This window comes from Lithobates pipiens, unplaced genomic scaffold (assembly GCF_037356315.1).
Source record: "Lithobates pipiens isolate NorthernLeopardFrog02 unplaced genomic scaffold, aLitPip1_a1.2 Scaffold_22, whole genome shotgun sequence".
NCBI classification, from domain to species: Eukaryota; Metazoa; Chordata; class Amphibia; order Anura; family Ranidae; genus Lithobates; species Lithobates pipiens.
Genome location: NW_027507784.1, coordinates 40,148,252 through 40,359,234, shown reverse-complemented (window position 1 = coordinate 40,359,234; position 210,983 = coordinate 40,148,252). Strand labels below are relative to the sequence as shown.

The 210,983-nt window shown below is 45.4% G+C and overlaps 5 protein-coding genes across 11 annotated transcripts; 3 read left to right on the top strand and 2 right to left on the bottom strand.

Annotated features, from left to right (window-relative positions):
* Positions 1-2,796: 2,796 nt before the first annotated feature.
* On the bottom strand, positions 2,797-9,474 carry LOC143923639 (sulfotransferase 1C2-like). 2 transcript variants are annotated; one of them, XM_077447446.1, is made up of 7 exons: positions 9,064-9,466; positions 7,638-7,751; positions 6,373-6,470; positions 6,031-6,157; positions 5,189-5,283; positions 4,919-5,099; positions 2,798-3,645 (listed from the first exon to the last, which is right to left on the bottom strand). In XM_077447446.1, exons 1-7 carry the CDS (start codon positions 9,332-9,334, stop codon positions 3,533-3,535), a joined length of 999 nt encoding a protein of 332 aa, XP_077303572.1. In that variant the 5' UTR covers positions 9,335-9,466; the 3' UTR covers positions 2,798-3,532. The 2 variants fall into 2 exon arrangements, with proteins under 2 accessions (XP_077303573.1, XP_077303572.1); XM_077447447.1 differs by lacking the exon at positions 7,638-7,751 and having other exon boundaries at positions 2,797-3,645; positions 9,064-9,474.
* A 27,390-nt stretch (positions 9,475-36,864) lies between these two features.
* LOC143923633 (sulfotransferase 1C4-like) lies at positions 36,865-205,788 on the bottom strand. Of its 5 annotated transcripts, XM_077447435.1 has the most exons (9): positions 205,633-205,788; positions 200,331-200,446; positions 79,652-79,839; positions 45,192-45,317; positions 43,752-43,849; positions 40,700-40,826; positions 40,260-40,354; positions 40,005-40,185; positions 36,865-38,739 (listed from the first exon to the last, which is right to left on the bottom strand). In XM_077447435.1, exons 3-9 carry the CDS (start codon positions 79,821-79,823, stop codon positions 38,627-38,629), a joined length of 912 nt encoding a protein of 303 aa, XP_077303561.1. In that variant the 5' UTR covers positions 79,824-79,839; positions 200,331-200,446; positions 205,633-205,788; the 3' UTR covers positions 36,865-38,626. The 5 variants fall into 5 exon arrangements, with proteins under 5 accessions (XP_077303561.1, XP_077303564.1, XP_077303560.1 ...); XM_077447438.1 differs by lacking the exons at positions 200,331-200,446; positions 205,633-205,788 and adding an exon at positions 109,759-109,883; XM_077447434.1 differs by lacking the exons at positions 200,331-200,446; positions 205,633-205,788 and adding an exon at positions 97,523-97,566.
* Positions 104,285-139,915, top strand: LOC143923635 (sulfotransferase 1C1-like). Its single transcript, XM_077447440.1, has 8 exons — positions 104,285-104,517; positions 109,784-109,964; positions 121,466-121,594; positions 121,674-121,771; positions 123,398-123,524; positions 135,391-135,485; positions 137,182-137,362; positions 139,467-139,915. Exons 1-8 carry the CDS (start codon positions 104,503-104,505, stop codon positions 139,577-139,579), a joined length of 939 nt encoding a protein of 312 aa, XP_077303566.1. The 5' UTR covers positions 104,285-104,502; the 3' UTR covers positions 139,580-139,915.
* LOC143923637 (sulfotransferase 1C1-like) lies at positions 146,497-168,056 on the top strand. 2 transcript variants are annotated; one of them, XM_077447441.1, is made up of 8 exons: positions 146,497-146,587; positions 148,976-149,156; positions 150,980-151,108; positions 151,189-151,286; positions 156,514-156,640; positions 159,508-159,602; positions 166,317-166,497; positions 166,868-168,056. In XM_077447441.1, the coding sequence occupies exons 1-8, from the start codon at positions 146,576-146,578 to the stop codon at positions 166,978-166,980; spliced, it is 936 nt and encodes a 311-aa protein (XP_077303567.1). In that variant the 5' UTR covers positions 146,497-146,575; the 3' UTR covers positions 166,981-168,056. The 2 variants fall into 2 exon arrangements, with proteins under 2 accessions (XP_077303567.1, XP_077303568.1); XM_077447442.1 differs by lacking the exon at positions 146,497-146,587 and having other exon boundaries at positions 149,017-149,156; positions 150,970-151,108.
* LOC143923634 (sulfotransferase 1C1-like) lies at positions 176,135-198,882 on the top strand. Its single transcript, XM_077447439.1, has 8 exons — positions 176,135-176,267; positions 179,751-179,931; positions 183,732-183,860; positions 183,940-184,037; positions 191,695-191,821; positions 196,227-196,321; positions 196,521-196,701; positions 198,336-198,882. Exons 1-8 carry the CDS (start codon positions 176,250-176,252, stop codon positions 198,446-198,448), a joined length of 942 nt encoding a protein of 313 aa, XP_077303565.1. The 5' UTR covers positions 176,135-176,249; the 3' UTR covers positions 198,449-198,882.
* Positions 205,789-210,983: the final 5,195 nt, after the last annotated feature.

Here is a 210,983-nt window from a genome sequence, read left to right as displayed (position 1 = left end):
GCCACAGCTTCACCCTCCGCCGCCTCCGGCTCCCAGCGATGTCCTCCGCTCTCACTCACAGAGTTTACTCAGTTTTACTCTCCTCTTCCCTCCTCATTCCTCACCCCTGCTCGACTCCTCTGCCAGTGTTCCGATCGTCTATTTGAAAATGGCGCCGGGAGGCTTCGGAACGGCGCATGCGCTGTCCCATGGTCGGCTCGCGGCCATCTTTTTTACGGGCACCGATGCCCATAATGGATTTTAACGGGCAGCTCCAAAAAGGGGTTAACTTTACGGTTGCAAACACCGTGGGGCCCGCTGCTGGACACCGGGCCCTCGGTCGGCGCCCGACTGCCCTAATGGTCATTCCGCCCCTGGGAACTACACACCTCGCCAGAGATCAACAGCCAGTGTACAACACCATATGCACCTGGCCTCACCCGGAGTGGTGGCCCCCAACTAGATGATTTCTGTGCTGCTCATCTCTTATTATTTGGCGATCATCACTGTTTGGTAAGGGAGCCGGCACATTTGTCTGTGAGATGGTTTGGGATTTTGTACACGTGGACTTTCATCATTTTCAAGATTTTACATTTGGACTTTTACAGTGCCTTGAAAAAGTATTCATACCCTTTGAAATTTTCCACATTTTGTCAGGTTACAACCAAAAACGTAAATGTATTATTAGGATTTTATGTGATAGACCAACACAAAGTTGCACATAATTGTAAAGTGGAAGGAAAATGATAAATAGTTTTCAACATTTTTTTACAAACAAATATGTGAAAAGTGAGGCGTGCATTTCTATTCAGCCCCCTTTACTCTGACCCCCTTAACTAAAATCTATTGGAACCCATTGCCTTCAGAAGTCACCTAATTAGTAAATAGAGTCCACCTGTGTGGAATTTAATCTCAGTATAAATAAAACAAAAGGCTATGTGTGGCAGAAGACTAACACTGCACATCACCCTGAACCAAAAACGTAAATGTATTGTGTTGGTCTATCGCATAAAAGCCCAATAAAAAGTGGCACATAATTGTGAAGTGGAAGGAAAATGATAAATGGTTTTCCAAATAAATATGTGAAAAGTGTGTGTGTGTGTGTGTGTGTGTGTGTGTGTGTGTGTGTGTGTGGGGGGGGGGGCATTTGTATGGCGCCCCCCTGAGTCAATACTTTGTAGAACCGCCTTTCACTGCAATTACAGCTACAAGTCTTTTTGGGGATGTCTCTACCAGCTTTGCACATCTAGACAGGGACATTTTTGTCCATTCTTCTTTGCAAAATATCTCAAGCTCTGTCAGATTGGATGGAGAGCGTCTGTGAACAACAATTTTCAATTCTTGCCAAAGATGCTCAATTGGATTTAGGTCTGTACTTTGACTGGGCCATTCTAACACATAATGTATATGCTTTGATCTAAACCATTCCATTTGTCAGGGCTGGGCTCAGCCCATCCTTCTCAAAGCTGGCCGCTCAGCTGTCGGCTTATTGCCAGCTCCTAACTCTCCACAGTGACTTACCTGTTGATGATATCCTGCTCGTCAGTCTTGCCTACTTAAGCCGTCCAGCCCAGATGATCTCTGCCTTTGCCTTGGTCACATCTCTAGAGATGCTTTCCTGTGTTCCTGTTAAAGACTTGATTGGCTGACATTCCTTCTGGCTCCAGATCCTACTTGCTATTCTACTACGCTCATCTCCTGCTCCCTGACGTTTTGACTATCTGTTCCGGTTTCTGAACTCTGGCTATGTTTTGACTATGTTTACTCCGTTTACCTTTTTTTATTATTATTAAACAAGTGTGATTTAACTGTACTTCTGTCTCAGTCTAATTCATGGTTTCTGGCATCATTGTAGCTCTGGCTGTATGTTTAGAGTCGTTGTCCTGCTGGAAGGTGAACCTCCTCCCCAGTCTCAAGCCTTTCGCAGACTCTAATGCCGCGTACACATGACCAGACTTTTCAAGGTTTTCTAGGTCCGACGGTCTTCCTGACGGACTTTTGGTGGAGGTCCGACGGACTTTCTGAATGAAACGGACTTGGCCACACACGACTGGACTAAGTCCTTTTGAAAGTCCATTCATTTTGAACATGATGACATAAACGGGACTAAACAAGAAAGTTCAATAGCCAGTAGCCAATAGCTGCCCATGCGTCGTATTTGGTCCGTCGGACTAGCACACAGAGGAATGGTTTTCCAGGTTTTTAGTCTGTTGGACTTGAGTCCGTCGGATAGATTTGAAATATGTTTTATTTCTAGGTCCACCGGACTTTTGGGAAAAAAAAGTCCGCTGGAGCCCACACGCAATCGAATTGTCTGATGGATTCCGGTCTGCCGGACCAAGTCTGCCGGAAAGTCCGATCGTGGGTACACGGCATAACAGGTTTTCTTCTAAGATTTCCCTGTATTTGTCTCCATCCATCTTCCCATCAACTCTGACCAGCTTCCCTGTCCCTGCTGAAGAAAAGCATCTCCACAACACGATGCTGCCACCACCATGTTTCACGGTGGGGGTGGTGTGTTCAGGGTGATGTGCAGTGTTAGTCTTCTGCCACACATAGCCTTTTGTTTTATTTATACTGAGATTAAATTCCGCACAGGTGGACTCTATTTACTAATTAGGTGACTTCTGAAGGCAATGGGTTCCACTAGATTTTAGTTAAGGGGGTCAGAGTAAAGGAGGCTGAATACAAATGCACGCTACACTTTTCACATATTTATTTGTAAAAAAAATGTTGAAAACCATTTATCATTTTCCTTCCACTTTACAATTATGAGCCACTTTGTGTTGGTCTATCACATAAAATCCCAATAAAATACATTTACGTTTTTGGTTGTAACATGACAAAATGTGGAAAATTTCAAGGGGTATGAATACTTTTTCAAGGCTCTATATATATTTTTCTTTGAATTTTACTTCTTTGTTATGCACAAGTGAATTATGTTATGGGACTGCTATTTTACCATTTATTTGATGCACATTGTTTATTATGGTTTAATATGAGTTAACCTGTTAACCTTATTTTATGCACATATTTTTGTATTGATCACTACAGAGATATTGGTTTTGCACACCTTTTAGAGTAGTTATTTGTGTAATTGCTTTGTGTCCGGAATATAGGTTGGTGCATTATCTCTTTTTGCACTAAGCACAATTTTCTCTGCCTTTTCTCTGCCTGTTTGGTGCTTATCATCTGGCAGCATACATTTGTGATGAGTTGCAGTGTTTATCCATTTGGGGAGAGGAGATACAGTTTCTTTGGTGATAATATCTCATTGCACTGGTGGATTTTCTATTTTCTTTTGACATCTTTGGATGAACATATTTCTCTTCTTTTCACTTTATTTATTTTTGTTATGTATGCACTTTATATGATTCAGTGCTGCGATTTTATTTGTAATATTGTGTTAATTTATGGTTTTTATATCTGTCTGGAGTTCTGCTTTAAAGATAAAAAATAGTAAGAAATGGTAAGAAATGGTGGATGGTTCCTTCCCCTGTCATCACTATATAGTATATGGATGCAATAATATGTGATAGATGGTTCTTTGAATTTACAGTTCCATGCGGAATCGCAGCCTACTGCCCGCCATCCTTTTTTTATATTCCTCATCGAATAGGATGTTCTGGGACACCAAAAAATGATTCTTCCAGTCGCTGACCTGACCTATATGAAGGGCAAAATGGCTTATTTAGTGAAATGGCGCAAATGGCAAAAGGTACGCACTAAGACAAAAAAACATTTTCTTTTGATTGTTTTTTTTTTTTTTTTTATAGAGTAAGGATAACTGAAAGTTCCTCTGAAGTTTTTTTTGTCTGCTGTCTGTGTCCTATTAGGAAGACTTCCCTTGACTTCTTGTACCAGAGCCATAAAAGGAAGTGAGTGACTGTCACTGAAATAGAAGTCCCTACTATCCCCCGACCTCGTGTACTGTTGACAACCATAAAATGATTGATGTCCACATTTCATAGCAGTGGCAATGGTCACCAAGACAAATAGAGAGAGTGAATCTCCCCAGGTGGTGATACAGATAGAGGATATGGTACCAATATATAATACTGTCTATCAAAGCCTCTTTACCAGATTTTCTCAAGAACCATTCTTCCAGAGGTTCCTAGGGATTCCTTGAGCATGGGGCAATCTCTGCATCTCAGATAAGTTTCTACTGGCACCCCTGTTTTTTTTTAAATCCATCTATCTATCTATCTATCTATCTATCTAGATATCAAAGAGGGGGGTTCTTCCCACTGGCCACCAATGTAAGGAGCATTCTTCCCACTGGCCACCAATGTAAGGGACATTCTTCCCACTGGCCACCAATGTAAGGGACATTCTTCCCACTGGCCACCAATGTAAGGGACATTCTTCCCACTGGCCACCAACGTAAGGGACATTCTTCCCACTGGCCACCAACGTAAGGGACATTCTTCTCACTGATCACAAATGTAAGGGACATTCTTCTCACTAATCACCAATGTAAGGGACATTCTTCTCACTGATCACAAATGTAAAGGGCATTTTTCCGACTGATCACAAATGTAAGGAGCATTCTTCCCATTGATCACAAATGTAAGGAACATTCTTCCCACTGATCATCAATGTAAGAAGCATTCTTCCCACTGATCATCAATGTAAGGAGCATTCTTCCCACTGATCACCAATGTAAAGAGTATTCTTCCCACTGATCACCAATGTAAGGAGCATTCTTTCCACTGGCCATCCCACTAATCTACAGTAAGCTGTAGCTATAGTAATAATAAAAACATTAACAGAGGTCCCCTAAGACTGAAAAATTGTTTCAAGGGTTCCTCCATATCATAAAAGGTTGAGAAAGTGTACAGTATACAATAGGTTGATTGGTGACTCCCTTTCATGAAGATCTGGGACAAATGCCTCGTGTTTCTGTATCAAATAAACCTCCAAGGGAGTAGTAAAGTACCTTTCCTCATGAAGGATGAAACAGTCTGGTCAAACATTGAAGTTGGGAGGACAGTGAAATTCGCCATAGGGTTCTTCTTCATCATTTTGAATGAGGTGTGTTGTACGATTTTCTGCAGAACCTCATCAGGAAGATCCTTCTCCAAGAAGGTCATGACCTTTTGGATCTCCCTTTGTGGGTCCTGCCCAAAATGAACAATACTGGGTTTAAAAAAAAAAGATCAAAAAACACACTAGACATGAACACTCCATTTGGACATCCGTAGCTCACCTCTATCATGTCTTCATAGAAGATATACAGGATCTGATGTCTATCTTTGGCTTTCCACCATCCGATGACGTGGTCAAACCAGCTTCCCCAAGACACTAAGAGCAGAGAGAACATGGTCACAACATTATGGAATACATTCCATCCACTTGAGTTTTGACCAGTAAGGTCCTGTATAATAACAGAACAAAGCGTTAGACTCGGGTTCTGCTTAGTGATCCAAAATCACTTCACATAGACCATGTTCTAGGGATTTCTCAGGACCGCTTGCCATGAGGCCAAGGTTTGAGTGTGCCTATTTAATGTTTTATTTGTTTTATTCAAAAATTCAGCAGAAATAGTCATACCAATGCATGCTATTGTTTTCATCACAGATAAAAAGTGTATCTAAACCTGTTTTGCTTTACATCTTTTAGGGGTTCTTTGCATAGGAAGCAAAAACCTGCAGTATATATTCATTTGCTTTACTGCACAAAAATTCTGTTCATACAAACTACGAGAGCCAGATGCAGCCATCAAAAGAGCCACATCTGGCTCGAGAGCCATAGGTTCCCTACCCCTGTTCTAAGCAATACATGGTCATCTAGGTTTCTGGTAGGATCAACATTTGCTTTTGTTTTTTGCATTTATTGAGCCATTATAACAAAATGTTTTCAATGGTATATTTAAGAGATCAAAAGGGAGAAAATATGAGAAGGTTATTGTTGTGGTTTGCATATACCTTACTATTTAGCATGTATTGGGAGGGAAACACAGCTAAAGACCTGGTGTGAACAGAAACCAGGATCTTAACGTTTCAAGACCCAAAGATTAACTGTGGAGCTCAGATTCTTTGGCGTGCTCACCTTTTCCATACAGAAACAAACTGAAGAAATGTTCCCAGGGCCCGGGGTCTGGCATTGTTTGGTCCATCTTGTGGAAGTAATAATAAGAGACCATGCAGTCCTTGGGATTCCTGGCCACATAGACAATCTGACGGAGCAGAATGCATCATTGTTATTGACGCTACACAATAGCAACCTAGACTTCCTATAAAACATTTAATTCTCTTATTTTCTTACTGTATTTAAGGACATCTTTGCTGTATACATATGACATTTTATTTAATTGGTGGATAATAGGGGCCACTTTAAAAAAAAAAAAAAAAGAGTGCTGTTCTGTACTGTAGTTTACTGGCAATCTCTCACCTTTGTGTTCTTCTCCCAAAAAGATGGCGGCACGAGGTGAACTGGCAAATGTATTTTAAGCAGACGAGGAGATGGCATGGCATTCGCAAACTCTAATGCTGAATAAAACATGGAGACAGGGTGTTTGGTGATTTTGAGGGGGAACACCAGGATGATTACACACAGCACCAAAATTTTTATCAGAAGCCCCCCTTTTAATAGCAGAGGGGCCCTTAGATACCCATCCCCTATGAGTGAATAAGGAGCACATAGTACCCCTATTCATTTACAAAAAAAAAACAAAAAAAAAAAAAACAGATATAACCCAGAATATAGACACCCAAACGTTTGACAAGCCCTCAAAAAAGTCCCTCGTTGTAAATCCATCATCAATCATGATGCCCACCGGCTCTCCAAAAAAGAACCTGACCAAAGCCCACCCACCCAGTGGCTGCATATATATCCGTACAGCCAGTGAGATCAAGTTAATGTGCTTTAAAGTGTTAGTTTAAAGAAAAACTGTAAAGGTGACCTAACACGGTACCCCCTGCCCACCCTCCTTTCATGCTGTACTTACCTCCGGCGATCCTAAGCTGTCAGAGCTCCTGCAGCCACTCCACCAGTCTATGGATTTAAAATCACCTGCTCTCTTTCTTCTCTGTCCTGCACTGCCAGGACGGACCAGATGGATTGTGATTGATCAACACCTGGACGTCCCTGACCAATTAAAATCCTTCTGGTCTGTGCTGGCAGTAGACCAGTTTTTCTGTAAGGCTGGGTTCACACTGCTGCGGGGGGAGATCCGGATGTGATTCGCACCGCAAATCACATCCGATCTCCGTAGCAATGCGAGTTCAGCCATACAGATAGTATGGCTGAATTCGCATCGCTCCCGCAGCAAACTCGCACGGGACCCTTTTTTTGGTCCGCAACAGAATCGGATCGCATGGGGGTTCACACCATGCGATCCGATTCCTGTGCGAGTTGGCAGATCGCACTGCGATATGCGGACGGATCTGGGGGTGTCATTAACATATCATTGACACTCCCAGCCGTTCGCATAGGGCAGTGTGAACTGCAGGCGGGAGTAATGCAATGCGGGAAAACGCCGCGGATTCACGGCGTTCCCGCATCGCAACGGTGTGAACCCGGCCTAAAGGTGAAGGTTTAATTAGTGTAGAATTTTATTGTCTTCAATTAGATGTTAGCGATCGGTTACCATAGAATTTAGGTTTGCCACTTTATATTTGCATCAAAGAGGTTTTAGTGGTTTTACTCTCACTTACATGTCTTCGCCATCTCTAGAAATGGCACTTTGACGAAACATGGCGCTCGCATGCTCTTCTCTACGTCCCCATCCTGAAGGATCAAGTCCATGATCTCCTGCATCCAGGTCGTACCTGACAGCAACACAACGCCATTATAAAACCGGATTTCTAGGAAACCTCTCACCCTTTCTTTGTTTTTACTTGTTATGCCGCGTACACACGAGCGGATTTTCCGTCGGAGAAATCTTGGATGGTTTTTTGGACGGAATTCCGCTCAAGCTTGGCTTGCATATACACGGCCACACAACAGTTCGCTGAACTTTCATCCATCAAGAACGCTGTACAACACTACGACAAGCCGAGAAAGTGAAGTTCAGTGCTTCCAAGCATGCGTCGAATTGTTTCCGAGCATGAGTAGGAATTTTGCACATCGGAATTGCTACGGACGATCAGAATTTCCGATCGGAACTTTTTCCGACCGAAAAATAGAGAACCTGCTCTCAATCTTTTGCTGGCTGGAATTCCGCCCAGCAAAAGTCCGATGGAGCGCACACGGTCGCATTTTCCAAACAAAAGCTCACATCTGACTTTTGCTTTAGTCGCAATGGATTTCCAGGGACAGGGCTGGGGGGGAGGGAGATTCCCCTCTGGAAATGTGTATCATTGATTTTACACACAGAACCTCTTCGGAATAAAAACATAAAATAAACATATTTTTTTCTTTGGACCATCAAATTCAGGTTTTTTACTGGCAAATTTGAATTAAGTAATTTTTGCTTAATTTGGTTTATAATTTTTTTTTTTTTTTTTTACTTGCAGTTCCTAATTTATGGACATCTAAGATAATAAATCTGGAGGATGCTGCCTTTGCAGCAATTGTCTCTAAAATTATTCTAAATCATAGGAAGTAATTGGAGTGATTTGGGGGGAAACTGCTTTAGCTGAAAAATATCCAATTTTGCCTTTGTGAATTTTTTGGGAAAATTTGCCTTGGAAAAAATATTCCCATATTTATAATATCCTCCCATGCCGTTTCAGATTCAGTGTTTGTTTTTTTGTATGTTATTGTAATTTGATGTTCTTTCACAGAAATTTAAAGTGACTCTTCACAAAAACGAGCATTGACTCTTCCCCTCTCGTTTCACATGGCTCCCTCCATTGTTTTAGTGGGAGACAGAGTGCCTGAAAGGAGCCAACTTCTGCTGTCTTCATTTAGAAGCCCAACAAAGAAAAAAAAAAAAAAAAAAAAAAAAAAAAAAAAAGAGAAAAAAAAATATGTAAAACATCAGTTAAAAAAATATAAACTTTAAGGGTAGCTCTAGGTCTTATTTTCGGGGAAACAGGGTAGTTGATTATCCTTTAAGTTTTAAGGCGTTACCTCAGGACCACGTGGTTCATAATCATACCCCTGGATTATTTATTCTGCTAAAAAGCCATTTCTCACCTGATTTGGGGTAAGATGCCACCACAATGTCACCATCACGAGCCTGGAAACTGTGTATCGCATCCCATTCTTTGCATATGTCTTGCAGCATGGGGACGCCTTCGATTTCACCCATATTGGGCGAAAAGGCAGCCATTTCCTGGACAATTTTCTCAACAATTTTTGGATCCATCCTCAAAATAAAAGAAACAATCGCCATACTAAATGTTTGAAGAAGTCCAGATACAACAGTCTTTATAGATCGCATAGTAACTAGAAGCTGCACTGCCATCTTGTGTCAACTAAAGTAACTGCATATTTCTAATATTTTCAAGGGGCATTTTAAAAAATAATCTGTCCAAAAACAGCATAGTATAGAGTAGCATAGCTCCCAACTGTCCCTGATTTTAAGGAACTGTCCTCGATTTGTCCCTCTGTCCCTCATTCCTCCTCATTTGTCCCTCATTTTGGTCTGATCTATATAGTTGTATATAAAATGCACTTTTTATCTTTCAAAAAGTGTTTCCCAGTGCTAAACCTTTCATCTTATTTCTACATTTCTGCATTTGTAAATTCCAAAAGCCAATATAAAAGGAATAGTAGTGGTAAATAAAAAAGCCATTCTGGATTTAATTAACTTTTTTTTTTGGTTAATTCTCCTTTAACCACTGGGCACTTAAACACCCTTAATAACCAGACCAATTTTCAGCTTTCGGTGCTCTCGCATTTTGAATGACAATTACTCAGTCGTGCAACACTGGACCTATATGAAATTTTTGTCCTTTTTTTCACACAAATAGAGCTTTCTTTTGGTGGTATTTAATCACCGCTGGGTTTTTTATTTTTTGTGCTATAAAAGAAAAAATACCGAAAATTCTGTAAAAAAATGAATTTTTCTTTGTTTCTGTTAGAAAATTTAGCAGATTAGTAATTTTTTCTTCATAAATTTTGGCCAAAATTAATACCACTACATATCTTTGGTAAAAATAAGTACAAATTGGTGGATATTATTTGGTCTTTGTGAAAGTTATAGAGTCCACAAGCTATGGTGCCAATATCTGAAAATTGATCACACCTGAAGTACTGACGGCCTATTTCAATTCTTGAGACCCTAACATGCCAGAAAAGTACAAATACCCCCCAAATGACCCCTTTTTGGAAAGAAGACATTCCAAGGTATTTAGTAAGAGGCATGATGAGTTTTTTGAAGTTGTCATTTTTTCCCCACAATTCTTTGCAAAATCAAGATTCTTTTTACTTTTTTTTTTTTTTCACAAAATTGTCATATTATCAGGTTATTTCTCACACACAGCATATGCATACCACAAATTACACCCCAAAACACATTCTGCTATTACTCCCGAGTATGGCGATACCACATGTGTGAGACTTTTACACAGTGTGGCCACATACAGAGGCCTAACATGCATGGAGCGCCATCAGGTGTTCTGGAGCACCCAGGACAATTCTGACATTTCTCTCCTACATGTAAAAATCATCATTTATTTGCTAGAAAATTACATAGAACTCCAAAACATTATATATGTTTTTTTAGCAAACACCCTGGAGAATACAATGGTGTCTCGCACGGTATTTGCGCAGTAATTTTTCGAATGCTTTTTTTTTGGAAAAAAAACTGTTTTGTGCTAAAAAAAAAAAAAAAAAAAAAAAAACACAGTAAAGTTAGCCCAATTTTTGCATAATGTGAAAGATGAAGTTACGCTGAGTAAATAGATACCTAATATGTCACTCTTCAAAATTGCACACGCTCGTGGAATGGCGCCAAACGTCGCTACTTAAAAATCCCCATAGGCGACGATTAATTTTTTTTTTACTGGTTATATGTTTTGAGTTACAGAGGAGGTCTAGGGCTAGAATTATTGCTCTCGCTCTAACGTTCGCAGCGATACCTCACATGTGTGGTTTGAACACCGTTTTCATATGTGGGCGGGACTTACGTATGCGAGCACATGGGGACAGGGGCGCTTTAAAAAAAAACATTTTTTTTTTATTGTTCATTTTACTTTATTTATTTTAGTTTGACATTTTTTTCCCCAAAAATAATTTTTTTGATCACTTTTATTCCTATTACAAGGAATGTAAACATCCCTTGTAATAGGAATATGGCATGACAGGTCCTCTTTACAGTGAGATATGGGGTCAATAAGACCCACATCTCACCTCTAAGCTGGGAAGCCTGAAAAAAATAAATAAATAAATAAATAAAAAAAAAAAGATTCTGGCTTTGATCGTATTAGCGATTCGGTAGAAGCACCGGAGGGCGGAGGGCGGCGGGAGGGGGGGGGGGATGTCTATGGCTGGGTATTGCAGGGTATCACCGACTATGGCTGGGTATCTCAGAGTATGGCGTTGCAGAGTACTGCGTTGCAGAGCATTGCAGGGTATTGGCGGGTGTTGCAGAGCATTGCAGAGTGTTGCAGGGTATTGGCGGGTGTTGCAGAGCATTGCAGGGTATTGGCGGGTGTTGCAGAGTGTTGCAGGGTATTGGCGGGTGTTGCAGAGTGTTGCAGGGCGTTGCAGAGTGTTGCAGAGTGTTGCAGAGCATTGCAGAGTGTTGCAGGGCATTGCAGAGTGTTGCAGGGCATTGCAGAGTGTTGCAGGGCATTGCAGAGTGTTGCAGGGCATTGCAGAGTGTTGCAGGGCATTGCAGAGTGTTGCAGGGCATTGCAGAGTAATGGCAGGGTATTGCAGAGTAATGGCAGGGTATTGCAGAGTAATGGCAGGGTATTGCAGAGTAATGGCAGGGAATCGAGGGGTTAATTTTCGGTGAGCAGCGATGTGGGCACTGCAGATGCAGCCCACATCGCTGCTGACACCGATCTCTTCCCCCTCCGCTGTACCGATCGGTACAGAGAGGGGGGAGGGAGGAACCGGCGTCATAACATGACGCCGGCTTGTTTACAAGTGATCACTCGTCATTTGACGGATCGATCACGTGGTAAATGGCCGCGATGAGCGGCCGTTTACCATGATTCGTGATGCGCCGGGTCCACTGGACCCAGCGGTCACGGATGCTCTCGTGTGCGCGCCCCAGGGGGCGCGCGAGAGCAGAATTCTGGGAGGCCGTTAATTAACGGCCTCTCAGAGTCAAACAACCGCCCTGAAGCCGTTAATCGGCAATGGGCGGTTGTTAAGTGGTTAAGGGGGGGTGTGGCAGGGGGGCGTGTCCTATGCCTACATACATTTGTTAGTAGGTGTCCCTCATCCCCATCTCAAAATGTTGGGCGGTATGGAGTAGCCTTCCTCAACTAGGGTTCCTAGGATCCCAAGGGTTCCTCCGGACATTCCTAGGGGTTCCTTAAGCAATCAGAAATGTATCAAGTTTATATAAGTAACCACAGACAAGGAGGGTATCCCAAGTCCCCACAACTGCAATATAGTAAAAATCTTGGCCGATATGTATTCTGCTGCATATGTTTGGTAAAAAAAAAAAAAAAAAAACCCCCAATAAGCGTATATTGATTGGTTTGCGCAAAAGCTTTACATTTTTGCACTCGCGTTTTTGATAAGTTTTGTCGCTTTTATTGGCCCAATTGTTTTGTGGCAGATTAAAAAATGCAACACGCGTAAAAAAAAAAAAAAAAAAAAATTGCATTAACCACTTCAGCCATTTTTTTGGAGATACGGCACTGGGTCACTTTAACTGACAATTGCGCGGTCATGTGACATTGTACCCAAACAAAATTGATGTCATAGATTGGACTCGATGGACTTGTGTCTTTTTTCAACCTCACCTACTATGTAACTATGTCAATATTCAAAAAAAGGGGAAATGGGACTTTGAATGAGGCGTGTTGCTGAATAAAAAAAAAAAAACTTTGATTAAGAATATTTATTTATTAAGTACAAAAAAAGTGTCAAAGATATAGGACACAATTTACTATGGTACACTTCTTTAAATACATTTGTTTAGATATACAGTCATTTTACAAAGTACATTACAACATCATTAACAATACAGATGTATAGACATACTCATCCATTCATAAAACCAATAAACATAAGCAATTGCTCATAGTAAGTCGAAATGATCTGGGCATCAGTTGGATATATACTCGACGCTAGGGATGAGCTTCGAGTTCGATTTAAACTCATGTTCGACTCGAACATTGCCTGTTCAGCGAACAGTGAACAATTTGGGCTGTTCGCAGCAAATTCAAAAAGCCGGAACACCCTATACAAGTCTATGGGAGAAATCTAAAGTGCTCATTTTAAAGACTAATATGCAGGTTACTGTCCTAAAAAGTGTTTGGGGACCCGGGTCCTGCCCCAGGGGAACATGGATCAATGCAAAAAAAAGTTTTAAAAACTGACGTTTTTTCAGGAGCAGTGATTTTTAATAATGATTAAAGTGAAACAATAAAAGTGTAATATTCCTTTAAAAGTGGTACCTGGGGGGGTATCTATAGTATGCCTGTGAAGGGGCGCATGTTTCCCGTGCTTAGAACTGTCCCTGCACAAAGTGTCATTTGTGCAGGAAAAAAAGTCTTTTAAAATCACTTGCGGCTATATTATCGGCTTCTGTAATACAGAGAACACTCAATGAGTGTTCTCTGTATTAGCCGACAATTCATTCATTAATTAAAAAAGCGCGGTGGTTCCCCTAAATTCAATTACCAGGCCCTTCAGGTCCGGTATGGATATTAAGGGGAACCCCGGGTCAAATTAAAAAAAAAAAAAAAATTGACGTGGGGGGTCCCCCTAAAAATCCATACCAGACCCTTTTGCGAGCACGTAACCTGGCAGGCTGCAGGAAAAGAGAGGGGGACGAGAGAGCGACCCCCCTCCTGAACCGTACCAGGCAACATGCCCTCAACATTGGGAGGATGCTATGGGGGTCTGTGACCCCTCAAAGCACCTTGTCCCCATGTTGATGTGGACAAGGGCCTCATCCCCACAACCCTGAGTGGTGGTTGTGGGCTTATCAGAATCTGGAAGCCCCCTTTAACAAGGGGACCCCCAGATCCCGCCTCCCCTGTTTGAAATGGTAAGGGGGTACAAAAGTACCCCTAGCATTTCACAAAGAAAGTGTAAAAATGGTTAAATAAAAGACAAACACACTTTTGAAAAATTCCTTTATTAAAAAAAAAAAAAAAAAAACACTGCGGGGATCCCAGCACTGACGTTTCTTATATTAGGAGGGCGGGGCCACCCATCACCTGACCCCACCCCCTCTGACACTGGTGAGGGGAGCCAGGGATTCCCTAATGACGTATGGGTGACCCCGCCCCCTCTGATGTAACGGAAACCTGCGTTACATCAGAGGGGGGCGGGGTCACCCATACATCACTGGGGAACCCCATAGCTTTCCTCACCAGCGTCAGAGGGGGCGGGGTCAGGTGACGGGTGGCCCTACCCTCCTAATATAAGAAACGTCAGCGCTGGGATCCCCGCAGTGGAGACAGAAGACGGATGTATGGACAGCGCTGGACTGAGAGATCCCCCGTCGCTGGATATGATCATTCATCGCTGGACCCCGGAGATCCGTCGCTGGATAGCAAGAGTGGATTAGCACCGCTGGAATCTTTTTTTTTTTTTTTTTAATAAAGGAATTTTTCAAAAGTGTGTTTGTCTTATTTAACCATTTTTACCCTTTCTTTGTGAAATGGTAGGGGTACTTTTGTACCCCCATACCATTTCAAACAGGGGGGCCGGGATCTGGGGGTCCCCTTGTTAAAAGGGGCTTCCAGATTCTGATAAGCCCCCCACCTGCAGACCCCCACAACCACCACTCAGGGGTTGTGGGGATGAGGCCCTTGTCCACATCAACATGGGGACAAGGTGCTTTGAGGGGTCACAGACCCCCAAAGCATCCTCCCAATGTTGAGGGCATGTGGCCTGGTACAGTTCAGGAAGGGGGGCGCTCTCTCGTCCCCCCCCCTCTTTTCCTGCAGCCTGCTAGGTTGCGTGCTCGGATAAAAAGGGTCTGGTGTGGATTTTTAGGGGGACCCCCCACGTCAATTTTTTTTTTAATTTGATGCGGGGTTCCCCTTAATATCCATACCAGACCTAAAGGGCCTGGTAACTTAATTTAGGGGAACCCCCATGCTTTTTATTTTTTTAATCAGTGAATGAATGAATGAATGTATTGTCGGCTAATACAGAGAACAGTCATTGAGTATTCTCTGTATTACGGGGAGCCGACAATATAGCCGCAAGTGATTTTAAAAGACTTTTTTTCCCTGCACAAATGTCATTTTGTGCAGGGACAGTTCTAAGCACGGGAAACATGCGCCCCTTCACAGGCATACTATAGACACCCCCCAGCTACGAAATTTAAAGGAATATTACACTTTTATTGTTTCACTTTAATCATTATTAAAATCACTGCTCCTGAAAAAAACGGCAGTTTTTAAAACTTTTTTTTGCATTGATCCATGTCCCCTGGGGCAGGACCCGGGTCCCCAAACACATTTTAAGACAGTAACTTGCATATTAGCCATTAAAATTAGCACTTTAGATTGTGAACATTCGAGTCCCATAGACTTTAATAGGGTTCTAAAGTTCACACGAAGTTTAGGTCTGTTCGCAGGTTCTGGTGCCAACCGAACCGGGGGGGTGGGGGGGGGGGTGTTCGGCTCAGCCCTACTTGACGCCCGTTTCATGGCTCTTGCCAATCATTAGGAGTACAAATGCTCTGAAATTAGATCAAGAATATCTATAAATATGGGATAACCTTTAAACGGAGAACCTTCTCTCAAGAAAAGGGGGGGGGGCTATAACTTACTGTCCGGCCCAGAGGTGATACCAAACATCTGTCCAGGAGATACAGAGGACAGGGATATCGATCTCCCCCGGGGCTGAGGTGAGGAGTCGCACCCAAAACAAGGATAGCAGCTGTGTAAAGCCCAGGTGACCATGTCACAGCCATAGTATATGATGTGTGCTTACCAGGCCATACTATTCTGCAGGAATATAAAGATAAAGCCTTTTGAAATTATTTGCTATTAATGGGACAAATCCATACTTGTAGGTAAAAATGAATGAATAATATGCAATTAATGCAATCATTTTAAAATGTAATAATTAAACTACAGTGAGAGAAAGTATGCAATATGTACCCAACTGTAGGTAACCATAAATCAGACCCACCATATAAAGGTGATCTGAAGAATGTAAGTAAATCTCAGTTACCTTGTGTATAAATCTATGGCTGCAGATATGCCTGGAATCCTGCTTATGTGGATGGACAAGGTGAGATGGTCAGCTGGCTAACACAGACAGCCTAAATCCCCAGCAAAGGGCGGGTCCCCACCAACGTCATGAAGCTCCAATTGGTGGAGAAAAGAGAAAAAAAAGAGCTCCGTGCTCAGGTGTATAATCTCACCGATGCACAGGAGGCAGGCCCCCACCCCCAACCACTAGGGGAAACACTGGGGGGGAGGGGGAGAGACTGCCGTGCATCGCAGCCCCGGGGGTCAGAAAAACATCCCAACAGCAGACAGGTCCACCCATGTCCGATAGAAGTGCACTAATCAAATGACATCCCATATACTATATACACCTGAGCACGGAGCTCTTTTTTTTCTCTTTTCTCCACCAATTGGAGCTTCATGACGTTGGTGGGGACCCGCCCTTTGCTGGGGATTTAGGCTGTCTGTGTTAGCCAGCTGACCATCTCACCTTGTCCATCCACATAAGCAGGATTCCAGGCATATCTGCAGCCATAGATTTATACACAAGGTAACTGAGATTTACTTACATTCTTCAGATCACCTTTATATGGTGGGTCTGATTTATGGTTACCTACAGTTGGGTACATATTGCATACTTTCTCTCACTGTAGTTTAATTATTACATTTTAAAATGATTGCATTAATTGCATATTATTCATTCATTTTTACCTACAAGTATGGATTTGTCCCATTAATAGCAAATAATTTCAAAAGGCTTTATCTTTATATTCCTGCAGAATAGTACGGCCTGGTAAGCACACAACCATGGCGGGACCTCCGGAGAGGGCTCTTTTCTCCAAGCCCGATGGTGAAATACTAGGGCCCAGTCCCAAGTGGGTGGCCGCATATAAAGGAACCGATTTAAAAAACATCAATTACAGCCACTGCCCATCAAATGTCACTACTGTGCCCATCAAGCTCTGCCGCTGTGCCCATCAAGCGCCGCCGCTGTGCCCATCAAATGCCGCCACTACTGTGCCCATCAAATGCTGCCGGTGTGCCCATCAAATGCTGCCAGTGTACCCATCAAATGCTGCCACTGTGCCCATCAAATGCCACTACTGTGCACATCAAATGCTGTTGGTGTGCCCATCAAATGCTGCCACTGTGAATCCCCACCGCTCGCTCGCTGTCTGCCCGCCACTTACCCTGTCTTGGTGGGGCAGCGGGTAACGGCCATGAGCGGGGTCCTCCATGCATCTACTGCCAACCTCATCTCCCGTCCTCTCCTCCTGATGGGCGTCCAATAGCTGTGTCTATCGTTTCAGCCAATCGGGTGATGGGTAACAGACCCGCACGCCTGATTGGTGGAGAGGCGGTTCAGTGTTAAGAAAGTGAATATTAATTCGCTTTTCTAACACACCTGGGTAGACCGTGAGTGTCAAGCATGGCGCTCGCAGTTCACCTATTTTGAAGCCTATTAGAGCCCATGGCTCTAATCAGGTGCTGCAAAAACACCCCCCCCCACCGCTGTAATTCAGGCACCCGGCACCCCAAAAGGGACCAGACACCTAAATATGGGGGTGGCAGCGGTGGCCATGGATAGATTCATGCTATGCTATGCATGAATCTATCCATTGGTCAAAGAGTGGGTGGAACCTGTGCACCCTTTTGGATGCACCGCCACTGATAAACACATGCACATTCACATACATACATATGCATACATGCACACACACACACACGCATGCTCTCGCACACACGCACATACAAGCATGCTCACACGCACATACAAGCATGCTCACACGCACATACAAGCATGTTCACACGCGCACACACACAAGCATGTTCACACGCGCACACACACAAGCATGTTCACACGCGCACACACACAAGCATGTTCACACGCGCACACACACAAGCATGTTCACACGCGCACACACACAAGCATGTTCACACGCGCACACACACAAGCATGTTCACACGCGCACACACACAAGCATGCTCACGCGCACACACACAAGCATGCTCACGCGCACACACACAAGCAAGCTCACACGCTCGCACATACAAGCATGCTCACACACACACACACATACAAACACAAATACAGTAGCTAGTCTTATTAAAAAAAAAACGGCAGACATTTACCTTGGCTCTTCCTGCCGGGTACTGCACTCTAGGGGGAGACAAAGAGCACACACTGTGCTTTCACTAAAGGCTAATGTGAGGAGCTCCCGCACAGTGCCGATTTCGGTTCGGCTGATGATCGGGGAGCTCCCCTCAGCCTCCCCTCTTATGGAAGAGTACAGGGGGCCCTCAAGGGCCCCCTGCAGCAAGGGGCAGCAATTGTACTATTACTACTAATTTTATTCAACCCAGTTTTATGTACCTTGTACTATGTGGCTTTCTTTGATGACAATATTGCTTGTAATACTTTTCCTGAATAAAAACATATACTGTACTTACTCTTGTTACTTTTATTGGCTTAGTGGTGCTCACCTCATCTAAAGTCCCAGGGCGAAATTTTCTTTTTTTGTTCCAAACCTCCTCTTATGGGGTACCCCGTTGATGCCCCAAGCTCCTCCTCTTCTCAGTGCTGCTCCACCTTAGAAAGTGACTTCCTTTGGGGGGGGGGGGGGGCACCTGCAGGCACATGCTGTGTGTGTCAATGACTCCTGAGAGTGAGCTGCTGCAGAAGAGAAGGTTTCCGAAGAAGCTGGGAGGTGGGAGCTGATAATTCCTGGAGCACTGCAGATCTCAGATCCCAGGACCATTAATGTAATGGGGCATTTTGCCATTGATTATTAATGTAAGGGAGAATTCTCACCAATAGAAAGGACTTTTTACCTACCGGCCAAAAATGTAAGGAGACATTTCCCAAAGGCCACCAGTGCCCTTTTTGACTCACCATCAAGTAAAGAGGCACGTTTCTACTGGCCACCAACGTATTGTGCATTTCTCCACTGAATACTAATCTGAGTGTAACAAAGTCTTTAGCCTCTTCTGGTCTAGTGAGGACCTCTAAGGCCAAAGATAGCTGACATCCTTCAATATGTAGTGGGTTCAGGGGCGGATCCGGGGGGGGGCAACAGGGCATTTGCCCCCTCCGAGAATGCGGCGGGTGACAGTGCGGGTCTCGTTCCGTGGGTGACAGCGCAGGCGAGCGGTTCCGCGGGTGACAGCGTGGGCGGGCAGTTCCCGCGAGTGGGTTCCGTGGGTGACATCGCGGGCGGGCGGTCCGGAAGCCGACGGGCAGGGGAGCAGGGAGATGACATCATCTCTCACTGCCCTGCATCTCTGCAGTTCTGCACTGTGCGGGAAGCAGTGGGCAGCAGAGAGATTACATTATCTCTCTGCTGCCTAACTTCACTCTGGGACACAGCAAAAGACCAGTGACACAGCAGGTGACAATCTGCAACGTATGGCAGGGGATGTGGAAAGTGACAATCCGCAATGTGTGGCAGGCTACGTGGCAAGTGACAGTCTGCAACCTGTGACAATCTGCAGTGTGTGGAAGGTGACGTGGCAAGTGAAAATGCGCAATGTGTAAAAGGAATCAGGTAGAATTGGCGCTATACCTTTAAATTAATATATTTATTGCCACTAATCCTCAACTTGTTAGCGCTATAAAATTGCTATTGTTGTTATACAAATTGTTAAGTGGAACTCTATTAATTAATAAAATTATTCCTAATCCGTGCAATTGGTTGAAAAGTTATGCACAATGTGTGGCAGGCTGTGTGGCAAGTGACAATCCGTAATGTGTGGCAGGCTACGTGAAAGTGACAATCTGCAATGTGTGGCAGGCGAAGGGGAAAGTGACAATCTGCAAAGTGTGGCAAGTGACAATCCGTAATGTGTGGCAGGTCATGTGGCAAGTGACAATCCGCATTTGGTTACAAGTGACGTGGCAAGTGACAAACCGCAGTGTGTGGCAAGTGACAATCCGCAGTGTGTGGCAAGTGAGGTGGCAAGTGACAATCCGCAGTGTGTGGCAAGTGAGGTGGCAAGTGACAATCCGTATTTGGTGGCAGGCAACGTGGCAAGTGACACCCTCAGGGCTCCCACTGATTCTGCATTATGGTGAGTTGAACCATTTATTTTTGTGTTACAATGTAATAATAGAAATAATGTGCTTCAATCATCCTGACACCATAACAACTATGGTGCCATGATGATTGAAGCGCCAATACCAGCCATTTCCCATATAAATTGCCCCCCCCCCCCAAAAAAAACATATTTTCTAGCAGTGCCCCTCCCGAGACTAGACTCTGGATCCGCCCCTGAGTGGGTTGTGAGGCATAGTGGGTGCAAAGATGGTGAAAGTCATCGGACACTTTTTGGATGTAAAAGAGGTTTTATTTCTCTTAACAGTCCTTTTTTGTATTTTTGGGGGAAAGAGAGTCAGGGCCAGGACACCCTTACATAGTTGTAGATTCAATTGGCAGACACTGAGACTTCAATAGGAGGACAGCCGTGCAGGGAAAAGCCCCAGCAAAGCGCCACATCTGCACATGCGGGAATGCTGTCTCCTATGACAACAGTCTTTAACTGTTCCTAACTCAAATATAACAGTTCCTTCGGCTTCACTACAACTGCCTCTTGTAGTTCAACACTGAGCTCCCGGTCTTTCACTAGACCCTCTGATTCACTGACTCTGAATTCCTTGAGCTTCTCCAATCTTTGCGGTGGTATCTCCCTCAAGTGTCACCCACGCTTCCCTGCTGGGTCCTCAGCTTGGCACTCCAGATACTTCTCAAACTTCACCCCTGATGACCAACTCGGTCCCTGGCTTGACACACAAGGCTACTCTGCAAGCGTCACCTCCGCTGGTTGGGTCCCTGACTTGATCACCGCCTTAAGTTTCCCGATTCTCCACCCTGTCCATTCAGTGAGAATACTGCTCTGGTACTTGCTTCAGTTACTCACTGTGGTCCCTGGTAAAGGTGGTTGATCCCTTAGTGTCGACAGCTCCCCTTCTACCTCCGACCACGTCAGGTTCTCCGGCCGGCAGAACCATCACTTTTGGTTGGACTTTTGGTAGCCGCCCAGGTGGCACGGAACATAGATCACCTAACTCCATGCATAGGTGCTCCCAGCAGGCCAAGGGATTCAAGAAGACCCCTGCCCATTAACTGAGATACCCCATATACCCATAACTTGGTTGTCCTTCTCATATCAAGTACCACCAAGTACCTAGCCACCTAGTGGTAGAAGAGAAAAGTGCAACAAGGCCAAACTTCGGGAGAAATCAATGGATTTCTATCAATCAACCAGGATAACTACTCCTGTCAAGTCAATTTGTGAGGAGCCCCCTGCCTAAGCTATAGGGTGATACATGAGGGAGCAACACAAGTTCAACCCTCAATTTTGTTTTCTGGCCATTAATAATAATACTATTTAATTTCATTATTGTAATTAAAAAAAATCCTGTTGTTGTATAGCCCTTGAGTAGTGTAGCCCTAGATTCCAAATACACCACATTCCTTTTTGTTTTGTTTTTTTTGTTCCTATATCTTAACTTACTGTTCATATGAATGTACTGTGAACTGTAGATATAGTATTTATTAGCAGCAGGGCTCAAGTCCTGCGGGAACGCATGGGAACGGAGTTCCTGTACTTTTTCCACAACAGGAACTCAGTTCCCGTTAGCAGCAGTGTCCTGCATATGCCTGAGTAACTGGTTGCTAGGCTGAGCAGCGGCTCCGAGAGAGAGCAGCCAGCCACAGACACCACACCAGACAGAGCCACACTTACTGCTGGTCAGGATCCAGCCTGTGCCCACTGCCCTGTCAGTGCCAGACAGTCCTGAGGCCGCCGCCGACTACTCCCGCAGCCGCTGTAGCACATTGCCAGCAGTGCAGCCTAACTCTGAGCTGCCAGACTTCTCCAGTTCAACTTCTCTCCTGAGCTGGGACTCCGAGTCCTCCCGCCCACAAGGTCCACCGCGAGTTTGGGCCCACCAGAGTCATTGACAAACTTCCAGGTTAGTGTGTTATACACACTTTGTTAGTTACAGTGAGCATGCTCCCCCTCCATTCTGCTGCTGTGTCCCCCACTCTCCCTCGGTTCTGCTGCTGTGTCCCCCACTCTCCCTCGGTTCTGCTGCTGTGGCCCCCACTCTCCCTCGGTTCTGCTGCTGTGTCCCCCACTCTCCCTCGGTTCTGCTGCTGTGTCCCCCACTCTCCCTCGGTTCTGCTGCTGTGTCCCCCACTCTCCCTCGGTTCTGCTGCTGTGTCCCCCACTCTCCCTCGGTTCTGCTGCTGTGTCCCCCACTCTCCCTCGGTTCTGCTGCTGTGTCCCCCACTCTCCCTCGGTTCTGCTGCTGTGTCCCCCACTCTCCCTCGGTTCTGCTGCTGTGTCCCCCACTCTCCCTCGGTTCTGCTGCTGTGTCCCCCACTCTCCCTCGGTTCTGCTGCTGTGTCCCCCACTCTCCCTCGGTTCTGCTGCTGTGTCCCCCACTCTCCCTCGGTTCTGCTGCTGTGTCCCCCACTCTCCCTCGGTTCTGCTGCTGTGTCCCCCACTCCCCCTCGGTTCTGCTGCTGTGTCCCCCACTCCCCCTCGGTTCTGCTGCTGTGTCCCCCACTCCCCCTCGGTTCTGCTGCTGTGTCCCCCACTCCCCCTCGGTTCTGCTGCTGTGTCCCCCACTCCCCCTCGGTTCTGCTGCTGTGTCCCCCACTCCCCCTCGGTTCTGCTGCTGTGTCCCCCACTCCCCCTTGGTTCTGCTGCTGTGTCCCCCACTCCCCCTCGGTTCTGCTGCTGTGTCCCCCACTCCCCCTCGGTTCTGCTGCTGTGTCCCCCACTCCCCCTCGGTTCTGCTGCTGTGTCCCCCACTCCCCCTCGGTTCTGCTGCTGTGTCCCCCACTCCCCCTCGGTTCTGCTGCTGTGTCCCCCACTCCCCCTCGGTTCTGCTGCTGTGTCCCCCACTCCCCCTCGGTTCTGCTGCTGTGTCCCCCACTCCCCCTCGGTTCTGCTGCTGTGTCCCCCACTCTCCCTCCGTTCTGCTCCTGTCCCCCTCCAGTTTTCCTGTCCCCCTCTGTTCTGCTACTGTCCCCCTCCAGTTTTCCTCCATGTCCCCCTCCGTTCTGCTGTCCCCCCTCTCTTCTGCTACTGTCCCCCTCCAGTTTTCCTCCATGTCCCCCTCCATTCTTGTGGTGATTATTCTGTTAGTTTGACAAGTTAACTTATTTTATTTTTGTAAACTGCCACTTTACAATAAACGTTGCACTGTATTTTCTGTGAAATATATATGCATGTGAGCGTATCATTTTTTTTTTTTTGTGGGGGAGTGGATCTTGGGTGGGAGTTCCCACACTTTTTTCCCCAGGACTTGATCCCTGATTAGCAGGGTAAGTCTGAGACCTGAAATATTTCAAGGGTTCCTCCCTGGTAAAAGGTTGAGAAATGCTGGTATAGACTATGGAAAGGAGAACACTTTGTAAGCACAAATTGTCAGCAAATTTAAGAGGAGCTGTGACATTTGGAACATGATATTTACCAATCACTGCAAGTTATGTCATTTTCTAATACACTAATCTCAATGGGGACAAAGACAGCAATGAATATATATATTTAATCAGAAGGTTTACAACCTTTTCTTATCTGGCTATCTTTGTTCCCATTGGGGAGATTCCCCTCACTTCCTGTCCAGGTGACAAGTATCTGATGGAAGTAAGTGGAAATCTCTCTATCTAATCCTTTCCCACTCATTATTGTTGGGATTGGGCTTTCATAGTTCAATCACAGGTTGAGAAAACATGGTACCTGATCTCCAAAAGTGTAGTGTGATTGATAGAAGATGGCAGGATATAGAAGATCTACTGTATCAGATGGAGCAGGATTGGATAAGCAAAGGTACCAGTGGCAACAGTGGCAGGTATTTGTTACATTTAGGCACAGGAGATACAAAAGGTAGCTGTCTTTTAGATCCCGAGTCTTGGTCTTCAGAGGCACCCGTCTAGGAACCATAGGCAGGTGAGCACCACCATAGACAGGTTGCAGTCAACAAGAGGAAGCCATGTGGCAGAGTCAATTACAAACTGAGGTTGATGAGGCTAGGACAAACATCAAGGTGTCCAAAACCTGTTGACCAAGATCAGGACCAGTGAAGGAGGTAACAGGAATCAGAGCTGGATACACCAGGAGAAGATAACTCAAATGTTGTCACCACAATGAGGTGGATCAGATGTAGGTAACATAGATGATCAGTATGAGTGTCCATTCAAAGTTCTGATATTTTCTCCAGCTTGGGCATGTGTTATATAGACTGGGGATCCTCATGTGCCAGAGTTCAATAAAGTCATTAGGTACACATTTTATTGATAACTAAATTGCTGACTGGTCCTGATAGCATCGTCTGAGACTTGTCTAATGGCATAAATCCAACACTTTTATGAAGCCAGTGCACCAGCCTTTAATCCACTCAGGACTGTTGCACAAAAACCTACCTTCTTATTTAGGCTGTCCAAGCATGATTGGGGCCATGTGCTCCTTTCATTAGCAAGAAATACATAAAAGGGGCCTGAAAACTAATCACTGAGAAGGTAATAATGGAGGGGTGGTGCTGGGTTGGTCTAGCGAGTAGGATTAACCCACATCCCCAATAGTCTATACATAGGGAAATTTGTTCCTCTTATGGAACTTTAAAGGGAAAATGCTACTCTGTGGTGATTATGAATGTAAGGTTTTATTAAAAAAAGGGTGTAGATATACACTTATCCACAATGCAAAAAGAAAAACACAGGAATGCGTGACACAGTGGATATGCAAACCGTTGCATATGGAACACACATATGGGGTGTTCACGCTTCCTGTATTCTTCTTTTGTATTTTCTATTTGCATTGTAGATATGTGTACATTTACACCCTTTTTCAATAAAAACTTAGGCCGCGTACACACGCGGGGACTGTTCGCCCAACTTTGTCCGTCAAACAGTTTCGGCAAACAGTCCGCTCAAAATTAGCATGGACGGACATGGCCACACACGACGAACGAACAGTTTGCTGAAACCGTGCGCGATGACGTGAACGGCACGTACGACGGGACAAAAAATACGACGTCCTATACACTGCATTATAACTTTCGGCGTGTAAATCCTTTCTGAGTATGTGCGGAACTTAGTTTGACGAACAAGCCTACACACGAGGGGACTGTTCGCTGAAACAAAGTTTCAGCGGACAGTTTTTCGGAATTTCCGAAAAACCTTGTTCAGCGGACTGTTCGCTGAAACTGTCCGCTAAAAGCCCACACACGAGCGGACTGTTTGCCGAAACACTGTTCAGCGGACAAAGTTGGGCGAACAGTCCCCGCGTGTGTACGCGGCCTTACATTCATGATTACCACAGAGTAGCGTTTTGCCTTTAGTCCCATAAGATGAACAAATTTCCCTATGTAATCACTGAGAAGGAAACCATGTCTCCATATTCTGATTGGATGTCAGTAATTTCTTCCTAGACAGAGAAATCTCTCCATGTGGACATAGACAAGAATACATAGCAATATAAACCTGAAAAAAGATCCCCAATCTATCCAATGTATTTTGAATGGAAAATGTGGAATTATGGGACCAGTAGACCTAATGACCAATATTTCAGTTATCAGTAGGCCTAATAACTGATATTTCTGTTGGAGGTAGTCCTAGTAACCTATTTTTCAGTTAACAGTAGACCTAATAACTGCTATTTGAGTTGGTGGTAAACTCAATAATCAATATTTAAGTTTGTGGTAGACCTAGTAACCAACATTTCAGTTGTCGGTAGACCTAGTAACCAATATTACAGTTGGTGGCAGACCTAGTAACCAATATTTCAGTTGGTGGAAGACCTAATAACAATATTTCAGTTGGCGTTACACCTGATAACCAATATTTCAGTTGGCAATAGACCTAACATCTGATATTTCAGTTGCCGGTAGACCTAAAATCTGATATTGCAGTTGGCGGTAGACCTAATACCTGATATATCAGTTGGCGATAGACCTAGTAACCGATATTTCAGTTGGCGATAGACCTAGTAACCGATATTTCAGTTGGCGGTAGACCTAGTAACCGATATTTCAGTTGGCGGTAGACCTAGTAACCGATATTTCAGTTGGTGGTAGACCTAGTAACCGATATTTCAGTTGGTGATAGACCTGATAACCAATATTACCATTGGCGATAGACCTAGTAACAAATATTTCAGTTGGCAGTAGACCTCATAACTGATAAGTCAGTTGGTGGTAGACCTAACAACTGATATTTCAGTTGGCGGTAGACCTAATAACCGATATTTCAGTTGGTGATAGACCAAGTAATCGATATTTCCGTTGGCGGTAGACCAAGCAACCAATATTTCAGTTGGTGGTAGACTTAATAACTAATATTTCAGTTGGTGATGGATTTTGTAGAGTTAAGCCACTTAATGGTTTCTTGTTTCTCTTGGCGACTCTAGTAGTGAGATCTCTGCAGACAAGTTCCCAGGTAGGGATGAGCCGAACACCCCCCTGTTCGGTTCGCACCAGAACCTGCGAACAGACCTAAACTTCGTGTGAACTTTAGAACCCTATTAAAGTCTATGGGACTCGAACGTTCACAATCTAAAGTGCTCATTTTAAAGGGTAATATGCAGGTTACTGTCCTAAAAAGTGTTTGGGGACCCGGGTCCTGCCCCAGGGGACATGGATCAATGCAAAAAAAAGTTTTAAAAACTGCCGTTTTTTCAGGAGCAGTGATTTTAATAATGATTAAAGTGAAACAATAAAAGTGTAATATTCCTTTAAATTTCGTAGCTGGGGGGTATCTATAGTATGCCTGTGAAGGGGCGCATGTTTCTGGTGCTTAGAACTGTCCCTGCACAAAGTGTCATTTGTGCAGGAAAAAAAGTCTTTTAAAATCACTTGCGGCTATATTGTCGGCTCCCGTAATACAGAGAACACTCAATGAGTGTTCTCTATATTAGCCGACAATTCATTCATTTGTTGATTAAAAAAAAAAAAAAAAGTGTGGGGGTTCCCCTAAATTCAATTACCAGGCCCTTCAGGTCTGACATGGATATTAAGGGGAACCCCGTGTCAAATTTTAAAAAAAAATTGACGTGGGGGTCCCCCCAAATATCCATACCAGACCCTTCAGGTCTTATATGGATATTAAGGGGAACCCCGCATCAAATTTTTAAAAAAAATTGACGTGGGGGTCCCCCTAAAAATCCATATCAGACCCTTTATCCGAGCACGCAACCTGGCAGGCCGCAGGAAAAGAGGGGGGGACGAGAGAGCGCCCCCCCCTCCCTCCTGAACCATACCAGGCCACATACCCTCAACATTGGGAGGATGCTTTGGGGGTCTGTGACCCCTCAAAGCACCTTGTCCCCATGTTGATAAGGACAAGGGCCTCATCCTCACAACCCTGGCCGTTGGTTGTGAGGGTCTGCGGGCGGGGGGCTTATCAGAATCTGGAAGCCCCCTTTAACAAGGGGACCCCCAGATCCTGGCCCCCCCCCCTGTTTGAAATGGTAAGGGGGTACAAAAGTACCCCTACCATTTCACAAAGAAAGTGTCAAAATGGTTAAATAAGACAAACACACTTTTGAAAAATTCCTTTATTAAAAATGAAAAAAATAAAAAAAAGATTCCAGTGGTGCTAATCCACTCTTGCTATCCAGCGACGGATCTCCGGGGTCCAGCGATGGATGATCATATCCAGCGACGGGGGATCTCTCAGTCCAGCGCTGTCCATACATCCTTCTTCTGTCTCCACTCCGGAGACACTGCAGAGAGCCCAGCGCTGACGTTTCTTATATTAGGAGGGCGGGGCCACCCGTCACCTGACCCCGCCCCCTCTGACGCTGGTGAAGGGAGCCAGGGGTTCCCCAGTGACGTGTGGGTGACCCCGCCCCCTCTGATGTAACGGAAACCTTTTTTAAAATTTGATGCGGGGTTCCCCTTAATATCCATATCAGACCTGAAGGGTCTGGTATGGATATTTGGGGGGACCCCCACGTCAATTTTTTTTTTAATTTGACACGGGGTTCCCCTTAATATCCATGTCAGACCTGAAGGGCCTGGTAATTGAATTTAGGGGAACCCCCACGCTTTTTTTTTTTTTTTTTTTTTAATCAATGAATGAATGAATTGTCGGCTAATACAGAGAACACTCATTGAGTGTTCTCTGTATTACTGGACCCGACAATAGCCGCAAGTGATTTTAAAAGACTTTTTTTCCTGCACAAATGACACTTTGTGCAGGGACAGTTCTAAGCACCAGAAACATGCGCCCCTTCACAGGCATACTATAGATACCCCCCAGCTACGAAATTTAAAGGAATATTACACTTTTATTGTTTCACTTTAATCATTATTAAAATCACTGCTCCTGAAAAAACGGCCGTTTTTAAAACTTTTTTTTGCATTGATCCACGTCCCCTGGGGCAGGACCCAGGTCCCCAAACACTTTTTAGGACAGTAACCTGCATATTACCCTTTAAAATGAGCACTTTAGATTTCTCCCATAGACTTGTATAGGGTGTTCCGGCTTTTCGAATTTGCTGCGAACAGCCCAAATTGTTCACTGTTCACTGAACAGGCGAACAGGCAATGTTCGAGTAGAACATGAGTTCGACTCAAACTCGAAGCTCATCCCTATTCCCAGGTTTAGAGAATACACTTTGAGGAGTGAGAACACCCTGAGGTGGGAAGGAACACATCTTCAAGGTAGGTTATTGAAGATCCAGGAGCAATAAGGAGATTACCAAGCAACCAAGATGTAAAAGAATCCCTCAGGTGAAAAACTCCACCAGACTCTAGTTATAACTGAAGCATTACCCTTTAAATTGTGTCGCAAATCACATAGGGGCAGTAGGGAGGCTGATTGATAAGCAAGTTGGCCAATTATCAGAACCATCAACGTTCTCCCTAAATCAGACACGGGTAACGTCCTGTAAACAGAACACACACACGCATAGCTAAGCTGCCACACCCACCTGCCACCCTCACCAAGAAATTACAAGCTTGTAGAAAACCTTACGAAAAATACATTCAGATTACATAGTGCAACCAGGGAAATGTAAACATAATTTTAGCACCCTGAATTTAAAGCCACAAAACTTGTTTTTTTGTCAAATAAAGCAATCCGATGTTCATGAAACCAGGTAACTCCAACCCATCCTAAGCCCACGTACACACGGTCGGAGATTTTGGCAACCAAATCCGTCGGATTTTGCCCGTCGGATTTAGTCCGACGGATTGTGTCCGAAACTGTTGCATACACACGGTCGGGCCAAGTTGGCGAAAAATCCGATCTTTCAGAACGTGATGACGTAATTTCGTTACGACGGGACTACATTCAGGCTAGTAGCCAATAGCTTTGATGTAGGAATTTGATCTGAGCATGCGTGGCACTTGGTCCGATCAAAATGCTCTACACATGATCGGATTATGTCCGTCCGGCCCATTTGGTCGGGAAATATTTCCAACATGTTGGAAAATTGGGTCCGACGGAGATTCGGACGGAATCAGTCCGATGCATATCACACACAGTCGGATTATCTGACGACACGGTCCGATAAGACTCATTCTGACAGATTCTCCGACCGTGTGTACAAGGGCTTAGACAAATGTTACCAGGTGCCTCTTCCATTCGGACCCCCGAGAGGTTTTCTAAACCTCTCCTAACGGGCATTTATTCTAAACTCTCCTGGCCGTCTCTTTCTCTGTCAACCAGCACTGCAATTACAGGGAACATGAGAGCGCGGTCCCACAATGCATTCTCACACAGATTAGCGATGATTTACAACAGAGTTTATAGGCACTGACGATACATCTCAACTTCACACATCAGACACACAATAGTCTTTTCAAATTTGTGCATTCTTTACAGCAATCAAAAACCAGCTTATTCAGTTTTATTTTTGATATCCAAAGGTGGCAGTGCATAGAAAATATACGGTTGCAAAAAGTTTAAAATGCTGCCAAAGAGAGACATACAGTGGTGTGAAAAAGTGTTTGCCCCCTTCCTCATTTCCTGTTCCTTTGCATGTTTGTCACACTTAAGTGTTTCGGAACATCAAACCAATTTAAACAATAGTCAAGGACAACACAAGTAAACACAAAATGCAATTTGTAAATGAAGGTGTTTATTATTAAAGGTGAAAAAAAATCCAAACCATCATGGCCCTGTGTGAAAAAGTGATTGCCCCCTAAACCTAATAACTGGTTGGGCCACCCTTAGCAGCAACAACTGCAACCAAGCGTTTGCGATAACGTGCAATGAGGCTTTTACAGCATCCTGGAGGAATTTTGGCCCACTCATCTTTGCAGAATTGTCCTAATTCAGTTACATTAGAGGGTTTTCGAGCATGAACGGCCTTTTTAAGGTCATACCACAACATCTCAATAGGATTCAGGTCAGGACTTTGGCTAGGCCACTCCAAAGTCTTCATTTTGTTTTTCTTCAGCCATTCGGTGGTGGACTTGCTGGTGTGTTTAGGATCATTGTCCTGCTGCAAGTTCGTTTCAGCTTGAGTACACGAACAGATGGTCGGACATTCTCCTTCAGGATCTCTTGGTAGACAGCAGAATTCATAGTTCCTTTTATCACGGCAAGTCTTCCAGGTCCTGAAGCAGCAAAACAGCCCCAGACCATCACACTACCACCACCATATTTTACTGTTGGTATAATGTTCTTTTTATGAAATGCAGTGTTCCTTCTACGCCAGATATACTTGGACACACACCTTCCAAAGAGTTCCACTTTTGTCTCATCGGTCCACAGAATGTTGTCCCAAAAGTCTTGGGGATCATCAAGATGTGTTGTGGAGAAATTGAGACGAGCTTTGATGTTCTTTTTGCTCAGCAGTGGTTTTCTCCTTGGAACTCTGCCATGCAGGCCATTTTTGCCCAGTCTTTTCCTGATGGTGGAGGCATGAACGCTGACCTTAACTGAGGCAAGTGAGGCCTGCAGTTCCTTGGACGTTGTTGTGGGGTCTTTTGTGACCTCTTGGATGAGTCGTCGCTGCGCTCTTGGGGTAATTTTGGGCGGCCTGCCACTCCTGGGAAGGTTCACCACTGTTCCATGTCTTCGCCATTTGTGGATAATGGGTCTCATTGTGGTTCGCTGGATTCCCAAAGCTTTGGAAATGGCTTTATAACCCTTTCCAGACTGATAGATCTCAATTACTTTCTTTCTCAATTGTTCCTGAATTTCTTTGGGTCTCGGCATGATGTGTAGCTTTTAAGGATCTTCTGGTGGACCTTACTGTGTCAAGCAGCTCCTATTTAAGTGATGCCTTGATTGTGAACAGGTGTGGCAATAATCAGGCCTGGGTGTGGCTAGAGAAATTGAACTCAGGTGTGGACAACCACAGTTATAGTATGTTTTAACAAGGGGGGCAATCACTTTTTCACACAGGGCCACGATGGTTTGGATTTTTTTTCACCTTTAATAATAAACACCTTCATTTACAAATTGCATTTTGTGTTTACTTGTGTTGTCCTTGACTATTGTTTAAATTGGTTTGATGTTCCGAAACACTTAAGTGTGACAAACATGCAAAGGAACAGGAAATGAGGAAGGGAGCAAACACTTTTTCACACCACTGTACATATGGGCAATCAGTATTAAAAATAAAAGGGATAAACTTACAGAAATTTTTTTCTCCTGTTTCTGAGGTTGGAAAGAAAGGGTGGATCACACCCCCGGCATCAATGGGAGCCCAGAACTATGACCTTCTTTTTATTTCAGACATCCATATACCTCCATATACCTTTACAGACGAGTTGAATTGACACCCACAAAGGCTAAGCAATTGCATGGCAGGGGCTGGCCACTGCCTATTATATAATTACCTCAAGCAGGATTTTGGTGAGAACAATTTTCAAAGCCTCATAAATGTTTCCAATTAAGAGTAATGGATCTGAAAATTAGCGTAATAGTTTCAGCTGTTGTTCTTCAAAATCTACAGTCCAAACTCTGATACGCCAATGTGGGCAGAGCCTACTTATGTAGGGGTACCTTTCTCATGTACATGCTCACCAATGGCAGGGACCTAGCAGGGCCACATTTATGTAAAAGTCAACATTAAGGCTGAACCCCGGGTTAAAGATAAGCCATACAGTGTATGCAACTGTGTAACCACATACAGATCCCTTCTGTGTAACGCTCCATCCCATGTTAATGAACACCCACCCAGTCTTCCAGAATATAGAATTTAGAGGGGTACACCGCTGAGCCCAAGTCCCACTCCACCATTCCAGCTTTCCTCTGTCACCTCACTCCAAATGACAGAATGTGCACTAGCGCGGACCTCATGCATGCACTTGATTAACTCCTTCAGCTCTCCTGTACCATGTGGCTAGGTTCAGGGGGTCAACATACCACGGGTTTGGTTCCGTCTGCTTTTGGGACACAACTCCTAGGGAAGGAGCCAGAGCACCAACCCCCTCGCTTCCGGAGGACCTATCACTCATGCTTTTGAGCAGTTGGGATAATAGGACTTCAGGATTTCATACTTTTCTGGTCATTCTGAAATGTAGGATCAGCTATAGCTTTCAGGGTCACACACTCGCACAGGGTCTAAGGAATCCCTGATGGACAGGTATACACATTGGCCCTCCTGCAACACTGTATTGCTCAAACTCTTAAAAACATAGAAAAGCAACAGCAGAAAAAGACAGTAGTCCATCGAGTCTGTCTATTTTATTCTTTGGTTTTTTTTTAGTGTATAGATCCATGTTTGTCCCAAGCATGTCATGTTGAAGCCATTTACTGTTGACTATCTCACTACCTCAGCTGGGAGTTTATTCCAAGTATCAAATACCCTTGATGATCAACTACAACTTCTTATTCAGATTCCTAATTAAACACTATTCCTGCATATTTGAGTTAACCTTTTCCTGAATCGTGAAAAATGTTTATAACAATAGGTACCAAAATATTATCCAAACCTACGCTCTCTTTTGGCTGCATCATAAAAATGGCAGGACCTTTTATATAATTTCTGACACACAGTAGGAAAACTCAAGTTTAACGTTAAACAGAACTTACCTGCATGTTGAGTTAACAAACTTCAGGATTTTCTAGTGACTTTTGCTCCTAAGAGCACTCAGATACAGTATATAACAGCTGCATTGTAGGTATATCCCCCCTTTGGATATATTGTATCTTTCTGGATAATATTCTGTCACCTTTAAGACTGTAGGAAGGAGAAGAGAACACTGCTCAGGTGAGTAGATCCAGGTGAATAAATGAATGCGTTGGAGGACTTCTCCCAAGGGTGCGAGCCACGGCTTGCCCGTCGTACAGACTGCAAAAAGGAAGGAACGGCTGCACACCAAGATAACAAATAAGAGGTCTTTATTCTTCTTGATCCATCAAACAAGTTTATACACCACAGGAAAAAATGGTAATCAAGGCAGACATGTTTCATACAGAATCATGTGCTTAATCACTTTTACCTTTAAGACCGTAAACTCTAAAGAATAGGACCACTACAATTCGGTGTCTTATTAGACTGCTAGCTTTAGGGAGCAGGTCTCCCATACATTACCTTTTTGCTTGTAAGATGTATCAATTAGAAATGTCATACCTTCTGTATCCTATTAGATTGCAAACTCTGAGGAGCAAGATCCTCATACCTTTTCCTTTTTAGATTGCGAACTCCGAGGAGCAGAACTACTCATACATTCCCCCTTTTAGACTGTAAGTGTTAAAGAACAGAACTCTCATTCCTCTTTATTACTGTAGATTTAAAGCTATAAAGATCAGGACCTACAGTATGTACCTTGTCCATATTAGATTATAAGCTCTAAATCGCAAGACCCTCGTATTTTCCCATCTAAGTTGTAAGCTCTAAAGAACAGGGCCTTCATACCTTTTCCTTATTAGATTGTAAGCTCTGAAGAGCAAGACCCTCATATGTTTTCCCTATTTCATTGTAAGAGCTATCAGATCTATCAGTATCAACTGTCATACTGTTGTACCTTCTGTGGCCTATTAGATTGCATTTTCTGAGGAGCATACATTGCTCCTTAAGATTGGGAGCTCCAAAGAGCAGGACTCTCATACATTTCCCTTATTAGAGAGCAAGATCTATGGAGCAGGAGCCTCATACATTTTCCCTTTTTTAGATTGTGAGCTCCAAAGAACAGGACTCTCATGTGTTTCCCTTCTTAAAGTGCAAGCTCTAAGGAGCACGACCCTCGTGCTTTTCCTTAATTTGATTTTAAGCTCTAAGGAGCAGGGCCTTCATTCATCTTCTCTATTAGATTATAAGGTATAAAGAACAGGGTCTACTGTATGTACCTTTTTCCATTTTCATTTGTAAGCTCTAAAGAGCAAGACCGTCGTACATTTTCCCCAGTTATATTGTAAGCTCTAAAGAACAGGACCTTCATACCTTTAACTTATTTGATTGTGTGCTCTGAGGAACAGGACCTTCATACCTTTTTTCATATTAGATTGTAAACTCTGAAAGAGCAGGACCTTTATAACTTTTCCTTACTTGATTGTAAACTCTGAAGATCAGGACCTTCATATCTTTTCCTTGCTTGATTGTAAACTCAGAGGACCTTCATATCTTTTCCTTGCTTGATTGTAAACTCTGAGGACCTTCATATCTTTTTTATCTTAAGCTTCAAGAGCTTCGAGTTTATTTTATTAGACTCTAAGCTCTAAAGAGCAGGAATTTTCTGCCTCTTTCTTATTAGAAAGACATGCACGGAGCTGCAACATAGTGTAGGCAGAGTACAGACATGACAGGGTGCAAGTCTTACTGTGAAATAGTTAGAGGTGGGGTTAGTAACATAGGAACTTACCTTTATTGGAGTAATGATCTGAGGGGAGGAATATAGGTCTTCTGGTGGTAAGGGGAGGTCTTCAGGTTAGCAGTCTGGAGTCAGCAGGATAGGAGAGAAGTTCCCCGCCCGCCCTATATAGGGGTGGGTAGGGTGGCTTGGTAAGGTTTTGGGTTATTGGTGGTGGCAGATGTTCCTTGACGGCAGATACAACAGTTACCCAGTTAAGTTGAGGTATTGAGGACGTTAGGACCCATCACAGGTATGGAGTCCTCCGGGTTAGGCTGGCGGTTGGCCAGTCTGACGGGTTAATACGTTTGGCGGGTCTGGGGTCGGTTGGCAAGTCCCCGAGGTGAGTTGGCGGCTGGGGACGAATGCCAACAAAATGGGACTTCAGGCTCAAAATAATGGTGGTCGTCAGGGATCTGCAATTAATAAGCTGGATAGTTGGTTGGTTAGATACATAGTCATAATAATGGTTATGTGTATTAAAGGTTAAATTCTTGAATAAAGTAAAATTTGTTTTTTGTTAATAAAGGCCGGACAGGCCCTTTTCATCCAGCAGGTGTCAGTGTCTTTTTTATATATAGTATTGAGTAGGGTAAGTGTCATGCATGTTTGGCATTGGGTAGTAAGGTATCTGGCTACCCTAGTCATGTAAGTGCTGATACATGCTTTCTTTAGTATATTGTAAGGTTCAAGGGGCAGGACTTCATATCTTTTAAATATTGGATTCTAACCCACAAGGAGCAGAACCTTCATACCTTATTCCTAACAGATTGTAAGCTCTAATGAGCAAGGACCATTGTGTATTTTCCTTATAAAACTGTAAGGTTTAAAGAGCAGGGCTTTCATAACCATTCCTTATTAGATTTTAAGCTTGAAGTAGCAGCATCCTCATACCCTTTCCCAAATAAATTTTTAGCACCAAGAATTAGGACATTCATACCTTTTTTTTTTTTTCTTTCAAAATAGAGCTTACAGTCTAAGGAACAGGATTTTCATACTTTTTCCTAATTAGATTTTACTACTTTTTCTTTTCTAGATTGTATACTGATTTCTATGCTGTAACAAACAAGACCCTCATACCTTCTGTGTCCTACTACATTGTAAGCTCCAAGGAGTAAAACCCTTATACCCTTTTCTTCTGTTGAAATATTATGTTCTGTATTTTTAATATGTGTACTTACCGTACACCCAACTGTAGAAGTATGTATGAACAATATATTATCAATATTCATAATGTAAATCAATGAATAATAAGGGAGGGGTAAAAATAAATTGAATTAGCTTCAGTTATTCTTTTTTAACTGCCAGGTGAAAGTGAAATATGTTCTGTTCATTTTACTAACATTTGGCAATATATGTGGAGTTCAGCTAAACTGTTTTCAAATCCTTATTTTAAAAACTGAAGAAGTGAGGGACTGGCATCAAGAGCACTTGAGTACTTGGGTCTAGCAGGAGCCAGGACAAATGAGTATAAGATTTGATTTGGGTGGGAACTGGGGGGGCGTTGGGGAGCTTTGGTTAAATCTGCTCTCTGTGCGGATGCGGGAGTCTCTCTACAGAGGTCCGATACAACCCCAGCTGACTCCTAAGACCTAACACTCTTCAACTAGCAAAGATCATGCTTCCTGCTGAATGGAGAGCTCCACGGGGTGTGTTGAATCTCTACAGATAGACCACTGCTTCTGCACAGAGAGCAAGGGTCCCTCTCTGCAACATGCTAGCGTCTCTACCAAAGCTGTGGTTTCTTTCTAAAGAAAACAAATAACGTAAGACTTTGTTTTGATGCACCCAGAATACATTTAGCTGGTTAAAACAAAAAATTCAGTTGGGCTTTAAAGTAAGCTTGTGCTTTTGTCAAGGTAGCTCAAAGAGAACATGTGGTAATGGAAAGAGTGCCAGACCAAAGGATAAAAGAATCCAAATTCATTTATTAGATTGTACTAAAACACTTCCACATTTCAGGGCTCAGAGAAAGCTCCCCCTTCATCAGGGCTATAAAAAAAAAACAAAAAAAACAATGTAATGTAAATGTGACTGGTCTAAAATCATGAACAACATGTAGGTAGATGCAGTCTGCTTTCTCCACTGCAGGTCGCGCTAAACCACAGCAGCAGTGCAGAGAGAGAGAGGAGGCTTGGTTCCTCTATGTTTTTTTGGGTCACTGGGGCAACGATCCGGGTCAAAGCTGGTAGCCCATGTGATCATGGTGGCCATCTCGGGTCAGGTAGAGTCTTTTTAACACCCTGGCTCCTGGGTTTGGTATTAATATATGGATAGTAGGGTCAGGTCACCCATCTGTCAAGGACAGTATTAGCAGCAGGGAAAGCTTCTAGACAAGCATAGGGTTCCACTTCTATTCCTGGAAGCCTTCTCACTTGGGTTTGGACTGGCCAAGTCACATTCCGCCCTTCCAGGCAGATGCTGTCAGCTCAGCCGAGACCAATTCCACTACACGCGGTTGTCATCTGTAATGCCGCGTACACACGACCGGACTTTTCGAGGAACTAGGTCCGACAGACTTTCGACGGAGTTCTGACAGAGTTCTGCCAGACTTTCCGAATGAACGGAGTTGGCCACACACAATCACACCAAAGTCTGACAGATTCTAACGTGATGACGGACGACCGGACTAGAATAAGGAAGTTCATAGCCAGTAGCCAATAGCTGCCCTCGCGTTGGTTTTTGTCCGTCGGACTAGCATACACACGAGCGGATTTCTCGGTAGGAACTGGGTCCGGTGGAGTTCTGGTGGAAAAATTTGAAACATGTTCTATTTCTAAAGTCTGTCGGATTTTTGCAAATCAAAAGTCCGCTGCAGCCCACACACGATCGAATGGTCTGCCGGAATTGTTCCGTCGGACCTTTGATGTTGAAAAGTCCGGTCGTGTGAACGCGGCATTAGTGTTCGCAATTGGGCGTGTTTGTGTGTGTTAAAGCGCTACTTTTGAAATTATCTCTTTTGCTTTATTTAAGAAGTAGTAGCAAAGCCTGCACCCAATAGGATCTTAAACAATATATAAAGGATTACTGATATACCCTGAATATTAAGATTCTGTTGGGTGGCTTTGCTAATACTTTGGACTGTTTCTAGCCTCAGACCTGTTTTACAGCCCAATTAGGAGATATGGGTAGAGTGTGGTGAGTTTATTTCCTTGCTTATTGAAGAACAAAAGCTGATTCAAAACCAATTGCTGTAAACAATAATTAAATGAGGACAAAGTTTTGAGTTCAGAATTTGCAGAAGACATCTGGATTAAAGACAGCATACTCAGTATAGGATATCATAAATCCCTGATTATAAGGATCTTGAACTGTGTTTTCCATGTAGACAGAATCCAAATGGGATAACAAATTTCTTTTAGCCCCGGTTCACACTATAGCACGCTGCGGATCGCACAGGAGCGATGTGCGTCCCTGTTCCACATTTCAGGGACGAATCAGGGTCGATTCTATGCCTGAATTCGGCCCTGAAACTGAGCCAAAGACACACAGCGTTTTTGTGCAGTGCGCTCCGCAGCCGCCCCGGAAATATGTGAACCGGCTCTACAGGGAGCCAGTCACATTCTCCTGCTATGCGAATTAGACACGGGGGGAAATGCACATCTAATTCAAATAGTTGTGAACGGAGGGCTCAATGTTGGCCAACCATGTGGTCAGCTTTTGGTCTGTCTCATAGTACTTCTCGAAAGGTCAGCCCACTCCCTTCCATTTTCTTCTTGTATTCCTCATCAAACAAAATGTTCTGAGACACTGTAAAGTGATTCTTCCAATCTCCGACTTTGCCTGAAACAAGGACATCATTATCAGAACAGAGCTCTGACACAACAAGGAACATGGGGGCTCCATTCACAGAACCAGATCACATGTGGTATGTAGGTGTCCAGACACATTTTCCCTAAATACCGCATGCGATCCTGAAACTGTCAATTCACGATACCGTTCTGCGGTATTTACGACAAAATGCTGAAAATGCTCAGTAATTACCTCATGAAAAGGGGTTAAACTCAGTTCAATGAAGGAAATAATTAAATGCATGAGGTAATTAAGTGGTGGTCAAGGCATGCGGTATTTAAAGTGATTGTAAAGGTTCTTTTTTTGTTTTGTTTTGTTTTTTAAATAACTATAGGTTATACTTACCTGCTCTGTGCAAGGGTTTTGCACAGAGCGGCCCCGATCCTCCTTTTCTGGGCACCCCTGCGGCACTCCTGGCTCTGGTGCCCCCCACGGAGATCCGCTTTCCATGGGGGGCACCCATGCCGGCGTGCTCCTGAGTCCTGCTGCTCCATCCATTGACACAGACAGCAGGACTTGGCCCCGACTCCGTGCCACTGGATTTGATTGACAGCAGTGGGTGCCAATGGCTCCAACTGCTATCAATCTATAAAATGAGGACCCGAGACAGGGGCTAGAGCTGCTGGGCTCACTCTTGATGCTGGAATGATCGGGACGATCGGGTTCAGGTAACTAAAAGGGGGGGGCTCTGGGGGGGGCAGCTGCAGCATAGAAGGTTTTTCACATTAATGCATAAAATGCATTAAGGTGAAAAACCATGAGACTTTAAGGAAACTTTAAGGAATGTGTACCGGTCGTCAAAGTAACTGTCCTTGTTGTTAAGGAGCAGGCGGTCAGTGTGCCCCTTAACCAATGAGTCATCAGCTGTTAGCTGGGTTCAGTTGAATGCAATGGAAAGAATTACTGCCAGGGAACCCCGCTGACAGCTGATGACTCATCAGTGGTTAAGGACGCAGAAGCCGCCTGCTCCTTAACAACCATGGCAATTACTGGTTGTTAGGGACGCTGATATTTACTACTGTGTACTACTACAACGCAGTATTTACTGCTGTTAATAAATACTGCCAAGCATTAAATTGCCGCATGTTTCCCCTATGAAAATACTGCATGACTTTTTAGTAAATGCCAAAAAAACTTTTAAAAGCGCTATGAAGTATTTTACCGAAAATTTTAAAGAAGAAAAAAACGCTTTGTGGATGGAGCCGCCCATGATCTATGTCCATAATGAGTTTACTTTCTAGTTGAAGATATTATACCTTTCCTCATGAACTTGGAGACAGACTGATCCATCACTTGAGATGGTAGGACACTATAGTTGGCCATTGGATTATCTTTCATGACTTCAAATGACGTGTGATAAAGGATCTTTCCGAGGACCTCATCGGACACATCTTTCTCCAGGAACTCAATGATCTTCTTTATCTCTCGTTTTGGGTCCTAGAAAGAAAAAAATACAAAAAAAGAAGAAGGAAATAACAACACCTGCAGGGGATTAAATAAGATCCCCTCACCTCAACCATGTCTTCATAGAAGATGTAGAGTATTCGTTGTCTGTCTTTTGCTTTCCACCAGCCGATGACATGATCAAACCAGCTTCCCCAAGGCACTGAAAGGAAAGACGTTTATACTTATGAAATGTCCCTCTTCTGGACCCAATTCCCTCATAACTGTGACCTCTACATATGTGTAGCCCCTTTTTGAAGAGAACCTTTTTTTTTGGAGACACTATGCCCCCTTCCATGTTCTGTTGTTGCAATACTGGTATTCGCATAAATAAATGTGTATTATTTAATTGTGCCCATTGACTGAATTCTGATGAAAACAGCATTTGGAATAAATGTTTTCCCTTACAGTACTCCTAATACTGACTGACGGGATTTAGGGTCTTACTTAAAGGGTCACCAACACCGGCAATATTTTGTTAGATTAAACAGCCGCACCCCTCACTTACCGTCTCCAGCCAGAAAAGTTGAGAAGTACTCATTCCAGGTCCCGGGGTCTGGTAGACCTTTGTTCATCAGCTGGAAGTAGTAGTATGACACCATGCAGTCCTTGGCATTCCTGGCCACATATATGACCTGCATGGAGGAGGTAAGTGGCATTTAGAAGATGTTCATATACATTTTTTTTTTTAAACTACAGACATACAGGCAATACAACTTTTTAGTGATTCGTACTGCTCCCTTAGGCTCAGTTCCCAGCTAGATACGCTGTGTGGGGTATTTGCTTGTTCTTCCATGGTTTTTTGCATTCCCTAATCCAAAGACATACTGGGAGGTTAAATATATAAAAAATATATGTAGCGCTACCTCCTTTTAAATATTAAAACACCTATCAAGTGTAAATAAATAAACTAACTATAATCAATAATTAATACTGTGCAAATATAGCAAGACACTGTGCTTTCATACACATGCAAAACACAAATGTGTGCAAGAAAGTGCAAAATCACCTATATCTAGCGTGATACATACAAATGACATGAAATGTGCAAATATCGCAAAACACTATGTGACTAAATCACAATAAAATTCCCAAAAATAATAATAATAACATTGAATAAAAAATATGATAAAAAGAGTCCATAAAGAAATACAAAAATTCAAATAAATGTTCCAGTGCTATTCAGTAGCTCAAACATCCAAACGTGGTGATGTGTGTAAAAAAAACTATGCCGTGTAGACACCAATGCAAACGTGATTCACAAAGTTAGAAAAGGCAATCCACCTTCAGTGCTCCACCAGTGCACCCCCGTTTCCCCCAGCCTCTCACCTCAATATAAGACCCTCAGGGTCAAACCCACTTGTGGGGGAAACACACATCGCCACGTTTGGATGTTTGAGCTACTGAATAGCACTGGAACATTTATTTGAATTTTTGTATTTCTTTATGGACTCTTTTTATCATATTTTTTATTCAATGTTATTATTATTATTTTTTGGAATTTTATTGTGATTTAGTCACATAGTGTTTTGCGATATTTGCACATTTCATGTCATTTGTATGTATCACACTAGATATAGGTGATTTTGCACTTTCTTGCACACATTTGTGTTTTGCATGTGTATGAAAGCACAGTGTCTTGCTATATTTGCACAGTATTAATTATTGATTATAGTTAGTTTATTTATTTACACTTGATAGGTGTTTTAATATTTAAAAGGAGGTAGCGCTACATATATTTTTTTATATATTTGACTAGATAGTGTGGAGAGCATTATTTTATGTTAGCAGCTTCCTTCAATATTTGATTTATTATTAGGGTAGGGAGTTTTAGGATTTCTTTTTTGGGGTTGTGCGCACTAGCACTTTATTTTATAGTAATACTGGGAGGTTAGTGGGCTTCTCAGCATACTGGCCCCTATGGTGCATATGTACCCTTAATAGAGAAGTTAGAAAGTAAGCCTCTGGTGCAGAGACGGATGTGACTGGCTCCGTGTTCTCTGTACATCACTGCAGTATATGTCAGAGCTATATAAATGTATAATGTGTGACTGTGGGGGGGGCGACATTAGAGTGTAAGCTCCTACGGTGTAGTAGAGACTGATGTAACTGGCTCAGTGTTCTCTGTACAACACTGCAGTATAGGCCTGAGCAATATAATGTATAATAATAATAGTGTGTGACTGTGTGGGGGCATTGGAGTGTAAGCTCTTCTGGTGCAGTGGCTGCTGTGACTGGCTCAGTGTTCTCTGCCCAGCACTGTTTTTATTTTTTTGTCAGAGCTATATAAAAATACAATAATAATAGAGTGTGACTGTAAGGGGGGGGGGCATTAGAGTGTAAGCTCCTCTGGTGCAGAGGCTGCTGTGACTGGCTCAGTGTTCTATGCATAGCATTGTGGTATATGTCAGAGCTACTGTATATAAAAGTATAATACCAATAATGACTGAATGCGGTGGGACGTTAAAAGAGAAGTATGTTTTTTTTTAAATAATCATACTTACCTAGGTGGATGGAGCATCCGACTGATGCTGTATCTGTCCCCCGGCGTCTCTGCAATGAGAACCGAGCCACTGAACACCGTTGATGGCTCATTTCTCATAGAATCCCTGAGCGGAGAGATGCTGCCTGTCAGTCAGTGTCTCTCCTGCTCTGATCCTCCGCGCTCATTGGAGCGCTGAGCTGTGGGGGGGGGGGGGGGCGGGAAGCGGCCGCCTCAGCAGCTCGCTGAGACTGCCATCAATCAAGGTACCTGGCGGATCCAGACTTCGGAATTCGGGGTGACGCGCTGCCTGGACTGATCATGGTGACGTCAGCAAAGAGCCTACTTCAGACCGCTCACCGCTGAAAACGGATCACAGGAGTGCAAAACAAATTGCACTCCTGTGACCCAGAGGAGAAGCCCAGCCTAAAAAGCTCAGGCTGGACTTCTTCATTAAGCTCAATGCAGGTTTTCTTTAAAGTATAGAAAAAAAATAATGTGGCAGTCAGTTCATCCAGAAGGGGATGGAAAGCACATCCGGTTCATCACCAGTGAGGCAAGGCTACGGTGGCCTATGGATAGCTTTCAAAGTCCAGCTCTCCGGCGTAGATGTTAGAAAAACGCCTTACTGGCCTGAATTGGAGATCATCGAGGAGTGCGGGGGTATGCTAGAGTTGGCATACGTTGACGCGTTTCGTACAATAAGACGTGTACTTCGTCTGGACATTGCATGAACGTCACCCACTCTGGTGGTTTTAATACCGCCCTGGCTGGAGTGGCCAGTTATTTGTATTTCACCAATAAAGCTTTATAAAAGACTTTAACTACATTGTGGCTTTTCTTCTCTTTGATTGCTTTCTGGTGGCATTCCTTTGCCGCAATTTTATTTATTTTTCGTATACCTAGTTCATTGCTTTCAGGGAGGTATACCGTCTAATTGACGAACCGGTGGTTTTTGTTTTTGATAATTGTATTCAATCAAATGTGTGTTCCGTTTTTTTCTTTTTTCAATCGTTTTCCTTTAAAGTATCCTGTTATCCTGGCTTTATTCCATTTGGTTGTATTTCCCCCGACTCACCTTGGCGTTCTTCTCCAAAAAAGATGGTGGCAGCAGCTTTATCGGCATATGTGTTTTTAGCAGACGAGGGGATGGCATGTTGGCAGCGGTTTCCACTCCTGAAATATATGACACATTGTCACCTTGCTAATTATTATACAGGATTTATATAACGCTGACAGATTACGCAGCGCTTTACAACATTGGGGCAGACAGAACAATTACAATACAATTCAATACAGGGGGGAATCAGAGAGCCCTAATTAGGCTGATTAGTCCATCTAACTCGGCCTTGGTGTCTGGATGAAGCAGAACAAAGTAACAAAAAAAAAAAAAAGCTTTCTACAGCTTAAGGTGTATTTACTATCAACAAGAAAAAACAAACAAATATATTAAAGCTTACTAGATGTAGGGGCTGCATTTGTTTTCTAATACAGCCGCAGCCCCCTGCAGTATGCCTTTTTGCCACAAGATGTCCTCAGTCTTTCAGGTTAAATGACGTCCACAGTCATCCAACCATGAATTAATGTGTTCAGTGTAAAAGGAACGAGGCGGCAACCCTACCGGGTACTGAGCGCCAGTGTTGCCAACTGCCAGTAAACTTCCTGACAGTTTGTAAAAATCTGTTTTTTTTTACAACTGCCAGTAAATATCAGGGGCTAATAATTTCATGCTTTTTAAGTGTAAAGAAAATTACTTTGTTATAGGTGTTGTCGTGTGTTTCCATATCATGTTTATACTGTTCAAATATTCGCTGTGTTAGTTTTCAATAGGAGTTCTGTAATTCCTCAAGTTGCACGTGAAAAATGTGCTCCGCCAGTAAATTTATATATACACATACCACCGTAACCTGGCTCTATACACCACCCTAACCTGGCTCTGTATACCACCCTAACCTACCTCTATATAACACCCTAATCTGGCACTATATACCACCCTAACCTGCCAGTATACTACCCTAAGATCACTTGACGTCGATGTGTGGTGGGTGCCAGATATAAGATCCACCCTAGGTTCCAAAAGCTCTAGGTACGCCCCTGCTCCCAGTACAAATCCGCTTCCCCTGCTGAATTCCCCCAGCACAAATGCCCCCCCCCCCCCAAAAAAAAAAACAGCACCTCTTCTAGCACAGATCCTCTACCCTTCAAATCCCATTCATCTCCCCCCCCCCCCCAGCTCAAACCCCCCCTCCCAAAAATGCCCCCTCCTAGCACAAGTCCCCCCATTCATCTCTAATAGCACAAAACCACCCCCTCCAAAAAAAAATCCTGTCCCAGCACAAATCCCCCACCCCCATAAAAAAACAATGTCCTCTCCTAGCACAATTCCCCCAATTCATCTCTACTGGAGAGTGGGAAGAGAGGTGAAATGTTCTGAATGGGGACCCCAAACCCGACATTGGATTCCACTTGAGCCAACTCCCTGTATGGCCACAGTTGTGTTGTACATCACATGTATTACCTGGTGGTATTGGTTTGATGTTCAAGTCTAGGAAGGGGACTTTGATAAAGCAGGGGGCCCGCATGCTCTGCTCCACATCGCCCTGTAATAGGATCAGGTCTGCGATCTCTTGCATCCACGTGGTACCTTGGAAAAAAATAAATGGTTATGCTTTGTCAGCCTGCCATAGACTTACAGGTATCTCTATAGGAATGACAACCAGGGAGACACCTACCCACCTTCAAGTGCGTATTTGGACCAAAAAGACTGTCCCCATTAAAGACCTGATGACAGTGCACTAGATTATACTAAACTTTGACCCTTTCTCACTCCTGTAATGAAGTATCAGCAAAATCGTCAGCTTATAACTCATCTCCAGCCGAAATGTTTTTTTAGTCTTGGACAGAGACGAGGAGGGTTAGAACAGAGGTCAGCAACCCTAAATTTGCACCACAGTCACACAAAATCCCCCTAATGTGTTTGTTTTCTATGATCATCAGTGACCATAATGCAGTATCAGCAAAATACAGCATTATGGCCATCATAGGAGGAAAACATATTACTGGAATTATTGGCGATGGTTGTATGAATGCTGGAGGCATTTGTACAGCGTATTCTTTTATAAATATACCCCCTTATGCCCTGTACACACAAGCGGACTTTTCAACATCCAAAGTCCGAAGGACTGATTCCGTCAGACTATTCGATCGTGTGTGGGCTGCAACGGACTTTTGATTCACCAAAGTCTGACGGACTTTAGAATATGGAACATGCTTCAAATTTTTCCGACGGAACTCCGCCGGACCCGGTCCCTTCGAAAAATTCGCTCGTGTGTATGCTATTCCGACGGACTAAAACCGACGCTAGGGCAGCTATTGGCTACTGGCTATGAACTTCCTTATTCGAGTCCAGTCGTACGTCATCACGTTCGAATCCGTCGGAGTTTAGTGTGATTGTGTGTGGCCAAGTCCGCTCAGCCGAAAAGTCCGTCAGAACTCTGTCGGAACTCCGGCAGAACTCCGGCAGAACTCCTTCGGAAGTCTGTCGGACATAAGTCCTCTCGTGTGTACGGGGCTTAAGTGTTTTGTTCACTACCATTAGACAACTGACATGCCAGTGAACAATAGTGTTTTGTAGTCTTACTTTTTTTTTCAATTTTTGCACTAATTGTATTGCTAATGGCTAATAATTAAGAAATATTAAGTGAAACTTGCCATCACTGATATAACCATGAGTGCAAAAATTGGTAACTAGTGAACACAAAACATGCCCAGCCTCAATGCATGCCATTCAGACCTCAGATGATCAGACCCAATGCATTACCTTCAGACCACAGATCATCAGACCCAATACCTGCCCTTCAGAGCTCAAATCATCAGACCCAATGTATGCTCTTCAGACCCAGAGGCGTAACTAAAATCTTCAGGGCCCTGATGCAAGGTGTTCTGCCTGGCCATGGGGGCGCTGTCCCTTCTGGCAGGCATGGTAACACATTCTGGTTGGGTGCTTTAGGTTATTTTCTCTCTGAGTCAGCCCAGTGGGTGTGTTTTACTCTTGCTGTGCTTTCTGGGAGAGGGTACTTAAGATGTCACGTGTTTTCCGGGTTCCGCTCCAGAAGTATGTTCTAAGTGCATGGTCCTGGTCCTCCTGACCAGCCACCAGTATGCCTCTGGCCTGGGGTGTGGATCCACTCGACTTTACGTACCCAGTACGCCTCTGGCCTGGGGTGTGGTTCCACTCGACTTTAGTCCGAGGCGAGGAAACTAAAGGAACGATTTTGCGGTGGTCCAGTGCCGTCTCAGGTTGTGGAGAGGACCAGCAACGTCGAAGTTATCCAGGGGAGGACTCTTCGGGAGAAGGCCACGCAAGGGTTGGCTTTCCAACAAGAGCCTGGTAAAGCTGAAGGACCTAAGCGAATCCAATCCAATCACCAGACCAGCTGCAAGATACTGGTACCACATAAGTGTTCTACAAGTATTCAAGTTTCCTTACACGTGTTCTATAATCAAGTCTGTGGCAGAGACTTGTTCTTGACACAAGCACCCTGTTGGCTGCTGGGCCTGGTGAGAGAAGGACTATCCAATTAGGGTGAAGATCCAGCTGTGAATGGCTATTCTCTGGATTTATTTAAGTAAGAGAGTTTTCCTATACTGTCTTTGACATTAAGACCCCTTTTACACCACGCTGCCCATAGCGTCAGGGGTAAGACGGCGCTATTTTTAGCGGTGTTTTGCCGTCGGATTTGCGGCGCATTTCGGCCACTAGCGGGGCGCTTTTACCCCCGCTAGCGGCCGAGAAAAGGTTAAAACCGCCAGCAATACGCCGCAAAAGTGGCGTTTTGCCGCCAGTATTATAGCGCTGCCCCATTGATTTCGGGCTTTCACACTACAGACAATGGAGAATCCGTCGGAATGTGTCCTATCGGACCGTGTTGTCGGATAATCCGACTGTGTGTGGTATGCATCAGACTGTTTCCGTCGGAATATCCGTCGGACCAAATTTTACAACATGTTGGAAATATTTTCCGACCAACTGGTCCGATAGGACATACTCCGATCATGTGTAGAGAATTCCGATCGGACAAAGTGCCACGCATGCTCAGATCAAATTCCTACATCAAAGCTATTGGCTACTAGCCTGAACGTAGTCCCATCGTAACGAAATTACGTCATCACGTTCTGAAAGATCGGATATTTCGACAACTTTGTCCGACCGTGTGTATGCAACAGTTTCGGACAGGATCTGACGGACAGAATCAGACGGACAAAATCCGACAGATTTGGTTGTCGAAATGTCCGACCGTGTGTACAAAGGCTAAGAGTACCTGGACTTTCCTCCTAACCCTCTGATCCTGTACTGAGAGATTGTTTGTTAACTACGTTTTTGGAAATAAAAATCCCTTTAAGCGGATCTGTCGTCAGTCTCTATAGTTCTTGGGCCATCTACCATGGGAAACCCCTGAATGCAAATCGAGGTGAAGAAGGTAACGGTAAGCCCATTAAAACCAGCTGCTCCTTCGGGAGTCAGTGCTACAGAGATATATATATAGATATATATATATATATATATATATATATATCATTACATAGTGCGGATTCCCCCTTACATCACTGTCCCCAGAGAGCCTCCCCTAACATCGGGCTCCTCAAAGAGCCTCCCTACTTGCATTAGGATCCCCAGAGAGTTCCCCCGTCCTTACATCAAGATCTCCAGAGAGCCCCCCCTTTACATCAGGGTACCCAGAAAGCCCCCCCTTACATCAGGGTCCCCAGAGAGCCCCCCCTTACATCAGGGTCCCCAGAGAGCCCCCCCTTACATCAGGGTCCCCAGAGAGCCCCCCCTTACATCAGGGTCCCCAGAGAGCCCCCCCTTACATCAGGGTCCCCAGAGAGCCCCCCCTTACATCAGGGTCCCCAGAGAGCCCCCCCTTACATCAGGGTCCCCAGAGAGCCCCCCCTACATCAAGGTCCCCAGCGAGCCTCCCCCCTTACATCAGGGTCCCCAGAGAGCCCCCCCGTACATTAGGGTCCCAGAGAGCCCCCCCTTACATCAGGATCCTCAAAGAGCCTCCCTACTTGCATTAGGATCCCCAGAGAGCCCCCCCCCTTACACCAGGGTCCCCAGAGAGCCCCCCCCCTTACATCAGGATCCCCAGAGAGCCCCCCCCCTTACATCAGAGTCCCCAGAGAGCACACGCTTACATCAAGGTCCCCAGAGAGCCCCCCCCCCCTTACATCAGGGTCCCCAGAGAGTCCCCCCTTACAACAGGGTTCCCAGAGAGATCTCATTACATCAGGATCTCCAGAGAGCCCGCCCCCCCTCTTACATCAGGGTCCCCAGAACACAGCAGGACTGTGGATCTGTGTATGTAAACGCACCGATGCACGTCCTGTCAGTGGAGAGCAGACCGATGGTGTGTTCCCAGTACAGAGGAACACCGATCAGTCTCCTCCCCTTGTGAGTCCCCACCCCCCACAGTTAGAATCACTCCCATAGGGAACATATTAACCCCTGCAGCGCCCCCTGGTGTTAACTCCTTCCATGCCAGTCACATTTACATGTAAATGTGAATAGTCCCAAAAATGTGTCAAAAGTGTCCAATGTGTCCGCCATAATGTTGCAGTCATGAAAAAAATTGCAGATCGCCACCATTACTAGTAAAAAAAAAAAATGCCATAAATCTATCCCTTATTTTATAGATGCTATAACTTTTGTACAAACCAATCAATACACGCTTATTGCGATTTTTTTTTTTTTTACCAAAAATATGTAGAAGAATACGTATCGGCCTAAACTGAGTAAAAATTATTTTTTTTTTTTTTTTTTTTAAATGGGATATTATAGCAAAAAGTAAAAAATATTGTATTTTTTTTTTCAAAATTGTCGCTCTGCTTTTGTTTATAGCGCAAACAATAAAAACCTCAGAGGTGATCAAGTGGGAAAAAAAGGACGTCAATTTTGTTTGGGTGCAACATCGCACGACCGCGCAAATTGTCAGTTAAAGCGACGCAGTGCCAAAACGCAAAAAGTGCTCTGGTAAGGAAGCGGGTAAAATCCTGTGGTTAAACAGGTGCACTGCAAATTCTGGGGACATTGTAGAACTTGCCAAGCATTTTCCTCCAATTGTTCCCCCCTCTGAATTTGATGCACTGCATACTGAATTTATAGAATACCAAGTGACAGATTTTATTGATCCTGAGACTCAACACTTAGGATTCTTTTTGGAACATTGTAGGACAAAGCTGCAGTATCGATCCGGACAATCTGAAAGTACCTAAATTCCCACATCTGGTTACATTTGCAAAAAATAATATGCTTTCCCTTCCCCATGGGACAGCTGAGGTTAGAATGTGTGTTCTCTTCTGTAAAGTTAATGAAAACTGATCATAGGAATAAACTTTCCACTCCAATGTTGGAAGGACTGCTGTCAGTAAAGTGGCCCAGGAAAGATTACTCAGCACATGATTGAAAAGGTTGACGTTACAATGTATGACCACAAGGTTGAAACTTTCTCAAGCCGTAAACACAATAAGCCACTGTGTGTCTTCTGCCGCTGGCAAGGACAAAGGTGATCTGGCGGGTGGTGGTGGTGGAAGAAGAGGAATAACTACAGAAATTTGATTCCTTTCTGATGTAATTGTACAAAACATTTTAGACAGGAATATTCTGTTACATTTAAATTATTTTCTCACATGGATTACTGTTGTGCAGGGGCGGACTGACAACTCATGGGGCCCCCGGGCAATGGAGATTATGGGGGCCCCAGGCGATCAGAGATTATGGGTCCACACAGTATACACATATACAGTATACAATCACACAGTATACACATACATGTACACACAGTATACACAGACATGTTTCTATTATCTGAGAAGGTACCGGAGAGGTGGGGCAGCTATGATCTCAGGATTTTTAGACCAAAAGTATGTCGGTAAGGGATAATTCAGACACAGATGTAAAAAAAAAAAAAACACAGATTTTTACATACTGTCCCTGGCTTTACTGAGGCTGGCCACCCTGATGGGGCCCCCTAGTGGCCCAGGACCCTCGGGCAGTGCCCGAGTGGCCAAATGGTCAGTCCGCCCCTGCTGTTGTGAAAACGATGGGGATAACTTTTTGTCTCCACAAAAGATGCTAAATGCATCTTTAACCAGTTCCCGACCAGCGCACGGCGATGTACGTCGACAGAATGGCACGGGCAGGCATATTGGCGTACATGTACGTCCAATCTTCAATGCCGCCCTGCCATCGGGAGCGCGACGTCGGCGGTGCGCTCCCGCGCTGGTCGGGAGCCCCGTGAGTCCGGTCGCGGGACCCGCGGACTCGATCGCCGCGGGGATACCCGCGATCATCTCACGGGACGGCTGAATGGAGGAAATGCCGTGTAAACAGCATTTCTCCATTCTGCCTAGCAACTAGTGACGCTGATCTCTGCTCCATGTGATTAGAGCAGAGATCAGTGTTCACTAAATGAAAGCCCAACCCCCCCACAGTTAATAACACATCCCTAGGAACACTTAACCCCTACACTGCCACCCACTGGTTAACCCCTTCACTGCCAGTGTCATTTACATAGGAATCACTGCATTTATATAGCACTGATTGCTGTATAAATGACAATGGTCCCAAAAATGTGTCAAAAATGTCCGATGGGTCCCCCACAATGTCGCAGTCACAATAAAAATCGCTGATCGCCGCCATTACTAGTAAAAAATAAAAATAAAAAATTATTAATAAAAATGCTATAAAACTATCCCTATTTTGTAAACGCTATAACTTTTGCGCAAACCAATCAATAATCGCTTATTGCGATTTTTTTACCAAAAATATGTAGAAGAATACGTATCGGCCTAAACTGAGGGAAAAAAATGTTTTTTTATATATTTTTGGGGGATATTTATTATAACAAAAAGTAAAAAATAATGCGTTTTTTTCAAAATTGTCGCTCTATTTTTGTTTATAGCGCAAAAAATAAAAACCGCAGGGGTGATCAAATACCACCAAAAGAAAGCTCTATTTGTGGGAAAAAAAAGGACGTCAATTTTGTTTGGGAGCCACGTCGCACAATCGCGCAATTGTCAGTTAAAGCGACGCAGTGCCGAATCGCAAAAAGTGCTCTGGTCTTTGACCAGCAAAATGGTCCGGTCTGTAAGTGGTTAAAGGGGTTGTAAAGGTAAATGTTTTTTCACCTTAATGCATTCTATGCATTAAGGTGAAAAAACATCTGACACTGCCTGCCCCCCCCCCCCCCCCCGTTTTACTTACCTCACCCCTCGAAAGTTCCGCGCTCGTCCCCCGACGTCCTTTCCACCATTCAGCCTGGCCGCTGATTGGCTGGAGTGGATGGATGGAAAGCAGCGCAGCCATTGGCTCGCGATGCTGTCAATCACATCCACTGACGCGGAGCGCCGGGGGGCGGGGCTGTGTGATACAGCGAGCGGCTATAGCCACCGGCTGTATCGCGGGAGCGCGCCCGCAGATGCTTCTCACCATGCGAGGGAGCTCGCATGAACGTGAGAAGTACCTGCGGGAGGAAGCCGAGACAGCCGCCGAGGGAGCAGAGAAGAGCAGAAGAGCAGGTTCGGAGCCACTCTGTGCAAAACGAGCTGCACAGTGGAGGTAAGTATAACATGTTTGTTATTTTTATTTATTTATTTTTATTCACTTTACAATCCCTTTAATAAAAATGGTAATTTTGCTTCAGGTTTTTGGAAGCTGTTCGTCACTGTTAGGAAAGTTTACACTTGTATTGTCAAAGGGACAAAAATTACATATGTAGCATTAACCCCCGAAGGAGCTGCTGGTTATTTTTGGGCTTACCATTACCTTCCGCTTCTCCTTGTGACACGTCTAGGGGTGTCCCGTGGTAGGTGGCCCAGTAACTTGAGACTGACAATAGATCCACTTGAATGGATTTTATTTTGCAAACTCAGACAATTGAACAGTCTTTCAACTTGGGATCAGAAGGTTGGAGAAGAGGTTCAGGTACTCTGAACGTCAAAGTCCAAAAATGTTGAAGAACTTGCTTACTTTGACTGCATCCAGAGAATAGCCATTCGCAGCTGGATGATCACTCAGGTTGGACAGTCCCTCTCTCACAAGGCCCAGCAGCCAACAAGGTTCTTACTCAGGAACAAAGTCTTTATCACTGACGTTGTTACAGAACATGTAGGGAAACTAAGCTGTAGAACACTTGTAGGATACCTGGATCTTTCAGCCTGCTTGGTGATATCCACAAGACCGGATTCTCTTGGTTACTTCATCCCTTCCAGGCAGTTGTTAAGAAAACCAACCCGTACATGGTATTCTTCTAAAGAGTCCTCCCCTGGAATGCTTGAAGTACAATAGGTCTCTCCCAAACCGGAGACGGCACCCAACCACCTCAGAATCCTCCTTTAGTTTCCTTGCGTCGGGCTAGCCAGCCCCGAGACATTAAAGTCAGGTGGATCTGCACCCCAGGCCATAGCCTTCCTGGGGGCTTGTCAGGAAGACCAGGACCATGTAATCAGCACTTCATACTGGACCGGAACCCCGAACCACGTGACGTCGGCATCTTAAATACCCTCTCCCAGAGGGCACAGCGAGAGGACCACTCCCACTGACCTGGCTCCGAGACAAGAGTAATTTAAGCACCTGACCAGACCATAGTTACACGCCTGCCAGAAGAGACAGTGCCCCCTGTGGCCAGGCTGAACATTTCACAATCCAGTCAGACTGATGCTGAAGTCCAATTTAGACAAATTATACCTAAACCAAACTGCAGTTTAGGCAAAGTTTAACTTGCGCATGCTCTTCAGGAGCCCGTCGCTACACATATATTGACAAAATAGCAGTTGTCAGTGGAACTGGAGGTGAAGCCAAACCTTCACATGGGGGCGCCTGTTCCATTGTCCACTGCTGCAAGGCTGAAGTACATTCTTTCTCACTTTTGTAAAAATACATTTCTATTTTGCCAGTTATGTTGAAAAGACTATTTGTTTTTACTGCTGTCTGTGACAGTTAGCGAGAGTTATCCTCTATTTTTGTCTTATTTACTTCTATCACCAAAAGAACAGAACAGGAATAGAGGTGAACGTTAAAAATTTTGTGTGACCATGTCCTCGTAGGACATCCGGTTCCCCTGGTCAGCAGCGCTTGTCTGTGAGGAGGAAGGTCTTAAGCCCTTGTACACACGGTCGGAGAATCCGTCGGAATGTGTCCTATCGGACCGTGTTGTCGGATAATCCGACTGTGTGTGGTATGCATCGGACTGATTCTGTCGGAATCTCCGTCGGACCCAATTTTCCAACATGTTGGAAATATTTTCCGACCAACTGGTCCGATCGGACATACTCCGATCATGTGTAGAGAATTTTGATCGGACCAAGTGCCACGCATGCTCAGATCAAATTCCTACACCAAAGCTATTGGCTACTAGCCTGAATGTAGTCCCATCATAACGAAATTACGTCATCACGTTCTGAATGATCGGATTTTTCAACAACTTAGTCCGACCGTGTGTATGCAACAGTTTCGGACAAAATCCGACGGACAAAATCCGACGGATTTGGTTGGCAGAATGTCCGACCGTGTGTACAGGGGCTTAATCATCTCCAGATCATCTCATGTGAGCAGGCACAATCCTGCATAGGCGATTATCTTTTTTCAGTAAAGTAGTCAATAACATCTGGTAAGCAGTCACTTTTGGCCACCTAGGCTATGGTGAAGGATCATGTAGAAGGTGTTGGAGACATTCTTCTATTAAAAAGATCTGTCGTCGTTTTTTTTGTGTGTTGGAATCACAATTACTCTTGAAGAATCTATATATTGGGACGCTTTTTATTTTTACTTTGTAGTATCTGGTGTCTCCAGGGTGTTTTGCATGGACTTTTTGTTTTTTGAAATATGAATTCTTTAATTATCACAATGGAGTCAAGTATGGATCACTGTATAAGTTTGATTTGCTGAATAGTGGTGAGTAGTATTAATAGAGGTTTCAATCAATTTTGCAATTAATAGCGCCCCCTATATATTATTTATCTATTGAAAAGAATCAACTTTCTTTAAAAATCACATTTTGTTGCTTAGTCTGAAATGAAGACAGTGAGTTTTCCTTTTATCCAGCTGTATTTACTCATAGCATCCAAGTGAAGGATATGACACCAATATGTCAGAAAATAAAGCAAAAACTGAATCGGTGAGTTGGAAACAATCACACATACCCTTGTCATAGTTGCCAACATTGTAAAAAAAAAAATCTGGCCACTTTTTTGGCAGCGGGCGGAGTCGTGGTATAATTAGGGGGCGGGGAATGCGTTTCTAGGTGTGGCATAGGAAAGGTAAAAATTCGGGCGTGGTTTGCGTAAAATAGTGGGCGTCGCTTACATTGGGCGTGGCTCAAAGGGGTGTGGTTAGAGTCTGAGATGAATGTGGGATGGAGAGGGAAAGGAGGGGGGTGGAGAGAGGGAAAGGAGGGGGGTGGAGAGAGGGAAAGGAGGGGGGTGGAGAGAGGGAAGGGGGGGAGAGAGAAAGGAGGGACAGCAGCCCCCGATCCTACACCACAATAGCAATATGTGGTTTCCAGAGTTTGACAATCAGCAGATAAAGATACTCCAAATACCTGGTGTTAGCGCTTCAATCATCCCGGCGCCATGAGTGTTATGGTGTCAGGATGATTGAAGCACATTATTTCTATTATTACATTGTAATATAAAATGAAATCATTCAACTCAGCATAATGCAGAATCAGTGGGAGCCCTGAGCGCGTCACTAGCCACGTTGCCTGCCACCAGATGCCATCAGGTGTCCCAAGCGGAGTCTGTCCTTACATCAGGTGCCCCATCAGAGGTACCCTCCTTACATCTGGTGCCCCTCTGACATCCACAGACCGCCCCCCCACATCCTGCACAGACCTGCCCCCACATACTCCACAGACCGGCCCCCACATCTCCAGACTGGCCCCCGACATACCACTGGCCCCCAACATCCACAGACTGGCCCCCGACATACAACTGGTCCCCGACATCCACAGAATGGCCCCCCACATCTACAGACTGGCCCCCACATCCACAGACTGGCCCCCACATCCACAGACTGGCCCCCACATCCACAGACTGGCCCCCACATTCACAGACTGGCCCCCCACATTCACAGACTGGCCCCCCACATCCACAGACTGGCCCCCCACATCCACAGACTGGTCCCCACATCCACAGACTGGCCCCCACATCCACAGACTGGCCCCCACATTCACAGACTGGCCCCCACATTCACAGACTGGCCCCCACATTCACAGACTGGCCCCCACATTCACAGACTGGCCCCCACATCCACAGACTGGCCCCCACATTCACAGACTGGCCCCCACATTCACAGACTGGCCCCCCACATTCACAGACTGGCCCCCACATTCACAGACTGGCCCCCCACATTCACATACCATGACTGTCACTGGCCCCCGACATCCGACTGGCCCCCGCCCCGACATCCACATTGTAGAATGGCCCCCGACATGCCGCCGTTGCCGCTCGCAGACATTTAACTGTGGCGCTGCCCACCGCCCTTTACACTCACTGACACAAACACACACTAGCAGCGGGGGTGGGCGGCGCCACAGGTGTAGACCAACTTCTGGTCTTCTTAAAAATGGCGGCCGGCGGAGACATTCAATTTCCCGGGACAAACCGAATTTCGCGGGACATTTCCCGGGACAAAATTAATTCGGGACAAATGTTCTAATCGCGGGAATGTCCCGCAAAATTCGGGACAGTTGGCAACTATGCCTTGTCAGAGTCTAAATGTGCAACGTTAGTAGAGACATATCCTAACAGATAGGAGGGCCGAAATTAAATCAAAAAAGGTGGTTCACCAAAATACTGACACAAAGACAGGGGCGGACTGCAGGCACTCGGGCACTGCCTGAGGGCCCCATGCCCATAAGGGGCCCCATCAGGGTTGCCAGCTTCAATAAAACCAGGGACAGTATGTAAAAATCTGTGTTTTTTTTTAAATCAATCTATTGCCCGGGGGCCCCATAATCTCCTATTACCTGGGGGCCCCATAATTTCCTATTACCCGGGGGCCCCATAATTTCCTATTATCCGGGGGCCCCATGAGTTGTCAGTCTGCCCCTGCACAAAGGGGTGGTTCCTTTTTCAACTCAGTGCTTCTGTTTGAGTTTCTTTTTTTTGGAGACATGTTGGTGTTTTTGGCTAAAACTGCATCAGTCTTCATTTTTTTTTTTAAGGGGGAGTGATTCTCTTCTATACCCACTGCAGGTGACAAAAAGATGGGTTATAGTAACCCGCTCTAAATATTTGTAGTGCCCTGCTCCTAATGGGCAGACGCTATTATTTTTAAAAATTTTGTTGTATGAAGCTGCAGTTTGGCTCAGGTAAAATTTCTCCTAAAAGTTCTGGTTTCTGTGCCGGTCCAGCTGGGTTGCACTGGTTCCCACTTGACCGTAGGTTTCGCTGTCACCGCCGGTAAGTGTGGAAATGCAGCAGGCTGGATGTATTGAATACTACCGCTTGCTCGGAAATAGCCCAGTGGGAGTGTCTTCCCTGCTGTGCATTCTGGGAGAGGGTATTTAAGGTACCGACACCATTTTTGGTGGTTCTCTTTCCGGGGTCCGCTATCCTGACCTCATGGCCCTCCTGGCCTGGGGTCTGTGTCGCATGGTTCTGCGCCTCGGGGCCGGCTGGCCCGAAGCCTTGCAACTAAGAGGGTAGCCCCAGAAAAGTCTGGGGCCCTACTGATCCAGGGGTGGTCCTGTGCTGTCACGCCTGCGGGGAGAAGCCAAGAAAACTGGAGGATCCAGGGGAGGACTTTTCTAGTGTGCAAGGCTGGTGTCTCTGGAGGAGCCTGGAAACTCAGTTAGAGGACGCAACCCGGTTCAACACCCATACAGTATCGCCGGGTCGGCTGAAAGAAACTGGTACTGTATGGTAGTTCCTCAAAACTCTCAAGATTTCTTAGTTTAATTGACAAGTCTGTGGTAGAGACTTTGTTGAGCATCTCATCGGCTGCTAGGACAAGTGAGAGGGGCCTACTCAGTGACTGCTGGATCCAGTCTGTGGAACTGTTTATCCTCTGGATCTGACCAATATCTCTAACCCGCAATTACTAGGTGCCTGAACTCCCCTTTATCCTCTGACCCTCTATTGAAGGACTATAAATGTAAAAAAAAAAGGACTAAGTGTCGGATTCATCATCATTTGGGCGACTTTCCAACGGGACCCCTGTGACGGAGAAGTGAGCAGGTGAGGTAACGGTAAGCCCAAATAAAACCAGCAGCTCCTTCGGGGTTAGTGCTATATATTTAACAAATATTCTTTTATTTTTGATCTTGAAATCTCCTCTATATTACATTGTTTTATTTGTTTGTAGCATAAATACAAAAATTTGCATTATCACCTGTAAAAAAAATCCAAGCCGTGACCATTCAAAGTAGCAAAACCATAGCTCCCAACTGTCCCCGATTTGGAGGGACTGTCCCCCTTTCCTCTTCATTTGTCCCTCATTTTGGTCTGATCTATATAACTGTAAAATGTACTATTTATCTTTCCAAAAAAAGTGTTTCCCAGTGCTAAACCACACCTCCCAACTTTTTGAGATGGGAATGAGGGACACCTATCAGCAAAAGCGTGCAGACATAGGACACACCCCCTGCCACGCCCCCTTAAAAGGAGAATTGTAAAAAAAACAAAAAAACAAGATTGGTTAAACGCACAAGTGCTTTTTTACCACTACTATTCCTTTATATTGGCTTTTGGCATTTACAAATGCAGCAAATTAAGAAATAAGATGAAAGGTTTAGTGCTGAAAAACACTTTTCGATAGATAAAAAGTGCATTTTAAAAACATCTATATAGATCAGACCAATGAGGGACGAATAAGGAGGACAGAGGGACATTGCTCCAAATCAGGGACAGTCCCCCGAAATTAGGGACAGTTGGGAGCTATGCTAAACATTTCAGACAATTTCTAAATTGCTGCATTCAGAAATTTTAAAAGCCAATATAAATAGTAATAGTAGTAGTTTTTTTTTTTTTTTTCTTTTTTCTTCTTTCGCATAGAGAGAGAAAAGGTAAAGAAAACACTGGTATAGGAATAAGGTAGAAAGGGAAAAAGAGGAAAGGGATTATTAAATAAGACACGTAGAATACACATAATGGATGTTAAAAAAAAAAAAAATCAATAGATAAATATACAGAAGTTAAATACATAAGAAAAAAGGCACATCGGATAGAGGACACAAAAAAATGTAAATAAATACATAAAGTGCACATACAAGGGAAACTTTAATTGTTTTAATCAGTCACATAAATTAAGAAACAAACTATATTATAACACATTCACTTCACATATAGGGAGGAGAAACCCTATACAGAGGTCATGGGATTTTAATTCCCTTTTGTTTTTTATTTAATTTTTTTTTATTTATTTTTTCTTCTTCCCGGAGAGGGGAAAGGGGAGTAGAAGGAAGGGACAGGAGGTGTTAGGGGGCGCCAACCTCTAGAGTGGAAATATATAAGAAATGAATTGAATTTAGTATGTTTAAATCAGCACGAAAATTGTTTGTAATAAGCAAATAGAACATGAGAGAAAATAGTTAAATCGGAGGTCCACCCTAAAGTGGACCTTCCGCTCATTGGAATCCTCCCCCCCTCCGGCGCCACAATTGGCACCTTTCAGGGGGGAGGGGGGAGGGGGGTGCAGGTATCTGTACAGAACAGGTATCTGCACCCACTTCCGGCGTAGATTCTGCAGAAGGTACGCCCCTTTCCGAAAGTGCCCCGCTGCCTGCTGGGAAACACACGGATCCCAGAGACAGCGGGGACCATCCTTATTGCACAGCGCGACTCGCGCATGCGCAGTAGGGAACCGGGAAATGAAGCCGAAAGGCTCCACTTCCTGATTCCCATACCCAAGATGGTGGCGGCAGCACCCGAGAGACGATCGAGAGATCGGCTTCGGGTGCCGACATCGCGGGCGCGCTGGACAGGTAAGTGTCATTATTTTAAAAGTCTGCAGCTGCAGTATTTGTAGCTGCTGGCTTTTAAAAACAAAAAACGGCGGAACTCCCGGCGGACCCCCGCTTTAATAAAGATTGAATTATAAAAAAAATCGTAATAGTAAAAAAAGCACTAATCATTGGGTTTAACTAATAATTTTTTTAACCACTTGCCACCCAAGCCAGTTCTGACGCTTCTTTCCTACATGTAAAAATATATTTTTTTTTTTGCTAGAAAATTATTCAGAACCCCAAAACATATATTTTTTTTTTTTTTTTTTTAGCAGAGACCCTAAAGAATAAAATGGTGGTCGTTTCAATTTTTTTTAAGTCACATGGTATTTGCGCAGCAATTTTTCATGCGTAAATTTTATAGGAAAAAAAAAAAACACTTTCACATTTTTGCTAGAAAATTATTCAAAACCCCAAAACATATATATTATTTTTTTAGCAGAGACCCTAAAGAATAAAATGGCGGTCGTTGCAACTTTAATGTAACATGGTATTTGCCAATTTTTATAGGAAAAAAAAAAACACTTTCACATATTGCAAAAAAACAAAAGCACAAATATTTACCCCAATGTTTTGTATAATTTGAAAGAGGATGTTATGCCGAGTAAATAGATACCTAACGTGTCATGATTTAAAATTGCACACACACATGTGGAATGGCGCCAAACTTCGGTACTTCAAAATCCCCATAGGTTACATTTTAAAAATGTATAAAGTTTACCAGTTTAGAGTTACAGAGGAGGTCTAGCACTAGAATTATTTCTCTCACCCTAGCGATTGCAGCGATACTTCGCATGTGTGGTTTAAACGCCATTTACATATGCGGGCGTGACCTACGTTTGCGCTCGCTTCTGTATGCAAGCACTTTTATTCCTATTACAAGGAATGTAAACATCCCTTGTAATAGGAATAGGACATGACAGGTCCTCTTTACGGAGAGTATCTGGGATCTACAAGTCTCTACATCGCTCCTCTATGCTTTAAAGCCTGAGATCAAAAAATCAAAAAAAGAAATAAATACAATTTTTTTAAAAAGCGATCCCAGGTTTCCCAGCAAAAAAAAGGTAGTGCTTACATCTGCCGGTGCCGGAAGTGACGTCATGACATCGCTTCCGGCCTCCAAGGGTCATAGAGTTGGCTGGAGACATCTGGTCCACGGCCAGCTCTATGGTAAACCGCCGCCATTGGCAGATTCATTTTCTGGCTCCCCGATCGCAGGGGCAAGCCGGGAGAAGCTCCAGAGGGCGGTGGGAGAGGGGGGGACAGTATGGTGGCTTTTACATTAGAGGGAATCATCTGCTGAAAAAATAAATAGATATCTGGATGATGCCGGCAGCTTTAGTCCTCTTTAGCTACCCTGTTTCCCCGAAAATAAGGCCTAGCGTGATTGACGGTGATGGCTGCAGTATAAGCCCTACCCCCCAAATAAGCCCTACCCTATTTCCCCAAAAATAAGCCCTACCCCGAAAATAAGACCTACAAGGACTTTAACTAGTGCTTATTTGGGGGGTAGGGCTTATATTGCAGCCATCACCGACAATCACTCTAGGTCTTATTTTCTGAGAAACAGGGTATCACCACTTCGGGACATCATATGCCATCAGCCTGTGGAAGTGGTTAAATTATTCTCCTTTAAGGGGACTTATTATGCTTCTGCAGCTGGCTCTGCAGAATGCTGGGAAATGTAGCCCCAGCATTGTCACATGCAATACCTAGGTGTGCATGTATAATTATTTGCAGAGCTATTCAACCTGCGAGTCTGCACGTACCTTAATACCGTGCAAATGTCAGCAAAATTGAACGTTACTAGGTCATAGTCTCTCCAGGGCGGATGTTTTTCATTGATAAGAATAGCATGCATCAGGAAAATACTGCATTATGGCCACCAGATGGCGATCATAGTAATTTATTATTTCTTTCCTATGATCATCAGTTCCACCTAGTAACCATAACGTGATATAGTCCTAATTCACACTCTTCTATATGAAGAACAGCATTCAACCTGGAGAAAGGAATAGCCTAATAGCATTTGCTTTAACTGTCAGTCACACAGAATCAACATACAGTACATGAAGAATCGCAGGACGAATAGATCTGTCAATTTGTTATAAATACACCCCATAGGGTGTGGCATGCGGTGTGGGATGGCGCCCCCTACAGACCCAATCCAGGACATTAAAGGGACCAGAGAACATTACGTCACTGCAATTTTCAACGGTGAAAATGGGTAGGAAAGTAAAAGGTTTTTGAGAAATGACGGTGCTGTTTACTGTATCTTGGCCAAACCTATAAAAAAATAAAAAAAAACACAACACCGCCTTTATCACTTATTTTTTCCTAAAGTGACACTTTGATTTTTGTTTATTTGTTTATTTGTTTTTTGTTTTTTATTGTTTTATTATCCATTATTCTTTTTGCACAGCAATGCCCAATGGAAAGTTCCATGCTGAGTCACGGCGGCAGTAAGGAGAGATCGATGGCCTCTTTGCATTGATTTCACAATGTGGGCTGTTTGTATTTCATAAGATCACGTTGCATCTCTTGTAAACACAATCCTTTTATTACAATCATAATCCTACTCAGCTGAGATCAGCCAGGATCAGCATTGTGAAGATATTAGTGGTCGATGAATCCCAACCGATTGAATTTCAGGGACAATTTCATGAGATTTAAAGTTTTTTTATTCAATGGTTTAAGAAGAAAGTAAAGCATAATGGAGCTTGCACTCTAATGCCCCCCCCCCCCCCTTCACACACACATTATTATACATTTGTATAACTGACATATACCGCAGTGCTGTACAGAAAATACTGAGCCAGACACAGAGTCTCTGCACCAGAGGAGCTTACACTCTAATCATGTCCCCCCACACACACACACACTATTATTATTGTACATTTATATAGCTCTGACAGATACCACAGTGCTGTACAGAGAACACTGAGCCAGTCACATCATCCTCTGCACCAGACGAGCTTACATTTTAATGTTTCAACACAGTCACACACAGCGCCATCTTTAATATTGATTGGACCCTGGGCAAAAATTTTCTTGGGCCCCCCCCCATGCAATTTCACTCTCCACCTGCTCTGAGACATACAATAAATGGCAACTAGACTTAAAATCAGTTTACTGTATCAGATCAGGCAGCAATTGTGATTGGTTGCCAGCGGTTACAGCATATCATTAATGATTACTGACTGGTTGCTAGAGGTTACAGAACACATTATGGCTCACTGATTAGTTGCTAGAGGTTACAGCACACATTACGGCTCACTGATTAGTTGCTAGAGGTTACAGCAAATTATTTATGCTTGTTAATTGGTTGCTAGAGATTACTGTACAGTATTACTGCTCACTGATTGGTTGCTAGAGGTTACAGCACATCTTCTCCTCACTGCAGGGAGGCATGATATACATATGAATGCTACCTTTATTTACATATCAATACTACGGCCATAGCTAATAAAAAATAGTTATTTACATGCATGTAAACACAGGGTCTGCAGGTGAGTCATCTGTATACAACAATAGGGCAGAGCCAGGCAGCATTAGCACCAGCACTTCACACTGAGATATCAGGACACAGCTCAGGACTAAAACTTCAAAGGACAAGGGAATATAAACTTGCATAGTTGGCAAGTATGAGGCAGCTGCTTTGGGCCCCACAACAATGACAGGGCCCAGGGCAGCTGCCCCTTTTGCCCTGCCTTAAAGACGGCCCTGGTCACACAATTATTATACATTTATATAGCGCTGAAATATTCCATAGTGCTGCACAGAGAACACTGAACCAGTGAAATCAGTCTCTGTGTATACAAGGGTTCTTCAAAGGTTTCCACACTTAAAAGGTTTAAAAAAAAGTGTGTGTAGCACCCTCTGCCATAGGTAAGTGCTAGCATAGGATATTTGCTAGGGAAACAGTCAGCACAGGTAAATTTAGGCAGGCCTATGCTACAAGCTAGGCCTGTTTGTTTTGATCTGGGGGGCAGGGAGTGGTTAGTGTAGCAGTGGGTGTGACCACCTGTACTTTTGTTCTGAGGCGCCTCCCCTGCTTCCAGGGAGAATGTTCTGGAAGAGGGGCAGGGCCTAGAACTGGAGGCGTGGCAGGCAGCTCATGTGAGAAGCCCTGACCAATCCCCAACTGGAATTGGCAGGGGCGGGCCACCCATATAAGCTGAGGTAACAGGCCACTGGGAGGGGTTGTCGGCCGGGAGAAGTGAAGAATGTAGAACTAGACAGCAGAAGGAGGGCACCCCCATCTGGGGGGGGGGGGGTTGGGGTGCGCAGATCGTGGGAGGAGGCCCGGGAGAGCTGTGAGGGAACTTCACCTTTACACAGTCGGTGAAGTCTTCATTATTACATGGTCATTGATGAGGAATTCCTGGAGCAGAGGGGCAGGAGAAGCTGTCGGAATGTACGGTCTGGTTAAGTTCTCCATCATGGACTCGGGGCAGAGAAAGGTCGGCGAGTGTACCACAGTGGAGGGCTGGATGTGCCAGAAAGTCTGTGAGGGAACTTCACCTTTACACGGTCATTGGTGAAGAAGTCCTCATCTTTACACGGTCATGGGTGAAGAAGTCCTCATCTTTACACGGTCATGGGTGACGAAGTCCTCATCTTTACACGGTCATGGGTGAAGTCCTCATCTTTACACGGTCATGGGTGAAGTCCTCATCTTTACACGGTCATGGGTGAAGAAGTCCTCATCTTTACACGGTCATGGGTGAAGAAGTCCTCATCTTTACACGGTCATGGGTGAAGAAGTCCTCATCTTTACACGGTCATGGGTGACGAAGTCCTCATCTTTACACGGTCATGGGTGAAGATGTCCTCATATTTACACTGTCATGGGTGAAGAAGTCCTCATCTTTACACGGTCATGGGTGACGAAGTCCTCATCTTTACACGGTCATGGGTGAAGTCCTCATCTTTACACGGTCATGGGTGACGAAGTCCTCATCTTTACACGGTCATGGGTGAAGTCCTCATCTTTACACGGTCATGGGTGAAGTCCTCATCTTTACACGGTCATGGGTGAAGAAGTCCTCATCTTTACACGGTCATGGGTGAAGAAGTCCTCATCTTTACACGGTCATGGGTGAAGAAGTCCTCATCTTTACACGGTCATGGGTGAAGAAGTCCTCATCTTTACACGGTCATGGGTGACGAAGTCCTCATCTTTACACGGTCATGGGTGAAGTCCTCATCTTTACACGGTCATGGGTGAAGATGTCCTCATCTTTACACGGTCATGGGTGAAGTCCTCATCTTTACACGGTCATGGGTGACGAAGTCCTCATCTTTACACGTTCATGGGTGAAGTCCTCATCTTTACACGGTCATGGGTGAAGTCCTCATCTTTACACGGTCATGGGTGAAGTCCTCATCTTTACACGGTCATGGGTGAAGAAGTCCTCATCTTTACACGGTCATGGGTGAAGAAGTCCTCATCTTTACACGGTCATGGGTGAAGAAGTCCTCATCTTTACACGGTCATGGGTGACGAAGTCCTCATCTTTACACGGTCATGGGTGAAGTCCTCATCTTTACACGGTCATGGGTGAAGATGTCCTTATCTTTACACGGTCATGGGTGAAGATGTCCTCATCTTTACACTGTCATGGGTGAAGAAGTCCTCATCTTTACACGGTCATGGGTGACGAAGTCCTCATCTTTACACGGTCATGGGTGAAGTCCTCATCTTTACACGGTCATGGGTGAAGATGTCCTTATCTTTACACGGTCATGGGTGAAGATGTCCTCATCTTTACACTGTCATGGGTGAAGAAGTCCTCATCTTTACACGGTCATGGGTGAAGTCCTCATCTTTACAGGGTCATGGGTGAAGAAGTCCTCATCTTTACAGAGTCATGGGTGACGAAGTCCTCATCTTTACACGGTCATGGGTGAAGTCCTCATCTTTACACGGTCATGGGTGAAGAAGTCCTCATCTTTACATGGTCATGGGTGACGAAGTCCTCATCTTTACACGGTCATGGGTGAAGAAGTCCTCATCTTTACATGGTCATGGGTGAAGATGTCCTCATCTTTACACGGTCATGAATGAGGAGTTCCTGGGAGCAATAGTCTGCAGGAGTTACGCAGAGGAGGAGCCATAATCTGCATGGTGATGCAGGGAAAAGAACTATAGACGTTATACCTGCGCATCATTTCTTCAGGCTCAAATGAAGTTATAATCTATAAATATGATGGCAAAGTAAATTTGATCTATGGGCATCCCATATACCTCCTTTCCTCAACCAAGTTATATCCCCCAATAAACAAAAACAGCAAATGACTGTTCATTGTCTCGGAGGTGATATATGAAGGTTGGGCAGCGGGGTGATTTGGTGGAGGTTAGTAACCAGTGGTAACACACCGCTACATGTGGAAACATTTTGAAGAACCCTTGTGTATACAGTATGCGTATAGAGTACTGTGAAAATGTTTTAGGCAGGTGTGAAGAAATGCTGTAAAGTAAGAATGCTTCCAAAAATATATATTTTTTTAATTGTTTATTTTTATCAATTTACAAAATGCAAAAGTGAGCGAACAGAAGCAAAATCAGTATTTGGTGTGACTACACTTTGTCTTCAAACCAGCATCAGTTCTCAAGCCTCGTACCCAGGGTACGATTGTTGTCAGGGGATTGTCTGTTGGCAGACTGTTGACCTAAATTCTTACCGTTAGTACACTTTTTTTGACGATTGTTGTCCAACTTTTGGTCAGCAAAGGTTGGATGACAGGATAGTACATTTTTCGGCGGACAACAGTTTGGCGTCAGATTTTCGGATGGTCAGTACACAAATGCATCACACAAAAGTTGAAAGTACAAACACGCATGCTCGGAATCAATGCTCACCAAACACAAAATTAGCAGAAGGGGTCCAAAGGGTGGCGCTCAAGAGCTGAAATTCCTCATAGTACATTACTACCTTCATGTTTGTGGCACAAGAAGTATGAAAGACAAGATCTTGGCACACACCATTTTGACAAAAATCAGACGCTTGATTGGCCAACAATCGTACCGTGTGTACGAGGCTTTGCACAAAGTCAGAAATTTTGCAGGATGAGAGTCAAGTGTATGATTAATTATATCAAGCAGGGGCTAATGATCATCAATTTCATATGTAGGTTGAAATACAGTCATCAACTTTAATAGAAACTGCTGTGTAGAAGGCTTAAAACTGGGCGAGGAACAGCCAAACTCTGCTACTAAGGTGAGGTTGTGGAAGACAGTGTCATGTTAGAGGTCATACACCATGGCAAGACTAAGCACAGCAACAAGACACAAGATACTGAACCTGCAAAGTCTCTCCCAGGAAAAGATTTCAAAGTAGACTGGGGTTTCAACATGTGCTGTTCAAGCTCTTTTAGAAATGGGCAATATTCTGGCTTTGTTTCTTTTTCGACTCTGTAGACCCAGCACCAACTCCCGGACTCTGAACATTATAGATACCTACAGATCCGCCACTTCTTTTTCTCCCGGTATGGACTCCGTCCCCAAGCACAGCTCACTATCTTCGAAGACGTGTGTTTTAATTTCCCACGCCAAAAAGGACTGATCTCTCTGATATATAGGGCCCTGGAGGGACATTCGGAGTGTCAGTCCCTGCGATATAGAGCGCGCTGGGAGGAGGAGTTGGCTCTGGAGACGGGAGTGGTGGATTGGGAGGAAGGTTGGAACAACATGCGCAAATGCACCAGATCCCTAACTGTTAGAGAGACGGCCATCAAAGTTCTCACCAGGTGGTACTACACCCCGGTACGTTTGCACCAGATTTATCCCCTTACATCCCCCAACTGTTTTAGAGGATGCAATCACCCTGGCACCTTTGTTCACATTTTTTGGGACTGTGATTTAATTCGCCCTGTCTGGCAGGAGGTCTTGAGACTGATGGATGGGTTCGCTGGCCGAACACTGTCCCTCTCTTATCACCACTGTCTTCTCTTCCAGACCCCCCCTGACACTCCTAAACACTTTGTAAGGTTAGCGCACTCTATTTGTGTCGCTGTACTGTGGACTAGTGATGGCCGAACGGTTCGCCCGGCGGTCGTTTCGCGGCGAATTTCCGACATTCGCGGTCCGCACGTTCGAACGCCTTTTTCCGTCGTTCGCCGCGGCGGACTTACGTGTTTAATGTATACAAGAACTTTAACCTTTGGTGACACGTTTATCATGTGATACAGGACAGCCAATTGAGACATGACAGCACATGGACACTTGTACATTCCCCCTAACCTATAAATACACCCGATCCGGTGGCCATTTTACATTCTTTCTTCTGTTACGATAGGGACAGGTTCCTGTGTGGAGTAGGGAGAGATAAACCACTAGCTATTTGGTACACAAAAGTTCTTTTCAGGACTGGTATAGGTGTTAGGTGTTGATAGGTTTGCTGTGCTGCTGATTCTTGCAGCAGCCTGAGTGTCTTTTGTTAGTTTAGAGAAAGGGAAAGGACGGTGTATGCTACAGGGACAGCCAGATTAGTCTTTCATCATCATCATCATCATCATCATCATTAGCTGTTACTATCAAGGTCCACAAAAGAGCTGTTCCAGTAACCACTAATCGTTCTCTTTTTTTGCCAATTTGTATAGGGACAGGAAGGAAGCAGTGTTGTCAGGCAGTGAGGGTAATTTTAAAGACTTGCTGTTATTATTAGTTCCACAAAGGTTCTTTTCAGGACTGGTATCAGTGGTACAGTAATAGGCTTGTACATGTATAATATTCTTTCTTCCAAATATAGAAAGGATATTATACTTGACTGCTGCCCTTCTGCTGCAGTCTGCTAAACATTCACAACTCACTTGTTCCACAAAAGTTCTTATAAGGACTGGTAACTTGGTATAGGGTGCTACGGTACATAGGCTTGAGTGCGGTACAGTCTGCTGTTCTGTAAGGACCGCTATCGGTCCACAATAGATAGGGTTGACGTGCACCACTGCTGACCGCTGCCCTATACTGCAGCAGTCCTTCAGCGGTATAGGGACTGACGTACAGTCTGCTAATCACTAACACACAACCTGCTTGTTCCACAAAAGTTCTTATAAGGACTGGTAACTTGGTATAGGGTGCTACGGTACATAGGCTTGAGTGCGGTACAGTCTGCTGTTCTGTAAGGACCGCTATCGGTCCACAATAGATAGGGTTGACGTGCACCACTGCTGACCGCTGCCCTATACTGCAGCAGTCCTTCAGCGGTATAGGGACTGACGTACAGTCTGCTAAACACTAATACACAACCTGCTTGGTCCACAAAAGTTCTTATAAGGACTGGTAACTTGGTATAGGGTGCTACGGTACATAGGCTTGAGTGCGGTACAGTCTGCTGTTCTGTAAGGACCGCTATCGGTCCACAATAGATAGGGTTGACGTGCACCACTGCTGACCGCTGCCCTATACTGCAGCAGTCCTTCAGCGGTATAGGGACTGACGTACAGTCTGCTAAACACTAATACACAACCTGCTTGGTCCACAAAAGTTCTTATAAGGACTGGTAACTTGGTATAGGGTGCTACGGTACATAGGCTTGAGTGCGGTACAGTCTGCTGTTCTGTAAGGACCGCTATCGGTCCACAATAGATAGGGTTGACGTGCACCACTGCTGACCGCTCACCTATACTGCAGCAGTCCTTCAGCGGTATAGGGACTGACGTACAGTCTGCTAATCACTAACACACAACCTGCTTGTTCCACAAAAGTTCTTATAAGGACTGGTAACTTGGTATAGGGTGCTACGGTACATAGGCTTGAGTGCGGTACAGTCTGCTGTTCTGTAAGGACCGCTATCGGTCCACAATAGATAGGGTTGACGTGCACCACTGCTGACCGCTGCCCTATACTGCAGCAGTCCTTCAGCGGTATAGGGACTGACGTACAGTCTGCTAAACACTAACACACAACCTGCTTGTTCCACAAAAGTTCTTATAAGGACTGGTAACTTGGTATAGGGTGCTACGGTACATAGGCTTGAGTGCGGTACAGTCTGCTGTTCTGTAAGGACCGCTATCGGTCCACAATAGATAGGGTTGACGTGCACCACTGCTGACCGCTGCCCTATACTGCAGCAGTCCTTCAGCGGTATAGGGACTGACGTACAGTCTGCTAAACACTAATACACAACCTGCTTGGTCCACAAAAGTTCTTATAAGGACTGGTAACTTGGTATAGGGTGCTACGGTACATAGGCTTGAGTGCGGTACAGTCTGCTGTTCTGTAAGGACCGCTATCGGTCCACAATAGATAGGGTTGACGTGCACCACTGCTGACCGCTCACCTATACTGCAGCAGTCCTTCAGCGGTATAGGGACTGACGTACAGTCTGCTAATCACTAACACACAACCTGCTTGTTCCACAAAAGTTCTTATAAGGACTGGTAACTTGGTATAGGGTGCTACGGTACATAGGCTTGAGTGCGGTACAGTCTGCTGTTCTGTAAGGACCGCTATCGGTCCACAATAGATAGGGTTGACGTGCACCACTGCTGACCGCTGCCCTATACTGCAGCAGTCCTTCAGCGGTATAGGGACTGACGTACAGTCTGCTAAACACTAACACACAACCTGCTTGTTCCACAAAAGTTCTTATAAGGACTGGTAACTTGGTATAGGGTGCTACGGTACATAGGCTTGAGTGCGGTACAGTCTGCTGTTCTGTAAGGACCGCTATCGGTCCACAATAGATAGGGTTGACGTGCACCACTGCTGACCGCTGCCCTATACTGCAGCAGTCCTTCAGCGGTATAGGGACTGACGTACAGTCTGCTAAACACTAATACACAACCTGCTTGGTCCACAAAAGTTCTTATAAGGACTGGTAACTTGGTATAGGGTGCTACGGTACATAGGCTTGAGTGCGGTACAGTCTGCTGTTCTGTAAGGACCGCTATAGGTCCACAATAGATAGGGTTGACGTGCACCACTGCTGACCGCTCACCTATACTGCAGCAGTCCTTCAGCGGTATAGGGACTGACGTACAGTCTGCTAAACACTAATACACAACCTGCTTGGTCCACAAAAGTTCTTATAAGGACTGGTAACTTGGTATAGGGTGCTACGGTACATAGGCTTGAGTGCGGTACAGTCTGCTGTTCTGTAAGGACCGCTATCGGTCCACAATAGATAGGGTTGACGTGCACCACTGCTGACCGCTGCCCTATACTGCAGCAGTCCTTCAGCGGTATAGGGACTGACGTACAGTCTGCTAAACACTAATACACAACCTGCTTGGTCCACAAAAGTTCTTATAAGGACTGGTAACTTGGTATAGGGTGCTACGGTACATAGGCTTGAGTGCGGTACAGTCTGCTGTTCTGTAAGGACCGCTATCGGTCCACAATAGATAGGGTTGACGTGCACCACTGCTGACCGCTGCCCTATACTGCAGCAGTCCTTCAGCGGTATAGGGACTGACGTACAGTCTGCTAAACACTAATACACAACCTGCTTGGTCCACAAAAGTTCTTATAAGGACTGGTAACTTGGTATAGGGTGCTACGGTACATAGGCTTGAGTGCGGTACAGTCTGCTGTTCTGTAAGGACCGCTATCGGTCCACAATAGATAGGGTTGACGTGCACCACTGCTGACCGCTGCCCTATACTGCAGCAGTCCTTCAGCGGTATAGGGACTGACGTACAGTCTGCTAATCACTAACACACAACCTGCTTGTTCCACAAAAGTTCTTATAAGGACTGGTAACTTGGTATAGGGTGCTACGGTACATAGGCTTGAGTGCGGTACAGTCTGCTGTTCTGTAAGGACCGCTATCGGTCCACAATAGATAGGGTTGACGTGCACCACTGCTGACCGCTGCCCTATACTGCAGCAGTCCTTCATCGGTATAGGGACTAAGAGTTTTGTCACAGGGTCATTTAAAAAATGACAGGCAGAGGAAGAGGCAGGCCCTTCCGCAGGGGTGGTAGGGGTAGGGCAGGAGCAACAGGCTTGAGCCAAAGTGGGAAGTTGCAGAAGGTGCGTTCAATTACTTTAAAGGATGCACCAGACTTGGTTGAGTGGCTCGCTCAGCCTTACTCTTCTGCACCCTCCTCATCCTCTCGATCTGCACCCTCTTCTTCACTCTCTGCTATGTGCACCCCCAAAGACACTACCACCAACAACACGACCACCACCACCACCACCACATACCTTCCGCTTGAGTCACTGGAATTATTTTCCGATCCATATCAAGAGGACATTTCTGATGCGCAGCCACTCTTGGTATTGGATCAGGAAGAGGAGGTAGCAACAAGCGCTACTCAGCAGTCTGACGCCAGTACCCAGATCAGCCCAAGGAGGAGGTTGGTCCCCGGTGTTGCTGCCTACTCCGAGATCTCTACTTATAGCGGTGGGGAAGGTGACGTTGATGATGACGTGTCTAGTGATGTCACGTGGGTGCCCACAAGAGAGGAAGAGGAGGGGAGTTCAGAGGGAGATATGGACCAGCAGATAGGGAGGAGAAGCAGCAATGACTTACATTGCACAGCAGGGACAAAGCAGACTGCAAATGTATCAGGAGCGAGTCATCGACCATGTACGGTCACATCTGGCGCTCCCAGGACACCGGCACATGGCTCCGCAGTGTGGGCTTTTTTTAACCTGTCCGCTGCTGACAATAGCGTTGCCATCTGCAATCTTTGCAGTCAACGCGTTAGTCGCGGTAAGCCCAATACTCACCTAGGGACGACCGCCTTAAGAAGGCACATGAGCAGCCATCACCGAGCCCAGTGGGAGCAACGGAACACACAAAGCCACACTGCAGGCTCTCACCGTCCAGCCTCGTCTTCTACTTCTCCTTCTCCTCTCTCCTCACAATTGTCCTCCACTCCACCTTCCATCACGCCAAGCTCACATTTTTCTGCAAAAAGGCAGGCTTCCGTGGGCCTAATGTTTGAGCGTAAAAAAATGATGACGCCGGATAACCCTCTTGCCCAACGGTTGGCGGCTGGCTTGTCAGAACTCATAGCCCGCCAACTACTGCCATATAAACTGGTGGACTCGGAGGCCTTTCGCAAATTTGTGGCCATTGGAACACCACAATGGAAGGTCCCAGGAAGGAAGTATTTCTCAGAGAAGGGCATCCCAGAGCTATATGGCCATGTTCAGCGGCAAGTGAATGTATCTCTGGCACACAGTGTCGGTGCCAAGATACATCTGACCACAGACACGTGGTCTAGCAAACACGGGCAGGGAAGGTATATCAGTTTTACTGCCCACTGGGTGAACCTTCTGACGGCCGTCAAGCATGTAACCCGTGGCACCCGTGTAGATTTGGTTTTACCGCCACGGATTGCATGCAGGCCTGACTCTTCTTCTCCTCCTCCTACTCCATCCTCCTCCCTCTCCTCCTCAGCTGCCTCCTCCTTTTCCGCTGCTAGCGTCTCTTCCACTGCACCGCCCAAGCTCCCCAGAACCTATTCCACATGCCAGGTGAGACGTTGCCATGCCGTGCTGCGTCTGTTGTGCCTGGAAGCAAAGAGCCACACTGGCCCGGCACTCCTTTCAGCTTTGCGTTCACAGGCAGATGAGTGGCTAACACCGCTCAATTTGACAGTTGGTAAAGTGGTGTGTGACAACGGTGCCAATCTGCTTAGCGCATTGAAACAGGGCAAAATCACGCACGTGCCGTGCATGGCACACGTCTTAAACTTGGTCGTGCAGCGATTCCTTGTCAAATACCCTGGGGTCCAGGACATCTTGCGGCAGGCAAGGAAAATCTCGGCCCATTTCAGAAGATCTTACACGGCCATGGCTCGCCTTGCTGACATTCAGCGGCGACACCATCTGCCGGTCAGACGTCTTATTTGCGATTGCCCGACGCGATGGAACTCAACCTTCTATATGCTTGATAGGCTGCTCCAGCAGAAACGTGCAGTTAACGTCTACCTGTATGAACTCTGCGAAAGAAACGGTTCTGGGGAGCTGGGTTTTTTTTCACCGCGCCAGTGGCTGCTCATGCGCGACACATGCAGACTTCTGCGGCCATTTGAGGAGATCACCAAACTGGTCAGTCGCAGCCATGGCGCCATCAGTGACATGGTACCTTATGCCTTCTTTCTGGAGCGTGCATTGCGTCGTGTCATTGATCAGGCTGTGGAGGAGCAGGAGCGGGAAGATGAGGAAGTCGCAATGCTGGATGAATTCCCAGGGGGGGCTACTCTATCTGAGACAAGTCAACAACAGGAGTCTGATGAGGAGTCAGAGGAGGATGGTGCCGGGGCGGATGAGCAGGAGCAAGAAGAGCATGCTTTAAACCTTTCTGGGATCCCTGTTGTGCGAGGATGGGGAGAGGAGAATGAAGAGGACGACATTATCCTGGATGATGAGCAGGAGCCAGGCCACCACACCGCTTCCACTTTAGTGCAAATGGGGGCCTTCATGCTCCAGTGTTTTAATAGGGACCCCCGTATAAAAAGCATGAGGGTCAAGGACCAGTACTGGGTGGCAACGTACTTAGACCCCCCGGTACAAACACAAAATGGCGGAAATGTTACCGCCGTCGCAGAGGGCTGTCAGAATGCAGCACTTCCAGGCCTTGCTTCGAGAAATGCTGCATTCTGCTTTTGCGTGCGCTGGCAGAGGAGCAATTCCCACTCCCAGAGAAGGATTTGCGGGTACCAATCCAACAGCGCCTGCAAGAAGAGGCCGGTTTGAAGATGTGTTGGTGACTTCGGATATGAGGTCATTCTTTCAGCCGACCCATCGACAGGTGTCATCCGGATCCAGCATCAGGGAACGCCTAGACCGTCAGGTGTCCGACTACATTGGGTTAACGGCCGATGTGGACGCTCTGAGGAGTGATGAACCCCTAGACTACTGGGTGGGCAGGCTTGACCTCTGGCCAGAGCTTGCCCAATTTGCAATCGAACTGTTGGCTTGCCCCTCATCCAGTGTCCTGTCCGAAAGGACGTTCAGCGCAGCAGGGGGGATTGTGACCGATAAGCGTACTCGCCTAGCTCACCACAGTGTTAACTACCTCACATTTCTAAAAATGAATGAGGCATGGATCTCGGAGGAATTCAACACATGTGACCAGTAGACCATGTATATGTCTATAAACTATTTTTTTAATCAAGCACACAGACCTTCTTAATTCATTTGGCTCACTTCCTTGACCCAAAAAAGCACACCGTACTATATGCCCCTACCCTCCTCTTTGAAGAGGTTGAGCGGTGTCATATTTCTACTGGGGCTGCTTATGATATCCCTGTGCTGTGCTGACTTCCTCCTGGGGGTTCTTATTATGAAGGGATCACACTATCCCTGTGCTGTGCTGACTTCCTCCTGGGGGTTCTTATTATGAGGGGATCACACCATCCCTGTGCTGTGCTGACTTCCTCCTGGGGCTGCTTACGGTGCTGCTGTCAGTGCTGTATGTCACGGTGCTGCTGTCAGCGCTGTATGTCACGGTGCTGCTGTCAGCGCTGTATGTCACGGTGCTGCTGTCAGCGCTGTATGTCACGGTGCTGCTGTCAGCGCTGTATGTCACGGTGCTGCTGTCAGCGCTGTATGTCACGGTGCTGCTGTCAGCGCTGTATGTCACGGTGCTGCTGTCAGCGCTGTATGTCACGGTGCTGCTGTCAGCGCTGTATGTCACGGTGCTGCTGTCAGCGCTGTATGTCACGGTGCTGCTGTCAGCGCTGTATGTCACGGTGCTGCTGTCAGTGCTCTGTATTACGGTGCTGCTGTCAGATGCCTCTATCACGGTGCATGTGTCATTCCGGTATGTCACGCTGCTGGTGATCATCTCCTGCACCCTCTTCTTTGCCTACCCTGGTCCCTGACCTTCCCTCTCCTCCATTGCCTTCATTAGCTCCATAGTCCTGAATTGTTAGAACAATTTCCCAAATAAAATAAAAATGCTTGTAGTTATCGATCCCAAATTCACCTCATACATGTATTATGTCATTGTCCAGATGGTGGGACTACGTTTTACCCCCTAATAATTACCACGTGGCCGCAAATTCGACATGAAGGTTTGCAAAGTTCGCCTCCCATTGAAGTCAATGGGGCCCGCGGCGAACGTTCGGTTTCGCGAACGTTTGGGTCCGTTCGCATTTCGCGTTCGCGAAACGTCCCGTCGGAAGTTCGTCCATCACTACTGTGGACTATTGCACTTCATTGGAAGTCCCCGTCTATACCATTAGCACAGGTTCTCTCACATATTGACCAGGTGATGCTGTCTGAAAAGATCTTTCACACTCTGCATGACACTGAACGCATTTATGACCTTAAAGCGGGAGTCCACCGGGACTCCGCGTTTTTTTTAAAAGCCAGCAGCTACAAATACTGCAGCTGCTGACTTTTAAATAGTGACACTTACCTGTCCAGCGCGCCCGCGATGTCGGCACCCGAAGCCGATCGCTCGCTCGGCTGCCGGGTCCCGCCGCCATCTTGGGTATGGGAATCAGGAAATGGAGCCTTTCGGCTTCATTTCCCGGTTCCCTACTGCGCATGCGCGAGCCGCGCGGCGCAATCCGGACGGTCCCCGCTGCCTCTGGGAGCTGTGTGTTTCCCAGCAGGCAGCGGGGCACTTGCTGAAGGGGGCGGGCGCTTGCGGAACGGGGGCGTAACCTACGCCCGTTCCGCAGAGAGCTAGCCCGGAAGTGGGTGCAGTTACCTGGATTATCCAGGTAACTGCACCCCCCTCCCCCCTGAAAGGTGCCGATTGTGGCGCTGGAGGGGGGGGGATTCCGATGAGCGGAGGTCCATTTTAGGGTGGACCTCCGCTTTAAGTGGAACCCATGGTTCCTATTTCGTTTGCTGAAGTGATCGCACCTTAGGTTTTTCATTTTGCTTCTCTTTTCTGTTTGCATTTTTTCCTCTTTTTCCTTTGTTTCTCTCTGTTCTCTTTCCCTCTCTCTCTGTCATGATCTTTCTTTTGTATTTTGGTTATGATGGTCAGCTCATTTAACATGTCATTCTCTTTATTTTTATGACCTGTTGTTGGATGTAAGACCCATACAGTTAATCAGTTATCGGTGGTTTGTCCTGCGGGGTTCTGCTATTTGTTTATCACCATTTTGTAACCTTGTCATCCAACTTCTTATGCCAATGTTGAAATATGAATCCTTTTGCTGACTTTGTATTTCTGTTAATAGCTTTAATAAAACTTTTTTGAAAACAAAAAAAGAAATGGGCAATATTAAGGACAGTAGACGCAGATGTTGTCCAAGGAAACGTAATGCATCAGATGAAAGACACATCATGCTCACTTGTCTTTTACATCAGAAGATGTCCAGTGGTGCCATCAGCACAGAACTGGCAGAAACCAGTGTGACCCGGGAACACCCATCTACTGTCTGGAGAAGTCTGGCCAGAAGTGGTCTTCATGGAAGAATTGTGGCAAAAAAAACCATACCTCCGACGTGGAAACAAGGCTAAGTGACTCAACTATGCATAAAAGCACAGGAACCGAGGTGCAGAAAAATGGCAGCTGGTTCTCTGGACCAAGGAGTCAAAATGTGAAATACAGTGCCCCACTTTTCATTTTTTTTATTAGTTAAAAAAGTTTCAAAAATCCAATAGATTTAGTTTCACTTCACAATTGTGTCCCACTTGTTGGTGATTCTTCACAAAAAATAAAAATGTTATATCTTTATGTTTGAAGCCTGAAATGTGGCAAAAGGTTGAAAAGTTCAAGGGGGCCGAATACTTTCGCAAGGCACTGTATTTGGCTATAGCAGGAGGCAGTTTGTTGGTTAAGGGTTGGAGAGCGGTACAATATTGAGTGTCTGCAGGCAACTGTGAAGCATGGTGAAGGTTCCTGGCAAGTGTGGGGCTACATTTCTGTAAATGGAGTGGGAGATTTGGTCAGGATCAGTGGTGCCCTCAATGCTCATAAATACAGTCAGATACTTATCCATCATGCCATACCATCAGGGAGGCGTGCGACTTTCCCCAAATGTATTCTGCAGGAGGACAACTAACCCCAAACATGCAGCCAATATCATTAACCACTTCCCACCCGGCCAATGCACATATACGGCCGGGTGGGAGCCGCCTACTCCTGATAGGACGTTCAGGAACGTCATTCAGGAGTAGCGGGATCGCGCGCGCGCGCCCGCGCAGCGGCGCGATCCCGATGCGCCCGTGTCACCCGGACACGGCGCATCTCAGATCGGCAGGAGGGCTCTGTGATTGGCCCTCCTGATCACATGACGGCCGTGTCCAATCACGGCCGTCATGTGATGTAAACAAACAGCCGGTTGCTAGGCAATCGGCTCCTCCTCTCCTCACACGGAAGTCACCGCTGAGGAGAGGAGAGCAGAACGCTGCAGCCGGCTGCTGATCAGTGAGTATGGGCTGCTTTTTACAGCTTTTTACTCACTGATCACCAGTCTAGTGTACACAGTAAACACACCACACAGTAAACACACCACACAGTATAAACACAATGTCCCCACACATGTCCCCAAAACATACATGTCCCCAAATAATAAAAACACATGTCCCTAATAATAAAAACATGTCCCCCACATATGTCCCACTAAAATCACATGTCCCAATGATTATCTGCACACATATGTACGTGATCACCTGCACACATATGTACATGATCATTTGCGTACATATGTCCGTGATCACACAAACCAATTATTATACACTTAACGGATTTTTTTTTACCAAAAACATGTAGCAGAATACATTTTGGCTTAAATTTATGACAAAATTTGATTTTATTGGATTTTTATTGAAGTAGAAAAAAGAAAATATTGTTTTTTTTTCCAAATTTCCGCTTTTTTGCGCTTATATCGCAAAAAATAAAAAACGGAGTCGTGAATAAATACCACCAAAATAAAGCTCTATTTGTGCGAACAAAATGATAAAAATTTCATTTGGGTACAGTGTAGCATGACCGCGCAATTGTCACTGAAAGCGCTAGAGCGCTGAAAGCTGAAAATTGGGCTGGGAAGGAAGGGGGCGAAAGTGCCCTGTATTGAAGTGGTTAAGATCTATTTTCAGTGTAAAGAAGAACAAGGAGTCCTGGAAGAGATGGTTTGGTTCCCACAGAGGATTTGAGGCAGCCGACATCCACAGAAGATCTGTGCTTAGTTCTCCAAGATGTTTAACCAACCTACCTGCCGAGTTCCCTCTGCCGCGTAATGTAATGCCGCGTACACCCAATTGAATTGTCCGGCGGACTTGGTCCGGCAAACAATCCGGCAAACAATCCGCCGGACTTTATAATGAACATACTTGGCCACACACGGACACTCCGAAAGTCCGGCGGTTTCTAATGCGATGACGTACAGCACGTACGACGGGACTAGAAAAAGGAAGTTCAATAGCCAATAGCTTCCTTCTTGTACTTGCGCCGGAGCATGCGTCATTCTTAGTCCACCGGACTAGCACACTGACAAACAGATTGTCCGCTGAAAGCCAAGTCCGGCGGACAAATTTTGAGTCAAAACTACTTTCTAAGTCCGCCGGACTTTTACAATGAAAAAGTCCGCTGGAGTCCACACACGATTGAATTGTCCGGCGTACTGTAGTCCGGCAGACCAAGTCCGCCAGACAATTAGATCGCGCGTACGCGGCATAAGTGTACCTAGAAGAATTGATGCCGGTTTGAAGGCAAAGAGCGGTCACACCAAATATTGATTTGATTTGGGTTTCTCTTCTGTTTTTACTTTCTATTTTGTTAATTGATAAAAAGAAACTGTTAACACTTCTATTTCTGAGAAAAATCTTCATTTACAGCATTTTTTTTTTTTAACACGTGCAATGTATATGGAGCCCAGATTTAAAGTAAACTTTTTCAGTTTTTGACTGCAACACACTTTTAAGTTACTTCTGTAGATCAAATAATTGTCCCCTGCTCCAGGTGATTTTGTTTGCTAACTGTTTGGGGCCCTCCAGATTCACGTAGACAAACCCAACTTGATTTTTTTGGTAAAAAATAAATAAAAACTCAGATTAGGTAGGAAGAATATTTTCTGCCATGCCCTTCCCTCCAGCACCAACCTGCTTTAGGAAACGTAGCAATGAGGATATCGTCTTCACGTGCCTGAAAGTTCCAGAACTGGTCCCACATCTCCAAGGTGGTGTCTGGGAGGAGGACCCCATCCACAAGCTCCATTTTTACCGTTATGGTCTTCATTTTTTCAGCAATCGCGTCAAACATTTTGGGGTCCATCCTGGGATGTTGTGTTCTGGAAATACCAGGAAAACGTTTATTAGCAGGATTACGAACTTAAAATATTGACGCATCCTACAATTATACGTAACGATTACAATATTGCATTGCACAGTATTCCTTCAATGCTCCTGCAATTTAGTCGCTTTAATTACCTAAAGCTATACTCTACTAGCAGAAAGCTGAAATCAGGCTGTCTGTAGGATTGCTTACTCTATATACTGATGGGCGAGGTAAACGTGATTTGCGGTACTTCATAAACTTGGAGAAATATCTCTAACGATAAGAAGAACTCAAGGATCAAAAAAACTTCTGTTACATAAAAATAAAAACACGGAACATAAAATTATAATGTAAAAAAAAAAAAAAAAAAGTATGGTTATGTTCGTGTAGGAAAGCTATTCACACCCCTTGCAATTTTCCACATTTTGTCACGTTACAACCAAAAACATAAATGCATTTTATTGGGATTTTATGTGATAGACCAACACAAAGTGGCACATAATTGTGAAGTGGAAGGAAAATGATAAATGTTTTTTCACATATTTATTAAAAAAAAAAATTGAAAGTGTTGGGGGGCATTTGTATGGCGCCCCCCGGAGGCAATACTTTGTAGAACCCCCTTTCTCTGCAATTACAGCTACAAGTCTTTTTGGGGATGTCTCTACCAGCTTTGCACATCTAGAGAGGGACATGTTTTCCCATTCTTCTCTGCAAAATATCTCAAGCTCTGTCAGATTGGATGGAGAGCGTCTGTGAACAGCAATTTACAAGTCTTGCCACAGATTCTCAATTGGATTTAGGTCTGGACTTTGACTGGGCCATTCTAACACATGAATAAGCTTTGATCTCTAAACCATTCCATTGTAGTTCTGGCTGTATGTTTGGAGTTGTTGTCCTGCTGGAAGGTGAACCTCCGCTCCAGTCTCAAGTCTTTTGCGGACTCTAATGCCGCCTACACACGACCGTTTTTTTCCATCAGAATAAACTCTGGCGGTTTTTCCGACGGAGTTCCGCTGAAACGGACTTGCCTACACATGATCACACCAAAGTCCGATCGTTTAAAAGGCGGTAACGTGCGACGGGACTAGAAAAAGGAAGTTCAATCGCCAGTAGCCAACAGCTGCCCTTGCGTCGTTTTTGGTCCATCGGGAACAGCATACAGACGAACGGTTTTGCCGATAGGAATTGATTCCGCCAGAAAGATTTAACACATGTTCTATTTCTAGGTCTATCAGAATTTTCGAAAAAAAGAGGCTGCTGAAGCCCACGCACAAGCGGAATATCCGATGAAATGATAGTCCGACCGTGTGTACACGGCACAACAGATTTTCTCCCAAGATTTCCCTGTATTTGGCTCCATCCATCTTCCCATCAATTCTGACCAGCTTTCCTGTCCCTTCTGAAAAAAATCATTCCCACAATATGATGCTGCCACCACCATGTTTCACAGTGGGGATGGTGTGTTCAGGTATTTCAGCACTGATGCACTTTGAATGACAATTGCGTGGTCATACAACACTGTACCCAAATAAAATTTTTATCATTTTTTCCCCCAAATAGAGCTTTCTATTGGCGGTGTTTGATCACCTCTGCAGTTTTTATTTTTTGTAAAAAAAAATGTAAAATGACCGAATAAAAAAAAAAAAAGTTTTTACATTTTTTTATTTTGTTATTTTGTTATAAAATTTTAAAAACGGGTAATCTTTGTCCGTCATTGATGTACGCTGATGAGGCGGCAGTGATGGGCACCGATAGGTGGCAGTAATGGGCACTGATGGGTGGCAGTGATGGGCACTGATCGGTTACACTGATAGCACCTCTAGGTGGCACTGACTGGCAACACTGGTGGGCATTGATAGGTGGCACCTGTGGGCATTGATAAGTGGCACTTATGGACACTTTCAGTTGGCAATTATGAGGCATAATTGCCTCTTCTGTTTCGGGACCGATGTCCCTTTAGGCCTCTTTCACATGACCGCTCCGTTCAGGTCCGCCTGTCAGTTTTTTAGGCGGAACTGTACGGATGCTCCATAGAGGTCTATGGAGCGTCGGATGTCAGCGGTGACATCCGACTCGCTCCGATCCGAAAAATTGTGACGGAGGAAAAACCTACTTTTCCATCCCTCTTAGGATTGGGTGACGATGGATTCTGCGGTCCGTCATCATCTGATCCCCCATAGGGGAAAGCGGCGCTCTGACAAGTCCGTCCCTGCACAGAGACGGACCTGACATCTTCCAGCTCAGCGGGAATCCCCACTGAGCAAGCGGATGTCCACGGGGCGGATCATCACTGATCCGTCCCATGTGAAAGAGTCCTAAAGGTGAGCCGGTGATCAGTTTTTTTTTTTTCTCCTCCTCTGTCAGCATGATATCACATGGTAAGGGGCCGGGACCGCCAAACATTATATATATTTTAGCAGAGACCCTAGGGAATAAAATGGCAATTGCTGCAATATTTTATGTCACGCTGTATTTGCCCCCCCCGGCCTCAAATGCAATTTTTTGGGAAAAAAATTCACTTCAATGAATAAAAAAAACAAAAATAAAACAGTAAAGTTAGCACAATTTTTTTTTGTTTTAATGTGAAAGATGATGTTATGCCGCGAGAATCGTGATCTATCTTCTAAGCAAAAAAATTGTGATTCTCATTTTAGCCAGAATCGCTTTTTTGTAGAATATATATATATATATATATATATACACTGTATGTATCGGCATATAAAACGCACCTTCATTTTAAGAGGGAAGTTTACACGTAATCTCTAAACTTTAAACTCTCTCTCTCTCTCTCTATATCTATATATATATTTTATATATATATATATATATATATATATATATATATATACTGTATTTATCGGCGTATAACATGCACCTTCATTTTAAGAGGGAAGTTTCAGCAAAAAAACTTACATTTTAAATACAGAACTTTGAAGCAAAATAAGGGTAAAAAAAAAAGCAATATTTTTTTTACTTTTTGCGATAATTATTATCCCCCAACAATATATTAAAAAAAAGCATTTTTATTATTATTATTTTTTATTATTATTAATAATGGCTGCGATCTGCGATTTTTATCATGACTGCTACATTATGGCGGACACTTTTGACACTATTTTGGGACCATTGCCATTTATACAGCGATCAGTGCTATTAAAATGCAGTGATTACGGTGTAAATGACACTGGCAGTGAAGGGGTCAACCACTAGGGGGCGATCAAGGGGTTAAGTGTGTCCTAGGGAGTGATTCTAACTGTGGGGGGGCTACCTAGGACATGACAGCGATCACTACTCTCGATGACAGGGAGCAGTAGATCTCTGTCATTACAAAAGGCAGAACGGGGAAGGCATCTCTCCGATCTAGCTCTCCACACCGAAATCGCGGGCCTCCGGAGAACATCGACTTCCCAGGACCCGCGGGCACGCTCCCGACAGTGCGCCTGTGCCTGAAAGGTGGCAAATTTAAAGGGACGTACCTGTACGCCCATTTGCCTGCCTGTGCCATTCTACCGACGTACATCTGTGTGTGGCAGTCGACAAGTGGTTAATGAAAGAAAAAAAATCAACCCCCCACACATAACTCCAGGGCTAGTTAAATTGTCCAGTCCCTGGAATTTCTTTAAACCTGGCCCTTATCAAAAGTCCACAATAATGTTACTATCAATATTTCCATTACAGTAGGATGCAGGGCAGTGTACAGAGGTCAGTAGGATGCAGGGCGGTGTACAGGGGTCAGTAGGATGCAGGGCAGTGTACAGAGATCAGTAGGATGCAGGGCAATGTACAGAAGTCAGTAGGATGCAGGGCAGTGTACAGGGGTCAGTAGGATGTAGGGCAGTGTACAGAGATCAGTAGGATGCAGGGCAATGTACAGAAGTCAGTAGGATGCAGGGCAGGGTACAGAGGTCAGTAGGATGCAGGGCAGTTAACAGAGGTCAGTAGGATGCAGGGCAGTGTACAGAGGTCAGTAGGATGCAGGGCGGTGTACGGAGGTCAGTAAGATGCAGGGCGGTGTACAGAGGTCAGTAGGATGCAGGGAAGTGTACAGAGGTGAGTAGGATGCAGGGCAGTGTGCAGAGGTGAGTAGGATGCAGGGCAGTGTACAGAGGTCAGTAGGAGGCAGGGCAGTGTACAGAGGTCAGTAGGATGCATGGCAGTGTATGGATGTCAGTAGGATGCAGGGCAGTGTACGGATGTCAGTAGGATGCAGGGCAGTGTACAGAGGTCAGTAGGATGCAGGGCAGTGTACAGAGGTCAGTAGAATGCAGGACAGTGTACAGAGGTCAGTAGGATGCAGGGCAATGTACAGAGGTCAGTAGGATGCAGGGCAGTGTACAGAGGTCAGTAGGATGCAGGGCAGTGTACAGAGGTCAGTAGGATGCAGGGCAGTGTACAGACGTCAGTAGGATGCAGGGCAGTGTACAGACGTCAGTAGGATATAGGGCAGTATACCGAGGTCAGTAGGATGCAGGGCGGTGTACAGAGGTCAGTAGGATGCAGGGCAGTGTACAGAGATCAGTAGGATGCAGGGCAGGGTACAGAGGTCAGTAGGATGCAAGGCGGTGTACAGAGGTCAGTAGGATGCAGGGCAGTGTACAGAGGTCAGTAGGATGCAGGGCAGGGTACAGAGGTCAGTAGGATGCAGGGCAGTGTACAGAGGTCAGTAGGATGCAGGGCAGTGTACAGAGGTGAGTAGGATGCAGGTCAGTGTACGGATGTCAGTAGGATGCAGGGCAGTGTACAGAGGTCAGTAGGATGCAGGGCAGTGTACAGACGTCAGTAGGATATAGGGCAGTATACCAAGGTCAGTAGGATGAAGGGCAATGTACAGAGGTCAGTAGGATGCAGGGCAGTGTACAGAGGTCAGTAGGATGCAAGGCAGTGTACAGAGGTCAGTAGGATGCAGGACAGTGTACAGAGGTCAGTAGTATGTAGGGCAGTGTACAGAGGTCAGTAGGATGCAGGGCAGTGTACAGACGTCAGTAGGATGTAGGGCAGTATACAGAGGTCAGTAGGATGCAGGGCAGTGTACAGAGGTCAGTAGGATGCAGGGCGGTGTACGGACGTCAGTAGGATGCAGGGCAATGTACACATGTTAGTAGGATGCAGGGCAGTGTACAGAGGTCAGTAGGATGTAGAGCAGTGCACAGAGGTGAGTAGGATGCAGGACAGTGTACAGAGGTCAGTAGTATGTAGGGCAGTGTACAGAGGTCAGTAGGATGCAGGGCAGTGTACAGAGGTCAGTAGGATGCAGGGCAGTGTACAGAGGTCAGTAGGATGCAGGACAGTGTACAGAGGTCAGTAGTATGTAGGGCAGTGTACAGAGGTCAGTAGGATGCAGGACAGTGTACAGAGGTCAGTAGGATGCAGGGCAGTGTACAGAGGTCAGTAGGATGCAGGACAGTGTACAGAGGTCAGTAGTATGTAGGGCAGTGTACAGAGGTCAGTAGGATGCAGGACAGTGTACAGAGGTCAGTAGGATGCAGGGCAGTGTACAGAGGTCAGTAGGATGCAGGGCAGTGTACGGACGTTAGTAGGATGCAGGGCAATGTACACATGTCAGTAGGATGCAGGGCAGTGTACAGAGGTCAGTAGGATGTAGAGCAGTGCACAGAGGTGAGTAGGATGTAGGGCAGTGCACAGAGGTCAATAAGATGTAAAGTGCTGTACAGAGGTCAGTAGTATGTAGGGAAATGTACAGGGATCAGTAGGGCAGAAGACAGAGGTTACCAGGGAAGAGGACAGGGGTCAGCAGGCCACTTGCAGATAGTCTACAAATATGACTGAATAAATACCATAAATCAATATATTATTTCATTGTATTTTCTATAACATTCATGTGTTGACCACAGAAATGACTGAAACCTTAGGCCCCTTTCACACTTGTGCGACTTGTCCTGCGACTTGAGACTGCATGTCAAGTCGCAAGATGAATCGTACCCGATGATTTCCAATGAGTACCATTCATATCTGTGTGGCTTCAAGTCGCACTGACTTCAAACTAGTCCCTGTACTACTTTGATCCGACTTTGATGCGAGTTGAGGTTGATAGACCTCAAGTTTACACAGGCATTCCCTGAAATCGCTTCAAAATCGCCGCTGCAAAATCGCAGTAAAATCGCGGCAAAATCGCACGACTCCGAAGACGCGATATTGTGAAAGCGGCCTTACATGTAAGGTTTTTTAAGCAAACCGTGTTAAGATTTCTACCCTTATTAACCTTTAGTTAACCCTAACCAGCCCTAATTAATTCCTTCTTCCCTTGCTCCTCTTAGCTATTTTCCTTTTGATTTTTTTTTTTTACTTATTTTTTTAACCTTTAATATTTTACTATTCATTCTTATTAAGTTTTTTGATTTTTTTTTCAGTGTTGCATAAAAAGAAAATGTGAAAAACTTAAATACATTTTTTTTTTCATTTGCAAATAACTTTAACATATCATTTACCAGAAAGTTAATTTTACTGTCATTTTAATGTGATACTACACAATATCTTTATTCTCCAAAAAGAATCCATACCCATCCACTACTTATTCATAAAATGATTTCTTACTGTGTTTTTCTGCCTCCTGATAATGTCCTCCGCGATCTCCTGAACCTCTCCTTTCCCCCCTCCCACTTCCCTTTGAATGGCACGAGTAGTGCATGTTGGTTGCGGTCATCTGCAGTGCTCTATGCACTATAAGGCTGCCGACCTCCCCCCACCCACCACCAGTGCTACCACCTCTAAAAACCATAGCAGAAACCTGCGCCACATCTCGATATGCACGGAATCCGGAGCACCGCGAGGCGCCAGAATGCAAGATCATCGTTGCCTAGTCAAAGAACAAAAAAATTGAAAAAAATCGAAATAAAAAACTGTCTAAAAATGTATGTATATCTAATTATGAGAGGGTGGGCTGCAGGTGCAAATAGATTTTTGGGGGGGAGATAAAGGCTAACAAAGTTATCACTGAATAAACAGACCAGTAGTGGCAAGGTAAAAATTGCTCCGGTCCATAAGGGGTGTACTGGTACAAGAGCTGAACTGGTTAAAAAGAGGATGAATAAAAAAAAATTATAAATTTTGATGGTAATTTTAATTTCAAATAAATAATAATAATAAAAGAAACAACAATAATGATAATAATAATAATAAAAGAAACAACAATAATGATAATAATAATTATTATTATATAATTATAATAATTATTATTATTATTACTCTTGCTAAATGAATTGCATTCACATCCTGAAAAGTCCTATTTTATGGGGTTTTCCCCATCGCACATTTTTTTTCCAGTCAGGGTGCGGATGTGGTAGCTGCCCCCAGAACTGGTAACACTATATATATTTTTTGTATTGTTATTATAACTCATGTTGAAATGAATTCCATTCAATGCAATTATTTTAATAATTATTATTTCAAAAAAGTTATTTTAATATTAGTTAACCCCTTCAGATCTGCGCTATAGCCGAATAACGGCTACAGCGTGGATCTGCTTTCCCAGGAGGCCGTCAATAGATGTCCTTCCCATGGCAGGCTCACCATGCCCCCCCCCCTTAAGGGTGTGCGCGGCGCACGCTGTGATCCCCCGAGTCAATGAGACTTGGCGGATCACAGATCCGAGTAAGGGGTCAATCTCAGCCCCTTACCACGTGATCAGCTGTCAGCCAATGGCAGCTGATCACGTGATGTAAACAGAAGATCGGTAATCGTTTTGTTTTTTTTCTTCTCACGCTAACAGCATGAGGAGAAAAAAAAAGCTGATCACCGGCTTCAGTGCAAGGGACATCGGTCCCGAAGAGGAAGAGGTGAAGCTGCCTCATATGTGCCCACCAGTACCGCCTGCCAGTGCCAGCAATCAGTGCCATCTTTCAATGCCCACCAGTGGTGCCAATCAGTGCCCACCAGTGGTGCCAATCAGTGCCCCATCAGTGCCACCTAGCAGTGCTGCCTCAGTATCACCTACCAGTGCCTATCAGTGCTCATCACTGCCACCCATCATTGCCACCTATTAGTGCCCTTCAGTGCCACCTATCAATGCCCTTCAGTGCCGCCCACCAATGCCACCTATCAGTGCCCACCAATGTCACCTATCAGTGCCCACCAGTGCCACCTCATCAGTGCCCACCTGTACCACCTATTAATGCCCATCAGTACTGCCTTGTCAGTGCCCATCAATGCAGTCTATCTGTGCCCCTCAGTGCAGCCTCATCAGCGTACATCAATGAAAATGAAAAATTACCTGTTTGCAAAATTTATTAACAAAATATAAAACGGTTTTGTATTTTTTTTATTTTTTTATTCAGACTTTTTTCATTTTTTTAACAAAAACTAAAAAAACCCAGAGGTGATCAAATACCACCAAAAGAAAGTTCTATAAAAAATGATAAAAATGTAATTTGGGTACAGTGTTAAATGACCGCGCAATTGTCATTCAAAGAGTGACAGCACCGAAAATTGGTCTGGGCAGGAAGGGGGGTTTAGGTGCCCAGTAAGCAAGAGGTTAATGAATAATATTAATAACTGTGACAATAATAGTAATTATTTTTATTATTATTGAAGCTTATATGAATTACACTTAATACAATTGGATTTAATAATAATTATTATTTAAAAATATTATATTACTTTTTATTGCTATTATTATGAATATTATTATTATTATTATAATAATAAAAAATATTACATTGATTAAATATACAATTTAGTTTAACCTAAATATAATTAATACTTTAAATACTTTAATTTAAATATTTTTAAAGTGATTATTTCGGTCAGTGCGGCTGTTGACGGTGTTTACGTACTGGAGGACTGCGAGGACCAATAAGGATATTTTTTTTTTTATCTGACTGATGAAATAGCCAAAAACGCACGTACCGTACAGGAATAGGTAGAGAAGCCAAATTTTGCTTCCGTCCCTTGACACCGCTCACGCCAGCCGATGAGAATAATAATAAAGGATGTGTCCTTTAAGTCGATCGGTGTAGCAAATAGAGTTTTTTTTTTCTTTTTTTTGTGGATGTCCCCTTTAAGCCTTTGAACGCTCCCCTGGTTGGCACATGGAACGTGTGTTTTATCTGGACCTTGGCATTCTTTTATCTCCTTTTTCTGAAGATGTTCCAACTTTCTGTCCTCTCTGGTATGGCTTCCCCTCCTTTATACGGTTTCACCCTTTTTTTCAGAGTTTTCCTGCCCTCTTGCCCTCATCCCTCCTATTCCTATTAGCCTCACCTACTCCTCCCTCCTACTCCTGGGACCGGCCTCCCTCTCTTTTTTTTTTTTTTCACCCCATTCAATGAACTGTCAGACAAAGGTTAAAAGGGGATAGAGGTGGCACAGCGGAGTTGGGTAACCTGCAGAGAAACAACAAATCCCAGCATGCAAGATGTTCCCTTTATAGTGGCTGGCTGTAGACATGGGAATGGGAAATATTTTATTTAACCACTTAAGGACCGGGCTTATTTTTCAGACTCTGTGTTTACGGGGTCAAATCCTTTTTTTTTTTTTTGCTAGAAAATGACAACGATGCACGCTGTGAACGGCCGGACAATCTTCTGGGAACTATGATGTGTCCCAGAAGATCGCAGGGAGGTAGGGGCAGAGGTGATCTTCCTTCAGGTGCCGCGGCACCAGGGGCGGAAATGAGAGCTGGGTACCTGTAAAAACAGGTTACTCGCTCCTAGGGTTGCCACCTGGCCGGGATTCACCCGGACAGTTCGGGTTTTGAATCATGTGTCTGGGTTTCAGACCACCTGAAACCCGGACACATTATTCAGACCAGACTCTGGCTTCCCAGCAGGGTTGCTGGCTGTAGTTGTCTAAGCCAATAGTGTAATGCGTTCTCAGTGTCCCCCCGTAAATCAGGGTTCCCAGAGCATCCCTTAGTTCAGAGTCCCCGGAGTTCTCCCTTACATCAGTCTGCAGAGTCCCCCCCTTAGAGTGTAAGGAAACTCTGCAAGTTCAGATGTAAAAGGGGAACTCTGCGGATTCAGGTTTGAAAAGGGGAACCCTGATGTAAGAGGGGACTCTTGTGATTAACTTTATATGATTATAAATGTTATTTAACCACAAAATATATGTGCTGCATAATATATGCTGTAAAAAAAAAAGCTGTGAGCCGCTAAAGTGTTCAGGTTTGACTTGAAGAAAAGGTGGCGACCCTACCCGCCCACCCCCCACCTCAAAAAAAAAAATGGCATGCTATATGGGGCATGTCAGGGGGTCGCCCTCACTTAGAGCAGAAGTTCAATTTTTGGATGGAACTCCACTTTAAGAAGGTTAAATATCTCTAAAATGTTTAGATAATCTCAGACTTCGCAAACATTTACAATCCCTTGTACAATCCCTTGTAAAACATTGTTACAATATTTTGCTGTATTGAGACACCAACAGAGAGGAATAACTTCCAATAAATAACATTATCAGACCAGATATCTAGAACTGATATTTCAGGGTTTGGTGAAGACGAGAGTTCAGTCTCCGGACAGTCTCTTCTATCTTTCAGAAACTCTGCTGGTGAGATCCCTGTGTTGAGTTCCCAGGTCTGTGCACCTACTGTGCCCATTATGAGGGGTTCCCACCATCCCTGTGCTGAATTACCGGGTCTGTACACCTGCTGTGCCCATTATGAGGGGTTCTCACCATCCCTGTGCTGAGTTCCCGAGTCTGTACACCTGCTGTGCCCATTATGAGGGGTTCCCACCACCCCTGTGCTGAGTTCCCGAGTCTGTACACCTGCTGTGCCCATTATGAGGGGTTCCCACCATCCCTGTGCTGAGTTCCAGAGTCTGTACACCTGCTGTGCCCATTATGAGGGGTTCCCACCATCCCTGTGCTGATCTCCTGGGTCGGTTCACCTGCTGTGCCCATTACGAGGGGTTCCCACCATCCCTGTGCTGATCTCCTGGGTCTGTACACCTGCTGTGCCCATTATGAGGGGTTCCCACCATCCCTGTGCTGATCTCCTGGGTCTGTACGCTTGCTGTGCCCATTATGAGGGGTTCTCACCATCCCTGTGCTGAGTTCCCGAGTCTGTACACCTACTGTGGCCATTATGAGGGGTTCCCACCATCCCTGTGCTGAGTTCCCAGGTCTGTACACCTGCTGTGCCCAATATGAGGGGTTCCCACCATCCCAGTGCTGAGTTCCCGGGTCTGTACTGTTAAGCCTCGTACACACGATTGGATTGTTGGCCAACAAAACTGTGGACTTTTGTCTGAAAGGCGTTGGCCCAAACTTGTCTTGCATACAAATGGCAAGGAATTGTCGGCCAACAAACACGAACGTAGTGACGTACTACGTGGTTTGTCAGCTCTTTAGCGCCACCCTTTGGACTCCTTCTGCTAATTTTGTGTTAGTAGAAGTTTGGTGAGTGTTGATTTGAGCTTTTCATTTCATGCTTTTCAGTTCGTTTCTGAACAGCCGTTCTTCAGCCAGACATGTTGGGGAATCAGAGGAGATAACGTGTTATTTATTATTGGCCTTGGAGTTATTGCTCTGACATTATTTTTTGGTTGAATAATAATGATTTGATTTGGTATATTTTCTATATTTTTGGATGCATAGAATACACTTTTTGGTTAAGTTCTATTGGCAGATATCATGTCTAATTTTTTTTTGTTTTCTTTTTTTAATGCACAATAAAAAAATTGTGGAGAATAATACTTGGCTATGTGTTTTACTTCAAATGACAGTTTGGGAGTAGGAAGTTACATTTTAAAAAATACAATGTAAAATTGACAAGGGACACCAACATAGTTGTATCTTTGATCTTATAAACAACGGGATAATGGTGTTGTGGTAACTTGCGCCAAAAAAGCATAATAATATTATTATTCTTGATATCACTAGAAAAAAAAAAGCCTTTGAAAATGAATTTGCAATAACTCCATCAGTATCACCAGCAAAGCAGCTTCATTATTATCCCATTAAAGAAGAAGAGAATTGTGCGCCGCATTTCCAGATTTCATAATTTGCTGCGTCACGACTGTTAATTCTCCATTACAAATGCTAGTTCCAGCTTCCGCTTCTGGCTCGTCCTTGCTTCTGAGAATGCCATCATTCCTGTGCTGAGTTCCCGGGTCTGTACACCTACTGTGCCCATTGTGAGGGGTTCCCACCATCCCTGTGCTGAGTTCTCGAATCTGTACACCTACTGTGCCCATTGTGAGGGGTTCCCACCATCCCTGTGCTGAGTTCCTGGGTCTGTACACCTGCTGTGCCCATTGTGAGGGGTTCCCACCATCCCTGTGCTGAGTTCTCGATTCTGTACACCTACTGTGCCCATTGTGAGGGGTTCCCACCATCCCTGTGCTGAGTTCCCGAATCTGTACACCTACTGTGCCCATTGTGAGGGGTTCCCACCATCCCTGTGCTGAGTTCCCGAATCTGTACACCTACTGTGCCCATTATGAGGGGTTCCCACCATCCCTGTGCTGAGTTCCCGAATCTGTACACCTACTGTGCCCATTGTGAGGGGTTGCTACCATTCCTGTGTACACCTGCTGTGTGCATTATGTGGGGTTCTCAGTCCCACTGTCCCTGTGCTGAGTTCCTAGTCTGTATTATTATTATTATTCAGGTTTTATATAGCGCCAACATTTTACACAGCGCTTTACAATATAAAAGGATACACCACAGTTACAATACAATAAAATACAAGAGGATTAAGAGGGCCCTGCTCAGAAGAGCTTACAATCTAATAGGGTGAGGCAGGTGGTACAGAAGGTTATAACTGTGGGGAAGGAGCTGATGGAAGTGGTAGGAGATTAGTTGGAGACGTGGTAGGCTTTCCCGAAGAGATGAGTTTTCAGGGATCGCCTGAAGGTAGCAAGAGTAGGGGATAGCCTGACCAGTGGAGGTAAAGATTTCCCGAGGGTGGGAGAGGCTCTGGAGAAATCCTGGAGATGAGCATGGGAGGAGGAGACAAGAGAGCTTGAGAGTAGGAGGTCTTGAGAAGAACGGAGGGGACGGTTTGGGTGATATTTGGAGACAAGATTGGTGATGTAGCTCGGGGCAGAGTTGTGAATGGCTTTGTATGTGGTGGTTAGTATTTAGAATTTAATTCGCTGGGTGATTGGGAGCCAGTGTAGGGATTGGAGGAGAGGGTTGGCAGACGCTGAGAGGTTGGTAAGGTCTGGCAGTAGCATTCATGATAGACTGAAGAGGGGATAGCCTATGGAGAGGCAAGCCAAAGAGAAGGGAGTTGCAATAATCAAGACGTGATATAATAAGGGAGTGAATGAGGAGTTGGTGGTTTCATTTGATAAAAAGGGGCGAATTTTAGAGATGTTACGGAAGTGAATTCTACAAATTTTTGACAAAGATTGGACTTGGGGCTGAAATGACAAGTCAGAGTCTAGGATTACACCGAGTACCCTGGCGTGAGGGGAGGGCCTGATGGTTGTATTGTTGATTTTGATGGAAAAGTCATGGAGGGGGGCATGTGCAGGGGGAATATTAATAGCTAATTTTTAGATTTAGTTTAAGGAAGCGGTGGAACATCCATGCTGATATGTCAGTAAGTAAGTTAGTAATGTGAGAGGAGACTGAAGGAGTGAGGTGAGGAGTAGACAGAGAGATTTGAGTGTCAAGTGGTATTGGAAGCAGTGGGCAGTTATCAAGTGACCAAGGTCATTCTAATAAGTCACACCACCACATCTTGTTTGATGGGTGAAAGAGCCAAGTCCAATTCCTCACATCTAGGTTTTGTTGGACAGGAGAAGAAGATGATAAAGAAAGTGAAGAGGGAGAGCACTGATCTGTTAGTGACGGAAATGGGGCAACCAGCCAGTTGGGTCTGCCATAATGGGTCACCCATACATGGGGGAACCGTATCTTCATGTTACATATGTGGAATGCCGTTGCTCCTTTGTGGTGCAGATAGAGATTGTGGGTAGATAGAGAAGAGAAGGGTCCAAGAACAGAGCCTTGGGGGACCCCCACAGAAAGGGGCAATGGAGAGGAGGAGACAGAGTTGTAGGTGACACTGAAGGAGCACTGTGATAGATAGGCAGAACCAGGATAGAGCAGAATCTCGGAGGCCAAGGGAATGTAGTTTATTGAGGAGGAGTGGGTGGTCAACAGTATCAAAGGCCGCAGAGAGGTCAAGTAGTAGAAGTATGGAGTATTGACTGTTGGTTTTAGCAGTTAGTAAATCGTTAGTGAGTTTTAGTAAGGCAGTTTCTGTGGAGTGCTGTGAGCGAAAGCCAGACTGTAATGGGTCAAGAAGGTTATTTTCACTGAGGTAGGAGTCAAGATGGTTGTAGACTCAGCGTTCTAGAAGTTTAGAGGTGAATGGGAGCAATGAGATGGGTCTGAAGTTGTTTCGATTGGTGGGGTCCAGTGAGGGCTTTTTTAAGTATGGGAGTGATCTGCGCATATTTTAGAGGGGAGGGGAAGGTGCCACTAGAGAGGGAGAGATTGAAGATGTGAGTGAGGATAGCATAGGATAGAATAAGAGGGTGTACACCTGCTGTGTCCATTATGAGGGGTTTCTGCTACCCCTTTGCTGAGTTCCCAGATTTGTACACCTGCTGTGCCCATTATGAGGGGTTCCCGCCATCCCTGTGCTGAGTTCCCGGGTCTGTACACCTGCTGTGCCCATTATGAGGTGTTCCTGCCACCCCTGTGCTGAGTTCCCGGGTCTGTACACCTGCTGTGCCCATTATGAGGGGTTCCTGCCATCCCTGTGCTGAGTTCCCGGGTCTGTAAACATGCTGTGCCCATTATGAGGGGTTCCTGCCATCCCTGTGCTGAGTTCTAGGGTCTGTAAACATGCTGTGCCCAATATGAGGGGTTGGAAAATTTCTGTAGAGCATGGAAAGCTATCAGAATACAATTTCCCTGTGTGTGGGGAAATCCTTCAACCATCTGGCATGTGTGGACAGAGTCTCAGCCAATTTGAGCCTCAGAATGCACAGGGGTTCAGCTTTAGACATAGCAATGCATTGGTCCAACATCAAGCAAGGTGCCTCCTCACCCTTTAAGGTAGTGTCTGTTTACTGATTGGATGTGGCGTTGGCCACACTCTGGAGAGGAGAGGAGACCCATTGCTGGATCCTGGAAGGCATGAGTGTTCTAGAAGTTTAGAGGTGAATGGGAGCAATGAGATGGGTCTGAAGTTGTTTCGATTGGTGGGGTCCAGTGAGGGCTTTTTTAAGTATGGGAGTGATCTGCGCATATTCTAGAGTGGAGGGGAAGGTGCCACTAGAGAGGGAGAGATTGAAGATGTGAGTGAGCATAGCATAGGATAGAATAAGAGGGTGTACACCTGCTGTGTCCATTATGAGGGGTTTCTGCTACCCCTTTGCTGAGTTCCCAGATTTGTACACCTGCTGTGCCCATTATGAGGGGTTCCCGCCATCCCTGTGAGGAGAGGAGACCCATTGCTGGATCCTGGAAGGCATGAGCGTTCTAGAAGTTTAGAGGTGAATGGGAGCAATGAGATGGGTCTGAAGTTGTTTCGATTGGTGGGGTGACACTGTCGTTTTACTAACACCAATATAAGGACACTTTTTTTTTTTTTTAAGTGACGGTTATTTTCAGCTGAATTTCTAAGACTGAAAATAAAAATATTTATACTTGTGTTAAAGCGGGAGTCCGCCGGGACTCCGCGTTTTTTTTTTTTTTTTTAAAGCCAGCAGCTACAAATACTGTAGCTGCTGACTTTTAAAATAGTGACACTTACCTGTCAAGCGCGCCCGCGATGTCGGCACCCGAAGCCGATCTCTAGATCGTCTCTCAGGTCCTGCCGCCGCCATCTTGGGTATGGGAATCAGGAAATGGAGCCTTTTGGCTTCATTTCCCGGTTCCCTACTGCGCATGCGCGAGTTGCGCTGCGCAATAAGGACGGTCCCTGCTGCCTCTGGGATCTGTGTGTTTCCCAGCAGGCAGCGTGGCACTTGCGGAAAGGGGCGGGCACTTGCGGAAAGGGGCGTAATCTACGCCCCTTTCCACAGAGAGCTATCCCGGAAGTGGGTGAAGATACCTGTACTGTACAGGTATCTGCACCCCCCTCCCACCTGAAAGGTGCCAATTGTGGCGCTGGAGGGGGGGAGGGTTTCCGATGAGCGGAAGGTCCACTTTAGGGTGGACCTCCGCTTTAATGATTCGTGAATGGAACCTAATGTCTATATTTCATGTTCATAATGTCTGCACTGTGGGTTAATGTGGCTCCAACAGCTCACTGCCAAAAGTGAGGCTGCCAACTGGCACTGAGAAAAGTACAAGAGATAAGAAGTGTGCTAGATCATAGTAGGGGGAGGGGCACTTGGTCTGCAGGTTTCTTTTACAATCTTCTGTGGTCTTTTCAGTACTGAGATGTTAGGTTTGCGGCAATGCCCATAGTTTCCAACTGTTCCCAATTTCCAGGAACATTCCCAGCTGGTTTCCAGAATTGATCAACTATAAATACTGCTAGGTTAAGAGTAGTGACTGTCCTCTTCTACCTACATAAGAGATAGCTTCAACATTTTCTGAAAATAACTCCTAGATTTTAGGAAAAATGGATGCAGTTCTACAGTAGGCAACACCTTTTCTTCGCACCACAAAGGAGCAAGGGCAGTCCTCATATGTAACATGAAGATACGGTTCCCCCATGTATAGGTGACCCATTATGGCAGACCCAACTGGCTGGTTGCCCCATTTCCGTCACTGAGAGGTCAGTGCTCTCCCTCTTCACTTTCTTTATCATCTTCTTCTCCTGTCCAACAAAAACTAGATGTGAGGAATTGGACTTGGCTCTTTAACCCATCAAACAAGATGTGGTGGTGTGACTTATTAGAATGACCTCAGCTGCTCTACAACAAGGTGGGGGTCCCCCACAAGGTCAGGGCCACCAGAATTGTACCATGTAAAATCAGTAAACGGAGTGCCAAATGTTTCTCCTAAAGCCTTGTACACACATTATTTTTTTTAAACTGGCATTTCAGGTTGGAACGGCTGTACTAACAATGTGATGTTAGTACACCGATCGATTGTGTTCTGACAGGGGAATGACCCCCCCCCACACTAGAACACTGCAGTCAGCAAACCTTTTTCGATCATGACCCTTTGGCCAGCTTCTGTCGGACTGGCTGTCATACACACCAGCCAAATGTTGCCCGGTTTCTATTGAACCGCTTGACATTCGGTCTGTGTGTTCTAGGATTAAGAGTCTATTATTCTACATATGAGATAAATGGTACCAACATGTTTTTACGTCAAAACCCCTTTATCTGGGCTTGAGCAAAGTGGCAGAGCTTTCTATTGGACTCTATAACACCTCCTAGAACAGGGATATGCAATTAGCGGACCTCCAGCTGTTGCAGAACTACAAGTCCCATGAGGCATAGCAAGACTCGTATAGCCACAAGCATGACACCCAGAGGCAGAGGCATGATGGGACTTGTAGTTTTGCAACAGCTGGAGGTCCGCTAATTGCATATCCCTGTCCTAGGGGATAGCATCTGTCAGAAGAAAAGAACAAGCTGTCTCAACGGACGTGTATTGAAGATATTGAACTCATTCTCCTGCTCTTCTTCCACATACTCATCACTCCTCTTGCACCAGTTACAGCCACTAATGTAGCCAACACATTTCAGGGGCCAAACCCCCCCTTCATCAGGGCTTGAGCAAAGTAGCGGACTCAGTTTGTAACTCCTAAGGAATTGTATCTGTCAGAAGAAAGAAACAAGCTATCTCAAAAGATACATCTTGAAGATACTGGCCACCTTTTCCTGGTCTTCTTCCACATACTCATTCTTCCACGTCCACTCTTTTAACAGTCACTCATAACGTATCCAACACATTGCAAGGGCCAAACCCCCCCTTTATTAGGGCTTGACAAAAGTGGCAGAGCTTTCTATTAGACTCTATAACACCGGACCTAGGGGATAGTATCTGTCAGAAGAAAAGAACGAACTGTCTCAATGGACATGTATTGAAGATACTGAACACCTTCTCCTGGTCTTATTCCACATACTCATCACTCAGCACCATTTACAGCCACTAATGTATCCAACACATTTCAGGGGCCATGGTCCCTGTAGTTACCATGCAGATTTGTCACAATCTGTATTGGACCCAGAGGACCACTGTTATCACTGTAGTAGCGGCAACCTCTACTTGCAACTTCCACTCCTCCGGTATGAGATATGCACACTTACATTGGTCCAGGCTGGAGCAATACAACCATGCAAGAAAAATCATACCTAAATCTAAACTTCAACTGATTGTAAAGCCTTTTTTTAAATTAAAAGATTAGGCGTGTTAAACTTACCTGCTCTGTGCAGTGGTCAAAAAGCAGCCCTGATCCTCCTGTTCAATAAGTGCCCATCACCGAAAACCATTTTCTATAGGGGCACTCGTGTGGGTTCAATCCCAAGCCACCCTGTCTGTGTCTACAGCCCCTCCCCCCCGATCCCTTGTCAAAGAATTTGATTGACAGCAGCAGCAGGAGCCAATGGCTCCCAATGCTACCAATCTGCCCAATGGAGGAGAGAGAGATTTGAGAGAGCCGCTATTCGTGCACAGCTCTGGATTGAGATCGGGCTCAGGTAAGTATAAGGGGAGCTGAGGGGATCCTCTGGCACAGAAGGTTGCATATAATAAATTTTTGGTAAAAAAAAAAAAAAAAAAACTTTAGGCTTTGGAACCACTTTCAGCTTGAAAGCTAAATTAAGCTGGCGCCATGACCATAGCCTCAAGTTTCTGTTTCAGGGTGGCTCCTTTCTTTCACAGCATCCAATGGAGCCACCCTTGCATACAGAGACTAAAGTTGTGCCTTCTCACACTGGCATCAGAGCTATAGATAGCGCCCTCCTTGTGGTTACTATGCAGAATTGCAGCCACTCAGCACTAGATCCAGAAAACCGCTGCTATCACTGTAGTAGCAGCAACTACTACAGTAATTTGCAACTTCCAGAGGTCAGGTTTAAGATATGCATACTTAGACTGGTCCAAGGTGGAGCAACGTAACTATGCCCTGAAATGTAGATCTAAAACGGCAGCTTAAGGCTGGGTTCACACCGCTGCGGGGGGAGAACCGGATGTGATTCGCACAGCAAATCACATCCGATCTCCGTAGCGCTGCGAGTTCAGCCATACAGATAGTATGGCTGAACTCGCAGCGGTCCCGCAGCAAACTCGCACGGGACCCTTTTTTGGGTCCGCAACGGAATCGGATCGCATGGGGGTTCACACCATGCGATCCGATTCCTGTGCGAGTCGGCAGATCGCACTGCGATATGCCGACGGATCTGGGGGTGTCATTAACATAACATTGACACCCCCAGCCGTCCGCATAGGGCAGTGTGAACTGCCGGCGGGAGTAATGCGATGCGGGAAAACGCCGCGGATTCGCGGCGTTCCCGCATCGCAGCAATGTGAACCTAGCCTTAAGAAGAATTAGGAGTTTAATTCTGTGTTAAAGTTGATATGATTTTCATGTAGGTCACTAGTTATCAGTTAGAAATTTATGAATTTATGATAGTTGCTGCTGTTACCTATGCCCCTAGTAGCCGTAAAAGGAAGAATTTGCACTTTCACCTCCTATAGGGAATTCTCCCCTCTGGGCTTTTAAAGTTTGGAGTTTAAAATATACAATATACAACAGCCAACACATTTCTGGGACTCAAACATCTCCCCACTTCTTCAGGACACAAAGATTGTTTACAGCTGGGAGGACTATCCATCCACAGGCAGCTTAACTCTTCCATAAGATGCAAAGTTGAATCCAACACAATTTTACTTCAGCTGTTGCAGTACAGAGGATATTTGTTCCAGTTTTTTAAAGTGTAAGAAGGCAATGACTTTCCTAAGCCCTGTCTATGTGAGGTACTAACACTGACTGAGGGGGAAAAAAAGGGGAGGGTCTAATTAGAACTGAACTAACTAGCACTACTAGGAGGGGGAGGACAGACTGAGATACCAAAATCACATTGGTAAACACATGGTAGTGGCTTAAAACCAACAATAGATGTCAACATATTATAGAAAAATGATAACCTCAGGTGGGAATGGAATGGAAGAAACACAAAATAACTGTTAATCTCCCTCGGTCTTGGGCTCCAGGCAAGATCTCACCTCATGGGGTTTCAATGATCATGAGAACGGTGAGGAATCAGCCCAGAACTACACAGGGGAATCTTGTCAACGATCTCAAGGCAGCTGGGACCATAGTCACCAAGAAAACAATTGGTAACCCACTACAAAGTGAAGAACTGAAATCCCGCAGCACCAGCAAAGTCCCCCTGCTGAAGAAAGTACATCTACAGACCCATCCGAAGTTTGCTAATGAACATCTGAATGATTCAGAGGAGATTTGGATAAAAGTGTTGTGGTCAGATGAGTCCAAAATCCAGCTCTTTGGCATCAACTCAACTCGCCGTGTTTGGAGGAGGAGGGATGCTTCCTATGACCCCAAGAAAACCACCCCCCACCGTCAAACATGGAGGTGGAAACATTATGCTTTGGGGATTTTTTTCTGCTAAGGGGCAGGACAGGACAACTTCACTGCATCACATGGACGATGGACAGGGCCATGTACCATCAAATCTTGGGTGAGGACCTCCTTCCCTCAGCCAGGGTATTGAAAATGGGTCGTGGGTGGGTATTTCAGCATGACAATGATCCAAAACACACAGGCAAGGCAACAAAGGAGTGGGTAAAGAAGAAGCACATTAAGGCCCTGGAGTGGCCAAACCAGTCTCCAGACCTTAATCCCATAGAAAATATGTTGAAGGAGCTGAAGGTTCGAATTACCAAACATCAGCCTAGAAACCTCAATGACTTGGAGAGGATCTGCAAAGAGGACAAAATCCCTCCTGAGATGTGCAAACCAACTACAAGAAACGTCTGACCTCTGGGGTTGTAAACGAGGGTTTTGCCCACCAAGTACTAAGTCATGTTTTGCGAAGGGGTCAAATATTTATTTCACTCATTAAAATGCAAATCAATTTATTATTCTGTCTCTCATGGTTAAAATAAACCTACCATTAAAATAATAGACTTTATAATTTCTTTGTCAGTGGGCACACGTACAAAATCAGCAGGGGATCGAATACTTTTTTCCCCCTCACTGTATGTGGCCATCACAATCATTTATGCCAGTGATTCTTAACCAGGGCCAGGGCCATCTTTAATATTGAGTGGACCCTGGGCAAAACTTTTCTTGGGCCCCCCCCCATGCAGCATTGCTCTCCACCTGCTCTGAGACATACAATAAATAGCAGCTAGACTCAAAATCAATCTACTGAATCAGATCAGGCAGCTATTGCGATTGGTTGCCAGAGGTTACAGTGTATCATTACCGCTCACTGACTGGTTGCTAGAGGTTACAGCACACATTACGGCTCACTGATTAGTTGCTAGAGGTTACGGCACATGCCTTCTGCTTGTTGATTGGTTGCTAGAGATTACTGTGGATATGACCTCAAGTGGGCATGATCTACATATCAATGCCGCCGGCCGCCACTATTTCCTTATGAATGCCAGTAATTTACATGTAAACACAGGGTCTGCTGGTGAGTCATCTGTACACAACAATTGGGCAGAGCTGGGCAGCATTAGTAGCAGCATTTCATACTGAGATATCGGGACACAGCACGGGACTAAAACCTCAAGGGACAAGGGAATTTAAACCAGGATAGTTGTCAAGTATGAAGCAGCTGCTTTGGGCCCCACAACAATGACAGGGCCCAGGGCAGCTGCCCCTTTTGCCCTGCCTTAAAAATGGCCCTGACCAGGGTTCCTCCATAGGTTGCTTGGGGTTCCTTCAGCATTGGGCCATTTCTGCCTCTCAGATAAGTTTCCAACAACACCATTGATCTTTTTAGCCATCTGTAAGAAGGTAATTCTTCCCAATGACCACAAGTGTAGGGAGCATTCTTCCCACTGACCATCACACTAACGTATCATGAGTTGCAGATTTCAAATTTTTAGTAGGGGTTCCCCCGAGACCGGAGAACTATTTCAAGGGTTCCTCTGTGTTGAAAAGGTTGAGAAAGGCTGATTTAGGCTATGGAGAGAAAAGCGTATGGGAACCTGCATTGGGAAGAACCAATCCCTGGAGTAGAGCAGAAGAAAGACCTCAAAAGGCCTGCAGACTATGTTGACAATTAGTCAGAAAATAAGCCCTTCAAAAGCACATTCAGACAACGGTCAATGGATGGGATACCAAACAGATCCCTGGTCCTCCCGAGGACCCGTTGCTGGGAGCCTAAACAAATGTGACGGCCACATAAGGTATCTAGTCAGGCGCTAATGCCGTGTACACACGATCGGAATTCGGGCCAGCAAAAGACCAATGAGAGCTTTTAATCGGAAAATGCGACCGTGTGTACGCTCCTTTGGAATTTAGCTGTCCAAATTCCTGCCAGCAAAAATGTGAGAGCGTGTTCTCAATTTTCCCAACGGAAAAACTTTTTATCGGAATTTTCTAACGGCAGCTATTGGCTACTGGCTATTGAACTTCCTTTTTCCAGTCCCGTCGTAAGTGTTGTACGTCACAGCACTCTAAACGATCGGAATTTGGTGTGACCGTGTGTAGGCAAGACAGCTTGAGCGGAATTCCGTCGGGAAAACCATCAGAGCTTTTTCCGACCATAATTCCGATTGTGTGTATTAGAGATTGAAGCCCTGAAGAAGTGGCTGTGAACACGCAACGTGTAGGGATTTTCTATTGTCGAAGAAGGACATGCTTTTTCAAGCTCCGAAACGCGTAGGGTGATTCTGTTCAAATGAATGATACGACGTAATCAAACATAGCATCAATACTGGTTGAATATATACCTGTTGGGGTACTTTTTAATGTATACTGTATACTAAATTGCTTTTTGTCTGTTTTATGTAATAAAATAATTGTATATCGTTATAGTTTGTACGTGCTTTAAAAGTCCACCCCCAGGGGACCCTTTCTTCTTTTTCGTTTTTTCTATTGTCTGACGACCAACTCTATTCTTGTTTTTATATTTATTTTGTGTTTCTTCCATTTGCGAATAATCGCACCAACTGTTGTCACCCTCTCACCAAGCTGCTTGGCGATAGTCTTGTAACCCATTTCAACCTTGTGTAGGTCTACAATCTTGTCCCTGGCATCCTTGGACAGCTCTTTGGTCTTGGTCATGGTGGAGAGATTGGAATCTGATTGATTAATTGCTTCTGTGGAGAGGTATCTTTTATACAGGTATCAAGCTGAGATTAGAAGTGCTCCCTTTAAGAGAGTGCTCCTAATCTCAGCTTGTTACCTGTATAGGTATATACACCTGGGAGCCAAAAATCTTCCTTATAGATGCTAGGGGATCAAATACTTATTTCACTCATTAAAATGCAAATCAATTTATAACTTTTTTGAAAGGCGTTTTTCTGGATATTTTTGTTATTTTGTCTCTCACTGGTAAAATTAACCGACCATTAAAATGATAGACTAATCATTTCTTTATCAGTGGGAAAACGTACAAAATCATCAGGGGCTCAAATACTTTTTCCCCTCATTGTAAGGTGTCAAGTCAGACGATAAGAGATTGAAGCCCTGAAGAAGTGGCTGTGAACACGCAACGTGTAGGCATTTTTTTATTGTCTGACGACTAACTCTATTCTTGTTTTTATATATGTGGGCCCTATGTTGCCCTTTTTTGTGATCTGTTCACTTTTAATGATTCGTAATAAAGATATGACTTTTTATATAAACTGTCTGTATATCTACTGTGATCTGAAATATCAGGGTATCATCGTTTAACGCCCTTATTCCTATTCTGTTTTTGCTTGACTTGACCTGCCTTTCTGTGCAGACATACCCTTTTTTCCCCCGAAAATAAGACCTAGACCTAGACCCTGAAAATAAGACCTAGTTAAATTCCTTGTAAAATCATGTAATCGGATCTGTAAAAAGATCATATAACGTGAAGTGTGTCTCCTTGTGTAACTTTATTGTGGAAAATACCTTATTTACAGAGCTTCTGGGCGATCACGTGACCCATCAGAGCTCTTCTCTTCTCCTCCAGGTGATGTCAGAAGCCCCTCCCTCTGCAACGCTCGGAGCGGGCTGACGTCAGCGGGGATCTCGGCCTCTCCCTTTGCAGTATTCGGAGCGGGGAAGAAGAGCGCCGGCGGGTCACGTGAGCGCCCAGTGAAATTTCACAATGATAACTCCTGAGCTGACAGGGGGAGGAACTTTTTTTGTACATACCGTAAGTAAATAAGACATCCCCTGAAAATAAGCCCTAGTGTGTGTTTTTTTTTCAGCCAAAATTAATATAAGACCCGGTCTTAATTTCAGGGGAAACGTGACAGGTGCGACTGGACAATTATGATAATTATAAGACTGAATGCTGAACATCCTTGTAGAAGTCCAACCATGAGCAAACCTTTTTAAACGAGTAGTGCGTCTAGGAATTAGGACGCCGTCCAGTGAACGCGCACGTTGGTTTAATTTTTTTGTTTTGTGTTGGCTGCTATGCGATAGACTGATATGGGGAAGCGGAAAGGTTTATTATTTTTACTGCGTTTGTTTCTCCCGGGAGTGGACTGTTTATTATTAATAAGAACGCGGGCGCATGAGTATGCTGTGTGCTCTCTGCTGAGCTCTGCCCTCAGATTCACTCTCCCGGGGGAACCCACCCTCTGTGACGTCCTACACCCTATTTATATTTTATTTGGACGCTTCTCCAGTCAGCAGAGCCGGAGCTGAGGCTGGAGAGAGGAAGAACACACAATGCAGAAGCCTGATGTGAGTAATGCGAGGGATCAGCTTGGGACTCGGGGAGGTGAGGGTGCAGGGTGAGATAAGGAAAGGTAGTGCAAAGTTTCACTTAACCGCAGGCACAATAAATGCATCGTACTCACCCAGCGCTGGGATAAGGTCCTCCAGCACCTGAGGCAAAAGAATTGTACCTTCTTTAAAATGAGCTGAGAACTACCTGAGCAGAATTGGTTGCAGGTCCTGACATTATGTGCCCCCCCCCCCCCCCCCTCCTGCTGAGGAGCCCAAGGCAACTGCCTCTTCTGCCTACCCTTCAGTGAAGCCCTGGCTGAGGATATGTAACATGCAGTGTGGGAGTGCAGTTAGTGCTGAAATTTCAGTGTGACAGTGCTTGAAGTGCAGCTAGAAGATTTACCATGACACTACAGTGTATTATTACCATTATAAGATACAATGCGACAGTGCTAGGAGCACAGTCATAAAATGCAGGGGCATAGATAAGGGGGGGGGGGGACAAGAGTGTCTGAACCCCCCATAGCGTCTGTGGTGCAGCAGATCACTAGAAGCACCACAGCTGAACTTCTGCTGCCTGTCAGACTTCAGAGACAGACAGCGGCAGTTCAGAGTGAAGGAGGTTCCCCTTAGCTTCTCCTTTGCATCGGTCACATGGCACAGCAGAGGGAGGGCTTCCCTTGACTCTGAACTGCCTGGTCTGGTTATTACGTTTCATTAAGGAGGGTCTGTACTGGAATCTGTTCTAGTGAGAGAGAGGGGTGATGTGTACTGGCAGTGATTTTGGCTTGGGGAGGGAAGTCATTTTTGTTTGTACTCTATCAACTGATGCGTGTTACCCTCTCCTGACCCCAGCACTGTGTGCATTATGCCCACCTAATCCCCTGCACTCTGTGTGTTACACACCCCTGGCCCCTAAACTCTGTGCATAATGCACTCCTGGACCTTTCGCTCTGTGTATTACACACTCCTGACAACTGCGCTCTGTGCATTGTGCACTGCTGACCCCTGTGCTTCGTGTGTTGCTCACTCCTAACCAGTGACGGCTGGTGCAAACCAACGCTACCCCCCCAAGCGGGAGATGAGCCCCCCCTTGGTGGGAGACAAGGCCGCCGTCCAACCTCCCGAGAGATGGACATGAATGTGGGGAACACCAACCCTCCCCCATGGGAGGAGGACAGCCTCCTTACCTTACCTCCGAATCTCCCCTCCTCCTTCCTCCCCTGTCTGAGCCGGGGAGTGATGGATGCAGGATGGCTGAGCCGCTGCGGGTGAACCATCCCTGGAGTCACAGTGACGGCTGGTGGGTCAGTCCGTCGGGCTTCCCCTGCTTCTCCTCCGGCTGTGCGTTTCCTCCTTCCTCCTCCGGCTGTGCGTTTCCTCCCTCCTCCTCCTCCTTGGCCAATAAGATTGCTTCTCCTTTTGGCCAATTGGGAAACAGGTCTCATGACCCACTTCCTGATTGGCTGGGATATAATATTCATTTGCTATTGTCACACAACTGAGTGGGCTTCACGCGCAGTGCTCTATGCTCTGAGCCCACCCTTTTTTACAGCCTATTAGAGCCTCTAATTCCCCCATTGGAATCCATGTGTCCGGCACCCTCCATGTAAATCGGGGGGCTGGATGCATAGATAGGGTGAGCGGTGCCCGTACGCCCCCTAATGGATGGGACACTACTGCACCTGACTCCCGCACTCTGTACATTACTCAATGCTGGCCCCTGTGCTTCATGTGTTACTCACCCCTGACTCCTGCGCTCTTTACATTATGCACGGCTGACCCCTGTGCTTTGTGTGTTACACACTCCTGACCTTTGCACCCTGTCACTATGCACTCCTTACTCCTTAGCTCTGTGCATTGCACACTCCTGCCTTCTGCGATCTTTGCATTATGCCCACCTAACCCCTACACTCTATGTGTTACTCACTCCTTACTCCTGCACTCTGTGCTTCATGTGTTACTCACTCCTGACTCCTGCACTCTGTGCATTAATCACTGCTGACCCCTGTGCTTCATCTGTTACTCTTCCTTACTCTTTCACCCTGTGCATTACGCATTGCTGACCTTTGTGCTTCATGTGCTATTCACCCCTGACTCGTGTGCTCTTTGCATGACACACTGCTGACCCCTGTGCTTTGTGTGTTACACACTCCTGACTTCTGCACTCTGTCACTATGCACTCCTTACTTCTTAGCTCTGCTGCCTTACACACTCCTGACTTCTGTGCTTTATGGCCACCTAACCCCTGCACTCTGTGTGTTACACACTACTGACCCCTGCCCTCTGTGCATTACACACTCCTGACTTCTGTGCATTATGGCCACCTAACCCCTGCACTCTGTGTGTTACACACTCCTGACCCCTGCGCTCTGTGCATTACACACTCCTGACTTCTGTGCATTATGGCCACCTAACCCCTGCACTCTGTGTGTTACACACTCCTGACCCCTGCGCTCTGTGCATTACACACTCCTGACTTCTGTGCATTATGGCCACCTAACCCCTGTATTCCTTGTGTTACCCACTCCTGACCCCTGCACTCTGTGCATTACACACTCCTGACTTCTGTGCATTATGACCACCTAACCCCTGCACTCTGAGTGTTACACACTCCTGACCCCTGCGCTCTGTAAATTGTGCACTCCTGGCTCCTGCACTTTGTGCATTATGAAGTTGTGTCCATTGTGCAATGTGTGTACTGGAAGGGAAGTTATAAGATGCAGTGTGACAGTGCTGATAGGGCAGTTAGAAAATGCAGCGGACGGTGTGGATCCATTTCACAGACCGGCAATAATCAGACTAATATGTGTCTGGTATAAGGCCAGGCTATGCTCCAGAAGTCATAGCTGACAAGTTCCAGGGAGACACACTGCCAACTCTCCCGTTGTTCATACATTGCCTGAAGCCACCAGAGATCCCAGACAAGAGCAGAAACAAGAAAACAGCAGCTGGAGAAGCGCACAGATTGTTGATCCAGGAGTGCGGGATCGCCTTCGGGGATCGGGAAAGGAATGTTCCCTGTTAGAGAGAACTGGAGCCACATGTATTGGGGTGCTGGGCCTTCCTCTGGATCCCCTGCAGGTTAGGGGTCTGCAGATACCGGTTCTTATTTATTTATCTTTGATCTTGATGGACCGGTGTCTTTTTTTTTTTCAAGCAAACTATGTAACTGTTGGATCCACCAGAAGAGAAAACGATCAGAGTAAATGTAAAGAGTTACTACACTACATAAAATTGTAACACATAAGGCTGCATTTATTTAAAAAAAAAAAATGCATAGCAATTCATCCAGTAATAGTGCATGTAGATTTGCTGTGAGGGGCAAAACAAAAATGAATGTTAGCCTATTTCCTGGGCTGGTCGAAGGTTTTTCATTGGTTAAAACTGAAAATACAGCATTTGATTATTAGATGGTGCTAAGTATCAGGGCAAGTTTCTATGATCCTTAGCGCCTTCTTGTGGCAAAATTAGGTATTTTTCTTTTTTTTTTCTAATGGAAACATTCAACCAGCTCAGAAAAAAAAAAAAAAAAAAAAAAAGACTATTATCTGTTTTCCTGCCCCATTTGCAAACTAATGTCGCGTACAAATGACAGGACTTTCCGGCAGGCTAGGTCCGCCGGAATCAGTCCGTCGGACAATCCGATCACGTGTGGGCCAATCCGATCATTTTTCACATAAAAAATTGGACGGACCTAGAAATAGAACATGTTTCAAATCTGTCCGACGGAATCAATCCCTATCCGGAAAACTGTTCGTTTGTGTGCTGTTCTGATGGACCAAACACGACGCAAGGGCAGCTATTGGCTACTGGCTATTGAATTTCCTTTTTTAGTCCCGTCGTACGTCATCACGTTCAAAGCGAATGGACTTAGCCCCTGTACACACGGTCGGAGATTCCGACAACCAAATCCGTCGGATTCTGTCCGTCGGATTTTGTCCGACGGATCTTGTCCGAAACTGTTGCATACACACGGTCGGACGAAGTTGTCGGAAAATCCGATCTTTCAGAACGTGATGACGTTATTTCGTTACAACGGGACTATGTTCAGGCTAGTAGCCAATAGCTTTGATGTAGGAATTTGATCTGAGCATGCGTGGCACTTTGTCCGATCGGAATTCTCTACACATGATCGGAGTATGTCCGATCGGAGCATTTTGTCGGAAAATATTTCCGGCAAGTTGGAAAATTTGGTCCGACGGATATTCTGACGGAAACAGTCCAATGGAGACCACACACAGTCGGAATATCCGACAAAACGCTCCGATCGGACACATTCCATCGGAATCTCCGATTGTGTGTACAAGGGCTTAGTCCGTTTGTGTGTGTCCAAGGTCCATCGGAACTCCGCCGAAGGTCCGTCGGGAAGACCGTCGGACCTAGTCTGTCAGAGAGTCCGGTCGTGTGTACGCGGCATTACAGGCACTGGGCGAATTGCTATGCAAAATTATTTTAAATATGCTACTACAAAGTGTTAAAAACTTATAGTTCATTAGTACTTAAAGCGGGAGTCCGCCGGGAGTTCCGCCGTTTTTTTTTTTTTTTTTGAAAGCCAACAGCTACAAATACAGCAGCTGCTGACTTTTAAAATAATGACACTTACCCGCCCAGCGCGCCCGCGATGTCGGCACCCGAAGCCGATCTCTCGATCGTCTCTCGGGTGCTGCCGCCGCCATCTTGGGTATGGGAATCAGGAAGTGGAGCCTTTCAGCTTCATTTCCCGGTTCCCTACTGCGCATGCGCGAGTCGCGCTGCGCAATAAAGATGGACCCCACTGTCTCTGGGATCTGTGTGTTTCCCAACAGGCAGCGGGGGACTTTCGGAAAGGGGCGTAGATCTACGCCCCTTTCCGCAGAGAGCTATCCAGGAAGTGGGTGCAGATAACTGTACTGTACAGGTACCTGCACCCCCCTCCCCCCTGAAAGGTGCCAATTGTGGCGCCGGAGGGGGGGAGGATTCCAATGAGCGGAAGCTCCACTTTAGGGTGGACCTCCGCTTTAAAATGTTTTTTTTTTTGTAACATTTTATTATTTCACTATTTGAAATAGGCTGGTCTTCTATGATATATAAAGCTTGTGTTTTTTTAATATGAAAATAATGGCTTTTACGTTTTTTTTTTATTGTAAACAAAAAATACAGCTTTTTTTCAGAATATTTTAGACTTTTTATGTATGCTCTCTTTATTTTTTATATGTGTATTTAAAAAAAACAATATTCAACAAATAATGAAGGTTAAAATAATTGAGAACATACCATTTTTCTGATGTTCCTTGTATAGTTAACTCCGAAGGATTATGCCGACATCCTCAACAATGTCCCGGAAGGTCTATTCTACAGGTTCCCGCTGTGCTTAGTTAATGGAGTACCGCTGATGAAACATATTGCGGAACAATGGGAGGGCGTTGAAAAATTCCAAGCCAGACCAGATGATATCCTCATAGCGACTTATCCCAAGGCAGGTAAGAGAGGCTTGAGTCTATGCTGGTTGATCGCGTGAATTATCTTTATTGCCCTTGTTGTCACCATACTTTTTCTAAATTAGAATTGTTGCAAACATAAAAGCATTACTCGGGCCATACACAGAGCAAATTTCAGGCAGTTATTGATGAACCAGCCGGAATTCACTCTGTGGGTGGTTTTGTCCCACCTGGCCTCCTTCAATCAGTTTGTTCAAGGGCATAATTTTATTATCAAAGTTCTTTCACATGGCCAAGATGAAGCTCAAGCTAAGCGAAGGATACAGACCAAGATCAAGGCAAGCAATGAAGGCTCAATTCAAGTGCAGGAAGCAGGCCAAAGTCAGGGCAGGCAATGTAGGGTCAAGGCAAGAGAAGGGAATAGGACAAGGTCAGGACAGGCAATGTAGGCTCAACTCAAGTGCAAGAAGTATGCCTAGGTTAAGGCAGGCAATATAAGCTTATGTCAAGTGCAGGAAGTATGCCGAGGTCAGGGCAGGCAATGAAGGGTCCAAAAAACAACCACTAGATGTCCCTAGTGGATAAACTATACAAATGTGTACAGACCCCTGATGAAGTCAGATGTGCTGACGAAACGCATTGGATGTAGTCATGCATGACACGTCACTTCCACCAGTAGTGGAATGCAGAACGGCATCCCCAATTCCATTCCCTTTATTTAACTTTGTACACTAGTAAAGTGCATTTTCAGCGATTATTTTTAATAATAGACCTACGTACTTCACCATGGGAGACTGTTTCTTTCTGCATCCCTCCACTGATGTCCGGAGATCCGGTGGGTGTCTTTCCTATGTGGTCTCGGAGGCTTCATTGCTGAGTCACTGGGACAGACAACGGGAACATCTAATATCCCCTTGCTGTATGTAACTCCTGTAAGGGGGGGTCATGTGAATCTGGTGATTAGGCTGAGTGATCGGTGTTGGAGGTGGAAGAATTTCAGTCACTTGATTGTTGGATCCATGAGATCTTTGCACCTTTGGAAATCACTTGTTGAAAGCTTTTGAACTATTATTTTTACACATTTGAATGAGTTTTTTGGACACGGCATTTGACCATCTGCCACTTACAATCTTAATGCTAATTTTTTTGTTTATTTTACACTTTCTGAATTTGTATAACACATTTGTATGATTTATCCACTAGGGACATCTAGTGGTTGTTTTTTGATATTGCTTCTGACACTTTATTGTATATCCATTTATAGGGTGCGCGGTTTATCACTCATTTTCACTGTATAGGTTTTAACCTCACAACAAGCAGCCCCTAAATTTATTTTAATAGAAATCACACTTTTTGCACAGGTAGGGAATAACATACAGTTACTCACCTACTTTTACAATGTAGGGTCCAGGCAAGTGAAGGGAGTAGGACAATGTCAAGGCAGGCAATGTAGGCTCAAGTCAAGTGAAAGATCTAGGCCTATGTCAAGACAGGCAATGTAGGGGAGAAGGTTAAAGTTAAGTTCAGGATGCAGGAAAAGTTCAGGGCATCTAGTGTAGGCTTAATTCAAATACAGGAAGCAGGGCACTGGGGGGAAAGGAAACTTAGGCTCAATTCAGAACAGATAATGTAAGCTTAAGTCAACTGCAAAAAGGAGAACAAGGCCAGGACATCAAGTGTAGGTTCAAGTCAAATGTGAGAGATTAGACAAGGTTAAGTTCATGTCAAGTGCCGGAAGCAGAGCAAGGGCAGGGCAGGCAATGTAGGGTCAAGGCAAGTAAAGGGAGTAGGACAAGGTCAGGACAAGCTATGTAGGCTCAAGTCAAGTGAAAGAAGTAGGCCTAGTTCTAGGCAGGCAATGTAACCTCAAGTCAAGTGCAGAAAGCAGGCCAAAGTCAGGGCAGGTAGTGTGGGGTCAAGGTAAGTGAAGGGAGTGGGATAAGGTAAAGGCAGGCAATGTAGACTCAAGTCCATTGCAAGAAGCAGTCCAAGGTCAGGAAGAAGGTTAAAGTTAAGTTCAGGATACATGACAAGATCAGGGCATCCATTATCGGCTTTATTCAAATACAGGAAGCAAGGCATGAGGAGGAAAGGAAACTGAAGCTTAAATCAGAGCAGATAATGTAGGCTTTAGTCGACTGTAGGGATGAGCTTCGTGTTCGAGTCGAACATCGGCTGTTCGCCCGTTCGGCGAAGTCCGAAAGTTTTGGTCCGTTCGCGCCAAATTCGTGTGGCGCTCACGGCCCACAATGCACTGCGATGGCGCAGTGCATTGCTGGCTCATGATTGGCCAAGCATGCACTGTGACCCCGCATGCTTGGCCAATCGCAGCGCCAGCAGCGAGGAGAGCCATGATTGGCCACAGGCAGGATGCCTGTGGCCAATCATAGCTTAGGCTGTGTAGTGCACGCCCCACACTATATAAGGCAGCCGGCGCGGCGGCCTTGTGTAGTGTGTTGGCGTCTGGAGCAGTTAGTGGGCGTTCTGTGTACCTTCAACACAGTACACACCGATTTTCGATCTTGCTGTTGTGTAGTGGTTGTTGTCTGCGTGCCCTGACCACAGTATACACCGCTATATTCACCTCACCTATATAGCTAGTGATCTATCTTTTATAATAGAGCTTGCAGTCAGTAGTGTTAGGAGCTAGTGCGTGCTGTCTGCGTGCTCTGTACCCAGTACATACCGCTATATCCACCTACATAGCTCTTCTCTATTTGAGCCCACTTGCCATCTGCAGGAGTTATTGGAAGTTGTGTGTGCCTCCAGCACAGCACAGTATACATCTGTATATACCCCTTTATCTCTGGTGTTCTATAATAAAGGCATCTGCAGGAGTTAGTGCGTGTTCTGTGTACCTTCAACACAATATACACTACCCAACTGCTTTTTTACCCAACTCCCTTCAGGCCATTACCATGTCTGGAAGGCCAGCAAGGAGAGGCAGACAGGCGCGAGCCGATAAAAGAGGGCAAGCAGGCTCTGTGTCTAGAGACAACAGTGCTGGTCGTGGACGCGGTGCATCGTCATCAGCACGTGGCCATGGGACACGCTTGTCCTTCTTTTCGGCAGCTGGACATGTTGAGCCGCAACATGCCAACGACTTGGTAGAGTGGATGACCAAGCCCTCTTCATCCTCCTCATCCTCTCTCACCCAGTCTCAGGGTACTTCCCTCCTCTCAATGTCATCATCAGTGACTCCTTCCCTAGACCCACCACGTCCTCCTGAGGAGTCTCCTGAACTCTTTGAGCACAGTGTTGGGTACATGCTCCAGGAGGATGCCCAGCGTTTTGTAGCCTCTGATGATGACACTCAGCTAGAGGAAGGCAGTAGCGTGAATGCAGCGAGAGGGGATGCTCAAGAAGGACAGCAATCTGGCAGTCATGTTCCACAAGCTGCAGCATACTGCCAGGTTTGCTACAGCGATGAAGAGGGAGGGGATGATGAGGGCACTGACTCCACGTGGGTGCCTGGTAGGAGAGAGGAGGAGGAGGAGGAGGCACATGTCCAACGAGGCAGGATGCCCTCCGGGGGCCGGCTTAGGGGCAGCACACTGACTGAATCACACCGCAGAGCTCCGCCTGTGCAGGGCGCTGCCTCTGCACGTTATGCTAAAAGTTCTTTGGTGTGGGCCTTTTTTGAGACGAGTGCATCAGATCGCACCGCTGCTATTTGCAACATATGTCTCAAGCGTATCTCGCGTGGCCAAAACATCAGCCGCTTGGGCACCACATGCTTGACCAGACATATGTTGACCTGCCATGCAGCTCGTTGGCAAGCGTACCTCAAAGACCCACACCAAAGAACAAAGCGGCCCTCTCCTTGCTCCTCATCAGCTGGCATCTCCAACCCCACTAGACCTTCAGTCCTCTCTGAAACCTGCTCTGAGAGGAATGAAGGTGTAGAATTAGGTGTGTCACAGCCAAGTGCTTCCGGGCACTCTGCTAGCAGTACACCCACGTCCGATTATAGCAGGCAAATGTCCCTGCCCCTGCTGCTGGACCGGCGAAAGAAGTTCACTCCCAGCCATCCACATGCCCAGCGGTTGAATGCTAGCTTGGCTAAATTGCTAGCACTTCAACTGCTGCCTTTTCAGTTGGTAGACTCGGCCCCCTTCCATGAATTTGTACAATGTGCGGTTCCTCAGTGGCAGGTCCCCAAACGCCACTTTTTCTCACGGAAGGCGATTCCGGCTCTCTACCGGCATGTGGAAGGCAATGTCCTTGCCTCGCTGGACAGGGCGGTCAGCGGTAAGGTGCATATTACCGCTGACTCATGGTCCAGCAGGCATGGACAGGGACGTTACCTGTCTTTCACGGCCCATTGGGTCACTCTTCTGGCAGCTGGGAAGGAGGCAGGACAAGGTTTAGTAGTGTTGGAGGTTGTTCCGCCACCACGCCTCCAAAATGCTACTATTGGTTGTGACACACCTCTCTCCTCCACCCCCTCCTCTTCTTCTTCCTCCATGGCCTCTCCCAGTGCTCTGTCCTCAGAACCAGCGGTGCTCCGTAGGCGTAGGCGTTCCAGGGGCTACGCAAGTACGCAGGCAAAACGATGCCATGCCGTGCTTGCGCTGGTTTGTTTGGGGACAGGAGCCACACTGGGGCGGATTCTTTGTCAGCTCTGCAGGGGCAGGCCGAGAGGTGGTTGACGCCACGCCAGCTTAAGCCAGGAATGGTGGTTTGCGACAATGGCACCAACCTCCTCTCCTCCCTCCGACAGGGACAACTGACCCATGTGCCCTGTGTAGCTCACGTCCTTAACCTGGTGGTGCAGCGGTTCTTGGGCAGGTACCCCGGCTTACAGGATGTCCTGAAGCAGGCCAGGAAAGTCTGTGTGCATTTCCGCCGATCATTTAATGCCTGTGCTCGGCTGGCTGAGCTCCAAAAGGAGTTGAACCTGCCCAAGAACCGCCTTATATGTGACATGCCCACCAGGTGGAACTCAACGTTGGCCATGCTGCAGCGGCTGCACACGCAGCAGAGGGCCATCAATGAGTATCTGTGCGACTACGGCACCAGGACAGGGTCAGGGGAGCTTGGATTTTTCTCACCACGCCAGTGGGGCATGATCAGGGATGCAAGCACTGTCCTGTCACCGTTTGAGGAGGCCACAAGGATGGTGAGCAGTGACAGTGCATGCATCAGTGACACTGTACCTCTTGTCCACCTCTTGGAGCATACGCTGCGTGGAATAATGGACAGGGCACTTGAGGCAGAACAGAGGCAGGAAGAGGAGGACTTCCTTGCCTCTCAAGGCCCCCTTTATCCAGACAGTGTTCCTGCTGTACCACACATCACACAGGAAGAGGATGAGGAGGAGGAAGAGGAGGAGGAGGATGATTGTGTCAGCATGGAGGTGGAGGCTGGCACTCAGCATCAGCAGCAGCAGCAGCAGCAGCAGCAGCAGCAGTCTTGTAGGGATGATTTACAGTCCCAAGAAACACGTGGACTTGTACGTGGCTGGGAGGAGGTAGCTGCGGATCATGTTGTCCTTAGTGACCCAGAGGACTCCGGACTGAATGCCTCAGCTAACCTACGCTGCATGGCCTCCCTGATCCTGCAAAGCCTGCGGAAGGATCCTCGTATTCTTCGGATCAAGGAGAGGGACCATTACTGGCTGGCCACTCTCCTTGATCCACGGTACAAGGGTAAGGTTGCCGACCTTATCTTGCCATCACAGAGGGAGCAGAGGATGAGACATCTCCGGGAGGCCTTGCAGAAAGGTCTGTGCAATGCGTTCCAAGAGACTGGGAGGTTACAAACTCCTGGTCCTGGACAACGTGTTGCTGAGGCATCGGTCAGAAGGAGCGGAGGAGAAGGTGGCCGTCTGACTGATGCTTTCAGACAATTTTTTAGTCCGCAGCCCCAAGGTATGATCGGTTCCAGCAACGATCGCCAGCGTCTGATTTACATGGTGCAGGAATACCTAGGGGCAAGGTCAGACTTGGACACCTTTCCCACCGAAAATCCTCTGGCTTACTGGGTCTTGAGGATGGATCACTGGCCAGAGCTTGCACAGTATGCAATTGAGCTACTGGCCTGTCCTGCATCCAGCGTTCTTTCGGAACGCACCTTCAGTGCTGCTGGTGGCTTTATTACCGATCACAGGGTGCGGCTGTCTACCGAATCAGTTGATCGACTGACCTTCATCAAGATGAATCAGTCTTGGATCACCCACAGCTACCAAGCACCTGAAGCTGATGTAACAGAATAATTTTTTTTGAAATATCACATCCCTCCTATGCTGATGCTGAGTGACTGTCCTGTTATGTTGATTGTCTATCCTCTTCCTCCTCCGATGATATGTTGGAAGAACATTTCTGTTTCTGGGTGATGCCATCAGCCCAATTTTTCTGCCCCTGTTTAACAGGGGCGTTTAAGTACTATTTTTGATGCAATGCTTTGCAGCAGGGCTAATTCCTGCAATAAAACTAGAGTATATGGGAGAGGTTGCAGTGTCGTGGCACCAGCACCAGTGCCTTAGGCCCAATTTTTCTGCCCCTGTTTAACAGGGGCGTTTAAGTACTATTTTTGATGCAATGCTGTGCAGCAGGGCTAATTCCTGCAATAAAACAAGAGTATATGGGAGAGGTTGTAGTGTCGTGGCACCAGCACCAGTGCCTAAAGCCCAATTTTTCTGCCCCTGTTTAACAGAGGCGTTTAATTACAATTTTTGATGCAATGCTTTGCAGCAAGGCTAATTCCTGCAATAAAACAAGAGTATATGGGAGAGGTTGCAGTGTCGTGGCACCAGCACCAGTGCCTAAAGCCCAATTTTTCTGCCCCTGTTTAACAGGGGCGTTTAATTACAATTTTTGATGCAATGCTTTGCAGCAGGGCTAATTCCTGCAATAAAACTAGAGTATATGGGAGAGGTTGCAGTGTCGTGGCACCAGCACCAGTGCCTAAGGCCCAATTTTTCTGCCCCTGTTTAACAGGGGCGTTTAAGTACTACTTTTGATGCAATGCTTTGCAGCAGGGCTAATTCCTGCAATAAAACTAGAGTATATGGGAGAGGTTGCAGTGTCGTGGCACCAGCACCAGTGCCTAAGGCCCAATTTTTCTGCCCCTGTTTAACAGGGGCGTTTAAGTACTATTTTTGATGCAATGCTGTGCAGCAGGGCTAATTCCTGCAATAAAACAAGAGTATATGGGAGAGGTTGCAGTGTCGTGGCACCAGCACCAGTGCCTAAAGCCCCATTTTTCTGCCCGTTTAACAGAGGCGTTTAATTACAATTTTTGATGCAATGCTTTGCAGCAGGGCTAATTCCTGCAATAAAACTAGAGTATATGGGAGAGGTTGCAGTGTCGTGGCACCAGCACCAGTGCCTAAAGCCCAATTTTTCTGCCCCTGTTTAACAGGGGCGTTTAATTAAAATTTTTGATGCAATGCTTTGCAGCAGGGCTAATTTCTGCAATAAAACAAGAGTATATGGGAGAGGTTGCAGTGTCGTGGCACCAGCCCCACTGCCTAAGGCCCACTTTTTCTGCCCCTGTTTAACAGGGGCGTTTAATTACAATTTTTGATGCAATGCTTTGCAGCAGGGCTAATTCCTGCAATAAAACTAGAGTATATGGGAGAGGTTGCAGTGTCATGGCACCAGCACCAAAGGCCCAATTTTTCTGCCCCTGTTTAACAGGGACATGTAATTACAATTCTTGATATAATATTTCACAGGAGGGCCCATTCCTGTGCCCACCCAGAGTAACTGTGAGGACTTATAGTGTTGTGGCACCAGCACCACAACCACCAAAGGTCAATTTTTCTACCACTGTTCAACAATGGCATGTAATTACAATTCTTGATATAATCGTTCACAGCAGAGCGCTCCAGCGACCAGCAAGAGTCCAGGTAACTGCACCCCCCTCCCCCCTGAAAGGTGCCAATTGTGGCGCCGGAGGGGGGGAGGATTCCGATGAGCGGAAGGTCCATTTTAGGGTGGACCTCCGCTTTAAGTTCATGTCAAGTGCAGAAAGCAGACCAGGGTAAGGGCAGGAAATGTAGGGTCAAGGCAAGTGAAAGAAGTAGGCCTAGGTCTAGGCACTAGGCAGGAAATTTAGGCTCTAGTCAAGTACAGGAAGCAGGCCAAGGTCAGGGTAAGTAATGTGGGGTCAAGGCAAGTGAAGGGAGTAGGACAAGGTCAAGGCAGGCAGTGTAGACTCACGTTCATTTGCAAGAAGCAGTCCAAGGTCAGAGAGAAGGCTCAAGTTAAGTTCAGGATACAGAACAAGGTCAGGCGTTCCAATGTAGGCTTAGCTCAAATAAAGGAGCCAGGGTATGGGTAGGGAAGGAAACAGGCTATAGTCAGAGCAGATCATGTAGGCTTAAGTCAACTTCAAAAAGCAGGGCAAGGCAAGGACATCATGTCATGTGTAGGTTTAACTAAAATGTGAGAGATAAGACAAGGTCATGTCAAGAGCAGAATGCAAACCAAGGTCAGGACAGGCAACATGCAGAAAGCTGGCTGAGGTATGGCAGTCATTTTTTTGGGCTGTGTAAAGTGTAGGAAACAAGTTGAAGTTAGTGACAGGAAAAGATTTGATTAATATCTATAATCAGGCCTAGTTACAGATCCACAGGATGTACAGCAAGCCAAGAGGAAGTGGGACTGAGCCAGTATTTCGGGCCAATCAATGGATAAACTATCTCCAGGTCCTAGAAGCACACATGACATCAATCAGGCATGCCATTGTAGACAGAAAGTTGTTCATTTCAACCAAACAAGCACCGCTGGTTGGTGTTAATGCCGGGTAATGTTTCTTTGTGTAATTCCAGCTCCAAAAGAACATATTGTTCTAGGACCAATGCCTGGCTGGTCTATGAAAGGAATCCAGAAAGGTCTTTTAATTATTGTTTAATTTTAAGTAATGTCATTCCTCTACTATAATTTAATCTTGGAGAGCCACAGGTTGAGCAACTAACATTCCAATCCTTTAAACCTTGGGTGTTAAGGTTGGCATTGGATGAATACCACTTAACAACAATTAATTGATTCAGGGCCGTCTTTAATATTGATTGGACCCTGAGCAAAAAATGTCTTGCTCCCCCCCCCCCCCCCCCATGCAATTTCGCTCTCCACCTTCTTTGAGACATACAATAAATAGCAGCTAGACTTGTACTGTATCAGATCAGGCAGCGATTGCGATTGGTTGCCAGAGGTTACAGCATATCATTACCGCTTAATAATTGGTTGCTAGAGGTTACAGCACACATTAAGGCTCACTGATTAGTTGCTAGATGTTACAGCAAAGGATTTCTGTTTGTTGATTGGCTGCTAGAGATTACTGTACAGTAATACTGCTCACTGGTTGCTAGAGGTTACAGCACATCTTCTCCTCACTGCAGGGGGGCATGATATACATATGAATGCCACCTTTATTTACATATCAGTGCCGCTGGCCTCAGCTATTTACATATGCATGTCGCTGCTATTTACATATGAATGACGGTTATTTACATGTAAACACGGGGTCTGCAGGTGAGTCGTCTGTACACAACAATAGGGCAGAGCTGGGCAGCATTAGTAGCAGCATTTCACACTGAGATATCAGGACACAGGAAGGGACTAAAACTTCAAGGGACGAAGGAATTTGAAGTGGGATAGCTGGCAAGCATGAGGCAGCTGCTTTGGGCCCCACAACAATGACAGGGCCCAGGGCAGCTGCCCCTTTTGCCCTGCCTTAAAGACGGCCCTAAATTGATTCAATTTTCAACTAAACTTCCTGTACAGATTCTGTAAAACGAATGCCCTGTACACACGATCGGACTTTCCGGCAGAAAAGTTCAGATGGAATCATTTTGTCGGACATTCCGATCGTGTGTGGGATTCATCTGACTTTTTCTTTCTAAAATTTTGACGGACCTAGAAATAGAACATGTTCCAAATCTTTCCGGGGGAACCAGTTCCTATAGAGAAAACGGTTCTTCTGTATGCTGGTCCGACGGACCAAAAAGGACGCAAGGGCAGCTATTGGCTACTGGCTATTGAACTTCCTTTTTCTAGTCCCTTCGTACGTCACCGCGTTCTAAATGATCGGACTTTGGTGTGATCGTGTGTAGGCACATCCGCTTCGGCGGAACTCCTTCAAAAAGTCCTTCGGAGTTCAGTCCGACAAAAAGTCCGCTCGTGTGTACGCGACATTACTTGTTACTTCTCTGCAACTTGTCCTTTGGTCTGATAATGTTTTTTGTGTGTGAAATTTGGAAAACATTCATGAACAAAATCAAAGATGCAACCCCAATGCAGTATAGTATAGTCCCCTTATGCCCCACACACACGGTTGGACATTCCGACCACAAAATCCGAAACTTGTGTTGCATACACACGGTCACACAAAGTTGTCGGGAAATTCGATCTTTCGGAATGAGGTGATGTACAAAACGTGCGATGGGACTATGTAGAGGCCAGTAGCCAATAGTTTTCGTCTCCAATTTTTTGCTAAGCATGCGTGGCACTTTGTGCATCAGAATTCTATACACAAAGTCCGATCAGATTTTGTTGTTGGAAATTTTTAGATCCAGTTCTCAAAATTTTTACGTTGGAAACTCAGAGGGAAAAAGTCCGGAAGAGCCCACACACAATCGGATTTTCCAACAACATAATCCGGTGTGATTTTTTCCGTCAGAATTTCCGATCGTGTGTATGGGGCATAAGTATACATATGGATGGTATAGCTTAATGTAACTTATCTCTTAAGTATCTTATCTGTGTGTCAAAGCAGAAGTCGAAAGAGATGCCAAAAAAAATGGCTTTTGCCGTAATACCCACCTTTAATCTACAGCTGTCACCAACTCTTTGAGCCCAAAGTGGACCTGCCCCCTGAGTACTACAGTCCTCAATGGCACTCACATGCCATTACTGTACATTAGTAAAGCAGTAGGTTCCAGCATTGCCGGAAGAGAAGAAATGAGTCTCCTACAGTCTGTCCTGGCTAACACAGAATTCAGCAGTGGGTAGAGTTCCCCAGAACAAGGAATTCGAAACTCAACTGACGTTCTAATTCTGCGTACACACAACCGGACTTTTCGAGGGACTAGGTCCGACGGACTTTCGGCGGAGTTCTGACGGACTTTCCGAATGAACGGACTTGGCCACACACAATCACACCAAAGTCTGACGGATTTGAACGTGATGACGTACCACCGGACTAGAATAAGGAAGTTCATAGCCAGTAGCCAATAGCTGCCCTCGCGTCAGTTTTTGTCCGTCGGACCAGCATACACACGAGCGGATTTCTCGGTAGGAACTGGGTCCGGCGGAGTTCCGGCGGAAAAATTTGAAACATGTTCCATTTCTAAGGTCTGTCGGATTTTTGCAAATCAAAAGTCCACTGCATCCCACACACGATCGAATGGTCTGCCAGAATCGTTCCGTCTGACCTTTGATGTCAAAGTCCGGTTGTGTGTACGCGGCATTAGCCTTCCCTGCTGTATTCAAGACAAAAAAAAAAAAAGTTTTGACTAGAGTTGGCCTTTAGGTTTACCATTATTCATTTTTTTCTCCTTATAATTTTTGTCTTTTCCTGTGAGGTCTCTCCAGGTACTACATGGATGCAAGAGATTGTGGACTCCATTATGAACAATGGTGAATTAGAGAAGAACAAACGTGCACCCACTCATGTACGTTCTCCATTCCTGGAGATCTGCTCTCCACCACCCGTTCCTTCCGGTGAGTGTAGTTTGCCTATCACAGTGTTTGGGTGATTAAACGATAGACTTGGCACTGATGGCTTCACTCTTCTATTCAGGCGTAGATATCTTGAATAATACTCCATCCCCGAGGCTGGTAAAAACCCATCTGCCCTTCAAGCTGGTGCCGGAATCATTTTGGGAGCATAAGTGTAAAGTAAGAATAATCAGATAAATATTGTGATGTATGAACATACCACAAAACGAGACACAAAATAAGCAAAAATTACGAGTAGGAAACCCCCCCAAAAAACAAAATGTGTTCTGTGGAAAAAGGTTTCTTTGGTTCAGTATTTACCAAAAATTGATTGGTTGTTTGCTATGATAAAAACCAAGTCCCACATGTGCTGAAAACAAATTAACAGTCTAAGAACGAACAGACTAATGCGGCGTACACACGGCCGGAATTTCCGATGGAAACAGTCCGATGGGGGCTTTTTATCAGATTTTCTGACCGTGTGTATGCCCATCGGTCTTTTTCTGTCTGCATTTCTGACGGACTTAGATTGATAGCCTGTTCTTCATTTTTCCGACGGAAAACCTTTCTATCGGATTTTCCGATCGTGTGTATGCAATTCCGACACGCAAAGTTCCGACGCATGCCTGGAAACAATTTGACGCATGCACGGAAGCATTAAACTTCCCTTTTATAGTGCCGTGTGTTGTATGTCGCGGTGTTATTGACCGTCGGAATTTGGTGTTACCGTGTGTAGGCAAGACAGTTTGAGCGAAATTCCAAACCATCAGAGCTTTTTCCAACAAAGAATTCCGATCGTGTGTACGCGGCATAAGGCCCCGTACACACGACCGGTTTTCCCCGTTGGAATAAACTCGGAGTTCCGATGCAATTCCGCTCAAGTTGTCTTGCATACACGGTCACACCAAAGTCCGACCGTCAAGAATGCAGTGACGTACAACATGTACGACGGGACTAGAAATCGGAAGTTCAATAGCCAGTAGCCAATAGCTTCCGTCTCGTACTTGCTTCTGAGCATGTGCCATTTTTGGTACGTTGGAACACCATACAGGCGAGCGGTTTTCCCGATAGGAATTTGCTCCATCGGAAAAATATAGAACATGTTGTCTTTCTAGGTCCGTCAGAATTTGACGTAAAAAAGTCCGAAGGGGCATACACATGGTCGGAATATACGATGAAAAGCTCCCGTCTGACTTTTTCTGTCGGAAATTCCGACCGTGTGTACGGGGCATGAGAGTGACCATCAGTTGAGCAGTTAACCCTTTACACACATGGTAGCTGCCATGTGTTATAGTGGAAGCATGCACCGTTTACAGCATCTGCTGTTGCGATTCTGACTTTAACCCCTTGGTGCCGGTGCCTCCTGGCCCTTTAAGGAGTTTAAGATGTTGCGAGGTGGGACGGGGTTTTATTATCATGTGACCACCATGATTGGCTGTCACGGCGTTCACATGATCGAGAAGCTCCCGGTCGCAAGCAGCGATCTGGAGCTTTCCGTTAGCCTCCGGTAAGTTAACCAGCACCAAGCGTACACTCTCGGCACAGATGTATTTTGCAATATTGCATGCAAATATGCAGCCACTTGGAACCAAGGCCCAACCATCGAGAGGCTGCATATTTGCATGCTGTCAGTACCAAGAGGTTAAACAATCTCAGAATCCCTTGCTGCCACACTCAGAGAGGAATGTAACAGGGTTTAGACTACAGTAGAACAGTATATTACATAGGAGACCCCCAGAACACCAACACTTTAGGAACACCTTTGAGCATATGCAAAGAATTGATGGTGTGTTTTACTGTTTGCAGACAATTTATGTTGCTCGGAATGCAAAGGACAACGCGGTGTCATATTATTTCTTCGATCGGATGAATAAAACTCAGCCTGACCCTGGGACCTGGGATCAGTACGTGGAAAGGTTTCTAACGGGTGAAAGTAGGTGAAAGCTTAAAGTTCATGTGAACTCAGTCACCAAAATCTCAAGTAAGCTTTTAGCTGATTTTACATTTTCAGGTCTCATTCACGTAATACCTGGAGATCTTGGCATGGACGTCCATCATGAAGGTGCAGGAACTTCCTGTTACAGGGTGACAACACTCTGTCCCTGTTAGTGATGGACGAACTTCCGACGGGACGTTTCGCGAACGCGAAACGCGAACGGACACAAACGTTCGCGAAAACGACCGTTCGCCGCGGGCTCCATTGACTTCAATGGGAGGCGAATTTCGCAAACCTTTAGGTCGAATTTGCGGCCACGGGGTAATTATTAGGGGGTAGCACGTAGTCCCACCACCTGGACAATAGCATAATACATGTATGAGGTGAATTTGGGATCGATAACTACAAGCATTTTTTTTTTATTTGGGAAATTGTTCTGACAATTCAGGACTATGGAGCTAATGAAGGCAATGGAGGAGAGGGAAGGTCAGGGACCAGGGTAGGCAAACAAGAGGGTGCAGGAGATACAGAGCACTGACAGCAGCACCGTAATACAGAGCACTGACATCAGCACCGTGACATACAGCGCTGACAGCAGCTCCGTGACATACAGCGCTGACAGCAGCTCCGTGACATACAGCGCTGACAGCAGCTCCGTGACATACAGCGCTGACAGCAGCTCCGTGACATACAGCGCTGACAGCAGCTCCGTGACATACAGCGCTGACAGCAGCACCGTGACATACAGCGCTGACAGCAGCTCCGTGACATACAGCGCTGACAGCAGCTCCGTGACATACAGCGCTGACAGCAGCTCCGTGACATACAGCACTGACAGCAGCTCCGTGACATACAGCGCTGACAGCAGCTCCGTGACATACAGCGCTGACAGCAGCACCGTGACATACAGCGCTGACAGCAGCTCCGTGACATACAGCGCTGACAGCAGCTCCGTGACATACAGCGCTGACAGCAGCTCCGTGACATACAGCGCTGACAGCAGCTCCGTGACATACAGCGCTGACAGCAGCTCCGTGACATACAGCGCTGACAGCAGCACCGTGACATACAGCGCTGACAGCAGCTCCGTGACATACAGCGCTGACAGCAGCTCCGTGACATACAGCGCTGACAGCAGCTCCGTGACATACAGCACTGACAGCAGCTCCGTGACATACAGCGCTGACAGCAGCTCCGTGACATACAGCGCTGACAGCAGCACCGTGACATACAGCGCTGACAGCAGCTCCGTGACATACAGCGCTGACAGCAGCTCCGTGACATACAGCGCTGACAGCAGCTCCGTGACATACAGCGCTGACAGCAGCTCCGTGACATACAGCGCTGACAGCAGCTCCGTGACATACAGCGCTGACAGCAGCTCCGTGACATACAGCGCTGACAGCAGCTCCGTGACATACAGCGCTGACAGCAGCACCGTGACATACAGCGCTGACAGCAGCTCCGTGACATACAGCGCTGACAGCAGCTCCGTGACATACAGCGCTGACAGCAGCTCCGTGACATACAGCGCTGACAGCAGCTCCGTGACATACAGCGCTGACAGCAGCTCCGTGACATACAGCGCTGACAGCAGCTCCGTGACATACAGCGCTGACAGCAGCTCCGTGACATACAGCGCTGACATCAGCACCGTGACATACAGCGCTGACAGCAGCTCCGTGACATACAGCGCTGACAGCAGCTCCGTGACATACAGCGCTGACAGCAGCTCCGTGACATACAGCGCTGACAGCAGCTCCGTGACATACAGCGCTGACAGCAGCTCCGTGACATACAGCGCTGACAGCAGCACCGTGACATACAGCGCTGACAGCAGCTCCGTGACATACAGCGCTGACAGCAGCTCCGTGACATACAGCGCTGACAGCAGCTCCGTGACATACAGCACTGACAGCAGCTCCGTGACATACAGCGCTGACAGCAGCTCCGTGACATACAGCGCTGACAGCAGCACCGTGACATACAGCGCTGACAGCAGCTCCGTGACATACAGCGCTGACAGCAGCTCCGTGACATACAGCGCTGACAGCAGCTCCGTGACATACAGCGCTGACAGCAGCTCCGTGACATACAGCGCTGACAGCAGCTCCGTGACATACAGCGCTGACAGCAGCTCCGTGACATACAGCGCTGACAGCAGCTCCGTGACATACAGCGCTGACAGCAGCTCCGTGACATACAGCGCTGACAGCAGCTCCGTGACATACAGCGCTGACAGCAGCTCCGTGACATACAGCGCTGACAGCAGCACCGTAAGCAGCCCCAGGAGGAAGTCAGCACAGCACAGGGATGGTGTGATCCCCTCATAATAAGAACCCCCAGGAGGAAGTCAGCACAGCACAGGGATGGTGGGAGCCCCTCATAATAAGAACACCCAGGAGGAAGTCAGCACAGCACAGGGATGGTGGGAACCCCTCATAATAAGCAGCCCCAGTAGAAATATGACACCGCTCAACCTCTTCAAAGAGGAGGGTAGGGGCATATAGTACGGTGTGCTTTTTTGGGTCAGGGAAGTGAGCCAAATGAATTAAGAAGGTCTGTGTGCTTGATTCCAAAAATTGTTTATAGACATATACATGGTCTACTGATCACATGTGTTGAATTCCTCCGAGATCCATGCCTCATTCATTTTTAGAAATGTGAGGTAGTTAACACTGTGGTGAGCTAGGCGAGTACGCTTATCGGTCACAATCCCCCCTGCTGCGCTGAACGTCCTTTCGGACAGGACACTGGATGAGGGGCAAGCCAACAGTTCGATTGCAAATTGGGCAAGCTCTGGCCAGAGGTCAAGCCTGCCCACCCAGTAGTCTAGGGGTTCATCACTCCTCAGAGCGTCCACATCGGCCGTTAACCCAATGTAGTCGGACACCTGACGGTCTAGGCGTTCCCTGATGCTGGATCCGGATGACACCTGTCGATGGGTCGGCTGAAAGAATGACCTCATATCCGAAGTCACCAACACATCTTCAAACCGGCCTCTTCTTGCAGGCGCTGTTGGATTGGTACCCGCAAATCCTTCTCTGGGAGTGGGAATTGCTCCTCTGCCAGCGCACGCAAAAGCAGAATGCAGCATTTCTCGAAGCAAGGCCTGGAAGTGCTGCATTCTGACAGCCCTCTGCGACGGCGGTAACATTTCCGCCATTTTGTGTTTGTACCGGGGGTCTAAGTACGTTGCCACCCAGTACTGGTCCTTGACCCTCATGCTTTTTATACGGGGGTCCCTATTAAAACACTGGAGCATGAAGGCCCCCATTTGCACTAAAGTGGAAGCGGTGTGGTGGCCTGGCTCCTGCTCATCATCCAGGATAATGTCGTCCTCTTCATTCTCCTCTCCCCATCCTCGCACAACAGGGATCCCAGAAAGGTTTAAAGCATGCTCTTCTTGCTCCTGCTCATCCGCCCCGGCACCATCCTCCTCTGACTCCTCATCAGACTCCTGTTGTTGACTTGTCTCAGATAGAGTAGCCCCCCCTGGGAATTCATCCAGCATTGCGACTTCCTCATCTTCCCGCTCCTGCTCCTCCACAGCCTGATCAATGACACGACGCAATGCACGCTCCAGAAAGAAGGCATAAGGTACCATGTCACTGATGGCGCCATGGCTGCGACTGACCAGTTTGGTGATCTCCTCAAATGGCCGCAGAAGTCTGCATGTGTCGCGCATGAGCAGCCACTGGCGCGGTGAAAAAAAACCCAGCTCCCCAGAACCGTTTCTTTCGCAGAGTTCATACAGGTAGACGTTAACTGCACGTTTCTGCTGGAGCAGCCTATCAAGCATATAGAAGGTTGAGTTCCATCGCGTCGGGCAATCGCAAATAAGACGTCTGACCGGCAGATGGTGTCGCCGCTGAATGTCAGCAAGGCGAGCCATGGCCGTGTAAGATCTTCTGAAATGGGCCGAGATTTTCCTTGCCTGCCGCAAGATGTCCTGGACCCCAGGGTATTTGACAAGGAATCGCTGCACGACCAAGTTTAAGACGTGTGCCATGCACGGCACGTGCGTGATTTTGCCCTGTTTCAATGCGCTAAGCAGATTGGCACCGTTGTCACACACCACTTTACCAACTGTCAAATTGAGCGGTGTTAGCCACTCATCTGCCTGTGAACGCAAAGCTGAAAGGAGTGCCGGGCCAGTGTGGCTCTTTGCTTCCAGGCACAACAGACGCAGCACGGCATGGCAACGTCTCACCTGGCATGTGGAATAGGTTCTGGGGAGCTTGGGCGGTGCAGTGGAAGAGACGCTAGCAGCGGAAAAGGAGGAGGCAGCTGAGGAGGAGAGGGAGGAGGATGGAGTAGGAGGAGGAGAAGAAGAGTCAGGCCTGCATGCAATCCGTGGCGGTAAAACCAAATCTACACGGGTGCCACGGGTTACATGCTTGACGGCCGTCAGAAGGTTCACCCAGTGGGCAGTAAAACTGATATACCTTCCCTGCCCGTGTTTGCTAGACCACGTGTCTGTGGTCAGATGTATCTTGGCACCGACACTGTGTGCCAGAGATACATTCACTTGCCGCTGAACATGGCCATATAGCTCTGGGATGCCCTTCTCTGAGAAATACTTCCTTCCTGGGACCTTCCATTGTGGTGTTCCAATGGCCACAAATTTGCGAAAGGCCTCCGAGTCCACCAGTTTATATGGCAGTAGTTGGCGGGCTATGAGTTCTGACAAGCCAGCCGCCAACCGTTGGGCAAGAGGGTTATCCGGCGTCATCATTTTTTTACGCTCAAACATTAGGCCCACGGAAGCCTGCCTTTTTGCAGAAAAATGTGAGCTTGGCGTGATGGAAGGTGGAGTGGAGGACAATTGTGAGGAGAGAGGAGAAGGAGAAGTAGAAGACGAGGCTGGACGGTGAGAGCCTGCAGTGTGGCTTTGTGTGTTCCGTTGCTCCCACTGGGCTCGGTGATGGCTGCTCATGTGCCTTCTTAAGGCGGTCGTCCCTAGGTGAGTATTGGGCTTACCGCGACTAACGCGTTGACTGCAAAGATTGCAGATGGCAACGCTATTGTCAGCAGCGGACACGTTAAAAAAAGCCCACACTGCGGAGCCATGTGCCGGTGTCCTGGGAGCGCCAGATGTGACCGTACATGGTCGATGACTCGCTCCTGATACATTTGCAGTCTGCTTTGTCCCTGCTGTGCAATGTAAGTCATTGCTGCTTCTCCTCCCTATCTGCTGGTCCATATCTCCCTCTGAACTCCCCTCCTCTTCCTCTCTTGTGGGCACCCACGTGACATCACTAGACACGTCATCATCAACGTCACCTTCCCCACCGCTATAAGTAGAGTAGGCAGCAACACCGGGGACCAACCTCCTCCTTGGGCTGATCTGGGTACTGGCGTCAGACTGCTGAGTAGCGCTTGTTGCTACCTCCTCTTCCTGATCCAATACCAAGAGTGGCTGCGCATCAGAAATGTCCTCTTGATATGGATCGGAAAATAATTCCAGTGACTCAAGCGGAAGGTATGTGGTGGTGGTGGTGGTGGTCGTGTTGTTGGTGGTAGTGTCTTTGGGGGTGCACATAGCAGAGAGTGAAGAAGAGGGTGCAGATCGAGAGGATGAGGAGGGTGCAGAAGAGTAAGGCTGAGCGAGCCACTCAACCAAGTCTGGTGCATCCTTTAAAGTAATTGAACGCACCTTCTGCAACTTCCCACTTTGGCTCAAGCCTGTTGCTCCTGCCCTACCCCTACCACCCCTGCGGAAGGGCCTGCCTCTTCCTCTGCATGTCATTTTTTAAATGACCCTGTGACAAAACTCTTAGTCCCTATACCGCTGAAGGACTGCTGCAGTATAGGTGAGCGGTCAGCAGTGGTGCACGTCAACCCTATCTATTGTGGACCTATAGCGGTCCTTACAGAACAGCAGACTGTACCGCACTCAAGCCTATGTACCGTAGCACCCTATACCAAGTTACCAGTCCTTATAAGAACTTTTGTGGACCAAGCAGGTTGTGTATTAGTGTTTAGCAGACTGTACGTCAGTCCCTATACCGCTGAAGGACTGCTGCAGTATAGGGCAGCGGTCAGCAGTGGTGCACGTCAACCCTATCTATTGTGGACCGATAGCGGTCCTTACAGAACAGCAGACTGTACCGCACTCAAGCCTATGTACCGTAGCACCCTATACCAAGTTACCAGTCCTTATAAGAACTTTTGTGGACCAAGCAGGTTGTGTATTAGTGTTTAGCAGACTGTACGTCAGTCCCTATACCGCTGAAGGACTGCTGCAGTATAGGGCAGCGGTCAGCAGTGGTGCACGTCAACCCTATCTATTGTGGACCGATAGCGGTCCTTACAGAACAGCAGACTGTACCGCACTCAAGCCTATGTACCGTAGCACCCTATACCAAGTTACCAGTCCTTATAAGAACTTTTGTGGAACAAGCAGGTTGTGTGTTAGTGATTAGCAGACTGTACGTCAGTCCCTATACCAATGAAGGACTGCTGCAGTATAGGGCAGCGGTCAGCAGTAGTGCACGGCAACCCTATGTATTGTGGACCGATAGCGGTCCTTACAGAACAGCAGACTGTACTGCACTCAGGCCTATGTACCGTAGCACCCTATACCAAGTTACCAGTCCTTATAAGAACTTTTGTGGACCAAGCAGGTTGTGTGTTAGTGTTTAGCAGACTGTGCGTCAGTCCCTATACCGCTGAAGGACTGCTGCAGTATAGGGCAGCGGTCAGCAGTAGTGCACGGCAACCCTATGTATTGTGGACCGATAGCGGTCCTTACAGAACAGCAGACTGTAACGCACTCAGGCCTATGTACCGTAGCACCCTATACCAAGTTACCAGTCCTTATAAGAACTTTTGTGGACCAAGCAGGTTGTGTGTTAGTGATTAGCAGACTGTACGTCAGTCCCTATACCAATGAAGGACTGCTGCAGTATAGGGCAGCGGTCAGCAGTAGTGCACGGCAACCCTATGTATTGTGGACCGATAGCGGTCCTTACAGAACAGCAGACTGTAACGCACTCAGGCCTATGTACCGTAGCACCCTATACCAAGTTACCAGTCCTTATAAAAACTTTTGTGGACCAAGCAGGTTGTGTGTTAGTGTTTAGCAGACTGTGCGTCAGTCCCTATACCGCTGAAGGACTGCTGCAGTATAGGGCAGCGGTCAGCAGTGGTGCACGTCAACCCTATCTATTGTGGACCGATAGCGGTCCTTACAGAACAGCAGACTGTACCGCACTCAAGCCTATGTACCGTAGCACCCTATACCAAGTTACCAGTCCTTATAAGAACTTTTGTGGACCAAGCAGGTTGTGTATTAGTGTTTAGCAGACTGTACGTCAGTCCCTATACCGCTGAAGGACTGCTGCAGTATAGGGCAGCGGTCAGCAGTGGTGCACGTCAACCCTATGTATTGTGGACCGATAGCGGTCCTTACAGAACAGCAGACTGTAACGCACTCAGGCCTATGTACCGTAGCACCCTATACCAAGTTACCAGTCCTTATAAGAACTTTTGTGGACCAAGCAGGTTGTGTGTTAGTGATTAGCAGACTGTACGTCAGTCCCTATACCAATGAAGGACTGCTGCAGTATAGGGCAGCGGTCAGCAGTAGTGCACGGCAACCCTATGTATTGTGGACCGATAGCGGTCCTTACAGAACAGCAGACTGTACTGCACTCAGGCCTATGTACCGTAGCACCCTATACCAAGTTACCAGTCCTTATAAAAACTTTTGTGGACCAAGCAGGTTGTGTGTTAGTGTTTAGCAGACTGTGCGTCAGTCCCTATACCGCTGAAGGACTGCTGCAGTATAGGGCAGCGGTCAGCAGTAGTGCACGGCAACCCTATGTATTGTGGACCGATAGCGGTCCTTACAGAACAGCAGACTGTAACGCACTCAGGCCTATGTACCGTAGCACCCTATACCAAGTTACCAGTCCTTATAAGAACTTTTGTGGACCAAGCAGGTTGTGTGTTAGTGATTAGCAGACTGTACGTCAGTCCCTATACCAATGAAGGACTGCTGCAGTATAGGGCAGCGGTCAGCAGTAGTGCACGGCAACCCTATGTATTGTGGACCGATAGCGGTCCTTACAGAACAGCAGACTGTACCGCACCCAAGCCTATGTACCGTAGCACCCTAGACAGACCAAGTTACCAGTCCTGATAAAGAGCTTTGTGGAACAAGTGAGTTGTGAATGATTAGCAGACTGCAGCAGAAGGGCAGCAGTCAAGTATAATATTCTTTCTATATTTGGAAGAAAGAATATTATACGTGTACAAGCCTATTACCGTACCACTGATACCAGTCCTGAAAAGAACCTTTGTGGAACTAATAGTAACAGCAAGTCTTTAAAATTATCCTCACTGCCTGACACACTGCTTCCTGCCTGTCCCTATACAAATTGGCAAAAAAGAGTAGGCTGGAACGATTAGCTGGAACAGCTCTTTTGTGGACCTGATAGTAACAGCTAATGATGATGATGATGATGATGATGAAGAAAGACTAATCTGGCTGAGCTGTCCCTAAAATAGCAGCATACAGCGCTCTGTCCCTTTATCTAAACTGACAAAAGAAACTCAGGCTGCTGACCTAACACCTATACCAGTCCTGAAAAGAACTTTTGTGTACCAAATAGCTAGCGTTTTCTCTGTCCCTACTCCACACAGGATCCTTTCCCTACAGTGACAGAAGAAAGAATGTAAAATGGCCACCGGATCGGGTGTATTTATAGGTTAGGGGGAATGTCCAAGTGTCCATGAGCTGTCATGTCTCAATTGGTTGTCCTGTAACACATGATAAACGTGTCACGAAAGGTTAAAGTTCTTGTATACATTAAACACGTAAGTCCGCCGGGGCGAACGACGGAAAAAGGCGTTCGAACCCGCGGACGGCGAAAGTCGGAAATTCGCCGCGAAACGACCGCCGGGCGAACCGTTCGGCCATCACTAGTCCCTGTACCCAATTGTCCTTATGCCATGTCACATGGGCTTGCCATGGGGATCACAAGTGACCATTTTTAACACGCATTATGCAGGCATGGTCCATTCTTGTCACTATCAGCCAGTCTATTAGGGGTTCTGGGCACTGCCCCCTCTCTCCACGCCACCTCTATATACATAATGGATAGATTCACGCATAGCATGAATCTACCCATGACCCCCGCAGCCACCCCCTATTCATGCATCCGGACCCTTTTTGGGGCACCGGGCGCATGACTTACAGCGGCGGGGGATTTTTTTTTGAAGCACCTGATTAGATCCAGAGCCTCTAATAGGCTTCAAAATAGGGTGGGCTCGGATCGCAGAGCATGCGACCTGGAGCCCAGCCAGGTGTGTTACAGCAGCGAATGAATATTCGCTATTGAAATACTGATCCTCAATCTGGCCAATCAGAAGCGGGTGTGAGACCCGTCTTCCGATTGGGCCGAAAGAAGACTCCCGATTGGCCGCTGAGGAGGAGGAGGGAAGAAACAGAAGCCGCCGCCATGGAGAGCAGGAGAACTGGAGGCTCGCCGAGCAGGGGTAGCCACCGGTGGCGGTGATGGAGAGCAGGGGAACAGGAGGCCGACGTCGGTGATGGGGTAAGTGCCACCGAACGACCAAAGGGGGGGGGGGGTTTGGTGGCATACCGTTTGTCGCCCCCACAAATTTTTTTTCCACCAGCCGCCACTGCTATCAGGAAACCTAATTTGATGGCTTGAATTCCCATTTAAATGCAATAAGATGCTTCATTGTTGTGAAAAAAGAGTCGTCACACATGACTTCTATTCATATATACACTTACCGGCCACTTTATAAGGTACACCTTGCTAGTACCGGGTTGGACCCTCTTTTGCCTTCCAAACTGCCTTAATTTGCACAGATACCCTGTTTCCCCTAAAATAAGACCTAGTGTGATTGTCGGTGATGGCTGCAATAAAAGCCCTACCCCCCAAATAAGCCCTAGTTAAAGTCCTTGTAGGTCTTATTTTCAGGGTAGGGCTTATTTTTGAGGAAACAGGGTATGGCTTATTTGGGTGGTAGGGCTTATATTGCAGCCAACACTGACAATCAGGCTAGGTCTTATTTTAGGGGAAACAGGGTACAACAAGGTGTTGGAAACGTTCCTCAGAGACTTTGCTCCATAGTGACATGATATCATCACACAGTTGCTGCAGATTTGTCGGCTGCACATGATGCGAATCTTCCTTCCCAGAGGTGCTCTATTGGATGAGATGTGGTGAGTGTGGAGGCCATTGGAGTACAGGGACCTCATTGTCCATTGGACAGCGGTGACATCGCTGGCTCCTGTTTCAGGTAAGTGACACATAATGGGTTTACTTCTTCTTTGTCTTCCTGCAAAGGTAAAGCATAATGGGCTACTATGCATCGCATAGTAGCCCATTATGTGTCACTTACCTGAGGCAGGAGCCAGCGATGTCACCGCTGTCCACTGTAGTCCGGAGCATCCATCTTCTTCTGGGTATCACTGCTCCGGCCACTCACCGCGGTGGAGCAGCGATGACGTCACTCCCGCGCATGCGCACGGGAGCCGCCACTAACGGCATATCGCCGTTAGCAACGGCATGCTCAGTGCGCCTGCGTGCCGCTGTCTATGGTGCATGTGCCGTAGACAGTGGCGCCTGTCTTTTTGTAAATATCTCCTAAACCGTGTAGGTTTAGGAGATATTTCTTGGACCTACAAGTAAGCCTTAATCTAGGCTTACCTGTAGGTCAGAGTGGTCTGTAAGGGTTTACAACCACTTTAAAGTTCTTTTAGACCAGTGATGGCGAACCTTGGCACCCCAGATGTTTTGGAACTACATTTCCCATGAGGCTCAACTACACTGCAGAGTGCATGAGCATCATGGGAAATGTAGTTCCAAAACATCTGGAGTGCCAAGGTTCTCAATCACTTTTCTAGGGGAATCCTCTCTCTTTTTCTATAATACTGGATGTGGCACTATACTAGGATAATATTACCATTCGCCTCCCCCCTTTTCTTAACAACCAGCTATTCCCAGTTTGTCGAAGAGAAAAACAAAAAATATTAAAATGCATCAAAAAACGTGGATTAAAAAAAATGAAACACGCAACAGGAAACGTGCTGGGAAAACGCATCAACTGCAGTCGCATAAATGTGAACCTAGGGTTAAAGCGGGAGTAAACCTGCTGACATTTTTTTTTTTTTTTGACCTGCAAAGGAAAAGGCATAATGAGCTAGTATTCACCGCATACTAGCTCATTATGAAATACTTACCTTAGAACGAGGCCCCGACATCTGGCCCGATCCACGCCGAGAGTGCTGTCATGTTTCCTCGCTGTGTCTTCCGGGTATCGTGGCTCCGGCGCTGTGAGTGGCCGGAGCCGCGATATTGTCACTCCCGCGCATGCGCATGGGAGATTTCTTTCCGGCAGGGTCCGGCTTCTGCCGGACTTTCAGCCGAGAATCCCCTGTGCGCATGCGCCGCTGCAGTCGGGAATATCGGTTTAGGAGATTTTTTTTTTACCTACAGGTAAGCCTTATTATAGGCCTTATTATAGGCTTTCCTGTAGGTAAAAGTTAAAAAAAATGACTTTACAATCACTTGAAGGAAGAATACGCTCTCTGGCTCTTTTATTTAGATGATATTTACAGGTATAAAGTTCAGTTCATTCTTCAGGAATCTTTGCAAAAAACTGAAAACTTGTCTGCCATGAAACGTATTGCAGAGAAAGTGCGCCGTTGTTAGAAAATCATTTATTTATTAAGCTTAAAATATTGAAATGAAGGACAAAGTGTTACATGATTGAAGAACGGCACGCCTGAGAGACCTTTCCAAAGTGCACTTAGAGGTCTCGGTACCAGGGATGGTGACGGAGGTTCGGCTTTGGTGACCCGCATTCCCTTCTTTTATAGTTGCCTGGGGAAGCTGGTTTGATCATGTGATCGGCTGGTGGAACGCCAAGGACAAGCACGACGTCCTCTACATGTTTTATGAAGATATGAAGGAGGTGAGCGAGAGAACTTGGAGCTAAAGGAATCCAAGTCTTTTTAGTTGTAAAGATGTTGAGGTTGGTTTACTAAAGCTGGAGAGAAAAATCTGCTCTAGATGTGCAGGAAAGACAATCAGATCCCAACTTCAGCTTGTTCGGTTAAGGCTTGAAATCCTGGAAGCTGATTGGTCTCTATGCAGAGCTGCTCCCCATTTTGCACTCTCCAGTTTTTGTAAATCAACTCCCCAGTATCTCTAATCACCGCCACACCAGTCCCAGTGTCCCTGATCACCGCCATACCAGTTCCAGTGTCCCTGATCACCGCCATACCAGTTCCAGTGTCCCTGATCACCACCACACCAGTCCCAGTGTCCCTGATCACCGCCATACCAGTCCCAGTGTCCCTGATCACCACCACACCAATCACAGTGTCCCTGATCACCACCACACCAGTCCCAGTGTCCCTGATCACCACCACACCAGTCCCAGTGTCTCTGATCACCGCCACACCACTCCCAGTGTCCCTGATCACCACCACACCAGTCCCAGTGTCCCTGATCACTGCCATACCAGTCCCAGTGTCCCTGATCACCGCCATACCAGTTCCAGTGTCCCTGATCACCGCCACACCAGTCCCAGTGTCCCTGATCACCGCCACACCAGTCCCAGTGTCCCTGATCACCACCACACCAATCACAGTGTTCCTGATCACCGCAACACCAGTCCCAGTGTCCCTGATCACTGCCATACCAGTCCCAGTGTCCCTGATCACCACCATGCCAGTCCCAGTGTCCCAGATCACCACCATGCCAGGTCCCAGTGTCCCTGATCACCGCCATACCAGTTCCAGTGTCCCTGATCACCACCATGCCAGTCCCAGTGTCCCAGATCACCACCATGCCAGGTCCCAGTGTCCCTGATCACCACCACACCAGTCCCAGTGTCCCTGATCACTGCCATACCAGTCCCAGTGTCCCTGATCACGCCATACCAGTCCCAGTGTCCCTGATCACCGCCATACCAGTCCCAGTGTCTTTTACCTTCAGTCATGTATCTTGTGCCACGCTTTTTAAAAATATGTTATTCTATTCTTTTCTATTCTCTTATTTTCTAATCTATACTTTTGTATTTTATTCTAATCTACTCTATTTGAATTTCAGAAGACTGTTATATTCTTTCTATTTTATTCTATTTTATTGAATTTTTTTTATTCTATTCTATTATTTTCTATTCTGTTCTTTTCTATTCTATACTAATCTGTTCTGCTCAAATTCAAATTTTTTCTATTCAAAATTCAAATTTCAGAAGGTTATATTATTTCTATTTTATACCATTCTATTATTTTCTATTCTATTTTAATTTTCTATTTTATTATTTTCTATTTTATTATTTTATATTCAATTCCTTTATATTCTTTTATATTTGATTCTATTATTTTATTTTCTGTTCTGTTCTGTTTTGCTCTCTTCTATTCTTTATATTCTATTCCAATTTTTTTTTCTATTCTATTCCTTTATTTTCTATTCTTGTTTTTGCATTCAGATTTTTTTTTCAAATTTAGATGAAAAATTTGCCTGAATTTAGATTCGGAATGAAATTAACCACACACATCTACACATAAGTGACCTTGTAATGAAGAGCCCCAACCTCTCATATGTTGATTATGTTTATTCTGGTTGTTCTGAAAGCTTCTTACCAAAACTGTTATGAACAGGACCCAAAGCGAGAGATTCGAAAGGTGATGAAGTTCCTTGGGAAGAACTTTTCAGAAGAAGTTTTGGACAAAATTTGCCAACACACCAATTTCAAAGCCATGAAGGAAAACCCAATGGCAAATTATTCCACCGTTCCCAATATGCTGCTGGACCAGAACCTGTCGCCCTTCATGAGGAAAGGTCAGGATGTTTCTAAACTGGTTTATTCTAATGGTGCATGTGGTAGAATGCCACTACAGCAGTGATGGCGAACCTTGGCACCCCAGATGTTTTGGAACTACATTTCCCATGATGCTCAAATACACTGCAGAGTGCCTGAGCATCATGGGAAATGTAGTTCCAAAACATCTGGGGTGCCAATGTTCGCCATCACTGCACTACAGTATTTTTATATATGCAGCGCTACCCCCACAAGGGCCGTTGATTTGTCCCAGGTTACTCTCTATCTGTAGTGCTGCAGCAACCAAGCAAACAGCAGAATTCACGCCTCTGGCTCGATAAATTATATAGGGGTTGCCTTTTGCTGCATTTATTGCTGCGTAACCTGCAGTGGCAGCCGATCCATTAGGGGCGCAGCCCCCCTAATCCATGCGCCCGGCCCCTAATCTACATGCAGGGCTCCGGACACATGGATTCCAACAAAGAATATAGAAGAGCTCCAAGTCAGTAAAAAATGCATTTATTTCATTCAATAAATAAAAGTCTCACTTACATCCATGATTGCTGTTATACATTTGGTAGTCAGTTCGCTGTTCCCTTTAGCTGGCACAGTCCCAGGATACAGATGTAAATAATCCTCCTCTACAGCGCACTAGGGGAAGCTCTGCTGTGTTCTGTGATACACAGAGACACAGACCGGCTCGTAGGCAGCGTATAACGTCAGCCGGGGGATACCCGAGAACACGACGCGTTTCTGAGCATGCGCAAGCCTCGTTCGGGCATGCGCGCTGCTTTCTCAAGTGTACGAGAATTAAGGTTACTGAAATCATTTCTCTACAAAGATCATCAATTATTTTCCTGAGTGATCTTATTGTCTTTCCATTTTTCATTTAGTGTAAAAGAAACTATGTCTGGGGCTACGAATTCCTTGTCCAAGCACCACGTTCCAAAATTTTCAATTTTCAAAATTCAACTGCACCCTGAAAATCCTATTTTTTCAGACTTCTTGCCCTGGATATGCCCCTTTTATGTTCCATGGATCTGTATGTTAGGGTTAGGCTTATGCCGCGTACACGCGACCGGACTTTTCAACGGACTTAGTCCGGCGGACTGGAATCCATCGGACAATTCGATCGTGTGTGGGCTCCAGCGGACTTTTTCTTCCCAAAAGTCCGGCGGACCTAGAAATAAAACTTGCTTCAAATCTTTCCATCGGACTCGAGTCCGGCCGAAAAATCCGGTCGTCTGTGTGCTAGTCCGATGGACTAAAACCAACGCTAGGGCAGCTATTGGCTACTGGCTATGAACTTCCTTATTCTACGTCATTGCGTTCAAATCCGTCTGACTTTTGGAGTGATCGTGTGTGGCCAGACCTCAGCTGCAAAGTCCGTCAGATTGTCCGCCAGACCAAGTCCATCGAAAAGTCCGGTCGTGTGTACGCGGCATTAGCGTTATAATTTGTTTGCTCCATGTTTGTTTCATGTTTCAATGTTCACACCCTTATGGTTGCTCTCTTTACTGTATCATGTGAATTTTTGTTCAATAAAACGTTAAAGGTAAACGTTTTTTCACCTTAATGCACTCTATGCATTAAGGTGAAAAAACATCTGACAATACCGGCCCCCCCGTTTTACTTACCTCACCCCTCGAAAGTCCCGCGCTCGCCCCCGACATCCTCTTCGCCGCTCACCCTGGCCGTTGATTGGCTAGAGTGGATGAATTAAAAGCAGCGCAGCCATTGGCTCGCGCTGCTGTCAATCACATCCAATGACGCGACACGCCGGGGGGGGGGGCGGGTCAGAGTGATACAGTGCTGTATCACGGGAGCGCGTCCGCAAGCACTTCTCACCATGCGAGGGAGCTCACATGAAGTTGTGGAGTCCTTGCGGGAGGAAGCCGAGACAGCCGCCGAGGGACCCCAGAAGAGCCGGTTCGGGGCCACTCTGTGCAAAAACGAGCTGCACAGTGGAGGTAAGTATAACATGTTTGTTATTTAAAAAAAAAAAAAAATTGCCTTTAGTGATCCTTTAATGAAACAAAAATAAATCCAGTTTTTCTTGTTACAAGTTTTGCATCTGTTTTTCATTTAATTTGTCGATTTTAATTTGTGCCTATTTTTATTTAGGTGAAGTTGCAGACTGGATGAATTATTTCACTGAATCCCAGAATAAAATGTTCAACATGGAATATGAGAAGAGAATGAAAGGGACGGACCTGAAATTCCGCACCAACATCTGAAGAAGAATTATTGAAGTCTAAAGATACGGAGAACTATTCTTATATACACATGTGGACAACAAGGCCTGGCCTACAAACCTGCATGAGGCCACCATCCTATGAGGACTGATGGAATACCGAATAATTTTGTGGGTTTGGACCAAGAAGTAATAAATGGCAGATCTCAGGGGATGGGTGGTGGGTACTGGGTGCCTTGGATGGGTTTGGGTCTCTAAAGAGAGCTGTTGTTTGCAAACCTGTATAGGGAGGCCTAAATTGTGTTTGCAAAAATCAGCAACAACTATATAGACTTAGTAACACCTTGCTTTACATATCTAATAAAATGATCCCACCAGACCATCGTGTCCATCCTGCTCACCCAGTATCCGCACAGATAGCTGCTCCACAGACATGTTCAACTCTCCTTATTAATAAAAAAAAAAATAATAGGGATGCACCAATACTATTTTTTTTTTTTACAACGAGTACGAGTACTCATACTTTTTTTTTAGTACTCACCGATACCTACCGCAACTTTTTTGTTTACACTTCAGCTGTCAGCAATGGTACAAAGCATTGAAAAGTTATTTACAAATTAAATTGAAAAAAATTTTGTGGTATAAAAATATTAACAAACAAAGAAAGCAAAAAAAAAAGTTTTGAAAGTTTTATAAAATAAAATGAAAACAAAAAACAGCAGGAAAATAATAATAAATGGAGAAGGAGTTATTAAGGATGATTAGAGTAAATTAGGGATTAAGAAGTGGTTAAACAGAGGAAAAATGTAATAAAACAAAAAAAATGCTTTTTTTTACTTGACAGGTTGCCTTAAACTGAATCATCTGCAGATCAAGATTCACCCCTTTGATCTGTAGATGAATAAACAGAAAGATACAAAAAGAAACAATGTTTCTTTTTATCTTTCCGTTTCAGCAGCTGAGCAATATTGTTAGTAAAGATTGGGCTGCTTTTTTTTTGACATCTCCAATTGCCAGGACTTCATTTACACTTCAGCTGTCAACAGGGGCACCCCACTGATAGCGGAATGAGTCATATGTTGAACAGGGGCACCCCACTGATAGCGGAATGAGTCATATGTTGAACAGGGGCACCCCACTGATAGCAGAATGAGTCATCTGTTAAATAGGGGAATCCCACTGACAGCTGAATGAGTCATATGTTGAACAGGGGCACCCCACTGATAGCAGAATGAGTCATCTGTTAAATAGGGGAATCCCACTGACAGCGGAATGAGTCATCTGTTGAACAAGGGAACCCCACTGACAGCTGAATGAGTCATCTCTTGAACAGGGGAACCCCACTGAGAGTGGAATGAGTCATCTCTTGAACAGGGGAACCCCACTGACAGCGGAATGAGTCATCTGTTAAACAGGGGAACCCCACTGACAGTGGAATGAGTCATCTGTTAAACAGGGGAACCCCACTGATAGCAGAATGAGTTATCTGTTAAACAGGGGAACCCCACTGACAGCGGAATGAGTCATCTGTTGAACAAGGGAACCCCACTGACAGCTGAATGGGTGATCTGTTGTTAAGAATGCATCATCCCCGGTCCTTACCAACTGTTTTTTTTTTTTTTTACATTTCGGCTGTCAGTGGGGGAATCCCAAAAGAGTGTTTGATGTGTAAATGTATTTTGTTACACATAATTGGAGATTCTTCCACTGGGGGTCATTCTCAAGCCTCTTGGAGACTCCATTGAAGAGATCTCTGCATGGAGTTCCCAGGTTTTCATGCGTGCTTTGCCTATTATGCAATATTTAGGAAAAGTCTTAAAATAATACTGGACCCATAAGGTTTTCTTATCTGTATAGATGTTGATATAGGTGATCTGGTTCTACACCAGCTTCTATACCCCAGGTTCTCCTTGACTTTTAATGTAATGTAACAAAAATGGGAAATTGAAGTGCCACACAGCTGCTAAATGGTCCAGATATGACTTTATTCCAGTAGAGGTTGGGGGACAATTGAAAGAGTGTCTGAAATGTTTCAGGGGTCCAAATATGCCCCTTTTATCAGGGCTTAAGATTGAAAAATAATGCATATGAATTAGGAATGAACTGGACTCAACCAGCTGTTGTCAGAACCCGTACTTGTAATCACATTGTTAAAAGTACCATTAAAAGGTCCACTTCACTTCTAGGCCATATACCTCGTTTTCAATCTTAAAGTATAACTAAAGGCAAAACTTTTTTTTTTTTCATTTTGGAGAGAGTGGAGAGGGATTAGAACCCCTGTCAGTATTTATTGCTGTCTGTGATCCCCCTTAAGGAGATTCACCCTCTCTACAGTGCCTTGCGAAAGTATTCGGCCCCCTTGAACTTTTCAACCTTTTGCCACATTTCAGGCTTCAAACATAAAGATATAAAATTGTATTTTTGTTTAAAATCACCAACAAGTGGGACACAATTGTGAAGTGGAACGAAATCTATTGGATTTTTGAAACTTTTTTAACTAATAAAAAAATGAAAAGTGGGGCGTGCAAAATTATTCGGCCCCCTTGTGTTAATACTTTGTAGAGCCACCTTTTGCTGCGATTACAGCTGCAAGTCGCTTGGGGTATGTCTCTATCAGTTTTGCACATCGAGAGACTGAAATTCTTGCCCATTCTTCCTTGCAAAACAGCTCGAGCTCAGTGAGGTTGGATGGAGAGCGTTTGTGAACAGCAGTTTTCAGCTCTTTCTACAGATTCTCGATTGGATTCAGGTCTGGACTTTGACTTGGCCATTCTAACACCTGGATACGTTTATTTGTGAACCATTCCTTTGTAGATTTTGCTGTATGTTTGGGATCATTGTCTTGTTGGAAGATAAATCTCCGTCCCAGTTTCAGGTCTTTTGCAGACTCCAACAGGTTTTCATCCAGAATGGTCCTGTATCTGGCTGCATCCATCTTCCCCTCAATTTTAACCATCTTCCCTGTCCCTGCTGAAGAAAAGCAGGCCCAAACCATGATGCTGCCACCACCATGTTTGACAGTGGGGATGGTGTGTTGAGGGTGATGAGCTGTGTTGCTTTTACGCCAAACATATCGTTTTGCATTGTGGGCAAAAAGTTTGATTTTGGTTTCATCTGACCAGAGCACCTTCTTCCACATGTTTGGTGTGTCTCCCAGGTGGCTTGTGGCAAACTTTAGACGAGACTTTTTATGGATATCTTTGAGAAATGGCTTTCTTCTTGCCACTCTTCCATAAAGGCCAGATTTGTGCAGTGTACGACTGATTGTTGTCCTATGGACAGACTCTCCCACCTCAGCTGTAATTCTCTGCAGTTCATCCAGAGTGATCATGGGCCTCTTGGCTGCATCTCTGATCAGTCTTCTCCTTGTCTGAGCTGAAAGTTTAGAGGGACGGCCAGGTCTTAGTAAATTTGCAGTGGTCTGATACTCCTTCCATTTCAAAATGATCGCTTTCACAGTGCTCCTTGGGATGTTTAAAGCTTGGGAAATCTTTTTGTATCCAAATCCGGCTTTAAACTTCTCCACAACAGTATTAGGGACCTGCCTGGTGTGTTCCTTGGTCTTCATGATGCTCTCTGCGCTTTCAACAGAAACCTGAGACTATCACAGAGCAGGTGCATTTATACAGAGACTTGATTACACACAGGTGGATTCTATTTATCACCATCAGTCATTTAGGACAACATTGGATCATTCAGAGATCCTCGCTGAACTTCTGGAGTGAGTTTGCTGCACTGAAAGTAAAAGGGCCGAATAATTTTGCACGCACCACTTTTCAGTTTTTTATTTGCTAAAAAAGTTTAAAATATCCAATAGATTTCGTTCCACTTCACAATTGTGTCCCACTTGTTGGTGATTCTTCACAAAAAATTTAAATTTTATATCTTTATGTTTGAAGCCTGAAATGTGGCAAAAGGTTGAAAAGTTCAAGGGGGCCGAATACTTTCGCAAGGCACTGTATTTGTCCTGTTTCCATTACCATTCAAAGTTAAAGAAAAACCCCCATTTTGGGCTGTCCCCAGAAAAGTAAAAGAGGGGAAATCTTTCAATGGGGACACTAGTTCTGGTGACCTGGGGGTGCCCAAAGAATTACCTTAATTTGCAGGGATTTCCTCTCACTTCCTGTTTGACTACGGGAGAAGGAAGTTAAGAGAAATCTCCTCAATGGGACACATATGGTGCAAAATATCTGACAGAGGTTATAACTCTCCCTTACTCTATCCAAAAGGAAAAAAAAAAAGTTATGCCTATAGTTCTACTTCAAGCCCTGATGAAGTGCTTGTTTTTGGACCCTTGAAACGCACTGGTTACTCTTTTATTTGTCCTCCTGACCTCTACTGGAATAAAGTTCTATCTGGATCTTTTAGCAGTGGTGTGGCATTCCAATTGACATTTTTGTTAAATTGCACTACAAGTGAAGGAGACCATGGAGATCCTCCTGGGTGTAGAAGCCATTGTAGAACCAGATCACCTATAATATTATACAACTAAACTCAGTGATCGGCCTTTCCAACCCATGTAGACTGTGAGAACAAACCCTGAGGCCGCGTACACACGCGCGGACTGTTCGCCCAACTTTGTCCGTCAAACAGTTTCGGCAAACAGTCCGCTCAAACTTAGCATGGACGGACATGGCCACACACGACGGACGAACAGTTTGCTGAAACTGTGCGCGATGACGTGAACGGCACGTACGACGGGACGAAAAATACGACGTCCTATACACTGCATTATAACTTTCGGCGTGTAAATCCTTTCTGAGCATGCGCGCAACTTTGTTTGACGAACAAGCCTACACACGAGGGGACTGTTCGCTGAAACAAGGTTTCAGCGGACAGTTTTTCGGAAATTCCGAAAAACCTTGTCCGTCAAACTGTCCGCTGAAACTGTCCGCTGAAAGCCCACACACGAGCGGACTGTCCGCCCAAACACTGTTCAGCGGACAAAGTTGGGCGAACAGTCCGCCCGTGTGTACGCGGCCTCAGTGTTGCTGGTTCTGACATTTTTGGATTGAAATGACTTTCATTGACTTGAAATACGGGTGTGCTCAAAGACACAACCATTCACAAGGCTTGATATCACAGGGTCCAGCTGAGTACAGGTGTCTTGCTGGACTGTGAATCGGTTAAATGGCTCTATATAGCCCTCGCTACACATGAGAAATCAGCATGAAGTCCTACAGGAAATGGAGAGACACCATTTGTGGATATTCTGCAAAAGTGTACCCTTCATCAGTGGAGGAGAAAAAAATTTTTTGTACATGTTTAATAAAAAAAAAAAAAAAAAAGATAAATAAAAGTGATTTGGCTGTTAGTCTGAAAGGGGGGTGCAATGAATTTTGTGGGTGTCAGAGAGATAGCAAGGTGTCCTGCCAACTGGGTGGGCTGATGAAGAGTTTGCCGGATGGGCTGGCAAAGAGTCAGTCGGTGGGCTGGTGAAGAGTCAGTTGGGTGGGCTGGTGGAGAGTTAGCCGGTTGGGCTGGTGAAGAGTTAGGCAGGTGGGCTGGTGAAGAGTTAGCCGGATGGGCTGGTGAAGAGTCAGCCGGGCGGGCTGGTGAAGAGTTAGGCAGGTGGGCTGGTGAAGAGTCAGTCGGGTGGGCTGGTGAAGAGTTAGGCAGGTGGGCTGGTGAAGAGTCAGTCGGGTGGGCTGGTGAAAAATCAGCTGGTGGGCTGGTGAAGAGTCAGTAAGGTGGGCTGGTGAAGAGTCAGCCAGGTGAGCCGATGAAGAGTCAGCAAGGTGGGCTGGTGAAGAGCCAGCTGGGTGGGCTGATGAAGAGTTAGCCGGGAGGGCTTGTGAAGAGTCAGTCGGTGGGCTGGTGAAGAGTCAGTCGGGTGGGCTGGTGAAGAGTTAGGCAGGTGGGCTGGTGAACAGTCAGCCGGGTGGGCTGGTGAAAAATCAGCTGGTGGGCTGCTGAAGAGTCAGTAAGGTGGGCTGGTGAAGAGTCAGCAGGGTGGGCTGGTGAAGAGTCAGCCGGGTGGGCTGGTGAAGAGTCAGTCGGGTGGGCTGGTGAAGAGTTAGGCGGGTGGGCTGGTGAAGAGTCAGTCGGGTGGGCTGACCAAGAGTCAGTCGGGTGGGCTGATGAAGAGTCAGCCAGGTGAGCTGATGAAGAGTCAGCAAGGTGGGCTGGTGAAGAGCCAGCTGGGTGGGCTGATGAAGAGTTAGCCGGGAGGGCTTGTGAAGAGTCAGTCAGTGGGCTGGTGAAGAGTCAGTCGGGTGGGCTGGTGAAGAGTCAGTTGGGTGGGCTGGTGAACAGTCAGCCGGGTGGGCTGGTGAAAAATCAGCTGGTGGGCTGGTGAAGAGTCAGCAGTGTGGGCTGGTGAAGAGTCAGCCGGTTGGGCTGGTGAAGAGTCAGCCGGTTGGGCTGGTGAAGAGTCAGCCGGGTGGACTGGTGTAAAGGGGCAGACGCAGCTAGGTGGGTTGGCACTGCCTGAAGAAGTGGTGCTGGGCTCAGTGACCACAGGAAGGAAGTGATGTGAAAGTAAAAGCTGTGTCACTCCAATGTGTTACTGTTAAGGGACTGCTAGATCCTGCCTGAAATGGGCCATTGCTGAGCGGAAAGTCAGGTCCTCTCAGCTCCCCTCAAGGACTGAGCCAGCATTGTTTCCTGGTACCTCTATGGACTACAGAACACCTCCCCTTAAATTATAGAGTTGGGAGGGGGGTTCTGTAGTCCTGTTCTAAGGTGGCTCCCCCATAGACACCCAGTGTGGTGCAGATTCCCCCTGCTTAGACCCCTGATATTTCACCAAAGCCCCCTAACAGTGCTCCTAAATTGTAAAAAAAAAAAAAAAAAAAAAAAAAAATTATATATTATATTGTATTGATTGATTATATTATATTGATCATTAAGGAGTTATTGCACATGCCATTCAATGCAGTGTGGCCTTTGAGGTCATAGTGCACATATCTTGGAGTTTGGTCGTTGAGGAGTTAATGCACATACATACCTTCGGTGGACTATGGTTTTGGGCGTTGCATTGAGATATGGAATAAAGAGCACATAGGAAGGTGAGCACATGAGAAGGACAGGCTGAAGCATGGAGCAGCAGGTGAGTGCAGAAAGAGGACCACCCAAGATATTGAGATATTGGAATAAAGGACACACAGGAAGGTGAGCACCAGTGGCGGCCAGTCCATTGGGGGCACGCAGGGTGCAGCCCCCAGGTCCAGGCATCCGGCCCCCTGATCTCCATGCCGCATGCATGGATTCCAATGGGGGGGGGGTTTAAGCATGTGATTAGAGCCAGAGGCTCTAATAGGCCTCAAAAAAAGGTGGGCTCTGGGCGCAGAGCACTGCGCCCGAAGCCCACCCAGTTGTGTGACAATAGCGAATAAAAATTTGCTATTGTAACACTGATTCTACTCCTGGACAATCAGGAAGTGGGACCCCTCACCCGATTGGCTGAAAGGAGATCCGATCGGATTGGCTGCCAGAAGAAAGAGGAAGGAGACGTTGGAGGACCGAGACAGCCCGTGGAGAAGCTGCCGCCGCCCGCTGCCCGGAGCACTGCCTGCGAGATGGAGTAAGTGCAGGGCCCTGACTGACTGACCGACGAGGGTAGGGTGGTACCTGTAAACCCCCCTGGGTGAGGGAGGGTGGTGTATTCGGGTGGATTGTTTGCCACCCCCCCCAAAAAAAAAACACCAGCTGCCACTGGTGAGCACATGAGGAGGACAGGCTGAGGCACGGAGCAGCAGGTGAGTGCAGGAAGAGGACCACCCAAGGCTTGAACACATGGCCCAGGAGATTGGAGCTTGGGGTTGGAGATAGAAGAAATATGAAACCATGGACTGGGAGCCAGAACCCCCAGGGCTCGCTTCGAAGTGCCGCAAGGACTGCTGCTCCTTTGAAAAGTGGACCATGCTAAGATCGCTTTTCAGAGGTATTTTGACATGCAGCGCTGAGGCAATATGTCGCCTCCTCGGTGCCTGATTTTCCCCTTTAAATGCTGAACTGCCATGGCGCCAACATGGCGTACATTGCACATGATTGTCAACCTTGTAATGCTGCACTACTGCACCAAAATCGCAAAACTCAACGGACGCGCTTGGCAGACGTTGACCGTCTGTCACACTCTGTAACCTGTATTAAAAATACCATGGCCACGAATCAACGGCACTGGGAGCCAGGATTGGCAGAAATCAGAAACATCCCACCCCAGCACTCCGTCCTCAGATTCGTGCGCACGCTCCTGCATGTACTGTATGTCAAATGTTGGTGTGCAGCTGTGCTTGTGCCGTCACTGCATCTGTATCCACCTGTATAGGCTGCTTATGCACAGCTCTGCAGATGCAGGTGCAATAGCAAATGCGTTTTGCACATAGAATGGGCGGTGAAGTGTCGCTAAACCCAGTATCAATAAATGGTGTCTTACACGCTGTTCATACTCACTCAGTCACTATGTCAGCCCCCCACATACCTGTATATTTGTCACTGACAAATATACAGGTGTGTGGGGGGGGCTGACAAATATACAGGTGTGTGAGGGGGTGTTGTCAGCCCCCCCCCCCACACCCCTATATATTTGTCAGCTCCCTCACACCTGTATATATGTCAGCCCCTTACACACCTGTATATTTTCAGCCTACCTCCCACCTGTATATATGCCAGCCCTCTCCCCCCCACAAACACCTGTATATATGCCAGCCCCCCCCCCCCCCCACACACACACCTGTATATATGTCAACCCCCCCACCTGTATATATGTCAGCCCCCCCTTACACATACCTGGGGGTCCCCGGGGCCCCTTATGGTTGTGTCGGCTGTACCCCCCGTATGGCGGCCCTGAGCCCATGTGACTATAGAGTCACACATGTGGGTGTATACACAGTCGTAAATGACACCCCCTTTCTCCTCCTCCTTCATGCCCATTAACCAGCTAAGCACCATGGGGGTGGGATATTACATGTAGATTAATGGAGGCTTCACCTCCCTCTTATTCTAAAACACAAACTGGAGGGGGTGTGTGACTGCCAGAAATCTGCCATGTTATTGCAAAAAAATAAATAATAAGAATAATAATAAAGATTTGATTTCAAATATGTATTTTCATGAACATTTAACACAGTTTATTGATTTTAATTATTTATTTATACTCTGTATTCCAAAGGCTGTTTTTTTTTTTTTTTTGAACATGTGACCAGCAGCCGAGGACTAGAAGCTCCTCCTGCTTATGTTTCCCTGCAGACAGGCTGGGAGAGATTTGGGTCATGTGACAGCTGTATACAGATTAGGAAAGGGGTACTTAGAATTTTTTTAGTTCAAATAATTACAGTGCCATCCACTTACAGAAATAGAAGGGGCGATATAAAATAAACAGTGTGTGTTAGTATCACTTTAACAGCTATCTGAATAAAGTCTTAAAGACCAATATTTACCAAGCAAGAAATGCTAAAATAAGTGTCATCATCTCATTTTTCTGATGTTTCTTGGATAGATAGCTAATACGGATTTTGCCGCCGTCATCAATGAACTACCGGAATGTACATTCCACAGGTTCCCGCTGTGCTCAGTTCATGGAATACCGCTAATGAAACCTATTGCAGACCGATGGGAAGATGTGGAAAATGTGCAAGCCAGACCAGATGATATCCTCATAGTGTCTTATCCCAAGGCAGGTAAGAGAGGGATGGGTCTGCAAAATTATCCTTCTAACCTTTTGTGTATTCACAATTTTTCTTTTTCAAACAACACAGGTTTAAAACTAAAATTATTAATAAACCAAAGGTCAGAGACATAGGTTTTTGCCTGAAATGATTTGGTTGTTTAAGAGAGCAGAATTATATAATGAAGGATCTTTCACATGGCTAAATCAGATCAGCAGAGATACTTAGAGTAGTGCAGCTCAAACCAAAAGCCTTGTCAAGATCAGGACAGGCGATGTTTGGTCAAGGCACAAGCAGAAATTAGGTTAACGTGAGGGCTTGGAATGTAGGCTCAAGTGCAGGAAGCAGGCCAAAGTCAGGACAGGCAATGTAGGCTCAGGTCAAGGGCAAGAATCCGGACAGGCAATGTAGGCTCAGGTCAAGGACAAGAAGCAGGTCAAAGTCAGGACAGGCAATGTAGGCTTGGGTCAAGAGCAAGAATTAGGAGAGGCAATGTAGGCTCAGGTCAAGGGCAAGAATCCGGACAGGCAATGTAGGCTCAGGTCAAGGACAAGAAGCAGGTCAAAGTCAGGACAGGCAATGTAGGCTTGGGTCAAGAGCAAGAATTAGGAAAGGCAATGTAGGCTTGGGTCAAGAGCAAGAATTAGGACAGGCAATGTAGGGTCGGGCCATGGAGCAAAAATTAGGACAAACAATGTAGGCTTAGGTCAAGGAGCAAAAAGCAGTCCAAAGTCAGGACAGGTAATGTAGGCTCAGGTCAAGAGCAAAAATCATGACACACAATGTAGGCTAAGGTCAGAGCAAGAATCGGGACAGGCAATGTAGGCTTGGGTCAAAAGAGCAAGAAGCAGACCAAAGTCAAGACAGACAATGTAGGCTCAGGTCCAGAGCAAAAATTAAATATTGGGACAGGCAATGTAGGCTTGGGTCAAGAGTAATAATTAGGACAGGCAATGTAGGCTCGGGCCAAGGAGCAAAAATTAGGACAGGCAATGTAGGCTCAGGTCAAGGAGCAAAAAGCAGTCCAAAGTCAGGACAGGTAATGTAGGCTCAGGTCAAGAGCAAGAATCAGGACAGGCAATGTAGGCTCGGGTCAAAAGAGCAAGAAGCAGACCAAAGTCAGGACAGACAATGTAGGCTCAGGTCCAGAGCAAAAATTTAAAATTGGGACATACAATGTAGGCTCAGGTCAAGAGCAAGAAGCCAGGCAAAGTCAAGACAAGCATTGTAGACTCAGGTCAAATGAAGGAAATAGGGCAAGCTTATTGTTGGAAAATGTAGGTTCAAAGTTGGCGCAAGAGGCCAGTCAAGGCAAGGAAGGTTCCAGTCAAGGCTATGTCTAAGGGTCTGAATGTAGTGAAAAGCACTGGACTCTCTGTCAGACTAACTTGGGGTATCTTAGCAAATCTTGAGCAAGGATGCTAATCATATTTACTGATTTACAGAGAGGGAGGAAGGGAAAAGGTGTGCTTTCTGGTTGCATTTGTACTGAAGCTTTGCTCTTGATTGGAGCAAGCCTTTTCCTTTAAAGAAGCCCTGTCACCGGGCCATTCATTTCATCAAAAATCTTTAAAAATGTGTAGTCACTGAAAGTAAAATATAATCTCCCTCTAGTAAAATGTGATCATTTTGTGCCTAGGTTAAAGATTTATTCTGAGAAATACAGATAAATATAGTCAAAGATTTCGCTAAGTTGGTGGGCTTCTGTATTCTTTTGTGAGAAGATCCACAAAATTAGCACTGCTGATAGGGACTGATACCCTCTGCTGACCTTGTCTACTTGTTCTTTTTTTTTCCCCATTTGAAATTTCTATTTTCATCTGAGATGTCTTTAGGCACTACATGGATGCAAGAAATTGTGGACTCCATAATGAATGATGGTGAGGTAGAGAAGACCAAGCGTGCTCCCACCCATATACGTTCTCCATTTCTAGAGATGTTCGCCCCACCTCCCTTGCCTTCTGGTAAGCTTGGATTAAGTTCCATACAGCTTGGTTCATGAAATTCTGAACTTGGTATTGACAACTTCACTTTGCTTCTTCAGGTATAGATGTTTTGAATATTACTCCATCTCCCCGACTAATAAAAACCCATCTTCAGTTTAAGCTGGTGCCGAAATCTTTTCAGGAGCAAAAGTGTAAGGTAAATGAAGATGGAATGAATGGGAACCCTACATTGGAGAGCGTGATTTATTACTGCACCACCATCTTTGGGGTTAAGGGGAGAAAGTTTTGCTTGATTTAACATTTCCCTGACCAAGACTGGCTGGGTACCGTTATCAAAATGTTAGCAAAATCCACTTTTAGCCCTTGTACACACGGTCGGAGATTCCAACAACCAAATCCGTCGGATTTTGTCCGAAACTGTTGCATACACACGGTCGGACGAAGTTGTCGGAAAATCCGATCGTTCAGAACGTGATGACGTTATTTCGTTACGACGGGACTATGTTCAGGCTAGTAGCCAATAGCTTTGATGTGAGCATGCGTGGCACTATGTCCGATCGGAATTCTCTGCACATAATCGGAGTATGTCCGATCGGAGCATTTTGCCGGAAAATATTTCCGGCAAGTTGGAAAATTTGGTCCGACGGATATTCCGATGGAAACAGTCCGATGCAGACCACACACAGTCAGAATATCCGACAAAACGCTCCGATCGGACACATTCCGTCGGACTCTCCGATCGTGTGTACAAGGGCTAATAATTATCGCACCTAGAGAGGCATTGCCCAGCCAGGTGCTTTTCTCTCCATAATCCACTGGAACTTAGGAAAAATTTATATTTCTGGTGATAAAGGACGTAATAAACTGTCAGTCTACATAAAGGGTTTGTCTACCTAACTCTGATGTATCAGATTTGATAGATTCTGGGGAGATAAACCCCTTGTTTTTGACTGTTTATTAGGAATGAGCTCGGTGTTCGGTCCAAGCATGTTTAGGGGATTTGGGCGTAGAAGAATGTGGCTTAAAGCTGTCAATGGTCCATTCACTTACCTCACCAGGAATCCCTGGCTATTAAGCAAATGGCTGAAGCCTGGAGCGTATTACATCATTGCCTAAATAAGGCCATGTCCATATTTGGGCAATGATGTCACCACTATCCACTCAGCTCAGGGAGCTTTGTTTAGCGTCTGGATCGGTAGTCTATGGCAGTTTGTCAGGTTCTTTGTTCAAGGAACCAGCTGGGGCAGGCAGCGTAAATGACAATGGATTTATGATGGACATTTTTTAGCATTTTCTCTTTTTTTCATTAAGGAATTATCAAATGTTTGGGTGTCTTTAACTGTATTTAGTGTGTATAATAATCAGCGCCACCCTAATTCTTACTATAGTGCTAAGGGCAAAATTTCTCTGACTATATATATATATACAGTAAACCATATAACACAGCTGCTGTACACTCTAAGCCCCTGTACACACGGTCGGAGATTCTGCCAACCAAATCTGTCGGATTTTGTCCTTCAGATTTAGTCCGACGGATTGTGTCCGAAACTGTTGCATACACACGGTCAGACTAAGTTGTCGAAAAATCCGATCTTTCAGAACGTGATGACGTAATTTCGTTACGATGGGACTACATTCAGGCTAGTAGCCAATAGCTTTGATGTAGGAATTTGATCTGAGCATGCGTGGCACTTGGTCCGATCAAAATTCTCTACACATGATCGGATTACATCCGACCGGCCCAGTTGGTCGGGAAATATTTCCAACATGTTGGAAAATTGGGTCGGACGGAGATTCGGACGGAATCAGTCTGATGCATACCACACACAGTCGGATTATCTGACGACACGGTCCGATAAGACTCATTCCGACAGATTCTCCGACCGTGTGTACAAGGGCTTAAGTGGATTCACTTCACTTTAAACATTAATATTGTGTGTGTGTATATGTATGTAAATGAATATATATATATATATATAAATAATATATATATATGTGTTAAAAAAATATATATATATATATATATATATTTATATATATATATTTGTAAGGGATCTTCCCGGGGTAGGGTGTGTTTGGACACAGTTCACAGCAGACTTCGAATTTATAAAGCAGATCTTGGCGTTTATTCGTGGTACAAACAGTCCAGCAAACAAAATATACAGCAACACCGTGCTTTCTAAGTACAACAAAAATAAAAGTCCTAGCCCGGCTGGGCGCTTACTAACAGGTTCTGCTCACCTATCTGACACTTACAAACACAGCGTCTTTCGCCTGGATATCGCAGGGTGGGTTTTAGCTCCAGCAGTGGCTGTGCTTGCAGCTTCCTTCAACACACAGATTGTTCATTCCCTGGCTGAGAGCAACCACCTGCAGACCCTACAGAGCCTTTAGCTTCCCAGGCTAATTAGGATCCAAGCTCACCTGATCCCAAACCCAGAACTGGATCGGGGGATGTGGAATGACAGGTCCCTCTACCAAACCTACCTGCCATTCCATATAAACCCAGGCCCGGCAAAATTAAATAACAACTCAGCAGCATATCGCTGCTGAGAAACTGATCCATCCTGGATTTACCATCTCACACTGTGTAGCAACCTAGGTGAGATGTACACCCCCTCGATCACTTCTCCAGTGACATGTCTACATAATATATATATATATATATATATATTGCAGCACTACTAGAGTGATAACACTAATACCACACCTTGTGCAAAGAGTACGTAATTAATAATACAATCATCACAATGTCACACAACTAAAACGTCCTTATTATAAACACAATTCTTCATTGCTGTGATTTTCTGTGATATTCTTTCACCACCGTGCTTTTCAGCCCCGGAAGATTTCACCCCCTTCCTGACCAGATCACTTTTTACAATTCGCCACTGCGTCGCATTAAATGACAATTGCGCAGCCGTTCGGGACACCGTACCCAAACGAAATTTGCGTCCTTTTTTCCCCATAAATAGAGCTTTCTTTTGGTGGTATTTGATCACCTCTGCGGTTTTTATTTTTTGCGCTATAAACAAAAAAAAGAGCGACGATTTTGAAAAAAAAAAAAAAAACATTTTTTTTTTTTACTTTTTGCTATCATAAATATCCCCAAATAAAGAATAAATAAAAAACAAGTTTCTTCATCAGTTTAGGCTGATATATATTCTTCTACATATTTTTTTGGGGGAAAAAAATCGCAATAAGCGCACCTTGATTGTAGATGCTATAACTTTTGCGCAAACCAATCTATGGGAAAGATTTATGGCATTTTCATGGCATTTTTATTATTATTTGTATTATTTTTACTAGTAACGGCGGTGATCTGGGATTTTTAGCGGTACTGCGACATTGCAACGGACAGATCGGAGACTTTTGACACTTTTTATGGGACCATTGGCATTTATACAGCGATCAGTGCTATAAAAATGCACTGATTACTGTGTAAATGTCACTGGCAGGGAAGGGGTTAACACTAGGGGGCAATTAAGGGATTAATTGTGTGTTCCCTTACCGTGTTCTAACTGTAGGGGGATAGGATTGACTAGGAGAGGAGCAGTGTTAATTTAATCAACTAAAAAATGTTAGTAGACTAACTAAATACCATTTTAGTTCACTAAAATACAACACAAACTAAAACAATTGAGATGACTAAAATACTACTAAAACTAAAATGCCATTTTAGTCAAAAGACTAAGCCCTTGCACACAGGGTCGGACATTCCGACAACAAACTTGTGTTGCATACACACGGTTGGACAAAGTTGTCGGAAAATCCGATTGTACATAACGTGATGAGGTTATTTCGTTACGACGGGACTACATTCAGGCTAGTAGCCAATAGCTTTGGTCTAGGAATTTGATCTGAGCATGCGTGGCACTTTGTACGATCGGAATTCTCTACAAACGATCGGACAAAGTCCGATCGGATCATGTTGTTGGAAAATTTTATAGCCCAGCTCTAAAACTTTGTTGGTTGGATATTCCGATGGAAACAGTCCGATGGAGCCCACACATGGTCGGATTATCCGACAACACGGTCCGATCGGACATTTTCCATAGGATGTTAAAAAATGAACACTGGTCTATAGTGCATGTTCATACCTCAATAGTATAAATAACATATTTGATTTTTCACTCCAGCCGTATATAATGAGTTTGGAAATTGTAGAGAAATGCTTAAATAATGCATTATATAAAGACACCTAGGAGTACTAATGTATTTTTGGAGACATTCGGGATCTGTAAGCCATTTTTTTTCTTTTAGAAAAAGAAGCCTTGAGGGGCATATCAGTTGCCGAAAATGTAAAACTCTTTTGTTTCCCTTGCAAATGTTAGTGCTTTTAAAAAAAAATCAATGCTCCTGGCTGCTTGGAATCTCAAAAAAAAAATGTGGGGATCAGTACAGGCTCTTTGGGGCAGTTCCCACTGTACCAACCCCCCCCCATACAAAATTTTTGACACCCCTTGCCTATTGCCCAGAAAATTTGCATTGTTAATTTGACAGATTCCGCTCCCATTGATTTCAATGGGGTTTGGGTTCAGCAGCCTAACTTCCTTAAAGAGGAGCTGCACCTAAAAAAAAAATATTAAAAGCCAGCAGCTACTAATATTGCAGCTGCTGACTTTTAATATCACACTTACCTGTCCCAGGTTCCAGCGATGTCGGCGGCAGATAACGAGCGATCGCTCGTCTCGCTGCAGCCACCGCCGCCATCCTCTGTCAGGGAATCGGGAAGTGAAGCATGAGGGCTTCACTGCCCGGTTCCCTACTGCGCATGCGCGAGTTGCGCTGCGCTTCTCTTATGGTCCCCCGCTGTGTCTCTGGGAACTGTGTGTTTCCCAGAACACAACGGGGGGGGGGGCCATGCGGGGGTGGGCGGAGCCATGCGGCGGTCTGGCCGGAAGTGGGTGCAGATACCTGGATTATCCAGGTAACTGCACCCCCCTCCCCCCCGAAAGGTGCCGATTGTGGCACCGGAAGGGGGGAGGGATAATACTAGCGGAACTTCCCCTTTAGGGTGAAGAACCGCTTTAAAGTTCACCAAACTTTTCCGAACTGAACCCAGGGCAGTTCGGCTCATCACTATTTGGTAAATATCTCTTGCACCCTCTGCTGGGAAGACCTCTGCGTTGTGTTCCTGGGTTTACACACCTTTCTATGAGGTCTTCCCAGTCAACATGATTCCACTAGTCTCTGCAACTGGTGGCCATCATTTTGTCCATGAGGTGTTATTGCCCATAAATTCTGACTAAGGCAGAGTACCACCAGTCTCTGGAAAATACTGGTTTAGCTAATAAAGCTTTTTACCCAGTATATTTGGATTCTCCAGAACATATGTAGATCACAAGAAACAATTCCCATATGCTGAAGATCATTTTGAGAACATAAAAAACAATGATGGTGTATTCTTCTTCTGTTTGCAGATCATTTACATTGCTCGGAATGTAAAGGACACCGCGGTGTCATATTATTTCTTTGATCAGATGAATAAGACTCAGCCAGATCCCGGGACCTGGGATCAGTACGCGGAAAAGTTCCTAAAGGGTGAAGGTACGTGTAGACTTTAAGTTCATCTAAAGCCTCTAGTTTTTATTCTTCCTCGAGTATATTTAAGGCAAATTGACATGTCACCTGTCATAAAATAAATGCCACTGACCTATTTTTAAATGGTACATGCCAACAGGAAGATAGATTTCTCCGCTATACTGCTAGACAGTGCTGGAGGAGGTAGGAGAAACTAAGCAGGGCTTCTACATGATTTTCCTTATTGCTTTAGATAGAGCAATGTGCTGTCTGTCAATCTAAAGGTCTGTTTGTGGAGCCAGGTTGGCTTTTCCCTGACAGCACTATCAACAATGCCAGGAGATATAGCGGCAGCAAGAGAGGCAATGCTGCAATCACCATCTAAGCAGCTATAGCAGCAGGAAGAGTGACAACACTACAGTAAGCATCGAAGCAGCAGCAAGAGTGACAACACTACAAGTCAGCATTTAAGCAGCTACAGCAGCAGCAAGAGTGACAACACTACAGTAAGCATCCAGGCAGCAGCAAGAGTGACAACACTGCAAGTCAGCAATTAAGCAGCTACAGCAGTAGCAAGAGTGACAACACTAAAAGTCAACATCTAAGCAGCTATAGAAGCAGCAAGAGTGACAACAGTGCAGTAAGCATCGAAGCAGCAGCAAGAGTGACAACACTACAAGTTGGCATTTAAGCAGCTACAGCAGCAGCAAGTGTGACAACACTACAAGTGAACATCTAAGCAGCTATAGCAGCAGTAGGAGTGACACCACTACAGTAAGCATCCAAGCAGCAGAAAGAATAACAACACTACAAGTTGGCATTTAGGCATTGAAGCAGCAGCAAGAGTGACAACACTACAAGTCAGTATTTAAGCAGCTAAAGCAGCAGCAAGAGTGACAACACTACAAGTCAACATCTAAGCAGCTACATCAGCAGCAAGATAATAGATTCATGCAAAACTATGTGACATAGACCATGCTTTCTAAATAACCCCAGATCAACAGCTGCTGTATCTTTGGTCTGGATGATGGCAGACGGCCATGCTGCTGGATGGACTGGACCAGATTGAACATATTGAACACTATGCTTTTTTTTTCGTAGAGTTACTGGCCATTCCCTCGTATATGTTTTGTGTGAATTGTTACTGCAAGTTCTTGTCCATCGGATTGCCCCGGAGGAAGAGCAAGTCTCGAAACTCGTTGAACATGTGGGCATAATATAATTTGTTGTAATAATGCATGCTTCCTTGATCTGTTTTTTTTTAGAATGTATTGTTTATGTCACAGTTTTGCATAAATCTGTGATCCTTTTTGGGATAAGAGACATACAAAGATTTTTTAGCCTGTATCTAGGTTTTAACTCTGTAACTGTAGCTCTACTCCCATAGGAGTTGCTGGTATTTTCCCAGGTCTTCCTTTATTTCAGCCCCCACGACCAGGCACACAGCTTCTGCTCATTACTCCAATGACCAGTCTAGGGATTGTAGTGTATTTTTGTTGTTTTATTTTAGTGGATAGGAGAAGGGGCATAGTAGGATAAACCAGTTAAACTGTTCACACTTGAGGACAGCTTTCCCAGTAGAGCTGTGTAGCAGACTGTGCAGAATGGAGCAAAGTCCCTTTCTTAGTAGAAGAAGTTGAATTGACCCTGCTCTTCAAGACCCCAGCTGGTGTCCCCTTTAGCCTACACCCAGCAGCTGACTTCCAGGATCCATAGGGGGATTCAGCAACATCAGTCTCTAAGATCCTTTAGGGGGGGTCAGTACTCACAAGGCCTTGGTCGCAGGTCACATTCCCCTGTGATGCCATACACGATACATGGACATGGAGTACCGGGGACACTCGGAATGGTTTCGGAGCCGATCGGAAATACTCGGAATGACTCTGAATACTCAGAAACACTTGGAAATACTCTGTTTCTGAACCTTTCCAAGGCTTTCCGAGTTTAGCCGAGCTGTCCCCGAGTATTTTCGAGGCTCTCCGCTGCCCCCCCCCCCCCCCCCCACTCTACCTCTGGCCACATGCAGTATTGCATGTAATAGAAGTCAATGCAGAACAAATTATCTTCATTTACATTGACTTCTATGGGGAAACTCGCTTTGATATGCGAGTGCTTTCGATTTCAAGCATTTTCTTGGAACGGATTGTGCGCGTAAGCCAAGGTTCCAATGTACCTATCTAGGAGGGTGCTATATAACAATAACATTTTTTAACACATTTTTTAACAAGTTGTTTTGGTTGTTTTTATGCTCTAGAATTCCCTACCACCTGCTAGATTTTGTTGTATGTAGTTATAGCACTTAGGGATGGGCACAGAGGTAGTCTTAGGTCTCTTAAGTCACACCTTTCCTTTTTTTTTGCAATTATTTTTTTGTTTTTCATTCAGAGTAAGGAGGGGTATATCATCTTTATCCCAGTCAAAAGATTTCCCTTCAGTTCCTGTCCTACAGATACTTCAGGAAGTGAGAGGAAATCTCCTTTTCGACAGTTGACACTGGACTGTGACCACCAGCACTACAGGAATGGCCAAACCTTTGGAGCTTTAAAGTGCAGAGTCAGGTAGTCCAGCACTAGATCTTTACTAGTCGGGCTGCACACAGCATGGGAGGATTCATCCATTGGAGGAAATAATAACAGACCTGCAGGAAGGGACACAGCTGATTGCATTGAGGGGAATAGAGAGAGGAGCAGCTAGGATTTTTTTGAAATATTGTAAATGTCCTATTTATTTGTAAAGCCTTAAACTATTGACTTGACATGAATGGGTCTGGGAACACGGGGTTATACCACTGAAGAACTGACTGCATGCCTGAAAGATAAAATGCACTTAAAGGTCTCACTACTTTTAAAAAGTGATGAAGTTTTTACTACAACTCATACTTCCTTCTTTCATAGTTCCCTGGGGAAGCTGGTTTGATCATGTGATTGGCTGGTGGAATGCCAAGGACAAGCACAACATCCTCTATGTGTTCTATGAGGATATAAAGGAGGTGAGGTGGGGAATTGAGGAGTAATGGGATAAAAGTCTTCTCTTTGAAAGATAATCATAGGCGTGTGCACAGGGTATGCCAGGTGTGCCTGGGCACACCCTAATCACCCTGGGCTGAGCAGATTCCCACCGCTACTTGGCTGCAGAGAAGGGAACTGGGGAATCTCTGTCCCCAGTCCCTTTCTATGTCTCCAAAGTGAGACAGTAGGGGTCTGTTTAGACCAGTGGCGGCTGGTGCTGAATATTTTGGGGTGATGCCGGGACACAACCACAAACCCCCCCTCCGGCGGGTCGGACAGTGGTGCTGGATTCTGGAAGCGGCTGTTGCTGCCCCTCCGCCCACTGCTCCTCAATCCAGCTGGTGACGGGTTGCCGATTCCGAACACTTGGGCCATTGCTTCTTCTCCTTGCCGAACAGGAAGTGGGTCCTAAGACTCCCTAGCCAATCTCTGGACTCTCAGGACCTGCTTTCTGATTGGCCGAGAGGAGAAGCAGGAAGACATTAGCAAATATTAATTCGCTAATGTGACACAACCAGGTGGGCTTAGGGTGCAGGGCAAGCCCGCCCTTTTTTTTAAGTCAATTAGAGCCTCAGGCTCCAATCGTGTGCTTCTAAAAAATTGGGGGCTGGGCACGTGGATTAGGAGGACAGGGCCCCTTCAGTCCTAATGGAGCAGCCGTCACTAGTTTAGACCATTGATATTTCACAAAGCCCCCCAATAGGGCTCATAAATTGTAAAAAAACAATAACAAAAACACTGTAAAAATTAAATAAAATAAAATTGTAAAAAAGTAAAAAAAAAAAAAAAAGCTATTGACACCACTCTCTGCCTTACTGACATCGTCCACTGCTCTACCCACACTGTCCATTGCCCTATATATATATATATATATATATATATATATATATATATATATATATATATATATAGTATGTGTGCTTGAGCTTTGGGGTGCACACCCTAATGTAATAGGCTGTGCACACCTATGAAGCTAATGGTGTGCTGCTGCAGTAAAAGGAGTATGCTGATAGGAAGAGACTGCAGAGAGACAGAGAGGTGAGATCATGAGTTCCCGGCTTCTCCTCTCATTGTCCAGATGCAGGGTGGAGAGAATGATTGAAAATTAAAACTGCAGCAAAAAATAAAAAAGGTCAAGTCCCCTCCAATGCTATACAGGGCTGTAATGTACAGGTTGTACAATTCAGGACTGGATGGACAGCAAAACAAATCCATCTAGGTCACCTGGCTAATTTATGCAGCACCCTGATGTTTAGGCAGGGTTGTTATCAAATTTAGTTGCCAGGCAAAAGTTGCCTTGGCCAATGGTTAAGAGATCAATTGATTCCTCTCTAAATCTGGACTTGTTGCACCCTTTCTCTTCTGTCATTAGGTGGCACTATGCCAGTGACATTAGATAAGACAGCTGCTTTGCAAGCTCAGACATGAATGGATGGGGTGCCTCAACCAATGTTGTGGGATTTTCTTTAGTTCCTTGGCATGCTGGGAGAGCCTATTTAATTGGGCGGAGTCAGGTGATTGGGGTTCTGTGCCACCTGGATGGCTGTCTGGGTGGATGTATGATGTGCTGCCCTGGGCTGCTAGGCCGGAAGTCTGAGGACTATCCCGGGGGGACAGTTGGCTGATAGGCTGCCTGAGGGCCTTTACAGGAGCGGGAGAGCAGCATAGGGTTGGGACTACTGGCTTGTAGTCCAACCAGAAGTAGTGGCTCTGCCAGACGGGGCACCAACTGTGGTCAGAGGTAGAAGGGGAAGCTGTCGCCACTGAGGGGCCATCCACTTTGTTACCGGAGACCACTGTGAGTGAGCTAAAGCCAGTACCAGAGCAGTCTTCTCACCAGCCGGGGACGGTGAAGAAGTGGGAAAACTTCAGCAAGTGCCAAGCCAGGGACCCAGCGGGACAGCAGAGGTGACGCTTGTGGAGCATCAGTGGGTGCCAAGCCAGGGACCTAGCAGGTCAGCAGAGGTGGCGCTTGCAGAGCATCAGTGGGTACCAAGCCAGGGACCCAGCAGGGAAGCCGAGGTGACGCTTGAGGAAGATACTGAGTGCTAAAAGTGGAAGAGCTCAGGGGATCCCGTGACTATTGGATCCGAAGTCTAGTGAAAAACTGGGAGTTTGTTGAGTGAAGACCCACAGTGAGTAATTGTGGAGTAAGCGGAGACCTGTTTACGCTGCCAATAGTTGAATACAACTACCGTTAATAACTGCTACAAGAACGTTGCCATAGGAGACAGCGGCCCTTCCTATACAGAAGTAGTGTCCGGCTGGAGGCCTTCACTTGTATAGCTGTCTTCCTATAGATGTCTCGGACTCTCCCAATTATCATTGCATCTACTTAAAGTGGTTGTAAACTCTCCCCAACAACTTTGTCCCATGTAAAGCAGCATAAAAAACCCTAATGAACACTGCTTGTAGATATCTCCTTATTTGCTTAGTATTGTTGTAATCCTTTTTGTTCTTTAGAATGATGTCACTGAGCATGCCCAGATCTCCCCTGATTTACGGCACACTCTGTGTATTTGTCTGTCTATTATCAGGACTTCCTACGGCACAACACTGAAATCCCAGGAGACTTCATGATCACTCAGAGCTTCCTCCTAACACCCCATGTGACCATGTTAAATCACATGCAGTGTAAACCTGGCCATCAGACAGCAATACTGCAGTGTCATCAGCTGAAGCTGATAAGACTCACACAGGAAAACACTAGGTAATCAGAACAAGTAAATACTATGAAATAAAACAAGTCAGCTATGAACAGGGAAGCAGGGTTGCCATAGAAACTTTGGATTGAGAAGGAGGCTTGGTTAACAGTACAGGAAGTGCTCAATGTAAGGGTGGAAATACACTCCACTGTGGACTCAGAAAACAATACTTAAGATGGCGTTGCCTAACCCCTGGAAACAAGTTTTTTTAAGTTTCTGTAAACAGTAAGTAATATGTGATTTGGGCTGGATTACAGTGGCTATAGTTTGATAATTACTTATTGTAATGGACTAAATGAAAAGAAGCATCAGAGTGGGAGAGTTTACTTCCTCTTTAAGGGTGTCCTGGCCCTAACCCTCTCTCCCACAGTTCTGTTCAAGAGACAATAAATCACTTTACATTCAAAAAGTGTCTGGTGCCCACCGTTTCATCTTGCAGTACACCCACCATGCTTTGTAACCCATTCTACAGAAGGATATCAGCTGTCCCTAACTCTGGAGGTCACCATTAGGCCTCAAGGGACCCATGAATTTGCTACACTTATATGTATTTCATCAATGTATTCATCTATTTGTCTGGAGTTCAGCTCTAAACATATTATGAACATAACCTCATATCGATTAATATACCCATTTGCTAGGTGGTACTGGACTTCGGTTAGAGTCTATGCTATCTTCCCTACAGGATCTCTCCTATGCTTTAGAGGGTGCCAAGTTTCTGGCACATTTCTCCATTTAATTTGCAATTGTTCCCATCTGGTTTCGATTTGGAGAAAGCTGGGTACCTTTGCTTCTACGTTAGCTGGTGTTCATCTTTCTCTTACCCCAACTCAGTGTTTATTATTTGCACCTATTTTAGAGGCTTCTACACTACAGATGAGACTAATCCATACAATCTGTGTAGCTATCCATTGGGTAGTCGCTTTTCATTGGAGAACTCAATCAATTCCACTCTCCCAGGTTAAACTCCGTGTAGAGTCCATTAGTAGAGTGGAAAAACTCGTTCACACCTTATACCGCACTGCGCCTTATTAAGAGCGTAAATGGTCACCTTGGTTCGATCATTACGCTATCTTTGAGTGATTCAGTCTTGATGTTTGGGGTACTGAATATACTGTATATTAGTATGTTAATGTTGATGTTATCTTTTATTCTTTCTGAAATAATTGCATTATGAGCATTAGTTTCTACATTTATGCCTTGATAATTGCACACTTTTATGGACTGGGCTACTTAAGCCATGTTCTGTACGTTTTGCCATTTTCTTTAATGATATGATATTTTGATGTTTCAAGATGGTAAAATCTCTGTACCACTTTTTGAAGCCTTCTAATGAAAAAGTTTGTAAAAGAAAACTAAAATATCCCTTTGCTAATACCTCAGCTACTGTGGATAATACCCGTACTGTGCCAAATATGTGCATTTCTTATGATTGTCAGCTCCGTCTACGGGCCATAATGTGGTATGACATGCCACAATCAGGAAAAAATTATTATTGCCAGTAAATGGAGCTGACAATCATGGGAAATAAACAGGTTATGACACATTACGAGGATTTTGTGTTATGGCTATGAGAATGCTTAACCACTTACAGACCGGACCATTTCGCTGGCTTAAGACCAGACCACTTTTTGCGATTCGGCACGGCATCGCTTTAACTGACAATTGTGTGGTCGTGCGACGTGGCTCCCAAACAAAATTGACGTCCTTTTTTTCCCACAAATAGAACTTTCTTTTGGTGGTATTTGATCACCTCTGCATTTTTTTAATTTTTTGCGCTATAAACAAAAACAGAGCGACAATTTTGAAAAAAACACATTATTTTTTACTTTTTGTTATAATAAATATCCCCCAAAAATATATAAAAAAACTGTTTGTTCCCTCAGTTTAGGCCGATACGTATTCTTCTACATATTTTTGGTAAAAAAAATCGCAATAAGCGATTATTGATTGGTTTGCGCAAAAGTTATAGCGTTTACAAAATAGGGGATAGTTTTATGGCATTTTTATTAATAATTTTTTTTTTTTACTAGTAATGGCGGCGATCAGCGATTTTTATTGTGACTGCGACATTATGGCGGACACATCAGACATTTTTGACACATTTTTGGGACCATTGTCATTTATACAGCAATCAGTGCTATACATTGATTCCTGTGTAAATTACAATGGCAGTGAATGGGTTAACCAGTGGTTGGCAGAGTAGGGGTTAAGTGTTCCTAGGGGTGTGTTACTAACTGTGGGGGGCTGGGCATTCAGTTCAGCCGCCCCGTGAGACGATCGTCGGTACGCCCGTGGCGATCGAGTCCACGGGACCCACGACCGGACTCACGGGGGTCCCGACCGGCTTGCGATGGCAGGGCGGCATTTAAGATTGGACGTACCTGTACGCCAATATGCCTGCCTGTGCCATTCTGCCGACGTACATCGGCGTGCGCCGGTCGGGAAGTGGTTAAAGTGGGCCTTCCGTAATTTTTTCAACTTTCCGTCTGTTAAATCTTCTGCCTTGTTGTTGTTTTAACTTTGGATAGTAAAACATTTTTTTACTGCCAGTAAATACCTTACACAGCCCACTTCCTGTTTCTTGTCTGGTAAACATCATGCACAGCTCTCTCTCTCTCTCTCTCTAACTCTCTCTCTCTCTCTAAGCCCTTGTACAGACGGTCGGAGATTTCGACAACCAAATCCGTCGGATTTTGTCCGTCGGATTTTGCCAGTCGGATCTTGTCCAAAACTGTTGCATACACACGGTTTGACTAAGTTGTGGAAAAATCCGATCATTCAGAACGTGATGACGTAATTTCGTTACGATGGGACTACGTTCACACTAGTAGCCAATAGCTTTGAAGTAGGAATTTGATCTGAGCATGCGTGGCACTTGGTCTGATCAAAATTCTCTACACATGATCGGAGTATGTCCGATCTAACCAGTTGGTCGGAAAATATTTCCAACAAGTTGGAAAATTGGGTCCGATGGATATTCCGACGGAATCAGTCCGATGCATACCACACACAGTTGGATTATCCGACAACACGGTCCGATAGGACACATTCCGACGGATTCTCCGATCGTGTGTACAAGGGCTAACTCTCTCTCTCTCTCTCTCTCTAAGCCCTTGTACACACGGTCGGAGATTCCGACGGAATGTGTCCTATCGGACCGTTTTGTTGGATATTCCGACTGTGTGTGGTCTCCATCGGACTGTTTCTGCCGGTAAAATCTTCCGACAAAATGCTCCGTTCGGACATACTCCGATCATGTGTAGCCTACTCTGACGGACAAAGTGCCACGCATGCTCAGATCAAATTCCTAGACCAAAGCTATTGTGCTACTAGCCTGAACGTAGTCCCGTCGTAACGAAATAACGTCATCACGTTATGTACAATCGGATTTTCTGACAACTTTGTCCGACCGTGTGTATGCAACATCACTTCTGGACCTCTTCCGGAATTAATCCGTCGGAATTACTCCAACGGATTTGGTAGTTGAAATCTCCGACCGTGTGTACAAGGGCTTACTCTCTCTCTCTCTCTCACTCTGGTGAGAGTTTGCTAGGAAGAGAGGGGGGATGAGTCATAAGATGGCCAATGAGAGCTGCAGAGCTGGAGGTGTGCCTCTGTGTAAATCCAGGAAGTGAACAGGCAGCAGCTTCAGCTGCCCACAGTTAAAATGGCTGCAGCCAGATTCAGTGGAGGGAGATTTCTGCAGCATATTTGGCAAGCACAGGATCACAGTATATATAAAATAATATGCAAAGTGTTTTGAGGGAAGCTTCAGAATGGCAAAGATGTTTTTATTACAAATTATGTGAGCAGACTGCAGTTTCTCTTTAAGATGAAGTGTTTGGGGGGGGGGGGGGGGGTTCAGCCTCGTATCTATTGGTTGTGTTCATGATAGTTGTCCTCAAGGCTTATTATCCACCCTCTTATCAGTTGGTTATGTTCATGACAATTGTCCTCAAAGCTTATTACATAAATTTTTTTGAACAGGACCCAAAGCGAGAGATACGAAAAGTGATGGATTTTCTGGGGAAGAACTTCTCAGAAGAAGTGCTGGATAAGGTCTGCCACCACATAGCATTCAAAGCCATGAAGGAAAACCCAATGGCAAATTATTCCACCGTTCCCCATGTGATCCTGGACCAGGCCCACTCGCCCTTTATGAGGAAAGGTAAGGTTTTATAAATGGCTCTTACCCACTAAGGCTCGGTTCACACAGGGGGCGATGCGAGGCGACACGACTTGCCTCGCCGCGACCTCAGCGGCGACTTGCAAATGACTTCTGTATAGAAGTCAATGCAAGTCGCCCCGAGGTCGCCCAAAAGTAGTACAGGAATCTTTTTTCTGAGTCGGAGCGACTTGAGTCGCTCCTCTTAGAACGGTTCCATTGTACAGAACGGGGGCGACTTGTCAGGTCGCGGCACGGCAAGTCGTGTCGCCTCGTGTCGCCCCCTGTGTGAACCGGCCCTAAAGAAAATACCGATTGTTTTTTTTTTTTTTTTTTTGCTAGCTGACATTTTATCTCTCCATTTTTAATTTAGGCGAAGTTGGAGACTGGAAGAATCATTTTACAGAATCGCAGAATAAAATGTTTGACGAGGAATATGAAGAGAGAATGAAAGGAATGGACCTGAAATTCCGCTCAGACATATGACCATGAAATATTGGGGCCTGGAAATCATACGGGAAATTGAAGAAGATCTGTGCTATAGTCTTGCACTGGTTGGCCTACAAACAGTATCCAATCAAATCTCTATTAAAAAAACAGCTCTTAAAAAGTCCATAGTCCTCATAAATAAATTCCTAAATGTGCTTTCCAGGGAATCTTGGAACCCTTCGTGATAAAGTGCATGTGTTATATAACCGAACCCTTTGTCCTTGGGTTTCCGATGAAAATTCATTCAACCAAGCAACCAATCAAAAAAATAAAAATATATGGTGTAGTACGTTCAACTCTACGTGTGCCTAAAACAATTTTTATATAATGTGCTCACATTAAAATGGTGTATTCTAAGGATACACTGATATATCGGCTGAAAAAAGGGTTATCGGCAAAAAAAAGCTGATAATGGCATGCTGCGTCCCATTGACGTCAATGCAAAATTGTATCCCATTGACTTCAATGCAAAAGTGCCCCCTAGTGACTTCAATGCAAATTGCGTCCTATTGACTTCAATGCGAAATCACATACCATTGACTTTAATGCAAAATAGTCCCTTAGTGACTTCAACGCAAAAACGCCAATTAGTGACTTCAACGCCAAAACGCCCCTTAGTGACTTCAATGCAAAATCGTGGCCCATTTACTTCAATATAAAATCGGAGCCCATTGACTTCAATGCAAAAATGCCCTCTATTGACTCCAATATAAAATCGTTGGCCCATTAACTTCAATGCAAAAACACCAGCTACATAAAAAAAATATTTTTTAAAACAGCTGTCCATTTCGGTTTTTGGCCGAGTGCATCCAATCACAGTGTGTTCAAAAAAAGCATTAAAAAAAGGGAATATAAAAAAAAATAATAATAATAATAATGATAAAAAAAAATGTCGTACTATCTGATCACCACCACACCAGTTGTATGATGATGCTGTACTGCACTGGTGACCGTATGTAAAAAAAAAATAAAAATAAAAAAAATACATTTTTTTTTTATTATTTCTTCATTTTCCAAAAAACTATGACAAAAAAATTACAACTTCAAATTAAAGCTGAAAGTCTACAGTTGAAGCAGATCTTGTTTGTTTCATTTCAAATCCATTGTGGTGGTGTATAGAGCCAAAAAGATTAGAATTGTGTCGATGTCTGGTGGCAGGCGTGGAACTAAGGTCTGGTTAGGCGCTTGAATTATTCCCTCTTGGAGTCAGGTCAGTGGCAGTGGCCCTCCCGCTGTGCCCTCAGGGAGAGGGTATTTAAGACACGTGGTTCTGGGTTCCGGTCCAGTATGCTGTGCTGAGTGTATGGTCCTGGTCCTCCTGACCAGCCCCCAGGAAGGCTATGGCCTGGGGTGCGGTTCCACCCGACTTTGATGCCTCGGGGTTGGCTAGCCCAAGGCAGAGGAACTAAGGAAGGATTCCAAGGTGGATGGGTGCCGTCTCCGGTCTGGGAGAAACCCAGTGTACTTCGAGCATTCCAGGGGAGGACTCTTTAGAAGAATGCCACGCGTGAGGTTGGTTTTTCTTAACAAGAGCCTGGAAGGGCTGAAGTAACTGAGGGAATCTGGTCTTAGGGGATATCACCAAGTGGGCTGAAAGATCCAGGTATCCTACAAATGTTCTACAGCTTAGATTCCCTATGTGTTCTACAACTACATTGATAAAGACTTTGTTCCTGAGTAAGCACCTTGTTGGCTCCTAGGCCTAGTGAGAGGGACTGTCCAACCCGAGTGTTCATCCAGCTGCGAATGGCTATTCTCTGGATGCAGTCAAAGTAAGCAAGTTCTTTAACGTTTATAGACTTTGACATTGAGAGTACCTGAACTTTCCTTTCCAACCCTCTGATCCCAAGTTAAAAAGACTATTCAATGGTTGACGTTTGCAAATAAAAATCCATTCAGCTGGATCTACTGTCAGTCTCAAGTTACTGGGCCATCTACCACGGGACATCCCTAGACGTGTCACAAGGAGAACGAAAGGTAACGGTAAGCCCAGAAATAACCAGCAGCTCCTTCGGGGGTTAGTGCCAGGGGTGTAACTATAGGGGGTGCAGCAGTTGCGACCGCAACTGGGCCCTGTGCTGCAGGGGGCCCATGCAGCCCCCTCTACATATGGCCAGCAGCAGCATAGGCAGCTAGGGGTACCAGTGCACCATGCACACGGGTGGCTGGAGGTGGACGGTGACTAGCATAGCTCCATGCTCGACTATCGCACTGGCTGCTCTTTAGCTGTGCATTCCCCGCATGACCTGTGTCCTCGGCTGACTCCTCAGAGTACCCCTCTCCTGCTCCATGCATTGCCGCTCAGTCCGATGTCTGTTCTCCCCAGCCAGAGTCCCGCCCCCCCCCGAGTCCGGCCCACACTGCATTGCATACTTCTCCCGGGTAAACAAACTTTAAGCACACAGATGCAGTGCAGCCCTATGAGAGCCCCCCGGAGGACACTGCAGGCTTGTCTGCCAGCCCCCCTCCTCCCCCATCATACACAGATGATGAAAGGTCTTTCTGGGAGATATGCTGATCGCCCGTCCAGCACACTGGATGGAGCCCAGGCCAACATGGATGAGTGCGCAGCCTACAGCTTGGTCATGGTGAGTGAGAGGACCCCATCCCCCACACACCATTACTTACCCCCTCCATCTCCCCGTGGGGACAGGGACCCCCATCTCCCCTGGGGACAGGGACCCCCATCTCCCCTGGGGACAGGGACCCCTTCTCACCTGGGGGCAGTAACTTCATCTGCCCTGGAGAAAAGGACCTCATCTCTTCTGGGGACGGGGACCCCATACTGCCTAGAAACAGTCCCCCAATGGGGCACCTAAAAATTTGAAAAAAAAACACGGCTCACAAAGGTCATACCTGTGACCACACCCTGGAGTTCCACCGCCGGACTCGGAGGGAAGGGCCCTGGCTGGGGTTCAGGGGGGCCCTTCATGGTTTCTTGCATCGGGGCCCTGAAGGTTCTAGTTACGCCACTGGTTAGTGCTACATTACTTTGATTATTTTCAGTAACTTTTGGGCGACGTGTATGTGTTCTTTGCCTCCTGTGCTCGCCCTCGGGCATACCTGCTCCTGATTGTGCCCATTTGCCTGCTCTGCCTGGATGAAGTGTATGTAATCCCTCTTGAGGAAGCGTTTTTTCACCGCAAAACATGTAGAGGACTCAACATACCACCAAGCATCATTAAGTGCATGGATATCCTAAGTTCTATCTGAGGACAGTATCTCACCAGCAATATCTACTTGGGATAGCGATGACACTAGATACAGTGCATCCAGAAAGTATTCACAGCGCTTCACTTTTTTCCACATTTTGTTATGTTATAACCTTATTCTAAAATGGATTCAATTCATTATTTTCCTCAAAATTTTACAAATAATACCCCCTAATGACAACGTGAAAAAAGTTTGAAATCGTTGCAAATTTATTAAAAATTAAAAAACAAAAAAATTCTATGTACATAAGTATTCACAGCCTTTGCCATGACACTCAAAATTAAGCTGTTGATGTTTCTACAACTTAATTGGAGTCCACCTGTGGTAAATTCAGTTGATTGGACATGATTTGGAAAGGCACACACCTGTCTATATAAGGAAGGTCCCCCAGTTAACAGTGCATGTCAGAGCACAACCCAAGCCAAGTCCAATGAATTGTCTGTAGACCTCCGAGACAGGATTGTATGGAGGCGCAGATCTGGGGAAGGGTACAGAAAAATGTTTGCAGCATTGAAGATCCCAATGAGCACAGTGGCCTCCATCATTTGTAAATGGAAGAAGTTTGGGACCCCCAGGACTCTTCCTAGAGTGGGCCGCCAGGCCAAGCTGAGCGATCGGGGGAGAAGGGCCTTAGTTAAGGAGGTGACCAAGAACCCGATGACAGAGCTCCAGTGTTTCTCTGATGAGAGAGGAGAACCTCCCAGAAGGACAACCATCAGGCCTGCATGGTAGAGTGGCCAGACAGAAGCCATTCCTCAGTAAAAGGCACATGACAGCCCGTCTGGAGTTTGCCAAAAGACACCTGAAGGTCTCTCAGACCATGAGAAACAAAATTCTCTAGTCTGATGAAACAAAGATTTAACTCTGACCCAAATGGCAAGCGTCATGTCTGAAGGAAATCATGTACTGCTCATCACCTGGCCAATACAATACAGTGAAGCATGGTGGTGGCAGCATCATGCTGTGGGGATGTTTTTCAGCGGCAGGAACTGGGAGACCAGTCAGGATCGAAAGAAAGATGAATGCAGCAATGTACAGAGACATCCTTGATGAAAACCTTCTTCAGAGCACTCTGGACCTCAGACCGGGGCAAAGCTTTATCTTCCAACTGGACCACAACCCTAAGCACACAGCCAAGATAACAAAGGAGAAGTTACGGGACAACACTGTGAAATGTCCTTGAGTGGCCCAGCCAGAGCCCAGACCTGAACCCGATTGAACGTCTCTGGAGAGATCTGAAAATGGCTGTCAGACCCTCCCCATCCAACCTGATGGAGCTTGAGAGATCCTGCAAAGAAGAATGAGAGAAACTGCCCAAAAATAGGTGTGCCAAGCCTTGTAGTGTCATACCCCAAAAGACAAGGCTGTAATTGCTTCCAAAAGTGCTTCAACAAAGTATTGAGCAAAGGGTCTGAATACTTATGTGCATGAGTTTTTTAATTTAAATAAATGTGCAAATATTTCAAACAAACTTTAACGTTGACATTATTCTTTTTCTTTTTAGTTTTATCGAACACTTGGCTTATTTTTTATTGGTCATTTTGGAGCTTCACTATTTTTACATTTTTTTGGTGATGTGGACTTTCTATTATTTTTACACAATACTTTTGAGGTGTGGCCAGTATAATTCCTTCACCCCAATTGTGGGGGGGGGGGGGGGGGGGGGCAATATCACAACTCTGGATTGGACACTTTAATATTGAACAGACTGGTATCATATTTTGTTTTATTCACAGCAATAATTAAACACTTGAGTGTGTTACCCATTTGGTTTGGGCACTTATTATTTATCACTAAGTTGTGTTTCTGTTTTTTACTGATGCTAATTTGCACGGTATAATTTATTTCTTTATTTATTTACACATAAGGTACCCCACTACAGTACAATTCTTTATTTATTCATTTATTTATTTTTCGGAGGGGATTTGAAATCAGGGCCAGTTGTGGTCCCCATTTTAGGTAACGCCACTCCCCCCATTTACTTTTTTTATATATTAATGATTTAGCTCCTTAGGGGGTCTAACAGGGGACGCTGTACGCCTATTTAATTTAGTTTTTTAATTTCTTCGTAAAAATCACTGATCACAGCCATTACTAGTAAAATAAATAAATTAATTAATTAATTAACCACTTGCCGACCAGCGCACGACGATGTACGTCGACAGAATGGCACGGGCAGGCAAATGGGCGTAAATGTACGTCCCTTTAAATTTGCCGCCCTGCCATCGGGAGCGCGCCGCCGGCGGCGCGCGCTCCCACGCTGGTCGGGACCCCCGTGAGTCCGGTCGCGGGACCCGCGGACTCGATCGCCGCGGGCATCCCCACGATCGTCTCACGGAGCGGCCAAATGAAGAAATGCCATTGTAAACAACATTTCTCCATTCTGCCTAGCAACTAGTGACGCTGATCTCTGCTCCATGTGATTGGAGCAGAGATCAGTGTACACTAAATGAAAGCCCAACCCCCCCACAGTTAGTAACACACCCCTAGGAACACTTAACCCCTACACTGCCACCCACTGGTTAACCCTTTCACTGCCAGTGTCATTTACACAGGAGTCACTGCATTTATATAGCAGTGATTACTGTATAAATGACAACGGTCCCAAAAATGTGTCAAAAATGTCCGATGGGTCCCCCACAATGTCGCAGTCACAATAAAAATCGCTGATCGCCGCCATTACTAGTAAAAAAATAAAATAATAAAAAATTATTAATAAAAATGCTATAAAACTATCCCTATTTTGTAAACGCTATAACTTTTGCGCAAACCAATCAATAATCGCTTATTGCGATTTTTTTTACCAAAAATATGTAGAAGAATACGTATCGGCCTAAACTGAGGAAAAAAAATTTTTTTTTATATATTTTTGGGGGATATTTATTATAACAAAAAGTAAAAAATAATGAGTTTTTTTTCAAAATTGTCGCTCTATTTTTGTTTATAGCGCAAAAAATAAAAACCGCAGGGGTGATCAAATACCACCAAAAGAAAGCTCTAATTGTGGGAAAAAAAGGACGTCAATTTTGTTTGGGAGCCACGTCGCACGACCGCGCAATTGTCAGTTAAAGCGACGCAGTGCCGAATCGCAAAAAGTGCTCTGGTCTTTGACCAGCAAAATGGTCCGGTCTGAAAGTGGTTATCACTTATTGTGATTTTTTTTTTTTTACCAAAATGTAGAATAAATATGTAGAAGAATACATATTTGGCTAAACTGATGATTTGATTTTTTATTTTTTTGGGATATTTATAGCAAAAAGTAAAAAAAAATATTGCTTTTTTTTTCAAAATTGTCGGTATTATTTTGTTTATAGCGCAGAAAATTAAAACTGCAGAGGTGATCAAATACCACCAAAAGAAAGCTCTATTTGTGGGAAAAAAAGGACGTCAATTTTGTTTGGGTACAGCACGGCACGGCCGCGCAATTGTCAGTTGAAGTGACGCAGTGCCAAATCGCAAAAAATGGCCTGGTCATTAAAGGGGGCAAATCCTTCCGGGGCTGAAGTGGATAAAGTTGATATAGGTCCTCAGTTACATGAGCAAATCTATATTTTCTTCTCTTCTACAGACCTGTCATTGTAAAGCCTGATTCAGGGGAAAGGTTGTGACTGCTCGCTGGGTCTAAATAAATACACCAGGTTTCCATAGACACTTCAGCCTTTTTTTTTTCTGCTGACCCGCTCACTTTTGGGACCCGAGACTCTCAGCTAAACTGGATTTTCACGCTCGCCGAAGGGAGGGCACATTAACTCTTTCACTGCCAGAAAAGCATTACTTTTCTTTTTTTGCACACGTATAAAAAATATAATTTCAGACCTGAAGATTAGTTAAAAGCCTCAAGCATTATATAATTTCTGAAAGTAGAGACCCTAGAGAATTAAATAGCGATAGCTCCAATGTTTTGGGAGCTCGTGGGCACGGGTACCTTCATAGCACCTGGCTTACTAAGGAGGCACCTGGAGGAGGAAGAGCGGACAGCGCCAGTGGGGGGGGGGGGGGGGGCAGCCAAAGAGGAGGTAAGGGACTGCTCTGTGCAATATCGTTGCACAGAGCAGATAAGTATAACATATTTTTATTTTTATTTTAAGCCCCCAAAAATTTATCCTTTATCCCTTTAAAAGCACCTACAGGTTTAAATGTAGCTGGGAATAGTGGCTCTAGAATTATTGCTTTCATTCAATGTGTAACATGAGTATCACAAGCGTGTTTGTATGTAGGTACCCTCGATGGGTGCGTCCACATTCATGACTGAGTGTATATGGGGGGCGGGGCAGGCCCAAAATCTTTTTTGGGAAAGTGTTTTAAGTGTTCGGGTGTAACTTTATTAATTTTTATCATTAAAATTTTATTTTTTATGTTGCGGCAGGTTCTCTTTATTGAGACATCAGGGGCCTATTAGACCCCCGATGTCCCATCTGTCCTTAGGGTTGCCGTCTGGCCATTATTCACCTGGACAGTCCAGGTTTTGAATCATGTGTTCGGGTTTCAGTCTGCCTGAAACCTGGACACGTTATTCAAACCTGGCTGTGGCTCCCCAAGTAACCAAGATAGTCACACGCAAATCTGTTGCTGTCCAGGAGCTCCGGCTGATATCAGCAAGAGCAATTTGGCCACACCCACCATTTGCAGCGTTACTACTCTCCTAGGGGCACCCAATGCTGTCCCAGGTCTTTTATAATCCTATAGTGTATACTATGAAAATAAAAAAATAAAATTGTCCCTGTTCCGCTAAAATGTTCGGGTTTGGCTTAAAGGGGAGGGCCAGTCAGGGAAAAAAAAAAAGTAAAAGTCAGCAGCTACAAATACTGTAGCTGCTGACTTTTAATAAGCACACTTACCTGTCCTGGGCGCCCCGCAATGTCGGCTGCCCGAGGCCGACCATCCTGGCGCCGCCACTCCAACTAAGGGAAACAGGCAGTGGAGGCTTACGGCTTCACTGCCCGTTTCCTACTGCACACCTCGAGTCGCGCAGCGCTTTGTGAATGGGGAGCGCTGTGTTGTGGGACACACACAGTTCCCAGAACACACCGCGCTCCATTCACTAGAAGACGACGCGAGGAGGAGAAGACTGAAGATCACCGCGGAATAAGAAGAGGCAGATTAGGATGATCTGCCTAGCAACAGGCATTTCTGGTAAGTTAAAAAAAAAAAAATTTTCCTCCAATTTTTTAGGAACATTTTTATGCAATTTCTTTTTTTTTAGAGTGGCCCTCCACTTTAAAGAAAAGGTGGCGACCCTATCTGCCCTCCATTGATCGCACTCCGTTAGCGCAATTAGCCTCTTCCCCAGCCAGAGAAAGTGACAGCCGGACCTGGAAGGGATGCAATGCAGGTCGCTTCTGGGATCTTACTAGGTGGGGGAAATCAGAGAAGAGATGTTTACTGGTCTATGTCCATTCTACCCGGCAGCAACCGCCATGGGGTTCCGGACCCGCAGGGTGGCAGAGCCCCTAGAAACATGGGGGGGGGGGGAAGAAAGCAAATGTACTGGGGGGAGGGGTGTGAAAGCAATTAGGTGGCCGAAAGGCTTTCACCTGAAAAGGCTTACCAGATTTACACTTAAATAAAACCCCCAGCTGCTGCCGATGAATGGCATATGTCGGTGGCAGTGAAAGGGTTAGCCTAGGTTTCCACTATTGCACCTTGAAAGTTGTGCGATTTTTTCCAAGATTTTTTGCCGCGGTTTTTGTCGCAATTTTTTCCACGACCTACAGCAATGCCTGTGTATTCCTGAGGTCTATGGACCTCAAGTCGCATCAAAGCGGGACCAAAGTAGTGCGGGGACTACTTTGAAGTCGCTGCAGCCCTAAGTCGCACAGATATGAACGGTACTCCTTGGAAATCATGTACGACTTGTCGTGCGACTTGGCAGGTTGCATTAAAAGTTGCACTAGTGGAAACGTAGCCTTAAGGCACATACACTGGAGTCTGGTCATTGAGGAGTTAATGCACAAACAGAAGCGATGGGTGGATAATACTGTGGGGCGGACACAGTGAGATATGGAAGGAGGAACACACATGAAGAAGAGTGCATGTGGAAGACAGGCTGAAACATGGAGCTCGAGCAACTGGTGAGTGCAGCAAGAGGAGCACTGAGCACAGGCAACACATAGCCCAGGAGATCAGAGATTGGGGCTTGTAGAAAGGGGTGGAAGGAAGGAAGGGGAGACAATGGGATGGGAGTTGGAAACCTTAGGGCTCATTCTGTCAAGGACTGCCACTCCTCTCAAAAGCGATCCACGTTCAGATCGCTTTTCAGAGGTGTTTGATGGGATGTAAAGAGGCGATATAGCTCATTCACACTAGCAGTTGGGGGTGGGGGAGAATGGTAAAACCCTATGGTTAAGGCACACCTTACTGACCTCCAATCGCTCCCCCTTTAGGGGCAGAAGCAGCGGCCAGGGTGTACACATGTCGGGCTGCAATGCTTTGCTTCATGGCTGTGGCAGGAATTATGTCCCCTGCGGCTTTCAAGTGAATGAGACTGCTCTATAAAGTACCCTGCAGCTACACGCAGCGCATGTGATTCTAAAGAGCTAGCACAGGGTTCAAGCAAACGGTGAGGAGGTGATACAGGTTTTTTCACGCTTGCAGTTCCCTCTGAAGAGCGATCCACATTCAGACTGCTTTTTAGAGGACATTTGACAGGCAGTGAGAAGGTGTTATATCGCTTCTTCAGTGCCTGATTTAAGCCTATAATGCTACACTATCGTGCAGCAATTGTGGGCATTGCCACCTGTCAAACTCTGCACCCCCACAGTAAAAATTCTGCGGCTTGTGGACAATCCTGTAATGTTACAGTAGCATTCTGGTGGGAGGCAGAGGAGCTGTAAAACCGCAGCTCTGCCTCCTGTTTTTCATCGTCCCTCCAACCCCCAGCTGCCCATGTGAACAAAAAAAAAGCCCTACAACACCTACTCGTTGCCTAAGCACACGGTCGGACATTCTGACAACCAAATCCGTTGTATTTTGTCTGACAGATTTTGTCCGGCGGATTTTGTCCGAAACTGTTGCATACACACGGTTGGACAAAGTTGTCGGAAAATCCGATCTTTCAGAACGTGATGACGTAATTTCGTTACGATGGGACTACATTCAGGCTAGTAGCCAATAGCTTTGATGTAGGAATTTGATCTGAGCATGCGTGGCACTTTGTCCGATCGGAATTCTCTACACATGATCGGAGTATGTCCGATCGGAGCATTTTGTCTGAAAATATTTCTAGCAAGTTGGAAAATTTGGTCCGACGGAAACAGTCCGATGCAGACCACACACAGTCGGATTATCCGACAAAACGGTCCGAAAGGACACACTCCAACGGAATCTCCGACCGTGTGTACAAGGGCTTAGAGTTCATCCACAGGCAGCCAGGGTGTGGGAAAACTAAGACGTTAAGCCACAGTTTTACCTCCCCGACTCCCAGTGGTGAAATGCAATCGCTGTACACATGATGTGGCTGCAATACTGTGCTTCCTGGGCACGACAAAAATTAGCATGTTCCTTTCTGCTGCTAAACATGACTAGTGCAGATCTATGGGGCTGCACCACAACCATGCGATGCGGTGGGTCGGCATTTAAAGGGTAAAATCATGAGGCAACATATCCCATGCTCTCGCCTGTTAATCCACACTCGGATCGCTTTTCGAAAAAACTATCAGCAGCTTTTGAGCATTTTTTATTTTCTGCAAATAGTTTTATCCTACGTGTCCATGCACACTGTTTATGTCTAGAAACGCTTTTGATGCTTCAATGTTTAAGAACAGAAAAAAAAACATTTTTTTTTCAGTTTTTGGTAGCAATTTTGTGGCAGAAAAAAAAACACTGAAAGCTCTTAAATGCTCCTAACCGCTGCTAAGAGCTAGTTTCCAGCATTTGTTTTTTCTTAGCAGGTGGCCCCCGTTGTCCTTAACAATCAGTGAATAGCTGCTTATTAAGGAGCTGACTGGCAAGCCAGCCGCTGCTTCCTTAACAACGGATGACTCATCAGCTGTCAGCGGGGTCCTCCACTGACAGCTCAGTGTAAACAAAAGAATTGCCAGCAAATGCTTGAGAAAAAAAACAATCCATACCGGTCCCTTTGGGTCTGTTGTGGATTTTAAGGGTCTTAGGTTTTGAGGGAATCCCCGCACCAGACCCTTATCTGAACATGCAGCCCGGAAGGCCAAGAAAAGGAGGGGAGGGGTAATTAGAGCACCTCCCCTCCTGAACCATACCAGGCCACATGCCCTCTACAAGGGAGGGCTGCTTTGGGACGGTGGGGGGCTCTCCCCTTGTCCTTGTTAATGAGGACAAGGGCCTCTTCTCGAAAACCCTGGCCGGTGGTTGTGGGGCATACAAAAAGAAACATACAAAAAGAAAAATCCAAAAAGAAAAGGAAAGCGCACCGACCTTGTGCGATACGAAAGATAAAATTTAATTTAAAAATATAAGAATAAATATAAGAATACAAGAATTATACTCACAAATGAGCTTTAAAACAAGGCTTGTCGATACTCCAGCAATTGGGAGAAGTATCTCTAGACGCCTGCAACCTGGACCAGATATTTGGAGGAACCAGATGGCATCACAAGCGGCTTACGTGCTACCCGGGAGAACCCTCTTCCTCAGAGCCACAGCAATGGTAGATTGACCTCCTTGAGCATCCTCTTAATATACCCACAATCACATGTTTGGGTAAACGCTCACCAGAGCCTGCCAAACCCACCTGAGTGGGCTCTGCCCACCATGTGCTTGTGGGGGTCTGTGGATGGGGGGCCACCAGACTCTCCCACGTGAATGAGTAGGGGTACATTGTACCCTACTCCTTCACCAAAAAAGTGTCTAATATAAGTACAGTAAAAACACAATGCAGCAATTCTTTTGCTTACATTCAGCTGTCAGGAGGGAATCCCGCCGACAGCTGATGAATCATCGGTTGTTAAGGGTCAGGGTGGCCGACTTGCCCGCCCGCTCCTTAACAACCAGCTATACACTGCAAAACGCTGGCACAAAAACAGAAAAGCAATTGAGTATTTTTTTTTATCCAGCATTTTTCCATAGTTTTTTTCAGCTCCTGTGCATAGTTATGGTGAGAGCCAAAGGGAGCCAGGATTGTCAGAAATCAAAAACCCTCCACCCCAGCACACCATCCGTGTGTCAAGAAATAGACTGCCTGTGTTGCAATCTGTGCACCCGCTCCTGCGCCCAAATCAAATTTTGAGAAACAGCTGTTGCATCTCCATCCACCTGCATGGGCTGCCTATATACAGGTCGGGGTGGGGTGGATGTAACAAGGCTTGTGTGAACGGGCTTCAACGCCCCTCTGAAAGAAGCCTTTAAAACCAATATTTAAAATAGAACAAAAAAGCAAAACCTTTTTGTTTACGTTTTGGATAGAGTGAAGAGGGATTAGAACCCCTGTCAGGTTTTTATTGCTGTCTGTGTCCCCGTCGAGGAGATTTACCCTCTGAGTCAAAGTAGAAGGAAATCCCAAGTTTTGCCTTGAGTTTTACTTTACCAAACAAAGAATGCTAAAATTGGAGTCATCATCTGATTTTCTGATGTTTCTTGGATAGCTAGCTGACAAGGATTTTGCCGCCATCATCAACAACCTCCCGGAAGGTACATTCCACAGGTTCCCGCTGTGCTCAGTTCATGGAGTGCCGCTAATGAAACCTATTGCAGACCGATGGAAAGATATGGAAAATGTGCAAGCAAGACCAGATGATATCCTCATAGTGACTTATCCCAAGGCAGGTAAGAGAGGCATGGGTCGGCACAAACAATTTTCTGACCCATTGTCATCAATACAGTTTTCAAGCTAACATTATTAATTACAAAAAAGAGGGATAAAGGGTTTTGCCTGAACTTATTTGGTTGTTCAAGAGAGCAGAATGTTATGATGAAGGATCTTTCACATGGCTAGCTCACACTAGTGAATAAACTTAAACTAGTACAGCTCAAACCAAAATCCTGCTCAAGGTCAGGACAGGCAATATATGGTCAAGTCACAAGCAGGAATTAGGTTACCATCAGGGCATGTAATGTAGGCTCAAGTGCAGGAAGCAGGCCAGAGTAAGGACAGGCAATGTAGAATCAAGTCACGAACATGAAGCAGGCTAAAGTCAGGAAAGGGAATGTAGGCTCACGTCAAGTGCAAGAAGCAAGCCAAGGTCAGGACAGGCAATGTAGGCTCATGGGAAGTGCAGGAAAAGGCAAAAGTCAGGACAAGGCAATATAGGCTCAAGTTAGGAACAGGAAGCAGGCTAAATTCAGAACAGGCAATGTAGGCTCATGTCAAGTGCAGGAAACAGGCCAACGTCAGAACAATCAATGTAAGTTCAAGTCAGGGACAGGAAGCAGGCTCAAGTCATAACAGGCAATGTAGGCTAAAGTCAGAAACGGGCAGCAAGGGAAAGTCAGAACAGGCAAAGTAGACTCATATCAAGTGAAGGAAACAGGCCAAAGTCAGGACAGGCAATATAGGCTCAAGTCAGGAACAGGAATTAGGCTAAGGTCAGGACAGGCAATGAAAGCTCATGTCAAGTGCAATAAGCAAACCAGAGTCAGAAAAGGCAATGTAGGCTCAAGTTAGGAGCAGGAAGTCATTACAGGTAAAACACAGACAAAACACTGTACTGTTAGGTGGGCCATACGTGATACTTTTTTTTACCTATAACCAGCAGGTTGAACAGAAAAAAAAAAAAAGTTGATTCCCCTATCCACACACTCAAATGTGTGAATGGGGGAATCACTCCTGCTCTGACAATGGGGAGCCTTCCCTGCCCTCAGAATACAATGATCAGTGTTGTCGGCTACAGCCAGCGGCACTGACCATTCAGGAAAGTCCAACAGGCTGGTTTTACACGGTTTGTTTGACAGATTAACTTTTGTACAACCAGCCAGCCCATATATGGATCAAAATTCAGCCGGTCCCTGCTAAACTGGCTGAGTTACGATCAATGTATGGCTGGCTTAAGACTAACTTGGGGTTACAGATATACAGAAAGGGAGGAGGGGAGAAGGCGTTCTGTAGTCCTAACACACTTCCTACTCCTAGGGTGAAAGTTGTTAAACTTACCTTTTAAATTCTCAAAGCCTACACAGCTCTGCACCTGGTGACCTTTCTCCTCATGCACCTATGCATCTTACATGAAGATGCATGCTCCTTATTGATGACTTGGTGCCAACTCCTCCTCAGGTTTAGTTTATGAATGTCGACTGAACATACAGATGTTAGCACTAAGCCTGCAGTACAAATGGGAACAGGGAGCTTAGGTTCACAATGTTGCTCCTCCATAAATGTACAGTGAGCAAGCGTTGTCACCCTAGGATAAGACGTTTGGCAGGATCACCAGGTGAAAATAAATAAAAAGAAGCTTGGGAAAAGAAAGCTATTAAAGCCACCACAACTAAGGATTGGTAAGCTCAGGGCTTTTTTTCTGGCAGAACATGCAGGAACAGCGTTTCGGCACCTCTGCCAGAGAGAATGAGGAGAAGAAGCACGCTCTGTATTGCTTAGCCTCAGCAGGGCCGATGCAGCTCACTTAGTTCTGGCTGCAGCCTGAGACAGCAGAAGGTAAAGTAATATCATCTGCACTCTGCCTCTCACTGCACCCCGGATGTTGGGTTTGGCGCCAGTCGCAACTCAACAGTGTGGAAGAACTTCAGTGCATGTAGCCAGCCTGATTGACAGCTCACTGCTCGGTGCTCACTTTGAGCTGGAGAAAAGTTGTTAGACATTTTTTGTTAAATTTGACAATGTTGCTGGATGGGGCTGTCATTGTGTGTGTCTGTTAATGTTGCTTGGATGTGGACCTGTGCTGCCTGTGGCTGTCTCTTTGCTGGATTGGGCTGTCTCTTTGCTGGATTGGGCTGTCTCTTTGCTGGATTGGGCTGTCTCTTTGCTGGATTGGGCTGTCTCTTTGCTGGATTGGGCTGTCTCTTTGCTGGATTGGGCTGTCTCTTTGTTGGATTGGGCTGTCTCTTTGCTGAATTAGAATTTCTATTTGTTGAATATATGGGGATGTCTCTTCACTGGGTTGAGATGTCTCTGCTGGATTGGACTGTGTCTTTGATGAATATATGGGGATGTCTCTGCTAGGTTGGGCGGTCTCTTTTATGAATATATGGGAATCCCCCTTTGCTGGATATATGGGGATGTCTTTGCTGGATTGGGATATCTCTGCTGGATTTGGCTGTATCTTTGCTGAATATATGGGAATGGCTCTATTGAATTAGGCTAACTCTTTGAATATATGGGGATGTCTCTTTTGCTGGATATATCAGGACGTCTCTTTGGTGGCTATATGGGGATAACTCTGCTGGATCAGACTGTGTCTTTTCTGGGTTGGGCTGTCCCTTTGCTGAATATATGGGGACATCTGTTTGCTGGATTTTGGCCGTCTCTTTACTGAATATATGGGGCTGTCTTTTTTTTTCTAGATGATGCTGTCTCTTTGCTGGATTGGGCAGTCTCTTTGCTGGATTAAGCCATCTCTTTTCTTCATACTATATATGGGGATGTCTTTTTACTGGATATATGAGGATATCTCTGCTGGATTGGGCTGTATCATTGCTGAATGTATGGGGCTGTCTCTTTGCTGAATGGGTTTGTTGAATTGGGCTGCCTCTTTGCTGAATTGGGCCGTCTCTTTGCTGGATTGGGCTGCCTCTTTGCTGAATTGGGTCATCTCTTTGTTGGATTGGGCTATCTTTTTACTGAATATATGGAGATGTCGCTTTGCTGGATGACCTTAATTTAATTTTCATGTGATATCCTCCAAGCCACTATGTTTCTTTGACTGCTAGTTTGAGCTTGAGTGGGAAAACTGGCTTATCACATTTTGAAAAAAGAACAATAAATACATACTTGACATCAGAATATATAAATATGAACCCCTGGTGAAAAATCTACATTAATAGCTCTACTAATGATATGTGAGGGCTCTGTATCTCTTTTGGATTTTCATAACCAATCCCAAATGTTTACAGTGTGTCTAGTTTGTAATGTCTTTGCAAGCTTATATGAATTCCATTGTTTGGCCGCTTTGATATATGAAAATATAAAATAAACAGGTCCTTTAATACTAACTGTTCTCACTAGCTTAAGAGTGTAGTTGCAGGTTGCATTTGTACTGAAGCGTTGCCGATGATGGGAGTAAACCCTTTCTTTAAAAGAGACCCGATCACCAGACCATTTATTTAAAAAAAAAAAAAAAAAAAAAAAAAAAAAACTTAAAGTGTACTCACTAAAAGTAAAATATATTCTCCCTCTAGGAAAATGTGATCACTTTGACCATTCTTCTCCTTGTTTAGGGATTATTATTCACCTCGTCTTCATGCTTCACCAACTTGTGCCTAGTAAATAGATTTATTTTGAGAAATACAGATTATTATAGTCAAAGATTTCACAAATTTGCTGGGTTTCCCTACGCTTTAGTGAGAAGATCCACAAAATGAGCACTGTTGATAGGGCCTGTAGCTAAGATTGTGGACCTCCGTTGACCTTTAATTCTACTTTTTTCTATTGCTATTTTCATCTGAGATGTCTTTAGGCACAACATGGATGCAAGAAATTGTGGACTCCATAATGAATGATGGTGAAGTAGAGAAATCCAAGCGTGCTCCCACCCATATACGTTCTCCATTTCTAGAGATGTTCGCTCCACCTCCCTTGCCTTCTGGTAAGCTTGGATTAGGTTTCAAACAGCTTGATTCATGAAGTTCTGAACTTTGTATTGACAACTTTACTTGTTTCTCCAGGTTTGGATGTTTTGAATAATACACCATCTCCCCGAAAAATAAAAACCCACCTTCAGTTCGAGCTGGTGCCAAAATCTTTTTGGGAGCAAAAGTGTAAGGTAAGGAGTGAGGATGGGATAACCACAATGAAAAGTGTAATTTCTAAACATTTCATCATCTTTTGGGGTTAAGGGGAGAAAGTTTTGTTTGATTTAACATTTCCCAGACCATGATCTGCTGCTGGGTACCATTATCAGAACTTTGCACTATTGTTATTACCACTTCTGCCATACCTAGAAAGGCATTGTCTACTCAGGTGCTGTTCTTTCCATAATTGCCATTGGAACTTATGAGAATAGACATTTCTGGTGATACATAATAAAGGACATAATAAAGGGTTTGTCTACCTAACTCTGATCTGGTGGATTCTGGAGAGTTAAATCACTTGACAGTTTGTCATCATCAATGAGCTCAGTGTTTGGTCCAAACATAAGTTTGGATAGAACACTGGCTGTTCGGATGTTTAGGGCATTTGGTGTGGATCTATGGCTGTCAATGGTTGCTAGGGAAGAAACAGGTGCTTGCATCCGCCATCTCCTTACCAACCACTGACGTCTGCCCATTCACATTCCTTTCCAGGAATCCCTGGCCACGTAAGCAGGGCCACTGTTAGAAATCATGGGGCCTCATACAGCCTACCTAGTCCTCCCCTGATTCGGTGTTGAAACAAAGTGCAGGTTTCTCTTCAAGTGATATTTATCTTTCTACAGCCTGTTATCAGGTCCTCTATTCACTTCTATAGAGCGGTGCATGTAAACAGACTATTCGCAAAAAAAAAAGAAAAGAAAAACTAGGGGGATCCATTCCACTCCATCTGGTTGGTTGGGTGCAGGAACATATCTACCACGAGGCAAACAAGGCATTTGCCCTGGCGGCATATTTCAGGGGGGCTGCCCCCCCACAAGCAGAAGGGTCATGGTCTTGTTCCCCGGGCAGTCGGTGGATCTGGCTGAGGATGTGTCCATCCACTTGGTCAGGTTGATCAGGGATGATTGGGGATGGGGACATTGCTGGGCTCGGTGCCGCAGAAGAAGGGACAGTTGGGGAAGCATTTGTGGTGCTCAGTGTCGGGCCGGTCCCTGGGCTCCCAGCTCCGGAGGATACCCCGCAGGAGAAGAACTGTCCCGCCCCTTCTATGCCAGGATCTGCCAATCTGTTTGGAGGTCCTGCCCCTCCATGGTGCAGAATCCGCCCAACTGTTCAGAGGTCCTGCCCCTCCATGCCAAGGTTTCTGCCCAACTGTTCGGAGGTTCCACCCTTCTTCCTATAGATAGTGGTTATTGTTCTGTTCTGTTCTGAGTCCCCGCCCTCTCCTCCATAGAGGATGATCCAGTGTACTCTGATCTTCCTGTGTCGGGTACAATGTGATCAGTGAGTTTGCAGCAGATTTCCCTCCTCCTGATTGGTGCTGACAGAGCCCTGCCCCCTATTGATCCTATGACCCCCCTGTATTGGTGAGTGGTGAAGCCAGAGATCCGGGATTCTCTGGTCTCCAGAGTCTTCCACCACAATACAAGACACCTAGGGGTGCTAATGTATTTTGGGAGACATTTGGGGTCTGTATGCCATTTTTTTTTTCTTTTACAAAAAGAAGCCTTGAGGGGCATGTCAGTTGCCGAAAAATGTAAAACTCTTTTGTTTCCCTTGCAAATGTTAGTGCTTTTAAAAAAAAAAATCAATGCTCCTGGCTGCTTGGAATCTCTAAAAAAAATGTTATGCATTAGTATAGGCTCCTCAGGGCTCCCACTGTGCCCCCCCCCCCCCCCCCCCATACATTTTCTCAAATCGCCTTTCAGGACAACCCCGGAGAGAGTGTAGCTCCACCTTGCAATCAGGAAACACATGCCCACTTTAAAAACACCTCCTCTTCCTCCATGGCTTCAGTTATTGTGTTTCCTCCTTGGAGGAAGCATGTGCCTGAACCAGGGAGAGCTACACTCTCTGCAGGGGAGTAAGGCTTACCTTTTGTTGCAGGTTGTTTCTCTTTGACCCCCAGCAGCATCTCCACGGGGAGAGGACTCCTGGAGCTCCTGGTCCCGCCATCTCACGGGAGTAAGGACCCTCGGAGTGCCGGCGTCGGGTGCCCGGTGTCCGCTTGTTAGCGCAGGGAGGGCTCTGTTGCTGGCGGAGGCCGCTGCAGGTCAGCGGCATGGCTCCGTTTTCGGCGCCGGGTCCCGGGCGGCGACGGCGTCGTTCACGGTGACGCGCGGGCGCTCTGAGGGGGCGTGGCGCCGTGGTTCAGCGCCTGGAACGCAGGGGTCATGGGGCGGGTCAGGTGACCGTGTGCTTCCGCTTCCGGCCGGCCTTGATGACGCGGCGGCCGGGAAAATTTAAAATGAGAGCTGTTTGTAAAATAGCTGCCTCACTCAAACGATGGAAGAGTGCAAGCCAGCTATGGCGGAGACAGGCGCCCCCAGCACCGGTCCAGCCCAGGTACGTAAGGTGCACTGGCACCCTCTGCTTTACTGTGGGTATGTCTTTGTTTGTTCCCCCCTCTTGGGGGCCTGTCGCTGCAGGTCAGAGGTGGACTTCGCTCTGACCTTTTGCAGCCTAGTTCTGGGGTCTCACTAGTAGGTCTGTTTGGTGGTGGGTCTCTGCACTGGCTTGGTGTTAAGCAACTGGTTGTTGAGAGCTTTTAGTGAATTAAACCTGTATGTCGTTTCAGGAAAAATCACTAGGAAAAGCTAGACCAGGTCAGAGAAAATGTCCTTCTTGCAAAACCCCCCTCAGAGATTCATGGCAGAAGGCAATGTGCAGAAATTGTATCAGAGAATTGATGGAAGAGGAAACATCTCAACAATATAAGGATTTGTTTTCTTCGGTTAAAGAGCTGACAAACTCTTTGAGTTCAGTCAAGTCCATCCTGATACAAAACCCTCCCGCACAGACCGAGCCTCAGAACTTACCGCCCAGCCCCAGGGCGTCGTCATCCAGACAGGTGGAAACTGAAGAGTCTGGAGACGAAGGGGGTAGTACTCTCATCTCCTTCAGGGATTCTGAGGAGGAGGAAGAGGAAGAAGATAGCAGGGGCTCCAAATTCAAGCTATCACTAGAGGAAGTAGATGATATTTTAAAAGCAATCTACACTACTCTAGAAATTCAGGAAGAAAAAGTACAACTGTCAGTTCATGACAAAATGTACCAGGGGTTGGACGAAACAAAACGGCGAGTTTTTCCTGTCCACAGGGTCCTCTCAGACTCAGTGAGAAAGGAGTGGAAGGACCCAGAAAAAGCCCCTTTCTTCTCTAAAGCTCTCAAAAGAAGGTTTCCCTTCGAAGATAAGGACTCAGAGGTTTGGAACAAGAAACCCAGAGTCGATGCAGCTTTCTCGCAGGTATCCAGACGAACGGATCTAGCCTTTGAAGATATGGGGATCCTTAAAGACCCAATGGACAAAAAAGCTGACTCCATCCTTAAAAAAGCTTGGGATGCTGCGTCAGTCAGTCTAAAACCAGCAATGGCAGCTACGGTGGTGGCCAGGAATCTGGAATGTTGGGTAGAGAAGCTGAAGAGCCATATTGAGGCGGGGACACCCCGCAAGGATCTCTTAGAGTCCTTTCCACTGATCCTGAATGCAGTCAAATACATGGCGGATGCATCAGCAGAATCAGTTAAACTGGCCGCTAGGTCTTCGGCTCTTGTAAATTCAGCCAGGAGAGCAGTTTGGCTGAAAACATGGTATGGGGACACTGCCTCTAAGGTCAAGCTGTGTGGTCTTCCCTTCTCGGGTGACTTGCTCTTTGGTCCTGATTTAGAGTCTGTGCTGGATAGAACAGCCGATAAAAAGAAGGCTTTTCCAGTTAAGAAAAAGCAGATTGCTAAAAAGAATTTTCGTGCTTTTCAGCAGTCCCATAAAAAAGACCAGGAGCACAAGAGCAGATGGGGTTCACAGAAGGGCAAAGGCAGGGGTGGAGTCCTCTTTAGATCTCCCCCAGAGCAGTCCCCTAAGAACAAGTGACAATATCTCCCCAGTGGGGGGGAGACTGTCAGCTTTTCGCGAACAATGGGACAGGCTGTCTCCAAATCTGTTCGTGAAGAGCGTTGTCAATCAGGGGTACAGGTTGGAGTTTTCAGAACTACCCCCGAGCAGGTTTTATGTGACAACATTGCCAAGGGATCAGGAGAAGGCCTCTGCAATGAAGCTGTTGTTACAGGAGCTGATACAGCAAGAGGTTCTGATTCAAGTCCCAGTAAACCAGCAGGGCGGGGGTTTTTATTCACATATTTTTCTGGTGAAAAAACCCTCAGGGAAGTACCGTCTAATCCTGAATCTGAAATTCCTGAACAGGTTCATTCGGTACAAACATTTCAGGATGGATACAATTTTCTCCATCACAAAGCTGTTGACCCCAGAATGCTTCATGGCATCCCTGGACCTAAGGGATGCCTACCTTCATATACCAATTCATCAGGCATCGCAGCAGTTCCTGCGCCTGGCATTGAAGGTAGGGAGTTCGGTATGGCACCTCCAATTCAGGGCTCTGCCGTTCGGACTCTCGTCCTCTCCCAGGGTCTTTACGAAGATTATGGCAGAGGCTTTGGAACCCCTGAAATTGAAGGGGATTCCAGTCGTTCCTTATCTGGACGACCTTTTGTTTTTTGCAGACTCCAGGGAGCAGGCCCTAGTCAATCTCCAGAGGGCCCAGTCTCACCTCGAGGGCCTGGGATGGCTTCTAAACCTAGAGAAGTCAATCCTGACCCCCTCACAGGAAATGAAATTTCTGGGGTATACATTAAATTCGATTCTCCAGAAAGTTTTCCTGCCGTTGCAAAAACAGGAAAAGTTACAGCTAGCTGTACAGCGGATACAGAGCAACCAGACAGTCTCAGTCAGGATGGCTATGGCAGTTCTGGGCCTGCTTACGGCAGCAATCCCGGCTGTTCAGTGGGCCAGGTTCCATTCCAGACCCCTTCAGAGGGAGGTTCTGTCAAGCTGGTCCCATCAGGATCCTTTGGAAAAACAGCTAAAAATTTCGTCAAAGACGAAAAGGGCTCTTTGGTGGTGGAGAGACCAGGCAAACCTCTCAAGGGGCCTGGTGTGGACCTTTCCTGTGGACAAGCGCCTTACTACAGACGCAAGTGCCTGGGGCTGGGGAGCCCATCTGGATGGTCAGACATCTCAGGGGGTCTGGTCCAAACAGGAAGCTCAAAGATCATCCAACTGGAGGGAGTTGAAGGCGATCTTTCTGGGTTTAGTGGCATTTCAGCAGAGTTTGAGAGGTCACCATGTTCAGGTGTTGTCAGACAACACAACAGCGGTTACCTACATTATGAAGCAAGGGGGAACCAGAAGCAGGAGCTTGATGGAGCTGGCCAATCTGTTGTTAGCCTGGGCAGAACAGAACACAGCCTCACTATCGGCAGTGCATCTGAAGGGCTCTCAGAATTTGTTTGCGGACCTCCTAAGCAGGCGCAAATTGCTAGAGGCAGAATGGAGTCTGAATCAGGAAGTGTTCCTGATGATCTCCGAGGCCTGGGGGGTTCCTCAGGTAGACCTTTTTGCCAGCCAGCAGAACTCAAAGGTGGACAGATTCTTTTCTCTTCACCGAGGAGATGCAGCAATAGGGTTGGATGCATTCGCTCACCCCTGGCATTACCAGCTGTGCTATGCCTTTCCCCCCTTTCCTCTAATTCCACTAGTACTGAGGAAATTCAGGGAAGAAAGGACAGACTTAATACTAGTCACTCCTTTTTGGCCAAAAAGACCCTGGTTCGCGGGTCTTCGAAACCTAGCCTCGAAGCCCCCATGGAGGTTACCACTCAGAAAAGATCTGTTATCCCAGGGGACAGTAAGTCATCCAGAAGTGGAACTCCTGCAGCTAACCGCCTGGTTTCTGAGGAGGACCTGTTAAAGGCTAAAGGTCTCTCAGATAAAGTAGTAAAGACCCTGCTGTCCAGTAGGAAGGCAGTTACACAGGCAATTTACATGAAGGTCTGGAAAAAGTTCAACTCCTGGTGCAGTTCTAGAGAACTCAAGGTCAAGAGCACGGTGTCCGTCTTGGAGTTTCTCCATGAAGGAATGGAGAAGGGTCTCGCAGCCAGTACCCTGAAGACTCAGGTGGCTGCCTTATCAGTTTTCTTTGAAAAGACTTTATCTAAAGAAACTTTAATTTCTAGATTTTTTAGGGCTCTTGCTCGAAATAGACCAGTAGCCCTTAAAGACTTTCCCAGTTGGGATTTGTCTACAGTTTTACAGGGTCTCTCGGGAGCACCGTTTGAACCCTTACAGGAAGCTTCTTTGCAGAAGGTGGTTTTAAAAACAATCTTTTTGGTGGCCATCACCTCGGCCAGGAGAGTCAGCGAGCTCCAAGCTCTAGCTATTACAGAACCCTTCCTTAGAATTTATCAGGACAGGGTGGTACTGAGGACGGATCCAGCATTCCTACCGAAAGTATCCTCAACTTTCCATCGATCACAGGAAATAGTGTTACCTACATTCTCTGCAAGCCCAGCAAATGCAGGAGAGGAAGTTTTTCACACATTGGATGTGAGAAGATGTCTTTTACAGTTTCTGAAAGTTACTAAAGAATTTAGAAAATCAAACGCCCTCTTTGTGATATTTTCTGGATCACGCAAGGGGGAGAAAGCTTCTAAAAGTACGCTGGGTAGGTGGCTTAAGTTGGCTATAACAGAAGCCTATAAAGCAAAAGGAGAAATACCTCCCTCAGGTATTGCTGCCCACTCTACTAGATCCACGGCAGTTTCCTGGGCTGAAAGGGCCGGTGCCACGCCTGAACAAATCTGCAAGGCTGCCACTTGGTCCAGTTATTCGACATTTCTCCGGCATTACCGGTTAGATCTACTGTCTGCAGCAGATCAGGCCTTCGGCAGGAAGGTACTGCAGGCAGTAGTCCCGCCCTAGGGTAAGTTTCTCGGTTATCCTCTCCGGGGTTGTCCTGAAAGGCGATTTGAGAAAGACTCAGTTAGACTTACCGGTGACGGTATTTCTAAGAGCCTTTCAGGACAACCGTTACTTCCCTCCCTAGGTTATGCTTAGTAAATGTATTAAGTTCTACCATGGTGTTGTGCTTTCTGTGCTTTGTTTTCCAGCGTCGGAAGGCCACAATAACTGAAGCCATGGAGGAAGAGGAGGTGTTTTTAAAGTGGGCATGTGTTTCCTGATTGCAAGGTGGAGCTACACTCTCTCCGGGGTTGTCCTGAAAGGCTCTTAGAAATACCGTCACCGGTAAGTCTAACTGAGTCTTTTTTTGACACCCCTTGCCTATTGCCCAGAAAATTTGCATTTTTTTTATTTGACAGATTCCGCTCCCATTGATTTCAGTGGGGTTTGGGTTCAGCAGCCAAACTTCTTTAAAGTTCACCAAACCTTGTCTGAACTGAACCCAGGGCAGTTCAGCTCATCACTATTTGGTATATATCTATTGCACCCTCTGCTGGGGAGACCTCTGCGCTGTGTTCCTGGGTTTACACACCTTCTGTGAAGTCTTCCCAATCAACATGCTTCCTCTAGTCTCTGCAACTGGTGGCCATCACTTGGCCTATAAGGTATTATTGCCCGTAAATTCTGAATAAGAAGGAGTACCACCAGTCTCTGGGAAATACTGGTTTGGCTAATAAAGTTTTTGACTCCTCAGTATGATTTTGTTTCTCCAGACCATATGTAGATCACAAGACATACTTCCCAAATGCTAAAGTTTACAAGACCATTTTCAGCATATACAAAACAACAATGGTGTCTTCTTCATCCACTTGCAGGCAGTTTACATTGCTCGAAATGCAAAGGACACAGCAGTGTCATATTATTTCTTTGATCAGATGAATAAGACTCAGCCAGATCCCGGGACCTGGGATCAGTATGTGGAAAAGTTCCTAAAGGGCGAAGGTACGTGTAGACTTTAAGCTCATCTAAAGGCTCTAGTTTTTTTATTCTAAAAGAAATGAGCAGGTATTTTCAAGGCAAATGGACATGTCACCTGCCATAAAATAAATGCTAATGACCTATTTTGTAAATGGCAACTGCCAACGGGAGGCTTGATTTCTCTTGTGCTGGAGAAGGTAGAAGGGACTAAGCAGGGCTTCTAAATAATTTCCCTAATTCCTTTAGATAGAGCAATGTGCTGTCAATCTAAAGACCTGTACATGAAGCCAGGTGTGGCTTTTCCCTGACAGCCCTATCAACAATGCCAGCATCTAAGCATCTACAGCAAGAGGGACAATGCTGCAATCAGCATCTAAGCAGCTACAAACCAAAAACGTACACACCAAGCGCTCAAACAATTAATCCATAAGATCAAGTGGGTGAAAGTACTATAGAGAGCCCCGGGCAGCTGTGAAAGCACTTGTAGTAGTAACCGGAGAGATCAAGGAACACCTACAAAGTGCTCGGGACCTCTAATGGGAATTATGGTGGCGAGTCATAGTTCTATGCCAGATGTTTGCTAGGAATGGTAAAAAAAGAGGAAATGCCATTGAAGTATCCAAAAAAAAACAAAAAAACACTGTATTTATTCAGACATAAAAATAGCCATTTATTAAATTTTTATATATTTTTTTTAATCTTATTTTATTATACTCTAAAAGACTCAGAATGGGTTTTTGACAAGGAATCTAGAATTATAAAAATGTTATACTGTAAAATGTTCCAACTGTTTATCCATGCTTAACAATAATTATTACGTTAAGAGTACAAATTATTATTATCAGCTGAACCGCACATACTGTATTTACCATTCTAAGCCCCCGTACACACGGTCAGAGAATCCGTCGGAATGTGTCCTATCGGACCGCGTTGTCGGATAATCCGACTGTGTGTGGTATGAATTGGACTGTTTCCGTCGGAATATCCGTCGGACCAAATTTTCCAACTTGTTGGAAATATTTTCCGACAAACTGGTCCGATAGGACATACTCCGATCATGTGTAGAGAATTCCGATCGGACAAAGTGCCACGCATGCTCAGATCAAATTCCTACATCAAAGCTATTGGCTACTAGCCTGAACAGTCCCGTTGTAACGAAATAACGTCATCATGTTCTGAAAGATCGGATTTTTCGACAACTTTGTCCGACCGTGTGTATGCAACAGTTTCGGACACAATCCGACGGACAAAATCCGACGGATTTGGTTGGCAGAATGTCCGACCGTGTGTACGGGGGCTTATAAGTGTTGTTTGACACATTCTGCATGATAACTTTTTGCTTGTACAAATTATCCAGATGTAGCGGCCATAACCCTCGATAGGGCGGTCTTGACTTTTGGGCTTACTGCTTACCTCCGCTTGGCTTGTTCTTCCACGTCTAGGGGTTCCCAGGGTTGGTACCCAACAACTTTGGAAGCTGACACCATAAAAGTCCTTTAGAAAGGTTTTTATTTGCAGGGGTAACATCTAACAAACACAGTCTCGTATGGGAACAGAGGGCAAGGGTGAAGAAACTCAGGCACCTTGAACTGCTAATCACCAGAAAGTCTCTAATACAACCCAGAGAGTAGCCACTCGCAGCTGGGTGCTTTAAGGCTGAACAAATCTCTAGCCAGAGATTATGGCGGTCAGCACTCTGATCCAGAACTTACAAAGTCTTTGAACTTGAATAAAGCTTGCAACCGAAAATGAACAGGTACCTTTCCCCAGTAACTGGAACGTTCTCTGTCTCCTTGGCAGTACTGGAAAAGCGTGAATTCGTTAGTGTCCTTGACAACCCAGCAACCAGGCACTTCTTGGGATGCCAGCTTGTTGGCCCTCCTCCGAAGAGTCCTCCCCCAGGACACGAGCTGCGGTGCCCCTCCAAGTTGAGAGCACACCCGGACGCCTTGAATCCTCCTTCAGTTACTGCGCCTCGGACCAGCTGGTTCTGAGACTCGGGAACAGATGGATCCTTACCCCAGACCATGCGGGTCTAATGGGGCTAGTCAAACAGACCATGTTGCAGGGCGGCACACGCTCCCGTGACCAGGACCCCTTGTGGGGCTACCCCGGTCCAGATCCAGGAACAGGCAGCTATGGCCTCACGAACGAACCCTAAACACGGGACTTCAACATCTTAAATACCCTTCCCCAGACTCCTCAGCGGGGCCAGACGCACCCACTGATTGGTTCCGGGGAACGCTTACACCCAAAGCATCCAACCAGGCCTGGTTCTGGCCTGTCCTGTGCACCTAACTGTACACATGACCAGGCAGAACTCTAACACAGCCCAGCCAGACTGATGCCAGAGTTAAACCTACACAATCAGCCCTCAGAACCCCTTTTACTGTTCTGAGAAAAAAACTAAATTTGTACATAGCAGACACCTTGTCCAAAGTGTTGCCGCTACACAGAAAACAATAAGAATTATGGAAAAAATTAATTAAAAAATCATAATCCGAACCAACAGTCACCTGTTGTTAACTGGATCTGCATGTCATTGATTTTATGGCTAATGATTTTAAGACTATTTTTATGCCTGAATAAATGCAGTGTTTTTTTTTTTTTTTTTGGATACTTCAATGGCAGTTCCTCTTTTCACCATTCCTATCATACATCTGGCATAGAACTATGACTCCCCACAGTTATTGCCATTAGAGGTCCCCAAGCACTGTGTATGTCTTCCTTGTTTAAGCAGCTACAGTAACAGCAAGCGTGACAACACTTCAGTCAGCATCTACACAGCTATAGCAGCAGTAAGAATGACAACATGATATACAAAATAATGGACCCTAACAAACTAAATCTAAGGACTATAACGGTACCCAATTTTTATAAAAAGTATCAAAAATATTTATTATATAATAAAATTGCACACATTTACATATCAAAAAACATACAAAACACACAAAAACTACACATAGAACATAACCAAAACCATCTAATACTCCTTAAATACAGGTTCTTGGTGGCTCCCATATGGGAGAGCACAGTGAGATGCTGTAATTTCCACGCAGTTTGCATTTTGCAGGAGATAACCCACTTCTTCAGCAAAAGTTTTAGCCAGAACACTCACGGTTCTATCTCACTCACGCTGATCTGAGGAACGACATGATGGGAACCTCTTTACCTACCTAATAAACTACCTTATATATCACTAGGTGCACACTATACGATTTGACTATTGATACCTAGTTCCAATTACATAGGATCTAAGGACTATCTTGGAAAATGAGGAGCACCATCCTGTGGCATTATATGAGTGACAAAGACCATTTGTAGGAGGACCATTCAATGTGTTTCTATTTTGATGTTGTTGACTATTAACCCTGAGTGTTCTTGCTGAAACTTTTCCCGAAGAAGTGGGAATAAAATTGCATTCAATAAAAAGCAATTGACAGGTTGCTTTAAACTGACTTCATCTCCTGATTGAAGTTCATCCCTTTGATCTGTAAATGAATAAACCGAAAGATAAAAAAATAAACAATGTTTCTTTTTATCTTTCTGTTTCAGCTGCTGAGCAATTTTGTTGATAAACATTGCCCACTTTTTTTTACACTTCAACTGTCAACAGGGGAACCCCACTGACAGCTGAATGAGTTATCAGTTGATTAGGACTCAGCACCCCATTTCTCAACAACCAAAAATTGCCGTTTTTTTTTTTTGGTTTGTTTGCTTGGTTTTTTTCTTTTTTCTTTTTTATTTTTCTACATTTTAGCTGTCAGTGGGGAAATCCCACTGGCAGCTGAAAGAACGGAGTCTGAAAGTATCGGTTTCAGGTATTGGAGTACAGATGCTTGTGCAAATGGTCAGTATTGACACCGATACCGTTTTATTATTATACAGGATTTATATAGCGCCAACAGTTTGCCCTTTTTGGGTCCTGCCTTCCTGCCTGGTTCATATATATATGGGGGGGCAGGCTCAAGAGAGAGCGGGGGCCACATGGGAGCCAGAGGGTCCATATCATCTGGAATGATGTAGCCTTCGTCTGACAACCCAAGGGAGTCACTATTAGTGGATACTACCAGTTTGGGACTCACACCTTTTACAGGTATGCCATGGCAGCCACAGCATAGTTAGCTAGAGGTTGGACTGAGATGCACCTGTGTTGGCATAGGTGACAGGTAACTACTGCACACAGTGTATGGCTCATCTATAAGACAGGGTATGGCCATAATGTTAATGTCCACATAAACACAGCCCCAGGTGGTCCAAGCATTGATGAGCATGCACACGCAAGAAAGGTACCCTCTTGTGCAGGACAACTGGCCCCACCAGCAAGGGGTTATACAACTGAAGCACTGACTGCTTGCCTTACAGACCTTTCAAGCAGATAAAATGCTCTTAGCGGTCTTACTACAACACATATTCCCTTCTTTCGTAGTTGCCTGGGGAAGCTGGTTCAATCATGTGATTGGCTGGTGGAATGCCAAGGAGAAGCATGACATCCTCTATGTGTTTTATGAAGATATGAAGGAGGTGAGGTGGGGAATTGAGAGGTAATGATATAAAAGTATGCTGACGATTATGGGAAATACACGTTAGACACATTACAATTTTGTGTTATGGCTATGCGAATGCTTAAAATGAAATGTTGTCGGGGGGTACAGCCTCTTATCAGTTGGTTATGTTCATGACAGTTGTCCTCAAAGCGTGTTACATAAATGTTTTTGAACAGGATCCAAAACGAGAGATAAGAAAAGTGATGGAGTTTCTGGGGAAGAACCTCTCAGAAGAAGTATTGGATAAGATCTGCCACCACACTTCTTTCAAAGCCATGAAGGAAAACCCAATGGCAAATTATTCCACCGTTCCTGATATAATTCTGGACCAGGCCCGTTCGCCCTTCATGAGGAAAGGTAAGGTTTTGTACATGGTTCTTGCTCACTAAAAAAAATACTGATTTAAGTGTTTGTCCACTTTTTCTAAGACAAAGAATATTCAGAGAGTAAATTTGGTGAAGCTTAGTTTCTACTAATTTGGCTTAAACTTGATTTTTAGATTTCCCCACAACAATAACACCGCCGATGGCAATATAACAGGCTATTACAAGGGCTATCGTCAGGAACACCAGGGGTCTCCTAGCCATATTTTCAAAGTTTTGTGACTTCTACAGCAATGAAGCTCAATGCCAGAGCATAGTGGAAAATCCGGGGACAAACTGTTTTTAAGAGCCAGAAGCTGAGGGTTTCAGCAAATGGGGCGTTTTTTTTGTTCTTGTTGTTAACAGAGGTAGGCAGAAGGCTCCCACTAAAGTTTGATATCTAACTAGTCCTGGTCTTCACTAAGGACCTGCTCAAAGACCTGCTATGACGTGTCATACCAGTGTGAACCCAGCCTGAATGCCCAATGGTTAGCCAAGACTCGGCTTGGGGGAGTACTTGGTGTGGGACTAAAGCCAGGAAGGAGTAAGGACCAAGGCAGAACACACAACAATGGGACAGAGAAGATCCAGAAGACAGACAAAGAGGTAATAGAATCAAATCCAAGAATGTGAAACCATCACATTAGCCTAATCAAGAGGACTTAAGCTAGATACACACTATTCTTTTTTTTTTCATTAAAAAAAACGTCAGCTCCAGTCGGTGCCGCTGTACTAACCATGTAAGGTTAGTTCAGCAATCAGCCCTGCTGAGCTGTTGTGTTCTGACAGGGGGGGCAGTCCCCCACCAAAACACTGTGATCAGCGCTTCCCACCATTGGGTGAGAGCTCTGATCGAGAGTTGGGTGAATGATGGTTTTCCAGCATGCTCGGCCGTCTTCTGTTGGACAGACTGACCTACACATGGGCCGAATGCCGGACTTTTATGTTTTGAAGCGGCCGTTGTCTCCTGAAATTTGGCCCATGTGTACATAGCTTAAGTCAAAATAGATAAGAACCAGAAGCAGAATCACAGATAATATATGAACACAGATACCAAAGGTCAAGGCAAGGGCTAAACAAAAAAGTTAGGTTTCTACAGACATCGGTGCTGGGTAGCAGGCTAGTCAGGTGATGAACACAGAATGTACCAGCAATAACGGGAGGAAGACTGGTCGTTAAATGCCCAATGGATAACCAAGACTAAACTTGGTAGAGTATGGAGTTTGAGATTAGAGACAGGAAGGATTGAGGACCAGCAGTAACAAAAGGTAGAATGGTCGGTAAATGCCCAATGGAAAACCAAGACTAGGCTTGGGAGAGTATGATGCTCAAGCCTAGGAAGCCAGGAAGGAGTGAGGTCTAACACAAAACACACAATAATGGCCACAGAGAAGAACCAGAAGACATAGACAAAAGGTAAAGCATCAAATCCTAATTTGTGAAACCATCACATCAGCTGAATGATGATTTGTCCACCATCCCCATGCAGACAAGAATAAGACTGGAGATCTGATGCTTACTTAGAAGGACCCTGTTGATTTTTACTAAAGTCACCACAGTTCTGTTTCTCTTCAAGTATCTCTATATCTTTTTCTAGCTGACGTTATTATCTCTCCACTTTTAATTTAGGCGAAGTTGGAGACTGGATAAATCATTTTACAGAATCGCATAATAAAATGTTTGACGAGGAATATGAAAAGAGAATGAAAGGAAGGGACCTTAAATTCCGCAACACCATCTGAAGATGATTTATGGAGCCTGGAGATGAAGCAGAAAACTGAACAACAATGTCTGTTATCGTCATGCATTGGTTTGGGCATGAGCAGTAGCCATTAAACCAGTGGTTCTCATCCTCAGTCCTCAATTACCCCCAACAGTCCATGTTTTTAGGTTTTCCTTTACTTTGCACAGCTGCTTTAAATCTATATCAATGGCATGGTATTAATAAGAGCTATTTTAGCTAAGGGAAGTTCCCAAAACATGGTCTGTTGGAGGTACTTGAGGACTGAGGTTGAGAACCACTGCACTAAACTACCCCAAAAATCTGCTGCTAGACTGCGGCTTCCACTATACATAATGCAAGAACCAATGGTGCGCCATTTCTTTAAATCATTATACTAACGTGCAAACTGTACATCATATACCAACCAATGATGAATAAACCATTAAAGGTAAAGTGTTAAGTGCAATCATTTAAATATGAACAAAAATGTGTTCTTGTGATCACAATTAAATGTGCAAACTCAATCCACAAACTTATAAATGTCGATATAAAATGTCAAAAAGTCCATCCCACTGTTTTGTATCCCACAATGTATTGATTTATTTATTTTTCTTGCTATAGTAGGGGGATACAGGAAATACAGAAATATTCCCTCCAATAGGTCATAAGTATCACCTGGCATTAGAGTGAACTTAACCAATAAGCATTTACTCATTAAAATAGCATATAGTAAAGTTAACCTTCCAGAGAATGTTTATAGAACTAATAAGGGAAGCCGACTCCGCTCATATCTTATGAGGCCATCTTGAGTCCTATGAGCAGACATTCCAGAGAGCGGGGCCCGGGCTTAAGGTTTGGACTACGCCTTAAATGCCTGCGTGGGGCCCCCGCTTGTCATTGTCAAAGAAAGTCACCCATAAAGTGTCAGCAATATTATAACATCACAGAGCTAGTCAGATGAGAATAGCTGAAGGGGAAGCTCTCACAATGAAGATGCACAGTAAAGGAGTCATTGAGGAGTTTAATGCACATACAATTTAGTCTGGTTATTGGGGAGTTAAAGTAGAGTTAAAGACACTTTTTTTATTTTGGATAGAGTAAGGGACGGTTATAACCCCTGTCAGTTTTTTGTTTTGTTCTTTGCCATCTATGTCCAATTGGGGAGATTTCCATTCACTTCCTGTCCCATAGCCAAAACAGGAAGTGAAAGTAAATCCCTCCAAAATGTGGAAATCCCTGATTGTCATCAGAACCTGTGTCCCCATTGGAAAATTTCCCCTCTTTTGCTGTTCTGGGAATCCAACAGTTTCGATTTTTATTTTTTTCACGTTCATTCTCTATGATAACGATAAACAAGATAAATAGGGTGAATCTCCCTAATGGGGGGGGGGCATTGACAGCAATAAAAACCTAGCAGAGAAGAAGGCGCTTTAAAGTGGTTGTAAACCCTTACAAACCGCTTTGACCGTGATCGTGTAGGTTTAGGAGATATTTCTTGTACCTACAGGTAAGCCTTAATCTAGGCTTACCTGTAGGTTCAAGAAATATCTCCTAAACCTACACGATTTAGGAGATATTTACAAAAAGACAGGCACCGCTGTCTACGACGCATGCACCATAGACAGCGGCGCGCAGGCGCACTGGGCGTGTTACCTCTGCAGGGAGACAAAGAGGAAGTAAACCCATCAGGGAATCCAAAATTAAAACAAAAAAAGTTTTGCCTTTCGTTATATTTTATTGCACATACACTGGAGTGTGATAATTGAGCAGGTAATGCACATATACTGGAGCCTGGACATTGAGGGGTTAATAAAAAAAAGACAAAATCTAAAGCGCGCACACCTATTGCATTACCAATGACATTTAATGAATGATAAAATCAATAAAAAGTGGGTACTCACAAAAAGCAAGTCACTTCCAGCGCAAAGGGGTCTTCTATAGTGCAGGACAACAGGGACACCAATATCCCAAGACTGGGTAGGTGCCACCTTCCTCAGATGGGGTAATCCAATGGAAACTACAAAAACGACAAAATGGAAGGAGTTCACCCATGCATTACCAATGACATTTAACTGAGGGGTTAACACACATACAATGGACTCTGGCCTTTAGGGGTTAATGCACATACACTGGAGTCTGGTCACTGAAGGGTTAATGAACATACACTGGAGTCTGGTCACTGAAGGGTTACTGCACATACACTGGAGTCTGAAAAAGGTAGTAATAACTGTAAGCGCAAATACAAAAATGCATACAATACTTGGGATGTTTTTAACTTGCTAGGCATTTAGTCCATGGCAATAAAAAATGGCAGTCCAAGGGTTAAGTAGGTATCTGGCAGTTCAAGGGTTAAGAAAGTATATTGGCTGGTCACCAGGCGGCTGCTATCCTTGGAGAGCTGGCTCTGTAGTAAGCACGAGAAGGGTAGAAAAGGAAACGCCACCTAAGTGCAGTATTAAAAGGTACTTTAAAGACACAAAGTAGAATTACACTTACAGGATAGATATATTAAAAAGGCTCATCTGTATACATGTGGTACCCTTCTTTTGCATACACTGGAGTCTGGCCCCTGAAGGGTTAATGTGCATACACTGGAGTCTCACACCTCCAAACATTTTGAGATGGGAATGAGGGACACCTACCAGCAAATGTATGTAGGCATGGGACACACCCCCCTGCCACACCCCCTTAACCACTTCAGTCCCGGACGATTTTCCCCTCTTCCTTACCAGAGCACTTTTTGCGATTAGGCACTGCGTCGCTTTAACTGACAATCGTGTCACGTTGCACCCAAACAAAATTGACGTCTTATTGATTGGTTTGCGCAAAACATATATTTATGGCATTTTTTATTTATCTTTATTTTTTTACTAGTAATGGCGGCGATCTGTGATTTTTTTCATGACTGTGACATTGTGACGGACATATCGGACACTTTTGACACATTTTTGAGACCATTCACATTTACACAGAGATTGGTGCTATAAAATTGCACTGATTACTATGTAAATGTGACTGGCAGGGTAGAGGTTAACACCAGGGGGCGCTACAGGGGTTAATATGTTCCCTATGGGAGTGATTCTAACTGTGGGGGGAGGGGACTCACAAGGGGAGGAGACCGATCGGTGTTCCTCTGTACTGGGAACACACCATCAGTTTCCTCTCCACTGACAGGACGTGGATCTGTGTGTTCCTGGGCAATCGCAACCGCCGGGCACGCCCACCAGGTCTCGAGCGATGCCACGGGCGCGTGCGCGCGTGCGCCCCCTAGGCGTCCGGGAATGGGAGGACGTTATACGGACGCACACCCAGGATGGGAGATCCCATCTGCGGGTGTCATATGACTATGGGTGGGTAGGGAAGTGATTAATGGAGAATTAACCCAAAAAAAAAAAAAAAGATTAATTAAATCCATAAGGGATTTTTTACCACTACTATTCCTTTATATTGGCTTTTAAAATGTACAAATGCAGCAATTTAGAATTTGGATGAGAGGTTTAGCACTGGGAAACACTTTTTGAAAGCTAAAAAGTGCATTTTATATACATCTATGTGGATCAGACCAAAATGAGGGACAAATGAGGAGGAAAGAGGGAAAGAGGGACATGTGGCATGTCTCCAAATCAGGGACAGTCCCTCGAAATCAGGGATAGTTGGGAGCTATGGAGTCTGGTCACTGAAAGGTTAATGTGCATATACTGGAGTCTGGTCACTGAAGGGTTAATGTACATACATTGGCGCCTGAACTTTGTAGTCTGGACACTGAGGGGGTTAAGGCACATACAAAGGAGTCTGGCCATTGAGAGGTTAATGCATCTATACTTGAGCCTGGCTATTGAAGGGTTCATGCACATGCAATGGATTTGGACACGGAGTGGTTTGTGCACATATAATGGCGTCTGGCCATTAAGGGGTTAATGCACATACACTTGAGTCTGGTCACTAAAGGGTTGATGCACATACAATGGGATCTGTCCATTGAGGCATTAATACACTTATACTGAAGTCTGGACGTTCGCATTGGGGAGGTTAATGCACAAACAATGGAGTCTGGACATTGAGGGGTTAATGCACATACAATGTAGTCTGGCCATTGAGGGGTTAATGCACATACAATGGAGTCTGGACATTGAGGGGTTATTGCACATACAATGTAGTCTGGCCATCGAGGGGTTAATGCACATACGATGGAGTGTGGCCATTGAGGGGTTAATGCACATACAATAGAGTCTGGACATCGAGGGGTTAATGGTTGTGGCGTTGCAGTGCAGTTTGGAAGAAGAAACACATAGGAAGGAGAAGAGGAGAGGAGGACAGACTTCAGGCTGAAGAATGGAGCAGGAGCATCAGGTGAGGGGGAGTCATGACTAAGGGAGATGCCTATTTCGTGAGGCTCCCCAAACAACACAATACCCCCTCTTAACGAAAATAGCTTATAAATTGACCAGACGACACATTCTCTTCTTTTGGAGTCGAATGGCCATAGCAGCCTTCTTTTTATTATTATCAACATATGAAAATACAAAAATCTTATAAAAAACATAACTTAATGCATATAAATACATTTTACAACAAAAACATTATAAACCAAATATATAAATAACCCAGTATTACACATTTTGATCTAGAGGTCTTTGAAGGTAAATTATCATTTTCAACCAACTAGTTGTATCGGTACACCCATGAACAGGCCCCCCGCCGCGTATTACGAAAGCTCGGGGACAAAAAACCATCAACTTCCTTCCAGATACAACCTTCTGCACCATCTTTACCATTTAAGGGAATGGACACCCATATCTCCATATGAGCCCAACTCCCCTAGACCTCCATTATTTTTTAGCACCACCTTCAAAGAACCCATAGACCCAATGCTGCTACGACAAAATAAAGCAACCATTCTAACGAGCCCACCACCGTCAAGAAAAAGACCTCCCAATGGAAAACAAAAAATTCCCCAAGACCAAACCCACCTGTACCCATAACCACAATAAGGGGAGGGAGGGTGGGAAACAGCTCCTTCACTATCACTAAAATGGCGCCGACTGTTCGCGCGTGCGCGCAAGCTCCGCCCACCCCGACGCACGTCGTCACGTCACAGCATACTCACCTTGCTTCCGCCGCCTCACGTCTGCCTCCCCTCGTCATGCCGGGCCCTCCCCCTAGTGCCTGTGTCCGGGCCGTTCCTGGATGAGGGAACACATGGTAGGGGGCCAGGAGATCAGGGAGGGTGGACTGTATATGGAGGAGGGAATGTGAGAGTAGGGAGCAGGACAGGGAATCCCTATAATGGGGGTGTGAAGTCACAGAGCCACAGGGAGAGATCCCAAACTTTCCACTCTAAGTGATGATACAATTCTCTGCTCATCAAACTGGAAATCAAAATGAGACATTAATGGGGAAGGAGGACTGAGGACTAGAGCTGCCCATACACACATAGAGTTAGAAATACAGATCCCTCCATCCACACTATACAGCACGGACGGACAAATGTCCCGCCAGCTGTCCAATACCTGAACAGTGCCTGCATCTGATTGGATGCTGTTCAGATAACTATGTTACGCCCAGTTCTATTGATTTTTCCATTGAAGGATGTCGGGCAGAAGCCACCCGCTGAGCGCATTCCAGATGGTTTATCAGGAACTGACCATAATTTGTTCCATGTATGGCCGGCTATAGAAACTTCTACCTGCAGAACTGCTGCAGAGAGACTCCGGGGAGGATGGAGGAAGACCAAAGCTGGTCATACAACATTCATACAACATTTTTAGTTGTAAGAAAGTTTCTTCATTTATAAACTGTTATGCCGCGTACACGCGATCGGACATTCCGACAACAAAACCGTGGATTTATTTCCGTCGAACGTTGGCTCAAACCTGTCTTGCATGCACACGGACACACAATGTTGTCGGAAATTCCGAATGTCAAGAATGCGGTGACGTACGACGAGCCGAGAGAAATGAAGTTCAGTAGCTCTTCTGCTTGATTCTGAGCATGCGTGGCACTTTGTGTGTTGGAGTTTACACACGATTGGAATTTCCGAGAATGGATTTTGTTGTCGGAAAATTTGAGATCCGGTCGAAATTTCCAAGCTCGCATCGAACATTTGTTGTCGGAAATTCTGACCGTGCGTAAGGGAAGTCAAGTCAATGTTCATTTTTTACATCAGTGCCCAGAAAAATTTGAAGGAGCGGAATTGAAAATTTTTCTCAAACAAATTCCTAACAGTGAATGTGATTTTTGGCTCGGGAAATGACATATTAATCCAAAAATCAAATGTTAAAAGCAAACTAATGCTGGCCATACACGGTTGAATTTCGAACAAATTTTCTTTTCAAAATCAGAAATTTTATTTTGTGATCCGATGGCACCACCATTGATTTTCGAAATTCGGCCGACCAAGCCTTCAATTTCACCTCATGTTGCTACAGAAAAGAATTTTCTTGGCCGGGAATCTTCTTTTCTCTCCATAAATTTTCTTATCTCGTTACATTTCTCGCACAATTCTCCCATCATTGATTAGAATATCGTTCGTTTTTCAAAAAATTTCCAACATGTCCGATTCCTCAAATTTTATTTCCACACGAAAATCGGCTGTTGCTGCAGCCTCACTAATGGTGCGAAATTCATATGAAAATTCTTAGATACGATTTTCGAAAGAAAATTCTTTCGAGATTCGAACCGTGTATGGCCGGCATAAGTCTTGAAGTACTTTTTGAATGACATTTGTCCGACCTTTGAATGTAGAAAGAATTTTTGTACAAAATACCCGTATTTTTCGCTCCATAAGATGCACCTGACCATGAGATGCACCTAAGTTTTAGAGGAGGATATTATATATATTATATATTATATATAGAGGATAAATATTATGAACCAAATGATGTACTAAAATATTTACCAGTGTCCATAAAACACAGTCTGACTTGTGCCCATAAAATGCAGCCTGATCAATGCCCAATAAAATGCAGTCTGATCAGTGCCCATGAAATGCAGTCCGACCTGTGCCCATAAAATGCAGCCTGGTCAATGCCTAATGAAATGCAGCCAGACCTGTGCCCAATAAAATGCATCCTGATCAGTGCCCATGAAATGCAGTCCAACCTGTGCCCATAAAATGCAGCCTGGTCAATGCCCAAAGAAATGCAGCCTGATCAGTGCCCATAAAATGCAGCCAGACCTGTGCCCAATAAAATGCAGCCTTACCTGTACCACCTCCACTTGGCACAGACTGACGCTCCTCTATACATCCACCTGTCACTCAGATAGAAGACGGCTGTACTTCATTCGGTCGCTCGGGCTGCTCTGTCTTCTGTCTGTGGCTGAGTGACAGGCCAGTGGGAAATTCCCCGGTGCTCGCAGGAGACGGCCACGCCACCACTGGCCCATATTGTAACATGGTGAAGGTGGGCAGGGGATGGGTTTTTGGCGTGGCCAGTATTTGCTCCATAAGACGCAGAGAGATTTTCCCCATTTTTTGGGAGGAAAAAAGTGCATCTTATGGAGTGAAAAACATGGTATTTATAGGAACATTTGTTGAACATCTTCTGGTGTATAGCCAGCCTAACATAGTTACATAATTAGTAAGGTTGAATAAAGACACCAGTCTATCCAGTTCAACCTGAGCGAGTGTCTACAATTGTCCCTATCCCTGTACATTGCACACTCACATTGGTCCCTACCCTCAAGGAGCCCACAATCCAAGGTCCCCATTCATATACTAGGGCCAATTTGGGACAGAAGCCAATTAGCCTACCTGCATGTCTTTGGAGTGTGGGAGGAAACCAGAGTACCTGGAGGAAACCCACACAGGCACATGGAGAACATGCAAACTCCAGGCAGGTAGTGTCGTGGTTGGGATTTGAACCAGCGACCTTTCTTACTGCTAGGTGAGAGTGCTAACCACTACACCACTGTGCCGTCCCATCATATTAGGATTTTCATTTTTGCAACTTTATGTCTAGAATAAATTTTGCCAAAGGAAATTTATCACCAAGCCAATAGGTAAAAAAATTTCAAAACTGCTCTGGGCATGTACGGGTGTTAATTAGGATTTTTTTTGGTACTTCATAACTTTGAGGAAATAGAGGAACTCCACCCTTACTGTCAAATAAAATTGTTAAAAATTGTCCCTGTATAAAGGTGAAAAAAAAAAACTCCATGGAGTCCAGTGTTGTCTTGCTTGTGGGGAAAGTTCTCCCTTCTTTACTCCTCTCCGGCATCGCCATCTTGAATAAACTTCCGGCACATGCTGCTGGTGACAGCCACAGTAGGAAGCACGGGGAGAGGTTTGTTTACACAGACATCTCCTCGTTCTTCAGCTCTGTGACCCAATCGTGGGACACCAGCGGCGATCGGTCCCGCGACTACGGTCACAGAGCTCAGGACCAGCCTGGGCACTTAAAGAGCAACGTACAGGTACGTGCTTGTGCCCAGCCGTGCCATTCTGCCAACGTACATCGGCATGAGGCGGTCCTTAAGTGGTTAATAAGGCTTTGGAGAAAATGGCGAAGTTGTAAATAGCTATAGTGCTCTCGCAAAACATCTCTAAAAATGATTTTAACAAATGAAACCACCAAGCTACTCATGTTATCTCTCGTCTTGACTATTGCAACTTTCTCCTCATTGGCCTACATCTCCATAGGCTAGCTCCTCTTCAGTCTATCATGAATGCTGCTGCCAGACACATCTACCTTACCAATTGCTCCGTGTCTGCTCCTCGCCTTAGCTGTACGTCGCCCGTTTTAAGAGCTCTAAGGGTGAGCCCGCGGCGCAAAACTGGAGCCGATGCGCGTGGCCGGCAGCCGCGGCGCTGTCCGCCGGTGACCTGCGATCGCTTCTCAGAGAGCCATAACGGTGATCTATCAATGTAAACAAACAGATCCCCATTCTGTCAGGGAAGTGGAGAAAGATCTGCAGTTCCTAGTGATCAGGAACAGCGATCTCTCTCTGTACTCCCAGTCAGTTCCCTCCCCCCACAGTTACAAACACCTCCCAGGGACACACTTAACCTCTTGATTGCCCCCTAGTGTTAACCCCTTCCCTGCCAGTGACATTTATATTTATACAGTAATTAGTGGATATTTTTAGCTCTGATCGCTGTATAAATATCACTGGGCCCAAAAAGTGTCAAACATGTCAGATCTTTCCGCAGTCCCACTAAAAATCGCTGATCACTGCCATTACTAGTCAACAAGAAAAAATTATAATAAAAATGCCATAAATATATCCCTTATTTTTGTAGACGCTATAACTTTTGCGCAAACCAATCAATATACGCTTATTGTGATTTTTTTTTTTTTTTTACCAAAAATATGTAGAAGAATACATATCGGCCTAAACTGATGATTTTTTTAATGTTATTTTTTATATTTATTATATCAAAAAGTAAAAAAAAAAAAAATATATATATATATATATATATATATATATATATATTATTTTTTTTTTATTTTTTTTTTTTTTTTCAAAATTGTCTGTATTTTTTGTTTATAGTGCAAAAAATAAAAACCACAGAGGTGATCAAATACCACCAAAAGAAACCTGTATTTGTGGGAAAAAAAGGACGTCAATTTTGTTTGGGTACAGTGCCGCACGCAATTGTCAGTTAAATCGACAAAGTGCCGTATCGCAAAAAATGGCCTGGTCATTAAAGGGGGCAAATCCTTCCAGTCCTTAAGTGGTTAAAGTTGATATAGGCCCTCAGTTACATGAGCAAATCTATATTTTCCTCTCTTCTAGAGGCTACAAGAACTGTCAGTGTAAAGTACAATTCAGGGGAAAGGTTGTGACTGCTCCCTGGGTCTAAATAAATACGCCAGGTTTCCATAGACACTTCAACCTTTTTTTCTGCTGACCCGCTCACTTTTGGAACCTGAGACACTCAGCTAAACTGGATTTTCACGCTCGCCGAGGGAGGGCACATTAACAAGTTCACTGCCATGCCGGTTTCGCATTACTTTTCTTTTTTTGCACACGTATTGAAAAAAATTTTTAGGCCTGGAGATTAGTTAAAACCCTCAATCATTATATATTTTCTGAAAGTAGAGACCCTAGAGAATTAAATAGTGGTAGCTCCAATGTTTTGGGAGCTTGTGTGCACAGGTACCTTCATCATAGCACCTGGCTTACTAAGGAGGCACCTGGAGGAGGAAGAGCGGACAGTCAAGAGGAGGTCAGTGTCAAAGAGGAGGTAAGGGAAAGCTCTGTGACAATATCGTTGCACAGAGCAGATAAGTAAAACATTATTTTTTTTGTTTATGTTAAAAAATGTATCCTTTAGTATCCCTTTAAAAGCACCTACAGGTCATTAGTTTAAATTTTAGTTTTGAATAGTGGCTCAACAATTATTGCTCTCATTCAATGTGTTACATTAGTATCACAAGCGTGTTTGTATGTAGGCACTCTCGATGGGTGCGTTCACATCATGTGTGCGTGTAAATGGGGGGCGGGGCAGGCCCAAAATCTTTTTTGGGAGGGCGTTTTAAGTGTTCGGGTGTAACTTTATTTTATTTTTCATTAAAATTTAATTTTTTATGTTGTGGCAGTGTAAGACTCCAGGGCTTACTACGCATGCACCAATAGCGCCTTGCTGCAAGAGGAAATCCGTGCCAACTGAGCAAAGATGCCTCAGTTCGCCAACCCGCACATGCGCAGAAGACCTGATGAAAAAAGCAGGAAAATGCCCAGGAGGCGCACAGGAAGTGACCTCAACCTGATGGAAAAAGCGGGAAAATGCCCAGGAGGCACACAGGAAGTGACCTCAAACTTCCCTATATAAGCCCAGCCAGGACACTGCCAAATTGCTGGATTATCTTCAGTCACCCCTTGTTCCTATGCTAGTGTGTAATCTGTCTGAACTTGTTGTGACCTGGAAACCTATTTCACTACTCTTGATTGCTGTTTACCATTGACCTCAGATTTCTACCTTGACCATTCTACTTCTTTGCCCCTTTTGTACTCAGCTGTCAGATTGGAACTGACCCCGGCTTGGATCTCGACCATTCTTCTTCTGATTAACCCTTTTATACTTTGTTGCCAATCTGGACTTGACCTCGGCTCAGATCTCAGACTAAGGCATTCATGGCGCTCCGCACCCCTGGTACCCGTCCACCAGGTCTCTGTCTCCATCTCCAAAGGCTTCAAGGACCCGAGGTGCAAGGAAGGCCTCCCCACTACTTCGGTCTCACCTCAGGTACGTGGCCCCCATGACAGAATAATCCAGCCATGTCTGAGACTGAGGGGGGTGCTTCCGCCTTCTAGGCCCTGTGCCAACAAGTGGCCTCTGGGTCTCAGGCCCTGACATCCATACAAGAGGGGTACTTTCAACTGGAAGGTCGGCTGACTGCAATGGCCAATACCTCAGTTCTGAGCCCTGTGGAACCACCTGTTATGGCTATGGAGCAGCCGATCTCTACTTCAGCTCCTGAACCATGGGTTCCTATGCCGGAACGTTTTTCAGGGGTTCGCCACAAGTTCCGGGGTTTCAGGAACGCCTGTCGGCTATACTTTACCTTAGAGTCTAGGACCTTCTCTTCAGAGGTTACAAAGGTCGGGTTCGTAGTAGCCTTACTTACAGAAGAACCTCAGGCATGGGCTCATCAGCTATTGGGAAGGGAAAGTCCCATACTGCACTTACTGTCTTCTTTCTTTGAAGCCATGGCAATGTTCTATGATGACCCACAATGAACCACCACAGCTGAAACAGCGTTACCCACTCTACAACAGGGGAAACACCCTGTTGAGGACTACGTAATGGAATTCCGCAAGTGGGCAGCAGACACTGCGTGGAACAACGCTGCCATGTGCCATCAGTTTTGATTGGGCGTGTCCAAGCCTGATACATTGGAACCTACAATTCAATTGGCTATCCAGATTGATCGCAGACTCAGAGAACATCGCAGGGAGCGATCCGGTATGACCCGTCCCACATGGATGCTCCCATGAGTACCCTTGGCTCCACACCTGGGAACCCCTGAGATCCACATATCAACCCCAATTCATGAAGCAGAACCGATGCAACTCGGCTTAGTTCGTGCACCCCTCACACCCGAAGAGCGACAATGCCGTCCCTGAACAATTTATGCCTGTATTGTGGTGGAGCGGGTCACTTTCTTCAGGGATGTCCCATTAGGCCGAGTAAATGGATCAAACCCCCATCTGTTTCGCCATACGTTGTTAAATCCTCGCATCTCACTCTCTGCCTCTCTTTGCAGATAGCAGGAAGGATAATCTGAGTAGCAGACATTATTGACTCTGAAGCTTGCAGCATCTTTATTCACACCCACTTCTCCAAAAAGTATGGAATCCCACTATGCAAGAAGCCCCAGCCATTTACCATTCAGCTGGCAGATGGTGCCACACCAACCTTGGGTCCAATAACCCATGAGACCACCCTCATATTGGCCACCACCGAAGCAGACCATCGGGAATATCTTTGGCTGGACGTGATTTCTTCCCCCATTTTTCTGGTTATTTTGGGGTTACCATGGCTTCGACAGCACCAGCCACAGATTGATTGGTCCACTGAAGTTGTGTCTTTCGGCTCACCCTATTGC

Excerpts from the sequence above, each read along its gene's own strand:
- LOC143923639 (XM_077447446.1), bottom strand. The coding sequence starts at position 9,334 with ATGGCAGTGCAGCTTCTAGTTACTATGCGATCTATAAAGACTGTTGTA. Across the intron at positions 7,752-9,063 it reads GGCATCTTACCCCAAATCAG|GTACGACCTGGATGCAGGAG; the intron begins GTGAGAAATGGC and ends TGTTGCTGTCAG. Across the intron at positions 6,471-7,637 it reads TCTAGAGATGGCGAAGACAT|CATTAGAGTTTGCGAATGCC; the intron begins GTAAGTGAGAGT and ends TGTTTTATTCAG.
- LOC143923633 (XM_077447434.1), bottom strand. The coding sequence starts at position 97,551 with ATGAGTATGTGGAAGAAGACCAGGAAAAG. Across the intron at positions 45,318-79,651 it reads TGCTACGTTTCCTAAAGCAG|GTACCACGTGGATGCAAGAG; the intron begins GTTGGTGCTGGA and ends TTTTTTTCCAAG. Across the intron at positions 40,355-40,699 it reads AACTTTTCTGGCTGGAGACG|TGCCTTGGGGAAGCTGGTTT; the intron begins GTAAGTGAGGGG and ends CTTTCCTTTCAG.
- LOC143923635 (XM_077447440.1), top strand. Across the intron at positions 135,486-137,181 it reads TTTATGAAGATATGAAGGAG|GACCCAAAGCGAGAGATTCG; the intron begins GTGAGCGAGAGA and ends TGTTATGAACAG. Across the intron at positions 137,363-139,466 it reads GTCGCCCTTCATGAGGAAAG|GTGAAGTTGCAGACTGGATG; the intron begins GTCAGGATGTTT and ends ATTTTTATTTAG.
- LOC143923637 (XM_077447441.1), top strand. Across the intron at positions 156,641-159,507 it reads AAAGTTCCTAAAGGGTGAAG|TTCCCTGGGGAAGCTGGTTT; the intron begins GTACGTGTAGAC and ends CTTCTTTCATAG. Across the intron at positions 159,603-166,316 it reads TCTATGAGGATATAAAGGAG|GACCCAAAGCGAGAGATACG; the intron begins GTGAGGTGGGGA and ends TTTTTTGAACAG.
- LOC143923634 (XM_077447439.1), top strand. Across the intron at positions 183,861-183,939 it reads TCCACCTCCCTTGCCTTCTG|GTTTGGATGTTTTGAATAAT; the intron begins GTAAGCTTGGAT and ends TTGTTTCTCCAG. Across the intron at positions 184,038-191,694 it reads TTTGGGAGCAAAAGTGTAAG|GCAGTTTACATTGCTCGAAA; the intron begins GTAAGGAGTGAG and ends ATCCACTTGCAG.